Source organism: Eptatretus burgeri, chromosome 4 (genome assembly GCF_056783735.1).
Source record: "Eptatretus burgeri isolate ZD-2024b chromosome 4, Ebu_testis_v1, whole genome shotgun sequence".
Classification (NCBI taxonomy): Eukaryota; Metazoa; Chordata; class Myxini; order Myxiniformes; family Myxinidae; genus Eptatretus; species Eptatretus burgeri.
In genome coordinates, this window is record NC_140964.1 from 118,656,106 (window position 1) to 118,861,105 (window position 205,000).

At 42.6% G+C, this 205,000-nt stretch overlaps 4 protein-coding genes and 2 long non-coding RNA genes across 17 annotated transcripts in view; 3 read left to right on the forward strand and 3 right to left on the reverse strand.

Moving 5' to 3' along the window:
* Window positions 1-21,312, forward strand: part of LOC147028964 (SPRY domain-containing SOCS box protein 4-like) — a 206,254-nt gene extending 184,942 nt beyond the window's left edge. For both annotated transcript variants that reach the window (XM_085879849.1, XM_085879850.1), the window contains exon 4: window positions 16,189-21,312. In XM_085879849.1, coding sequence (XP_085735975.1) covers window positions 16,189-16,316 — 128 coding nt within the window. In that variant the 3' untranslated portion in view covers window positions 16,317-21,312. The remainder of the gene's footprint in view (window positions 1-16,188) is intronic.
* An 11,348-nt stretch (window positions 21,313-32,660) lies between these two features.
* On the reverse strand, window positions 32,661-88,128 carry TPI1 (triosephosphate isomerase 1). Its single transcript, XM_085879863.1, has 7 exons — window positions 87,876-88,128; window positions 75,727-75,850; window positions 75,505-75,589; window positions 53,525-53,657; window positions 47,118-47,203; window positions 42,270-42,357; window positions 32,661-33,094 (listed from the first exon to the last, which is right to left on the reverse strand). The coding sequence occupies exons 1-7, from the start codon at window positions 87,985-87,987 to the stop codon at window positions 32,976-32,978; spliced, it is 747 nt and encodes a 248-aa protein (XP_085735989.1). The 5' UTR covers window positions 87,988-88,128; the 3' UTR covers window positions 32,661-32,975.
* Window positions 87,681-126,963, forward strand: LOC147028968 (MAP/microtubule affinity-regulating kinase 4-like). Of its 6 annotated transcripts, none has more exons than XM_085879852.1 (13): window positions 92,538-93,409; window positions 100,609-100,695; window positions 106,527-106,565; window positions 106,908-106,956; window positions 108,241-108,306; window positions 111,079-111,149; window positions 111,290-111,346; window positions 115,326-115,562; window positions 116,142-116,261; window positions 116,443-116,560; window positions 117,677-117,921; window positions 119,575-119,641; window positions 126,276-126,963. In XM_085879852.1, the coding sequence occupies exons 1-12, from the start codon at window positions 92,894-92,896 to the stop codon at window positions 119,626-119,628; spliced, it is 1,659 nt and encodes a 552-aa protein (XP_085735978.1). In that variant the 5' UTR covers window positions 92,538-92,893; the 3' UTR covers window positions 119,629-119,641; window positions 126,276-126,963. The 6 variants fall into 6 exon arrangements, with proteins under 6 accessions (XP_085735982.1, XP_085735981.1, XP_085735978.1 ...); XM_085879853.1 differs by having other exon boundaries at window positions 126,601-126,963; XM_085879856.1 differs by lacking the exons at window positions 92,538-93,409; window positions 119,575-119,641; window positions 126,276-126,963 and adding exons at window positions 87,681-87,826; window positions 90,212-90,348 and having other exon boundaries at window positions 117,677-118,782.
* LOC147028969 (uncharacterized) lies at window positions 111,869-135,748 on the reverse strand. Its single transcript, XR_015057786.1, has 3 exons — window positions 135,686-135,748; window positions 124,995-130,526; window positions 111,869-112,441 (listed from the first exon to the last, which is right to left on the reverse strand). It is a non-coding gene; the product is annotated as an uncharacterized LOC147028969 (long non-coding RNA).
* A 5,624-nt stretch (window positions 135,749-141,372) lies between these two features.
* On the forward strand, window positions 141,373-181,402 carry LOC147028970 (MAP/microtubule affinity-regulating kinase 3-like). 6 transcript variants are annotated; one of them, XR_015057785.1, is made up of 14 exons: window positions 141,572-142,448; window positions 149,379-149,465; window positions 154,681-154,719; window positions 155,663-155,711; window positions 156,996-157,061; window positions 159,852-159,922; window positions 160,062-160,118; window positions 168,337-168,573; window positions 169,154-169,273; window positions 169,456-169,573; window positions 170,690-170,934; window positions 172,626-172,692; window positions 180,714-180,852; window positions 181,039-181,402. XR_015057785.1 is itself a non-coding variant. In XM_085879859.1 (13 exons), the coding sequence occupies exons 1-12, from the start codon at window positions 142,095-142,097 to the stop codon at window positions 172,677-172,679; spliced, it is 1,497 nt and encodes a 498-aa protein (XP_085735985.1). In that variant the 5' UTR covers window positions 141,572-142,094; the 3' UTR covers window positions 172,680-172,692; window positions 180,714-181,402. The 6 variants fall into 6 exon arrangements, 5 of the variants coding, with proteins under 5 accessions (XP_085735987.1, XP_085735988.1, XP_085735983.1 ...); XM_085879859.1 differs by having other exon boundaries at window positions 180,714-181,402; XM_085879860.1 differs by lacking the exon at window positions 180,714-180,852 and having other exon boundaries at window positions 141,573-142,448.
* Window positions 162,467-180,715, reverse strand: LOC147028971 (uncharacterized). The gene is made up of 2 exons (XR_015057787.1): window positions 179,433-180,715; window positions 162,467-164,470 (listed from the first exon to the last, which is right to left on the reverse strand). It is a non-coding gene; the product is annotated as an uncharacterized LOC147028971 (long non-coding RNA).
* Window positions 181,403-205,000: the final 23,598 nt, after the last annotated feature.

Below are 205,000 nucleotides of genomic sequence, written 5' to 3' on the forward strand. Positions count from 1 at the left end.
TTTGCATCTTCTCCGAGGGGATTTGTCGAATCTGGCAGGGGTTTTGGTATTTGGTTAGCCCAATGGCACCTGCATAGCCCCACGGAGCTCGATTTTTTCATTTTCATCCCAAGGTCAAGGTCACAAGGTCACGAACTTAGAAAATGTCAAAAAAATCAATAAATTGGGCATCGAGATCCTAGAGTTTTCAACTGTTTCGATTGAAAGTTGGTATGCAAGTAGTGCTCTTCGAGTACTACAACTTTCATCATTTATGTTTTTCCCGATTCCAGACAGTTTTCCCGTGGCGTCCCCTCGAAGGTCAAAAAATAAAAAAGGTGAATCGTGTACATTGCTCGTGAACCATCGCCGTCTCCAGTCTTATCTCTATTACAGTTTCTTTCCCTCCCTGACAACAAACTCTCAAACTGGAACGTCACAAGCAGGGCTTTGCAACAATGAGTTCAATCAGATGAATGTTATCCGGGTGCCCCCATTTGATCGTTTTCACCTGTGTTGATTGTAAATATACAAAAAAAATATATGTTTAATAATAGCAGATCATTGTGTGATAGTACAATCATTAAATTCAAAATACCCTGCCATAGTTGAGAGCTGATTTGGTCGCACCTTGTGAGAGAGTGGTGATATTCATAATCAGTCAGGCATGTCCCGAGACCCCACAAACAAGTGCATGGGAAAAACAACAAACGCAAAAGTCGAATATGTTTCACGACTATTGCAGTTGTGAATTCTTTTTTTTAATATGAGAGACTGATTGATATTGATTCAGTAATCTAGAGGATATCTCTCTCTCTCTCTCTCTCTCTCTCTCTCTCTCTCTCTCTCTCTCTCTCTCTCTCTCTCACTCTCTTTCTCTTTCTCACTCTCACTCTCTCTCTCTTCTCACTCTCACTCTCACTCTCTTCTCACTCTCACTCTCACTCTCTTCTCACTCTCACTCTCTCTCTCTCTTCTCACTCTCTCTCTCTTCTCTCTCTCTCTTCTCTCACTCTCTTCTCTCTCTCTTCTCTCTCTCTCTTCTCTCTCTCTCTTCTCTCACTCTCTTCTCTCTCTCTTCTCTCTCTCTCTTCTCACTCTCTCTTCTCTCTCTCTTCTCTCTCTCTATTCTCCCTCTCACTCTCTCTCTCACTCTCTTCTCACTCTCACTCTCACTCTCTCTCTCTCTCTCTCTCTCTCTCTCTCTCTCTCTCTCTTCTCTCTCTCTCTTCTCTCTCTCTCTTCTCTCTCTCTCTTCTCTCTCTCTCTTCTCTCTCTCTCTTCTCTCTCTCTCTTCTCTCTCTCTCTTCTCTCTCTCTCTTCTCTCTCTCTCTTCTCTCTCTCTCTTCTCTCTCTCTCTTCTTTTTCTCTTTTCTCTCTCTCTCTTTTCTCTCTCTCTTCTCTCTCTCTCTTTTCTCTCTCTCTTCTCTCTCTCTCTTCTCTCTCTCTCTTCTCTCTCTCTCTTCTCTCTCTCTCTTCTCTCTCTCTCTCTTCTCTCTCTCTCTCTCTCTCTCTCTCTCTCTCTCTCTCTCTTCTCTCTCTCTCTTCTCTCTCTCTCTTCTCTCTCTCTCTTCTCTCTCTCTCTCTCTCTCTCTCTCTCTTCTCTCTCTCTCTTCTCTCTCTCTCTTCTCTCTCTCTCTTCTCTCTCTCTCTCTCTCTCTCTCTCTCTCTCTCTCTTCTCTCTCTCTGTATCTCTCTCTCTTCTCTCTCTCTCTTCTCTCTCTCTCTTCTCTCTCTCTCTTCTCTCTCTCTCTTCTCTCTCTCTCTTCTCTCTCTCTCTTCTCTCTCTCTCTTCTCTCTCTCTCTTCTCTCTCTCTCTTCTCTCTCTCTCTTCTCTCTCTCTCTTCTCTCTCTCTCTTCTCTCTCTCTCTTCTCTCTCTCTCTTCTCTCTCTCTCTTCTCTCTCTCTCTTCTCTCTCTCTCTTCTCTCTCTCTCTTCTCTCCCTCTCTTCTCACTCTCCTTCTCTTCTCACTCTCACTCTCTTCTCACTCTCACTCTCTCTCTCTTCTCACTCTCTCTCTCTTCTCTCTCTCTCTTCTCTCTCTCTCTTCTCTCTCTCTCTTCTCTCTCTCTCTCTTCTCTCTCTCTTCTCTCTCTCACTTCTCTCTCTCACTTCTCTCTCTCACTTCTCTCTCTCACTTCTCTCTCTCACTTCTCTCTCTCACTTCTCTCTCTCACTTCTCTCTCTCACTTCTCTCTCTCACTTCTCTCTCTCACTTCTCTCTCTCTCACTTCTCTCTCTCACTTCTCTCTCTCACTTCTCTCTCTCACTTCTCTCTGTCTCTTTCTCTCTGTCTCTCTCTCTCTTCTCTCTCTGTCTCTTCTCTCTCTCTTCTCTCTCTCTCTCTTCTCTCTCTGTCTCTTCTCTCTCTCTCTCTTCTCTCTCTCTCTTCTCTCTTCTTCTCTCTCTTTCTCTCTCTGTCTCTTTCTCTCTGTCTCTCTCTCTCTTCTCTCTCTGTCTCTTCTCTCTCTCTTCTCTCTCTCTCTCTTCTCTCTCTGTCTCTCTCTCTCTTCTCTCTCTGTCTCTTCTCTCTTCTCTCTCTCTCTCTCTCTCTCTCTCTCTCTCTCTCTCTCTCTCTCTCTCTCTCTCTTCTCTCTCTCTCTCTCTCTCTCTCTTCTCTCTCTCTCTTCTCTCTCTCTCTTCTCTCTCTCTCTTCTCTCTCTCTCTTCTCTCTCTCTCTTCTCTCTCTCTCTTCTCTCTCTCTCTCTCTCTCTCTCTCTCTCTCTCTCTCTCTCTCTCTCTCTCTCTCTCTCTCTCTCTCTCTCTCTCTCTCTCTCTCTCTCTCTCTCTCTCTCTCTCCATATTTAGCTCTCGCAGTATATGTGCATTCCATCTCCACCGTAACAACTTTGTGTCACATGCATTGTTTTACAAAGATCTGCGATTTGACCACCTGGTCCAGGTGAGATTTCCTTTGTACTTTTGTACAAGCCACAGCTGGTGTATAAATCTTTTGTTGAGCTAAATATGCTGATTCATTTTGTCATCTTATTAAAGCCGGGGTTAATTAACTCAGAATGAGCTTCCCAGGTAATTATCATGGATCACTAGCCAAAAGAAGAAGTGTGCATTCATGCTGTAGATTTTCGCAAGTTTATATTAACGGTCCTGGACAGTTTTCATTTAATGACTTAAATTAGTTAATGGCTTCGGCAGGATCACAAAAATGGTGTCCGACAGGATGGCATATAAGGTAGAGCACTTGCGTTTGTGCTGTCTCGTCTGAGTTTGGTTATTGACCCGACTGTAGACTATCAACCTAGTGTCTCATCGGAAGGGTGTTAAATCATGAGTGTGTCGTGTCTCAGATAAATTAGGTTGGGGACTTGTCAGCTTACATTACTTGGTGTTTCGCATGAGTTGCCGATTGTTTCCGACACCTGGCCAAATTCGAATTGTCTGCCATAACTAGCTTCATAAAGTTCAACCCCTTAGTTGGGGCTCTGAACATTCCCTCCCGCTTCACCCACTGTGCACCAATGATGTGTGTCAGAGTCTGAAACATTGCGCCTTCGGTTTTCCCATTTGGAATGAATGTGATGAATGGCCTGGCCAACATAGTCCTTGTACTCTGCTGAGGCTGTGAAAATGGTCGGCACATCATGGAAATGAGGCCTGCTCTGGACTCGGATAATTGGCACAGTTCTGGAGGACACCGTGGGATTTTCAACATCCACCAAGTAATGTCGGCAGACAAGACGCCCCTTTCTGCTGGGAACCTCAGACTCCTGACCTAACTGGGTCAAGCTGTGCGTTGTTAACCACTGAACCATTGTGAGCCTTGTGCCGCTGGTTCAGCAATATCGGTGAATTCGGTGTCCTACATCGCTACCGGCAGGTGGTCTTGCCCCCCACGCCAGGGGCACAGATCCGACGGTCTAGATCTAGATGCTGAGTCGGTGTGTGTGTGCATGTGCCTGGAGTTTCAGTCCATCACCCCAGTGCTGTGGTGCTCAATGCCAGAAATGCGCCGGGATGTGGTGGAGGGGGAAAGGGGAGGAGGACAATGGACCAGGGCCTTACAATCCTGGGGGAGGAGACATCGAGCCGGCATCGACCGAGGGACGGCACACATATTGATTCCGAGGGACGGCACACACATGATTAATCACAATGCCTGTGAAACACCGGATAACAGTTTGTTGCCGAGTCGGTTTTCAAACTCAGGCTAGACATCTTAGGAGCGAGGGTGCATCCCTCTCGCCCCGCCAGCCCCAACGAAGTGATTGAGGTTGTAATAAAGGTGAATATTTTTTTATGATTGTATTCTCATCACTTTTGCATATTTTGTACATACATTCATCACTCAAGTTTTAATCAACTAAAAATCATAATGATCTCAACATGCTTCCACAGATATGTAGCCTACGTCCTGTTTCTTCCTGTAAATCATACTCTTCATATAAATTATACTCGATGGTTCAAAGTGTGCACTTACTGAGCATCGCTTAAGCGGTGCTGTGCTGATACGCAAAAGCAAGATTCTCAAGCACCAGCATCACAAAACATCGCCAGGAACCAAGCCAGAAAGGCACATGTGACACTAATAGAAGCGTCAAAGTGAGCCATTGTGATTTAGTGTTTCATCTCTCGTCGTCGTCATTTATATGTAGCACAAGGCTGTGGGGTAGCATCATTAGCTGTGGGCGTGGCCGTGCCGTTGATGATGCAATGCCCCCTGCTGATGAGGGCAGGAATTTGGAATTTGTTCATTGCGCTGGCGACAGCTCGCCTACTCATTGAAAAGGAAACAGTGGGTTCCCAAACGTCCACTAAATAATGCTGGCAGATGGGGTTCCGTTAAACGTACATCCAAGGGATGGCACACACATCGGTGGATCTCACTGCCTGTGAAACACAGGGATGACAGTATACAGCTGGGCCAGGATTCAAACCCAGAGGCTAGACAGCTTGGAGGAAAGTTTGCATATGGCATACCTCTAAGTCATCCTGTCAGCCTAGTAATCGACAATCGATAACAACTGAGAAATCAGACATAAGTATCAACTTGTTTTCTCCGCCCACCAATGTTTTTACCCCTGTGTTTGTTATTTGGCAAAACAAACAAAAAAATTGATACTAACTGCATATTGATCACTTTTGTTTGTCTGTCCGCTCACCTTCTAATCGCTTACAAGTCACAACTTAAAATCGATCTTCAGGAAACTTCACCAAATGGTGGAGTTGGTGGTCCGACAGAATCCTATTTATTTTTGAGGTCAAAAGATGAAAAGGTCATCATCGGCCAAACATCAACAAACGTTTCAAATTCCTACAATCCTCAATTTTCATCCGACTGACTTCATATTTGAAGAGGATTTGTATATCAGGTCACTGAATTCAACCACTAACTACGTTTGTGGTCTATATAGGCCAAAAACGGTCAACATAGGCCGAATTTCTAAAATTGTCAATTTTCATCCGATCGAAGGTCAACTTCGACCAAAAGATCAACATCAGGTCAACATAAGCAAAATTTCTAAAATCCTCAATTTTCATTCCATTTGACTTGAAAATTGAAGAGCATTTGAATATCTGGTCACTGAATTCAATGACCTATTATTTTTGAGGTAAACATTTGTGAAAAGGTCAACATCGACCAAGTTTGTAAAATTGTCAATTTTTATCTGATTGACTTGAAATTTGAAGAGCATTTGCATATTTGGTCATTAAATTCAACAAACAATTCTTTTTTAAGGTTAAATTTGATTTATGGATTTTTCAAGTATCATGCCATGCACGACATCTGTCTTGTTAATTGCCGGAATCCTTCGGATTTCGGCAATTATGTTGGTCGGCTGTGTGTGTCATTATGTGTGTCCGTCTGTCTGTATGTTTGTTTGTGCGTTTGTTTTCCCTGTAGCAGCCACACCGTTTCAGCGATCATGACCAAACTGGGTACAGACATCGGCCATGGTCCAACTTAGACACTCATCGTTTTTGGTGAATCTAGGTCAAAGGTCAAGGTCACTGAAAAACCGAAATTCTTATTTTCGCAATAACGTCCGCTAAAATGGTCGTATTGACTTCAAACCAAATCCAAAATGTGCATCTTTCAATACTGCATCCAACCACATGTCTCATTGGGGTGCCACACCAACACCCTTCTTAGCGGTCGGGGGTCGAATGTTAGGGGGGTCGGGTCAAAATTTTCAAATTGCGATAAAAACGCCATTTCAAGTCCGATTGACTTCCAAGTTATGATCATGACCAAACTAAGTACTATAATTCATGAAACAGTCGCACTATCGACTTACAAGAACCAAATTGATTTCCAGGTTTTTGTTTTTTCAGAGATCATGGAGATATGACAAAGTTATTCCGGAAGTTCCTTGCTCAACGAGAAATTTCATTTGTTTGTTTGTTTGTTTGTTTGTTTGTGTGCAGGATATCTCAAAAAGTTGTATATGGGTTCAGGTGAAATTTGGTGGGCAGGTTCGTTGTGTGACAAGGACGAATTGATTCGATTTTTGGTGAAAATCCAGCTCCGGATCCGGATACTAGACTTTTTAAAGTGATTCTTCACCATTGAGAGATAGGGACAAAAATTATATATATATATATATATATATATATATATATATATATATATATATATATATATATATATATATATATATATATATATATATATATATATATATATATATATATATATCGATATCTCACAAAGTTATGAACGGATTTGGATGAAACCTAGTGGACAGGTTGGTTGGCTAACCAGAACGAATTCAATCGATTTTGGTGAAGATCCAAATCCGGATCCAGGCGAAGGTATGCGCTCTACTAGGTGTCCTTCTCGTTCTTGGTTTCTGTTCTTTGCACATGAGTTCGAACATCATGCTGTAAATCGTGTGTGTGTGTGTGTGTGTGTGTGTGTGTGTGTGTGTGTGTGTGTGTGTGTGTGTGTGTGTGTGTGTGTGTGTGTGTGTTTATGTGTGTGTGTGTGTGTGTGTGTGTGTGTGTGTGTGTGTGTGTGTGTGTGTGTGTGTGTGTGTGTGTGTGTGTGTGTGTGTGTGTGTGTTTGTGTGTGTGTATGTGTGTGTGTGTGTGTGTGTGTGTGTGTGTGTGTGTGTGTGTGTGTGTGTGTGTGTGTGTGTGTGTGTGTGTGTGTGTGTGTCACCTAAGTGTTCTGCTATTTGTCACAGACAAATTGAGCTTTGCATTAAAACTTTGATCTCTCTTCTTACATGGTTTAGCTTGAAGGCATTTTACTTCCATTGCGGCTGTTCAAAGGATTTTTCGAAAGCTGCCAGGGGTTTCACTGAGTTGCTGACTTCCTTTAGTGGGATATCATGAGAATAGCAGTTTGCCTGTTTTATGTGTAGCTTCTTAAATCTCTAATCACAAGTGAGCCTTTTGTATGGACTTCCTTTTTGAGCTAGATGAAAGGGTATCTGTGAAACATCAGGATGACATTTTATAGCTGGGTCCAGATTCAAGATTCAAACCCAGGCTGGACAGATTGGAAGTGTGTGGAGTATCTCTGACTCTTGAGGTCATCCTGTCGGCTGACATTGTTTCTTAAAGCACTGTCAACAAAACAAACTTTATAAGTTAAAAAATGTACAGAAAATAAAGGTAGAAACTGAACCAAAAAACATCACAACTGGTGTCCCTGGACGGTGTAAAATAAAACCAGACGCACAATAATTACCTTTTAAAGAGTGAAAAATGGATTATGGGACCATTTTACCTCATTTCCCACAAGCGTTTTATTTCATATCTGATTAGAAAGAAATCACTTTTTACCAAAAAATTTTTTTTATCCATTTTCACTTGAGATGTCAACATAATTATTTAGGCTATGAGTTCCAATCATTAAATATGGAATCAGATTTTGAAAATCAGTTTTTAATAATACATTATTCGATTTTGCCAGGAGCCAATCACATTGCACTTGGCCTGACACAGCTGATCAGCGTCAACCGTGAACAGACAAATGGACAGCCATCTTTGTCATATATATATATATATATATATATATATATATATATATATATATATATATATATATATATATATATATATATATATATATATACCTTCCTCATTCACTCCTGCATTTATGGTTAGCAATGTGTTCTTTCATTGGTTCAACATGACATCATCCATATTTTCTGCAATATCAATCACTCCAACACCTTGTCGATAGAATCCACTCTATTTATCCAATCCTTCCTGCAGAAGGTTGAATGTGCAAATTCTCATCTCCAACCACAATCATCTATCGTTTCTTTCTTCTGCCTACTCGCCCTCCCCACCTCTGCTTGCCTGGACCCCTGGTTCACGTCTGCCTGCTTGCAAACCCCTGGCTTACCTTTGCCTGCCCACACCCCAGCACAGCTCATCTATCTGTCTGCACCCCCAGCTCAGCTCTATCTGTCTGCACCCCCAGCTCAGCTCTGTCTGTCTGCATCCCCAGCTCAGCTCTGTCTGTCTGCACCCCAGCACAACTTTGCCTGCTCTCATCCCATCTCAGCTCTGCCTGCCCACACCACCAGCTCAGCTCTGTCTGTCTGCACTCTCAGCTCACCTCCACCTGACCACACCCTTGGCTCACCTCTGCCCATACCACTGGCTCTCCAATGCCTGTCTGCACCCCCAGCTCATCTCTGACTGACCACACTCCTGGCTCACCTCTCTCTCTCTCTCTCTCTCTCTCTCTCTCTCTCTCTCTCTCTCTCTCTCTCTCTCTCTCTCTCTCTCTCTCTCTCTCTCTCTCTGTCTCTCGCCCCCTCTTCTTCTTCCTCTTTAACCCCTTCTGCCATCTTTCTCTTTATCTCTCTTTGCTATATGCAAATATTTTGGCTCACCAACCCATCCTAATTTTGTTAATTTTTGTTTGGTGTGCATTGCAATATATATAAGAGGTAGAAACATCATTGTTTGTACAGATAATGGGATGTTTTAAAATATTAACCTCCGCTAGCGAAGATGGACGGAGGTTATGTTTTTAGCGCTGTTTGTCTGTCTGTCTGTTTGTTCGTCTGTGAGCAGAGTGAAACTTGGTGGACAGATTGGTTGTTTGACAAGGATGAACTGATTCGATTTTGATGAAGATCCGGATCCGACTACAATAATTTTTTCAGTGATTCTTCACCATTGAGAGATGGGGCCAAAAAGGATATATAGCACAGTATCTCAAAAAGTTGTGGACGGATTCGGACGAAATTTGGTGCATGAATTGACGAGGTGACAAGAACAAGCCGATTAGATTTTGGTTCAGGTGTGGATGCAGATCTGGCCTATCAGTGAGAACAAAACATAAACTGTTCAGCCTTGCGGAGGTCTGCACTCCACCGAGTGTCAGTCTCATTTATTTATTTATTTTTTAAATGTTTTTTGTTTTTTTGCATGCTATTGTTATTCTTGGTCATATTAAAGTTGTGTTATATGTATAAAATTTGGATATTTGCTCTGCTTGTCCAACATAACACAAAACAATTTTAGACTAGAGTGGGATCACTCGGTAGAGTGCAAAACCTCCTCCGCCAATACTGCTGGGTCACTTAGGTGAACCTGATATCCCATTCATTGTTGGTCAAAACGGATCAGACTCTACTGAACCACGATTGAATAAACTAAACTAGATCGATGCGCATGTAGAAATGCCAAAAAAAATCTAAATTTTTTTGAAAAAAAAGTTGCAAAATTTGTTTTTTTTTCTCTCACAATTTTTTTTGGGGGGGTTGGAAATCACTTAAAACGTGTAGAAATGCAAAAACAAAAATTCAAATATTTTTTCAAAATGGCCGCCATAGCGGCCATATTGGACTTTGGACCAAGTCCAAAATCTAATGGCATGATCCTTGGACCATACATAATCTCCCCACCAAGTTTCGTCGAAATCCGTCCAGGAGTTTTTCCGTAATACTGTTCACAAACAAACAAACAAACAGACAAGGGTGAAAACAGTACCGTCCATCTTCCGTCCATCTTTGATGGCGGAGGTTAATGATAAATTAACTTAAATGTTTATCGTCACTCGGGACGGCTACTTTTGCTTGCTTTTCCTGTCGCCAGGGACAGGTACTCTTCCTGGTATTGCACAGTCTATTACAAATGCTGTTGTTAAGTTGAAATCCTGTCGGAGGGTGCAAAGTCAACGGACTAAGCTTTGTGCTATGTAGTCTGTACTTAACCTATCAGTTTGGTGCTTCATGGGCAGGGCTTGAATCACAAATTCACCACAAATTCACTATGTCACTTCGTAGCTCAGCTTGCATCACAAATTGGTGCTTGTATCACCGAGTCTCTTGGGTGGACAGTAAGCTCTGTGTCCTGCCTGCAAATTTCGTTGGTGGACTTTAAAGATCCCAAAATATATTGAGCCACAAGATGACAGGTTATCGCCGGCACCCTGAACAAATTCCAAGTTCCAGCCCAAATTGGCTCCGGTCAATCATCAGGCTTGCCAGCCAGTTTTGTGAAAGACTTAAGCAAATCTACTGTACCTCTTGATGGCATCTCCAACAAGAAGATGGGATTCATTGGGCCCATTGAAGATGAAGTCGAGTACCGTATTGCTCAATATGACTTGTTATGCTGGTATTTGTATGGCAATCATTAGTGTCAATAATTCTATCAGAGAACCATGGTGCCATATTTGTCTGACAAGGTTGGATATGTCGGTACATTGTCGAAATATTCATTATCTGTGAAATGACAAAATATTGTAATTGACATAACATGCCATTATTTTGACCACTCCAATATCACCCGTCATTTAATGTAACGTTCACTTGTTCTGATCAAAAAACCTCAGTGTTTGTGACCTTTGGGATGCTCTTCCTAGATGTTCATTGTATGAGCACTCCAATATCACCCGTCACTTAATGTAAAGTTCACTTGTTCTGATCAAAAAGCCTCAGTGTTCGTGACCTTGGGGATGCTCTTCCTAGATGTTCATTGTATGAGCACTCCAATATCACCCGTCACTTAATGTAAAGTTCACTTGTTCTGATCAAAAAGCCTCAGTGTCCGTGAACTTGGGGATGCTCTTCCTAGATGTTCATTGCATGACTACTCCAATATCACCCATCATTTAATGAAACGTTCACTTGTTCTGATCAAAAAAGCTCAATGGTCGTGACCTTGGGGATGCTCTTCCTAGATGTTCATTGTACGACTACTCCAATATCACCCGTCATTTAATGTAAAGTTCACTTGTTCTGATCAAAAAGCCTCAGTGTTCGTGAACTTGGGGATGCTCTTCCTAGATGTTCATTGTATGACTACTCCAATATCACCCGTCATTTAATGTAAAGTTCACTTGTTCTGATCAAAAAGCCTCAGTGTTCGTGAACTTGGGGATGCTCTTCCTAGATGTTCATTGTATGACTACTCCAATATCACCCGTCATTTAATGTAAAGTTCACTTGTTCTGATCAAAAAGCCTCAGTGTCCATGACCTTGGGATGCTCTTCCTCGATGTTCATTGTATGACTACTCCAATATTACCCATTATTTAATGTAACGTTCACTTGTTCTGATCAAAAAGCCTCAGTGTTCGTGAACTTGGGGATGCTCTTCCTAGATGTTCATTGTATGACTACTCCAATATCACCCGTCATTTAATGTAAAGTTCACTTGTTCTGATCAAAAAGCCTCAGTGTCCATGACCTTGGGATGCTCTTCCTCGATGTTCATTGTATGACTACTCCAATATCACCCATCATTTAATGAAACGTTCACTTGTTCTGATCAAAAAAGCTCAATGGTCGTGACCTTGGGGATGCTCTTCCTAGATGTTCATTGTACGACTACTCCAATATCACCCGTCATTTAATGTAAAGTTCACTTGTTCTGATCAAAAAGCCTCAGTGTTCGTGAACTTGGGGATGCTCTTCCTAGATGTTCATTGTATGACTACTCCAATATCACCCGTCATTTAATGTAAAGTTCACTTGTTCTGATCAAAAAGCCTCAGTGTCCATGACCTTGGGATGCTCTTCCTCGATGTTCATTGTATGACTACTCCAATATCACCCGTCATTTAATGTAAAGTTCACTTGTTCTGATCAAAAAGCCTCAGTGTCCATGACCTTGGGATGCTCTTCCTCGATGTTCATTGTATGACTACTCCAATATTACCCATTATTTAATGTAACGTTCACTTGTTCTGATCAAAAAGTCTCAATGTCCGTGACCTTGCGATGCTCTTCCTAGATGTTCATTGTACGCTCAAGACCTTTTTGTCTCCATATTGTTTGCAGGGACGGAAAGCAAGGAACAGAAATGGCCGAACCTGTGGGGCAAACAAGACATTGATTTGTTGTGGCCTTTACACGCAGACGGCATGTCTCGCCCGTGTGCCACCGACGGGGGTGGGGTCATGTATAATGATTCGGAGGGTATGGCGAGTGCACGGCACCTTTCCTGCCACTGAGACGGAGACGGGAATCCCGGGAATCCGGCGTTCGTTTACCGTGCACAGGGAATCCTTTGTTGCGCACCTTTTGGGCGGACGCGGCTCGGCGCCGCCTGCGCACTTCAATCATGCCGCGCCAGGATCGGTTTGCGTGGCTGTGCAGGCAAAGCCGCCACGCTATGCATTCGGGGGGGAAGAATGTTTCCACTGTACGGTTTGTGCGTGACACCACGGGTGGGATTGCTCGAGTTGAAGGTCCTCATCAGGACCATTACTGGAAAAACCCAGCGTTCGTGTGATGTGCTTCATTCACATTGTATTTGGAGGGAAGCCGTTAATAAACCTAACACTCGAGCCCCAACTGGATATCCATTCATCATGATGGAAATCTCTGATGCCTCAACACTCTAGGGATGCGTTGGACGTACACAGTAATGTTTGTTGGTATGCCGTGCTGCCCAGCGTGCTTTCATTTCACAACCGGCGTGCGCTACAACCACAAAATTAAGCTTTATCAACTTTCCTTGAGATGTTTGCATTGTCATGATTGCCAGGTAGAAACTGCAGGCATTCCTTTCCTGTAGTAATTCTCTGCAGACTACTGTAATAGGACCTGCTGCCAACTGTAGTATATGAGAGTACAACTGTCATATACTACAGTTCTAGTTGTAGTATTTTTGTCTGGGCTATCCTCTCCCCCGTGACTGTTGGTGATGCTTTACATGACCCCCACACCAAAAAAATTGGAGCAAAGTCGTGTTTTTAAAAAAATTTAGATCGGCTTCCATTCCACAAGTTGTTGTTTTTATAATCGGTGGCATCTGCCAGCTCAGTCAATTAGGTAGGGTTTCCCTTCTAATTCTAAACTGCTAGTTCAGCTTTCTGATTCCTTTTGTGGTGAAGGGAAATCCAAGATGCCTGAACAGATGTTCGATTCCATCCCTTCCGAGTCACAGCAAAGATTTTTTTTAAAAAACACGGAATGTGATGCTCCCTTGCTAATGATGTTCAGCATTGAAAGGATGAAGCATTGATAAACCCCTTTGCTTGGCTTCCAGGGAAAGAGGCTGAAGTTCAAGGCTTGGTGTTGACTTAATGGTTAAAGTGGCTGGCTTACAATCCTGGGGTTCTGATTTCAAGCTCCCTGTTGGGCTGTTTAATTAACACCAGGTAGGGTTGACAGCCTGCCATCCTTCCGAGGTCGGCGAAATGAGTATCAGTGTGCTAGTAACAGGGGCGTTGAATCAGCAGCACAGCTGCTCCCTCAGACAATGATGCTATGCGCAGTCTTGTGCTGTGTGGGGAGGAGGAGGATGACGTCATCGAAGTTCCATATGGCCACTCTGGGTGTGGAGAGAAAAGTGGCATCAGGAAGATGATGTCACTGGTACACAGAGTACCCCCGGAAGTTGCGTCGTTTCCTCCCCAAGCTCAGTGGCTGTCTGTCTCAGTCTGATGTCTTTTTAGTGTGTGTGTGTGTGTGTGTGTGTGTGTGTGTGATTTTTGTGAATGCAGCCCTTCTACGAGCTTTAAACCATGTAAACAAAGATATGCAAATCACCAGAGTGACAGTTTATAGCTGGGTCGAGATTCAAACCCAGGCTCGACAGCTAAAGGTGAGTTTGTGTACCTTTGGGCCATCCAGCAGCCCTTTAGGGGTTTTCACTGCACCGTGACTTTCTTACATCCTTCAAACCTACATTTATGAACATTAAAGCTATGTAGGGCTCGCATATAACATTCGCTTTGTTTTATCTGAACTCTTTCCATCTCCTTGATTCGGTCAACATAATTATTGCTGCCACCAAAAGTGGACAGACGTTATGTTTTCACCCCGTCCGTCTGTTTATCTTGTCATTCACCTGCAGGTCACAATTTCAAAGTGATCTTCGCTAAACTTCACCAAATGGGAGAGCTTGTTATAAGCAAGAGACCTATTGATTTTGATGTGAAAAGGTCAACATAAGCCAAAGGTCAACAACTATTTCAAATTTATAAAATTCTCAATTTTCATCCAATTGACTAGAAATTTGAACAGGATTTGCATATCAGGTCACGGAATTCAACCACCAATTTTTTGAGGTCACCATGGGCTGAATTTCTAAAATTGTCACTTTCTGTCCAATTGACTTGAAATTTGAAGAGGCGTTGCATATTTGGTCATCAAATTCAACCAGCTTTTATTTTTGATGTCAACATAGACCAAAAGGTCAGCAGACGCCAAAGGTCAACAACTAAGGTGGAATTTCTAAAATCCTCAATTTTCATCCCATTGACTAAATTTGAAGAAGATTTGCAGATCCACTTGTTGAATTCATTCACCAATTATGTTTGAGGTCGACATCGGCCAATTTCATGAAATTCTCAATTTTTATATGATCGACTTGAAATTTGAAGTAGAGTTGCCTATTTGGTCATTGAATTCAGCCACCAATTATTTTTAAGGTCAAAATAGGCCAAAAGGTCAACAAACTTTTCATATCTCTAAAATCCTCAATTTTCATCCGACTGACCTCATAATTTGAAGAGGATTTCCATATCAGTTCACTGAATTCCACGAACAAGTATTTTTGAAGTCAACATAGGCCAAAAAGTCGACAGTCCATGTTCATTCGTATCGTATGCTCGTTGGTCCAGGCGAGAGTCAATGACCCATTCGGTCAGCAGGTAGCATCATTTCTGGGGGTGGGGGAATACCAGACCGAGAATGCAGTGCCCTCTTGAGATTTTGACAGGAATTTTAAATTTGCTCCGGGTGTCAGCGATAACTTGCCCACTGCTTGTCGAAAGACAACGTGAAATATTTTGATGTCCGCTAGCTAATGCTAATAGATCAGATGCCCAGCTTAGCGTCCAACTGAAGCACCACACACTCATTGATACGACACCTTGCGTGCAGTTCACCAATCTGACAGTTTGTGTAGTCTGGTCTGGAATTAATCCCAGACTTCACAACTCAAAAGCAAATCTGTCAGTTCTTCTTCTTCCATACGCAGCACAAGGCTGCGGGTAGCATCGTTGGCTGGGGATGCAGCTATTCCACTGGTGCAGTGCACTCTCTCGGTTAGAGCAGGAATTTGGAACATGGCCAGGGTACTGGCGATAGCTCACCTCAACGTAGGATCTGTAATCTCCACCAACTAATGCTACCAGACGGACACCCAGTTTAACGTCCATCCAAGGGAAGGCACACACATTGATCAATCACCCTGCCTGTGATATACCGGAATGACAGTTTACAACTGGGCCGAGATTCTAACCCAGGCAAGATAGCCAAGAGGCGACTAGTATGTACCTCTCGGCCATCCTGTCAGCCTAGGCCAACACGAATATGAAGTATGGAGTGGAGGGAAAACAAGAGGCCTCATTTGCCACAGGCTCTTCCACCGAATGCGAGCAATGCCGCAGTGTGCCGCCTTTCACTGCGGCTTTTGGCAGCAGAAGCATGATTTCCATCGCTAATGTAATCCCAGATCCCTCACATGCCCATTTAGACATTTATTGCTCTTTTTTCCCCCCTGAACGTGTTTATAATGCAAAGACATTCAAGGTGGGTCGTGAAGTTTTTTTTGGGCACAAACAACTTAGGTTTCAAGAACATGTAATGGCGTGACAAGATAATCGGCTGAATTCTGTTCTGTAGCTTTGCTGTATCAAGCCATGGTGAATGAACTCACGTTTTTTACTACTTTTTTTTTTAATCTAAACAAACATTGATAGTAACTTTTTATCATGCTTTCACAGTTTACTGCAGCCACCTTCTTGGAAGGTTTCTGTTTGGGAAACGATCACATCACTGAAGGTCTTTTTGTCTCTCTCCCCCTGTCCCTGGCAGCTGAACCCCTCCCTCTTATGGACCTCTGCCGCCGCTCGGTCCGCCAAGCGCTGGGTCGTGACCGTCTCCATGAAATTGACTCACTGCCACTTCCTGCGACACTAAAAAACTACCTCCTCTACCACTGAAAGTTGCAGAACAACATTGCTACTTTGCAACGGTTCTGCCTTCTCCACCATGCACGACTCATAGCCTCTCCATCTGAGAAGATCACTGGAGCACTTCAACTGCAGCCATTGAGGAACCGAGACTATGGCGAAACGCTGTTCTGCTTTGCAGGTCTAAGTTCAGGTAATTTTTGAAAATGTGTCAAATCTTTTGCATGAGTCTTGAGACAAGCAGGAATGCAGCAATGTCGGGCATAACGCAGCCTCGTGTGTGTGTATATATATATGTACATACAGAACAAATGAAGAGAGAAAAAAGGGTCTTCTAGTTGAATGAGATTGTCCGTGGGTATTTGAAGGGCTGAACGTGGCTAGGTACCAAAATGACCCCGAGGGTTTGGCGTTTTCTCCAAATCGAACCTAGAAGCTATATCAAGCAGGACGCAGATGGTAAAAGGAGCAGCAGGGGAATGTGATTGAGACGGGAGCCAACGATGATATTACGTCCTCAATCCGGCGACAGGTTTGGAAGAGTTGTCCGTGAGCTGCACACAGCTGAGAAAGCAGTAACACAAATTCCCCTGCTGTTTGGAGCACAGAATCTGTCGGGCCCTTCCAAGGTTACGGACCTTATTTTTGCAAACCTCATAAGCCGTGTTAGTTCACAATCCCAAACACTGGCAACAAGGGAAAGGGGCTGTCACTGTCCAAGGGCTTTCCCTTTTTTAGCCCATCCATCTTTGCCTCCTGAAATTTCTCCTGCCTGGTTCCTGAGGTGACTCTCTCTCCTTCATCGGTTGAAACTTTATGGACCGTTGCCAATAATGCACTCTAAAGCACGTGTCACTGTTATCGTAGCCACGTAACCGTCATCCGTTGTGTTGGAAGGTTGGAACGGGCAGAGTGGCAGTTGGGGAAACTGCTTGCGTGTCACTTGCGCAAAAAGGGGAAGTCCCTTTGCTTTCCACCAAATGTCAAGGATTTATTTGCAAACCATTCAGATTTATTTATTTTGTTTTTGGAACTATGAAATGGCTCGTTAATTGATGATGCTACACACCATTTCGAGTTAGATTATATGAATGTGGTCAATGCTGTCATATTCCTTTTCATCTGTCGAGACACTTGGTGCAGTCCAGCTTTGGTCATGCACTGTCTTACTGGTGTATATTATGTTGTTGTTTCTTCAAGTCAGTTCAAAGTAGAGGTGTATTGTGCATGACAGTCTGAAAAATCAATTTCCAGCAGCATGGCGGTTTGTAAGTTACCTGCTGTGACTGTAATCAAGGATTTTGAAGAGAGGGATATCCATCGAGAGGAAAATGTTCGCTCGGGTGAAATGTTTCTCCAACTTTCTGAAAGGGTAGGTTTGTGAACGCCAAAACATCCACTTTGAAGTTTACTGTTGTTTCTAATTATCTGCTTGGGCCACCACAAATTATCAGGAAGTTAACGTGAAATTACATTTACTTTTAGCCATAACCACTCCCCTGGTATCAAAGTACAAAGTAAAACATTTAAAATTATGGGGTAGGCTTGGGTTGCATCCAATCTCCCTCATAAAAGGATAGAATAATTATCTTGGAAAGTCGGGGTTCCCAAAGTACACACCCGCAGGCCAAACAAACCCATGAAGCTATTGTGTATTGTCTGGCCCTTATCTAATGATTCAAAAATAAAATAAAAAATCCCATATCATCTGAGAAATAAAAGACTCGGGGCATCGTACGATTGTAGGATGGAAGTTCCATTAAACAACAACTTGGGGGCATTGAAAGTCAATCTACTTCCAGGATATCTTCGCTGTGGGGCGTTACTGTACACGTGGTTTAACACTTCCAGAGCTGTGCAAATGGATCTTTTTGGAAAAGGTAAACCATGGATCCCACGCGTAAAAACATGTCGTTTCGTTGGAACAAAAAAAAAAACGAGCAACTTTCAAGGAAAGTTGTGCAATGTTGATTTTGTTTCCAAAGCAAGCATTTTCATGTTGTTGTTGTTGTTGTTGGACACCAAGTAATAGCTGCGACGAAAGACTACAACGTTAAGCTCTATTCACTATTCGGTAATTTCTCTTTATGGTGATCGGCGAAAGCGAATGATGGAACCGGTTTATGAAAGACACGTTTGCTCAGCAGTGAGATTTCAAGGAACTATCCAAACAAATGAAGCTGCGATACAGGCCAGTTACGTTGAAGCTCACAAAATTGCAAAGAAGTGTAAACCATTGAATGATGGCGAGTCTATTAGACTGCATTATGGAGGTAGATATAGAATGCACAGAACAAAGGCTGCATTCCGTTTGTCCAAACCAGTGTGACCACTCCTCATTTTCATAAATGCCAAGGTGAGTCAATGAAAAAAGCTAAGAATCCACAAGGTTTCGGAAAAGTGATGACAATAGAAAACCTACACACCAAGAAAACCTATAGAAAACCAAGACGCCAAGATGAACAATGAATAGCCAAGATCTTATGAACAACGCCAAGGAGTGGTCACACTGGTCCAAACTGACAATCTCATGTGAAGTCGAAGACATTGGCAACGGTTTTCCAAATCTGATTTTGGAAGAACTAGCGAGGAAGTGAACAAGTTTTCTTTATCCTTTGAACTCTATTTGACCGTGGCAAGTCCTTTGAGAGAAAACTCGAAACGACTGCAGAAGCATCTGATGGAAAGCAATGAAGCCCATTTCTGAGCTTGCAAAGAGATCAAGGAAGAGGAGTCCTCAGAAAATGTGTCCAACCTCTTGTGCCTGGACAAGTACTTTAAGATTGTGGAAAGCTTGCAGGAAGAATTCAGGTGCAGTTTCGAGGATTTCATGGACCTTGAGCAAGCTCCTGCCATTTCTCAAGATCCTTCTAAATACGACCAAGAAATTGCTCCTATGGATATGCAGGTAGAGTTGACTCATTGACTTGCAGGAGAGCAGAGGCAAAGGTAAGATACTTGTATATAGTAATGTCAAAAGCCTGGCACCGTTCTGTAAAGTTGTCTCGCCATAAATTGATCGAGAGATTTGCTGGCACCCCCCCCCCCCTCGAACGGCTTTGCTCTTCGGAAGCAAATACATTTGTGAGAAAACCTTCTCCACCGGCTGCAAAACATCAATGACTCAGAAGTGAGATCAAAACTGACCGATGATCACCTTCGCGCAATCCTTCGTGTTGCAGCAAGAGGTTTCGAAACCGCGTTGCCAGAGCTGGTCTCTGAGAAAGGTGAGTTGCATAACTCCCACTCCAAGGTACGTTCTTTGAAATCGATTAATTGGGAGTGTATGTAAAGGTAGGTTATATAGGTATTTAATTATCAGTGAATTTTATTTTGCAGCAGCTCTGGAATGTACCACCCGAGTAGCCCTCCTTCACCAAAACTTTGGGAGCCCCTGCTCTAGTTGATGTTTAAAAGGCATCCTGTAGCTCAAGAATATCCCTCGTAACAATCCACAAGTTTAGTTACTTTAGTTCAGGTACCAGATCCAATGTACAAAAATTGGTACTTTGTGATCTGCGCGAAGTGCCGATGAAAGTTAACTATGCTGTTCGTGAAGCCAAATTACTTTGTCAAATTAACAGACGATTTCCAATTTGTCAGATTTCAGCACATCTCAGTGAAGGTCAAATCCGTCACACCTAACGGAGTAATTCAACAAAAGTATTGAAATACATCCCCTTGCAACCCTCACCCATCCATAAAACTTTCATTCGAGATCATTCTTTCAATAAGCTTAACATATTTCAAGATCGTTTAAGCTGCAGACAGATGAGCTATTCACTGTTCCGAGTATCTCCATGACATAGAAGCACAGCTGTTCTCCAAAGGAACATGTTCAAAGCCATAGGGAGCGATTTGATTTTTAGGGAGGAAAGACTTTTTAGAAACTAAGCCGCCTTCAAACCTGCACGTTTCTATAGAATAGCCCGTCAATGACCCGGGTTTGGAAGTGTTTTCCAAAAGCCAATTCAGGAACGTGGCCTTGCCACAGGCCAAGAGAAGCACATCGGTCATATCTCACCCTGCATGACGAGCAGCCGAGCCAAGCGAACACAAACCGCTCTTGGGAACGTGTAGCCATTCCTTCGACTTGTCGTGAAAACCACATCCGCTGTATTTAGCTGCAGTACGCTTCGAAGCTTACCCCTCGGTCTCGTCACAATTGGCCCTCAAGTCGAGGTCAGGCCTGCATGTCCAAACTACATCTTAACAGTCATTAAGATCTGCAAAATATAAAGCTGGCATTTCAGGAATTGCTGCAAACTGTTGTCTGTTGCAAAACTTCAACTACAGTTATTGTTTATACTGTATTATCATTCTTCCCTGTCTTTTTTTTCTTTTCTTCCGATCACAACATCCCCATCAATGCTGCCAAAATACAGCATCTGTACAAAATAAAGATCAAGCGTTTATATCTGATCACTCGACTAAAGAAAGCAAGTTTTGATCAGATCTTTGGATTTGGTTCCTATTTGTATTTTTTTTTTCCTTTCTGCTCTGTGAAAGCATTTGACGGATGTGGCATCTCAGCTAATATCAGAGGCCAGTTTGCTCAGGTTTGAATGCACAATGCAATTCTGAGCTCAGCACAACGATGGAATGTGGGACTCAGGATGAGAAACAGATTCATCGCCATTGTTTCTTACAGCCTCGTCTCCAACACACGCATGTGGCGTTACAGTTCCTCATCCAGGTCGCCATTGTTTCTTACTCCAACTGGTGTCTCCAACACACGCATGTGGCGTTACAGTTCCTCATCCAGGTTCTTGAGGTGCCTTCAAATTGCCGTGTGAGTGATGGTACGTCATCACAGCCTTCCGAGCTGCACTGCCCTCTCTCCGCTCATTTGGTTGTTGAACCCAGTCGTGCAGAGACCTGATTGTTTTTATGAATTGCTTTGTAGCAGCTGTTGCTTTGCAATATTTTCATTTCCTGCCCGGGCTTTACATGCGCTTGGTAATTTAACATTGTTGCCCCTGGGCACCGAATGTGAATTATTTTGAAATAAAGTCACATTTCAGTGCTTTGTGGAGCACGTGAATGCCTTGAATTATCTCCCCCTCCCCCACCCCCCATGTTGTGGTGCTGTGATCTGATGTTCAGAAGAAGATTGCTGTGGAATATGAGGCATCTTCACCCCTTGGAGGATTGGTTAAAAAAAAACAATGCCCAGTTTGATTTCAGAACATCGGAGAAACAGTGCGGTTTACCATTCCTACCCGAACCAGCAGAGGGCATTGTATCAGGGGTACAGCCACACCCTCACCAAGGATACTACCCTGCAGCCTGGTGCTGCATACGAAAGACAAATAGGTACATCCCTCATGGTCTTGTACAAAGGGGAAATTTCACATAGCCATCAATGGTTCCTCAGATGTAGCTTTATTTAAATTTTCACTGAAGTGGAGTTTCCCTTGAATAGGTACTTATTTTTCTTTAATTAATATAACAAGTGAACAAAAATTTCCAGATGAAACTTATATGGAACAGTTACGAGTAATCTTTAGCCTGGTGTTGGCTTAGTGGTTAGGGTGGTGGCTTGGGATCCCTGGGTCCTCAGTTCAAATCAAACCCTGTTGGCTGCTGAATTAATATACACCAGGAGGTTGACTCAGCCTGTCATCCTTCTGAGGTTGGCAAAATGAGTGCCAGTGTACTGGGAAGGGGGACACTGCATCAGCGGCATAGCTGCGTCCCAACCAATGATGCAACCAGCAGCCACAGGCTGCACTCGATAGGGAGAAAGAGTAATCTTTGAAGTTTTGTTTAATATTTAATATGTCCACTTTCTTTCATTTTTTTTTTTTGTGAACAGGTTTTTAAAGAACCCCTACATTCAACATTCCCCAACAAAGGGATTGGCCATGGTGGTCCCATTGCTTAGCCCCCAAGATCCCTATAAATGATTACCTGTTTTTTTATTTTCTTCCCCCCCCCCCATCAAATACAGAGTTTATGACATGTACTCCTTGGAAGAACCATGAGATTGCATCACCAACACTGCTCAGGGCATCTCTCAATTCAAAAGTAATGGACAATTTCGTTGAATGTATCCAGACATGTATTGAAAGGTGGATAAGTTGAGTTCCAAAGAAAACTTCAAACATTAAGCACACACAACTTTCCAAATGACCCTTAAATATGGAACAGTTGATTATTGTATTCAATAAATAACTGGAGGGCTGATGTTTCCTGGTATAGCCAACTCGTGATATGAGCCAATTGGTAGCACTTGAAATTCCTTCTTCCTTCCATACAAGTGCTGCTTCATCAGGATGAAGATTACCGCACTGTGGTTGTGAGTAGGCATGGATCAGTGCTGATGCATCCAAATTGAGCAAATCCCTACATGTGTGAGTAACAATAAAGGTCAGATGTAATCTTATCTGGCTAGCCCCAACAACACATTTTTGAAGACATAAAGGGAGGATGAAATGGCAGGGTCCTTCTCCAGGTGGTTCTCATCCCTGTAGGTTCAGGGGAAGAAGGATGAGGCATATACCTGAGTACTGCAGCTCGGTATCATGAATGCTTCAGTGGTATGTGAGGATGCTTCAGTGAGGTATGAACTCCACCTGATGTCCACCGGGTTGTAGTGAATGCGATACATCAATGCACGATGGCTTTAGAATGGTCTACTCTCCAAGGTGGGCCATTGTAATTCAAGCATGGCCGTGACATACCGAGCACCTCTACGCTAAACCATCCTGAGCTTGTTGATGTTACGCCGAATGTGAGGATCCCATGCTGCTGCAGCATATTCCACGATTGGTCAGATGTCAGGTGTGAATGTAGTCTTAATTCTACAGATGCATCGCCTGAAGTTTCGACTCAGGAAGGCAATGGTGGAGTTATCTTTCTTGACAGTTGCATCCACGTGGGTGTTGAAATTCAGCTTTGAGTCGATGTGGACACCAAGGTATTTGGCTGAATCAACCTCTTCAAGAGTGGGGTCATGAATGTTATAAAATGGGAGGATGGGCTTCTGCCTGTTGGTGATGTGAATGACCTGGAATTTAGATAGATGACACTCCATCAACCACTTCCTCTCCCAGTCCTGTTACGTCAAGAACCATCTGGAGACTATTAGAGTCCTGGGCAGGTGTAATACGCCAGTAAAGGACAGTCGTCTGTGAAGAGACGTGGTGTGGAGCTTGAGATGCTATCAGGTAGATCGTTAATAAAAACCAGGAAAAGAAGCGGGCCAAGCACACTACCCCGAGGAACTCCAGATGTTACTTGGGCTTCAGAGCTAAATTGGCCGTCAATCAACACTTACTGGGTGCCGACATGGAGGAAGTTTTTTATTCACTCTAAAGTGCAGCCTCAAAATCCGTAGAAGTGTTCCATGGGACACCTTGTCGAAGGCTTTCTCGAAGTCCAGCAAGATGAGGTCTATGTCTCTTCTCTTCTATTCCTCTCGCAATGTCATCTATGGTGAGGATCAATTGCCTATCGCAAGATCTACATTTCCGAAGGTCATGCTGTGTGTTTGTTAGTTAGTACCTGATGGTCGATGACACGATGTATGATGGCACAATGCACGGCATGCTCACACAGCTTGCAAAGGACTGATACAAGCGAGATCGGCCGATAATTTGAAGCAGATGATCGGCAGCCCTTCCTTAAGATAGGAATGATGGTTGCTTTCTTCCAACAAGATGGTATTCTTCCCCAAGTCAGGGATACCTGGAAGAGTAAGGTGACTGCAGGTGAGACTTCTTCAGCAGTTCGGCAGAGATGTGCCGTGTTCAGCAGTACAGGCCCAGCTGCTTTGTGTGGTTTAAGGTTTTTGAGAAGCTTGGCTACTCCTTTACAGCCAACAATGATGTCAGCCATGGTTGGATGAAGGCTGGGGTTGAGATAAGGGAGTGATGAATCACTGTCATCAGTAAATACTGAAGAGAACTGCCTGTTCCAGATGTTAGCTTTATTCTTGGGATCGCAGTGAAGAATATTTCCCTCTTCCGCGGCGTAACTCCTATTTGATTAGAGCATTTAGATTTCACCAATGCTCCCAACTTCTTATTGCCATCTGGGTCACCACTGATTATGCCAGTCAGGTATTTTATAGGTCCAGTAACAGATCTTCTGCATTTCCTTCTTGATGTTGTGGGCACTCATCTCCAAGAAAAGCTTGGTGTTGACTTTGTGGCTTGAGATCCTAGCGTCCTGAGTTCAAGCCCCATTGGCCACTGAATAAAAAATACACCAGGAGGTTGACTCAGCCCGTCATCCCTCCGAGGTCGGCAAAATGAGTACTAGTGTACTGGTAAGGGGGACATTGCATCAGCGGCATAGCCGCGTCCCAACCAATGATGCAACCAGCAGCCACAGGCTGCACTCGATAGAGAGAGATCTCCAAAAACACAACATCATGATCACTAAGGCCAGGCATGCAGACATTGTTTGACCAGGGAAGGGCAATTAGTTGCGATAATCTCCAAGAAGTTATCTCTCCGAGTGGGAAAGTTGACAATCTGCTCAAGTCCCAAGCTGGCCAAAGGTTGCAGGTAAGACTCACTGATGTTCTGCCTATATTGGTGAGATAATCTGCTCCAACTCCAAGTTGATGTCAGATAAATTAATGTCTCCACCAATTCATACAGCTATACGTCGGTTTGAGTGGCACAGATCCTTCATGGCTTTATTATGGTCACTACGAGGTGCTCGATACACGGAGCAAATTATACTACTGTGGTTACCATTCATCACTTTAACGACTATGAACTGGATTCATTGTTGGTTGGTATCTGTTGACTGTTATGACTGGTAGCACAATACCCAATAAGACACCACCATAGCCATCTTCCCTGTCCTTTCTATAGAGATTATACCCTGGGGGAAAGATTTCACCTTGTCCTATACCTGGCTGCAACCACGTCTCACATCCCATGATGATGGCAGGTTTGGTTGCTTCAATTAAGCTCCAGAACTCCTGTTTTGAATAAATGCTCTGGAAGTTGATGACCAGGTGTAAAAGTTTGATGCACGAACTCATGGAAGGAGTTTAGATGGTGATGAGGCTAGTGATGGACCTGGGAGGTCAGTAGTTGTGGAGCCTCTGCTTGAAGTGCGAGTCGTATTTAAATTGGTAGAATTGAAGATATCAGTGGCACTACCCATGATGACCGTGTCAAACAGGCTAGATGATGGATTTGGTAAGCCACAGTTTGGGCACTGCTCGGGGTAATCACTTGTACCCAGGATGACAAGATCATGTTGTCTATGCCAACACAATTTGCATGATACCATACGTCACATGATTCACATAGTATGCTCGCCTTCGCTCCTTTTACAATTGGTGCAGGCCTGATTACATGTGACACATGGAAAGTTGAGGTCTTGGCCCAGGGTTGGTTTCCACATCACCACCTGTCAGAAGGATGACTAAAAGGAGGGATACGGCTTGCATGCAAGACAAACGAAGGAGCATGTTCATACTAGTTATAATTAGCCTTTTTAGCCATCACTTACACTGGGGACGGGCATATAGATTGTAGTATGAAGATGTTGTGCCATAAATAATCTTCAATCAACTCATGTACCAAGTGTTGATCAGATTGAACCTGTAATACTAATAGGGCCGAGTTTTTGAAGGCTGAGCCGACATCGACTTGTCCAAAGGCCATGTTGCTGGCCTGGTTGGAGTCACTGAATCTACATGTATACCGCCATCCAGCAGTCATTGGCCGCCGCGTCAGATCAGTAAAGTTGGGCAGCCGACGGTGCGGTACTTCTCACACCGGTTCAGTCTTGCGCTGACATAAGATTTTTAAATCTGATACTCACTTGGAATGGAAGCCAAACCTTGAGCACATTAGACCTACAATACTAACAATAATTTTTGCACATTGTGGTGTAAAAAAAAAAAAAAAAATGGCAAAATAAATGATATAGTTACAGCCAGAATGGAGCATACAGCTCCACGGCTCCACACATGCGCCTCATACTTTTTTCAAAAAAACAAAAAGCGAGACACCACAGACACCAAGACGAAGAACTTCCAGGAACTATGGATCATTGGGGGGAGGGGGGATTTAATAACTGAAATAAATAAAAAAATTATTCTTCAAAATAGCAGGAGACCACAGACAGCAAGACTATACATTTAATGCCTCCCTCTGGGAAACATAATTGCAGGGAGAGGATGGGGGTGTGGGGGGGGGGGGAGACTGAAAATTGAAAAAAAATCAAAATAAATAATTGAAAAATCAAGTAATTGTAAAACACTAAGACTAAACACTTAATGCCTCCCTCCAGGAACCATAATAATGGGAACCTATTTAACGGCTACCCTGTCCATTAACTACACTAAAGACTTTTTCTGATACCATCGAACTCCAAATACGTCATCGCAAAAGTTGTCAGCCTACCTCCAGAGGAGTGTGCGTACCTCTAAGCTACTCTGTCAGCATACCAAGCTTGACTCATCACATTATTCACAATCTCCATCTCTCCGACACTTCTTCTGGCCATTTAACCAACTTGACAATGCCAGCACAGAAGCTGCACACTGAAATGTCCTTGCATTTGTAAAAACTCTTCGGTGGGTTTCATTTTTTTTTTTTTTTACATCACCATGAGTTTAAGAATAACTTCACACGTCTTCTTTACTGAAGCTTTCCCTCACAGCCACATCCTTGGCGTTAATGCCACTTTATATTCCCGAAACTATAGATCATAAGAAGAAATTTGATATTTGCCAAACAGTACAGCCGAGACGTCACATCAATTTTGCAATTGCCAAGACCTTTCAAATGCAACAAGCCGGTGATAACTTCTGAGGTGACTCAGATAAGACGAAAGACCAAATCATTCTGGAAAAATGGACTTCTGTGGGATTACGTGCTTCACCTTCACCTTATTCCGATACGAATCCATGTAGTTTGTGACCTCGCCTACTATCCGCTCCAGCATGGTTCAAAATATCTTTTGAAACATCTCGTGCGCACAATTCAGAACGATTGGCCTGCCGGAGAAAGCTTCCACATTCCTGTCATGTCTGACAGGAAATCCAAAATGCTTACATTCCAGGAATACTTGGTTAAAGCCAGACTGTTTACAATGAGAATTATTTGAACCACATAGCGGTTACCTTTAATCCACTTCATTTGAAACAGAAACATGGGAAGGGATCAGCTCATAAGAGCAGCATTCGCTGTTTTCTTTAACTGCAGACCTCTCCGTTTGACTGTCGCCGCTAATTGAACATGTTCAAGCATTTATTCATGGCAGATGGGAGACCATAATATCCTTCAGCAGTTCTCATCAGCATTTCAGTCAACCTTTTTTGTCTACAAGTCCTGCCATTCATGAAAGGAGTGTAGATTCTGCAGAGGGAAAAAGAGATTTGAGCATTCAATACCAACCCGCTACATTGTAACAGCGCTGGAGCATTGCAGATGCAGAACCTAAAATTGGTCAAGTCAAGTTGTACAAAATAATTTGGGGAAAACTACATGGAAAGAGGAGGAAGGTCTATAATGGTAATGATGGCCAAAACCAAGAAATAAATAATTAAATTTTTTTTAAATCATTTCGTTGCAAGGGGCAATTTGAAGCTGTTGACTTTAGGTGTAGCACATATAAATTAACATCCCAAAAGGATGAGTCTTTTATCGCCACAATTGTTCACACCTCGTCGAGTTGGCCAGGGAATGTTTTTTGACCTAAGTATTTCATGAACGGTTGACCTGGCCTGACGTTTGGTGAAATAGGTTGGAGCAGGAATTTGAAATTCGTTCATGTGGCCGGTGATAACTCCACGACTCTTCACAAAGGACACCGTGCGATCTTTAAGGTCCACCAACTAATACCGGCAGACTTGATGCCCGTTTTACGTCCATCCAACGCCCGGCACACACATTGATGAATCACAAACTCCTCTGCCTGCAAAACACCAGGATGACAGTTTATAGCTCGTAGAGATTGAAACATCGGTGAGATGGCTCAGAGGAGTATGTTCATACCTCTAGGTGTAGGCTGTCCAGCCAGCACATCCCAGAAGGAAACAAAAATGAATGAATGCTTTAGACTTGAAACATGGAACAAGCACAACTAGAAAGGCACTCGGTCGTGCGTGTACGTCTGCCAGACTGAACAGTTTACATTTTGTATGCAACCGATAGGCCGCATCTACATCTGGACCGGACCATTCGTCCTCGTAACCTATCTACAAGTTCTCATAATCGGCCCATAATTAATTTTTTTAAATTTTAAAAGGTAAAAATTCTCAAATCCAGTTCTTCACCAAAATTTAACCAGTTCATCCTTGTCACACACCCAATCTGTACACCAAATTTTGGCTGAATCCATCCACAACCTTTTCAGTTATCCTGCTCCCAGAGAGACAAATACAGGGGTAAAAACAACCTCCTTCCACCTTCGGTGGTGGAGGTGATTATCAACATAATGTGCAGAACAGGTTTTTGAAAGAAATGAGAGAATGATGGGAATATACTTGCAGCTCTACTAAAATGAGGAAGTAAATTGATGAAAGAGCATGAAGACTGAGAATGAAAACTTTCACAGCCCCCAATTATTCCCACCCTGTGGGGTCAACCAGGAAAAGGTTTTGGACGAAATCTTTCACAAATCGGCTGACCAGACTTGACACTTGACTGGAGGTAGCACTTATTTGTAATTTGTTCAAGGTACTGGTGATTCACGATTCGCCTGTGAGCGATTGTGCACTGATGACTTGCTATTGAATGCTGAAAGTGAAAAAGAAGCTAAAGTGATGTTTCAAAAATGGGAAAGTGCAACAGAGAAGAAAGGTTTATGAAACGTTAATAAAATGAAGGTTATGGTTTGTGGCAAAGGAGAAAGGAAAGAAAGCAGACAATGGTGTTGTTCATTATGCGGAACAGGAGTTGGAAGGAATTCAATTCAATGAAGGCAGTGTTGGCGATAGTGTCACTAGAGGTGTCATGGTATCACAGGAGATTTGGTAACAAATAAATAAACAAATAAATAAATAAATAAAAAGGGTGGGATGTATAAATGTAAAAGATGCGAGGATCAATTGTTTCAAGAAAAAGATGAACAAAAAACAAACGAGCTTGAGCGTATAATGCAATTTAGAAATTGTCAAACGTTTGTTACCATTGAGACACAATTGGGGTATCAAAAGGAGCAGAATTTACTGTTAGATCAAGAATAAAGTCAAGCTAGGTGGTATCATAAGTGGAGACAACTAGGTGGTATCAGGAAGCACATAAACATTCCCATTAGCTGTAAAATTTTAGGTTTATAAATGCCTGTATCAGACCCGTATTGATGTATGGAATCGAATAATAACCAATGTGGATCAAATATATAAAAATAATGGAAAGAATAGAGATGGGAATGATACGATGGATGAATGGATTGTCTCCAAAATAAAGAATTCCAATCTCAGAGAAATCAAGAAGAGATTAAAAAATAAAAATAATAACAATACTGGAGAATAACAACTTGAGAAGGGAAGACTTGATTGATATTGGACATGTGCAACGAAGGTCAGAAAATGAAGCTGTAAGGAAAGCAATAAAGGGAGAAGGCTGAGAGGACATCCTAAAAAGATGGATTGGAACTGTCATGAGAGATATGAAATGTTTGTGTTTTCTCAAAAACAACACAATGAATAGATCTGTGTGGAGGAATTCCATCATCATTTGACAAAGCTGTTAAGGAAAAAAGAAAAAGAAACAAAATAAAAGAAGAGAGGAATATCATGGTAAAACTGTTGTTCTCCGTAAAACTAAAACTCAATATTCGCCTGCAGTGTGCAGCATCGAGTTTCGGTCAAATCGGAAAACGAAAAAAATCAATTTCCAAATTTGGTCAAGTACTCTTCGGAGTATTTGATCAAGGCAAACCTTAGCAGTATAGTGCGCTGGAGCTATCTTTTTTTTTAATCAACCGCTGTCACGAGAATATATATATACATATACATATATATATATATATATATATATATATATATATATATATATAAATAAAAGCCTGGTGTTGACTTAGTGGTTAGGGTGGCGGCTTGGGATCCCAGGGTCCTGAGTTCAAGCCCCGTTGGCTGCTGAATTAACACCAGGGGGTTGACTCAGCCTGTCATCCATCTGAGGTCGGCGAAGTGAGTACCAGTATACTGGTCCCGGTGTATGCCCCGGTTAGAATAGGTGTACCATATCCCTGTGTCGTAAGAGGCGACCAGGGTTGGCGTCAGGAAGGGCATCCGGCCATAAAACATTGCCTCAAGAAAAAAGCCAAACCCCTGCACAGCAGGGAAAAATGGCTGTAAAAACGGTCATTATATTGTTGTGGTTGACCAAATTCGCAAACCACCATTCAGGTCCCTTAGGTGAGATATCTCGGTAAGTATATGTGTAGTTAGGCCCAAACCCGTTGTCTAGAGGGAATAAATGTCATTCATGAGGGCTGCGACTCTTCAGGATAGCCGTTTTTCTTTTACTATCTTTATTTTGGACCAGCCGCCATTATTACCACCACCAACCACGTCTCAACAGCCATTACACAACAACCACCAACCACAACGCGGCCATCACAACAACAACCACCAACCACAACGCCGCTTCACCACAACCGCCACGACCTTTACCGTCACAACTCGCCACCATCGCATCACCGTCATCTCGCGCCACTTGTGGGCACCGATGCTGGACTCGTGTAGGGCGCGCACCGAGCAGCGTGTTCAAAAGCATCGCGGACTTTCCGAGAAAAACGGATCAAAAACGACTCACGCCCACTTTTGTTCCGTCCAATCGGTGAGCGAGGGGCGGTTTGGCCCCGCCTCCAGGGCGTTGGAGGGCGGTCGCTATATGCAAATTCATGGATCAAAAAGCATTCACGCCCACTTTTCCTCGGGCCAATGGGGAGCGAGGTGAAAGGTCGGAGGCAGAGGGTCAAAGATGAAAGAGCGAAGCCACGGGGCTTATAAAAACGACTGCGTTCGTCAGAAGAGGGCAGTTCGCAGGAGGAAGGGGCAGTTGGCAGTTGGGAGTTCGCGGAGCCAGTGAAGGGTTGGGACGAGTCAAGAGTCGGAGTGAAGAGGACGAAGCTGTGGAGAGGCGGCGGCGGCGAAGGCGGTTGAGGGGGTGCTCGCGTCGGATTCGGGGAACTGCGGAAGGAGAGGCCGGCGGCGCGACCGAGGTCGTGGTGGAGACGCTCGTCGCGGGACCCGAGATTTTGTGAAATCCTCCTTTCCCCGAGCATCAGCAACCCCCTCCTGTTTGCCCCCGCGCTGAGATAGTGCGACAAAGGGGGCCCCCTTCCCACCCCCTACCAGACACTGTCCGCGAGGCCCGCGGAGTTGAGGCACCACCGCCGCTCCGCGTCTCATCATCAGACGGGTAGGCCCGACACGGTCTCGGCCCCAGGCCCGCCTACCCCCTCATCCTGGAGGGTGGTTCTCTTTTCTTTTGCTTTGGGAATATGTGTTGTGGCGCCGTCTGTGAAGTAAAATTGTATAAGTGTTGCCGAGTGCCCGGTAGTCGGATAGATCTGCATTGTTGCATTTGCTTTTTGTCTTCTTCTTTTACATGTGCTTTTGGTGGAATTGTATACGTGTGCTTTCCGTTCATCGCGAAATAAATGTGCTTATTGTTGAACTGTTTTCCCGCTTCGCTTTGTCATTTCTTTCATTGAATCCCCATCTTGCTTCACGTAAAGGGTTGGTCGTGGGCTAAGACGCCCGATAATTAATCGAACCGTCAAGGCCGACGAATAACACCGCTCGGTTATCCCGATAGTACGGAACGGGTCGCTTAAGTGGCCCGTGTCCGAAGTCGACCTGCGGCGAGGTGCGATCGCCCGGTCTACCCTCCGTGTGGGTACTTAGGTAGGTCGAATTTGGCGAGCAACCCTATCCCACGCGGGGGCCGATTGGCACGATCGCGGTGAGACCGAAAGGTCCACCCGTGACTGGTTCCCGGCGTTAGTCCGAGAGGGTCACGACTGGATTGTCCGTCCGGTGGGCGACGTGCCGCGATTCGAGTTACGTGGCCGTCAGCACGCCGGCGGGCGCGAATCCGCAACAATATACATAGATAGATATATATATATATATATATATATATATATATATATATATATATATATATATAGATAGATAGATATATATATATATATATATATATATATATATATATATATATATATATATATATATATAATCACAAATTGTTATATAGTGCTTAGATTCCACACACAAAAATAAACTTGTAGACAAGATCGAGAGATTGACTTACTTCTTTTTGGTGCTGTAACATTTTTTTTTTTATTATTACTCTCTTTGCATCGGAAGACAAATACGAACCAAGCATTGAGGGGTTTGGGTCTGAAAAAATTAAAAAAAAATAATTACAAGTGGCATTTTGTTGGTACACATTTATTTCCTTCACAAAAAAAGGGAATAACAATGGGGTAAAAGTGTTGTTACAGCACTCCCGCAGTGGTTTTGCAGAGCTTCACAATGAGCAGGGAATTTTGGGAAATAACGGACATACCGTGTGGTGTTGCATTGCAGCCAGGAACACATTTAAATGGAGATGTGCACATAACCCGAACGGCATTGCACGTAATTATTGTTCGAGTCGCTGGAGATGGTTAAAGCGATAACAGCGATTGCTTACACTCAGAGGTTGTAAAGTCCCTCCGTAACCAATGGCCATGCTCCCTTTCATGCATTCATTGGTGGGCATTGATGATGTTCACGAACTCTGGCTTGAGGGAAGCTCCGCCAACGAGAAAGCCATCAACATCCGCCTTTCCTGCAATCTCTTTGCAGTTGGCAGCTGTTACCGAGCCTGGGGAAGGAAGTGAAATGGAAGAAGGAAAGAAGGGTCGAGGAAAAGGGGAAGAGGAAGGAGAGCACATAGCTTCAACGAAATACATAGTAGGGCAAAGATCTCTTACAACAGAATCATGTTTTCAACAAAAGTTTAACCAAAACCTTCAAAGTCCCAAACAGATGTGCTGGGGGCAAGGACAGTTAAGGTGATACGAGAAAGCTTTCCACAATGAACAGATGTCACTAGATGGACCACCTGAGCATATGGTGCTGAAGGAATTCTGATCGAGATGCTGCACAACGCACAAAATTCAGCACATAGTCATTAACCTCGATGGGTTCCAGAAAAAGAATGCACTTGTTCGCCTGATATTCAAGGACAACTCAATCTTGCTCTGCAAATGAACCAAAGTTGTGTCGAGCAGAACCCCGCCATGCACGGAAGAAATTAATGATGTCAACTTTTTATTCGCAATGTTTCACGTCGCCCAAAAAATGGGAGATATTACTGGTGCATTAGAGTAGAGACGTGGAGAAATTTAAAATGGACATACTTCTGTTATTATGCGCTAATAGAAGATCCATAAATGCTGAGAGCACTTGTTAGAAATGAAAAAGAAATTAAGTTTTAATGTTTGATTAAATGGACTCCATGAAAAATTTGAATGACTACTGAAAGAGGGTTGGACAGATGGTCTCGAGTTACGCACACTCTCCGCCAAGCTGTATAGCACGAGTTAGAATCCTGACCCGGCGATAAACAGTCATGCCGGTGTTTCACAGGCAGGGTGATTCAATGTGTGTGCCATCCCTCAGGTGGACGTTAAACCAGTGTCCCCGTCAGCCGACATTAGTTGGTGACCGTTAAAGACCGCATGGTGTCTTTCACGAAGAGGAGGTGAGCCATTGTCAGCACCCTGGCCAAATTCCAAATTCCTGCCCGAACCTTAAATCGCCCATCAGGCCTGGCTAGCTGGTTCGTGAAATACTTGGGCCATGCTTCATCCGGCCAACTCAACAAGAACTTGGGAACAATTGCGGCTGTTAAAGAGGACTAAAAAGGTGAAGGAATAACTTGGGTGGGGGGAAAATCAATCGTGTCATTTACAGCAAAATTCTTTAAATCTCATTTCTTTTGACGTCATCCTATGCCCACACAATCCCAAATGCAACTAAATTTGAAATTTCTCCCACATTTGGCAAAAAGTCTGACATCGCATCGCCTGGTGTTCACAATGGAATTCAGCACGAAAGGGAATGTTTTCCATTATAATGTGTAAAGGGCATCAATGTAGTACTGACTGGGCCACCTTTTTGCTCATTCATAGAAGTGCTGTACCAACCATACTGTACCATGTAGAGTATAAACGAATCCACTTAGACAAACTGAAACAGGAGCTAACGCGAGGAGGAGGATGGGGTCAGGGGATGATCGTTTGCATTCTATTTTACTTCCGGAACGTCTTCAGCGAGATTACGAGAACATGGCGGTTGAGAGTGCAATGTGCACACATTCACGAGACAAATGATGATGATTCCTGCAAAACTGATCCATCACAAGAAAAGGATGAGAGGAGCGCATTTGAGTTTACAACATAAATGTAGGTGTTGTTGAACAAAGCTTTGAAGCTACAGTTTTATTCCATTTTCATTCTGGACATGCCAACCAGGCAACCATTTTCACACGAGGGTACTTTTCAAACGTGGCGAAGGCCTCTTGCACCCTCGAAACATTTTGCCTCTCCGTCTCCATCGGTTATTCATCACAAACTCCCACGCCGTTTCAAACGCTCGCTCATGGTATTAACAAAGCATCGAGCATGCGGTTCACGGCAAATAACGGTGTGATTGCAGCATACGAGTGAAGGAACTAACCTCTCCAACACCAGAGGAAAGCGTTAGACTTTCCCCGGTGAATGCAAAACAAATCCTCATCTCTTGGGCATTTCCAGCACAAATTACTTTTGTGGTTATGAAGAAAAAATAAAAAATAAAAAAATAAAAAAGGAAGAGGGGTGAATTTCACTGCACTAATGGCTGAAGCTAATTAGTCACCACAAAAGCTCCCAGAACGAAAGAATCTAATTGTTCACTGTAAATTAGTATTCGAGATAGTGGTCAGAGCACCGACAATGGGTTTGAAGAACACCGTCAAAAAGGACACAGAAATTACCTAAAAACCTCGTTTTCTTTTTAAATCATACAATCCTTTAACAGGAATCATCACAGAAGAGATTTATCACAAACCAAAAAAAAACAAAATCCTGGAAGCAGAACAAAAAGGAAGCAGAATAAACTACAGCTGGAATAATTGGATAAATAAGGCCACACTACAAAACTGCAGAGCAAACAAATACCAAACTTTGAACAGGGTGGATCAATTACAAGAAAGTGTTTGAGAGTGTGCCACAGTCGTGGGTAATAACGTGTAGGATCAATCCCCAAATAATTGGACCAATTTAAAAAAAATGCAATTGGGTATTGGAACACTTCGTTAATACTACAACAGGAAGAAGGGGGGAGAAAAAAAACAAAAAAAAAATCTAAATCCGAGGAGTGAAGATATGACATGCTATGATGTTCCAAGAAAACAGCCTTTTCCCTGGTCCTAGACCCACTAACCTCATTTAAAATGAACTAGAACAGCACACGTTGGAGCGCATACCTCCGCCACGCTTTACAGTTTACATTTTGTATCCCACTGATAGGCCAGATTTGGATCCACACCTTAAACAAAATCTAATCGGCTTGCTTATCCACCTAATTTTTTTCCCCCCAAACTCTTCCATAACGTTTTGAAATATCACGCTTTTTTATCGTTTTTGGCCCCATCTATCAATGGTGTAAAATCACTTGAAAAAAATTTTTTTTTGTACCCGGATCTTCACCAAAATCTAATCAATTAGTTCTGGTCACACACCAAAAGCGGTCCACCAAGTTTCGTGCAAACTCGTCCAGAACTCGAGATATCCTGCTCATAGAGACAGACAGACAGACAAATAAACAGGGTGAAAACAACCTCCATCCACCTTCGGTGATAGAGGTAACAAGGCCATGGATAGAGCTTAACCTCCAACAGAAGTACATCCAAAGGAACAAAGAAAGGTGACATCTACCCTAAATAGGACGATTTAAAACTCTGCAAACCAAAAATTATCAGAACAGCTAGAGCAAGTAAAACAGTACCCCTAAGCAATTCAAGTTCAACAAGAAGCAAATACTTCGATATCGCATGGCTGGGGGCACTAAAAGGTTAAGAATGATGAAATAATTTTGCAGTTATAAAATTTAAATGTAGACACGGTGAATTAGCATGCATGATGGGAAGAGTTGTGACGTTGGACAAATTTCTATTTATAGCCCTCAGATCAAAGGGACGTACGTGGCCATAAGTGTGACAGAAGACGTGACAGAAGACACAGGACAGAATAGCCAATTATATAACAGCACGATGTAAAAATGTGCTTGTTGCACAGTCAGAGTGCAGGTAAACCAACGAAAATGGACAACGTAAATATCGACCCAAAAACGACAATACAAAAGCTTGAAAACAAAGCATCATACAAATGCCTCAGATAAGAGGGCCACCAAACCTGTCACAACCAAATACACAAAACGGTGCTAAAGGAATACCTATGCAGAACTAGGCCAATCCTGAAGATGTAGCTGTCCAAGAAAAATAAATAAATCAATCAAAGCTATAAACCAGCTTACAGTACCAGTGTTCCAAAAGTTGTAAAATAGTAAACTGGCCACATGTGTAAGCAAACATGTTAGAAAGCAAAACAAGGAAACTCACTATCCAGAAAATGTTCCACCAAAAAAAAAAAAAAATGTTATGGATAGCATGATACTTGCGAAATCCTGCCTTTTTTCTCTTTTTTTTTTCCCCGCCTTTGGAATAAACTTCCTCACTCTATTCTTTCCCATTCTTCCCTCCAGGCTTTCAAAACAGCTGTTCACCACCACCTCTTATCTTCCCCCATCCAAATCCTCGATCTTTTCTACCCCCGATAATCCACCCAAACCCACTTCCTTCATTTCTCCTGCTTTCCTTCCTGAAAGTCCCTGTAATGTCCATCTTCTCTTCGCCATGTTCCCCGTCCCATCCCCATCCCTCTCCCTTCCACAGTTCACCTAATGTGTCTGTTCCCCACTGTTTTGTCCCTTCCACTCCCACCCCTCTTCTCATGCCCCCTTGCTGTGAGTTGTGTGTTAGCTCTCATACGAGCCTCGACAAGGCATACAAAAAAAAAAAAATCCATAAAACAAATTTGACCTTAAAAATCATTTGTGGTTGATTTCAATGACAAAAAACAAATTCTCTTAAAATTTACAGTCACATGGAGGAAAATTGACAATTTTAGAAACAAGTCAACTTTTTGACCTCTGTCAACCTCAAAAATACTCGTTCATTGAATTTGTTGACATGATTTGCAAATCCTCTTCAAATTTCAAGTCAATGGGATGAAAATTGAGGATTTTAGAGATCTCACCCAAGTTGACCTTTGGCCCACTTTAGCCTCAAAAATAATTGGTGGTTCAATTCCAATGACTGGATATGCAAATCCTCTTCAAATTTCTAGTCAATCGGATGAAGATCGAGGATTTTAGAAATTTGACCTTTCGACCTCAAAAAGAACAATAGGCTTCTTGCTTATGATGAACGCTACCATGTGGTGAAGTTTCATGAAGATTGTTTTTTTTTAAATTGTGACCTGCAAGAGATGAACATTAAAAAAACAAGAAAAAGACGTCGTGCAGAGAACGATACTTGCAAAAATCCACCCTCCTCTCCAAAGGTTGCCATGGGTACATCAAATTGTCCATTTCATCAAGATTAAAATTGACAATCTTTATCAAAACACAGATCAATCGGATGAAAATTTATTATTTTTCAGATTGAAATTGATGATTTTAGAAGTTTGACCTTGAGTTGACCTTTGACCTCAATAAATGGTTGGTTTCCCAATTTCAGTGATGCACGATGCAAATCCTGTTCATAGTTCATGTTCAACATAAAATGATGATTTTTTCAGTTGAAAATTGATGATTTTAGAAGTTTAACCTTTGACCTCAAAAATAGTTGGTTTCCCAATTCACACGCAACATGCAAATCTTGTTCAAATTTCAAGTCAATCGGATGAAAAAAAAAATTACAATTTGACCTCAACATCACTAGGCTTCTCAGTTGAGACTATCTCTAAAACTCGGTAATGTTTCATGACGATCGGTTTATAATTGTGACGTGGAGGCGATAAACAGACAGAATAACAAAAATCAACTGACCAATATACTTGAAAAAAAATCTTCAATTTTGCAATTAACAAACAAACAAAAAACACCATTGCATCCCAAGAATGTACCTGCCAGGACATTGGTGGATTGGAATCCAACGAGTGCACAGAGCACTGTAGAATTGGCCCATTATGTAAAAAGCTCAACAGACTACCAAATCCAAATTTGTGCAAAAACAATGAAAAAAAAAAATCATGTCCAAGCACTGTTCACCTTGTTTTTTTTTTTCCCCCCCAAAATATCTCGCTTAAATATTCGCAAAAGTACTACCACCAAGATACGCACCTGCACCCCCCTCCTGATGAAACTTTCAGAGTCCAGACTGATTGCACAGCTCGGCCCTTTTATTCTTTGCTTCTTCCATCGAGGGAGACGACGACGACGACTACGACGACTGAATGTTCATAAGGAAATATCATGAATCTCCGTGTCTGCTAAAATAATGAAATACCTCTTTCCACGACAATTCTTTTGCAACTCGTGTATGTTGAACTGTTTGGAGTTAGCGGGAATCATAACATGCAATCTTTGGCCAGACGAAAGACCAGTTGCCTGGCGAAGTTTCAAGGCAGCGTAGTCAATATTGCAGCTTGGGAAGGAAATCGAAAGGAAAGGGAGCTTTGTGGTCCTTGGCACATTTATGGGACTCAGGTTTGCACACAGTATGCAAATTGGCTCAGCTCTGTGCGCTCAATACAAGCAATGCCTGCAGTGTAGGCGAGAAAGTTTCCCTGCTAAGAGGCCAGCTCTCATCCTGGGTTGCTTCTGACAAGATTATTGCTGTCAGCAGGGATGCACAACTTCTGCTTTTGAACAAGTGCATGGATGTTAATTTGATCAACACAAATGGCAGTTGGCACGCAGACAATGCTAAGCATTGCAGATCATCGAAACAGAAAATGTGTAGTACCAGGCAAAGCTTTGCTGCCTCCACGTCACACCCCCCAACCCCAACCAACCAACCATCCTTGAAAAGCATACACTGTGAAGTACTCATCTTTGGTGTAGATCTGTCGTGTCATTTCCATGAAAGTTAAATTGAGTGAATACATATTCCTTGTTGTACCCATGTAAACATGGCCAGTAATCAGGGTTGATGCATGAACGTTACAGAACATGAAACACTTTACAACAAAAACCACAAAAGATACTTCGCATGAACAACTCGCAGGGCACTCGGCCGAGCGCATACCTCTGCCAGGTAATGCCTGATCCACGAGAACATATCGGGCCCAATACATTTTTCAAACATACTATACTGTACTATATTGTTTTTGGCCAACTCTATCAATGATGAAGAATCACTTAAAAAGAAGAAAAAAAAAAAACAACAATAATAATTCTCGTATCCAGATCCCGATTCAGATCTTCACCAAAATCGAATCAATTAGCCCCTGCGACACACCCAACCTCTCCAACAAGTTTTGACTGAATCAGTCAACAACTTTTTGAGATATCGTGCTCCATATCGGGGTTTTTTGGCCCGATCTCTCAATGGTGAAGAATCACGTAAAATTCTAGTAATCGGATCCAGATACGGATCCTCACCAAAATCTAATCAGTTCGTCCTTGTCACACACCGAACCTGTCCACAAAATTTCATCCGGATCCGTACACAACTTTTTGAGCTCTCCGATACATGGAAAAACAAACAGTACATAAAGGGGTGAAAACATAACCACCTTCACCTTCGGTGGCGGAGGTAACAAGTACTTTTCAGTATTTTTACCTATGCCGCCGAAGGTGGACAGAAGTTATGGTTTCACTACTGTGGGACTCGGGTTTGCACACAGTATGTAAATCGACTCAGTTTGGGAGTGTAACATGACGAACCGATTCGAATTTAGTGAGTATCCGATTCAAAGAGGTTTTTTTTAAACGATTCTTCATGATTGGGAGATTAGGGCCAAAAACAATGTCGAATCGTTATGGATGGATGGATGGATTCAGACGAAGCTTGGTGGTTCAGTTGGGTAGGTGACAAGAACAAGCCGACTCAATTTTGGTTCAGGTCCGGATCCAGATCCGGCCAATCATTGGGAGACAAAACGTAAACTGTTCAGCCTGGCAGAGGTCTGTGCTCGACCGAGTGCCGTTCGACTTACTGTTTTATTTTTTGGTTTTTTTTTTTCATTGACCTCAATTTTTCCTGCTCAAAAAAAGTAATCACGTCATTGAATTGTATTGTTTGAATTGTAAAAGGGTGATGTCCCTTAAAAGGAAACCATTCATCTTTCAGCAAAGCAATGTACTTGAAGTCCATGTGGCTTCTTAATACGTAAAATAGAAATGTGCGATGACCCAGGCCGTCTGCACAAATCAACTCTTCTGTTCCTCCATTCTCCCACATGTGGAACAACCTTCCAGAGGTTGTGCCATCCCACTCCCCTCCCACCCCAGGCATCAAATAGATGCTGCACCACCATCTCCCATCACCCCCATCTCCCATCACCCCCATCTCCCAATGACCCTGCCTACCTTAACCCTCTTGCTTGTAGTTCCCTCGCCTCCTTTCCTGTTCATTCACCCCCTTACTTGCAGCATCTAAATGCAACTCCACTATCCGTTCATACCCACTCTGTCACCTTTCTCTGCCAAGGAGTCAATCTTGTAAAGAGAAAATAAATAAATAAATAAAGAGAAATTTCGACCCAATTGGCGCCTGGAGAAATGAAGAATATGGCACGGGTCCGTTTCGAGAATCACCACCACCGAGATAAAATGCAACGTACCACTCCACGTTAACAGCAGCAGGTGGGAATTACAGGAGATTCACATTTATATTTACATGGGAGAAAGCAAGGAGAAAAAGAAAATAGGAAATTCAAATTCCTGGAATTGTCAAAATATGTTTCATTTTCACCACAAAACCCTGAGAAGCGAGCGGACCTTAGGAGCAGCGCGCATGCCAAACTGGACCAGATGTGCACACCAGCACCAATGAAACACAAAGGAAGGGGGAGGGGGGGGTGACAAACATTGCATCCAACTTGTCGGAGGGTCAGAAGAGCAGAAGATCTGAAGTGAAAAAAGTACTTCACATCCTTCACAAACAAACAAACAAACAAACTTCGTTGAGATAGATCTCAAGTTGGGACGTTTCCACGCTTCTCAAACAGCTCAAGTTTCAACGTCGAAAACAACGCTCCGTTTTCCATACAATGGCGGAGTGAAAACATTTTTTGTTTTGCCGACGAGGACGGCAACACCTCAGATCATTTCAACACGAAAAAAAAAAAAAAAAAAAACCACATTCCATTCCTGGAACACGCCCTTCTCTCTCCTAAATCTCAGCAGCTTCCACAAGGAAAGCCCAAGTGGCACAGGCCGAGCCACGTTTTCGTGTACAAAGCTTTCACAGCTCGCCCCGGAGTGTCATCAGACATAATTAACTGAAGGTGATCACATTCCCAGCCCTCTGTGCCGGTTCCAGATATTTCCTGCACTTTGAGCATCTAAATCTCTCTTTTTAAGCTACTCCATCAAAGCCATCCCCGCATGGTGAAGCGGCATAAAAGAACATCATCTGCCATTTTGCGGGAATATCAGACGGCGTGCATGTGTGCCACGCTTTCAAACTCTTACGGCGACATAAACATGAACCCAACAACCCATGGGGCAGATACGATCGGTTCTGTTCACGGTTCTCGAGGCAGCAGAGGGATTACGCCGCTTCGATTGGAATGCTTTGTGGTGCGAATGAGGTCTGTTCTACGAAACAGATATGTCCAAGCGGGGCCGACGCAAACTTCCCAAATCCGCAACACCACGGCATCCAATGGCACCACCGAAGTTCCCTTCGATATCTATTCCCCCCCACCACCCCCAACTGCCTGGATGTGACAATAGACATGGTGAGCAAACGTCGTGTGAGGAAGCAAATCACCGCTTACCTCCATATATAATCCTGGTGTTACTTGCAACGTCTGCGGAGATGTGTTCCTTCATCCAGACACGAAGCTTCTCGTGGATTTCTTGAGCCTGCACACAAACGAAAGAATCGCTGTACAAGCCCTGCCGTATTCGTAGAAAGCCAAACATCAAAACATAACGCACGCGAGGGTTGACTTTGCAGGACGCAAAGGGTATCTGAAGGAAGCATGTCAAACAAGGCCGAGAGCACAACGGTGCAGTTCAACAACATCCGATGAAAACACGAGACCTGTAATGATTTAATTGATGTTTGTTATGGAGGATACCAAGCCTGGTGTTGGCTTGGCACCTTAGGGTGTCGAGTCGGAGCCCCTGTCGACTGCTGAATTAACACCATGTGGGGTCGACTCGGCCCGTCATCCTTTCCGAGGTCAGCGACATGAGTACCTGTGCACTGGGGTAATAACCATTTGGGATAACCTGCGGCAGGAGTGGCAACCCGTCCCAGACTGCACTCCTTGCCAAGGAAACTGCCTCGGCAGCCCTATGTGCCTCCACAGGACGAAACGAACGGTATTAACTACTATCATTATTACCGAGGACACTCAATGATTGTTGTGGCACCAACTAACAGGTTCAAAATATGAGCAAACAAATTTTGGGAAGAGCGTTGTTGATAAATCACTGTATGCTAATGATCACCTCCACCACCGAACGTGGACGGAGATTATGTTTTCACTCCTGTCTGTCTGTGATTGGGACGAAACGTGGTGGAGAGGTTGGGCGTGTGACACGGACACAAAGATTCCATATTGGTGAAGATCTGGATACTAAAAAAAAAAGTTTCAAGTGATTCTTCACTGTTGAGAGATCGGGCCAAAGGGGGATACACGCAAATCTCGAAAGGTTGTTGATGGATTCGGCCAAAACATGGTGGATGAGTTGGGTCGGTACGAAGAACGAGCCGATTCGATTTCGGTTAAGATCAAGATGCAGTTCGGGCCCATCAGTGGGATAGAAAAGGTAAACTATTCAGCTCGGTGTCGGTATGCGCTCTACCGTTGTAGTTTTGGCTGTGAAAATTCAATGGAATGAAACCCATTAATCATCAGCCTGTGTAAGATTCATTGCAAGGAATGCCGGAGAAAAAAGGTCATTTGGCCATTCGTGCCCGTGTCACGTCTCCAGCGAAGCAGTCCCACACAAACAACTCGGGGCTTTATCGGAATACAAAAGCTCATAGGTCCCCATCACAGATCTTCAACTGCGACCAAGTGAAGACCACTCAGTGGTCCAAATGGTACATAAGAGTTGTTAAATAATTAATAATAATTTGTTCCCTTGCAAGGAATTTCAATTAAGGAGGCGGCCATAAGTCCCAAAGCCGATGCTACGATTGGTTGTTTGGCAGTACTCGATCGTTTTTAAATGTAGAGCGTCAAGCAAGGAACCAATTGTATCATCTTTTTGATGGCACGGCTGGGGTCAGGTCTGAACCGCTGACCTCTCAGACTCCGAGGGGATGCTCTACCCAGTATGCCACCGAGTCTGGTTCATCAGATAAAGCCGACAGTTGATCATATTCCTGTGGTTTTTCTTATCTTCACAATTTTGTGATCTACGTGTGCTGGCAGGATGTCCAAGGAGGTACGCACAATCGTCGGAGCCATTTAGCCAGTCTTCAAATCTCGGCCCAGCTTCAAACTGTCATCCTGGTGTCCTTTAAGCATGGTGAGGCATCAATCAATGTGTGTGCTGTCCCTCAGATGGATGTTCTTCCCATTTGCCACCATTAGTTTGTGGCCGTTAAAGATGCACGGTCTCCTTCTCAGAGTCGGCAGGCTATCGCCAGCATCCTGGCCAAAATCCAAATTCTTGCCTCAACCTAGAGCATGTTGTGTCAGCGGGATCCTCAGCCAATGATGCTGCTTTCAGGTATGTGCTGAACACTAAAGACGAAGAAGGCAATAACGATGACAACGAAAATGATGAAGAAGGCGACGAAGAAGACAAAATGTGTGTCCCAAACGACAGACAAACGGACCCAAATACAACACCCACCCTCTCTTCTGGCGAGGAGAAAACGTTTTGACACTTGGGACGGCTAACAATGCAGGTAACAATCAAACAGTTTGAGTATCTTGAGCATATCGGAGGTCATTCTGTCAAAGTAAAACAAACTGTAGTTGTGCAAGGACTATTTACACATATATATATATATATATATATATATATATATATATATATATATATATATATATATATATATATATATATATATATATATATATATATATATATATATATATATATATATATATATATAATCTGGGATTTAATCATAAAATGTTGAGAATCCTAATTTTTGGATGGAACTGCACAACAAACAGAACAACTTTAGCATTGCTTGATCATTTAAATAGATACAACTACGATATCAACAAAAACTTACGGTTGGAACCTGTCAACTGCTTACATAGCTTCACTAACACCTTGTTATCAAGTGTGAAGGAGTAACCGTGACGTTAGATACTTTATCTGCCCGAAGCTATATTCACTTTATTGTGATTATAGTACACTTCTCTTTTATAATACAAGTTCCCTTTCAAGGACCTCTGACACACGAGGCAGCCATTGGGTCCATTAAAGCCTGCACTATTGTTAGCAATTCATGGTTGTTTGTCTGTGGTCAATCCTTTTTAAATGCTGAACGTTAAGCAAATAAACAGCAAGTAAAAGTTTGCTTTAAATATTTGGAATGATTCGGCTGGGGTTTTAACTGCCGACCTCCCAGACTCAAAGCGGAAAGTCGATCCATTACACTGCCCTCTTCATAATTTGAATGCAGCACAATACTGTGGGGGTAGCATCATTGGCTGAGGGTGCAGTGATGTCACTGATGCAATGCAATTTTACCATGGTGCTGGTAAGCCTCAGAGCGTCCGATATGGATGATGACATCGCTTCAGGTCACCACCCCCGCACGCACCACGGGATCTATAAAAGGACGGGTCGTGGAGCCGCTAGTTGTGTGTCATTGCTGCTCGTCGTTGTCTGGCTTGGGATCGACAGCGAACCAATTCCCCTGCTGGCTCCACCATTCTTTACCAATTATCCTGCTGACTCCACCTTCTTCACCACCTTGTCGCCTACTCTCCACCCACTCACTATTGACTCTGCCTCTCTCCCAACACTCACTTTTGACTCCGCCTCTCTCGACCCATTGGCTTTTGACTCTCCCTCTCTCGACCCATTGGCTTTTGACTCTGCCTCTCTCGACCCATTGGCTTTTGACTCCGCCTCTCTCGACCCATTGGCTTTTGACTCCACCTTTCTCCACCCATTGGCTTTTGACTCCGCCTTTCTCCACCCATTGGCTTTTGACTCTGCCTTTCTCCACCCATTGGCTTTTGACTCCACCTTTCTCCACCCATTGGCTTTTGACTCCGCCTTTCTCCACCCATTCGCTGCTGGCTCCACCCAAGTTCATCCCTTTACACCTGAGGGTCGCATCTCATTCTCTGGACCGATGCTAGCTGCACAAAGTAAGAGACGATGCGCCAGCTGTCAGGGAGGTATCACCCAGTGGAGCATCCCCCCCAAAACGTATTGGTGGCGCAATCGTGCAAGGTATTGAGAGGCCGTTAGCCTCATCTCCTCTCCTTTTTCTGTTCATTAACTCCTCTTCATCGGGGTGTGTGTATGTGTGCGTGTGCATGTGTGTCCTGGCGCCAGTCCTAGCTCGAGTCAAGATTGTACAAGAATTATATCGGGATAACTCTGCTCTGAGTTTGCTTTTGTAAGTTGCTTGTATATTGCCGCAACTCTCACATCTTACTATCTCTGCTTACACACCACAATAAAAGCTATATTCACTGTGCCACATACCTTTCCTCGCCTGCATGTAATAAATCCCTTTGTAGAAATGTTCCCAGCCCGTTTTTGTCTGTTCTTTCATTGATCCAGCATGGTCCATATCCTAACTCAGCCAGGACTTTATACCCAACAATCCGTTCCTTTTAACCGGTAAGTCCTTGGCAGTGTCGCTCGGCTGCATCTGATCCGGTAAAGTGATCCGGTTTGGACAAGTTGTACCGAGGGCGTGTCCCCCGGTAATTAGGTCACCTGATTAATTAGGTAACCCAATTAACCCATAAATGGGAAAACCCTAGGTCACGTGGTTGAGTTATTGGTGTTCACGGTCGATTAGCGACCCGCCGTGTCACGAAATTATCAGTGTGCGACGGCCTGCAATTCCGAGGAATCTGGTAGGAACCCGAGATAGTTTCCCCCCCCCCCCCCGGTGGTCTTCTCACCCGACTCACAGCCTGCAACAATATACTTGCGTCCAATCGGAGCAGGCCTCATTTTCAAGTGAGGGACTCGCTTTGCTTTTGCTTTTTAGTTCAATTTTTTTTTTCTTTAAATTGAAACATTATGCAGTTTGCTATCATACAAACTACAAAAGCAGATAATGTGATGGTTCTTAAGAGGACTAATTGCAAAGCCTACCACCCCCCCCCCCACATCGTCCTGCTCCCAAACCTTGAAACAACCCTTGTTCCGATTTATACAAATCTAGATATTTAACAATTTTGAGGGGAGGTGGGGGGGGGGGGGAGAACGAAATATCTAATCGGCGGAAGTCTGACAAATTTGCGTGAAATGAAATTTAAGTTTTTAATTATCGAAATGCTTATGTAATTGCATCATGATCATATTCATGCACGTGAAATAGAGGGAGGGATTAGCTCCTTCAAACCCACAAACCCCATTTACGGCAATTACCATGGTAAGCCAATATCATGGAAAACACAATTTAACCAAACAATAAATAAATAATTTTTTTAAACCAAACCAAAACTCACCTGCTCTGGCGTTGCCGTTTTTCCTGTTCCGATGGCCCAGACAGGTTCATAAGCAATGACTACTTTGCTCCAGTCCTTAACATTATCTGCACATCACACAGCGGAACAGGACAGGAAATACGAACAAAAATAAATAAATTACACATAAGATCGCAAAGACAACCTCCTTTCACATTTGCATTTTGTTTATTAAAAGCTAGCAAACCCCACCAGTCACTTCGCTGATGGTAATACTAAAGGGGGAGAAGAGGGAGAGAGGGGTGGGGGAGAGAGGAGGTGGAGGGGAAAGGAGAGAGGAGGGGTGGGGGAAGGGAAGGCAGATGTGTGGTGGAGCGTTAATTACGATTCAGACCGTTTCATCAAAATTATTCTGAATAGAAAAACAGCAAAAATGTAAACAAAATCATGTCTGATATCCATTTTTTACTGGTCATACGAGAAACATGGTCCAGAGATAAACTCCTATCTCGACAAAAATACCACCCAGACACGTCCAGAGCCAAACACCGTCAGACATAACCACCATCCGGATATGTCCAGAGGCAGAGAGGCATAAGGGAGCTAGCAAAGAGTACGTTATGTTTTATGAACATGAACACGATATCAGCAATTTTTCAGGAATCAGGTTGGATTCAGTGTGATTACCAACTACAGTACTTACTGTATACAACCCTTATCATTCACTGAAAAACAACATTGCATTTATATAGACATTTCAGGGATATGTTCACAAACAATATGCTTCATAAACAGCTGCGTGTGATGGGTGGGGGAAAAATATAAATAATAGATAAAAATTTGGCTTTGGAATTTAGAAAACAAGTTAATATGGCAAACGGCTCAGAAATCGGGTGTTATTTCACAACCACTGGCTCAGGGTGACGGGGCAGGAACCACTGGCTCAGGGTGACGGGGCAGGAACCACTGGCTCAGGGTGACGGGGCAGGAACCACTGGCTCAGGGTGACGGGGCAGGAACCACTGGCTCAGGGTGACGGGGCAGGAACCACTGGCTCAGGGTGACGGGGCAGGAACCACTGGCTCAGGGTGACGGGGCAGGAACCACTGGCTCAGGGTGACGGGGCAGGAACCACTGGCTCAGGGTGACGGGGCAGGAACCACTGGCTCAGGGTGACGGGGCAGGAACCACTGGCTCAGGGTGACGGGGCAGGAACCACTGGCTCAGGGTGACGGGGCAGGAACCACTGGCTCAGGGTGACGGGGCAGGAACCACTGGCTCAGGGTGACGGGGCAGGAACCACTGGCTCAGGGTGACGGGGCAGGAACCACTGGCTCAGGGTGACGGGGCAGGAACCACTGGCTCAGGGTGACGGGGCAGGAACCACTGGCTCAGGGTGACGGGGCAGGAACCACTGGCTCAGGGTGACGGGGCAGGAACCACTGGCTCAGGGTGACGGGGCAGGAACCACTGGCTCAGGGTGACGGGGCAGGAACCACTGGCTCAGGGTGACTTAGCTCGGCAAAGGCATCTGCAGTGAGTGGACGATTCACTCAGAATGATGTAGAGCGGTACCACGATCGACAAGCGGCACAAAGCAAGTGGCTTAAGTAATTAATCAAAGACTCCAATTAAATGGTTGAGAAGTAACGGCTGGCATACCGTAAAGGATCCTTTTAACTTTAAAGCCGCTCTTCAACGTGCATGCAGTAGTTAAGTAAAATGACTTTATCCACAAAAGAGTTGCTGCTTAATGCAGAACAACCCTGGATACATCGCAAAGTTCAATCGCCCGTGAAATAAACATTGCAGAAAATCTGCCATTTTCCATGTCATGCGGTACATTGGTTTGGGGTCCACGCAAACGTTACAACTTTTTCTTTTTTTTCCCACCACATTTGCTTTGATTCCCAGTCGAGCACCTCGTGAAACCTCCAAAAGACACAGATCTGGCAAAAGCTATGGATAGGCAGTTCCTCTGGGGGACAGGGTGTGAGGTCGAGCAGTGAATGCTTTGAAAATCATACAGCTCAATGAAGCTGGTTAATTTTGGCACATTCCCAAACTTTTGTTCACTTAATATAATTCTCCAAACAGTAGAGAAAGATAAGTTTAATGCTTTGGAAATTACACATTTTCTTGTGTATGTATTGAGTAGGATGGAACATAACCTTGCTTGCTAAAAGTGAATAGGTATATCGGCTTCGTTATTTCTTTAAATTATCAGATTTCGACACTAAATTTAGTTTGGACGACATTCGATCCTCAAAACAGAAATAATATTTCGATGATATACTTCAATTAGTCCATGAGAGTAGATCGTGGGAAATCGTATCATGTAATGCATCAAATTGTTCCAAGCCCCCAATTTGAAAACTTATAGTACTTACAAAAGCGATGTACACAACGATTTGTAGCGAGGATGGAGAGGCATTCGATAATATGAGTGAGGATAGTGAATCCAAAAAAAATAAACATTATCGTTAAGAAATCATTGTGGCCAAGGCATGGTTGAGTCAAGGCAGAGTTGAGCAGGCCAAAAAAAAAAAAAAAATTAAAAAAAAAAAAACATGGCAACTTCAGACTCTAGCAATGTTATCAAGGATATGCCTCAAAACCTCATAGAAAGTGGTGACTGAGGATGCACCTGATGAAGGATATAATTAAATAAGACAGTTAATTATCATCAAAAGGTGTGTTTTAATGAACCCAAACACCCAATTTTCACTCTTGCACTTCCTTGGAATGCATGCAAAGTTCCAGGCTGCTTGGTTTCATGGTTTTGGAGTTATGGAGGAGACACACTGACAAACAAATGAGTGAAGATAATTTTTAAAATGTATAAAAAAAGTTTCCTATCCAAAGCTATGACTATCATAACTCTAGGCGCGCACGCGCGCGCGCGCGCGCACACGCGCACACACACGCGCACGCGCGCGCACGCACGCGCACACACACGCGCGCGCACGCACGCGCACACACGCACACACACACGCGCGCGCACGCACGCGCACACACGCACACACACACACACACACGCGCGCGCACACACACGCGCGCGCGCACACACACGCGCGCGCACACACACGCGCACACGCGCACGCGCACACGCGCACACACACGCGCACGCGCGCGCACGCACGCGCACACACACGCGCGCGCACACACACGCGCGCGCGCACACACACGCGCGCGCGCACACACACGCGCACGCGCGCGCACACACACGCGCGCGCGCACACACGCGCGCACGCGCGCGCGCACACACACGCGCACGCGCGCGCACACACACGCGCACGCGCGCGCACACACACGCGCACGCGCGCGCACACACACGCGCACGCGCGCGCACACACACGCGCACGCGCGCGCACACACACGCGCACGCGCGCGCACACACACGCGCACGCGCGCACGCGCGCACACACGCACGCACACGCGCACACACACGCGCGCACGCGCACACGCGCACGCGCACACGCGCACACACACGCGCACGCGCGCGCACGCACGCGCACACACACGCGCGCGCACACACACACGCGCACGCACGCACGCGCACGCACACGCACGCGCACGCACACACACGCGCACGCGCGCACGCACGCACGCACGCACGCACACACACACACACACACACACACACACACACACACACACACACACACACACACACACACACACCTGGGTGGAACGAGTTGAAAAGTGGTTTCAACTACCCTTAACAGTGAAACATAGGTGGTGAGAATGGTGGTGTACACCCTTAACTGTGAAACACAGGTGGTGGGAATGGTGGTGTACACCCTTAACTGTAAAACACAGGTGGTGGGAATGGTGGTGTACACCCTCAACTGTGAAACACAGGTGGTGAGAATGGTGGTGTACACCCTTAACTGTGAAACACAGGTGGTGGGAATGGTGGTGTACACCCTTAACAGCGAAACACAGGAGGTGAGAATGGTGGTGTACACCCTAAACAGCGAAACACAGGAGGTGAGAATGGTGGTGTACACCCTTAACAGTGAAACACAGGAGGTGGGAATGGTGGTGTACACCCTTAACAGTGAAACACAGGTGGTGGGAATGGTGGTGTACACCCTTAACAGTGAAACACAGGAGGTGAGAATGGTGGTGTACACCCTTAACAGTGAAAAACAGGAGGTGAGAATGATGGTGTACCCTTAACAGTGAAACACAGGTGGTGAGAATGGTGGTGTACACCCTTAACAGTGAAACACAGGTGGTGAGAATGCTGGTGTACCCTTAACAGTGAAACACAGGTGGTGAGAATGGTGGTGTACACCCTTGACAGTGAAACACAGGTGGTGAGAATGCTGGTGTACCCTTAACAGTGAAACACAGGTGGTGAGAATGGTGGTGTCCACCCTTAACAGTGAAACACAGGTGGTGAGAATGGTGGTGTCTACCCTTAACAGTGAAACACAGGTGGTGAGAATGGTGGTGTCCACCCTTAACAGTGAAACACAGGTGGTGAGAATGGTGGTGTCCACCCTTAACAGTGAAACACAGGTGGTGAGAATGGTGGTGTCCACCCTTAACAGTGAAACACAGGTGGTGAGAATGGTGGTGTACACACTTAACAGTGAAACACAGGTGGTGAGAATGGTGGTGCACACCCTTAACATTGAAACACAGGTGGTGAGAATGGTGGTGTACACCCTTAACAGCGAAACACAGGAGGTGAGAATGGTGGTGTACACCCTAAACAGCGAAACACAGGAGGTGGGAATGGTGGTGTACCCTTAACAGTGAAACACAGGTGGTGAGAATTGTGGTGAGAATGGTGGTGAGAATGGTGGTGTACACCCTTAACAGTGAAACACAGGTGGTGAGAATGGTGGTGTCCACCCTTAACAGTGAAACACAGGTGGTGAGAATGGTGGTGTACCCTTAACAGTGAAACACAGGTGGTGAGAATGGTGGTGTACCCTTAACAGTGAAACACAGGTGGTGAGAATGGTGGTGAGAATGGTGGTGTACACCCTTAACAGTGAAACACAGGTGGTGAGAATGGTGGTGTCCACCCTTAACAGTGAAACACAGGTGGTGAGAATGGTGGTGTACCCTTAACAGTGAAACACAGGTGGTGAGAATGGTGGTGTACCCTTAACAGTGAAACACAGGTGGTGAGAATGGTGGTGTACCCTTAACAGTGAAACACAGGTGGTGAGAATGGTGGTGTACCCTTAACAGTGAAACACAGGTGGTGAGAATGGTGGTGTACACCCTTAACAGTGAAACACAGGTGGTGAGAATGGTGGTGTCCACCCTTAACAGTGAAACACAGGAGGTGAGAATGGTGGTGTACCCTTAACAGCGAAACACAGGAGGTGAGAATGGTGGTGTACACCCTTGACAGTGAAACACATGTGTGAGAATGGTGGTGTACACCCTTGACAGTGAAACACAGGTGGTGAGAATGGTGGTGTCCACCCTTAACAGTGAAACACAGGTGGTGAGAATGGTGGTGTCCACCCTTAACAGTGAAACACAGGTGGTGAGAATGGTGGTGTACACCCTTGACAGTGAAACACAGGTGGTTAGAATGGTGGTGTACACCCTTAACAGTGAAACACAGGTGGTGAGAATGATGGTGTACCCTTAACAGTGAAACACAGGTGGTGAGAATGGTGGTGTACACCCTTAACAGTGAAACACAGGTGGTGAGAATGGTGGTGTACACCCTTAACAGCGAAACACAGGAGGTGAGAATGGTGGTGTACACCCTAAACAGCGAAACACAGGAGGTGGGAGTGGTGGTGTACCCATAACAGTGAAACACAGGTGGTGAGAATGGTGGTGTACCCTTAACAGTGAAACACAGGTGGTGAGAATGGTGGTGTACCCTTAACAGTGAAACACAGGTGGTGAGAATGGTGGTGTCCACCCTTAACAGTGAAACACAGGTGGTGAGAATGGTGGTGTACACCCTTAACAGTGAAACACAGGTGGTGAGAATGGTGGTGTCCACCCTTAACAGTGAAACACAGGTGGTGAGAATGGTTGCATAAATCGATGAATCGAGCTTCAGGGAAGAAATCCTTTGACAACTAGAGGGTCAAGAGATGAAGGATTTGTCACGTGACAAATATTATTAAGAGTACAACAGATGCCGGATGGCAATGGTCTCAGCATACATTTGTAATTAAATCCCTCATCTGGTTCCAACACTTGATGTAAAATTATTTTTTAATGCTCCATTTGCAAAATAAATTGAAACTACAAGCCGATTCAAAGCAATTTAAAATCAAAATGACGAGAAATACCCAGAAATTTTCAGAACTAAAGGCTGTTCAACATTTGAAGAATCTCCCAACGACGAGCATGTATATATCGAGCATCAACTGAATAGACAGACAATTGAGCTGCCAGGAAAAAAAAATAATAATAATAATAACAATAATGGTTTGTCGTCTGTGGACACGCACCTGCGATAGCTTTTGTCTGCTCAAACACGACCTTCTCAGTCACCCCCTTCTCACGCTCGTCGAGCGTCTCCCCAACACATCCGATGACTTCAAGGCCTTCGCTTAGGGCATGAGCAACCTTCTGTCCAATGAGCTGTTGGACAACATCACACAAAGAAAATTGGGAACAAGGAATCAGGACAAATAGCAATGATGCACAAAAAAAAAAAAAAATGCAGAGAGAGAGAGAGAGAGAGAGAGAGAGAGAGAGAGAGAGAGAGAGAGAGAGAGAATACGAGAGAGAGAGAGAGAGAGAGAGAGAGAGAGAGAGAATACGAGAGAGAGAGAGAGAGAGAGAGAGAGAGAGAGAGAGAGAGAGAGAGAGAGAGAGAGAGAGAGAGAGAGAGAGAGAGAGAGAGAGAGAGAGAGAGAGAGAGAGAGAGAGAGAGAGAGAGAGAGAGAGAGAGAGAGAGAGAGAGAGAGAGAGAGAGAGAGAGAGAGAGAGAGAGAGAGAGAGAGAGAGAGAGAGAGAGAGAGAGAGAGAGAGAGAGAGAGAGAGAGAGAGAGAGAGAGAGAGAGAGAGAGAGAGACAGGGAGAGAGAGAGAGAGAGAGAGAGAGAGAGAGAGAGAGAGAGAGAGAGAGAGAGAGTGAGAGAGAGAGAGATTTATCCCAATTACCCAATTAACATCACACAGAGGTATAAAATAAGATTTTTTTTTCCCAATACAAATCCAAACACCTCCTTGAGCACATCCAACAAAACAGCAGCGCCCTCTAATGGCTCCAGTACAAGAGTACACAACATGTGTTGCGACAACGTTGCATGCCGCACCCCTCTCACCGAATGAGACTCGTTTGAGAAAATTCAAACATTCCAATTAAAAAGGTGAAAAGGAAAAATGACCACAACTCAAAGTATTGGTTAAACTCAAACGGGATGGTTCACCTCCAGGTTTGAACAGCATACTTAACACGTGTGGATTGATCGACATCAATTTGCGCAATCTCCAGTCAGAGAAAAGTCAAAGTTTTCCTTGTACGTGGGGATCCTGGACATTGTCTGTCCGAGCGTTAGTGCCACCCACCATCGTAATGAAATGCGTGCAGCAATACCCAATCGATAACGTCAATGAGCGGCCACTGCTCCTGAATTACCGGCGACCTGGCAGTCCCACAACAAGGAGAGCAGAGGAGACGAGTAAGAAAAAGAGTGTCCCCCTATTATCCTGACCTCTCTGAACATATTTCTAGCAGGGTGTACAGCGATTCAATGCGCAATCCCAGTGTCACCACAAGGCTAAAAGATGCTCCGGTATTGGCAGATTACCATTTGAACAATGCAAGGATCGCAGGAAATGGGATGCCGTCGAAAGGGGACGTAGGCTCTCGGACAAGCTAAAATGATGGTCAGTGTGGTCAGCAATTTCACTGAGATGGGAACATAGATTTGGTCTGGAGGATAACAAAATAACAACTCCAAACAAACAGAAGAGACTGATGGAAAGCATGACATACTAAATTGGCTTAAACTAAGGGAGTGCAATGTATGGTCGACCTCCAAAAACAGTAACCCTCACTTATCGAAGTGGAGCCGGTCAGAGGAAACAACGGACACAGTCTTTCCCATGCAATATCAGCCAAGAGTGGTGGTGTTTGCTCGAGTAGACGCTGTCCACTCTTACCCAAGAATGACAGGAATGCCACACACTGGGGGGGGGGGGGAAGAGAGTGAAGAGAAAGAGAGAGAGAGTGAGTGAAGAGAAAGAGAGAGAGAGAGTGAGTGAAGAGAAAGAGAAAGAGGAAGAGGGAGAGAGTGAAGAGAAAGAGAAAGAGAAAGAGGGAGAGAGTGAAGAGAAAGAGAAAGAGAAAGAGGGAGAGAGTGAAGAGAAAGAGAAAGAGAAAGAGGGAGAGAGTGAAGAGAAAGAGAAAGAGAAAGAGGGAGAGAGTGAAGAGAAAGAGAAAGAGGCACAGAGTGAAGAGAAAGAGAAAGAGGGAGAGAGTGAAGAGAAAGAGAAAGAGGGAGAGAAAGAGGGAGAGAGTGAAGAGAAAGAGAAAGAGAAAGAGAAAGAGGGAGAGAGTGAAGAGAAAGAGGGAGAGAGTGAAGAGAAAGAGAAAGAGAAAGAGAAAGAGGGAGAGAGTGAAGAGAAAGAGAAAGAGAAAGAGGGAGAGAGTGAAGAGAAAGAGGGAGAGAGTGAAGAGAAAGAGAGTGAAGAGAAAGAGGGAGAGAGTGAAGAGAAAGAGAAAGAGAAAGAGGGAGAGAGTGAAGAGAAAGAGAAAGAGAAAGAGGGAGAGAGTGAAGAGAAAGAGAAAGAGAAAGAGAAAGAGAAAGAGAAAGAGAAAGACAAAGACAAAGAGAAAGAGAAAGAGGAAGAGAAAGAGGGAGAGAGTGAAGAGAAAGAGAAAGAGAAAGAGGGAGAGAGTGAGGAGAAAGAGAAAGAGAAAGAGAAAGAGGGAGAGAGTGAAGAGAAAGAGAAAGAGAAAGAGAAAGAGGGAGAGAGTGAAGAGAAAGAGAAAGAGAAAGAGAAAGAGGGAGAGAGTGAAGAGAAAGAGAAAGAGAAAGAGAAAGAGAAAGAGGGAGAGAGTGAAGAGAAAGACGGAGAGAGTGAAGAGAAAGAGAAAGAGAAAGAGAAAGAGGGAGAGAGTGAAGAGAAAGAGAAAGAGAAAGAGGGAGAGAGAAGAGAAGAGAAAGAGAAAGAGGGAGAGAGTGAAGAGAAAGAGAAAGAGAAGAGAAAGAGAAAGAGTGAGAGAGAGTGAAGAGAAAGAGAAAGAGAAAGAGGGAGAGAGTGAAGAGAAAGAGAAAGAAAAAGAGGGAGAGAGTGAAGAGAAAGAGAAAGAGAAAGAGGGAGAGAGTGAAGAGAAAGAGGGAGAGAGTGAAGAGAAAGAGAGTGAAGAGAAAGAGGGAGAGAGTGAAGAGAAAGAGAAAGAGAAAGAGGGAGAGAGTAAAGAGAAAGAGAAAGAGAAAGAGAAAGAGAAAGAGAAAGAGGGAGAGAATGAAGAGAAAGAGAAAGAGAAAGAGAAAGAGAAAGAGAAAGAGAAAGAGAAAGAGAAAGAGGAGAGAGAGTGAAGAGAAAGAGAAAGAGAAAGAGAAAGAGGGAGAGAGTGAAGAGAAAGAGAAAGAGAAAGAGAAAGAGAAAGAGAAAGAGAAAGAGAAAGAGAAAGGAGAGAGTGAAGAGAAAGAGAAAGAGAAAGAGAAAGGAGAAAGGAGAGAGTGAAGAGAAAAAGAAAGAGAAACAGAAAGAGGGGGAGAGGGAAGAGAAAGAGAAAGAGAAAGAGAAAGGAGAAAGGAGAGAGTGAAGAGAAAGAGAAAGAGAAAGAGAAAGAGGGAGAGAGTGAAGAGAAAGAGAAAGAGAAAGAGAAAGAGGGAGAGAGTGAAGAGAAAGAGAAAGAGGGAGAGAGTAAAGAGAAAGAGAAAGAGGGAGAGAGTAAAGAGAAAGAGAAAGAGGGAGAGAGTGAAGAGAAAGAGAAAGAGAAAGAGGGAGAGAGAGAAGAGAAAGAGAAAGAGGGAGAGAGTGAAGAGAAAGAGAAAGAGGGAGAGAGTGAAGAGAAAGAGAAAGAGGGAGAGAGTGAAGAGAAAGAGAAAGAGAAAGAGGGAGAGAGTGAAGAGAAAGAGAAAGAGGGAGAGAGTGAAGAGAAAGAGAAAGAGGGAGAGAGTGAAGAGAAAGAGAAAGAGGGAGAGAGTGAAGAGAAAGAGAAAGAGGGAGAGAGTGAAGAGAAAGAGAAAGAGGGAGAGAGTGAAGAGAAAGAGAAAGAGGGAGAGAGTGAAGAGAAAGAGAAAGAGGGAGAGAGTGAAGAGAAAGAGAAAGAGGGAGAGAGTGAAGAGAAAGAGAAAGAGGGAGAGAGTGATGAGAAAGAGAAAGAGGGAGAGAGTGAAGAGAAAGAGGGAGAGAGAGAAGAGAAAGAGGAAGGGAGGGAAGAGAAAGAAAAAGACAGTGAAGAGAAAGAGAAAGAGTGAAGAGAAAGAGAGAGAGAGTGAAGAGAAAGAGAAAGAGAGTGAAGAGAAAGAGAAAGAGAGTGAAGAGAAAGAGAAAGAGAGTGAAGAGAAAGAGAAAGAGAGTGAAGAGAAAGAGAAAGAGAGTGAAGAGAAAGAGAAAGAGAGTGAAGAGAAAGAGAAAGAGAGTGAAGAGAAAGAGAAAGAGAGTGAAGAGAAAGAGAAAGAGAGTGAAGAGAAAGAGAAAGAGAGTGAAGAGAAAGAGAGTGAAGAGAAAGAGAGTGAAGAGAAAGAGAGTGAAGAGAAAGAGAGTGAAGAGAAAGAGAGTGAAGAGAAAGAGAGTGAAGAGAAAGAGAAAGAGAGTGAAGAGAAAGAGAAAGAGAGTGAAGAGAAAGAGAAAGAGAGTGAGGAGAAAGAGAAAGAGAAAGAGAGTGAAGAGAAAGAGAGTGAAGAGAAAGAGAAAGAGAGTGAAGAGAAAGAGAAAGAGAGTGAAGAGAAAGAGAAAGAGAGTGAAGAGAAAGAGAAAGAGAGTGAAGAGAAAGAGAAAGAGAGTGAAGAGAAAGAGAAAGAGAGTGAAGAGAAAGAGAAAGAGAAAGAGAAAGAGAGTGAAGAGAAAGAGAAAGAGAGTGAAGAGAAAGAGAAAGAGAGTGAAGAGAAAGAGAAAGAGTGAAGAGAAAGAGAGTGAAGAGAAAGAGAAAGAGTGAAGAGAAAGAGTGAAGAGAAAGAGAGTGAAGAGAAAGAGAAAGAGTGAAGAGAAAGAGAAAGAGAAAGAGAAAGAGAAAGAGAGTGAAGAGAAAGAGAAAGAGAGAGTGAAGAGAAAGAGAAAGAGAGTGAAGAGAAAGAGAAAGAGAGTGAAGAGAAAGAGAAAGAGAAAGAGAAAGAGAAAGAGAGTGAAGAGAGTGAAGAGAAAGAGAAAGAGAAAGAGAAAGAGAGTGAAGAGACAGAGAAAGAGAGTGAAGAGAAAGAGAAAGAGAAGAGAGAGAAGAGAAAGAGAAAGAGAGTGAAGAGACAGAGAAAGAGAGTGAAGAGAAAGAGAAAGAGAGTGAAGAGAAAGAGAAAGAGAGAGTGAAGAGAAAGAGAGAGTGAAGAGAAAGAGAAAGAGAGTGAAGAGACAGAGAAAGAGAGTGAAGAGACAGAGAAAGAGAGTGAAGAGACAGAGAAAGAGAGTGAAGAGACAGAGAAAGAGAGTGAAGAGACAGAGAAAGAGAGGGAAGAGACAGAGAAAGAGAGTGAAGAGACAGAGAAAGAGAGTGAAGAGACAGAGAAAGAGAGTGAAGAGACAGAGAAAGAGAGTGAAGAGACAGAGAAAGAGAGTGAAGAGACAGAGAAAGAGAGTGAAGAGACAGAGAAAGAGAGTGAAGAGACAGAGAAAGAGAGTGAAGAGACAGAGAAAGAGAGTGAAGAGACAGAGAAAGAGAGTGAAGAGACAGAGAAAGAGAGTGAAGAGACAGAGAAAGAGAGTGAAGAGACAGAGAAAGAGAGTGAAGAGACAGAGAGTGAAGAGAAAGAGAGTGAAGAGAAAGAGAGTGAAGAGAAAGAGAGTGAAGAGAAAGAGAGTGAAGAGAAAGAGAGTGAAGAGAAAGAGAAAGAGAAAGAGAAAGAGAAAGAGAAAGAGAAAGAGAAAGAGAGTGAAGAGAAAGAGAGTGAAGAGAAAGAGAGTGAAGAGAAAGAGAGTGAAGAGAAAGAGAAAGAGAAAGAGAGTGAAGAGAAAGAGAGTGAAGAGAAAGAGAGTGAAGAGAAAGAGAAAGAGAAAGAGAGTGAAGAGAAAGAGAAAGAGAGTGAAGAGAAAGAGAGTGAAGAGAAAGAGAGTGAAGAGAAAGAGAAAGAGAAAGAGAGTGAAGAGAAAGAGAGAGTGAAGAGAAAGAGAGTGAAGAGAAAGAGAAAGAGAGTGAAGAGACAGAGAAAGAGAGTGAAGAGACAGAGAAAGAGAGTGAAGAGACAGAGAAAGAGAGTGAAGAGAAAGAGAGTGAAGAGAAAGAGAGTGAAGAGAAAGAGAGTGAAGAGAAAGAGAGTGAAGAGAAAGAGAGTGAAGAGAAAGAGAGTGAAGAGAAAGAGAGTGAAGAGAAAGAGAGTGAAGAGAAAGAGAAAGAGAGTGAAGAGAAAGAGAGTGAAGAGAAAGAGAGTGAAGAGAAAGAGAGTGAAGAGAAAGAGAGTGAAGAGAAAGAGAAAGAGAAGAGAAAGAGAAAGAGAAAGAGAAAGAGAAAGAGAAAGAGAAAGAGAAAGAGAAAGAGAGTGAAGAGAAAGAGAAAGAGAGTGAAGAGAAAGAGAGTGAAGAGAAAGAGAAAGAGAAAGAGAAAGAGTGAAGAGAAAGAGAAAGAGAGTGAAGAGAAAGAGAAAGAGAGTGAAGAGAAAGAGAAAGAGAAAGAGAAAGAGAAAGAGAGTGAAGAGAAAGAGAAAGAGAGTGAAGAGACAGAGAAAGAGAGTGAAGAGACAGAGAAAGAGAGTGAAGAGACAGAGAAAGAGAGTGAAGAGACAGAGAAAGAGAGTGAAGAGACAGAGAAAGAGAGTGAAGAGACAGAGAAAGAGAGTGAAGAGACAGAGAAAGAGAGTGAAGAGACAGAGAAAGAGAGTGAAGAGACAGAGACAGAGAAAGAGAAAGAGAAAGAGAGTGAAGAGACAGAGACAGAGAAAGAGAAAGAGAAAGAGAGTGAAGAGACAGAGCAAGAGAAAGAGAAAGAGAAAGAGAGTGAAGAGACAGAGAAAGAGAAAGAGAAAGAGAGTGAAGAGAAAGAGAAAGAGAAAGAGAAAGAGAAAGAGAAAGAGAGTGAAGAGACAGAGAAAGAGAAAGAGAGTGAAGAGAAAGAGAAAGAGAAAGAGAAAGAGAGTGAAGAGAAAGAGAAAGAGAAAGAGAAAGAGAGTGAAGAGAAAGAGAAAGAGAAAGAGAAAGAGAGTGAAGAGAAAGAGAAAGAGAAAGAGAAAGAGAGTGAAGAGAAAGAGAAAGAGAAAGAGAAAGAGAAAGAGAGTGAAGAGAAAGAGAAAGAGAAAGAAAGAGAAAGAGAAAGAGAGAGAAAGAAAGAGAAAGAGAGTGAAAGAGAGAGACAGAGAAAGAGAGTGAAGAGAAAGAGAAAGAGAGTGAAGAGACAGAGAAAGAGAGTGAAGAGAAAGAGAGTGAAGAGAAAGAGTGAAGAGAAAGAGAGTGAAGAGAAAGAGAGTGAAGAGAAAGAGAAAGAGAAAGAGAGAAGAGAAAGAGAGAAGAGAAAGAGAAAGAGAAAGAGAGTGAAGAGAAAGAGAGTGAAGAGAAAGAGAAAGAGAAAGAGAGTGAAGAGAAAGAGAGTGAAGAGAAAGAGAAAGAGAAAGAGAGTGAAGAGAAAGTGAAAGAGAAAGAGAAAGAGAAAGAGAGTGAAGAGAAAGAGAAAGAGAGTGAAGAGAAAGAGAAAGAGAAAGAGAAAGAGAGTGAAGAGACAGAGAAAGAGAAAGAGAAAGAGAAAGAGAAAGAGAGTGAAGAGACAGAGACAGAGAGTGAAGAGACAGAGAAAGAGAGTGAAGAGACAGAGAAAGAGAGTGAAGAGACAGAGAAAGAGAGTGAAGAGACAGAGAAAGAGAGTGAAGAGAAAGAGAGTGAAGAGAAAGAGAGTGAAGAGAAAGAGAGTGAAGAGAAAGAGAGTGAAGAGAAAGAGAGTGAAGAGAAAGAGAGTGAAGAGAAAGAGAGTGAAGAGAAAGAGAGTGAAGAGAAAGAGAGTGAAGAGAAAGAGAGTGAAGAGAAAGAGAAAGAGAAAGAGAGTGAAGAGAAAGAGAAAGAGAAAGAGAGTGAAGAGAAAGAGAAAGAGAAAGAGAAAGAGAGTGAAGAGAAAGAGAAAGAGAAAGAGAGTGAAGAGAAAGAGAAAGAGAAAGAGAGTGAAGAGAAAGAGAAAGAGAAAGAGAGTGAAGAGAAAGAGAAAGAGAAAGAGAAAGAGAGTGAAGAGAAAGAGAAAGAGAAAGAGAAAGAGAAAGAGAAAGTGAAGAGACAGAGAAAGAGAGTGAAGAGAAAGAGAAAGAGAAAAAGAAAGAGAGGGAAGAGAAAGAGAAAGAGAAAGAGAAAGAGAGTGAAGAGAAAGAGAAAGAGAAAGAGAAAGTGAAGAGAAAGAGAGAGTGAAGAGAAAGAGAAAGAGAGTGAAGAGAAAGAGAGTGAAGAGAAAGAGAAAGAGAGTGAAGAGAAAGAGAGTGAAGAGAAAGAGAAAGAGAGTGAAGAGAAAGAGAGTGAAGAGAAAGAGAAAGAGAGTGAAGAGAAAGAGAAAGAGAAAGAGAAAGAGAGAGAGAAGAGAAAGAGAAAGAGAAAGAGAGTGAAGAGAAAGAGAAAGAGAAAGAGAGTGAAGAGAAAGAGAAAGAGAAAGAGAAAGAGAGTGAAGAGAAAGAGAGTGAAGAGAAAGAGAGTGAAGAGAAAGAGAAAGAGAGTGAAGAGAAAGAGAAAGAGAAAGAGAGAGAAGAGAAAGAGAAAGAGAAAGAGAAAGAGAAAGAGAAAGAGAAAGAGAGTGAAGAGAAAGAGAAAGAAAGAGAGAGTGAAGAGAAAGAGAAAGAGAAAGAGAGTGAAGAGAAAGAGAAAGAGAAAGAGAGTGAAGAGAAAGAGAAAGAGAAAGAGAGTGAAGAGAAAGAGAAAGAGAAAGAGAGTGAAGAGAAAGAGAAAGAGAAAGAGAGTGAAGAGAAAGAGAAAGAGAAAGAGAGTGAAGAGAAAGAGAAAGAGAAAGAGAGTGAAGAGAAAGAGAAAGAGAAAGAAAGTGAACAGAAAGAGAAAGAGAAAGAGAAAGAGAGAGTGAAGAGAAAGAGAAAGAGAAAGAGAGTGAAGAGAAAGAGAAAGAGAAAGAGAAAGAGAGTGAAGAGAAAGAGAAAGAGAAAGAGAGTGAAGAGAAAGAGAAAGAGAAAGAGAAAGAGAGAGTGAAGAGAAAGAGAAAGAGAAAGAGAGTGAAGAGAAAGAGAGAGTGAAGAGAAAGAGAAAGAGAGAGTGAAGAGAAAGAGAAAGAGAGAGTGAAGAGAAAGAGAGAGTGAAGAGAAAGAGAAAGAGAGAGTGAAGAGAAAGAGAAAGAGAGAGTGAAGAGAAAGAGAAAGAGAGAGTGAAGAGAAAGAGAAAGAGAGAGTGAAGAGAAAGAGAAAGAGAAAGAGAAAGAGAGAGTGAAGAGAAAGAGAAAGAGAAAGAGAAAGAGAGAGTGAAGAGAAAGAGAAAGAGAAAGAGAAAGAGAGAGTGAAGAGAAAGAGAAAGAGAAAGAGAAAGAGAGAGTGAAGAGAAAGAGAAAGAGAAAGAGAAAGAGAGTGAAGAGAAAGAGAAAGAGAAAGAGAAAGAGTGAAGAGAAAGAGAAAGAGAAAGAGAAAGAGAGAGTGAAGAGAAAGAGAAAGAGAAAGAGAGAGAGAGTGAAGAGAAAGAGAAAGAGAAAGAGAGAGTGAAGAGAAAGAGAAAGAAAAAGAGAGAGTGAAGAGAAAGAGAAAGAGAAAGAGAGAGAGAAGACAAAGAGAAAGAGAAAGAAAGAGCAAAGAGAAAGAGAAAGAGAAAGAGAGAGTGAAGAGAAAGAGAAAGAGAAAGAGAGAGTGAAGAGAAAGAGAAAGAGAAAGAGAGAGTGAAGAGAAAGAGAAAGAGAAAGAGAGAGTGAAGAGAAAGAGAAAGAGAAAGAGAGAGTGAAGAGAAAGAGAAAGAGAAAGAGAGTGAAGAGAAAGAGAAAGAGAAAGAGAGTGAAGAGAAAGAGAAAGAGAAAGAGAGAGTGAAGAGAAAGAGAAAGAGAAAGAGAGAGTGAAGAGAAAGAGAAAGAGAGAGTGAAGAGAAAGAGAAAGAGAGAGTGAAGAGAAAGAGAAAGAGAGAGTGAAGAGACAGAGAAAGAGAAAGAGAGAGTGAAGAGAAAGAGAAAGAGAAAGAGAGAGTGAAGAGAAAGAGAAAGAAAGAGAGAGTGAAGAGAAAGAGAAAGAAAGAGAGAGTGAAGAGAAAGAGAAAGAAAGAGAGAGTGAAGAGAAAGAGAAAGAAAGAGAGAGTGAAGAGAAAGAGAAAGAAAGAGAGAGTGAAGAGAAAGAGAAAGAAAGAGAGAGTGAAGAGAAAGAGAAAGACAGAGAAAGAGAAAGAAAGAGAGAGTGAAGAGAAAGAGAAAGAGAAAGAGAGTGAAGAGAAAGAGAAAGAGAAAGAGAGTGAAGAGAAAGAGAAAGAGAGTGAAGAGAAAGAGAAAGAGAGTGAAGAGAAAGAGAAAGAGAGTGAAGAGAAAGAGAAAGAGAGTGAAGAGAAAGAGAAAGAGAGTGAAGAGAAAGAGAAAGAGAGTGAAGAGAAAGAGAGTGAAGAGAAAGAGAGTGAAGAGAAAGAGAAAGAGAAAGAGAGTGAAGAGAAAGAGAGTGAAGAGAAAGAGAAAGAGAAAGAGAGTGAAGAGAAAGTGAAAGAGAAAGAGAGTGAAGAGAAAGAAAAAGAGAAAGAGAAGAGAAAGAGAAAGAGAAAGAGAAAGTGAAGAGAAAGAGAAAGAGAAAGAGAGTGAAGAGAAAGAGTAAGAGAAAGAGAGTGAAGAGAAAGAGAAAGAGAAAGAGAAAGAGAGTGAAGAGAAAGAGAAAGAGAGTGAAGAGAAAGAGAGTGAAGAGAAAGAGAAAGAGAGTGAAGAGAAAGAGAGTGAAGAGAAAGAGAAAGAGAGTGAAGAGAAAGAGAAAGAGAGTGAAGAGAAAGAGAGTGAAGAGAAAGAGAAAGAGAGTGAAGAGAAAGAGAAAGAGAGTGAAGAGAAAGAGAAAGAGAGTGAAGAGAAAGAAAGAGAGAGTGAAGAGAAAGAAAGAGAGAGTGAAGAGAAAGAAAGAGAGAGTGAAGAGAAAGAAAGAGAGTGAAGAGAAAGAAAGAGAGTGAAGAGAAAGAAAGAGAGTGAAGAGAAAGAAAGAGAGTGAAGAGAAAGAAAGAGAGTGAAGAGAAAGAGAAAGAGAGTGAAGAGAAAGAGAAAGAGAGTGAAGAGAAAGAGAAAGAGAGTGAAGAGAAAGAGAAAGAGAGTGAAGAGAAAGAGAAAGAGAGTGAAGAGAAAGGGAAAGAGAAAGAGAGAAGAAGAGAGAGAGAAGAAGAGAGAGAGAAAAAGAGAGAGAGAGAAGAAGAGAGAGAGAATAAGAGAGAGAGAATAAGAGAGAGAGAAGAAGAGAGAGAGAAGAAGAGAGAGAGAATAAGAGAGAGAGAATAAGAGAGAGAGAATAAGAGAGAGAGAATAAGAGAGAGAGAATAAGAGAGAGAGAAGAAGAGAGAGAGAAGAAGAGAGAGAGAAGAAGAGAGAGAGAAGAAGATAGAGAGAAGAAGAGAGAGAGAAGAAGAGAGAGAAGAAGAAGAGAGAGAGAAGAAGATAGAGAGAAGAAGAGAGAGAGAAGAAGAGAGAGAAGAAGAGAGAGAGAAGAAGATAGAGAGAAGAAGAGAGAGAGAAGAAGAGAGAGAGAAGAAGAAGAGAGAGAAGAAGAGAGAGAAGAAGAGAGAGAAGAAGAGAGAGAAGACGAGAGAGAAGAAGAGAGAGAAGAAGAGAGAGAAGAAGAGAGAGAAGAAGAGAGAGAAGAAGAGAGAGAAGAAGAGAGAGAAGACGAGAGAGAAGAAGAGAGAGAAGAAGAGAGAGAAGAAGAGAGAGAAGAAGAGAGAGAAGAAGAGAGAGAAGAGAGAGAAGAGAGAGAGAGAGAGGACTGGCTGGTGGATTTGCTTCACACTCCCCATTTATCCACCCTCACCGACTATCCTCCACATTTACCACGTTAGTTTTTCTTGGCTGCTCATATATCGTGTGTCTCTGTCTCTCTGTCTCTCTACGTGACCCTCCTTGTCATGTTACCAATCTGCTCATTCCTTGCCCAATTATCTGTCCCCTGTTTGGCAATACCGTAAAGGTTAAACCCACATACAAGTGGGATTAATTGGGGCCAATAAAGCAGCAGCAGCAGCAGCAGCAAGCCAGTCCCATCTGCTCCATTGTTGATGCGTTGCCCTCAACCACCACCCCCCCCCACCCCTCAAACAGTCATCAGTTTTTACATGAGCCACAAACTCCATAATTAAAAATTAAACAAAGAGGTCATAAACATACCTAGGAAATGGCTGTCGAGGTGCAGTGGTGACTGTCAATGTTATAAACCTCAGCCAGGCAAAGATTTCCGAGCTTTAAACAACACGGTAAGGCATGCACGGAAGTTTGTCTTGCTTATTCAATCTGTCAAACCTCCATAATTAATTCGAGGTAACCTTCGAATCCTGGATCACTGTCGGAATCAAAGGGGCAGATCCATATTCAAAGCTTCATCTCCACCGTACCGTCTTAACAATCGACGGCAGGATAAGCATCCCATTGAGTTTTACTTTCAACAAACACTGTAAAGTAACGGACGGGTCATTTATTTCTCAAAGTTTGAAATACTGGAGGAGAACCTGTGAAATACAGGAAACGTTTCCCCAGCTGCAAGTGGATTATAATCTTACCTGTGATGTTTGCAGGTAACGTCACAAGACGGCTGGTTTTAAAAATGTGAAATAAATACCAATATTCCTCAAATCAATGATGTGTGTTGCACATCACTTGAGGCCCAAACATCACCTTCTCCCCTCAAATGCTGTGCGTGAACGAAAGAAAACAGGTCAGGGTAAAAAAAAAAAAAAAAAAGTCGTTTGGTCGTGTTCATTTTGCAGGTCACCTTGAAAAATCCGGCTCCATTGACGAGGTCAGGTAGGTCAGGTATGGGAGCATGTGCCAGAACAGCGCGTCGCTGCGTCCACTTTCCGCCGGTACTCCAGGGGCCTCCGTCTGGCCATCCCCCAGGCAGATGTCAGGCCCATCCCCATCTCCTTGAGATGATGGTCAACCTGGTGCAACCACAAGGCATGTGGTCGGCCCACTGGCCTCCTCCACTCATGAGACTCCCTCACTGAGAGAATCTAGTGAGCAGGATCAGCGTCAGGAAAACGAGCCACATGTTCATACAGCCGCAAACTGATGCAGGTAACAAATCTCATCCGAGTCTCTCTCAGCAACCGCTCGTTGGACAGAAAATCTGACCAGCGATAGCCAAGGATTCTCCGAAGAGACCTGGCACCAAAGGAATTAAGTCTCCATCTCAGATCCTTGGTCAGAGTCCAAGTCTCGCATCCATAGAGCAAGACTGGAAGTACCAAGGACCTGAAGACTCGGACTTTCGTCCTCCCGCACATGTACCGGCAGCGCCACACCCCATGATCCAGTGAATCCATGACTCCCCAGGCCCGACCCAGACGTCTCTTGACCTCTGACTCACAGCCAGCAGAGACATGAACATCACTGCCAAGGTAAGTGAATCTCTCCACGACCTCAACATCCTCACCACAAACAGACACAGACAGGACAGCAGCATCCAAGATGTCACCGAAAGCCTGGATCTTAGTTTTGACCCAAGAAACCCGTAATCCCAGTGGCTGCGACTCCTCTTTCAGCACCTCGAGGGCCCCCAAAAGGATGTCTAGAGTCTCCGCAAAGATGACTGCATCATCTGCAAAATCAAGGTCCGAGATCTTGACATTCCCAAATGATGCACCGCAGCTTGATCTCTCTGACATCCTCCCTAAAATCCAGTCCATACAAGTGCTGAAAAGTGTGGGGGCAAGTACACATCCCTGACAAACTCCAGTAACAACTGGAAATAAGTCAGAGATGGTACCACCACACTTCACAGCACTCTCAGTACCAGAGTAGAGTTCAGACATCAGATCGATCAGTTTTGGTGGCACCCCACGAAGACCAAGAATCCTCCAGAGGACATCCCGATTCACTGAATCGAACGCTTTACAGAGATCAACATAGGCTGCAAGCAGCCCCTGCTGAAACTCTCGTCTGCGTTCGGTGAGGACACGAAGGGCAAGGATACGGTCAATCGTTGACCTCTTTGGTGTAAAGCCCGACTGCTCTGGACGCTGGTGCTCAAGCAGATGGTGGCGAACCCTATCAAGAATTATCCGAGCAAAGACCTTGCCCGGCACTGAGAGCAGCATCACCCCTCGGTAGTTGTTGCAGTCTTGGCGATCACCCTTCCCTTTCCAGGGAGGGACAACAAGGCCCCTCTTCCAGTCAGTTGGGATGATGCCTGTGTTCCAGGCAGAGCACAAAACTGCATGCAACGACACGAGTGCAGCATTTCCACCAGCCTTGAGAAGTTCAGCATGGATGCCACAGATCCCTGGAGCTTTGCCCGTTTCAACTGGTTGAAACGGCCCAGCGGGCCTTCACTTCAGACTCCTCTGTCAAGAGCCTACCACTCTCTGCTCGAACTGCAGTGCTCCGAGGGATGTGCTTGGATGAACGCAATGCGCGAATTCCCCTGTAAGTGGGACGAGAATCACCTGTCCACAGGTGATGCTCTAACCCCTCACAGATTCCTCGCACATAGGCCTCCTTGTCCACCCTCAGTGCACGTACAGTTTTACGCCTCAGCTCCCTGAACAGCTCAGCTCTGCCATTCAGCCTGGCCCTGCGACTCTGGTCAATGGTATCCAGTGACCCTTGAGAGACAAAATTCTTCTTTGCCCTGCGGTGAGTTCCAAGACATCCACCGGCAACATCAACGAAGGTGGTCTTGAAGGCACTCCACAACTCTTCAGGACCCCCCAAAGCACCCAGACCCCCCCCCCCCCAAGTGTCCACTCAGCCTGTTCACAAACTCCTCAGCTACTCTCTCATCCCTGAGCTTGTCAACATCCAGCCTAGACTGGGATGGTACCATTCTCCAGGATTTAAGGTGCAGCTTTAGAGTTGCTACAACAAGCCTGTGGTCAGTATTGAGGAACTGAGCACTCCGGTAAACCCTGCAGTTCTGGATCATCCTCCAACGACCGTCAATGAGGACATGGTCAATCTCCTTTGCCACACCGCCAGCGTTGGAATACCAAGTCCAGCGATGAGCTTGTGGGCGCTGAAACCATGAACCAGCCACCCTAAGTCCATGACTTCTTGCAAAGTCAAGGAACTTTGTGCTATCCTGGTTCATAGTTCCTGACCCATGGGGACCAACACACACCTCATAACCATCCCTATCAGTTCCAGTCGATGCATTGAAATCCCCCAAGACTAGAACTGTATCTCGTCTGGGGCACTGATCAACCACAGACTCGAGCGTGGCGTAGAATGCATCCTTCACTGTGAGATCACTCGCCTCAGTCGGAGCAGAAACAGAGACCAGGGAAATGACACCTCAGGAGTGACGAATCCTTAATCTCATAATACGCTCGTTGACCGGTGTTACCTCAATTATCATTGGGGTCAGCTTATTGGACACAGCTACAGCAACTCCTTGGGTATGGTAACCATCAGAGCGACCAGACCAATAGTAGGTGTAACCACCCACCATTATCTCGCCGCAATCCGGTCTCCGAACCTCAGAGGGAGCTGCAATCCCAATGTCCAAACGCTTGAGCTCAGATGATAACAGAGACAGGTGATCATCCTCTCTTAGGGATAGGACATTCCAGGCACCCACCCGAAGGGACCGCCTAAGGTTAACCCAAGGAGACCGCCGTCTGGTGGACGACACCTCAGCACCACTCCGACACACTCTCCCGCAATCTGACCCAGGGATGTTACCCCATGGTTTCCCTCCTATCATCAAAGATTGGGGGTCCCGAAGGCTTTGCCCCAATCCCGTCATCCGGTGAGCTGCCCTGTGAAGGGAAGCTGCACAGGAAGTACTCCCATGGAGTGGGTTTTCAGATTTTTTTGCGTTTTGCGGAATGAAGGGTTTTACGGTGGCCGGAGTGCAAATCCTGCCACCAACCTCCTAATAAGAAGAAGTAACCCAACTGCAGGAGGACGTCCGCAGACACAGTTGGGCACTAGATATGGATGGCCGTTGGCTCACAAGTAGCTCCTCCACCCTTTCCTCTCAACTGACATTGATAGAAAGAGGACCGAGTCCAAGAGTTGAAATGTATCTCAATTCTGACAAATCTCACTCACCCTCTGGCACCATTGACGAGGCAAGCGCAAATTCTAAAAAGTTTATCTCTTGTGTTGTAGAGACAGCAGCTATCCTATCTCATGGAGATACATCTTGCTGATATTTACAATCGGCCAATGGTGGGAGACAAATCGGTAGGACGAGTTCTAAGCGCACACTCCATTTCCATACTTTCCACCACCTGAGTTTCTGCAGGGTGCACACTGTGCACCATCAACACCTTGATGGTGAAACCACCAAATGCAGGATCACTGCTCACCTACACTCATTCATTCATTCATTTTTTTTCTCCCCCACCTGCTCTTCAATCTCATTCTTCACTCCAGGTATTCAAGACAGCTGTTCAGCATCATCTCAGGTCATCCCCGATCCAAAACCATGACCTTTTCTACCCCTGTTAACCCCCACCCAAATTTCCAGTTTTTTCCCCTCTTGAGAGTTTTCAATATCTCTATCTATCTACATCACAACTGTTCTCACCTTTTCATCAACCAAATTACAAAACACTGGCAATTATTTTATTAGCCGATGGAAGTTTGCTTTTTCACGAGAGTTAAAGGATAGACTAATTATGTAGGAGAGCATGTGGCAATTGAACCTGAGAATGTAGCGCCACGAGGTTCTCTCAAGCCAGGGGAGCGTCATCATTGGTGGAACATCAACTCGGTGTTCCATCCCTCGGATGGACGTCCCATCTGCCAGCATTAATTGACGATGTTAAAAAGACTCCATGGTGTCCGCCAGGAAGAGGAAGCAAGCTGTAGCCGGCACCATTAACAAATTCCAAATTCCTGTCCTAACCAGCAGAGGGCATTGCATCAGCAGCATAGCCACATCATTAGCGAATGATGCTGCCCCACAGATTTGTGCTGCATGTGAACTAACTAACTAACTCGGTGCTGATGAAGCCAAAAGAGTAATAAACAAGTGTGCACACATTACAGCCTGCATGGGCGAGCTGGCTGCTAAAAATCGAGGACAGATCATTCTTACAAACGCAAGCTACGAATTGCCCAAAGCACACGTAGTCCGATACAAGCTGGAGAACTACGCACGCGGGCGTCCACAAACATGGTGCGGTTAAAACGCAACACGCCATTAATCAAATGTCGGAGACTCGGGAGCGCCTTTGCGTCTTGTAAAAGGAAAACAGTTACTTGTGCTACACTTGAAATTACTCATTGACTTTCCTAACAAAGGAAGGTAAAATTGAAGAGAGATATTTTAATCGTCTGAAATTTGCATCTTGCTTTGGATTCTCCAATGGGACAAATGTTTAAAAGTTAAACCAATGGGGTATCTGTTTCACTCTAAAGCCATGGTCTTATACTCATTGCAAAAGTGGACATTTGTGCTCAATATATGCCAATAGTTCATTTGGTTTGACATCGCTTATCGTTTGAGTATACAATACACTTGCATACAATGCCTGATAATGTCATGCTACATCATGTCTCAGACCACCAGTTTGGTCTCTGACATGGTCACTCTACCCTGGATATGCCGCCTTCGCTCTCCAACCAAGAGATGGAGGCTCTGAATCTCACATAAGAGATCAGGATCATCACTCTGGAGATATTTTGAGCATTTGACAGTCTGGCACGACACCTTGCTCTCAAAGATCTCAGCCTACAGCATCCAAGGCCACAATCTTTCATGGCTTACCAACTTCCTTCAATCTCAGTGAGCAAATGGCTCTTGTTAGGATCCTATCCCTGTCAAAACTGGAGCAGCACAAAGCAGTGTCTTGGGATGAGTTCCATTAATCTTCAACAATAAATTTTCTAATGCCCTGAAAAATTCTCCATCTCCTTCTCCTTCTCCTCCTCCTCCTCCTCCGTGTGCAGCACAATGCTGCGAGTAACATCATTTTCTGGAGGCATGGCTGTGCCGCTGATGCAATGCCCGTTACCAGTACACTGGTACTCATTCCACCAACCTCGGAAGGATGACAGTCTGAGTCAACCCTACCTGGTGTTAATTCAACGGCCTGAAAGGGGGTTGAACTCAAGACTCGGGGATCTTAAACCAGCCACCTTAACCATTCTAGTATCCTTCATCTTTCAGACGGGCAGGTAGGCAGAAACCCCTTTCCTCTCAACTGACATTGATAGAAAGAGGACCAAGTCCAAGAGTTGAAATGTATCCCAATTCTGACAAATCTCACTCACCCTCTGGCAAATCCTCCCATCTACTTCCCACAAACTTGTGGGCCTCACAATCTGCTCAGATTCATCTTGAAAAATAAAACAAAGCAGCTGGATTAAAATCTGGTGTTGGCTTCGTGGTTAGAGTGGTGGCTTGGCATTCTAGGGTCCTGAGTTCAAGCCCCGTTTTTTACGCTGAATTAACACCAGGGGGTTGACTTAGCCTGTCATCCTTCCGAGATCGGCGAAATGAGTACCATTATATCAACCAAAAGGCTGCACAGGAAGGGAAAGGGCATCAATGGATTGATTAAATCTGGTATTGGTGTGGCACAGGCATGATGGGTCGATTGGCCTCCTCCTGCACCTCAATTCCTTGTAAAAAAAAAACAAACCATTTATTTGGCAAACCCAAACTTCCATCAATGTACCCAGCCTTCATCAGCAGCTTGATGAACTAAGCTATGAATTTGAGCTGGCAATCCTGCCTCACATACCCCTGCTCTCATTCTTCTCCTTGTCCATTTTTCCTCCAAGTGTCCCGTTACCCTGCTGTTGGAGTCTCTCACCGCTTTCGACTTTGTTCTGTAGCCCCTCAATGAGCCTAGACTTTGGATGCAAAAATTACTTAAAATAGATGGATTTTACGCAAATTTATTGATGCATAAATTTGTTTTTTATTAATACAAAGAAGTGAAGTATCTTTGTGAAGATGTAAATCTGCAAAAATAAACAACAATATCTACGAATGTATGGTGACTATCTATATATATATATATATATATATATATATATATATATATATATATATATATATATATATATATATATATATATATATATATATATATATATATATATATATTGTTGTGGTTGACGAAATTCGCAAACCACCATTCAGGTCCCGTAGGTGAGATATCTCTAAGTATATGTGTAGTTAGGCCCAAACCCGTTGTTTAGAGGGAATAAATGTCATTCATTCGGGCCGCGACCCTTTTAGATAGCCGTTTTTCTTTTACTATCTTTATTTTGGACCAACCGCCATTACTACCACCACAACCACCACCAACCACGTCTCAACAGCCATCACACAACAACCACCAACCGCAACGCCGCTTCACAACAACAACGCCAACAGCCACGACCTTTACCGTCACATCTCGCTCTCGCAACCATCGCATCACCGCCATTCCCGCGCCGCTTGTGGGCACCGATCCTGGACTCGTACAGGGCGCGCACCGAGCAGCAGGTGCAAAAACACCAGCCTTTCCGAGAAATCGGATCAAGAATGATTCACGCCCACTTTTCCTCTGTCCAATGGGGAGCGTGGCTCCGCCCCCGAGCCGTTCCTGATCCAAAAATCTGCATATGATTTCTCCTGTCGCACTATAAAGCGCCGAGCGTGGAGCGAATCGCAGTTGGGAAGAGTTGAAGAGTTGAGCAGTTGGGAAGAGTTGAAGAGTTGAGAAGAGGAAAGAGTTGGAGAGTTGTGGCGGCGGCGAAATCAGTCGAGAGAGTGTCTGTCGGGGTCCGGAGAGGCTGGAGAAGCCAAGAAGCTTTGTGGAGGTCTGCGCTCGTGTCAGAGTCGGGGAGCTGCGGAGAGGGGAGGCCGGTAACGCGGTCGAGGTCGCAGTGGAGTCGCTCGTCGCGGGACCCAAGCCAGCCAGATATCCTCTTTCCCCCGAGCATCAACAACCCCCCCCCTGTTTCCCCCCGCGCTGAGATAGTGTGAGAAGGGGGCCCCGTTCCCACCCCATTCCAGGCAGTGTCAGCGAGGCCCGCGGAGTCGGGGCGCCGCCGCCATTTTGCGGCTCATCACCAGACGGGTAGGCTCGACGCGGTCTCGGCCCCAGGCCCGTCTGCCCCCTCATCGTTGAGGGTGGCCCCTTCCTTTTTCTCTTGCTTTGAGTATATGTGTTGGCGGCGCCGTCTGTGAAGTAAAACTGTATAAGTGTTGCCGTGTGCTCGGTAGTCGGTAGTAGATCTGCATTGTGTTTCTTTTGTTGCATTTGCTTTTTGTGCAGAATTGTCGCGTTACTTTTACATTTGCTTTTGGTGCATAATTGTGTGATTGTATATGTGTGCTTTCCGTTTGCCGCGGAATAAATGTGCTTTATGTTGAAGTGTTTTTCCCGTTTCGCTTCGTCTTTTCTTTTATTGAATCTCCATCTTACTTCACGTAAAGGGTTGGTCGTGGGCTAAATACGCCCAATAATTAATCGAACCGTCGAGGTTGACGATAACACCGCTCGGTTATCCCGATAGTACGGAACGGGTCGCTTAAAGTGGCCCGTGTCCGAAGTCGACCTGTGGCGAGGTGCGATCGCCCGGTCTACCCTCCGTGTGGGTACTTAGGTAGGTCGAATTTGGCGAGCAACCCTATCCCACGCGGGGGGCCGATTGGCACGATTGTGGTGAGGCCGAAAGGCCCACCCGTGACTAGTTCCCGGCGTTAGTCCGAGAGGGTCACGATGGGATTGTCCGTCCGGTGGGCGACGTGCCGCGATTCGAGTTACGTGGCCGCGAATCCACAACAATATATATTATATATATATATATATATATATATATATATATATATATATATATATATATATATATATATATATATATATATATATATATATATATATATATATGTCTGTTTGCATGGTCATATCTTGAAAGCTATAAATTCCATCCTCGGGGTACAGATACAAACTTGCACAGAAAGTAACACGAGCTATGTGGTGGCCATGTCCACAGAGACCATTTTGAGGCCACAAATAAAGGCCAAAGTGACCAATTCAGCAATTTTTGGCAAACAGGATGACCAATTGGTCTCAAATTGAAAAGGACGTATTTTTTTGAGTGCAACACAATTAACCTTTTTTAAAGTCCATGAAATAATTTAAATTGATATTTGAAATTGATATTTAAATTGATCACTGGAGATGATGGGTGCTTTTGCTAGTATTCTATAATTAGCCAAATGGGCAGCTGTCTACAAATGTGGATACAAGTCGTTTAAAAATACATCAGGTCAGGATGACCAGCAGATGTCCCAAACCAATTAACCTTTGCTCAAGTCGATTAAGAAGGATCTTCAATAAATATACAGAACTTGAAATTTCTCAAGGCAACATTTTCACCATCATCCATGGAGATAATAAAGCATGTCCAAGGTCGCAGCCAGACGCGTCACCTGATACTTCAGCATGCACGATTAACAGCAATACTAATCCTGCAAATCGACGATCAGCTTCAGAAAAGTGCAATCACGGGGGAATATTATAGCACACATGCAAATATCGTAGCAGTCTGATCAAAGATAAACACAAACATAGAGGGTTGCTGTACAAAAAGGAACGCATCTCCATCAATACACTGGTCTGCGCACAAGGCCTGCCTTTCGCACACATCCCTCCATTCATGACTGGTTTCAAAGCAGCTGGAGCATCACACTGTACAGCTCAGACCTCCCCCTCTCCTCCCAAGCCCCCAGCAACTATCACTCAAATTGACATTTGCCAAATGATTGAAGCAATCAAGATGAAACTCAAGGAACAATTTGAGAATAGACGTTTTACTCGCATAGGGAGTTTGAACAATGAAAGGAGCAACAGCGTTAAAGTCAAGGGACACTATAATAATCAAAGGTTTAAAAAAAAAAATTAAAAAAATAAAATAAAGTAGAACAAGAAGCGAATACTTCGATATCGCGCCGCTGGAGGCAGTAAAAGTTTAGGTTAAGAATGATGAAACAATTTTGCAGTTATAAAATTTAAATGTAGACACGGTGAATTAGCATGCAGGATGGGAAGAGTTGTGACATTAGACAAATTTCTATTTATTGCCCTCAGATCAAAGGGACGTACGCGGCCATAAGTGTGACAGAAGACACAGGACAGAATAGCCAATTATATAACAGCGCGATGTCGCCGTGCTGTAATAAGGAAAAAAGGAAGAAGGGGAAGGAAGGAGAGAAGGAAGGAAAAGGAAGAGGAAGCAGAAATAATGGTATGGAGGCAGAGCTTTCTGAACAATATATATATATATATATCAATAACTCAACTCCAATCATCAAGTTTGATACCTCATTGGTCTCTCCAAAGACATGCCGGCGCTCCGAGTGCCCAAGAATGACCCAGGAAGCTCCGCAATCTTTGATCATGGCAGGGCTGTGAATGAACCAAACAAACGTGCCACAACACGGGTCAAGATGTCACGGCTCAGTGTGTTCAAGACGAACAAACATCAAGCCGTCGGTCATAGATGACAAGTCTTGAATCACCTTGTACTGCACTACCAACAGTACCTGATTTCCGCTGTGAAGGCTCCTTTGGCAACTTTGTAACAATTCTGTGCAGACACGCCGATTTTATCATTCAGCTTTTGACGAGCAAAATCAATGTAGATCGAAGGGGCGCCGCAGACGACCTCTGTGGATCATGGTGACAAGGAGGAGACAAGCCGTAAGTTTCAAGTGACAACGTGCCACATACAGAATCAAATCACATTGCTTTTCCGGTTCACACTTTAGAAGCAAACAGACGTTAATTACACAAAGTAGAAAATGCAAATCGATAGTGCAAGATGTCAAAATTCAAGACCCAAACAAACATTATGCCTTCGTGCCAAATGCTCTGTATTAAAGATGTCAAACTTCCACTCATAAAAAAAAAAGTATTAAAAACTTCACATTCATATTGTTGCGGAAATGGTCCTTAGTGTGTTATCAAATATAGGATTAGCCCAGATCCCCCATTAAATGCATGTTTAGCCAGGTTGTTCGGTAAATGGACGCTACATGTGTGTCGGGAGATGAAAGAGGCTGTTCATCGTTGGTACATTGGTGGTGGACCGAGAGCTTCTTCTTCCTTCCTTCCTCTCTCCGGACAATAGTCCCCGCCCAGCGCTGAGAGGGGGAGTGGCCTAGAGAAGGAAATGAAACTGAAGGGACGAGCCAGTCGGTTTTGAGGCGAGCGAGTGAAGAAAAAGACTGCAGGAGCGCCGGGGAAGGCGGTGGTGAAACTGAGCACTGAGGTGGCGCGATGGGTTTTTCGTGAGGAGCGAGCCGAAAGAAAGGCAGGGAAACGACTGCATGAGGTCTGTCTTCCCTCGGCTGGATGAGAAGCGACTCGTGGGAGTCGGGCGATCGACTTTGTGGAGTGGTTTTGGCCGGCGGTGCCTCCTCGGGCACGGACCCAGCCTGCGGAGCCCAACACCTCGATTTGGCCTTGTCTGGTGAACAGACCAGGCCTGGACTTGTATGCTGGACCTTGTGAAAAGCCAGCTGGAGGATACCACCGTGGATCTTTCGGTCTGGTGCAGTCGACCTCGCGGGGTTTGAACGCGCCGATGCTGCGTGCATGAGGGCTGCGACACATAGACGAGCGCCATTTTTCCACGCGGCGTGCTCGAGCTTGGGGCTCGAATCCATGGACATCAGCTTGTCACGAGCCACATCCGTGCTTTTGATAGTTTTCCTCTCGTCCATGAAGCATCACCAAGTACTCTGTGTCTTGTCTGCATGTTGTTTAAGGGTATCTCGTTAGGGTCCCCTTCGAAACCCGTAATCCTTAGCTCCCTAGTTAAGAATGGGTTAAAGATTAATTACAACATTGTCGTGAATGCTTTGCTTGTGTCGTGTTCCCTGACGTCCCCAATAAATCTGGCTGATTCGTATGAAGTTGCCGCTTTGAATTAATTTGTTCCACGCCGAGGAACGATCCGCTCGATTTGGATATAAAAACCACTCGGTCTCTGACAAAACCAATCTGTAACCGGGGTCTATTTCCCCAACTGGTAAGGTCCAGGGGTACGTTGGTATCGAGATTTAAGACGCGTGACCCGAGGCCTGTGCCGAACCAGCCGGCGTTATAACCCTGCATTTATCCTGTGGTCCATTTATCCGTTACAACCCTGTGGTCCAACGTTATAACCGTTATAACATTTGGCTGCCGAGAGTAGGATGTGAAAACCCAAACTGGTTACGGACAGTGATTGACGCACTCGTCCGAATCTCACCACCGCTGAATCCTTAATATGTAGCACAAGGCTGCGGGGTAGCATCATTGGCTGAGGGCACGGTTGTGTCGCTGATGGTTATGGCAGGAGTTTGTTATTTGTTCATGGTGCCAGCAATAGCTCGCCTACTCTTCACGACGGACACCATGGGATTTTTAACATCCACCAGCGAATGCCGGCTGATGGGACACCCATTTAGCGTCCATCCAAGAGATGGCACACACACTGATGAATCATCCTGCTTGTGAAACACCAGGACAGTTTATAGCTGGTTCAGGATTCAAACCCAGGCAAGATAGCATATTGTGTACATCTAGGCCATCCTGCCAGCCCTTCACATTCATGATACAGTACAAATAAATCTATGAGGTGCGACGCAACATGATGACTCCATCTCAATCCAAACAAACATTGCCCCTGCATTTTATTTTTCAAACTTGCAGCGAGGAATAATTGATGATGGTTTAGCATTTATAAAAGTTTTTTTTTTTAAATAAAAAAATAAAAAACAAGAAAAGAAAAGATGGACAAAATAATCAATAAATACCACGCAAAGAAAAGGCATCCCAAACCAGTTTATATTTTGGCTTGGAGAAGCTCTAAGGGTTGTGGAGGACTCTCAGCAACACAAATCACACATATTCATATACCATGAAGACAAGATGATGCATGACTGGTCTTCGGACAAAAACAGCCACTGAGCTTGGGTGTAGTGACATCACTTCACAGAGCACTCTTCTATGACGATACACGTTGCTTTCTCTTCACACTTCATGGGGGAATTAAGGAGGAATTTCCTCCTCCCTATGGATGCCAACCTATGGGGCTTGTCCTTGCTCTATCCTTTAAATGCTGAGAATCAGAGCAAGGAAGCAGTACGAACCATTATTCAAAGGTTTTGGTACGACACGGGGAGGGTAACGATGCAATTGTATCGGAATCACGTATACTCTCTGCAAGATTTTATTGGTGAGATCGAGCAAAGACTGGGCAAACGGTTCCATGACCACTTGCCCAATGTTTGAAGCGGAAGCACAGTTCCTCAAGCCGGTTGCTCGAAAAGTCAATCTTACCGGACATTCGTACATTGAAGTCAGATGGGAGTCGACAAGAGTATTTTTCTCCATTTCAGCACCACGGACAGTCAAAAGCATAAACAAAAAAGGTTATTCTTCAGAATCAGCACACGTTGGACTGCCATAAGATTAACGAGGGATTTTCATTCACTTCGACCTCTTGTCTATAAATTTTTGTACGCACACAAACACACAACACAGACAAACACACAATCTAATTATTCGAGCTTCAGCGTATTTGAAAACTCGACCCCTCAAGAATGTCAACGACGTCGACTCAGGAGGGGTGACATTTCAAGACTCAGAATACCATATGCTCAAATTAGCTCTGCCCATCACACTTGCCATGGCATAGTGCACATAGCAGGATGGTGAAAGAGGGTATCACGATCTTCGTTTCATTTCAGTAACTACCTTTTGCATGCACTCTTATCAGCATGGTAAATCAGACTGCCATTTAAAATAATTTTTTAAAAGACAGAGAAAAGTCCAGAAAAATATGAAAAGCCAACTTGTCGTTTAATTTGCCTTCACCACTTTGAAAGATAGCAAGAGAGAGACCAAGGCAACAACCTATTGGCAGCAAACACAAATTTGTCAAACTGAATTCAATAAAACAAATGGTAAATGGCTCAATCATGTTCAGATATATTTACGTGAAGCCCTTCATTCCAAACTGTAAACGAACCTTGCACCAACCTCATGCCAAAGCCTTTAAAAATAAATAAATAAAGGATCATTTTACACCTTAACCAGTTTCATAGCCACAGCCATTTTGTGGGTGGTGTAGTGCTGCACCATCAACTTCCTGAAGTACATCCCCACAACTATTTGCTGTCGTTTTTTAATTTTTATGCAATGAACTGTGTGTGCACTTTTGATTGCTTCAACTCCTTATCCTTGCAACGCAGCAGTTCCTCAATCAGACTGACCATGTCGTAGTCAATACGTCACTTTCGAAATATATAAATGCTAAATGAGGCCGTTTTGCACTGTGTGTGTGTGTGTGTGTGTGTGTGTGTGTGTGTGTGTGTGTGTGTGTGTGTGTGTGTGTGTGTGTGTGTGTGTGTGTGTGTGTGTGTGTGTGTGTGTGTGTGTGTGTGTGTGTGTGTGTGTGTGTGTGTGTGTGTGTGTGTGTGTGTGTGTGTTTCGGTTTGGCTTTCAGGGCACATTTCACTTGCTGTTGCTCGGGAGAAATGCAATCAATATAATCTTTCGAAGATAATTTTCGGTCTACGATGCAACTTTTAAAAACTTCGCGTTAATGCATTCGTGGGTCAGATTGACCCTGGTTTTGTCAGACCGTTATTTTTGTATAAATGAAAAAAGCAAATGTCATTATCTTTATTATTTTATGCATCGAGGTGTAATCTTTTAGTATGTAATGTTTTTTGTTATTTATTCTTCCTTCCCCTCCTCCCTCCCCTCTTTGGATGCATTTTGTGTGTCATATTATCCCGCCATGATTTTTGTTTTCCTGCAACTTTTTTAATAAAAAAAATTTTTGTATGATCTTTCACGCATGCACCAAATAAATGGTTTTACACATTCCTGTTTATTTTATTTTTATTTTTTTTTGGGGGGGGGGATTGTTCGAAAAAATGCCATTAAAAATTTCATATGAAAAAAAAAAATAATAATAAAATAAAATAAAATAAAACCACGTTGATGCATTCGTGGATCAGATGGACCCGAGTATTCATTAACCTATATTTCACTCTAACAAAACATTTTTACACATGACCTTTCATATATGTTTAGAACAAAGTGCAATGCATATTCCTATGTGCGTTTTGTTTTTGCTTTGTCTTTCAGGATCACGAGGAAAGTTATTTTTAAAATGCAATACCCCCACGAATACATTCATGGGTCAGATTGATCCGGCAGGGTTTTTGTTTCCCTATAATTTTGTTATAAAAACGTTTTTATCTATGATCTTTCAAGCATGCTTCGAATAAAGGGCAATTCATAATCCTGGATGAGTGTTTTCTTTTTCCAATCAGGATCAAGGGAAATTCCATGACAACAATGAATGCAGTGGTGACTAATTTAGCCCCAGGCTAGTATAGGCAAAAAAAATTGTTTTGAAGTTGGTTTTTTTTGATACATGATCTTTCATGTCTGCTTAGAATAAAGAGTAATACATATAACTGTGTTTGTGTTTTTTTTTTTTTGTCTTTCATGATTGAAGGGAATTGATAGCACAAGTTTGTGGTAATTGTCCTGTGAAATGACCCAAGATAGCTTGCAAAGGTGCAGTCAGTGCTATTTCCCTTCAATACCGAAAGGCAAAAATAAAATAAAATTAAGACAGGTATATGCATTATCCTTTATTTGAACCATATATGAATGATCATGCATAAAATGTTTTTGTAACAGTTATAGTGAAACGAATAATCTTTCTGGGTCAATCTGACTCACGAATGCATTCAAGGGGGTATTGTGTTTGAAAATATTTTTTTCCTCACGACCCTGAAAGACAAGAAAACAAAACACACAGTTATATGTATTAATGTTTATTCTAAGCAGACATGAAAGATCATGTATATATAAATAAATAAATAAAAACTTCAAATTAAAATTATAGCAAAACAATTTTTTTGCATAGCCTGGGGCTAAATTAGTCACTACTGCATTGTTGTAGTGGAATTTCCCATGATCTTGATTGGAAATAAACCAAAACACTCATACAGGATTATGAATTACCCTTTACTCGAAGCATGCATGAAAGATCACAGATGAAAACGTTTTCATAACAAAATTGTAGGGAAACAAAAACCCTGCCAGATCAATCTGACCCGTGAATGCATTCGCGGGGGTATTGCATTTTTTAAAATACATTTTCTCGTGATGCTGAAAGACAAAGCAAAAACAAAACAAAAGAATATGCATTACACTTTGTTCTAAACATATATGAAAAGGTCATGTGTAAAAATACGTTTTGTGAGAGCAAAATATAGGTTAATGAATACTCGGGTCTATCTGACCCACAAATGCATCAATGTGAAGGTTTTTCATATGAATGACATTTTTCAAACAATCCTGAAAAAAAAAAAAAAAAAAAATGCAGGAATGTGTAAAACCCTTTATTTGATGCTAGTGTGCAAGGTCATACAAAAAAAAATTATGAAAAAAGTAAGAAAACAACTCTGCCAGGTCAATCTGTCCCATAGGGCACGGCCGAGCGTTAAACAAAAGAGTGGCAATTCCAAGATTGTTAAATGCAATTGTGTTCCTGATTGCAAATTTGACTCACAGAAATATAGGAATACGAGAAATATCCTTGATTTAGAAGTGACGGGTTCATCCCATTTACTGTTAGTAAATTCTAGCATCGACAGTGGATACAACAAACAAACTACCATACACACTTCTTTTACCAATAGATGCAAAAATTTTCTTGTGGCTCCATAACTAAACACATATATATATATATATATATATATATATATATATATATATATATATATATATATATATATATATATATATATATATATATATATATATATATATATATGCAACATGTGGAGTGTGATGAGCACTCCGCCGATCCCCATTGGACACGGTCCACACCAAAGTGTCAAGAGAGGCCTCGACCTGGTGACTCTGTCAGAGACAGATTATAGACAGAGACAAAGACAAAGGTGAGGTTGTGGAACACGTCTGTCCGCTGGGGCCTTCCACTGAACCACCTGGTTTGGAGTTTGCAGTACGAGGAGGTGCCTGTTTACAGAGCTGAGAAAATATGCCGAGCCTATCATTGTGCAGAGGCATAACCCTTTCGAAAGACTGCACCAGACAAGGCCAAATACGTTCCAAGTATTTTTGGCTTTTTAAAAGCATCTTATCCTGGCCACGTGACAATACATTTTATTTCTCCCCAAACATTTCAGCTTTCTGTGCATGTGTGCAGAGCATTTTGGGGTGGATTACACCATTTCAAAAGTGCCGTATTACAAAGAAGGCTCATTTCCAAAGGTATTTAATCCCATGTGTGGTGTGTGTACTGGAGCCGTTTCAACACACGTCATGTCACCACTTCTTCACATCTCCACAACTGTGTTCACGAATCTCAATGACTCAAAGCCAGGTTTAGCCTTTGCCTGGGTGGCCTGAGACACACTGGAGATCATTGCTCAACTTATTTGTGCAACGTAGCAGTGGTCAGGGAACCTGAACAGAGTTGGGTAACTCAGTTTCCAGTTTCAACCAAGATGGTGACTGTTACGGATTTGAAACAGCAGTCAACGATAATCATAAAATCTGAAGGGGGGGGGGGGGTGGTGGGGAAGACGAGACGAGAAATGGCAGTAAATCTCACATACAATGCAGCAAAAATTGTTGTCCATATTGAAGTAAAGTAAATCTAAAGTCAACCTTCACTTGCTCCCCTCTGTGAATCTAAATTCAATAGGAACCACCATCCTTTTATACACTATGTAAGTGTCCGTAAGAGTACGCGTCTGAAGAGCAATTTCCTACAGGATTTTAAGTCTACTGCCCACTGTAACCTCATGGTCGGTCTCGGTCTCATTTCCACAAAAGAAGTTTACTATACCCACGGAAACCATTCTCACCCTTCTCCAATTTCTCTCCTTGCATTGTCCCACAACTCCATTATCTGTTGATCCATTGCCCATGTCTGCCCTTCCATGAGTCTCAAAAACTGTCTAAACTTGAAGGATCAGCAAGTATAGATATGTTCAAGATTGTGTCACACCCGAGTTTCACGTACAATTAAACCAAAAAAAAAAAAAATAAAATAAATCAGTAAAAGCAGTGCAACTCGGAGGCACAATCTGGAATAAGATGCAAATTAATTGGTTTGTTATGTAACTATCTTGAATACATATCTGGTGAGAGTGGAAGTTAACACCACAAGACAACTCATAAAATTGACCACACCTTCTGCAGCAAGAAATAAAATCCAATAAAAATGAATAAAACCTCGAGCAAAATTGTGAAATAAAAAATAAATTAATACCCCCCCCCCCTCCATCAGTAAAGCCAAAGGATACTACAATTGGCAAAGACTTAAGTAGGGAGGTGAAGGTGTGAAACCTTAACCACACTTAGTGGCATAATGGTTTGAATTGCCAGTCTGAATCTGGGAGGTCTCTGGTTCGAAAGGTCCCAGAGAAGACCCAGGCAGTCATAACAATGATTGAAAAAAAAAAAAAAAAACGGTACGTACATTCCATTGAAATCAAGTAGTTCTCCGATCATGTCAGACAGAGCGAACAAATTGCTTAACCCTGCTATGCACAATGTGTGAATGGTTAGAAAACAAAAAAGGTGACATTAGATTGATGTTTCCTTTTGGTTATAACCTGCCCATTAATGGCAGCGAAGCTCCACATCCACTTCCAAATCTTTTACTACACGTTCCAGCTTTTGTTCATGCAGTAATTACCAAACACCAGCCAATTAAAGTTACAAACGAGTTCTGCAAAGTATCTGGCACCAACTCCACAGACCCATCCCACTTCAAGAAATTAATGAAAAGAACAACTAAAATGTCCGGGTTCAGCATATTCTTGACTGCAGGAACTGGAGGTACAAAAGAAAAGTCATTTTTGTTCAATTTATTGTCCAGTATCGTAAATACCCGTCCTGGCAACCACACTGCAGGCATTTCTTCACGTCGCAACGTTCTTAGCCTTCCCTGCCCGTGTCCTCCTCCACATGGTCACGTTGCTCTTCCGAAGTAGATGCATTCAGAACACTCTTTAGCTCAGCTTCGCTGCATTCCGGTTCAAAAGAATACGGTTCTAATCAAGGAGAAAAATCCATTGCTACGGCGAGGTGCGTTGCAATGTGGTGGCTCAGTCAAAGTCTACTGGTGCTGTGACGTCACTTCAACCAGTGTGTGGCGTTCCGCATAAACTTAATTTTGTTGAAATTTCTGTTCTACTCGGCACATTGCCAAAAATAGTGTGCACATTTGGATAAAATACATTTTATTAAACAAACAAGTCAGTATTTTTCGTTGGGTGGAATTGTGCTTTTACAGCTCATTGGAGTCGGGACAGGTACCGGAGGTTTGGAGGGTAGAAAATGTAACCGTTTGGTTTTTAAAGAAAGGTCCCAGAGAAGAATTGAAGAACAAAAGACCCATCAGTTTTATTTTAGGTGGAGCGAAGGTGTTTGAGTCATTGCCAAACTTGAAAAATGAAACTCATTTTTGCTGATGACTGCCGGGTAGTGGTGGCAATAAACAGGGAGGGAAATAGAAGCAAACGAATGGACAGACTGGTTCACCGAGAAAGATCTGTGATGTTCAATCTGTGAAGGAACCAATTTAATAAGTTCAAAATAAGTAAAAAATTGTAGTCAGCATGGATTATTGTAGGGAGATAATGTTGAACAAATATATTGGAGTTCCATGAGTGAGCTTCAGATTGGGCAGATGAGGAAAGTACAGTGGATGGAGCACAATCTCACCTTTCAGAAGGAATTTGATAAGGTACCACATAAGAAGTTGTCACTCAAGATGACGGCTTGTGGAATGGCTGGTAAAAGTAGACAAATGGAAACCGACTTGGTGACAAGGCAGCAAAGAGTGGCTGTGATTGGGAGGATATCCGATTTGGAGGGTGTAAGTAGTGGGGTACCTCAGGGGATCAGTTATCACACAGTTATTAGCCCCCCCCCCCGCCCCTCACCGGTATCACCTGAGAGGACTAGAGGTCTGTCTGTCTGTCTGTCTGTCTGTCTGTCTGTCTGTCTGTCTGTCTGTCTGTCTGTCTGTCTGTCTGTCTGTCTGTCTGTCTGTCTGTCTGTCTGTCTGTCTGTCTGTCTGTCTGTCTGTCGTTTCCAGATTTTTCGATCCTCATGGAGGATCTCCAAGTCTTACTCACGTTGTTCTTCATCATCTTTTTGTGGACTTTTTTTGTTTCACAGCCTACAGTTTTCATCGAAACTTCCTGAAACTTGGCATATATGTAAAATTCCCTGCGCAGACAGAAACCATCTCAGATTTTGAAAATTCTTCCTAGAAAAAAAATTTATGACGTCAAAATATCTCCGCGAATCGAAATCGCCGAAAAAATTATCTCCGAAACGAGGCAAGCTTTTTGAATTCTCTTTGCGGGAATCGAACAGGGCATGAGCAGAGATGAATTACCGCACATATGATACATCATTATGACGTCATAAAAATTGATATTGCGTCATTCCTATTTTTTGACATTTTTTGTTTCACAACCGAGTTTTCATCGGATCTTCGTGAAACTTGCCATGTATATGCAGAAAGCCCACGCGCAGGCAGTAACCATCTCCGATTTTGGAAATTCTTCCTAGTAAAAAAGTTGACGTCATAATATCGCCGCTAATGGAAATCGCCTATACCATTATCTCCGAAACGAGGCAAGCTGTTTGAATTTTGTTTGTGGGAATCAAGCCGGGCATTAGCACAGATAATTTACTGCAAACCTGATACATCACAATGACGTCATATTCGTTTTTATGACGTCATCATTAAGAGGACGAGGATCTTAGCTCATTTGAGCTTGTTTTTCTCCCATACCCTTTAACATATTCAACTGAAACTTGGAGCATGGCTTTATTACAAGGTATAGAATAAGTTCGAGTTTCAGGGCATTTCATCAATTTTTTTTAAGACTTTGATAATAGAGTTTTCTTCTTCTTCATTTCGGTCCCAGTGTCGGCCTGATTTACATCAACGATTTGGACAGGAGGGTTAATAATAAGCTTTCCAAATTTACAGATGGCATCAAGCTTGAAGGAGATAAGGCAGACAGCAGAAGGGGTAGGTTGAAGAGTGGGGTATGCAGATAACAATGGTGGCAAATGTAGAACCAATCGGGTTTTGGGACATATTCATCGGGGGATAAATTGTACATCAAAGGTGGGAGTGTCAATACTATAGGAATTTAGTGAGGCTCACCTGGAATATCATGCACAACTATGGTCACCACATCCGAGGAAGGACAGAGTTGCCATACAGAGGGGACAGCAAAGAGCAACTAGCTTGATCCCGGGCCTATAGTGAGACCAAGGCATGAAGAACGGCTGGAAGAGACTAGTCTTTATATTTTAGAAAGGAGATGAGTGCAAGGAGGTCTGATGAAGATGTTTAAGGATAATGGAGGGTATAAACAAAATAATTATTCACCAGAATGGGCAGTGACGGGACAAGGGGGGGGGGCACGGTTTACTTTCACAATGACAGTGGTGTATGCATGGTTGTTTCTCTGTCGGGAATTCTACTGGAGCTTTCTGATGTGGAGTACGATACACCAAAATGATGGTCATCGTCTCCCAAGTTAATTAGGCCGAATAATAACAAAAAAACCCAGAAGAATTCCCACGTTTTAAACGCACGCCACGTTGAGGTGTATAGAGCAGCTCAATCGGTCTTTCCACAGCATGACTTTTCTATGTACAAAATAAATTAAAAATAATAACATTGTAACAAAGCATATATTAATATTATCAACAATAATCGTAATAAAATTTGGCAATAAGAACGGTGTGGACTTGGTGAACGGGCATGGGGTCGGGCTGCCTTTAAAATAGCTCGTCCGCCTGGGGGAAGCCAAAAAAGGTGTATAGAAGATCCTCGGGAGGTCGGTTGGATCGTGCACGTCCTTCCATTTGACCTTCGAGGGAAGTGTGCGATTTGAAGGCCCCGAACGCACCTCAACCGTGTCACAACGTGTTTCAGTTAATACAAAACGTTTTTATTTTAATAATTTAAAATGACGAGCTCCGAAAAAGGGGAAACTTAAACGCAGGAGGCCGTTCGGCCAATCACATATTCCGCTATGATTACCAACATATGGTGTTTTGTTCGAACTCATCCTTTTCGTCGGGGGTTGAACTGCCGACTTAGGCGCAGTGAACGATCTAACCACGAGTATTTAACTTCCACAAAGCACTCGAAATCAAGTTATCGGCATACAGCGACGCACACGAGCCGAGCCGTGAGCCAGACCTGGAACCGAGCCGTGAGCCAGACCTGGAACAGAGCCGTGAGCCAGACCCGGAACAGAGCCGTGAGCCAGACCCGGAACAGAGCCGTGAGCCAGACCCGGAAGAGAGCCGTGAGCCAGACCCGGAACAGAGCCGTGAGCCAGACCCGGAACAGAGCCGTGAGCCAGACCCGGAACCGAGCGTGAGCCAAACCCGGAACCGAGCCGTGAGCCAGACCCGGGACGGAGCCGTGAGCCAGACCCGGGACGGAGCCGTGAGCCAGACCCGGGACGGAGCCGTGAGCCAGACCCGGGACGGAGCCGTGAGCCACACCCGGGACGGAGCCGTGAGCCACACCCGGGACGGAGCAGTGTGCGTTGCATCATTTATCCACGGAAGGGTTTACCGTTAATCCACCTACCAGTGTTCGGGTCCAGCGACGCCTTGTTGAGAGTCTCGATGAGCGCGCCGAGGCTTTTCTTGTCTCCGTTCATCTTCCAATTCCCACCAACGAAAAATTTGCGGCCTGGCATGGTGCTCAACCTCGGATCACTATTCTAGGAGCGTGCGAACAAGGAAAGCAGGACGAACGTGAACCGTCCGAGGGTTTTAATGTCCACCTGCGCCTCGTCGCGCATGTGCAAAGAGATCGGGGCGTTACGCCGTGACGTCATCGCACTGTTTGGTGGGAGGACGGAATCAAAAATAGAAAATAACATTTGGAACGTCACAAACAGCGATGTGATCAATAAAATACTTAAACTATTACAATTTTATACTAGCATCGTTATCCATGGTATACTAACATGGTTATCAATGGTATACGAACATGGTTATCAATTTTTTTCGAACATGGTTATCAATGTCACACGAACATAGTTATCAATGGCACACGAACATGGTTATCAATGGTATACTAACATGGTTATCAATGGTATACGAACATGGTTATCAATGGTATACTAACATGGTTATCAATGGTATACGAACATGGTTATCAATGTTATACGAACATGGTTATCCATGTTATACGAACATGGTTATCAATGTCATACGAACATAGTTATCAATGTCACACGAACATGGTTATCAATGGTATACTAACATGGTTATCAATGGTATACAAACATGGTTATCAATGGTATACTAACATGGTTATCAAGGGTATACGAACATGGTTATCAATGGCACACGAACATAGTTATCAATGGCACACGAACATGGTTATCAATGGTATACTAACATGGTTATCAATGGTATACGAACATGGTTATCAATGGTATACTAACATGGTTATCAATGGTATACGAACATGGTTATCAATGTTATACGAACATGGTTATCCATGTTATACGAACATGGTTATCAATGTCATACGAACATAGTTATCAATGTCACACGAACATGGTTATCAATGGTATACTAACATGGTTATCAATGGTATACAAACATGGTTATCAATGGTATACTAACATGGTTATCAAGGTTATACGAACATGGTTATCAATGGTATACGAACATGGTTATCAATGTCATACGAACATGGTTATCAATGTCACACGAACATGGTTATCAATGTCACACGAACATGGTTATCAATGATATTCGAACATGGTTATAAATGTCATACGAACCTGGTTATCAATAGTATACGAACATGGTTATCAATGTCACACGAACATGGTTATCAATGGTATACAAACATGGTTATCAATAGTACACGAACATGGTTATCAATAGTATACGAACATGGTTATCAATGTCACACGAACATGGTTATCAATGGTATACGAACATGGTTATCAATGTCATACGAACATGGTTATCAATAATATACGAACATGGTTATCAATGGCATACGAACATGGTTATCAATGTCATACGAACATGGTTATCAATGGCATACGAACATGGTTATCAATGGCATACGAACATGGTTATCAATGGCATACGAACATGGTTATCAATGGCATACGAACATGGTTATCAATGGTATACGAACATGGTTATCAATGGTATACGAACATTGTTATCAATGGTATACGAACATGGTTATCAATGGTATATGAACATGGTTATCAATGGTATACGAACATGGTTATCAATGGTATACGAACATGGTTATCAATGGTATACGAACATGGTTATCAATGGTATACGAACATTGTTATCAATGTCATACGAACATGGTTATCAATGGCATACGAACATGGTTATCAATGGCATACGAACATGGTTATCAATGGCATACTTACATGGTTATCAATGGCATACGAACATGGTTATCAATGGCATACGAACATGGTTATCAATGGCATACGAACATGGTTATCAATGGCATACGAACATGGTTATCAATGGCATACGAACATGGTTATCAATGGCATACGAACATGGTTATCAATGGCATACTTACATGGTTATCAATGGCATACGAACATGGTTATCAATGGCATACGAACATGGTTATCAATGGCATACGAACATGGTTATCAATGGCATACGAACATGGTTATCAATGGCATACGAACATGGTTATCAATGGCATACGAACATGATGATATCCACGACAAAGTCTTGGTTGAGTTCAATTTCAGAACTTAAACAACGTTGTGGTGGAGATGACGGGGGATTTCCCCTCCCAGATACTCAGAGCAAGCGTATCACAATCAGCATGTTATCAAACGACTCCGTTGATGATGCTCTCATTTAAAACAATAACACGGACAAAGGGTAATGTTGTTGTTTCGTATGCAGCTGGTGGCCGCTGGTTACATCTTTTCCTGGAACTGCGGCAGCGCCGCTGATGCAGTGCCCCTATTACCAGTAAGCTGGTACTGGCAGGGCCGGATCTAGACATGTGGAGGCCCACCCGACCTCAGAATACTAAAAAGGTGACAAGACATATTTACAGTCATCCATAAAGTATATTTTTCAAGAACAAATAATCTGAACTTCGATATAAAATAGAGAATGAGATAAGATGAATATCTTACATATCTTACAACCACTTACAAAGCTTTTGTCCGCAGCCTAATGGAGTACTGCTCTCCCCTCTGGGCTGGTGCTCCTGCCTCCCACCTTTCTCGGCTTCACGCTGTGGAAACCAAGGCATTTCGGATCATTGGCATCTCCCGCAATGAGGCTGAGTCTTTGGGCCTCTCACTCAATCACCGCAGGTTGCTTGGTGGTCTTTCTCTCTTCTACCGTCTCCTCTCCAGCCTCGCTCCCCCCTGCTCTCTCTGTGATTTGTCGCCACCACATTTCCGCAGGGCGCTCAAGGTCCGCCAACAACCCCCTTCTGGTAAAACTACCAAAATCACGAATCGCTGCTCACCTTCACTCTTTCATTCCTCTTTTTTCCCGCCTTTGGAATAAACTCCCTCACTCTAGCCATTCCCATTCTTCCCTCCAGGCTTTCAAAACAGCTGTTCACCACCACCTCTTATCATCCCCCATCCAAATCCTCGATCTTTTCTACCCCCGATAATTTTCTACCCAAGCCCACCTCCTTCAAATTCCCTGCTTTCCTTCCTGAAAGTCCCTGTAATATCCATCTTCTCTTCTCCATGTTCCCCGTCCCATCCCTCTCCCTTCCACAGATCTCCAAATGTCTCTGTTCCCCACTATTTTGTCCTTCCCACTCCCTCCCCTCCTGTCTCATGCCCCCCTTGATGTGCGTTGTGCGTTCGCTCTCATACGAGCCTCGGCAAGGTATACAAAAAAAATCTTCTATCTGTTCCACTAACTACCAACTACCATTCAGGCACTCACAAATACATTTTTCCTTCCAATGTTTTTTTTTCATGAAATATGTGGAGGCCCCCTGGTTGTGGAGGCCCCTGGGCAACTGCCCAGCTTGGCCATGCCTAAATCCAGCCCTGGGTACTGTTCTCATTTTGCCGACTTTGAAAGCATGACAGGTTGAGTCAACCCACCTGGTGTTATTTCAACGATATTGCAGGCTCAAGGCTCAAAATCGGTGAGAGAGCAGGGAGCGGTGGGAGTGAGCAGGAGCAGGAAAGGGGAGAGAGAGAGAGGGGGAGAGAGAGAAAGGGGGAGAGAGAGAGAGAGAGAGAGTGTGAGAGGGGGAGTGTGTGAGAGAGAGAGAGAGAGAGAGAGAGAGAGAGAGAGAGAGAGAGAGAGAGAGAGAGAGAGAGAGAGAGAGAGAGAGAGAGAGAGAGAGAGAGAGAGAGAGAGAGAGAGAGAGAGAGAGAGAGAGAGAGATAGGTGATGGACCGGTCCACTATCCTGGGGGGGGTAGGAACCATCCACCCACCCCACCCCCCACAGAATAATGGACTGGTCCACCCCCCCCCCAGGATAATGCACTGATCCATCCACCCACACCACCCTCCCCCACCCGATGATTATGGACTGGTCCATCTCCCTCTAGGATAATGTACTGGTCCATCCCCCACTTTGGTTAATTGACAGGTCCATCCCCCTCCCCCCGGTAGGATAACGTACTGGTTCATCTCCATTTCCCCAGGATTGCGGACAGATCCGTCCCCACGCTTCGGATTATGGAACTGTCCATCCGCCCCCCCCCCCACCCACACCCCCTCCCCCAGGATAATGAACTGGTCCATCCCCAAGGATTATGGAATGATCCCTCTCCCCGACAGGATAATGGACTGGTCTTACCCCCCCCTCCTTCAGAATTATGGAAGGATCCACTACCACAGCATAATGGACTTGTCCATTGCCCCCACCCCCCACACCCAGACCAATCTCTCCACGCCATCTCAGACCAAGCTCCCCTCCCTCGCCAAGACCAGTCTTCCCCACCCCTCTGCCAGACCAGACCAGTCTCGACCCCTGCTCCCAGACCAGTTTTCCCCCACCCCCACCTCCCACACCAGTTTTGCCTCCCCCCACCACCTCCCAGACCAGTCTTCCACCACCACAGACCAGTCCCCCCACCCACCAAGACCAGACTCTTTCCCCCTGTCAGACCAATTTCTCCCCACCCGCTCCCAGACCAGTCTCTCCCCCTCCTCCAAGACCAGTCTCCCCCCACCACCTCCCAGACCAGTCTTCCACCACCACAGACCAGTCCCCCCACCCCACCTCCCAGACCAGTCTCCCTCTTCCACCTCCCAAACAAGTCTCTACCCCTCCTCCCCCCTATGAAACCAATCTTCCCCTCTCCCCCTCCCCCCCCCACACCAGTATCCCTAGGTTTGTCCCTCTATCCTGCTGTTTTTGTGTTGTTTTCTCCTTTCTACTGTTTTTCATATATTTATGGCTTAATTGCTTATTTATTAATTTATTTTTCTGCATGTTTTGCAAAAGTCTTAAATTACCTGACCTTGATTGGGTTACCCAATGTGTATTTTAATAGATGTTTGCCATTATCCCAACATATAACAGAAATCAATTTTTTGATGATGTCGCAATAGGATTGTGATCTCACCTGCAATTGTAACCATAGTGATGAAACGTCACAGAGAGTTTGTTATTATTTGCTTTGCAGCTTTTAGAGCAGACGCGCTTTGTTCGGTTCGTGTTTTGCTTGTGATTAAATTGTGCTCATTAAGAGAAATGGATTGGAATTCTGGAGAGGGACATCAGTGGAGCTTTGGGAACAATTCCTCATCTCCATCACTTCCAGAATTAATCTGGGAGAGCAGCTCATCTCTGTCACTTCCAGAATCGAGATTGGGGAACAATTACTCATCTCCATCATTTCCAGAATTGAGCTGTGGGAGCAGCTCATCTCCGTCACTTCCAGAATCGAGATTGGGGAACAATTACTCATCTCCATCATTTCCAGAATTGAGCTGTGGGAGCAGCTCATCTCCGTCACTTCCAGAATCGAGATTGGGGAACAATTACTCATCTCCATCATTTCCAGAATTGAGCTGTGGGAGCAGCTCATCTCCATCACTTCCAGAATCGAGATTGGGGAACAATTACTCATCTTCAACACCTTTGGCTCCACCCTTCAGGGTTTGTGAGACTTTGTTTATGGTTACCTATTTTATACGTTTTTACTCATGCAATGAGATTGGTGTTCGGTTCAGGTTTAAGATGACTGCCTTAAGATCTTACGACCTGAAGTTTGAGCCCCTGTCGTGCCGTGAAATAACATCAGGTGGGTTGACTCATCCTGTCATCCTTCTGAGGTTGGCAAAATGAATACCAGCTTACTGGTAACAGGTGGCATTGCATCAGTGGCACAGCCACACTCCCAGCAATGATACAACCAGCAGCCACAGACTGCATCATCTCATCATATAATGGGCGTAAACCTGGAACTTCTAACACACTTTTTCTGAACATATTCTGTTCATACTTCTGAAATCTTCACATTATGTGTTCCATGTATTTACGCAGGTGATTGCGGATTCAAAAAATCGAATATGGATAGAATTTTCCAAGAGGGAATCGATGACGTCACAATCAGCAGAGTTCAGCGGCAAACCGACGGCCCAGTCCCAGACGATGTGCTTTACTTAACAAAGTCCATGAGGTCAGGACGTTAGTTTAACTCAGCATTTACGACTTTTATCCTGCCATGTTGTTAATCTGTTGTTGGAGGTAAAATAGAAACGATGAATATGTCAAATCGTTCGTGTTACTCATCCGGCACGATGTGTCAAGGCCAACAATCTAAAGCGACCGGTCTCAAACACTACCATGGACACCCAGACACACCACCGATATGAACTGAGCTGTTGAATGCGGCGCAAAACATCCAAAGAAAGTACCGTCACCGAGTATTGTGATCCGTCCTGTCCCCCATACCCGTCGTAGACGGGTATCTGCTAGTACGTAATCATAACAACAAGAAGGTCACTCGGTAGAGCGCGTACCTCCGACACGTCATGCCTGATCCACGAGAACATATCGGGCCCAATACATTTTTGAAATATCATGCTGTACAGTACTATATCGTTTTTGGCCCAATCTCTCAACGGTGAAGAATGATTGAAAAATTGTCGTATCCACATCCAGATCCGGATTTGGATCTTCACCAAAATTCAATCAATTCTTCCTTGTCACACTCCCAAACTGTCCACAAAATTTCATCCATATCCGTGCACAACTTTTTCAGATATCCTATACACAAGCAAACAGACAGACAGAAAGGGGTGAAAACATCACCTCCTTCACCTTACGTGGTGGAGGTAAGAAACATTGGGGCAATAACGCTGATCGCTCACCTGGTAAAATAATGGTACTGAGGAGGTAGTCAAAAGTCATGTGGGACGGAATAAGCAAAATGTACCAATGAACCAAAGCTATAGCAAATACCTATTTTGGGGGCAAACCACAACCCGTAAATCCCCTTTAACCTCAATCGTCTCTATGATGTGAACAAACTTTGCTACATCATGAGTGATGAAGGTTGGAGTCAAGTTTCATCGGAATTGTGTGTGTAGTTACAGAGAAGAAAGCAAATACCTATTTTGGGGGAGCAACCCCCCCCCCCTTACACACCGTCAAACCACAATTTTTTGAATGTCATGAACAAACCTTGGTACATCACGGGTGATGAAGGTTGAAATGAAGTTTCATCACAATTGCTTGTGTAGTTTCTGAGAAGAAAGGAAATGCCTCTTTGGGGGATTTGTTTATTGAGGTTAAAAAAAAGCTTTGATCACAGAATAACATCATTTATTCATGTGGAATGGAAATTATTCTGTCTGTTAACATATATATATATATATATATATATATATATATATATATATATATATATATATATATATATATATATATATATATATCTTCTCTTCTTCTCCTTTCGGCTGCTCCCGTTACGGGTCGCCACAGCGGATCATCCGATCCGCATAGTGATTTGGCACATGTTTTACGCCGGATGCCCTTCCTGACACAACCCTGGTCGCCTCTTACGACACAGGGATATGGTACACCTATTTTAACCGGGGTATACACTGGCCCAGTACACTGGTACTCATTTCGCCGACCTCGGAAGGATGACAGGCTGAGTCAACCCCCTGGTGTATTAATTCAGTGGCCCAACGGGGCTTGAACTCAGGACCTTTTGGATCCCAAGCCGCTGCCCTAACCACTGCGCCAACACACCAGGCTATATATATATATACACAAACATACACACACACAGAGTGACAATAGAAAGTCCACACCACCCTTTCAAAATTTTCACCTTAAGTTGCCTTATATCCTGGAATTAAATTTCATCAAATCAGACTTTTTCCACCTTTGTTTACACATCGTAACCCACAACTTCCAAGTGAAAAACAAATTCTACAAAATTCAGAAAATTAATTAAAATACAAAACTCGAATATTTTGGTTGGATAAGTGTCCTCCCCCCTGAGTTAATACTTGGTGGAAGCACCTTTAACAGCAATTACAGTTGTGAGTCTGTTTGGATTGGTCTCTACCAACTTTGCACACCTTGATTGGGCAATATTTCCCCATTCTTCTGTAAAAAACTGTTCAAGCTCAGTCAAGTTGTGTGGAGTGTGTTGATGGACAGCAATCTTCAAGTCATGCCACAGATTTTCGATTGGATTTAGTTCGGGGCTCTGACTGAGTCATTCAACGACATTTATATTTTTTTACTGATCCACTCCAGTGTAGCTTTGGCTGTGTGGTTCGGGTCATTGTCATGCTGAAAGGTGAACTCCCGTCCCAATTTCTTCTTTCTTGCAGATGGTAACAGGTTTTCCACTCGGATTTTTCTGTATTTTGCTCCATCCATTTTCCCTTCTATCCTGACAAGTGCCCCAGTCCCTCCTAATGAGAAACATCTCCAGAACATGATACTGCCACCACCATGCTTCACAGTAGGGATGGTGTTCTTTGGGTGTTGTGCTGTATTGGTTATATGCCAAACGTCACACTTTACATTTCGGCCAAAAAGTTACATCTTTGTTTCATCAGACCACAAAACTTTTTGCCACATTTTCAGAACCTCCGAAGTGTTTTTTTGCATACTTCAAATGGGACTCAAGGTGGGCTTTTTGAATAATGGCTTACTACTTGCCACCTTACCGTACAGGCAAGACTTGTGGAGTGCTTGGGATATTATTGACACATTCAAACAGTGACCAGTCTTTACCAAAAAGGCATGTAGCTCTTTCAAAGTTGCAATTGGTCTCTTGTTGACCTCTCTGATCAGTCTCCTCCTTGCTTGGGCATTCAGTTTGGAGGGACGGCCTGATCTAGGCAGGCTCTTGGTCGTACGATACACCTTCCATTTCTAAATTATTGTCTTGACTGTGCTCCAAAGGATATTCAAGGCGTTTGAAATATTTTTATAGCCATCCCCTGATCTGGGCCTTTCCACAACTTTATCCCGGGGGGTATTTAAAAAGCTCTTTGGTGCTCATCGTTGAATGTTTGCTGTGAAGTGTACTTCCCAGCAGAGGAAACCTGCAGGAACAGCTGATTTTATTCTTAAATAATCAGAATCACTACAATTTAACATGGGTAGAGGCCAATTAACTTGTGTGATTTTGAAGATTATTGATTACACCTGAGCTAATTTACAATTGCTATTATAAGGGGGGTGGACACTTATCCAACCAAAATATTCGAGTTTTGTATTTTAATTAATTTTCTGAATTTTGTAGAATTTGTTTTTCACTTGGAAGTTGTGGGTTACGATGTTAAAATAAAAGGTGGAAAAAGTCTGATTTAATGAAATTTAATTCCAGGTGATAAGGCAACAAAAAGGTGAAAATTTTGAAAGGGGTGTAGACTTTCTATAGGCACTGTAGATACATTAGAGCGGACATGCTGGTGTTCAGCACATCATTTTTGGAAGCCATCTTGGAGTCTGTATGATGACGATGTCTTCCAATGACGATAACGACACTCAAATCTTTCATGAACCGGCTGGTCAGGCACGACGTTCGACAAAGGTTAGACAGGAATTGGTAATTTGCCCAGGGTGTTGGCAATAGCTTGCTGACTCTTTGCAAAGGACATTGTGGGATCTTTAATGTCCACCAACTGTTATCGGTGTTGGGATGCCCAGTTTAACGGCCATCGGAGGGATGGCACACACATTGATAAATCACCCTCTCTGTAAAACACCAGGATGACAGTTTGTAGCTGGTTCGGGATTCGAACACAGGCTGGAAAAGCAAAAACAGCACCGAAAGCAGACGCCGATGCACGGACACGCACTTCGACTTCGATATAATAGATTTGTTAATACTTTATTTATTTAGTTTTCGATACATACCATGAGCTAAAAAAAATCTGCTGCTGTGATTTTGCTTTGTTTATGACCTTGTTGCTGTTCTAATTTGGGATCTTAATCAAAGAAAATTATTTCAAAAAGTTACAAAAGAAAAAGGAAGGGGCAAAAACCCTGTTGGATGCAGAGGTTCTAATCAGAGGCCATGGTTGCCTCGCAACACGTCGGATAGCAGAGTTATCTGTGTCAGGCGGCCTCGGGACCAGAGGTCGGATCGAGATCCGAGGAGTTCTCTCGTGATAAACCCAGACCCCGGATCCATAACAATATATTGTAAGGTTAAAGGAGCCATTACAAAAGGATGACAATGTCCATCGGTCAGTTATTTCAGCTTTTTTTTTTGCCTCTTCTCCCTTATTGCTGGCCGGATTATTTTGAGACTGACCGTCAGAGCCACTCGGGTCCATTATATGAAAATCAGTTTGATGGCTTTCCCATCGAGATATACTGTACAGGGTGTCCCTAAAAAAATGACATCATTTTGTAGTCTAATAACATAGCTAATTCTCGCTCAAATGATCGCAAATTTTAACAAAATGTGTAAAAACTAACTAGGTTGAATGTTTAATTCTTATCTCAATGAGAATGTACCAGGAAGATGGATTGGGCATGCCAGTGATAATGACAATGTGCTGTTGAAATGGCCACCCCATTCACCTGACTTGACGCCTTGTGATTTTTTTTCTATGGGGCTATGTGAAAGGACTAGTCTATATCCCTCTCTTCCTACAAGCCCAGAGGAACTTAAGCAGAGAATCACTGAGGCGCTGGAGAATGTTACGCAAGGCATGCTACAGCGTGTTTGGCAGTAGCTGGACCACCGACTTGACGTGTGTCGTGTCACAGGCGATGCGCATATTGAACATTTGTGAAGTTTTGAGAAAACGGTTATAAAATCTACATCCCTCTGAATCTCTTTCTCAAATTTTAATAAATAAATATTGTATTGTTCAACATGAAGCCGATTTACTTTTGTTTGCCTGGGACATGTAGTTACTTAGATATTCAAGTTTCAAATGATGTCATTTTCTTGGGGACACCCTGTATATAGAGAACGTAATGAGCATTGTGGAGCACTCTATTGATATCCAATGGGCCACAAGTGGAGTATTCACGTGGAATTCGTTCACGAAGGATAACGAGTGAAATGTGACACAAATACTCCACGGGTTACCCATCTGATCCGAAGAGTGGTACACAACGCCATTGAGGGTTTATATTTATGCCATGATCCCGAAAATTTGATGTTTTTGGATGGAAAACATCTCAGATCTTCAGCACAAAACTTGCCCGATCGATGATGTCACAGTCGGGATTAGGTACTCCAAGATGGCCGCCACAAGTTTCACGTTCCACCGTTGGAAATGACCAGCATGTCCATTCTATTATATACTGTTGGACCCCGCTAATCGTGGATTGGCTATACACGGACCCCGTGTATTCGCCAGTCATAAAGTGTGACCCGTTTTGACATTTGCGGTTTTAATTATTTATATATTTATTTATTTATGTTCACACTTCAGGACCGCTGGTCTCCTCTGTCCTTCTGCGAAATTGGAAATCAGCCAACATCACAGAACTACATAAAAAGGAGCAAAAGCAGATCCCCTTAATTGCAGCCCAATGAGCTTACTATTCTTCCCATCATCAGCAAAGTAATGCAATCCATCATTGCAGTTGACATAAAATCATTCATTTTCTCCAACAGCCTCATCTCATGTCATCAATTCAGATTCAGACCTCGTCACTTTACCTTGGACATGCTGCTTCTACTCTCCCAACAATGGTGGAAGACCTCAATATCAGACATGAGATGAGGACCTCTCTCTGGACATAAATTCTGGCATCTTTGCTTGCTCTGAAGATTGTCTGCCTATGGAATTCAAGGCCAACTCCACTCTTGGATGACTGACTTCCTCCACCCTTATCGTCAACGAGTGACTTTCAATGAAACCCTTTCTTCTTCTGTCCCTCTCAATGCGGGATTACCCAAGGCAGTGTCGAGGCGCCATCTTATTCCTAATCTTCATCAATGATCTCTCTGACTCTGGAAAGCCCTCTTTATCTCATTGATTCCATTCTCAGCCATGACTTCTCTCATCCTTCTGACAGACGGGCAGCAACCTCTTCCCTCTCCTCAGACCTTGACAAAATCAAACTGGTCAAACACAATTTTGTTTGTGTATGCAAATTGAGCACCCTTTGTGTTTTCCCTTACCCCTCATTGTTATCTACATCCCTCGTCTGATTGTGTCTGTTCTCCCTCTGCCATGCTGGTGTTTTCTCCTTTCTCCTGCTTTTCCCTTTGTTATGTTGTGTCCTGATTTGTTCTGTGTAACAAAAAAAATGTAATAATATAAATGTAATCGACCATGTAATTTAAAAAAAAAACGTTTACCACGCACCTATTTTTGGTGCGTGTACAGTTTACCACGTTGGCCCACTAATACCGCATATTGTCTCTAACCACCTCGACAATTCGATCACGTCCCCTACAGTTGGAGTCTTAGATGTGACCAAATCATTTAATTGATAACGTTTCTCTGTGGTATTTTTATTGTTTCTTTCAATGTAAAAACTGTAAGCCTGGTGTTGGCTTCGTGATTAGGGTGGCAACTTGGGATCCTAGGGTCTTGAGTTCAAGCCCTGTTGGCCACTGAATTAATACACCAGGGGGTTGACTCAGCCTGTCATCCTTCCGAGGTCGGCGAAATAAGTACCAGTGTGTATTGGTAGAGGGGCACTGCATCAGCGACACTAACACGCTTCCAAGAAATGATAGCCACCCCGGCAGCTAGACTACCATAAGCAAGATAGAACAAGAATATAACAACTGGATTATTAAGGTGATATGATATTGAGAAATATATATTAAAAAAAACAAAATTGTGAACACTCTTTATCTGGTGTTTTACAGACAATTACGTTTTCTTACACTTTGTGTTTAGATCCAGAACTATGAGCTCATCAAGAAGCTCGGGCAAGGAACCTTCGGAACCGTTTATCAGGCAAGGCATATCTACTCCAATGCTGAGGTACGGAAAAGTGAGGTGTGAAGCTTTAAAGTGTAAAAGTGCTTCGTGTTCAGGAAGGGTTAATCAAAAATCTACTCTAACTGTACCTGTAAATTCATTCATTAACCCACGCACACAAAACACAAAGTGGGGTTCGTCAAAAATGAAGAAGAAGACCTTTCTAACCCACCATGTTTAATTCAAAAGGGTAAATCCAAAGGGTAATTCTAAAGGGTTATTCCAAAGGGTAATTCCAAAGTATAATTCAAAAGGGTGATTCAAAAAGTTAATTCTAAAAGGTAATGCTAAAGGTAATTTAAAAGGTAATTCCAAAAGGTGATTCCAAAAGGTAATTCGAAAGGGAAATTTTAAAGGTAATTCCAAAGTATCATTCTAAAGGGAAATTCTAAAGGGTGATTCTGAAAGGTAATTATAAAGGGTGATTCTTAAAGGTAATTATAAAGGGGAATTCTAAAAGGTAATTCTAAAGGGTAATTCTAAAAGGTAATTCTAAAAGGTAATTCTTAAGGGTGATTCTAATAGGTAATTCTAAAGGGTAATTCTAAAAGGTAATTTTAAAGGGTAATTCTAAAAGGTAATTATAAAGGCTGATTCTTAAGGGGAATTCCAAAGGCTGATTCCAAAGGGTGATTCAAACAGTAATTCTAAAGGGTAATGCTAAATGGTGATTCTAAAGGGTGATTCTGAAGTGCAATTCAAAAGGGTAATTCTAAAAGGTAATTCCAAAATGTAATGCTAAAGGATAATTCTAAAAGGTGATGCCAAAAGGTAATGCCAAAGGAAATTTAAAGGTAATTCCAAAAGGTAATTCGAAAGTGTCATTCTTAAGGGAAATTCTAAAGGGTGATTCTAAAAGGTAATTATAAAGCGTATTTCTAAAGGGTAATTCTAAAAGGTAATTCTTTAGGGTGATTCCAAAAGGTAATTCTAAAGAGTAATTCTTCAGGGTGATTCTAAAAGGGTGATTCTAATAGGTAATTCTAAAGGGTAATTCTAAAAGGTAATTCTAAAGGCTGATTCCAAAGGGTGATTCAAAGGGTAATTTTAAAGGGTCATTTTAAAGGGTGATTCTGAAGGGTAATTCTAAAGTGCGATTCAAAAGGGTAATTCTAAAAGGTAATTCCAAAATGTAATGCTAAAGGATAATTCTAAAAGGTAATTCTAAAGGGTGATTCTGAAGGGTAATTTTAAAGGGTGATTCGAAAGGGTAATTTTAAAGGGTAATTCCAAGGGGCAATTCTAAAAGGAAAATATAAAAGGTGATTCTGAAGGGTAATTCGAAAGAGTGATTCCAAAAGGTCATTATAAAAGGTGATTCGAAAGGGTAATTCCAAAGGGTAATTCCAAAAGGCAATTATAAAGGGTGATTCTTAAGGGTGAATCTAAAAGGTAATTCCAAAGGGTAATTTTGAAGGGTAATTCTAAAGAGTAATTCCAAAAGGGTAATTCCAAAGGGTATTTCTAAAGGGTGATTCAAATTGGTGATTCTAAAGGGTTTTTCAGGGTGATTCTAATGGGTGATTCTAAAGGGTGATTCTAATGCAAACTATTGTGGGTAATTCGAAATGGTGATTCCAAAGGGTGATTCTCAAGGGTGATTGTAAAGGGTAATTCTAAAGGGTGATTGTCAAGGGTGATTGTAAAGGATGATTCTGAAAGATGATTTTAAAGGGTGATTCTAAAGGGTAATTCTAAAGGTTAATTCTCAAAGGTAATTCTAAAGGGTGATTATAATGCTAATTCTTGTGGGTAATGCAAAAGGGTGATTCCAAAGTGTGATTCTAAAGGGGAATTATAATGGAAATTCTCAAGGGTGATTCTCAAGGGTAATTGTAAAGGATTATTCTCAAGGGTGATTTTAAAGGGTGATTCTAAAGGGTAATTCCAAAGGGTAATTATCAAAGGTTATTCTAAAGGGTGATTGTAAGGGGGTAATTATAATGGTATTTCTAATAGGTGATTCCAAAAGGTCAGTCTAAAAGGTAATTGTAAAGGGTAATTATAATGGTAATTCTGAAAGGTGATTCTCAAGGGTAATTGTAAAGGGTAATTCTAAAGGGTGATTATAATGGTAATTCTGAAGAGTAATTCTCAAGGGTGATTGTGATGGTAATTCTGAAGGGTAATTCAAAATGGGAATTCTGAAGGGTAATTCTGAAGGCTAATTCTAAATGGTAATTCTGAAGGGTAATTCAAAAGGGTGATTCTAAAGGGTGATTCTCAAGGGTGATTCTAAAGGGTAATTCTAAAGGGTGATTCTAAAGGGTGATTGTAAAGGGTGATTCCAAAGGGTAATTCTAAAGGGTGATTCTAAAGGGTGATTGTTGAGGGTGATTCTAAAGGGTAATTCTAAAGGGTAATTCCAAAGGGTGATTCTAAAGAGTGATTCCAAATGGTAATTATAAATGGTGATTCGAAAGGGTAATTCCAAAGGGTAATTCCAAAGAGCAATTATAAAGGGTGATTCTTCAGGGTGAATCTAAAAGGTAATTCTAAAGGATAATTTTGAAGGGTAATTCTAAAGGGTAATTCCAAAAGGGTAATTCCAAAGGGTATTTCTAAAGGGTGATTCTAATTGGTAATTCTAAAGGGTTCTTCAGGGTGATTCGAATGGGTGATTCTAAACTGTGATTCTAATGCTATATCTTGTGGGTAATTCTAAACGGTGATTCCAAAGGGTGATTCTCAAGGGTGATTGCAAAGGGTAGTTCTAAAGGGTGATTGTAAAGGGTGATTGTAAAGTATGATTCTGAAAGATGATTTTAAAGGGTGATTCTAAAGGGTAATTCTAAAGGGTAATTCTCAAAGGTAATTCTAAAGGGTAATTATAATGCTAATTCTTGTGGATAATGCTAACGGGTGATTCCAAAGCGTGATTCTAAAGGGTAATTCTAAAGGGTGATTATAATGGTAATTCTGAAGAGTAATTCTCAAGGGTGATTGTGATTGTAATTCTGAAGGGTAATTCAAAAGGGTAATTCTAAAGGGTAATTCTGAAGGCTAATTCTTAATGGTAATTCTGAAGGGTAATTCAAAAGGGTGATTCTAAAGGGTAATTCTAAAGGGTGATTATAATGGTAATTCTGAAGAGTAATTCTCAAGGGTGATTGTGATTGTAATTCTGAAGGGTAATTCAAAAGGGTGATTCTAAAGGGTAATTCTAAAGGGTGATTGTAAAGGGTGATTCCAAAGGGTAGTTCTAAAGGGTGATTCTAAAGGGTGATTGTTAAGGGTGATTGTTAAGGGTGATTGTTAAGGGTGATTCTAAAGGGTGATTCTAATGGGTGATTATAAAGGGTAATTATAATGCAAATTCGAAAGGGTGATTCTAAAGGGTAATTCCCAAGGAAAATTCCCAAGAGTGATTCTCAAGGGTGATTCTAAAGGGTAATTCTAAAGGGTAATTCTAAAGGATAATTCCAAAGGGTAATTTTAAAGGATGATTCTAAAGGGTGATTCTAAAGGTTGATTCCCAAGGATGATTCTAAAGGGTGATTCTAAAGGGTAATTCCAAAAGGTAATTATGAAGGCTAATTCTAAAGGGTAATTCTAAAGGGTTCTAAAGGGTATTCTAAAGGGTAATTATAATGCCAATGCTAAAGGGTAATTCCAAAGGGTGATTCCAAAGGGTTATTCGAAAGGGTGATTTTAAGTCTGATTCAAAAGGGTGATTCTAAAGGGTAATTGTAAAGGGTAATTCTCATGGGTAATTCTAAAGAGTGATTCTAATGGGTAATTGTCAAGGGTAATTCTCATGGGTAATTCTCAAGGGTGATTCTCAAGGATAATTCTAAAGGGTAATTCTATAGGGTAATTGTAAAGGGTAATTCTATAGGGCAATTCCAAAAGGTAATTCGAAAGGGTAATTCTAAAGGGTGATTGCAAAAGGGTAATTCTAAAGGGTGATTGTAAAGGATAATTCTCAAGGGTGATTGTAAAGGATAATTCCAAAAGGTAATTCTAAAGGGTAATTCTAAAGGGTGATTCTGAAGGGTAATTCCAAAAGGTAATTATAAAGGGTGATTCTCATGGGTGATTCTAAAGGGTAATTTTAAAGGGTGATTGTAAAGGTAATTCTAAAGGGTGATTCTAAAGGGCAATTATAATGGTGATTCTCAAGGGTAATTCTAAAGGGTAATTCTAAAGGGTAATTCCAAAGGGTGATTCCAAAGCGTGATTCCAAAGAGTAATTCTAAAGGGTAATTCTTAAGGGTAATTCCAAAGGGTAATTCTAAAGGGTGATTCCAAAGAGTAATTCTAAAGGGTAATTCTAAAACGTAATTATTAAGAGTGATTGTAAAAGGTAATTCTGAAGGGTAATTCTCATGGGTGATTCTAAAGGTAATTCTAAAGGGTGATTGTAAAGCATAATTCCAAAAGGTAATTATAAACGGTGATTATAAAGGGTAATTCTAAATGGTAATTATAAAGGTAATTCTAAAGGGTGATTCTAAAGAGTTATTATAATGGTAATTCTCAAGGGTGATTCTCAAGGGTAATTCCAAAGGGTGATTCCAAAGGGTGATTCCAAAGGGTGATTCCAAAGGGTAATTCCAAAGGGTGATTCCAAAGTGTAATTCTAAAGGGTGATTCCAAAGGGTAATTCTCATGGGTAATTGTAAAGGGTAATTATAATGGTAATTCTTGTGGGTAATTGTAAAGGGTAATTCTAAAGGGTAATTATAATGGTAATTCTCAAGGGTGAATCTAAAGGGTAATTCTAAATGGTGATTCTCAAGGGTGATTCTCAATGGTAATTATTAAGCGTGATTGTAAAGGGTAATTAAAATGGTAATGCTAAAGGATTTTTCCAAAGGGTGATTATAAAGGGTAATTCTAAAGGGTGATTCTCAAAGGTATTTCTTAAAGGTGATTGTAAAGGGTAATTATAAGGGTGATTGTAAAGGTCATTCTAAAAGGTCATTCTAAAGTGTAATTCTAAAGGGTGATTGGAAAGGGTAATTATAATGGTAATTCTAAAGGGTAATTCTTAAGGGTAAGGATGAAGGATAATTCATAAGGGAAGTTCTAAAGGGTTTCATTTGTTTCATGGCTTTGCCTATTTCATGTTAAACATGCCAAACTAAACCACTTCCTTCAGACATGGTTGTGATTTTTAAAAAAATTATTTTTTACACTTTGTCTGTCTGGCAGTCTAACAAAATAAAAAATCATTCCAAACAGAAAACATTGTGTTTTTAAGGACGTCATATAGGACACAAACCACAGACATTAAGAACTAATGTAACATATTGAGTAAGGTGGTGTAAAAGATGCTGTATCAATGACGGTAAATTTCCCCCCAATGTTTTTTTTTTTTTCTGGAGAACACAAATCACCTTTTTGGCACTTTCAAAGCCATTCCATGTAATGGAACTTGGACAACATCATACGGCATTTTACATCATCATCACCAATCAAATTTGCTGCTCGCAGACCCCGACCGTGTCCTTTTCTTTCAAGACTGCGGGGTGGGGAGTGGGGCTAAGGTGTATCAAGAGTTTACCATTTTACCATCAAGTCCTTCCCGTACTTTGCTATGGGCTGTGAATTGCATTAAAATGAGTATAAATGCAACAAAGTTCACCTGGATTTTTTTTTGTTAAACCTTCATGCATTTACAAACTCCCCTTTTTGCTATACCTTACTGTACCTTTTGTTGATAGAGCCTGATGCCATGTTTGACTGTTACCATTGGATGAACATGTCACCATGTTTTGGTGATTTAGCAACGTATGCACGATACTTGTGAGAAGTCGATTGTTGTAAATAATATCCCTCAAAGCTATGTACCTATTAATGACAGACTTTTACTTGTCTTTCTCTTCTAGTTTGCTCTGAAAGTTTCCCTCAACGGTGACTGGAACAAAGTGAGTATTTGTTCTTCCCCTTGTCGACCCCGCAATGAGGTTGGAATGACCGGGGAAGTTGTAGTTATGGTAGTACTGTGTAGTCGTTCAGTTGTGTCTTTAAAAAACAAAATTTCTGGTTTCTCACACAAAGTAGGATCAAGAATCCATTCCAGAAAACAAACTCTCCCATTATATTTGGTCTGACACCCCATTGAGTCATTCAAACAGCTTTGTGTGCACACCGAGCATAAAACTCGAGGAAAGCTGATACACAAGGACGTGGGCTATCAGATGAGTTCATTTCATTTCACATGATGTTCCTTTATTACAAACATTGCTCTCTCTTTCTCTTTTTTGCAGTTTTCAAAAGAAGTCTCAATAATGTCTTCATTAAATCATCCAAACATCAGTAAGTGAGGGTTTCATTTCAATGGACAAATTGTAATCATCATTCTGCTGATGTTCTGCTTGTGTCATCACCGGTATTCACTGACAAGTGGACTTCATAACCGTTGGTCTTTGAAATGTTTTTTTTCATAAAATAATTGCAGAAAATTTGAATAAATACTTTGGTATTTCCGTTTATTGTTTGGTATATATCATAAAAAATGGCTCAACTAACGAGTTTACTTCTATCCCTGGTTCAGCAAACTTTTTTTCTCACACAGACCAAAAGAATGATGTCTCAAAGAAGATTTTTTTTTACAACATATTTTATGAAATCATTAAGTAATAGGATTACTGAATCGTGCAGAGGTGGTTCACTTATCTTGGAGCTACCTAGTCTGGATTCGATTCCCGACCTGATTATAAATTGTAAGATAGATGCTTCACAGGCAGGGCGTTGCACCACAAAGTTCTCCGTCCCTCGGATACATATTATGCTGGATCTTACATCTCCTAGCATTAGCTGAAGAATGTTAAAGACCCCTAGTATTGCCAACCTATGGCTGTTTATCAATGCTCTGTCCTTTTAAGTGCTAAGTGTCAAGCAAGGAAGCAGCATGTACCATTGTTAAAGTCTTTGGTATGACGTGGCTGGGTTTCGATCACTGACCTCCCAGACTCAGAGTGGACACTTTAACCACTGTGCCATAGAGTCTGCTTATGGATCCTGCAAACCCACCCTGAGGACCTATCTGAATTGTGGACCCTTTGTATCTTTCTAAAAAGTCGACCATTTTGTGTTGTCCACACCTCTCGGGGGTCTGAGGCCAGTTGCTCTGCACTGGGGGTGTCGAAGGATCCACGGTCTCATGAGAATGATAATGGCTCAGTACAGGTGTTCCAAGGACTCAGGGTCACATGACAATTATAAGAGCATGATAATTGATGATCTCATGGGTCTTAAGATTTCGTCACTCTGCATCCAGTAGATCCACAGCAGGACATTTCAATACCAAGGTACACAAGTTGTACGGATACAAACTACTTTCCCATTCGAAGGAATGTCCAGAACATGCTTTATGTGGAACTTAATGCTGAGTATCTCAGTAGATATGCCACATCATTCACAGGAAAAATGGGGGTGGAGGGGATAGGGGGCATTTGAAGGCCTCACCATAACTTATGGTTCTCATCATGAAGTTACTCTTCACTTCATTGATGTATTCAATGTAATGTGAACTTTTTAATTATGCATTTTGCTCATTATATAGTTTCCTTTATGCTGCACTGTGCCATCCCCACCTAGTTAGAATATTTGATGCTAACAAGATGAAGGAAATGATGTACATGGTGATGGAACTTGCACCTGGAGGTATGTTTCTTGACAACTTCTCTTCTTAAGGTGTGATGTCTGTTCCTAATTCACTGTGGATTACATATGGCTTTGCCGTGTCATTTATGCAATGAGTTGTGTACCTTTTGGTAAGTGCTACGTTTGGTGAAGCTTGTTCAAGCACATTCTACATCAATATAAGTAATAACATGATGTCTGTTTTTGTTTCCCATCTTGTCTCTCACTCCTTCATGGATGGTCACCAAACTTCATCGGCATCAATAACAATGTCTTACAATTCTGCTTATCGCATCTAAATTTACTTCCAACTTCTATTCTGTTCAGCCTGGCTGAAACTAAGCTTTTCTCAAAGGGTTTGCCATGCTTGATTATTTATTTATTTGTATGCAGCCTTTGGCTACTTGGCTGCATCATTTTCTGAGGGCACGACTGTGCTGCTAATGCAATGCCCCCTGTTACCAATTTTGCTGACTTCGGAAAGGCAGCAGAATGAGTCAATCTGCCTGGTGTTAATTCAACGGTGAAAAAAAAAAACAGGGGCTTGAACTCAACATCCCAAGATCTGAAGCCAGCCACCCGAACCGTTATGCCAACACCAGGCTTGCCATGCTGCATTTGTTGAAAAGCGCTTATGATGCCATCCTGTCATGAGTGATGTTCTTGTTTTCCATACCATCTTATCACCCATCAATCACCCTGTTGTTTTCCATAATTTTCCATTTAAGGTGAGAAACAAACAATTATTTAATTCAAAGCTGCTTGTGCAAATAAACTTAATTCAGGGAGTATTTAGTTATCGTTTTGTAGGAAAGTAATAATTGCTGCATAATGTCTGCTAAAAAAAAGGAGTCACGCAGACAAGTTTTACGCAGACAGACACACAGACGCACACAATTTCTGAAGGATTGATTTCACGATATTGTATCGAATCAAAAAGAATGTCCCGTCTTGTATTCCCAACGGAGCTCATGGGTCAGGATGATGTGATTCCAGGTGAAATTTCAAAACGGCAATTTAGAGGCATGTAATATCGAACAAAACAAGAAAAAGAGCAATCAGAGATTGCAGACCCTCACCAGGACTTGTTTTGTGTGGTGTTTGTGTACTGGTGTGTTTCGTAATTAATAAGAAACATCATCAGAACGGTCAATTTATAACTGCTGGCAGTGATGACTGGGTACCAAGATGTCCCATTTTGATGCAACCACGCTTTGAACGGACACCTGATCCTGAGCAATGACGTTTTTTAAAAATTATGATTCAATTGAATTTAGATTGGGATTTAAATAAATTCAATTCAAATCAAATGGAAGACCAAATAGGTACAGTCCTGCATTGGAGTAATCAGAAGGAAGCCAAACAAGCAAAAAGCAAAGATGAAGTCATCAGGAGGAACCTAAATAGGATTTGCATTTCAGCTGCTACTCCTCTACCCTCAAACTCATCCAGGCACAGCCAAGTGAACCTGATTCAAAAAAAATAAAAAAATAATAAAAAAGAACCCATATCAAAAAATTTAATAATTCTGGCTGCTTGAAATTTAATTCTGGCTGCCATGTCCGATCAAGTTGAAATTTAAAACATATATTCTACATCACGACTGGATCATAAATTTGAAATTTCACATCGATTGAGTCAGCAGTTCCGGAGAAAACATGATACACTATTTTTCTTCAATCCAATATGGCTGCCAAATCATGTGACATATCAATTATTCCATAACAAAGTTGTACACCCATGGCTTGCGGAACACTTGTGGGGAAGATTCCCCTCGATCTGTCCAGCCGTTCTGGAGGAGAAGACATTTGTAGGTTTTAGGGTAAATCAAATATGGCTGCCAAACCATGTGACCTATGATGTCCGATGTGTGAAAATTTTGTTCTTCATCGATAAGCGGTCAAACGTGTGAAGTTTCGCCTTGATCTGTTCAGCCACTTCAGAAAAGAAGATTTTTGAAGGTTTTTTTTTTTGAACAATGTAACTGCCGAATCACGTGACCAATGATGTCATCAAAAAATTTCTGTGCACCATTTTATCTCGAAATGACCCTCAACATTTTTCATACTGATCAGATGTTGCATTCTACATCAGCAATTATGACGTCATAAAAAGCACATGTATTCCCCATGAGGAGTACTTGCCATGTGCCAAGGTTCAATTATTTTCCTTGGTGCAGTTTCAGAGAAACAGAGGTCCAAAGTTTTTTATTTTTTTTTTCCAACATGGCGACCACACCACGTGACCTATGACATCATAATTATCAATGAAACATTCTATTTGAGCAGTCGCTCCTACAATGAAAATTTCGTTTTGACCCGACAAGCGGTTGCAAAAAAACCCACTAAATTTCTGTGCGGATAAACAAACAAACAGACGAACAAACAAACAAACAAACGAACCCAAATGCAATACCCTCTCCTTTGACGAGGGTAATAATTTTACACATTGATAAAATAATGAAGTACCCCATTTATAGCAAAGTGGCTTACTTCATCATAGAGTCAGACAGACAAGCATCAGGAGCCACTAAAGTGGTGGCAACTTGGCAACAGTGGCTTCAATGTTGAAAAATCAATTATGTCTTTGCTTTGGTAATATACCATGGATGGATAGTGTGACCATCCAACCCAGTCCCCCAAAACACTTTTCCCTGCATTTGACTCAACAAACTCTTCTCTCTCATCAGTGATCCTCCAAAATCCCGAGTGCTCTTCGTGATTGTTGTCGAATCTGTATATTTCACTTAAATGTTTCAGTCACTCATGGCATCTGTCTGATTAATCTGCACAGGTGATCTGGATGATTATCTCGAGAAATGTACACTCATGACTGAGGAACAGGTGCGCCCTATTATTCATCAGGTGAGCTGAGCCTCCGTGGACGGCCTTCGTCGTTTGTGATGTTTATTGTGTGGTTTATAAACACCATATTTTAAATGAACAAGATTTGTGTGAAACTCCTATTTGCATATCCACCCTTTAAGTCAGTCCTTTCTTTCCAGGCAGCTTGTGTATTGAGATACATACACAGTAAGAACATCATGCATGGAGACATAAAGGTAAAATGAATCTGCACAAAACATGAGGATCATGCAGTCTGAGAAGGACATCAGTTAAAGATGTGGATTGGGAGAGGTTTTTGTGTGGGGAAAGAGGAAAATTATTGAGAAATGATTGAAAGCTTTACTGGTATTGTTTCATTTGAGTTTCTTGGTGTGAGGGTGTGTGTAACAAGGATAGTGAGCACCATCAGAGGCCTTTTAAAGATTGGTACACATTTGCAGCAATTCACTGGACAAGCTCACGGTTAATTGTGACAAAGTGCAGTGAAACCGAGTACAGAGGAACTCTGTTTTCTCAAACGTTTATGGAGGAAACATTGTGTTTGTGCACCAGTATTACATCATACTATCATGTCAGACAGGCTCCGTTAACATGGGCCATCTGCGTCGGGATCTTTCGTCCTGTGAATTGCTGAATGTTTTAAAATTATGACTGTGTTCACTTTAATTTACAACTTTACCGTTGCCAAGGTCCCACAAATAAACTGAAATTGATGGCACACACACAGGAGGCAGATGTATGGAAGACATTTTCTTACCTTTGAAAGGGTTTATTTGAAATGAATATGGAGGAAAAGGTGGATGCGACGAGTAGCTCGGAACAAACCATGCAAATAAATAGACACAATGAGGGAGAGGTGAATATGCAAACTCGTATCAAATGAATAAATAAAGGGCAAATCCTAACCCACACTAGGAGTCACAGATCACACTCATGCAAACATTAAAATTGCAGGTGAGGACTTTCCTTTGGCGATGCGTGGGGTGCAGGAAGATGGTGTAGCTCAGCAACAGTGTCCACGTCTCAGAGAGCCGTCCTCCCTTAGCAACGGTGAAAGGGAGCCAGCAATGAAGTGAGCCAGTGAAAGTGAGCCCAAAGATGAGGCAAAACCGAGAAAGCAGAAAGCAACCTTTTTTGGTCTCAACAGATTCTACTCCCTTGGGACATGCACCCAGAGCAAGCCCTCGTGACCCTCTCTCTCTCTGCGCTTCTCATTCACCCTCGAGTCCTCTGGCATGCAGGGAGCTCTTGTGTGCCCTTTCTCTCGACCCCTCCATGTCCTTCTGGGTGAAGTCCTCCTCCAGGCCATCCTGCCCACAGGGCGGCCCCAATAAAAATAAATCTTTCCATGCTTCTGAGCCCGACAGCACATCACGTCATCATGGCTTGTACACATTGGCTTGAGATATTATCACGGCCTTTTTGAAGCATGTGATGTGTTCCTTTTTGTGATGTGCAGTCCTCACCTGGCCCCACCCACAAACAAGATGCAATTCCACATGCAATATTATCCTGACTATCCTATCTATAAATTACATACACTGCCTCCTCAGCATCGCATGCAACAAAACGACTTCCTTTCACGGGTCCCTGATACCTGGGACAGGTCACAGGTCCCTTTATTCAAGTAGTTTTGATGCATTGACTGTGCAAACCTGATTACCAGTTGAGTTTGATTACCTCCAGCCAGTTCCTACTGAATAATTTCCAAGGATGATGATCAAAGACAAGTTGAAATTAGAACGGCACTCGCATAGTCTCTCCTCGTGCATTCATTCTGAACAAAAATACCATCAAAAATGGAGCACGCTGCTGTTATGGCCCACTTCTATTATAGCGCATATACCCATATCATCCATGCACCCGATTATGTCACATAGTTTATTGGCATGGATTATGAAAGTCATAAATTTCATTCTTCACTCACACCTGGTCATCGATCATATATAAGAAGTTTCAGGTTTTTCAGTTAAAGATTTAAATTCAACCATTTATGGCTGGAATCCCACTTCACCGATGACATCATCATTATCACCCAAGATACCCCATGGGAAGTTGATGACATGTGCCAAGTTTCAACTTTCTTTGTTGAGCGGTTTTAGAGAAATTTACGTCCATCTTTTTTCCTTTAATTCAATATGGCTGCCATACCATGTGACCTATGACATCAAAGTTGGCAATAAAATATTCTCCATCGGGAGTCTCTCCCATGTTTAAAGTTTCACATCGATCGGACAAGTCGTTTCAGAGAAGACCATTTTGGATAAGGATTTAAATTCAATCAATCATTTCTGGAAGACTACTTCACCGATGACATCATCTTTATCATGCAATGTACCCCATGGGGAGTTGATAACATATTCCACATTTCAATTTTTTTCGTTGGATGGTTTAGGAGAAAATTATGTCAAATTTTCTTCCTTTAATCCAATGGGGCTGCCATACCGCGTGACCTATGATGTCAGAGTTGGCAACAAAACATTTTCTCCATGAAGAGTTGCTCCGATGTTTAAAGTTTTGCATTGATCGGACAAGCGGTTGCAGAGAAAAACATTTTTAAATCGAAAATATAGAGATGCAGACATACACAGACAGACAGACAGACAGGCACACACAGATTCACAGACAAGGGCATTCCAATCGTCTTGCATCCCATGAAGGGCAAGACTAATAACGATTGCCACAAGAGAAGGTAATATCGTATGTTCCACATGGTTTGATCTGCTCAGCTGTGTAGGTAGAGAGCAGAAAGGATGCCTGGCGCAGTTCAGGTTGGTCAGGTTCATTCCACAGGTTGGTGAAAGCAGCTCAGCTGACAAGAGAAACAGTGGCACTGGTGTCGATCTGCATTTCCAAATGTCGTTACTGATGAGAACTAGCAGAGGTTCAGCTTTGCTGTCAGAAATGACGAAAATTATATCTTACATCTTAGAGGTGTCACCAAAAGTGAAGCTTGCCTTTTCGACATGCAACACAGAACTCATGAGATGTCTTTGTACTGCTGCCTTGTCCTTGGTATGCACTAAAACATGTTGCTGGCATAGTTCATTGATGGTGGACATGTGGCCTGTGGGTTTATTTTTCTGTTGCTGTGATGATCGACCCGATGACAGTGAGGTTTGTCTGAGCCTGACCGGATGAAGAGTGATGCCGATGTCAGCAACGTTTATGTCCGCACCCTCCATGGCAATGGCAATAGCAATGGGAATGTCATTGGCTGTCGTGAATTCTAATGTCCGTTTGTCTAGCAGGCTTCAACCTATGCGATTGTCCACGACACCAATGAGGAGCAGGACTCGCAAAAAATTTGAGAGTTTCTTGAGCTCAGGAACAAATTTGCAAATTCACTGCCCTGTTGCCTGATGGTTCATAAAGAAATTGAAATGTTGAACAATAACTGATGGGGTATGGGTTGCAGTGATCCAATAGAACTTCCAGGAGTTTGGAATATTTCAGTTCCCTGATGGACGTGGATATGGTCAAATTTTTCAACAACGTGGATGCCTGGGCATCACATAACAACAGTAGGACTGCTTTCATCTGCTTCTCATCTGACATACCAAATAGCTTCGAAGCAGTAATCCAAACGTTCAACAAATATGTCCCAATTAACTCTGTGGGGGGTTGATATCACAGATGCAACTGTACAATGTCATCATGGATTATATCGCAAAATAACAGGCAAAACTGGAGAATTCCACAAACTGAGTTGTGTGTGTGGACAATTAAAGTTTTCTCCAAAAGTTGAATGTCGTTGCCATGTATTGATTTCTGGTTGCGATAACCACACGAGACTTTGCAACATGTCCTGACGGTTTGGTGAAGATGTTGTTGATTCATTGAATCACAGTCATTATATTGATGTATTGAATGATCTTGCTGGGAAGGTGGTGAGAGCAGCAACAGTGTAATGGAATTTCACCAGTACATCGAAGCTACAGGGACGTAGGCAGAAATGGAAGGTAGACTTTGAATTGCAAAGGAAATAATTTAATTCAGTAACTTTTGGGCAACGTTTGCTTGTGGTGCCTGGGTATCTTGAGATATTGATATTCTGGGTTGTGGGTGTTGTGTCGCATCAGCATATTGGCTGTACGAATGTAACCTTCACTTCTAAGATTCCTTTCTGAAAATGCAAACATCATATCTTCCACACTTTGATTTTATCTTCATCTGCTTTCCCCACACTACCAGCTCGAGAACATCATGTACAATGACCTTGGTGCCGTAAAGGTCATCGACTTCGGCCTTTCACGTGTGTTTATGCCTGGCACACTCCTGTTTGGAAAAAGAGGAACGACTGACTATATGGCTCCAGAGATGTTCAGAGACGAGGGCTACAATGGTCCTGCGGTCGATGTGTGGGCTCTTGGGGTTCTCTTGCACGTATTACTGGAGGGATCTTTCCCATTCCGTTCCAAGACGATGATGGTGAGTGTTCCCTCCTCGCAATCGTCCGAATCATCGCGATGATCTTTGTCATGATGATCAAAGGGAATGTCTCTGTCATGGTCATTCATAGTTATGAGTGTGTTCAGCTCAGATCAGTAAAAATCGTAAGAATGAAAGAACAGTAACTGTGAAGAAACAATCATTCCAAGGAAGCACGTTAGCATTGCAATGGAGAAAGCAGTAGGATTGTACAATCTGTTCACTGCATGTTTTTTTTTTTTGTATCCCTGATATAAATTCAAAATGTAAAAATGAGCAAATAATAAGAACAATTTTCAACAATAAGAAGAGGTTTGGAGTGACCAGACTCAGAAGCATTGTGATTATATCATCCGCTCAGTGTTTGGAAGGTCGACAGATCGATTCTGAACCAAAGACTAAAAATGGTACATGCTGATTCCTCGTTGGATGCTCAGCATTTAGAGGATAGAGCAAATATGTATGCCATGGACTGGCATCCCGTGGGGGAGTGTGGAATTTAACCTTAACTGCTCCGTTAACTGCGGATTTGGACAGTGGCTGATGAATTGGTGAATTAACAGATCGATCTCTTTGCAGGAACTGGGATCAAACCATTATCGTTACGACTATAAACCACCCACTTCTGTTGGATATCAGTGTACTGCGCTTTTGAAAACTATGCTCTGCTTAGATCCAGCGAAGAGGATTTCAATGACGGTGTGTGATCATAAAGCTGCTTCTGCTTTGTATATTTGATTTGAATTAACAATCATTCAACCAAGACCGCAAAAGTTCACTTTTTGTGGAGTAAGCGGTTCTTGATCACCAAATGAGACAGCGTCTAAAGGTAATGATGCAATTTCCTGGATCTGGATATACCCAATTATTTTGCTTGTAGGAGATCTTGGAGCATCCATGGGTGAACAATGAGCATTGTGGGCCTAAGAAACGTGCACGTGACTTCGAGAGTGTGGATGTGGATGAAGCACCAGGCAAACGTCTTTGTAAATACAAAGGTACCGATTGATGCTCTGCCTTGGCTGTCATTCTGCTGTTTATAAACGTTGTTGGCCTGGGCTATGTGTCGCTCCACATCGGGTGATGGGATCAATTTTGAGTCAGCTGTGCCTTACGGCATCAGCATTAGGATCGGGCCGGCTGGTGATGCATCAGGAAGGAGCTCATGTACTTGAGTTTGTTTGTGACAGAGTTGGAAATGAGGTCCACTTTGCTTTCCCTTTTGGTTGAGCATCTGCATTCCGTCACCACTGACATTCCCCGTGGATGAGTGCAAATGCCTGTGCCATCGATGTGAGGGTTATTATGTGCCTTGCGGGCCGCAGAATTTGGCCGATCACGCGGGTGCCAAAAACTCCTTGTAAACTCTTGCTTAATCACTCTGATCTTCCATGATTTTCACATACACTCTTTTAGCATTCTCTTTTACCAACATTGTCTCAAGTAACTGCCACTTCCTGATAAACATCCTAAATTGATAATGACCATGCTTGGAGCCTCTTGACAGGATTTGAGTGTACCGCGATGAAGTGAAATCACCATTTTTTGTTCTTGGATCAGTTGATTTATGTTCCATGGGTGGGTATGTAAGACATTCTCGTTCTATGTATACTTTCCAAACTGTCGAGCAATTGTCACACGATCACTAACCTTTAACTTGTCCGGAGATTGCAGAACTAACTCGGGCTTTCCCGTCAATTAAAACGTATATTTAGTATTTGTCAAATTGTTGTAAATATAACTGACTTTTTCTGGTCACCATTTATTGCAATTTGAGTTTTAACTTGTCCAAGCTTAGACAGTGTTACATTGCATTGAAATTGTGGTCAGAGGACTTGAGCTGATCAGGGATCGGCTCAAGGCAAAGGTTACATCTTCCAGTGAGACGTGAGCTGTTTTGCAATGACTGCCTCACTGCGAGCCTTTGTCAGGTTTGACCTGGAGAATGAGTTGGAAAGCTAAAGTTAGGAATGAGAACAAGCAGGGAAAGAGTGGTTATGTACAATGCATAAGACTATACCATGTAGAGAATCAGTTATTGAAAAGAACAAGCAATGAAGCAAGACATTTGCTTGTGATTTGAGTGTTCAACTTGTGCATCTTTCTCCTCCAAGGAATAGTTGAAAGCCATGAATCGGAAGAGAAAGACAAGAAATCAAAAGAGGAAAAGAAAGAACGGAGTGATAGCTCTTTAAATCACCAAACAGAGCAATCCTTAAAGAGAGGTGGGCAAGTCAGCGATCCAAGCAATGTTCTCAAAATGGAAATGGCAGGGAACTGTCGGAAAGAAAAGCGAAAACGGGAAGATGAAGAACGTTCGCGCGAAGAGCAGAGTACTGATGAGACCATGCAAATACAGGTAATGGATTTTGAATTCTTGCAAGGTGATTGGTCGTTGCCTGGGAGATATGTGTGTTTTGCTTCACGTTTGTGCAAAACGGTCCCATATGGTTATCCACCACGAGATTGTACTTTTTAAACTGAGTGGTGCATCTTTTTCATCACGTGTATATACCCATCCCTCCTCATAGCAGATTAGATGCAAACAAATCAATCGCTTAGCAGTTTAGTATATGGCAGCAAACTGGAATTTGGAAAGGGTATCTGCATGAGAAAAACAATGGCCTACCCTATATATGAAAAGCACCATCATATTCACAAGTGAATGCTTCCAGATGCAGGCAAGCGACTTCATGTACCCCTTTGAAACGACCGCGTGCTTTATAGTGGAACCTGCATGTGAAGCACATTTTATACTTTGACTCTCTTTCCCTTGGCAATCATGGAAATTGTAACTTAATGGTGGGTATGCTCCCTTTCTGTGCTCATACTAGTTTGCATCATATTCGTTTTCCCTTTGTTTGTGGTGACAATGCATCGTGCTCAAGCCATTGTCATTTTTTTTCTTGAATGGTTTCGGTTCCTCAGAGTAAAAGAAGGGAGTAATGTGTAAACCCGATTTGAAAGCACACGAGAGAGAAATACATGAAATAGGTGCTTATCAAGGAGTATGTGGTGAGGAATGGTTAGAGGACCGGATATATTTTTTTGGGGGGGGGGGTAGTGGGGCAACTTAGCATAACAATTGTGCATTTTGTGAGGAAAGCACCACATTTGGCACACTAGTAGCCTAACATATTATGAACAGATTTGGATATTGGGCCATCTCAGATTCAGCCGCTGATGGCTGTGGCAGCCATTTTCCACTGCCATCAAAAATTTTGAGATGGCCCAATATCAAAATCTGTTCATCATATGATAGGCTACTAGTATGCCAAATTTGGTGCTTTCCTCACAAAATGCACAATTGTTATGCTAAATTTAGCTAAGTTGCCCCACAAGGGGGAACAGCAGAGGGTTTGTAACTATTTGTTGCAGGTTTGGAACTTCTAGTATCTAAAGCTATGTAAGTTGACTGATACCATGGTGAGTCGTGGAGAAGCTGACTGTTTTACGCAGTGGGAAGTTTTGTTTTGTTTTGAGGGGGAGGAGGGGTTCCCGCACACCGCAACCAAGCCAGGATGCCTATTTAATTTTGAGATATATCCTGCCATCTACAACTTAAAGATCTTATCACCTGGTAATGAGTGGATATGGCATAGGAACCTTCAAGTTCCTATGGTGGTGGTGGTGTGGCACAGGGGGTTATGGTCACAATTCCTGGAGGTGTGTGTGTGTGTGTGTGTGTGTGTGTGTGTGTGTGTGTGTGTGTGTGTGTGTGTGTGTGTGCGAGCGTGCGCACATGCGCGTGCGTGTGTAAGATCTGATCTCCATTATACGCGGAAGCTGTTGTTGGCAGCAATCTCCACACGTGGGTGGCTTTCAGGAGATGAAACGGAGACCTACCAGGACGTCATCATTTCATGATTCTCACTGATCACAAGCGCTGATCAGTCTTTTCGGTCCTACTCGGGTGCCGTTTGACACAAGTCAATGTTTATGAATAAGAAAAAGTTTGCAAACTTGGTTTATACGATTCAGCACACGTGTAACCTGTTGTCACACCTTACAGAGGAAAACCCCAAGAAGAGGAACATGGCCACAATCATCCACAGATCTGAAATGACATGAATGTTGAGGTAAGTGACACAAAAAGGACATCTTGCGTGACGGTGCATGACACCAGCTCTTTTGAAATGATCTCATCCGATTCAAGTTTCACTTTGTCCGGCAAATGACAATTTTATTTTCTCCAAATTGAAAACCCCAAATTCAGACGTTCACTTTTTATCTTCCAAACTTTATTCTTCATGGAATAAAAAGGCTCAGTCATATAATGTAAACATGATACTCATTTTTATCTGATTGGGTACCAGTCTTTTTGCCCTTCCACTTTTATTGTGCATGTGTGGAATGGTGCCTTCAGCAATGGAAGCTTCTTGACATCATATATCGTCCCCGGATCAACATAAATTGCATCCATGAAAATGTTTTCATGTATCGAGGATGTAACAATGTATGACATGTTGCACAGAAACATTGCTTTTAGCTGAGCCTCGCCGCTTTTATATGAAAAGAAGAAGAATCAGTGTTATGTATGGATGTGCAAACTTTCCCCGTGTTACACTGACACCGTGACAGCTGCTTTAGTTCCGGGGTGTCTCCATCAGGGTCTGATGGCACGGTCCTAAGTAAAGCTGGGTGAGAATTTTGTGAGCAAAAAAAAAAATGGATCCTCATCTGTCGTGTTGTCCAGATGTATGACATGGCGACAAGGATAAACATCTCGAGCACGACTTCTTTAGGCCATAGCAATGAATTCGACCATCATGGGGGAGATTTCAACACGTATTCTTGGCGGTCATCTTTCTCCTTTGAGTGGCATTGTGACGGAAGCCTGGATGAAGGCCGACTTCCTGTCTATATATTGGGGAGAGGCATTCACCGTCGTTAAAAACCTGATTCATCCTCGGGCAATCCAGGAGTTAGTTTTTTGTATACCTTGTCGAGGCTCGTATGAGAGCTCGTATAACACGCGACGCATAGCAAGTGGGGCACGAGACAAGAGGGGCGGGAGAGGGAAGGACAAAATAGTGGGGAACAGACATCAGGAGATATGTAGAAGGGTGAGGGATGGGGCGGGGAACACGGGGAATACAAGATGGACATTACAGGGACTTTCAGGACCTTACACGACAGGGAACTTTCGGGAAGGAAGGCAGGGAATTTGAAGGAGGTGGGTATGGGGTGGATTTACACGAGCAGAAAGATCATGGTTTTGGATGGGGGAAGATAAGAGATTGTGGTGAACAGCTGTTTTGAAGACCTGGAGGGAAGAGTGGGATTGAAGAAGGTGTGGGAGTTTGTTGCAAAGGTGGGGAAAAAGAGGAATGAAAGATTGAAGGTGAGTAGTGATTCGTGATTTTGGTAGTTTTACCAGAAGGGGGTTGCTGGTGGACCTTGAGTGCCCTGTGGACATATGGCGGGGACATAACGTAGACAGAGCAGGGGCGAGACCGGAGAGGAGACGGTATAAGACAGAAAGACCACCGACCTGCCTGCGGTGAGACAGTGAGACAGTGAGAGGCCCAAAGACTCAGCCTCATGGTGGGAGATGCCAAAGATCCAAAATGCCTTCATTTCCACTGTGAATCTGAGAAAGGTGAGAGGCAGGAGCACCAGCCCAGAGTGGAGAGCATTACTCCATCAAGATGCAGACAAAAGCTTTGTATGTGGTCAGGAGCTCAGGTGGGCCGAGGAAGGACTTTGCAAGACGGAGGATTCCCAGTCGGCGACTGGCTTTGGAGGCCAGGCTAGAAATGTGGCTTTCCCAGAAAAGATCATGGCAGATAGTGAGACCCAGAAGCTTAAATGAGAGGACTTCTTCCAGGGGATTATTGAGAAAGTCGATGGGGGTGGGGGGGGTTCCAAACGGTCCTTTCGGAGAGACATAGTGAGAGTGTGAGATTTGTCAGGATTGAAAGACATGTTCCAGGTGTTGGACCACTTTATGATTTTATCCAGATCTGCAGAGAGTGAAGAGGCTGTTGCTTGCCGGTCTGAGAGATATGTGTGAGATGTAGCTGCAGTAATATTGCATGTCAAGAGAAGCCTTCATTTCGAAGAGAAGCCATGTCAAGAGAAGAAGAACCGATTGGAGCGGGGAAGAACAGCAGATATTTTCAGGGACATTTATCAAATTCAGATCCAGAAGAGATAGAGTACTGTTGGTTGAGATCTGGGTGGGAAGTTGACCGATTGAGTTATTCCAATGAGTTGCAGAAGTCTTTTGCTAAAGTGCCATGGCAGGTGAGAGAGGTACCCACACCTAGCCAACTGGCATGATGACAATGAAGTCACCACATACGAGGAAGAGAGAGTTCGGATGAGAAAATATAAGTTGGTCCATGTTTTCGGATAGTGACGTGTAAATGGAGTCGTCACAGTTTGGTGGATGGTACACATATAAACATGAGGTAGGAGAAGGGGGAGCCATAGCCAGAGATATTCCTGGGGGTGTCGGGGATGAAGGCAGTGTGCGGAGAGTGAAGAATAGAGCCTTTGATCAAGAGAGCAACTCCTCCACCAGGACGAGGCTTAGGTCTGTCATACCGGAGGAGGAAGTAACCAGGGAGAGATACTTGGGAGTCAGAGATGTCTTGAAGGAGGAAAGTTTCTGTTGGGCACATTATGTCTGGTTTGTCAGTGGCAACCTGTATGGAAATATCTGTCAGGTTTGAGTGAAGGTCCCGGATGTTTGAGGTCCACTCTGTTAATGAAGAGGGAGGGGAGGAGGCTTTGGGTGCAGGGGATGGGAGGGGAGAGGGAGTGTAGGATGAGGGAGGAGGGGGAGGAGGTAAAGAGAGTTGTTGAAAGAGTGTGGGGGATTGCAGATGAGCTAGGGGAGGGGGGCAGATGAGGAGGAGAAAAGGCTCTGTGGTGCTGGGTTGAGGTACAGTGGGGAGTCATGAGAGGGGGAATAAGGAAGTTGAGGACTTGAGGGGATGGAGTGATGATATGGAGGAGAGAGGGCAGCGAAAGGAGGCAGCTTTGTGGATGAGAGGGGGGGCAACTTTGAGAAGGACGAGTGAGGGGGGTGAATGGTGGGAGAAGGGTGAGTGGGGAGAGCTGAGGGAGAAAGGTGAAGGGGAAGCTTGGAGGGGAAAGAGTGTGATGGTTGCTTTGAAAGGGAGGGGTGAGAGTGGTGAATTGACACTGAAGTCGGAAAAAACATGATGATTGATGGAAAGTAAACATGCATTGCAAACTGGGTTTTTTATTTTTAGTTCAGAAATGCAATTAAAGACATTTATTGAGGGATGTAATAAAGGCAAATTAAGAGAATGGACATTGTGACAGTCGGACTTTCAGACAAGGAATGAAGGAAAGGTCGAATTGAGGGCAGTCTGTTGAAATAGAAAAAGAGTTGTGAATTATGATACCGTTATGAGAACCACACATGTGAAAGAGGAAGTTGAAGCATTATAAGAGACTGTTTTTGTTATCATTTTATTTATTTATTATTATTATTCTTTTTGATAAAGATTGCATAAGATTAGGTGAAGGAAAGCTTAAATAAAAATCGTGAGGTGAATGGTGAATTTGGATCGGCAAATGCAGAGTGAAACTGATGGGTCAATGAAAAGTAACAGGAAGAGGAAGGGGAAGAGAGACACGTCGTGTCGGGAGGTGTGCAGTTAGAAAGGATGCAACGAAAATAAACAGTTAAAATGTGACAAATAACAACCGGAAACTTAACTTTCAAAAAGTCGGCATCGACCCCTTTGCGAACCAGCCATCCAACCAGCCGTCCTCTTTGAAGGAACATTGCAATCCATCCCCTTCAGTCATCCTGTCCCAGTTCAATTTCTACTTGTGCACACAGCATCAAGCAGAGTGGATTGCAGACTTCATTGCACACCAAACAAAACTGTCAAACCTGTGTGAGGTTGTGGATACGATTGACGACAAGCTCCTTGATCTGTTGGCTATTGGCACATCCGATGACCGCACTCATAGATGTCGACTTGCTGGGAATACTGACTTCCAAAATGCGAGAGAAACTGCTATTTCCATGGAAAGTGCTGAAAGCAATGCTTTTCAAGTACCAGGGCTACTCATTCATCCGGTACCAGCCTTGTTGTGAATCGGCTACATAATGATGAGCCAAAATGTTGGAACAAGTCTCATCAGAGGCCAGCTCAGTCACTCACCCGCAACAAATGGTTCCGGAATGCACCATCCGGAGACGTGTCGGTTCAAAGATGCAACCTGCCATTTTAGTTCAAAGACTGGCCATATTGCTCCAGCTTGCATCACTCACAAATTGTAAACAAACAAAGCTGCTGTCAAAAAGATTCATCAGTTTATCAGTTCTGAGGAACCTGAGATTGATCAGGTGAGCTCTGTTTCCAATAACTCAGAATCATGTAAACTGTTTCATATAAATTATCATGATAAGCGGGTCCCTTTTCTCACCGTGGTTGTTGTCAACAATCAATCATTGCAAATGGAGGTCAACAATGGTAGGAACTGATTGAGGCACGAATTGGTTGAGCAAAATTTGGCTGAAGTGGAAAAGCATCCATCAACTATGGGCAGCCAACATTTCCCCTACGGCTGCAAACGCACTCGAAAATGTGCTGAGTACTTATCCAGATGTCTTCAAGGATGAGCATGGAAGCCCGCCCAGTCCACTCTGCCCTGTCGGAGCAAATTGACAAGCAACTGGATCATCTTGAAAGTCTGGGGATCATTGAACCAGTTCTATATGTGAAGTGGGTGGCACCCATTGTTCCGGTCATAAGATTGGACCAATTCATCCGCATATGTGGAGAAAATAAAATGACTGTGAACAAGTGTTCTTCATTGTTTTAATATCCAATCCCAAGGATCGAAGACCTATATGCTCGTCTCACTTTAGGCAAAACATGTACTGTGCTCTATCTCAAATCTGCCCATCCACAGCTCAGAGAATAAGATTTTTGAAGGTTTTTGTATTTTAAAAAATATGGCTGCTGATTTTTTTCCTTGTTTTTTCAACATGGCTGCCACACAACATGGCCAATGATGTCATACTTATTAAAACATTCTACATGAGTAGTCACACCACTGCTGAAATTGTTTTGTCAATCAAAGAAGCGTTTGCAGAAAAAACAAAAAATTAGCATGGACGGATGGACGTTCGGACGGATGGACGTACGGACAACCCAAAAATATAATGCCTCAGGCGACTTCGTTAGCAGAAGCATGAATAAGTTGGAAACACCACAGGGTGGGACAGACAGACAGAAAGCAAACCTATAGTCCCATCCTGTGAAACCAGTAGGGGACTAATATAGTAAATAGAGAGTACTTTGCAAAGGAATGGAGATACATGTTACATAAAGCAGGCATAACATTCCTTTCTGGAAATAATAACTTGTCTTCCACACTTTATCTTATCTTCACCTGTTTTCCCCCCAAAAGCTTGAGAACATCATGTATCATTACCTTGGTGCCCTTCAGGCCACCGACTTCAGGCTTTCACTCGTGTTTCAGCCTGGCAATCTCCTGTTTGGGGGAAAAAAGGGAACATATGAATATATGGCTCCAGAGCTCAACAGACGAGGACTGCAATTGTCCTGCAGTCGATGTGTGGGCTCTTGGGGTTCTATTACACTCGATAATAGAGGGATCTTTCCCATTCCAGTGGCAGATAATGAAGTTCAGTGTTCCCTCCTCACAATCGTCTGAACTATCGTGATTATCTCTGTAATAATGATCAAAGGGAATGTCTCTATAATGGTCATTCATAGGTAGGAGTATCTTCATCAGATTTAACATCAGCACAGATCAGAAAAATCGTGAGAAGAACGAAAGAACAGTAATTTTAATTGTTTTTAAGAAGCAATAATTTTACAGGAGCACATCACCATTGTGATGGAGAAAGCACTGGGATTGTACAATTTGTTCACTGCATGTTTTTTTTCTCGTCCTTTGTCTAAATTCAGAATGAGAACTTGAGCAAATGATAATTAATGCAATTTTCAACAATAATAAGAAGCTTGGAGTAACCAGATTCAGTGGCATTGTGATTAGATTATCTGTTCACAGTCTGGGAGGTCAGCTGTTCAATTCTGAACCTAGTCGTTTCACACCAAAGACTAAAACTCTCCATGTTGCTTCCTCACTGCATGCTCAGAATTTGGAGGATTCAGCAAAGATATGTGCTATGGATTGGCATCCCATGTGGAGTGTGGGATTTAACCTAAATTGGTTCACCAACTGCGGAGAGAACGGCAAAGTCACAAGATGGCATTGCTGGCAACCATGGTGCTTCAGACTGAGGTCACTTCCTCCAAGGTCACCGGCTATTTGTCTGAATCCAGGTCCAGTGTTGTCTGGTTCTATATGCATGTGTGTGTGCCCGATTTGAGTAACGCTCCTCTGCGAGCTTTTGACGATATGAAAATAACAAACTGTTTAAATCTGCCATTTTGGTGGAGCAATCATATGAAAATCCTTGAATTGTGAAGCACAGTATCCTTAGGAGTTCACTGAAAGATGAAAGCATTGTCTACACCTGTTTATAAATGTTTAAATACGTACCAGTTATAATGGAGGAGATGGTCGTGGGTTCATTTCCTGGTCAAATATATTATTGCCACCAATTTTTTTTTTTTTCACCAACCCTTGACTCGTGCTCTTGAAACTTTATTGCACTCTTCAAGCATATGTCATTTCGACAGTGATTAATTAATCGGTGGATTTAACAGATTGATCTCGATGCAGGAACTGGCATCAAGGAATTATCCTTCCAAGTATGACCTTCCAAGTATGAACCTCCCACTAACTTCTGTTGGATACCAATGAACTGTGCTTTTCAAAACCCATGCTCTGCATGGATCCAACGAAGAAGATTTAAATGATGGTGTGTGATTATAAGGCTGCTTCTGCTTTGTATATTTAATTTGAATTAACAATCGTTCACAAAGGTGAACTTTTGCAGTCCTGGTTGGAGTAAAGTAAGTGGTTCTTGATCACCAAATGAGATGGCATCTGAAGATAATTATGCAAGTTTTTTGATCTGGATATACTGAATTGTTTTGCTTTGTAGGAGATCATGGAACATCCATGGATAAAGAATGAGTCAATCCTGCTCCATGACAATTCTCGTCCTCATGTTGCTCAAGTGAGTTCAGAAACCGAAAACGTTGGGGTACGAAGTTCTCCCTCAACCAGAATATTCACCAGACCTTTCTCCGACAAACTACCCACTTTTCCAATGCCTCGACAGCTTCCTCCATATGAAATCCTTCTCCAAACAAGCACCAATTGAAACTGCCTTCCAGCAGTTTATAGACTCCAGAAATTCAGATTTTTATTTTTAATGGTGTAAATGCGCTTGTAACTGGTTGGCAGAAGTGTATTGATTGTAACGGAACTCTCTTTTATTAATAAACTTCACGTTCAGCTCCGGTATGAAGTCTCATTGTTGTCGTTAAAAAAAACAAACTGACAAAACTTTTGTGACATCCTGATACAGAGCCCAAAAACGAATTGGCTTTTTTATATTATAGATAGATTATGTGTCAAGTAACTGCCACTTCCTGTTAAACATCCTCGATTGATAATGACCATGCTTGGAGCCTCTCTACAGGTTTTGAATGGACCGCGATGAAGTAAAATCACTGTTTTTGGTTCTTGGATCAGTTGATTTATGTTCCATGGGTGGGTATGTTGAACAATCTCTTTAAATGTATACCTTTCAAAACTGTCGAGCTCCGTATTTTAACAGTATCACGAATCTATAACTTCTCCCGAGATTGTGCAGAACTAACTCAGGCTTTCCCCTCATTTCAAACCTATTTTTAGTGTTTGATAAAATTATAATAAATACAACTAACTTTTTCTGGTCACCATTTATTGCAATAGTTTTGTGAGATTCAGCAATGAGTTATAACTTGTACAAGTTTAGATAGTGATAGGCTTGATTTAAACTGTGGTCAGAGCAGTTGAGCTGATCAGGGATCAGCCCAAGGAACATGTTACATCTTCCAGTGAGAAGTGAGCTGCTTTGCAATGACTGCCTCACCGCTAGCCTTTGTCAGCTATAACATGGAGAATGAGTTGGAAAGCAAAAGTTCGGAATGAACACACGCAGGGAAAGAGTGGCTATGTACAATGCATAGACTACACCATATAGAGAATCAGTTGTTGAAGAGAACAAGGCATGAAGCAAGACATTTGCTTGTAATTTCAGTGTTCAACTTGTGCATCTTTTCCCCCAAAGCAATTGCTCAAAACCACAAATCGGAATAGAAAGACAAGAAGTCAAGAGACAAAGAAAAAAAGAGAGTGAAGTACTCAAATCCAAAGTCCTTATTTCAATACTACTCTTCTTTTTTTGAATGGAGAGCAGAGTATGTGTGGATGTTCTTACCTTCAAGGTTTTTGATCACAGTATGCAGGTTGTCGATGTGGACTGAATGTTGAACAGACAGAGTGTGGGGTTTGGGGAATAGAAAAGGAGTGAAGTTCATGATAATAACAATAGGAATAATAATTAACTAGAACTGCCACTTTATAATTGCTGGCGTGATGACTGGGTCTCAAGACGTCCGGCTTTGATTAAAAAAAAACACCCAGCTATGATACAACGCGGAACTGACGAGCAACGGACCAAGTAACACGAAGTGTTCGATCTATCTTTTACGTTTGCAGTTGGCTCCTTTTCCTGGGTACATTGTTGGTTTGAGTTGAGTTCGCATTTAAAGTAATCCTTAAAATTACATTATATTTTAGGAGCAGCCGAAAATATACGATTAATTAAAAGTGTGTGCTTGTGTGTCCGTTGTGATTCCACTCGTAAGTATTAGTCAGGGAGCATCATAAGTCCCGTGGGATTTTTGGTATGAAAGCAAACCACCATGCTAGACTCTTCAAGTGGACCCTCATGATTAATAAAAAGCTTGGTGGCACTCTGGGAAATGGTGCGGACGTGTATTTTGAACACATTTAACATATTTCGAAGAATGACTATTTTACGCCGCTTAAAAAATGACATAATGTCACCCTGACCCCTCCATATACCACCAATTTTGTCATATTTGGTATCAAATTGACCGGCATGAACCTCTGCATACTCATAGGTCATTTATTCGTCACTATATGAGCCATATCGTGAATAAATCACACAAAAATCAAAATTTTGACCATATTTCGACTTCGGTTTCACCGTCCGCAGTTCACCAAAATACCTTTTTCTCAACATTGTGCTCACCAATCTGCTAATGAATAGTATCGCAAAGTACCTATATTATCACTAGTTCTTTTGATATTTTATACATATCATTCACTTGATAATTCAACGAGATATACCTCAAAATGTAACCCTACCCCCTAATGAATCGGAAGGTTACTCTTTCCGACATCTGTAAATTTGGATGCATGATTTTGTAAACTCACGCCACAAATCCTACTGTAGATGATTAGGTTGAGGTAGTCTTCCCATATGACTATAGTAACCATGGTATCCACAAATATAAGCATTTTCTCTCTTTCAAATGTGATGCTGCTGAAGAGCCACAAGATGATATATTCAATGCAATATAGCTGATTCTGTATAAAAACATACTTTTATGTTTTTCACTGTTATGTTTTTCAGATGCAGCAGAACATCTGAAAAGAAGAGAAAGGGTCATCGGTAGTTTGTAGACACTACATTGGAACTCCAGCAAACTATCCCTCTCGTGTACCCAGTGACGGCTTATTGCGTATTCTGCTATTGCTAACAAATGCTTCCACATTCTAATACATCACCTTATCAACATCGAAATGGAGTCAGCCACAAAAACTGTATTTCCTCCAGAGAAAGTTGTGAGAGTAGACACTGACTATTCCTTGTGTATTATTTGCCAAACAAAAAGTGCCGCAACATTAGTTCAGAGTCCCAGTGCTTACGAAAAGATATTACTCTGTATCAGAGAGCCAGCCAAGTACGGTGACAGAGACTATCCCGAAATCAGCCGGCGACTTGGAAATGTCTCCAGCCAGGACCTGCAGGAAAAATCTGCATCATGGCACAGGAAATGTCAGCAGAATACTGTTCATGCTGGAATGCTCAACAGAGCAATACATACTACCATACACACTTCTTTTACCAATTGATGCAAAAATCCAGTAAAAATTTTCTTGTGGCCCCATAACTAATACATATATATATATATATATATATATATATATATATATATATATATATATATATATATATATATATATATATATAAATATATATACGCAACATGTGGAGTGTGACGAGCACTCCGCCGATCCCCATTGGACACGGTCCACACCAAAGTGTCAAGAGAGGCCTCAACCTGGTGACTGTCAGAGACAGATTATAGACAGAGACAAACACAAAGGTGAGGTTGTGGAACACGTCTGTCCGCTGGGACCTTCCACCGAACCACCTGGTTTGGAGTTTGCAGTACGAGGAGGTGCCTGTTTACAGAGCTGAGAAAATATGCCGAGCCTATCATTGTGCAGAGGCATAACCCTTTCGAAAGACTGCACCAGACAAGGCCAAATACGTTCCAAGTATTTTTGGCTTTTTAAAAGCATCTTATCCTGGCCACGTGACAATACATTTTATTTCTCCCCAAACATTTCAGCTTTCTGTGCATGTGTGCAGAGCATTTTGGGGTGGATTACACCATTTCAAAAGTGCCGTATTAAAAAGAAGGCTCATTTCCAAAGGTAGTTAGTCCCATGTGTGGTGTGTGTACTGGAGCTGTTTCAACACACGTCATGTCACCACGTCTTCACATCTCCACAACTGTGTTCACGAATCTCAATGACTCAAAGCCAGGTTTAGCCTTTGCCTGGGTGGACTGAGACACACTGGAGATCATTGCTCAACTTATTTGTGCAACGCAGCAGTGGTCAGGCAACCTGAACAGAGTTGGGTAACTCAGTTTCCAGTTTCAACCAAGATGGTGACTGTTACGGATTTGAAACAGCAGTCAACGATAATCATAAAATCTGAAGGGCGGGGGGGGGTGGTGGGGAAGACGAGACGAGAAATGGCAGTAAATCTCACATACAATGCAGCAAAAATTGTTGTCCCATATTGAAGTAAAGTAAATCTAAAGTCAACCTTTACTTGCTACCCTCTGTGAATCTAAATTCAATAGGAACCACCATCCTTTTATACACTATGTAAGTGTCTGTAAGAGTACGCGTCTTAAGAGCCATTTCCTACAGGATTTTAAGTCTACTGCCCACTGTAACCTCATGGTCGGTCTCGGTCTCATTTCCACAAAAGAAGTTTACTATACCCACGGAAACCATTCTCACCCTTCTCCAATTTCTCTCCTTGCGTTGTCCCACAACTCCATTATCTGTTGATCCATTGCCCATGTCTGCCCTTCCATGAGTCTCAAAAGCTGTCTAAACTTGAAGGATCAGCAAGTATAGATATGTTCAAGATTGTGTCACACCCGAGTTTCACGTACAATTAAACCAAAAAAAAAAAAAAAAAAATCAGTAAAAGCAGTGCAACTCGGAGGCACAATCTGGAATAAGTTGCAAATTAATTGGTTTGTTATGTAACTATCTTGAATACATATCTGGTGAGAGTGGAAGTTAACACCACAAGACAACTCATAAAATTGACCACACCTTCTGCAGCAAGAAATAAAATCCAATAAAAATGAATAAAACCTCGAGCAAAATTGCGAAATTAAAAAAAAAATTAATCCACCCCCCACCCCCTCCATTCCCACCCCAACAGTAAAGCCAAAGGATACTACAATTGGCAAAGACTTAAGTAGGGAGGTGAAGGTGTGAAACCTTAACCATACTTAGTGGCATAATGGTTTGAATTGCCAGTCTGAATCTGGGAGGTCTCTGGTTCGAAAGGTCCCAGAGAAGACCCAGGCAGTCATAACAATGATTGAAAAAAAAAAAAAAAACGGTACGTACATTCGATTGAAATCAAGTAGTTCTCCGATCATGTCAGACAGAGCGAACAAATTGCTTAACCCTGCTATGCACAACGTGTGAATGGTTACAAAACAAAAAAGGTGACATTAGATTGATGTTTCCTTTTGGTTATAACCTGCCCATTAATGGCAGCGAAGCTCCACATCCACTTCCAAATCTTTTACTACAAGTTCCAGCTTTTGTTCATGCAGTAATTACCAAACACCAGCCAATTAAAGTTACAAACGAGTTCTGCAAAGTATCTGGCACCAACTCCACAGACCCATCCCACTTCAAGAAATTAATGAAAAGAACAACTAAAATGTCCGGGTTCAGCATATTCTTGACTGCAGGAACTGGAGGTACAAAAGAAAAGTCATTTTTGTTCAATTTATTGTCCAGTATCGTAAATACCCGTCCTGGCAACCACACTGCAGGCATTTCTTCACGTCGCAACGTTCTTAGCCTTCCCTGCCCGTGTCCTCCTCCACATGGTCACGTTGCTCTTCCGAAGTAGATGCATTCAGAACACTCTTTAGCTCAGCGTCGCTGCATTCCGGTTCAAAAGAATACGGTTCTAATCAAGGAGAAAAATCCATTGCTACGGCGAGGTGCGTTGCAATGTGGTGGCTCAGTCAAAGTCGACTGGTGCTGTGACGTCACTTCAACCAGTGTGTGGCGTTCCGCATAAACTTAATTTTGTTGAAATTTCTGTTCTACTCGGCACATTGCCAAAAATAGTGTGCACATTTGGATAAAATACATTTTATTAAACAAACAAGTCAGTATTTTTCGTTGGGTGTAATTGTGCTTTTACAGCTCATTGGAGTCGGGACAGGTACCGGAGGTTTGGAGGGTAGAAAATGTAACCGTTTGGTTTTTAAAGAAAGGTCCCAGAGAAGAATTGAAGAACAAAAGACCCATCAGTTTTATTTTAGGTGGAGCGAAGGTGTTTGAGTCATTGCCAAACTTGAAAAATGAAACTCATTTTTGCTGATGACTGCCGGGTAGTGGTGGCAATAAACAGGGAGGGAAATAGAAGCAGACGAATGGACAGACTGGTTCACCGAGAAAGATCTGTGATGTTCAATCTGTGAAGGAACCAATTTAATAATTTTAAAATAAGTAAAAAATTGTAGTCAGCATGGATTATTGTCGGGAGATAATGTTGAACAAATATATTGGAGTTCCATGAGTGAGCTTCAGATTGGGCAGATGAGGAAAGTACAGTGGATGGAGCACAATCTCACCTTTCAGAAGGAATTTGATAAGGTACCACATAAGAAGTTGTCACTCAAGATGACGGCTTGTGGAATGGCTGGTAAAAGTAGACAAATGGAAACCGACTTGGTGACAAGGCAGCAAAGAGTGGCTGTGATTGGGAGGATATCCGATTTGGAGGGTGTAAGTAGTGGGGTACCTCAGGGGATCAGTTATCACACAGTTATTAGCCCCCCCCGCCCCTCACCGGTATCACCTGAGAGGACTAGAGGTCTGTCTGTCTGTCTGTCTGTCTGTCTGTCTGTCTGTCTGTCTGTCTGTCTGTCTGTCGTTTCCAGATTTTTAGATCCTCATGGAGGATCTCCAAGTCTTACTCACGTTGTTCTTCATCATCTTTTTGTGGACTTTTTTTGTTTCACAGCCTGCAGTTTTCATCGAAACTTCCTGAAACTTGGCATATATGTAAAAATTCCCTGCGCAGACAGAAACCATCTCAGATTTTGAAAATTCTTCCTAGAAAAAAAATTTATGACGTCAAAATATCTCCGCTAATCGAAATCACCTAAAAAATTATCTCCGAAACGAGGCAAGCTTTTTGAATTCTGTTTGCGGGAATCGAACAGGGCATTAGCAGAGATGAATTACCGCACATATGATACATCATTATGACGTCATAAAAATTGATATTGCGTCATTCCTATTTTTTGTTTCACAACCCAGAGTTTTCATCGGATCTTCGTGAAACTTGCCACGTATATGCAGAAAGCCCACGCGCAGGCAGTAACCATCTCAGATTTTGTAAATTCTTCCGAGTAAAAAAGTTGACGTCATAATATCGCCGCTAATGGAAATCGCCGCCAATGGAAATCGCCGATACCATTATCTCCGAAACTAGGCAAGCTGTTTGAATTTTGTTTGTGGGAATCAAGCCGGGCATTAGCACAGATAATTTACTGCAAACCTGATACATCACAATGACGTCATATTCGTTTTTATGACGTCATCATTAAGAGGACGAGGATCTCAGCTCATTTGAGCTTGTTTTTCTCCCATAACCTTTAACATATTCAACTGAAACTTGGAGCATGGCTTTATCACAAGGTATAGAATAAGTTCGAGTTTCAGGGCATTTCATCAATTTTTTTTAAGACTTTGATAATAGAGTTTTCTTCTTCTTCATTGTGGTTCCGGTATCGGCTCGAGCGCACGTTAAAGCGAACTACTTTTAATCTCCGGTTTGTTATCCTTGTTGTCTTTATTGGTTTCTAATAAACGAAAAGATATGAGTAAATGAAAATTGTTTTTCCAATTCGTTTGCCGAATAGACCCAGACACGGGTTAAAGGGTTTATTCTTCTTCATTTCGGTCCCAGTGTCGGCCTGATTTACATCAACGATTTGGACAGGAGGGTTAATAATAAGCTTTCCAAATTTACTGATGGCATCAAGCTTGGAGGAGATAAGGCAGACAGCAGAAGGGGTAGGTTGAAGAGTGGGGTATGCAGATAACAATGGTGGCAAATGTAGAAACAATCGGGTTTTGGGACATATTCATCGGGGGTTAAATTGTACATCAAAGGTGGGAGTGTCAACGCTATAGGAATTTAGTGAGCCTCACCTGGAATATCATGCACAACTATGGTCACCACATCCGAGGAAGGACAGAGTTGCCATACAGAGGGGACAGCAAAGAGCAACTAGCTTGATCCCGGGCCTATAGTGAGACCAAGGCATGAAGAACGGCTGGAAGAGACTAGTCTTTATATTTTAGAAAGGAGATGAGTGCAAGGAGGTCTGATGAAGATGTTTAAGGATAATGGAGGGTATAAACAAAATAATTATTCACCAGAATGGGCAGTGACGGGACAAGGGGGGGGGGGCACGGTTTACTTTCACAATGACAGTGGTGTATGCATGGTTGTTTGTCTGTCGGGAATTCTACTGGAGCTTTCTGATGTGGAGTACGATACACCAAAATGATGGTCATCATCTCCCAAGTTAATTAGGCCGAATAATTACAAAAAACCCAGAAGAATTCCCACGCTTTCAACGCACGCCACATTGAGGTGTATAGAGCAGCTCAATCGGTCTTTCCACAGCATGACTTTTCTATGTACAAAATAAATTTAAAATATTAACATTGTAACAAAGCATATATTAATATTATCAACAATAATAGTAATAAAATTTGGCAACAAGAACGGTGTGGACTTGGTGAACGGGCATGGGGGTCGGGTTGCCTTTAAAATAGCTCGTCCGCCTGGGGGAAGCCAAAAAAGGTGTATAGAAGATCCTCGGGAGGTCGGTTGGATCGTGCACGTCCTTCCATTTGACCATCGAGGGAAGTGTGCGATTTGAAGGCCCCGAACGCACCTCAACCGTGTCACAACGTGTTTCAGTTAATACAAAACGTTTTTATTTTAATAATTTAAAATGACGAGCTCCGAAAAAGGGGAAACTTAAACGCAGGAGGCCGTTCGGCCAATCACAGATTCCGCTATGATTACCAACATATGGTGTTTTGTTCGAACTCATCCTTTTCGTCAGGGGTTGAACTGCCGACTTAGGCTTAGTGAACGATCTAACCACGAGTATTTAACTTCCACAAAGCGCTCGAAATCAAGTTATCGGCATACAGCGACGCACACGAGCCGAGCCGTGAGCCAGACCCGGAACCGAGCCGTGAGCCAAACCCGGAACCGAGCCGTGAGTCAAACCCGGAACCGAGCCGTGAGCCAGACCTGGAACCGAGCCGTGAGCCAAACCCGGAACCGAGCCGTGAGCCAAACCCGGAACCGAGCCGTGAGCCAAACCCGGAACCGAGCCGTGAGCCAGACCCGGAACCGAGCCGTGAGCCAGACCCGGAACCGAGCCGTGAGCCAGACTCGGAACAGAGCCGTGAGCCACACCCGGAACCGAGCCGTGAGCCACACCCGGGACGGAGCCGTGTGCGTTGCATCATTTATCCACGGAAGGGTTTACCGTTAATCCACCTACCAGTGTTCGGGTCCAGCGACGCCTTGTTGAGAGTCTCGATGAGCGCGCCGAGGCTTTTCTTGTGAGAGAACATTGTACTTTACGGTACTTCTACATATCGACGGTCCCCTGTGCCAGTGCGCATGCGCAGCCTGAGCCGGAGCCAGGGATGTTGTGGGTGTTTCAACCTGTTCAATACTTGTTTGATTATTGTCGTTCCACGCTAATAAAGTGGTCGAACAAATTGAACTCTGTTCTTATTTACTTGTCTCCGTTCATCTTCCAATTCCCACCAACGAAAAATTTGCGGCCTGGCATGGTGCTCAACCTCGGATCACTATTCTAGGAGCGTGCGAACAAGGAAAGCAGGACGAACCTGATAGTCCAAGAGCATTAGGGTTTAACCTGGACATTTTTGGTAACAAGCTGATTTTTTCAGGAAAGGTCCAGGAATGTGTGTGAAATAACATACTAAAAGTCCTCATGAATCCTCCTTGAGCGTTTTCCGCAATCCAAAATGGCGTCCAAAATGGCCGCCATTTCCTGTTTTTCTCATAACTTTGCAAGTAGGTTTACCTATAACACATTTTAAATGTCTACACATATGTTTTGAAGTATAAGGAACTCAATACAATACATATCGGAAGATTTTGAAACGCACAAAAACGAATAAAACCGCTTAAGCTCTTTCAGAAATCCAAAATGGCGTCTGAAATTGCTGCCGTTTCTGGTTTTACACCAAGGTACTTCAACACGCACTTTAAATGTCTTAATATATGTTTTGCGACTCAATGAAATGAATCATATACTTATTGGGAATTTTTCAAAAACACGCATTTACCAATAAAAACACTTGAGCTCATCCTGAAATTCAAAATGGCACCCGAAATGCCCCTTTTCCTGTTGTTGTTTTCTCATAACTCTGAAACTAAGTAACCCAATAAAGCACACTAAAATGTCTTTATATATGTTATGGGAGTCAAGGAATCTAGATAAATTCTTATTCGCAGATTTGAAACACGCATATCTATACCAATAAAACTACTTGAACTAGTCCCAAAATCCAAAATGGCGCCAAAGATGGTTGCAATTTCCTGTTTTTCTCATGACCCTGTGACTAAGTTACCTCAATATGCACTTTAAATCTCTAAATATATTATGTCTTGAGAAATAAGGAACTCATTCAGATACTTTGAAGTACAAAGGAAACAATAAAACCGCTGAAGTTCTTTCTGAAATTCAAATGGTGCTCAAAATGTCCGCCACTTATCAACACACTGCTGTTTTAGCCTGTTTCAAGAGGCAAAGACATTCAAAACAAGATCATGCTAGAGATTCAAACCTCAAAAGTTTCAGATGAATCTTTACCTTACGCATGCACACACACCTAGTTGCATCAGTCATTGTCTTCATCGTCGGATGCTGTATCTTCAATGTTGATGTCCTCTGAAGTTGGGGTAATATCATCGTCGGCATCTATAAGAGTTGGTGCTGTATTGTTGCAATTGAGACCACTGCATTTACTGCACATTGAGGTACAAAAGAGCCCAAGTTTCTTGCAGCTACATGTCATGCTTCTGCAACCATCTGGTTTACACCCACATGCCACCATGTTCAGCAAAGTGTCGGGTGCAACAGCAATGTCTGTTTCTACCGGGGTAAGAGTCCCGTCCTGAAATCGCCAGCCCCATTCTGTTGGAGATAAGGAGTTACCCATCCATTCCTGGACGGTAAGATAGGCGCGATATGAATGTTGCTTTGCTGCAGCACTAGTTGGAGGTAGACTTTCTGGCTGAAAGGATGAACTCGGGGGAACTGCGACCGATTGCCCGTTTGTATGCGATGTGACGGTAGTCATCAAGAGATTCAAAACTGCTGGCTCCATAAAGCTTAAGAATGAAGCCTTCCCCAGCTTTTTCCACCTCGTCATGGGTGCTTCCACTGTTTGTGAAGGTATCCAGCAAGTCGTAGTCCCGCTTCTTGTGCACCAGGTTGAAAGCTTTACGCTTGCCCTGACGATAGATCGCAGAGACCGTGTCACATCCCGTCACAGCATGAAGAAACATCAAGTGATTTCTTGTGTCCCCTATGGCATGCTGAATCTCATGAATGTTGAAGACCATGACAGGATTACTGCGGCATAGCATGTACACATCTGTGGAAGAGGTTGCCCGAGCAACTAGCATTACCAGTAAGTCTGTGTCCGTACCAACGACAGCAACTGGCACATGTTCTGACTCTGCCAGTGCGAGTGCTGTGGAGACAATCAGGGTGTCGGCATCTGCTTCTGCCTGGACTTTTGGAAGAACTCAAGAGGTCTTATTGGTACTTGCGTGCTTCAGCATATCTTAAGATGTATTCTAATGAGTTCCTCATACTTCAAAACATATATGTAGACATTTAAAGTGTGTTTTGGGGAAACCTGCTTGCAAAGTTATGAGAAAAACAGAAGAGGCGGCCATTTTGGACGCCATCTTGGATTGCGGAAAACGCTCAAGGAGGATTTATGAGAACTTTTAGTATGTTATTCTAGACATATTCCTGGACCTATCCTAAAAAATCAGCTTGTTACCAAAAATGTCCAGGTTAGGGCCTATTTTGACCTAATGCTCTTGGACTATGAACCGTCCGAGGGTTTTAATGTCCACCTGCGCCTCGTCGCGCATGTGCAAAGAGATCGGGGTGTTACGCCGTGACGTCATCGCACTGTTTGGTGGGAGGACGGAATCAAAAATAGAAAATAACATTTGGAACGTCACAAACAGCGATGTGATCAATAAAATACTTAAACTATTACAATTTAATACTAGCATGGTTATCAATGGTATACTAACATGGTTATCAATGGTATACTAACATGGTTATCAATGGTATACGAACATGGTTATCAATGGTATACGAACATGGTTATCAATGTCACACGAACATAGTTATCAATGTCACACGAACATGGTTATCAATGGTATACTAACATGGTTATCAATGGTATACGAACATGGTTATCAATGGTATACTAACATGGTTATCAATGGTATATGAACATGGTTATCAATGTTGTACGAACATGGTTATCAATGTCATACGAACATGGTTATCAATGTCATACGAACATGGTTATCAATGGTATACTAACATGGTTATCAATGTTATACGAACATGGTTATCAATGCTATACGAACATGGTTATCAATGGTATACTAACATGGTTATCAATGTCATACGAACATGGTTATCAATGTCACACGAACATGGTTATCAATGTCACACGAACATGGTTATCAATGTCACATGAACATGGTTATCAATGTCATGCGAACATGGTTATCAATGTCACACGAACATGGTTATCAATGTCATGCGAACATGGTTATCAATGTCACACGATTATGGTTATCAATGTCACACGAACATGGTTATCAATGTCACATGAACATGGTTATCAATGTCACACGAACATGGTTATCAATGATGTTCGAACATGGTTATAAATGTCATACGAACATGGTTATCAATGGCATACGAACATGGTTATCAATGGCATACGAACATGGTTATCAATGGCATACGAACATGGTTATCAATGGCATACGAACATGGTTATCAATGGCATACGAACATGATGATATCCACGACAAAGTCTTGGTTGAGTTCAATTTCAGAACTTAAACAACGTTGTGGTGGAGATGACGGGGGATTTCCCCTCCCAGATACTCAGAGCAAGCGTATCACAATCAGCATGTTATCAAACGACTCCGTTGATGATGCTCTCATTTAAAACAATAACACGGACAAAGGGTAATGTTGTTGTTTCGTATGCAGCTGGTGGCCGCTGGTTACATCTTTTCCTGGAACTGCGGCAGCGCCGCTGATGCAGTGCCCCTATTACCAGTTAGCTGGTACTGGCAGGGCCGGATGTAGACATGTGGAGGCCCACCCGACCTTAGAATACTAAAAAGGTGACAAGACATATTTACAGTCATCCATAAAGTATATTTTTCAAGAACAAATAATCTGAACTTCGATATAAAATAGAGAATGAGATAAGATGAATATCTTACATATCTTACAACCACTTACAAAGCTGTTGTCCGCAGCCTAATGGAGTACTGCTCTCCCCTCTGGGCTGGGGCTCCTGCCTCCCACCTTTCTCGGCTTCACGCTGTGGAAACCAAGGCATTTCGGATCATTGGCATCTCCCGCAATGAGGCTGAGTCTTTGGGCCTCTCACTCAATCACCGCAGGTTGCTTGGTGGTCTTTCTCTCTTCTACAGTCTTCTCTCCAGCCTCACTCCCCCCCAGCTCTCTCTGTGATTTGTCGCCACCACATTTCCGCAGGGCGCTCAAGTTCCGCCAACAACCCCCTTCTGGTAAAACTACCAAAATCACGAATCACTGCTCATCTTCACTCTTTCATTCCTCTTTTTTCCCACCTTTGGAATAAACTCCCTCACTCTATCCATTCCCATTCTTCCCTCCAGGCTTTCAAAACAGCTGTTCACCACCACCTCTTATCATCCCCCATCCAAATCCTCGATCTTTTCTACCCCCGATAATTTTCTACCCAAGCCCACCTCCTTCAAATTCCCTGCTTTCCTTCCTGAAAGTCCCTGTAACGTCCATCTTCTCTTCTCCATGTTCCCCGTCCCATCCCTCTCCCTTCCACAGATCTCCAAATGTCTCTGTTCCCCACTATTTTGTCCTTCCCACTCCCTCCCCTCCTGTCTCATGCCCCCCTTGATGTGCGTTGTGTGTTCGCTCTCATACGAGCCTCGACAAGGCATACAAAAAAAAAATCTTCTATCTGTTCCACTAACTACCAACTACCATTCAGGCACTCACAAATACATTTTTTGTTCCAATGTTTTTTTTTTCATGAAATATGTGGAGGCCCCCTGGTTGTGGAGGCCCCTGGGAAACTGCCCAGCTTGGCCATGCCTAAATCCAGCCATGGGTACTGTTCTCATTTTGCCGACTTTGAAAGCATGACAGGTTGAGTCAACCCACCTGGTGTTATTTCAACGATATAGCGGGCTCAAGGCTCAAAATCGGTGAGAGAGCAGGGAGGGGTGGGAGTGAGCAGGAGCAGGAAAGGGGAGAGAGAGAGGGGGAGAGAGAGAGGGGGAGAGAGAGAGAGAGAGAGAGAGAGAGAGAGAGAGAGAGAGAGAGAGAGAGAGAGAGAGAGAGAGAGAGAGAGAGAGAGAGAGAGAGATAGGTGATGGACCGGTCCATTATCCTGGGGGGTGGTGTGGGAACCATCCACCCACCCCACCCCCCACAGAATAATGGACTGGTCCACCCCCCACCCCCAGGATAATGCACTGATCCATCCACCCACCCCACCCTCCCCCCACCCGATGATTATGGACTGGTCCATCTCCCCTAGGATAATGTACTGGTCCATCCCCCACTTTGGCGAATTGACAGGTCCATCCCCTCCCCCCCCCGGTAGGATAACCTACTGGTTCATCTCCATTTCCGCAGGATTGCGGACAGATCCGTCCCCACGCTTCGGATTATGGACCTGTCCATCCGCCCCCCACCACCCACACCCCCTCCCCAGGATAATGGACTGGTCCATCCCCAAGGATTATGGAATGATCCATCTCCCGACAGGATAATGGACTGGTCTTACCCCCCTCCTTCAGAATTATGGAAGGATCCACTACCACAGCATAATGGACTTGTCCATTGCCCCCACCCCCACACCCAGACCAATCTCTCCACCCCATCTCAGACCAAGCTCCCCTTCCTCGCCAAGACCAGTCTTCCCCACCCCTCTGCCAGACCAGACCAGTCTCGACCCCTACTCCCAGACCAGTTTTCCCCCACCCCCACCTCCCACACCAGTTTTGCCTCCCCCCCACCACCTCCCAGACCAGTCTCCCACCCCCACAGACCAGTCCCCCCCCCCACCCACCAAGACCAGACTCTTTCCCCCTGTCAGACCAGTTTCTCCCCACCCGCTCCCAGACCACTCTCCCCCCCTCCTCCAAGACCAGTCTCCCCCCCCCACCACCTCCCAGACCAGTCTTCCACCACCACAGACCAGTCCCCCCCCACCCCACCTCCCAGACCAGTCTCCCTCTTCCACCTCCCAAACAAGTCTCTACCCCCTCCTCCCCCTATGAAACCAATCTTCCCCTCTCCCCCTCCCCCCCCCACACCAGTATCCCTAGGTTTGTCCCTCTATCCTGCTGTTTTGTGTTGTTTTCTCCTTTCTACTGTTTTTCATATATTTATGGCTTAATTGCTTATTTATTAATTTATTTTTCTGCATGTTTTGCAAAAGTCTTAAATTACCTGACCTTGATTGGGTTACCCAATGTGTATTTTAATAGATGTTTGCCATTATCCCAACATATAACAGAAATAAATTTTTTGATGATGTCACAATAGGATTGTGATCTCACCTGCAATTGTAACCATAGTGATGAAACGTCACAGAGAGTTTGTTATTATTTGCTTTGCAGCTTTTAGAGCAGACGCGCTTTGTTCGGTTCGTGTTTTGCTTGTGATTAAATTGTGCTCATTAAGAGAAATGGATTGGAATTCTGGAGAGGAACATCAGTGGAGCTTTGGGAACAATTCCTCATCTCCATCACTTCCAGAATTAAGCTGGGAGAGCAGCTCATCTCTGTCACTTCCAGAATCGAGATTGGGGAACAATTACTCATCTCCATCATTTCCAGAATTGAGCTGTGGGAGCAGCTCATCTCCGTCACTTCCAGAATCGAGATTGGGGAACAATTACTCATCTTCAACACCTTTGGCTCTACCCTTCAGGGTTTGTGAGACTTTGTTTATGGTTACCTATTTTATACGTTGTTACTCATGCAATGAGATTGGTGTTCGCTTCAGGTTTAAGATGACTGCCTTAAGATCTTACGACCTGAAGTTTGAGCCCCTGTCGTGCCGTGAAATAACATCAGGTGGGTTGACTCATCCTGTCATCCTTCCTTGGTTGGCAAAATGAATACCAGCTTACTGGTAACAGGCGGCATTGCATCAGTGGCACAGCCACACTCCCAGCAATGATACAACCAGCAGCCACAGACTGCATCATCTCATCATATAATGGGCGTAAACCTGGAACTTCCAACACACTTTTCTCTGAACATATTCTGTTCATACTTCCGAAATCTTCACATTATGTGTTCCATGTATTTACGCAAGTGATTACGGATTCAAAAAATCGAATATGGATAGAATTTTCAAAGAGGGAATCGATGACGTCACAATCAGCAGAGTTCAGCGGCAAACCGACGGCCCAGTCCCAGACGATGTGCTTTACTTAACAAAGTCCATGAGGTCAGGACGTTAGTTTAACTCAGCATTTACGACTTTTATCCTGCCATGTTGTTAATCTGTTGTTGGAGGTAATATAGAAACGATGAATATGTCAAATCGTTCGTGTTACTCATCCGGCACGATGTGTCAAGGCCAACAATCTAAAGCGACCGGTCTCAAACACTACCATGGACACCCAGACACACCACCGATATGAACTGAGCTGTTGAATGCGGCGCAAAACATCCAAAGAAAGTACCGTCACCGAGTATTGTGATCCGTCCTGTCCCCCATACCCGTCGTAGACAGGTATCTGCTAGTACGTAATCATAACAACAAGAAGGTCACTCGGTAGAGCGCGTACCTCCGACACGTCATGCCTGATCCACGAGAACATATCTTGCCCAATACATTTTTGAAATATCATGCTGTACAGTACTATATCGTTTTTGGCCCAATCTCTCAATGGTGAAGAATGATTGAAAAATTGTCGTATCCACATCCAGATCCGCATTTGGATCTTCACCAAAATTCAATCAATTCTTCCTTGTCACACTCCCAAACTGTCCACAAAATTTCATCCAGATCCGTGCACAACTTTTTCAGATATCCTATACACAAGCAAACAGACAGACAGAAAGGGGTGAAAACATCACCTCCTTCACCTTACGTGGTGGAGGTAAGAAACATTGGGGCAATAACGCTGATCGCTCACCTGGTAAAATTATGGTACTGAGGAGGTAGTCAAAAGTCATGTGGGACAGAATAAGCAAAATGTACCAATGAACCAAAGCTATAGCAAATACGTATTTTGGGGGCAAACCACAACCCATAAATCCCCTTTAACCCCAATCGTCTCTATGGTGTGAACAAACTTTGCTACATCATGAGTGATGAAGGTTGGAGTCAAGTTTCATCAGAATTGTGTGTGCAGTTACAGAGAAGAAAGCAAATACCGATTTTGGGGGAGCAACCCCCCCCCCTTACACACCGTCAAACCACAATTTTTTGAATGTCATGAACAAACCTTGGTACATCACGGGTGATGAAGGTTGTCATGAAGTTTCATCACAATTGCTTGTGTAGTTTCTGAGAAGAAAGGAAATGCCTCTTTGGGGGATTTGTTTATTGAGGTTAAAAAAAAGCTTTGATCACAGAATAACATCATTTATTCATGTGGAATGGAAATTATTCTGTCTGTTAACATATATATATATATATACATATATATATATATATATATATATATATATATATATATATATATATATATATATATATATATATATATATATATATATATATATATATATATATATATATATATATATATATATATATACACAAACATACACACACACAGAGTGACAATAGAAAGTCTACACCACCCTTTCAAAATTTTCACCTTAAGTTGCCTTTTCTCCTGGAATTAAATTTCATCAAATCAGACTTTTTCCATCTTTGTTTACACATCGTAACCCACAACTTCCATGTGAAAAACAAATTCTACAAAATTCAGAAAATGAATTAAAAATACAAAACTCGAATATTTTTGTTGGATAAGTGTCCTCCCCCCTGAGTTAATACTTGGTGGAAGCACATTTAACAGCAATTACAGTTGTGAGTCTGTTTTGATTGGTCTCTACCAACTTTGCACACCTTGATTGGGCAATATTTCCCGATTCTTCTGTAAAAAAAACTGTTCAAGCTCAGTCAAGTTGTGTGGAGTGTGTTGATGGACAGTAATATTCAAGTCTTGCCACAGATTTTCGATTGGATTTAGGTCGGGGCTCTGACTGAGTCATTCAACGACATTTATATTTTTGTTACTGATCCACTCCAGTGTAGCTTTGGCTGTGTGGTTTGGGTCATTGTCATGCTGAAAGGTGAACTCCCGTCCCAATTTCTTCTTTCTTGCAGATGGTAACAGGTTTTCCACTCGGATTTTTCTGTATTTTGCTCCATCCATTTTCCCTTCTATCCTGACAAGTGCCCCAGTCCCTCCTAATGCGAAACATCTCCAGAACATGATACTGCCACCACCATGCTTCACAGTAGGGATGGTGTTCTTTGGGTGTTGTGCTGTATTGGTTATGTGCCAAACGTCACACTTTACATTTCGGCCAAAAAGTTACATCTTTGTTTCATCAGACCACAAAACTTTTTGCCACATTTTCAGAATCTCCGAAGTGTTTTTTTGCATACTTCAAATGGGACTCAAGGTGGGCTTTTTGAGTAATGGCTTACTACTTGCCACCTTACCGTACAGGCAAGACTTATGGAGTGCTTGGGATATTGTTGACACATTCAAACAGTGACCAGTCTTTACCAAAAAGGCATGTAGCTCTTTCAAAGTTGCAATTGGTCTCTTGTTGACCTCTCTGATCAGTCTCCTCCTTGCTTGGGCATTCAGTTTGGAGGGAGGGCCTGATCTAGGCAGGCTCTTGGTCGTACGATACACCTTCCATTTCTTAATTATTGTCTTGACTGTGCTCCAAAGGATATTCAAGGCATTTGAAATATTTTTATAGCCATCCCCTGATCTGGGCCTTTCCACAACTTTATCCCGGGGGGTATTTAAAAAGCTCTTTGGTGCTCATCGTTGAATGTTTGCTGTGAAGTGTACTTCCCAGCAGAGGAAACCTGCAGGAACAGCTGATTTTATTCTTAAATAATCAGAATCACTACAATTTAACACAGGTAGAGGCCAATTAACTTGTTGTGTGATTTTGAAGATTATTGATTACACCTGAGCTAATTTACAATTGCTATTATAAGGGGGGTGGACACTTATCCAACCAAGATATTCTAGTTTTGTATTTTTGATTAATTTTTCTGAAATTTGTAGAATTTGTTTTTCACTTGGAAGTTGTGGGTTACGATGTTAAAATAAAAGGTGGAAAAAGTCTGATTTAATGAAATTTAATTCCAGGTGATAAGGCAACAAAAAGGTGAAAATTTTGAAAGGGGTGTAGACTTTCTATAGGCACTGTAGATACATTAGAGCGGACATGCTGGTGTTCAGCACATCATTTTTGGAAGCCATCTTGGAGTCTGTATGATGACGATGTCTTCCAATGACGATAACGACACTCAAATCTTTCATGAACCGGCTGGTCAGGCACGACGTTCGACAAAGGTTAGACAGGAATTGGTAATTTGCCCAGGGTGTTGGCAATAGCTTGCTGACTCTTTGCAAAGGACACTGTGGGATCTTTAATGTCCACCAACTGTTATCGGTGTTGGGATGCCCAGTTTAACGGCCATCGGAGGGATGGCACACACATTGATAAATCAGCCTCTCTGTAAAACACCAGGATGACAGTTTGTAGCTGGTTCGGGATTCGAACACAGGCTGGAAAAGCAAAAACAGCACCGAAAGCAGATGCCGATGCACGGACATGCACTTCGACTTCGATATAATAGATTTGTTAATACTTTATTTGTTTACTTTTCGATACATACCATGAGCTAAAAAAATCTGCTGCTGTGATTTTGCTTTGTTTATGACCTTGTTGCTGTTCTAATTTGGGATCTTAATCAAAGAAAATTATTTCAAAAAGTTACAAAAGAAAAAGGAAGGGGCAAAAACCCTGTTGGATGCAGAGGTTCTAATCAGAGGCCATGGTTGCCTCGCAACACGTCGGATAGCAGAGTTATCTGTGTCGGGCGGCCTCGGGACCAGAGGTCGGATCGAGATCCGAGGAGTTCTCTCGTGATAAACCCAGACCCCGGATCCATAACAATATCTTGTAAGGTTTAAAGAGCCATTACAAATGGATGGCAATGTCCGTCGGTCAGTTATTTCAGCTTTTTTTTTTTGCCTCTTCTCCCTTATTGCTGGCCGGATTATTTTGAGACTGACCGTCAGAGCCACTCGGGTCCATTATATGATAATCAGTTTGATGGCTTTCCCATCGAGATATACTGTACAGGGTGTCCCTAAAAAATGACATCATTTTGTAGTCTAATAACAGAGCTAATTCTCGCTCAAATGATCGCAAATTTTAACAAAATGTGTAAAAACTAACGAAGTTGAATGTTTAATTCTTATCTCAATGAGAATGTACCAGGAAGATGGATTGGGCATGCCAGTGATAATGACAATGTGCTGTTGAAATGGCCACCACATTCACCTGACTTGACGCCTTGTGATTTTTTTTCTATGGGGCTATGTGAAAGGACTAGTCTATATCCCTCTCTTCCTACAAGCCCAGAGGAACTTAAGCAGAGAATCACTGAGGCGCTGGAGAATGTTACGCAAGGCATGCTACAGCGTGTTTGGCAGTAGCTGGACCACCGACTTGATGTGTGTCATGTCACAGGCGGTGCGCATATTGAACATTTGTGAAGTTTTGAGAAAACGGTTATAAAATCTACATCCCTCTGAATCTCTTGCTCAAATTTTAATAAATAAATATTGTATTGTTCAACATGAAGCCGATTTACTTTTGTTTGCCTGGGACATGCAGTTACTTAGATATTCAAGTTTCAAATGATGTCATTTTCTTAGGGACACCCTGTATATAGAGAACGTAATGAGCATTGTGGAGCACTCTATTGATATCCAATGGGCCACAAGTGGAGTATTCACGTGGAATTCGTTCACGAAGGATAACGAGTGAAATGTGACACAAATACTCCACGGTTTACCCATCTGATACTAAGAGTGGAACACAACGCCATTGAGGGTTTATATTTATGCCATGATCCCGAAAATTTGATGTTTTTGGATGGAAAACATCTCAGATCTTCAGCACAAAACTTGCCCGATCGATGATGTCACAGTCGCGATTAGGTACTCCAAGATGGCCGCCACAAGTTTCACGTTCCACCGTTGGAAATGACCAGCATGTCCATTCTATTAAATACTGTTGGACCCCGCTAATCGTGGATTGGCTATACACGGACCCCGTGTATTCGCCAGTCATAAAGTGTGACCCGTTTTGACATTTGCGGTTTTAATTATTTATATATTTATTTATTTATGTTCACACTTCAGGACTGCTGGTCTCCTCTGTCCATCTGGGAAATTGGAAATCAGCCAACATCACAGAACTACATAAAAAGGAGCAAAAGCAGATCCCCTTAATTGCAGCCCAATGAGCTTACTATTCTTCCCATCATCAGCAAAGTAATGCAATCCATCATTGCAGTTGACATAAAATCATTCATTTTCTCCAACAGCCTCATCTCATGTCATCAATTCAGATTAACACCTCGTCACTTTACCTTGGACATGCTGCTTCTGCTCTCCCAACAATGGTGGAAGACCTCCATATCAGACATGAGATGAGGACCTCTCTCTCGACATAAATTCTGGCATCTTTGCTTGCTCTGAAGATTGTCTGCCTATGGAATCCAAGGCCAACTCCACTCTTGGATGACTGACTTCCTCCACCCTTATCGTCAACGAGTGACTTTCAATGAAACCCTTTCTTCTTCTGTCCCTCTCAATGCGGGATTACCCAAGGCAGTGTCGAGGCACCATCTTATTCCGAATCTTCATCAATGATCTCTCTGACTCTGGAAAGCCCTCTTTATCTCATTGATTCCATTCTCAGCCATGACTTCTCTCATCCTTCTGACAGACGGGCAGCAACCTCTTCCCTCTCCTCAGACCTTGACAAAATCACAAACTGGTCAAACACAATTTTGTTTGTGTATGCAAATTGAGCACCCTTTGTGTTTTCCCTTACCCCTCATTGTTATCTACATCCCTCGTCTGATTGTGTCTGTTCTCCCTCTGCCATGCTGGTGTTTTCTCCTTTCTCCTGCTTTTCCCTTTGTTATGTTGTGTCCTGATTTGTTCTGTGTAACAAAAAAAATGTAATAAAATAAATGTAATAGACCATGTAATTTAAAAAAAACGTTTACCACGCACCTATTTTTGGTACGTGTACAGTTTACCACGTTGGCCCACTAATACCGCATATTGTCAATAACCACCTCGACAATTCGATCACGTCCCCTACAGTTGGAGTCTTAGATGTGACCAAATCATTTAATTGATAACGTTTCTCTGTGGTATTTTTATTGTTTCTTTCAATATAAAAACTGAAAGCCTGGTGTTGGCTTCGTGATTAGGGTGGCAACTTGGGATCCTTGGGTCTTGAGTTCAAGCCCTGTTGGCCACTGAATTAATACACCAGGGGGTTGACTCAGCCTGTCATCCTTCCGAGGTCGGCGAAATAAGTACCAGTGTGTATTGGTAGAGGGGCACTGCATCAGCGACACTAACACGCTTCCAAGAAATGATAGCCACCCCGGCAGCTAGGCGACCATACGCAAGATAGAACAAGAATATAACAACTGGATTATTAAGGTGATATGATATTGAGAAATACATATTAAAAAAAACAAAATTGTGAACACTCTTTATCTGGTGTTTTACAGACAATTATGTTTTCTTACACTTTGTGTTTAGATCCAGAACTATGAGCTCATCAAGAAGCTCGGGCAAGGAACCTTCGGAACCGTTTATCAGGCAAGGCATATCTACTCCAATGCTGAGGTACGGAAAAGTGAGGTGTGATGCTTTAAAGTGTAAAAGTGCTTCGTGTTCAGGAAGCATTAATCAAAAATCTACTCTAACTGTACCTGTAAATTCATTCATTAACCCACGCACACAAAACACAAAGCGGGGTTCGTCAAAAATGAAGAAGAAGACCTTTCTAACCCACCATTTTAATTCAAAAGGGTTATTCCAAAGGGTAATTCTAAAGGGTTATTCCAAAGGGTAATTCCAAAGTATAATTCAAAAGGGTGATTCAAAAAGTTAATTCTAAAAGGTAATGCTAAAGGTAATTTAAAAGGTAATTCCAAAAGGTGTTTCCAAAAGGTAATTCGAAATGGAAATTTTAAAGGTAATTCCAAAGTATCATTCTAAAGGGAAATTCTAAAGAGTGATTCTGAAAGGTAATTATAAAGGGTGATTCTTAAAGGTAATTATAAAGAGGTAATTCTAAAGGGTAATTCTAAAAGGTAATTCTAAAAGGTAATTCTTAAGGGTGATTCTAATAGGTAATTGTAAAGGGTAATTCTAAAAGGTAATTCCAAAGGGTGTTTCTAAAAGGTAATTATAAAGGCTGATTCTTAAGTGTAATTCCAAAGGCTGATTCCAAAGGGTGATTCAAACAGTAATTCTGAAGGGTAATGCTAAATGGTGATTCTAAAGGGTGATTCTAAAGTGCAATTCAAAAGGGTAATTCGAAAAGGTAATTCCAAAATGTAATGCTAAAGGATAATTCTAAAAGGTGATGCCAAAAGGTAATGCCAAAGGAAATTTAAAGGTAATTCCAAAAGGTAATTCGAAAGTGTCATTCTTAAGGGAAATTCTAAAGGGTGATTCTAAAAGGTAATTATAAAGGGTATTTCTAAAGGGTAATTCTAAAAGGTAATTCTTTAGGGTGATTCTAAAAGGGTGATTCCAAAAGGTAATTCTAAAGGGTAATTCTTAAGGGTGATTCTAATAGGTAATTCTAAAGGGTAATTCTAAAAGGTAATTATAAAGGGTGATTCTAAAGGGTGATTCTAAAAGGTAATTCTAAAGGCTGATTCCAAAGGGTGATTCAAAGGGTAATTCTAAAGGGTCATTTTAAAGGGTGATTCTAAAGGCTGATTCTAAAGTGCAATTCAAAAGCGTAATTCTAAAAGGTAATTCCAAAATGTAATGCTATAGGATAATTCTAAAAGGTAACTCTAAAGGGTGATTCTGAAGGGTAATTTTAAAGGGTGATTCGAAAGGGTGATTTTAAAGGGTAATTCCAAGGGGCAATTCTAAAAGGAAAATATAAAAGGTGATTCTGAAGGATAATTCGAAAGAGTGATTCCAAAAGGTAATTATAAAAGGTGATTCGAAAGGGTAATTCCAAAGGGTAATTCCAAAAGGCAATTATAAAGGGTGATTCTTAAGGGTGAATCTATAAGGTAATTCTAAAGGGTAATTTTGAAGGGTAATTCTAAAGAGTAATTCCAAAAGGGTAATTCCAAAGGGTATTTCTAAAGGGTGATTCTAATTGGTAATTCTAAAGGGTTCTTCAGGGTGATTCTAATGGGTGATTCTAAAGGGTGATTCTAATGCTAATTATTGTGGGTAATTCTAAATGGTGATTCCAAAGGGTGATTCTCAAGGGTGATTGCAAAGGGTAATTCTAAAGGGTGATTCTCAAGGGTGATTGTAAAGGATGATTCTGAAAGATGATTTTAAAGGGTGATTCTAAAGGGTAATTCTAAAGGGTAATTCTCAAAGGTAATTCTAAAGGGTGATTATAATGCTAATTCTTGTGGGTAATGCAAAAGGGTGATTCCAAAGCGTGATTCTAAAGGGGAATTATAATGGAAATTCTCAAGGGTGATTCTCAAGGGTAATTGTAAAGGATTATTCTCAAGGGTGATTTTAAAGGGTGATTCTAAAGGGTAATTCCAAAGGGTAATTATCAAAGGTTATTCTCAAGGGTGATTGTAAGGGGGTAATTATAATGGTATTTCTAATAGGTGATTCCAATAGGTCAGTCTAAAAGGTAATTGTAAAGGGTAATTATAATGGTAATTCTGAAGGGTGATTCTCAAGGGTAATTGTAAAGGGTAATTCTAAAGGGTGATTATAATGGGTGATTGTTGAGGGTGATTCTAAAGGGTGATTCTAAAGGGTAATTCCAAAGGGTGATTCTAAAGAGTGATTCCAAATGGTAATTATAAAAGGTGATTTGAAAGGGTAATTCCAAAGGGTAATTCCGAAGAGCAATTATAAAGGGTGATTCTTCAGGGTGAATCCAAAAGGTAATTCTAAAGGGTAATTTTGAAGGGTAATTCTAAAGGGTAATTCCAAAGGGTAATTCCAAAGAGCAATTATAAAGGGTGATTCTTCAGGATGAATCTAAAAGGAAATTCCAAAGGTTAATTCTAAACTGTGATTCCAAAGGGTAATTCTAAACTGGGTGATTCTAAACTGTGATTCTAATGCTATATCTTGTGGGTAATTCTAAACGGTGATTCCAAAGGGTGATTCTCAAGGGTGATTGTAAAGGGTAGTTCAAAAGGGTGATTGTAAAGGGTGATTGTAAAGGATGATTCTGAAAGATGATTTTAAAGGGTGATTCTAAAGGGTAATTCTAAAGGGTAATTCTCAAAGGTAATTCTAAAGGGTGATTATAATGCTAATTCTTGTGGATAATGCTAACGGGTGATTCCAAAGCGTGATTCTAAAGGGTAATTCTAAAGGGTGATTATAATGGTAATTCTGAAGAGTAATTCTCAAGGGTGATTGTGATTGTAATTCTGAAGGGTAATTCAAAAGGGTAATTCTAAAGGGTAATTCTGAAGGGTAATTCAAAAGGGTGATTCTAAAGGGTAATTCTAAAGAGTGATTGTAAAGGGTAATTCTGAAGGGTGATTCTAAAGGGTGATTGTTAAGGGTGATTCTAAAGGGTGATTCTAATGGGTGATTCTAATGGGTGATTATAAAGGGTAATTATAATGCAAATTCGAAAGGGTGATTCTAAAGGGTAATTCCAAAGGAAAATTCCCAAGGGTGATTCTCAAGGGTGATTCTAAAGGGTAATTCTAAAGGGTAATTCTAAAGGATAATTCCAAAGGGTAATTTTAAAGGATGATTCTAAAGGGTGATTCTAAAGGTTGATTCCCAAGGATGATTCTAAAGGGTGATTCTAAAGGGTAATTCCAAAAGGTAATTATGAAGGGTAATTCTAAAGGGTAATTCGAAAGGGTTCTGAAGGGTATTCTAAAGGGTAATTATCATGCCAATGCTCAAGGGTAATTCCAAAGGGTGATTCCAAAGGGTAATTCCAAAGGGTGATTTTAAGTCTGATTCAAAAGGGTGATTCTAAAGGGTAATTGTAAAGGGTAATTCTCATGGGTAATTCTAAAGAGTGATTCTAATGGGTAATTGTAAAGGGTAATTCTCATGGGTAATTCTCAAGGGTGATTCTCAAGGGTAATTCTAAAGGGTAATTCTATAGGGTAATTGTAAAGGGTAATTCTATAGGGCAATTCCAAAAGGTAATTCGAAAGGGTAATTCTCAAGGGTGATTGTAAAAGGGTAATTCTAAAGGGTGATTGTAAAGGATAATTCTAAAGGGTAATTCTAAAGGGTAATTCTAAAGGGTGATTCTAAAAGGGTAATTCTAAGGGGTGATTCTTAAGGTTAATTACAAAGGGTAATTCTAAAGGGTGATTCCAAAGAGTAATTCTAAAGGGTAATTCTAAAACGTAATTATTAAGGGTGATTGTAAAAGGTAATTCTGAAGGGTAATTCTCATGGGTGATTCTAAAGGTAATTCTAAAGGGTGATTGTAAAGCATAATTCCAAAAGGTAATTATAAAGGGTGATTATAAAGGGTAATTCTAAAGGTTAATTATAAAGGTAATTCTAAAGGGTGATTCTAAAGAGTTATTATAATGGTAATTCTCAAGGGTGATTCCAAAGGGTGATTCCAAAGGGTGATTCCAAAGGGTGATTCCAAAGTGTAATTCTAAAGGGTGATTCCAAAGTGTAATTCTAAAGGGTGATTCCAAAGGGTAATTCTCATGGGTAATTGTAAAGGGTAATTATAATGGTAATTCTTGTGGGTAATTGTAAAGGGTAATTCTAAAGGGTAATTATAATGGTAATTCTCAAGGGTGATTCTAAAGGGTAATTCTAAATGGTGATTGTCAAGGGTGATTCTCAAAGGTAATTATTAAGCGTGATTGTAAAGGGTAATTAAAATGGTAATGCTAAAGGGTGATTCCAAAGGGTGATTGTAAAGGGTAATTATTAAGGGTGATTGTAAAGGTCATTCTAAAAGGTCATTCTTAAGTGTAATTCTAAAGGGTGATTGGAAGGGTAATTATAATGGTAATTCTAAAGGGTAATTCTTAAGGGTAATTCTTAAGGGTAAGGATGAAGGATAATTCATAAGGGAAGTTCTAAAGGGTTTCATTTGTTTCATGGCTTTGCCTATTTCATAGTAAACATGCCAAACTAAACCACTTCCTTCAGACATGGTTGTGATTTTTAAAAAAATTCTTTTTTACACTTTGTCTGTCTGGCAGTCTAACAAATTAAAAAAATCATTCCAAACAGAAAACATTGTTTTTAAGGACGTCATATAGGACACAAACCACAGACATTAAGAACTAATGTAACATATTGAGTAAGGTGGTGTAAAAGATGCTGTATCAATGACGGTAAATTTCCCCCCAATGTTTTTTTTTTTCTGGAGAACAAAAATCACCTTTTTGGCACTTTCAAAGCTATTCCATGTAATGGAACTTGGACAACATCATACGGCATTTTACATCATCATCACCAATCAAATTTGCTGCTCGCAGACCCCGACCGTGTCCTTTTCTTTCAAGACTGCGGGGTGGGGAGTGGGGCAAAGGTGTATCAAGAGTTTACCATTTTACCATCAAGTCCTTCCCGTAATTTCCTATGGGCTGTGAATTGCATTCAAATGAGTATAAATGCAACAAAGTTCACCTGGATTTTTTTTTGTTAAACCTTCATGCATTTACAAACTCCCCTTTTTGCTATACCTTACTGTACCTTTTGTTGATAGAGCCTGATGCCATGTTTGACTGTTACCATTGGATGAACATGTCACCATGTTTGGGTGATTTAGCAACGTATGCACGATACTTGTGAGAAGTCGATTGTTGTAAATAATATCCCTCAAAGCTATGTACCTATTAATGACAGACTTTTACTTGTCTTTCTCTTCTAGTTTGCTATGAAAGTTTCCCTCAACGGTGACTGGAACAAAGTGAGTATTTCATGATGTATTGGGTGAGAGTGTACATCACAGTATCATGTGACTTTATATGTAACTTACATCCATGATTTGCACCTACCTGCAGGTGTAAAATTAATGTATTCCCAAAACTGATCTTGTGTTTGTGGCACTAATTAAAATGTCATCTTGTCCTTCAGTATCACACAAAGATAAACATTTCTGACAAAGAACGATACTTAGACAAACTCTTCTAATGCTCCATATTCAAACGAGAGTAAACAGTTCCACGTAATATACTCGCAGGGTTAATATCTCAGTTTGGGGGACTGGCTTGACAGCCTAGACTCCAGAGGTATGTGCACTCACCTCTGAGCTGTTTATCCTAGGTTCGAGTCCCATTCCAACCAAAAACTGTCATCCTGGTGCTTCACATGCAGGGCAAGCCATCAATGTGTGCTCCGTCCATCGGAAGGATGTTACGCTGGATCTCCCACCAACTAGTTGTTGGTGGACGTTGATGATCCCACAGTGTTTTTCGGGATGAGTAGAATTATCACTGGCACCCAGAACAAATTACAAACTCTTCTCACCTTTCGTGAACGTCAGACTTGGCCATCCGGTTCGAGAAAGACTTTGTCCAAAAACTTCCCCTTGTCGACCCCGCAATGAGGTTGGAATGACCGGGGAAGTTGTAGTTATGGTAGTACTGTATAGTCGTTCAGTTGTGTGTTTAAAAAACAAAATTTCTGGTTTCTCACACAAAGTAGGATCGAGAATCCATTCCAGAAAACAAACTCTCCCATTATATTTGGTCTGACACCCCATTGAGTCATTCAAACAGCTTTGTGTGCACACCGAGCATAAAACTCGAGGAAAGCTGATACACAAGGACGTGGGCTATCAGATGAGTTCATTTCATTTCACATGATGTTCCTTTATTACAAACATTGTTCTCTCTTTCTCTTTTTTGCAGTTTTCAAAAGAAGTCTCAATAATGTCTTCATTAAATCATCCAAACATCAGTAAGTGAGGGTTTCATTTCAATGGACAAATTGTAATCATCATTGTGCTGATGTTCTGCTTGTGTCATCACCGGTATTCACTGACAAGTGGACTTCATAACCGTTGGTCTTTGAAATGTTTTTTTTCATAAAATAATTGCAGAAAATATGGATAAATCCTTTGGTATTTCCGTTTATTGTTTGGTATATATCATAAAAAATGGCTCAACTCACGAGTTTACTTCTATCCCTGGTTCAGCAAACTTTTTTTCTCACACAGACCAAAAGAATGATGTCTCAAAGAAGATTTTTTTTTACAACATATTTTATGAAATCAATAAGTAATAGGATTACTGAATGGTGCAGAGGTGGTTCACTTATCTTGGAGCTACCTAGTCTGGATTCGATTCCCGACCTGATTATAAATTGTAAGATAGATGCCTCACAGGCAGGGCGTTGCACCACAAAGTTCTCAGTCCCTCGGATACATATTATGCTGGGTGTTACATCTGCTAGCATTAGCTGAAGAATGTTAAAGACCCCTAGTATTGCCAACCTATGGCTGTTTATCAATGCTCTGTCCTTTTAAGTGCTAAGTGTCAAGCAAGGAAGCAGCATGTACCATTGTTAAAGTCTTTGGTATGACGTGGCTGGGTTTCGATCACTGACCTCCCAGACTCAGAGTGGACACTTTAACCACTGTGCCATAGAGTCTGCTTATGGATCCTGCAAACCCACCCTGAGGACCTATCTGGGTTGTGGACCCTTTGTATCTTTCTAAAAAGTCGACCATTTTGTGTTGTCCACACCTCTCGGGGGTCTGAGGCCAGTTGCTCTGCACTGGGGGTGTCGAAGGATCCACGGTCTCATGAGAATGATAATGGCTCAGTACAGGTGTTCCAAGGACTCAGGGTCACATGACAATTATAAGAGCATGATAATTGATGATCTCATGGGTCTTAAGATTTCGTCACTCTGCATCCAGTAGATCCACAGCAGGACATTTCAATACCAAGGTACCCAAGTTGTACGGATACAAACTACTTTCCCATTCGAAGGAATGTCCAGAACATGCTTTATGTGGAACTTAATGCTGAGTATCTCAGTCGATATGCCACATCATTCACAGGAATAATTGGGGTGGGGGGGATAGGGGGCATTTGAAGGCCTCACCATAACTTATGGTTCTCATCATGAAGTTACTCTTCACTTCATTGATGTATTCAATATAATGTGAACTTTTTAATTATGCATTTTGCTCATTATATAGTTTCCTTTCTGCTGCACTGTGCCATCCCCACCTAGTTAGAATATTTGATGCTAACAAGATGAAGGAAATGATGTACATGGTGATGGAACTTGCACCTGGAGGTATGTTTCTTGACAACTTCTCTTCTTAAGGTGTGATGTCTGTTCCTAATTCACTGTGGATTACATATGGCTTTGCCGTGTCATTTATGCAATGAGTTGTGTACCTTTTGGTAAGTGCTACGTTTGGTGAAGCTTGTTCAAGCACATTCTACATCAATATAAGTAATAACATGATGTCTGTTTTTGTTTCCCATCTTGTCTCTCACTCCTTCATGGATGGTCACCAAACTTCATCGGCATCAATAACAATGTCTTACAATTCTGCTTATCGCATCTAAATTTACTTCCAACTTCTATTCTGTTCAGCCTGGCTGAAACTAAGCTTTTCTTAAAGGGTTTGCAATGCTGGATTATTTATTTATTTGTATGCAGCCTTTGGCTACTTGGCTGCATCATTTTCTGAGGGCACGACTGTGCTGCTAATGCAATGCCCCCTGTTACCAATTTTGCTGACTTCGGAAAGGCAGCAGAATGAGTCAATCTGCCTGGTGTTAATTCATCGGTGAAAAAACAAAAAACAGGGGCTTGAACTCAACATCCCAAGATCTGAAGCCAGCCACCCGAACCATTATGCCAACACCTGGCTTGCCATGCTGCATTTGTTGAAAAGCACTTATGACGCCATCCTGTCATGAGTGATGTTCTTGTTTTCCATACCATCTTATCACCCATCAATCACCCTGTTGTTTTCCATAATTTTCCATTTAAGGTGAGAAACAAACAATTATTTAATTCAAAGCTGCTTGTGCAAATAAACTTAATTAAGGGAGTATTTAGTTATCGTTTTGTCGGAAAGTAATAATTGCTGCATAATGTCTGCTAAAAAAAAAAGGAGTCAAGCAGACAAGTTTTACGCAGACAGACACACAGACGCACACAATTTCTGAAGGATTGATTTCACGATATTGTATCGAATCAAAAAGAATGTCCCGTCTTGTATTCCCAACGGAGCTCATGGGTCAGGATGATGTGATTCCAGGTGAAATTTCAAAACGGCAATTTAGAGGCATGTAATATCGAACAAAACAAGAAAAAGAGCAATCAGAGATTGCAGACCCTCACCAGGACTTGTTTTGTGTGGTGTTTGTGTACTGGTGTGTTTCGTAATTAATAAGAAACATCATCAGAACGGTCAATTTATAACTGCTGGCAGTGATGACCGGGTACCAAGATGTCCCACTTTGATGCAACCACGCTTTGAACGGACACCTGATCCTGAGCCATGACGTTTTTTTAAAAATTATGATTCAATTGAATTTAGATTGGGATTTAAATAAATTCAATTCAAATCAAATGGAAGACCAAATAGGTACAGTCCTGCATTGGAGTAATCAGAAGGAAGCCAAACAAGCAAAAAGCAAAGATGAAGTCATCAGGAGGAACCTAAATAGGATTTGCATTTCAGCTGCTACTCCTCTACCCTCAAACTCATCCAGGCACAGCCAAGTGAACCTGATTCAAAAAAAATAAAAAATAATATAAAAGAACCCATATCAAAAAATTTAATAATTCTGGCTGCTTGAAATTTAATTCTGGCTCCCATGTCCGATCAAGTTGAAATTTAAAACATATATTCTACATCACGACTGGATCATAAATTTGAAATTTCACATCGATCGAGTCAGCAGTTGCGGAGAAAACATTATACACTATTTTTCTTCAATCCAATATGGCTGCCAAATCATGTGACATATCAATTATTCCATAACAAAGTTGTACACCCATGGCTTGCGGAACACTTGTGGGGAAGAATCCCCTCGATCTGTCCAGCCGTTCTGGAGGAGAAGACTTTTGTAGGTTTTAGGGTAAATCAAATATGGCTGCCAAACCATGTGACCTATGATGTCCGATATGTGAAAATTTTGTTCTTCATGGATAAGCGGTCAAACGTGTGAAGTTTCGCCTTGATCTGTTCAGCCACTTCAGAAAAGGTTTTTTCAGAAAAGCCACTTTTTGAAGGTTTTATTTTTGAACAATGTAACTGCCGAATCACGTGACCAATGATGTCATCAAAAAATTTCTGTGCACTATTTTATCTCGAAATGACCCTCAACATTTTTCATACTGATCAGATGTTGCATTCTACATCAGCAATTATGACGTCATAAAAAGCACATGTATTCCCCATGAGGAGTACTTGCCATGTGCCAAGGTTCAATTATTTTCCTTGGTGCAGTTTCAGAGAAACAGAGGTCCAAAGTTTTTTTTTTGTTTTTCCAACATGGCGACCACACCACGTGACCTATGACATCATAATTATCAATGAAACATTCTATTTGAGCAGTCGCTCCTGCAATGAAAATTTCGTTTTGACCCGACAAGCGGTTGCAAAAAAAACCCACTAAATTTCTGTGCGGATAAACAAACAAACAGACGAACAAACAAACAAACAAACGAACCCAAATGCAATACCCTCTCCTTTGACGAGGGTCATAATTTTACACATTGATAAAATAATGAAGTACCCCATTTATAGCAAAGTGGCTTACTTCATCATAGAGTCAGACAGACAAGCATCAGGAGCCACTAAAGTGGTGGCAACTTGGCAACAGTGGCTTCAATGTTGAAAAATCAATTATGTCATTGCTTTGGTAATATACCATGGATGGATAGTGTGACCATCCAACCCAGTCCCCCAAAACACTTTTCCCTGCATTTGACTCAACAAACTCTTCTCTCTCATCAGTGATCCTCCAAAATCCCGAGTGCTCTTCGTGATTGTTGTCGAATCTGTATATTTCACTTAAATGTTTCAGTCACTCATGGCATCTGTCTGATTAATCTGCACAGGTGATCTGGATGATTATCTCGAGAAATGTACACTCATGACTGAGGAACAGGTGCGCCCTATTATTCATCAGGTGAGCTGAGCCTCCGTGGACGGCTTCGTCGTTTGTGATGTTTATTGTGTGGTTTATAAACACCATATTTTAAATGAACAAGATTTGTGTGAAACTCCTATTTGCATATCCACCCTTTAAGTCAGTCCTTTCTTTCCAGGCAGCTTGTGTATTGAGATACATACACAGTAAGAACATCATGCATGGAGACATAAAGGTAAAATTAATCTGCACAAAACATGAGGATCTTGCAGTCTGAGAAGGACATCAGTTAAAGATGTGGATTGGGAGAGGTTTTTGTGTGGGGAAAGAGGAAAATTATTGAGAAATGATTGAAAGCTTTACTGGTATTGTTTCATTTGAGTTTCTTGGTGTGAGGGTGTGTGTAACAAGGAGAGTGAGCACCATCAGAGGCCTTTTAAAGATTGGTACACATTTGCAGCAATTCACTGGACAAGCTCACGGTTAATTGTAACAAAGTGCAGTGAAACCGAGTACAGAGGAACTCTGTTTTCTCAAACGTTTATGGAGGAAACATTGTGTTTGTGCACCAGTATGACATCATACTATCATGTCAGACAGGCTCCGTTAACATGGGCCATCTGCGTCGGGATCTTTCGTCCTGTGAATTGCTGAATGTTTTAAAATTATGACTGTGTTCACTTTAATTTACGACTTTACCGTTGCCAAGGTCGCACAAATAAACTGAAATTGATGGCACACACATAGGAGGCAGATGTATGGAAGACATTTTCTTACCTTTGAAAGGGTTTATTTGAAATGAATATGGAGGAAAAGGTGGATGCGATGAGTAGCTCGGAACAAACCATGCAAATAAATAGACACAATGAGGGAGAGGTGAATATGCAAACTCGTATCAAATGAATAAATAAAGGGCAAATCCTTACCCACACTAGGAGTCACAGATCACACTCATGCAAACATTAAAATTGCAGGTGAGGACTTTCCTTTGGCGATGCGTGGGGTGCAGGAAGATGGTGTAGCTCAGCAACAGTGTCCACGTCTCAGAGAGCCGTCCTCCCTTAGCAACGGTGAAAGGGAGCCAGCAATGAAGTGAGCCAGTGAAAGTGAGCCCAAAGACGAGGCAAAACCGAGAAAGCAGAAAGCGACCTTTTTTGTTCTCAACAGGTTCTACTCCCATGGGACATGCACCCAGAGCAAGCCCTCGTGACCCTCTCTCTCTCTGCGCTTCTCATTCACCCTCGAGTCCTCTGGCATGCAGGGAGCTCTTGTGTGCCCTTTCTCTCGACCCCTCCATGTCCTTCTGGGTGAAGTCCTCCTCCAGGCCATCCTGCCCACAGGGCGGCCCCAATAAAAATAAATGTCTTTCCATGCTTCTGAGCCCGACAGCACATCACGTCATCATGGCTTGTACACATTGGCTTGAGATATCATCACGGCCTTTTTTAAGCATGTGACGTGTGCCTTTTTGTGATGTACAGTCCTCACCTGGCCCCACCCACAAACAAGATGCAATTCCGCATACAATATTATCCTGACTATCCTATCTATAAATTACATACACTGCCTCCTCAGCATCGCATGCAACAAAACGACTTCCTTTCACGGGTCCCTGATACCTGGGACAGGTCACAGGTCCCTTTATTTAAGTAGTTTTGATGCATTGACTGTGCAAACCTGATTACCAGTTGAGTTTGATTACCTCCAGCCAGTTCCTACTGAATAATTTCCAAGGATGATGATCAAAGACAAGTTGAAATTAGAACGGCACTCGCATAGTCTCTCCTCGCGCATTCATTCTGAACAAAAATACCATCAAAAATGGAGCACGCTCCTGTTATGGCCCACTTCTATTATAGCGCATATACCCATATCATCCATGCACCCGATTATGTCACATAGTTTATTGGCATGGATTATGAAAGTCATAAATTTCATTCTTCACTCACACCTGGTCATCGATCAGATATAAGAAGTTTCAGGTTTTTCAGATAAAGATTTAAATTCAACCATTTATTGCTGGAATCCCACTTCACCGATGACATCATCATTATCACCCAAGATACCCCATGGGAAGTTGATGACATGTGCCAAGTTTCAACTTTCTTTGTTGAGCGGTTTTAGAGAAATTTACGTCCATCTTTTTTCCTTTAATTCAATATGGCTGCCATACCATGTGACCTATGACATCAAAGTTAGCAATAAAATATTCTCCATCGGGAGTCTCTCCCATGTTTAAAGTTTCACATCGATCGGACAAGTCGTTTCAGAGAAGACCATTTTGGATCAGGATTTAAATTCAATCAATCATTTCTGGAAGACTACTTCACCGATTACGTCATCTTTATCATGCAATGTACCCCATGGGGAGTTGATAACATATTCCACATTTCAATTTTTTTCGTTGGATGTGATGTGGATTTTTTTAACCCACCTTGTGATCGTTGTCCTCCTGAAGGATTCTAACTGCTCGATTGTGGAATCCTATTTGACTTCAGACAGAGTTTAACGTTTGTCCGATTTGATTACAAAACCCTACAAAAACCCTATCGACACTGATAAAACTGATGTCCACACAAGTCCTTCCTTGTGAAACAATTTATTTCCTAATTATACACCATACACTTCACACCCTTGTACAATGAACTTAAGAATCCCCATTTGATTGCAATATTATTTGGTTCTATTTCATTTATTCTTATTTTAGTTAACAGTTCGACCAACCCGATTCAATTCACTTCTACATTACATCAGAGAGTTTTATTCTAACTTGGTACTTGGTCAGTTCCAAGGAGTACGAGCCACTGAGAAACTATACTTCCTCACGTGATCGTACTGAGAACAATGTGCCTTTCAAAATATTTATACTTCCATGAGAGAGAGGTTGGGGGATATTCACCAAGACTGCAGATGTGTCCTTTAGACAAAAAGTCACTTTGTACATTTTCTAAGCAAAGGTTCATTTATCAGCTCGGTCACTCTGCTCCAGAACAACACATTTCTTATCATTTAGGGCAAAAGTCTTTTGGCCAGAAATGACAGCCAATTCAATTTGCAGCATAAAAGTTACATTTCTGAAACTCCATTTGTTACAATTTAAAAATACATTAATATAAATTTTTCCCCCACACTCCCCCGTTTTTTTTTAAGGAAAATTTGAATAATTTTTCTTACACATGATTACCATGTCCCATTCCTGAAGGAGAAAAGATTTCCATTATTCAAGTTCAATCAACAATGGCAGCGTGTGCTCATATCAGAAAATGAGTGAGTTTCCATTTAATTTATGGCCTGTTCATCAGCATGTGTCACACATTGGAAACATGCTACCCGAAGTCAGAAGATAAACAGGTCAGGGTGTGGATAGAGCGGCACCCAACGGGAAACACAATCGAAGCACTCCTTGAGCTGAGGAGAAGGTAGATGTGGGCAAGTACAAGTTTGGGCCGGACACTGGGTTGAAGGAGCGCAGTGTGGAACTCCAGGCCTGTCGTACATTGAAGCAACCACAGCAAGTTCACGATGTATTTGCAGAGCGGCAATCGAGAGTGTGGCTGAGAACATTCCTCCATGCAGGCACCACACAACGCCGACGTTAAGACTTTGCTCAACCTTCTCCTCAGTGGGTTTTTTCTTTCTTTTCCCACATTGCTCCATCTTATCTCCTCAGGAAGGGGAGGGATAATCATGTGTTGAATGCTCAATCACCCAAATCTGGCTTCTCCCATCGTCCAATCTTTGTGTGGAAACTTCATTTAGATGAAATCGTACATTGCTTCAAAGACTGCTTTCAACACTCCGAAACAAACAAAGCATCAAGTAAACACCAATCAATAAACGTCATGGGCACATGTAGTTCTACAAGACTAACAAAGATTCTTATGGAAGCATTTAACTTGCATTATATGTCATATCAATATTTTAATCCCTTTCCTTGTTATTTCCCAAAACAACATGCTAAAATATACAGAAATCCCAGTTGTACGTATACTCAAAACGTCCATCTCATTTGCTATTTCCATCGACATTTTAAATCTCTGACATTTCTCCATCTATCCACTTCTCTCTCACCAAAACAGCAAACATGCTGCCATTTTTCCAACTCACATACACAAACCATCTATCACTTCCTCCGACCTTCTCAATTACGAATCCATTTTCTTTTATCAAAACAAATAAATCATTTTAAACAGTTGTTCAAAAATTGTCAAATCACTTGTCAAATCTGTTATGAGGCGAATATCGTTTAAATTGCAGCTCAAACACTCTGTCTACACATGCAGCTTCACCCTCCACAATCTTTATCCCAGTCTTGGAAAAGCATCTTAAACTTCAGACTAATAAACATCCAAACTCTCTTAAACAACTTTTTGGTCAAAACAAAATATTTCCTTTTAAAATCCATAAATGAAAAATTTAATCTTCAGCATCTATCCAATTAAATCATGAATTTACCTTGACTGAATCGATCAAATGGTTACACTGGGTTGTTTGCCATTGCCTTCCCAGCACAAGTTCAGGTAACCTCAACATTCGTAGACGAATAAAACAAAATTTCAACGTCCATCCGAGGGAATCATCTATTATCTGCGAATCGCCCCACGTGCTAAACATCATCAAATCATTAAAATCATTCCAAATCACGTTTCTACATTTAAATCACATACAGTATATCCACATTCACAATTGTTATTTCACAATTTATTCAAAATCCCGATGGTTGTAAAATAAAACTTCAACACTTTTGCCTAAATGGACTTCACTTTAAACATTCAGTAGAGAGGGTGCGCCACAAACATCAAGGAACGAGGAACAGGAAGTTCTCTCCACATCCAGTGGGAAGAAAAAGGAAAAAAAACTCTGACATGCAAAACCCACAGTTTAGCATTACTCTGTCATGGCTTCAACACATACACTAAACAGCATTGCATCTCATAGACTCGCGTGTGATCACGTGACAAATACCAATCACATTTCTATCTCATCCTCTTGAATCTGCATATGAATCGAATTTCACACCTAAAGCAAAGGCTCAAACAAAGACTCAGTGTAAAGATATGCCACCCCCCACAGATCGAGTGGAGGGGGTCTCACACAGTGTAGTTTGCGACCTTCGCGTGGAAATGCAACGCAAAGAATGTATAACATGCCATTTCAAACAGACCCACAGCTCAACTCAGCACGAGTTAAAATATCGTCAAAATCCCAACAGAACACGTTTCATTGCAGTGAATATTGGAATCACACAAGTTTCATTTTTACTCTCAGTAACACATCGCATCTCAATGCAAATCACCAACCATGCTCCCAGCTGGTTAATCATCTCCTGCACTCCACAAAACGTTTCGTGCAAATCATTGCATTTACAAATCCGTAAAACCTCCATACAATATAATATAACAACCTCACTGCCAACAAACTTCCAGTGAGTTCAATGAACAAAAAGTAACTCTTAAAACTCTTACAAACAGGTAACTTACAATGTTTATCTATTTTAACCCTATCTCGGCGTCTCAGCCGTGGCCTCGGCGTCTCTCTCACAGCCGGTCCGTATCAATGCAAACAAGTGGCATGTCGCTTCATCATGCCTATTTAATTACGCATTTGGCTCCTCAACGAGCCTCTTCTTGTCATCTGACTCCTCTTCTTCTCCAGCACTTTTCTAAAACAACTACAGTACTTATTGTTTACTTTAAAATGGACTCTCTCCGCCAGATACTCTTCTTTCTCTCAATAAAATTATCTGACAATGAACTTTTCTTTGTTCGAAATGCGTTACCTGCTGAGAGCGCTCGCCCTTACCTTCGCTCAAGCACTTGTCGTTCCTCCAGGCACTGCCTCCGGCAGATTAAGCACCTCCGGTCACGAGCACCGCACCAACGTTGGTTCGAATCCGAGTCTCGGCGCCAACTGATGTGGATTTTTTTAACCCACCTTGTTGTGATCGTTGTCCTCCTGAAGGATTCTAACTGGTCGATTGTGGAATCCTATTTGACTTCAGACAGAGTTTAACGTTTGTCCGATTTGATTATAAAATCCTACAAAAACCCTATCGACACTGATAAAACTGATGTCCACACAAGTCCTTCCTTGTGAAACAATTTATTTCCTAATTATACACCATACACTTCTCACCTTTGTACAATGAACTTAAGAATCCCCATTTGATTGCAATATTATTTGGTTCTATTTCATTTATTCTTATTTTAGTTAACAGTTAGACCAACCCGATTCAATTCACTTCTACATTACATCAGAGAGTTTTATTCTAACTTGGTACTTGGTCAGTTCCAAGGAGTACGAGCCACTGAGAAACTATACTTCCTCACGTGATAGTACTGAGAACAATGTGCCTTTCAAAATATTTATACTTCCATGAGAGAGAGGTTGGGGGATATTCACCCAGACTGTAGACGTGTCCTTTCGACAAAAAGCCACTTTGTACATTTTCTAAGCAAAGGTTCATTTATCAGCTCGGTCACTCTGCTCCAGAACAACACATTTCTTATCATTTAGGGCAAAAGTCTTTTGGCCAGAAATGACAGCCAATTCAATTTGCAGCATAAAAGTTACATTTCTGAAACTCCATTTGTTACAATTTAAAATACATTAATATAAATTTTTCCCCCACAGATGGTTTAGGAGAAAATTATGTCGAATTTTCTTCCTTTAATCCAATGGGGCTGCCATACCGCGTGACCTATGATGTCAGAGTTGGCAACAAAACATTTTCTCCATGAAGAGTTGCTCCGATGTTTAAAGTTTTGCATTGATCGGACAAGCGGTTGCAGAGAAAAACATTTTTAAATCGAAAATATAGAGATGCAGACATACACAGACAGACAGACAGACAGGCACACACAGATTCACAGACAAGGGCATTCCAATCGTCTTGCATCCCATGAAGGGCAAGACTAATAACGATTGCCACAAGAGAAGGTAATATCGTATGTTCCACATGGTTTGATCTGCTCAGCTGTGTAGGTAGAGAGCAGAAAGGATGCCTGGCGCAGTTCAGGTTGGTCAGGTTCATTCCACAGGTTGGTGAAAGCAGCTCAGCTGACAAGAGAAACAGTGGCACTGGTGTCGATCTGCATTTCCAAATGTCGTTACTGATGAGAACTAGCAGAGGTTCAGCTTTGCTGTCAGAAATGACGTAAATTATATCTTACATCTTAGAGGTGTCACCAAAAGTGAAGCTTGCCTTTTCGACATGCAACACAGAACTCATGAGATGTCTTTGTACTGCTGCCTTGTCCTTGGTATGCACTAAAACATGTTGCTGGCATAGTTCATTGATGGTGGACATGTGGCCTGTGGGTTTATTTTTCTGTTGCTGTGATGATCGACCCGATGACAGTGAGGTTTGTCTGAGCCTGACCGGATGAAGAGTGATGCCGATGTCAGCAACGTTTATGTCCGCACCCTCCATGGCAATGGCAATAGCAATGGGAATGTCATTGGCTGTCGTGAATTCTAATGTCCGTTTGTCTAGCAGGCTTCAACCTATGCGATTGTCCACGACACCAATGAGGAGCAGGACTCGCAAAAAATTTGAGAGTTTCTTGAGTTCAGGAACAAATTTGCAAATTCACTGCCCTGTTGCCTGATGGTTCATAAAGAAATTGAAATGTTGAACAATGACTGATGGGGTATGGGTTGCAGTGATCCAATAGAACTTCCAGGAGTTTGGAATATTTCAGTTCCCTGATGGACGTGGATATGGTCAAATTTTTCAACAACGTGGATGCCTGGGCACCACATACCAACAGTAGGACTGCTTTCATCTGCTTCTCATCTGCTTCTCATCTGACATACCAAATCGCTTCGAAGCAGTAATCCAAACGTTCAACAAATATGTCCCAATTAACTCTGTGGGGGGTTGATATCACAGATGCAACTGTACAATGTCATCATAGATTATATCGCAAAATAACAGGCAAAAACTGGAGAATTCCACAAACTGAGTTGTGTCTGTGGACAATTAAAGTTTTCTCCAAAAGTTGAATGTCGTTGCCATGTATTGATTTCTGGTTGCGATAACCACACGAGACTTTGCAACATGTCCTGATGGTTTGGTGAAGATGTTGTTGATTCATTGAATCACAGTCATTATATTGATGTATTGAATGATCTTGCTGGGAAGGTGGTGAGAGCAGCAACAGTGTAATGGAATTTCACCAGTTCATCGAAGCTACAGGGACGTAGGCAGAAATGGAAGGTAGACTTTGAATTGCAAAGGAAATAATTTAATTCAGTAACTTTTGGGCAACGTTTGCTTGTGGTGCCTGGGTATCTTGAGATATTGATATTCTGGGTTGTGGGTGTTGTGTCGCATCAGCATATTGGCTGTACGAATGTAACCTTCACTTCTAAGATTCCTTTCTGAAAATGCAAACATCATATCTTCCACACTTTGATTTTATCTTCATCTGCTTTCCCCACACTACCAGCTCGAGAACATCATGTATAATGACCTTGGTGCCGTAAAGGTCATCGACTTCGGCCTTTCACGTGTGTTTATGCCTGGCACACTCCTGTTTGGAAAAAGAGGAACGACTGACTATATGGCTCCAGAGATGTTCAGAGACGAGGGCTACAATGGTCCTGCGGTCGATGTGTGGGCTCTTGGGGTTCTCTTGCACGTGTTACTGGAGGGATCTTTCCCATTCCGTTCCAAGACGATGATGGTGAGTGTTCCCTCCTCGCAATCGTCCGAATCATCGCGATGATCTTTGTCATGATGATCAAAGGGAATGTCTCTGTCATGGTCATTCATAGTTATGAGTGTGTTCAGCTCAGATCAGTAAAAATCGCAAGAATGAAAGAACAGTAACTGTGAAGAAACAATCATTCCACGGAAGCACGTTAGCATTGCAATGGAGAAAGCAGTAGGATTGTACAATCTGTTCACTGCATGTTTTGTTTTTTTTGTATCCCTGATATAAATTCAGAATGTAAAAATTCGCAAATAATAAGAACAATTTTCAACAATAAGAAGAGGTTTGGAGTGACCAGACTCAGAGGCATTGTGATTATATCATCCGCTCAATGTTTGGTAGGTCGACAGATCGATTCTGAACCAAAGACTAAAAATGGTACATGCTGATTCCTCGTTGGATGCTCAGCATTTAGAGGATAGAGCAAATATGTATGCCATGGACTGGCATCCCGTGGGGGAGTGTGGAATTTAACCTTAATTGCTCCGCTAACTGCGGATTTGGACAGTGGCTGATGAATTGGTGAATTAACAGATCGATCTCTTTGCAGGAACTGGGATCAAACCATTATCGTTACGACTATAAACCACCCACTTCTGTTGGATATCAGTGTACTGCGCTTTTGAAATCTATGCTCTGCTTAGATCCAGCGAAGAGGATTTCAATGACGGTGTGTGATCATAAAGCTGCTTCTGCTTTGTATATTTGATTTGAATTAACAATCATTCAACCAAGACCGCAAAAGTTCACTTTTTGTGGAGTAAGCGGTTCTTGATCACCAAATGAGACAGCGTCTAAAGGTAATGATGCAATTTCCTGGATCTGGATATACCCAATTATTTTGCCTTGTAGGAGATCTTGGAGCATCCATGGGTGAACAATGAGCATTGTGGGCCTAAGAAACGTGCACGTGACTTCAAGAGTGTGGATGTGGATGAAGCACCAGGCAAACGTCTTTGTAAATACAAAGGTACCGATTGATGCTTTGCCTTGGCTGTCATTCTGCTGTTTATAAACGTTGTTGGCCTGGGCTATGTGTCGCTCCACGTCGGGTGATGGGATCAATTTTGAGTCAGCTGTGCCTTACGGCATCAGCATTAGGATCGGGCCGGCTGGTGATGCATCAGGAAGGAGCTCATGTACTTGAGTTTGTTTGTGACAGAGTTGGAAATGAGGTCCACTTTGCTTTCCCTTTTGGTTGAGCATCTGCATTCCGTCACCACTGACATTCCCCGTGGATGAGTGCAAATGCCTGTGCCATCGATGTGAGGGTTATTATGTGCCTTGCGGGCCGCAGCATTTGGCCGATCAAGCGGGTGCCAAAAACTCCTTGTAAACTCTTGCTTAATCACTCTGATCTTCCATGATTTTCACATACACTCTTTTAGCATTCTCTTTTACCAACATTGTCTCAAGTAACTGCCACTTCCTGATAAACATCCTAAATTGATAATGACCATGCTTGGAGCCTCTTGACAGGATTTGAGTGTACCGCGATGAAGTGAAATCACCATTTTTTGTTCTTGGATCAGTTGATTTATGTTCCATGGGTGGGTATGTAAGACATTCTCGTTCTATGTATACTTTCCAAACTGTCGAGCAATTGTCACACGATCACTAACCTTTAACTTGTCCGGAGATTGCAGAACTAACTCGGGCTTTCCCGTCAATTAAAACGTATATTTAGTATTTGTCAAATTGTCGTAAATATAACTGACTTTTTCTGGTCACCATTTATTGCAATTTGAGTTTTAACTTTTCCAAGCTTAGACAGTGTTACATTGCATTGAAATTGTGGTCAGAGGAGTTGAGCTGATCAGGGATCGGCTCAAGGCAAAGGTTACATCTTCCAGTGAGACGTGAGCTGTTTTGCAATGACTGCCTCACTGCTAGCCTTTGTCAGGTTTGACCTGGAGAATGAGTTGGAAAGCTAAAGTTAGGAATGAGAACAAGCAGGGAAAGAGTGGTTATGTACAATGCATAAGACTATACCATGTAGAGAATCAGTTATTGAAAAGAACAAGCAATGAAGCAAGACATTTGCTTGTGATTTGAGTGTTCAACTTGTGCATCTTTCTCCTCCAAGGAATAGTTGAAAGCCATGAATCGGAAGAGAAAGACAAGAAATCAAAAGAGGAAAAGAAAGAACGGAGTGATAGCTCTTTAAATCACCAAACAGAGCAATCCTTAAAGAGAGGTGGGCAAGTCAGCGATCCAAGCAATGTTCTCAAAATGGAAATGGCAGGGAACTGTCGGAAAGAAAAGCGAAAACGGGAAGATGAAGAACGTTCGCGCGAAGAGCAGAGTACTGATGAGACCATGCAAAAACAGGTAATGGATTTTGAATTCTTGCAAGGTGATTGGTCGTTTCCTGGGGGATATGTGTGTTTTGCTTCACGTTTGTGCAAAACGGTCCCATATGGTTATCCACCACGAGATTGTACTTTTTAAACTGAGTGGTGCATCTTTTTTCATCACGTGTATATACCCATCCCTCCTCAAAGCAGATTAGATGCAAACAAATCAATCGCTTAGCAGTTTAGTATATGGCAGCAAACTGGAATTTGGAAAGGGTATCTGCATGAGAAAAACAATGGCCTACCCTATATATGAAAAGCACCATCATATTCACAAGTGAATGATTCCAGATGCAGGCAAGCGACTTCATGTACCCCTTTGAAACGACCGCGTGCTTTATAGTGGAACCTGCATGTGAAGCACATTTTATACTTTGACTCTCTTTCCCTTGGCAATCATGGAAATTGTAACTAAATGGTGGGTATGCTCCCTTTCTGTGCTCATACTAGTTTGCATCATATTCGTTTTCCCTTTGTTTGTAGTGACAATGCATCATGCTCAAGCCATTGTCATTTTTTTTCTTGAACGGTTTCGGTTCCTTAGAGTAAAAGAAGGGAGTAATGTGTAAACCCGATTTGAAAGCACACGAGAGAGAAATACATGAAATAGGTGCTTATCAAGGAGTATGTGGTGAGGAATGGTTAGAGGACCGGAAATTTTTTTTGGGGGGGGGGGAGTAGTGGGGCAACTTAGCATAACAATTGTGCATTTTGTGAGGAAAGCACCACATTTGGCACACGAGGAGCCTAACATATTATCAACAGATTTGGATATTGGGCCATCTCAGATTCAGCCGCTGATGGCTGTGGCAGCCATTTTCCACTGCCATCAAAAATTTTTAGATGGTCCAATATCCAAATCTGTTCATAATATGATAGGCTACAAGTGTGCCAAATTTGGTGCTTTCCTCACAAAATGCACAATTGTTATGCTAAATTTAGCTAAGTTTCCCCACAAGGGGGAAGAGCAGAGGGTTTGTAACTATTTGTTGCAGGTTTGGAACTTCTAGTATCTAAATCCATGTAAGTTGACTGATGCCATGGTGAGTCGTGGAGAAGCTGACTGTTTTACGCAGTGGGAAGTTTTGTTTTGTTTTGAGGGGGAGGAGGGGTTCCCGCAGACCGCAACCAAGCCAGGATGCCTATTTAATTTTGAGATATATCCTGCCATCTACAACTCAAAGATCTTATAACCTGGTAATGAGTGGATATGGCATAGGAACCTTCTGTGAATCAGCAAGTGGTGGTGTGGCACAGGGGGTTATGGTCACAATTCCTGGAGGTGTGTGTGTGTGTGTGTGTGTGTGTGTGTGTGTGTGTGTGTGTGTGTGTGTGTGTGTGTGTGTGTGTGTGTGTGTGTGTGTGTGTGTGTGTGTGTGTGTGTGCGTGCGAGCGTGCGCACATGCGCGTGCGTAAGATCTGATCTCCATTATACGCGGAAGCTGTTGTTGGCAGCAATCTCCACACGTGGGTGGCTTTCAGGAGATGAAACAGAGACCTACCAGGACGTCATCATTTCATGATTCTCACTGATCACAAGCGCTGATCAGTCTTTTCGGTCCGACTCGGGTGCCGTTTGACACAAGTCAATGTTTATGAATAAGAAAAAGTTTGCAAACTTGGTTTATACGATTCAGCACATGTGTAACCTGTCACACCTTACAGAGAAAAACCCCAAGAAGAGGAACATGGCCCCAATCATCCACAGATCTGAAATGACATGAATGTTGAGGTAAGTGACACAAAAAGGACAGTTTTTTTGCCCTTCCACTTTTATTGTGCATGTGTGGAATGGTGCCTTCAGAAATGGAAGCTTCTTGACATCATATGTCGTCCCCGGATCAACATAAATTGCATCCATGAAAATGTTTTCATGTATCGAGGATGTAACAATGTATGACATGTTGCACAGAAACATTGCTTTGAGCTGAGCCTCGCCGCTTTTATATGAAAAGAAGAAGAATCAGTGTTATGTATGGATGTGCAAAGTTTCCCCATGTTACACTGACACCGTGACAGCTGCTTTAGTTCCGGGGTGTCTCCATCAGGGTCTGATGGCACGGTCCTAAGTAAAGCTGGGTGAGAATTTTGTGAGCAAAAAAAAAAATGGATCCTCATCTGTCGGGTTGTCCAGATGTATGACATGGCGACAAGGATAAACATCTCGAGCACGACTTCTTTAGGCCATATCAATGAATTCGACCATCATGGGGGAGATTTCAACACGTATTCTTGGCGGTCATCTTTCTCCTTTGAGTGGCATTGTGACGGAAGCCTGGATGAAGGCCGACTTCCTGTCTATATATTGGGGAGAGGCATTCACCGTCGTTAAAACCTGATTCATCCTCGGGCAATCCAGGAGTTAGTTTTTTGTATACCTTGTCGAGGCTCTTATGAGAGCTAACACGCGACGCATAGCAAGTGGGGCACGAGACAAGAGGGGCGGGAGAGGGAAGGACAAAATAGTGGGGAACAGACATCAGGAGATATGTAGAAGGGTGAGGGATGGGGCGGGGAACACGGGGAATACATGATGGACATTACAGGGACTTTCAGGACCTTACACGACAGGGAACTTTCGGGAAGGAAGGCAGGGAATTTGAAGGAGGTGGGTTTGGGGTGGATTAACACGAGCAGAAAGATCATGGTTTTGGAATGGGGGAAGATAAGAGATTGTGGTGAACAGCTGTTTTGAAGACCTGGAGGGAAGAGTGGGATTGAAGAAGGTGTGGGAGTTTGTTGCAAAGGTGGGGAAAAAGAGGAATGAAAGATTGAAGGTGAGTAGTGATTCGTGATTTTGGTAGTTTTACCAGAAGGGGGTTGCTGGTGGACCTTGAGTGCCCTGTGGAAATATGGTGGGGACATAACGTAGACAGAGCCGGGGGCGAGACCGGAGAGGAGACGGTATAAGACAGAAAGACCACCGACCTGCCTGCGGTGAGACAGTGAGACAGTGAGAGGCCCAAAGACTCAGCCTCATGGTGGGAGATGCCAAAGATCCAAAATGCCTTCATTTCCACTGTGAATCTGAGAAAGGTGAGAGGCAGGAGCACCAGCCCAGAGTGGAGAGCAGTACTCCATCAAGATGCAGACAAAAGCTTTGTATGTGGTCAGGAGCTCAGGTGGGCCGAGGAAGGACTTTGCAAGACGGAGGATTCCCAGTCGGCGACTGGCTTTGGAGGCCAGGTTGGAAATGTGGCTTTCCCAGAAAAGATCATGGCAGATAGTGAGACCCAGAAGCTTAAATGAGAGGACTTCTTCCAGGGGATTATTGAGAAAGTCGAAAGTGGGGGGGGGGGTTCCAAACGGTCCTTTCGGAGAGACATAGTGAGAGTGTGAGATTTGTCAGGATTGAAAGACATGTTCCAGGTGTTGGACCACTTTATGATTTTATCCAGATCTGCAGAGAGTGAAGAGGCTGCTGCTTGCCGGTCTGAGAGATATGTGTGAGATGTAGCTGCAGTAATATTGCATGTCAAGAGAAGCCTTCATTTCGAAGAGAAGCCATGTCAAGAGAAGAAGAACCGATTGGAGCGGGGAAGAACAGCAGATATTTTCAGGGACATTTATCAAATTCAGATCCAGAAGAGATAGAGTACCGTTGGTTGAGATCTGGGTCGGGAAGTTGACCGATTGAGTTATTCCAATGAGTTGCAGAAGTCTTTTGCTAAAGTGCCATGGCAGGTGAGAGATGTACCCACACCTAGCCAACTAGCATGATGACAATTGAAGTCACCACATACGAGGAAGAGAGTTCGGATGAGAAGATATAAGTTGGTCCATGTTTTCGGATAGTGACGTGTAAATGGAGTCGTCACAGTTTGGTGGATGGTACAGTACACATATAAACATGAGGTAGGAGAAGGGGGAGTCATAGCCAGAGATATTCCTGGGGTGTGGGGGATGAGGGCAGTGTGTGGAGAGTGAGGAATAGAGCCTTCGATCAAGAGAGCAACTCCTCCACCAGGACGAGGCTCAGGTCTGTCATACCGGAGGAGGAAGTAACCAGGGAGAGATACTTGGGAGTCAGAGATGTCTTGAAGGAGGAAAGTTTCTGTTGGGCACATTATGTCTGGTTTGTCAGTGGCAACCTGTATGGAAATATCTGTCAGGTTTGAGTGAAGGTCCCGGATGTTTGAGGTCCACTCTGTTAATGAAGAGGGAGGGGAGGAGGCTTTGGGTGCAGGGGATGGGAGGGGAGGGGGAGTGTAGGATGAGGGAGGAGGGGGAGGAGGTAAGGAGAGTTGTTGAAAGAGTGTGGGGGATTGCAGATGAGCTAGGGGAGGGGGGAAGATGAGGAGGAGAAAAGGCTCTGTGGTGCTGGGTTGAGGTACAGTGGGGAGTCATGAGAGGGGGAATAAGGAAGTTGAGGACTTGAGGGGATGGAGTGATGATATGGAGGAGAGAGGGCAGCGAAAGGAGGAAGCTTTGTGGATGAGAGGTGGGGCAACTTTGAGAAGGACGAGTGAGGGGGGTGAATGGTGGGAGAAGTGTGAGTGGGGAGGGCTGAGGGAGAAAGGTGAAGGGGAAGCTTGGAGGGGAAAGAGTGTGATGGTTGCTTTGAAAGGGAGGGGTGAGAGTGGTGAATTGACACTGAAGTCGGAAAAAAACATAATGATTGATGGAAAGTAAACATGCATTGCAAACTGGGTTTTTTATTTTTAGTTCAGAAATGCAATTAAAGACATTTATTGAGGGATGTAATAAAGGCAAATTAAGAGAATGGACATTGTGACAGTTGGACTTTCAGACAAGGAATGAAGGAAAGGTCGAATTGAGGGCAGTCTGTTGAAATAGAAAAAGAGTTGTGAATTATGATACAGTAATGAGAACCACACATGTGAAAGAGGAAGTTGAAGCATTATAAGAGACTGTTTTTGTTATTATTTTATTTATTTATTATTATTATTCTTTTTGAAAAAGATTGCATAAGATTAGGTGAAGGAAAGCTTACATAAAAATCGTGAGGTGAATGGTGAATTTGGATCGGCAAATGCAGAGTGAAACTGATGGGTCAATGAAAAGTAACAGGAAGAGGAAGGGGAAGAGAGACACGTCGTGTCGGGAGGTGTGTAGTTAGAAAGGATGCAACGAAAATTATTAATTTTTGATGGATTTTTGAAGATTAGGTAAGATTCGGGAATGGGGGGTTGTAGGAAGAAATGGTGAAGGTTATGGAGAGAGTTGGTCAGCTCAAATAGAAAGAAGAGGGTGTGAGGAGGAAGAAGAAGGATCAGTGCTCGTGGATATGGAGGGAGAAAGGGTTTTAGTTTTTTTTGTTATATATATTTTTAATTTTAAGACAACCACCAGATGGTGTATTCGGAAGGAATAGATGGGCCGTGGTGGGAAAAGTGGGGAAAATAGGGACTGATGGTAATCGGGAGAAAATACAAATACGAGCCAGTAGGCGGCGATGGGTCGCCGAGCATGGAAACTATAAGATATAGAGCAAAATGGATGTCATATAGCGGATAGGGAATCACCTGAAGATTATGCATATCAAATCTCATCCAGTTCCATCTGCTCATAACTACTCGGTATCCATTTGAATGAAAAGTACCGAAAATGCGGTTTGAAATCGGAAATCCCCAATGTTCGAGGGGGTGTTGTGGGTGAACAAAGATCTAAATAGAAAATCCGGCTCGATCCTTTGTGCACAATGTGTTCCAGACGATTAGTGTGAATTTTCATGACCATCCGACCATAACCCTAGGAGTAGTAGCATTTGGCGCGAAGGCACCTTCAGCTCTCGCATATTATCGATTTTTGCAGTAATTGACCTTTGACCCCTGACCAAAGCGAAATCGGTCAATATGTCCTGAGGCAAAGTTGTAGTACTCATTGAGTACCATGAACCTGCAAAGTTTCATTCGTATCGATGCACTCACCTGGTCGCTTGGGGGCCTTCAATTTTCGCCAATTTTCACGCATACCCTAATTGGAGGGGGCGCTGCGAGTAAAGTCTTACATATATCACAAAAACCGGAATATATTTGATAGAACATCACCTGTAGATCATTCTTGCCAAATTTCCTAACCCTACGTGGGATAATGGCTTTCGGAATTGATTTCGGGTGAACGGTAACGATTTTGAAGGTTTTTCGGTTGTTGCTCGGGAACCAAAGTGTCCCGAGAAACCATCACAATTTCCAAAGCACTAGGTCATAAGATGTAGCTACCACCCGAGTTTGGTCAAAATCCACCCACGTTTACTACCAATTATGCTGATGACAAATGAACAAACATCCAAACAAACATCCAAACATACAGACAGAATTACTGACAATAAGGGTCACCTATTTCGGCGACCCAAAAAAACGATCATACACCTAGATGGGAAAGACAGGTAGGCCTCAAGGAAACCCGATAAGACAAGATCGACGAAAACTCACAATATAGCACAATTTTTGAAACAAAACCAAATTCAGAACACACAGTAAACATTGTCGGTAAGAAAATAAACAGTTAATATGTGACAAATAACAACCGGAAACTTAACTTTCAAAAAGTCGGCATCGACCCCTTTGCGAACCAGCCATCCAACCAGCCGTCCTCTTTGAAGGAACATTGCAATCCATCCCCTTCAGTCATCCTGTCCCGGTTCAATTTCTACTTGTGCACACAGCAGCAAGCAGAGTGGATTGCAGACTTCATTGCACACCAAACAAAACTGTTAAACCTGTGTGAGGTTCTGGATACGATTGACGACAAGCTCCTTGATCTGTTGGCTGTTGGCACATCCGATGACCGCACTCATAGATGTCTACTTGCTGGGAATACTGACTTCCAAAATGCGAGAGAAACTGCTATTTCCATGGAAAGTGCTGAAAGCAATGCTTTTCAAGTACCAGGGCTACTCATTTGTCCGGTACCAGCCTTGTTGTGAATCGGCTACATAATGATGAGCCAAAATGTTGGAACAAGTCTCCTCATCAGAGGCCAGCTCAGTCACTCACCCGCAACAAATGGTTCCGGAATGCACCATCCGGAGACGTGTCGGTTCAAAGATGCAACCTGCCATTTTAGTTCAAAGACTGGCCATATTGCTCCAGCTTGCATCACTCACAAATTGTAAACAGACAAAGCTGCTGTCAAAAAGATTCATCAGTTTATCAGTTCTGAGGAACCTGAGATTGATCAGGTGAGCTCTGTTTCCAATAACTCAGAATCATGTGAACTGTTTCATATAAATTATCATGATAAGCGGGTCCCTTTTCTCACCGTGGTTGTTGTCAACAATCAATCATTGCAAATGGAGGTCAACAATGGTAGGAACTGTTTGAGGCACGAATTGGTTGAGCAAAATTTGGCTGAAGTGGAAAAGCATCCATCAACTATGGGCAGCCAACATTTCCCCTACGGCTGCAAACGCACTCGAAAATGTGCTGAGTACTTATCCAGATGTCTTCAAGGATGAGCATGGAAGCCTGCCCAGTCCATTCTGCCCTGTCGGAGCAAATTGACAAGCAACTGGATCATCTTGAAAGTCTGGGGATCATTGAACCAGTTCTATATGTCAAGTGGGTGGCACCCATTGTTCCGGTCATAAGATTGGACCAATTCATCCGCATATGTGGAGAAAATAAAATGACTGTGAACAAGTGTTCTTCATCGTTTTAATATCCAATCCCGAGAATCGAAGACCTATATGCTCGTCTCACTTTAGGCAAAACATGTACTGTGCGCTATCTCAAATCTGCCCATCCACAGCTCAGAGAATAAGATTTTTGAAGGTTTTTGTATTTTTAAAAAATATGGCTGCTGAACCACGTGACCGATGCCATCATCAATTTTTGCCCCTTACAATTTAGCCCAAGATGACCCTCAAAATTTTTCATAATGATTGGATAAAGTGTTCGACGGATGCAATTATGATGTCATAATGAAGCCACCGATGACATCATCAAAAAAATCACACTAGTTTCCCATGTGAAGTGTGTGACATGTGGCAAGTTTCAATTTTTTCTATGATGCGTTTTTGGAGATTCAGAGGTCCAAAGTTTTTCCTTGTTTTTTCAACATGGCTGCCACACCACATGGCCAATGATGTCATACTTATTAAAACATTCTACATGAGTAGTCACACCACTGCTGAAATCTTTTTGTCAATCAAAGAAGCGTTTGCAGAAAAAACAAAAAATTAGCATGGACGGATGGACGTTCGGACGGATGGACGTACGGACAACCCAAAAATATAATGCCTCAGGCGACTTCGTTAGCAGAAGCATGAATAAGTTGGAAACACTACAGGGTGGGACAGACAGACAGAAAGCAAACCTATAGTCCCATCCTGTGAAACCAGGAGGGGACTAATATAGTAAATAAAGAGTACTTTGCAAAGGAATGGAGATACATGTTACATAAAGCAGGCATAACATTCCTTTCTGGAAATAATAACTTGTCTTCCACACTTTATATTATCTTCACCTGTTTTCCCCCCAAAAGCTTGAGAACATCATGTATCATTACCTTGGTGCCCTTCAGGCCACCGACTTCAGGCTTTCACTAGTGTTTCAGCCTGGCAATCTCCTGTTTGGGGGAAAAAAGGGAACATATGAATATATGGCTCCAGAGCTCAACAGACGAGGACTGCAATTGTCCTGCAGTCGATGTGTGGGCTCTTGGGGTTCTATTACACTCGATAATAGAGGGATCTTTCTCATTCCAGTGGCAGATAATGAAGTTCAGTGTTCCCTCCTCACAATCGTCTGAACTATCGTGATTATCTCTGTAATAATGATCAAAGGGAATGTCTCTATAATGGTCATTCATAGGTAGGAGTATCTTCATCAGATTTAACATCAGCACAGATCAGAAAAATCGTGAGAAGAACGAAAGAACAGTAATTTTAATTGTTTTAAGAAGCAATAATTTTACAGGAGCACATCACCATTGTAATGGAGAAAGCACTGGGATTGGACAATTTGTTCACTGCATGTTTTTTTTCTCGTCCTTTGTCTAAATTCAGAATGAGAACTTGAGCAAATGATAATTAATGCAATTTTCAACAATAATAAGAAGCTTGGAGTAACCAGATTCAGTGGCATTGTGATTAGATTATCTGTTCACAGTCTGGGAGGTCAGCTGTTCAATTCTGAACCTCGTCGTTTCACACCAAAGACTAAAACTCTCCAGGTTGCTTCCTCACTGCATGCTCAGAATTTGGAGGATTCAGCAAAGATATGTGCTATGGATTGGCATCCCATGTGGAGTGTGGGATTTAACCTAAATTGGTTCACCAACTGCGGAGAGAACGGCAAAGTCACAAGATGGCATTGCTGGCAACCATGGTGCTTCAGACTGAGGTCACTTCCTCCAAGGTCACCGGCTATTTGTCTGAATCCAGGTCCAGTGTTGTCTGGTTTATATGCATGTTGGTGTGCCCGATTTGAGTAACGCTCCTCTGCGAGCTTTTGACGATATGAAAATAACAAACACTGTTTGAATCTGCCATTTTGGTGTAGCAATCATACGAAAATCCCTGAATTGTGAAGCACAGTATCCTTTGGAGTTCACTGAAAGATGAAAGCATTGTCTACACCTGTTTATAAATGTTTAAATACGTACCAGTTATAATGGAGGAGATGGTCGTGGGTTCATTTCCTGGTCAAATATATTATTGCCACCAATTTTTTTTTTTTTCGCCAACCCTTGACTAGTGCTCTTGAAACTTTATTGCACTCTTCAAGCATATGTCATTTCATAAGTGATTAATTAATCGGTGGATTTAACAGATTGATCTCGATGCAGGAACTGGCATCAAGGAATTATCCTTCCAAGTATGACCTTCCAAGTATGAACCTCCCACTAACTTCTGTTGGATACCAATGAACTGTGCTTTTCAAAACCCATGCTCTGCATGGATCCAACGAAGAAGATTTCAATGATGGTGTGTGATTATAAGGCTGCTTCTGCTTTGTATATTTAATTTGAATTAACAATCGTTCACAAAGGTGAACTTTTGCAGTCCTGGTTGGAGTAAAGTAAGTGGTTCTTGATCACCAAATGAGATGGCATCTGAAGATAATTATGCAAGTTTTTTGATCTGGATATACTGAATTGTTTTGCTTTGTAGGAGATCATGGAACATCCATGGATAAAGAATGAGAGTCAATCCTGCTCCATGACAATTCTCGTCCTCATGTTGCTCAAGTGAGTTCAGAAACTGAAAACGTTGGGGTACGAAGTTCTCCCTCAACCAGCATATTCACCAGACCTTTCTCCAACAGACTACCCACTTTTCCAATGCCTCGACAGCTTCCTCCATATGAAATCCTTCTCCAAACAAGCACCAATTGAAACTGCCTTCCAGCAGTTTATAGACTCCAGAAATTCAGATTTTTATTTTTAATGGTGTAAATGCGCTTGTAACTGGTTGGCAGAAGTGAATTGATTGTAACGGAACTCTCTTTCATGAATAAACTTCACGTTCAGCTCCGGTATGAAGTCTCATTGTCGTCGTTAAAAAAACAAACTGACAAAACTTTTGTGACATCCTGATACAGAGCCCAAAAACGAATTGGCTTTTTTATATTTTAGATAGATTATGTGTCAAGTAACTGCCACTTCCTGTTAAACATCCTCGATTGATAATGACCATGCTTGGAGCCTCTCTACAGGTTTTGAATGGACCGCGATGAAGTAAAATCACTGTTTTTGGTTCTTGGATCAGTTGATTTATGTTCCATGGGTGGGTATGTTGAACAATCTCTTTAAATGTATACCTTTCAAAACTGTCGAGCTCCGTATTTTAACAGTATCACGAATCTATAACTTCTCTCGAGATTGTGCAGAACTAACTCAGGCTTTCCCCTCATTTCAAACCTATTTTTAGTGTTTGATAAAATTATAATAAATACAACTAACTTTTTCTGGTCACCATTTATTGCAATAGTTTTGTGACATTCAGCAATGAGTTATAACTTGTACAAGTTTAGATAGTGATAGGCTTGATTTAAACTGTGGTCAGAGCAGTTGAGCTGATCAGGGATCAGCCCAAGGAACATGTTACATCTTTCAGTGAGAAGTGAGCTGCTTTGCAATGACTGCCTCACCGCTAGCCTTTGTCAGCTATAACATGGAGAATGAGTTGGAAAGCAAAAGTTCGGAATGAACACACGCAGGGAAAGAGTGGCTATGTACAATGCATAGACTACACCATATAGAGAATCAGTTGTTGAAGAGAACAAGGCATGAAGCAAGACATTTGCTTGTAATTTGAGTGTTCAACTTGTGCATGTTTTCCCCCAAAGCAATTGCTCAAAACCACAAATCGGAATAGAAAGACAAGAAGTCAAGAGACAAAGAAAAAAAGAGAGTGAAGTACTCAAATCCAAAGTCCTTATTTCAATACTACTCTTCTTTTTTTGAATGGAGAGCAGAGTATGTGTGGATGTTCTTACCTTCAAGGTTTTTGATCACAGTATGCAGGTTGTCGATGTGGACTGAATGTTGAACAGACAGAGTGTGGGGTTTGGGGAATAGAAAAGGAGTGAAGTTCATGATAATAACAATAGGAATAATAATTAACTAGAACTGCCACTTTATAATTGCTGGCGTGATGACTGGGTAGCAAGACGTCCGGCTTTGATTAAAAAAAAACACCCAGCTATGATACAACGCGGAACTGACGAGCAACGGACCAAGTAACACGAAGTGTTCGATCTATCTTTTACGTTTGCAGTTGGCTCCTTTTCCTGGGTACATTGTTGGTTTGAGTTGAGTTCGCATTTAAAGTAATTCTTAAAATTATATTATATTTTAGGAGCAGCCGAAAATATACAATTAATTAAAAGTGTGTGCTTGTGTGTCCGTTGTGATTCCACTCGTAAGTATTAGTCAGGTAGCATCATAAGTCCCGTGGGATTTTTGGTATGAAAGCAAACCACGATGCTAGACTCTTCAAGTGGACCCTCATGATTAATAAAAAGCTTGGTGGCACTCTGGGAAATGGTGCGGACGTGTATTTTGAACACATTTAACATTTTTTGAAGAATGACTATTTTACGCCGCTTAAAAAATGACATAATGTCACCCTGACCCCTCCATATACCACCAATTTTGTCATATTTGGTATCAAATTGACCGGCATGAACCTCTGCATACTCATAGGTCATTTATTCGTCAATATATGAGCCATATCGTGAATAAATCAAACAAAAATCAAAATTTGACCATATTTCAACTTCGGTTTCACCGTCCGCTGTTCACCAAAATACCTTTTTATCAACATTGTGCTCACCAATCTGCTAATGATTAGTATCACAAAGTACCTATATTATCACTAGTTCTTTTGATATTTTATACATATCATTCACTTGATAATTCAACGAGATATACCTCAAAATGTAACCCTACCCCCTAATGAATCGGAAGGTTACTCTTTCCGACATCTGTAAATTTGGATGCATGATTTTGTAAACACACGCCACAAATCCTACTGTAGATGATTAGGTTGAGGTAGTCTTCCCATATGACTATAGTAACCATGGTATCCACGAATATAAGCATTTTCTCTCTTTCAGATGTGATGCTGCTGAAGAGCCACAAGATGATATATTAAATGCAATATAGCTGATTCTGTATAAAAACATACTTTTATGTTTTTCACTGTTATGTTTTTCAGATGCAGCAGAACATCTGAAAAGAACAGAAAGGGTCATCGGTAGTTTGTAGACACTACATTGGAACTCCAGCAAACTATCCCTCTCGTGTACCCAGTGACGGCTTATTGCGTATTCTGCTATTGCTAACAAATGCTTCCACATTCTAATACATCACCTTATCAACATCGAAATGGAGTCAGCCACAAAAACTGTATTTCCTCCAGAGAAAGTTGTGAGAGTAGACACTGACTATTCCTTGTGTATTATTTGCCAAACAAAAAGTGCCGCAACATTAGTTCAGAGTCCCAGTGCTTACGAGAAGATATTATTCTGTATCAGAGAGCGAGCTCAGTACGGTGACAGAGACTTTCCCGAAATCAGCCGGCGACTTGGAAATGTCTCCAGCCAGGACCTGCAGGAAAAATCTGCATCATGGCACAGGAAATGTCAGCAGAATACTGTTCATACTGGAATGCTCAACAGAGCAAAAGTACACTACGAGAAACGATTATCATTCAAAGGAATCCATGACGAAAAATCCTCTCAAGCCTCAACTACATTTACACGCTCTCATTCAACCCCATACAAGAGAGACCTGTGTTTCTTCTGTGATCTTGGAGCAACACGTACTAATTCACTACATCTACTCGCCACTGGAAATGCAAGTGTTTCTCTTAAGGAAGCCATTGCAAAAAGTGGAGACGAACAGCTTCGTGTGAAACTCAGTACTTCAATAAACCCCACAGACACGCATGCCATTGATGTTAAATACCACAAGCAATGTTGGGCAATTCATGTAACAAATGTTTGGCATGTCAAGAAATCATCAGAAGTTCCTCAAGCCAGTATTGTAGTTGAGGTTGCAGCAGAAATTGAGTTCCTGAGCCTCGCAGAAGGCATGATGTTGGATGGAAAGATCCTCAACATTGGTGACCTACAAGACACTTTCACTGCAATAAGATCTGCTAACAACGTGACCCATCCAGAATGCCCCCGCAAGACCTCATCACACAACCTAAGGTCGGCCAAGCTCTATTTGAGGCATTCGTTGCAAACCGCATCACAACGACAACAGTAAATCTGTGGGCTCCAATGAAGAAATGCCAGCTGAAGACTTGGAAGACAACAGGAAAACGTCTTAAAGTGACTGTAGGTGATAAAATAGTCGAGCTGCAAGAACACAGAAGTCTGTTCGCTCGCATGCTATTGGTATTAAAATCGAGGCCCGAAATGAACATCGCAGAAATCATAGGACAGTATGAACTTTCAGTTGTCCCAAGGTCTCTCTTTGCTGCGGAAGGCACGATGCTGCACTGCCAAAACAAAAGCAGTTTGATGGCGGTTTTGGAGAAAACTGCTGAAGACACTGCTATGTCTGATGTCATCATGCCATCGGTTCAAGACAGTACAAGAACAGAGCAGGATGACGACTCGTCTCTCCTGGAAGTGGTTCTATTGGATGCCATGGCAGAACTGCAATCTCTGGAGAAGCCAGACCACATTAAGAACTGCAGAGAGTGAGCAGAGCACTTTATGACATGGATCTTGCAGAAATACAGGAAAGGTGATGAAATTCACTTGGTTTTTGACCGCTATGATGTTTCCTCTTCTTTGAAGATAGCCACTCGTGATAGATGGCAAGGCAGCCAGCCCGTGGTATCCTATCACATCACAGACACTACAAACATAGCCAAGGTGTCGATGAAGCAATTACTGGAGAGTGTGAAGACGAAGCTGGCATTAACTGGTTATTTTGCTGAGAAGATTTTGGAAAGAGCAAATGCCATGGGGAAGCACATGGTCGTGGCATGAGGATCACAGTGCAAATCAACTTATACAAACATGGCATACCTCCAATGTGACCAAGAGGAAGCAGACACTAAGCTCCTCTTGCACGCTGTCGATGCAACCAGTCATGGTGCATCCAGTATTGCCATCCACTCCCCAGACACCGATGTCTTCATTCTGGCACTTCGTCGGTATCCAGTCTTATGCAGGAACACAACTTTTGTTACAGGGACAGGACAAAAGTGCTGCACTGTTCCCCTCCAAATGATTTACCGATCTCTGCGACCGATTCAAGTAGCAGCTTTGCCAGGACTCCATGCTCTGAGTGGAGCAGACAACCCCAGAAGTTTCGCCGGAAAAGGCAAAATGGCTTTCTGGAAGGCTTTCCAACATGCCAGCGATGAGGTCATTACTGCACTTGGATCCCTGGGAACAACATCACACTTGAGTACTGACACACTGAACTCCATCGAAACGTTCATCTGCTCAGTGTATGCCCCTCAAACACTGCTCACCAAGATAGATAAATTCAGATGGTGGATGTTTTCACAGAAACAATGCCAGTCCGAGAAACTCCCTCCAACACGTGATGCCCTCGAACAAGCCATCAGTCGTGCCCACTTCCAAGCCATCATGTGGTTCAATGACACGACACCAAACCCACAGGACAGATTCCATCACCACAAAACTATGGCTGGAAACTTGAGGAGGCAAAATGGGTTCCAGTCATGACCACTCAACTCCCAGCACCAAAGTCTGTTATTCATTTCGTGAAATGCAACTGTTCCAAGTTGAGATGTCAAACAGGACGATGCACCTGCGTGAAAGCAGGACTCAACTGCACAGACATGTGTGGATGTTCCAGTCTGGAAGACAACTGCGAAAATTCGCACCACTCAACCGATGACGACGAGGATGAAGTACCAGACGAACACGATAACGATGATGACAGCGACGAGCTCTTTGGATGAGAGCTGACTGCCATGGGACTTATGCATACGTATGAACTCGGGGGTAGGGTTACATTTTGAGGGATATCTCGTTGAATTATCAAGTGAATGATATGTGTAAAATATCAAAAGAACAAGTGATAACATAGGTACGTTGCAATACTATTCATTAGCAGATTGGTGAGCACAATGTTGAGAAAAAGGTATTTTGGTGAACTGCAGACTGTGAAACCGAAGTTGGAATATGGTCAAAATTTTGATTTTTGTGTGATTTATTCATGATATGGCTCATATATTGACGAATAAATGACCTATGAGTATGCAGAGGTTCATGCCGGTCAATTTGATCCCAAATATGACAAAATTGGTGGTATATGGAGGGGTCAGGGTGACATTATGTCACTTTTTAAGCGGCGTAAAATAGTCATTCTTCAAAAAATGTTAAATGTGTTCAAAATACACGTCCGCACCATTTCCCAGAGTGTCACCAAGCTTTTTATTAATCTATTAGGGGTTTTTATTAAAGCTATTAGGGTCCACTTGAAGAGTCTGGCATGGTGGTTTGCTTTCATACCAAAAATCCCACGGGACTTTATTTTGTGCAAGATGCTGCCTGACTATATTTGAAGAGTGACAAATGAGGTGGACAATGTGATATACCAGAGAAACAAGGAAATGTATATGAAAAGGAAACAGGATGCAAAGTTGGTTTATAAGATGCAGTGCATGTGTAGCGTGTTGTCACACTTTCAGGGACAAATCCCAAGATGACGAACATAAATCCAATCTTCCGCAAAACTGTGCGACCATTCTCAGATCCAGAATGACATGAATATTGAGGTCGGTGACACAAAAGGACATCTTGTGTAATGGTGCATGCATGGTACAAGCTCTTTTGAAATGATCTCATCCGGTTCAAGTTTCACTTTATCCACCAAATGAAAATTTTGTTTCACAACAAATTGAAAGCCCCAAATTCAGACGTTCACTTTATAACTTCCAAACTTTATACCTCACGGAATAAAAAAGGTTCAATCATATTATGCATACATGATCCTCATTTTTATCTGAATGGGTACCAGTATTTCTGCCCTTCCACTTTTTTTGTTCATGTGTAGAATGGTGCCTTCAGCAAGAAAGTTATTTGACATCTTATATTGTCCCCTGATCAACATAAATTACATCCATCAAAATGTTCTAGTGTATAAGGGATCTAACAATGTTTGACATGTTGCACAGAATCAATGCTTTTAGCTGAGCCTCAACCTCGCTTTTAGATAAAAAGACGAAGAATCATATTAACATTGGTGATGTATACCATGTGAGTTTAAAGAAAAGTTGGTGAGGACATCATCGGACACAGTGAAGCCGATGGATCGAGTGCCTGACACCCATGCCTCCACAAGCAGTTATGTACCGGTTCTCTCAGGCCTAGTCGGCTTGCAAAGGACACCACTTCACTGTTGTAGCAAATAACCATGCAAGATGAATAGGACATGACATGACAAACATGACTTGGGTGGATGTAATCTCTGAATTTGGTCATATTCAAGGTCAATAGGGTCAGATGAGGTCAAATTTGACATTTCGTCAATTATGCAATGATAAGATATCTTACAGGCAGTCCTCGGGTTACATACGTTCGACATACTGTCCGGAAACTCGGCTTTATATAAGCGCCCATTAAAATAAATAAAGATAAATGTTTTTTTTTTTTAAATAATTTTAAAAATCCTATAAAAGGACATGGTAAGATGCTGAGGGAGTTCTGGAAAGGCTACAACGTTCATGATGCCATCAAGAACATTGCAGCATTCTGAGCAGAGGGAAAGACGATGAACATGAATGGTGTCAAGAAGAAACTCTGCCCGCAATTTGTCCACGACTTCAAGGGCTTTACCGAAACTCTACTGAAACTTTACTGCTTAGTACTTCCGGATCTGGGTTTGCAGCAACGGCAGCTTCTCTCGAGGGTCTCTGCCGACTTTGTTCAAGTTAAGTTTCTGGTCATTACTTGTCACGTTTTCACTCTTTATTTTCTTACCTACATGTTTACCGTGTGTTCCTAGTTCGGTTGTTTCAAAAATCGTGCTATTTTGGGAGTTTTCGTCGACCTTGTCTTATCGGGCTCCTTGAGGCCTACCTGTCCTTCCCATCTAGGTGTACGATCGTTTTATTTGTATTCTCTCCCTATTACCTTCAATTCCTATTTTCCCTACTTTTCCCAATGCCCCCCCCCCCGTCTATCCCTCCCAACCACACACTCTGTTTCTTGTCTTCAATAAATAAATAAAAACCCTTTCTCCCTATATACCCACAAATACCGATTCTAATTCTTCTTCTTTTTCTTCCTCCTTCTGCCGGCACACCATCTTTCTTCAAATTGAGCTGACCCACTCACACCATTACCTTCACAATTTCTTCTAACAACCTCCCATTCTCCAATCTTATGTAATTCTTCAAAAATCCATCAAAAAAAAAATCCCTTGTAACCTTCCGAACTATAAACCTCCTGAAACCACGTGTTTCTCTCTACCCTCTTCCTGGTACTTTTCATTGATCCATCAGCTTCAATCTCCATTTACCATTCCAAATTCACCATACACCCCCACGATTTTACTTCAACCTTTCCTTTTCTGAATGTTATGCAATCCTTATCTTTAAAAAATAAATAATAAATAATAATAAAAATATATAATCTCCCTCAACTCTTCCCACTCCACCTTCTCACATGATTCACCCCCCCCCCCTCACACACCCTTCTCAAAGTTGCCCCCCCTCTCATCCACAAAGCTGCCTCCTTCCCCTGCCCTCTCTCCTCCATCTCATCACTCTACCTCCTCAAATCCTCAACTGGCTTCTGCTGTTCCAAATAACCCTAACCCTTCTTACTATTCACCACTGTACCTCAACCCAGCACCACAAAGCCTTTTCTCCTCATCTGGCTCCCTTCCCAAACTCTTCTGCAATCCCCCACACTCTTTCAACAACTCTCCTTACCTCCACCCCCTCCTTCCTTGTCCTACCCTCCCCCTCCCTGCCCTACCCTCCCCCTCCCTTGCCCTCCGCTGCACCCAAAGCCTCCTCCCCTCCCTCTTTATTAACAGTGTGGACCTCAAATATCTGGGGCCTTCGCACAAATGTGACAGATCTTTCCATACAGGTTGCCACTGACAAACCAGACATAATCTGCATAACAGAAACTTTCCTCTCCCAAGACGTCTCTGACTTCCTAGTATGTCTCCCTGGTTACTCCCTCCTCCGGTATGACAGACCTGGGCATCGTCCTGGTGGAGTTGCTCTCTTCAAAGACTCTATTCCTCACTCTCCAAGCATTGTCCTCACTCCCCAACACCCCCAGGAATACCTCTGGCTACGGCTTCCCTCCACTCCCACCTCATGTTTAGATGTGTACTGTACCGTCCACCTAACAGTGATGACTCCATCTACACCTCCCAATCCGAAAACATGGACCAACTTCTATCCTATCCTCCGAACTCTCTCTTCCTCATATGTGGTGACTTCAGTTGTCATCATGCCAGTTGGCTGGGTGTGGGTACCTCTCTCACCTGCCATGGCACTTCAACAAAATAATTCTGCGACTCATTGGGACTGACTCAATCGATCAACTTCACCTTCATTGCATCCCTCAAGAAATGTAATTTCAACCATCCCTCAAGAAATGCATCCATCAAGACCCGGATCTCAAGCAATGATACTCCATCTCTTCTGGATCTGATTTTGACAAATTTCCCTGAAAATATCTGCTTTTCTTCCTCCGCTCCAATCAGTTTTTCTGACCACGTCCTTGTCAAAGTGGACATCTCTCTGGCTATTATCAGAGAACCACCTCACCGCCGTCGAGTCTGGCATTTCACTCAAGCCGACTGGCAGGGTCTCCAAGCAGCCGTCAAACTTCGAGACTGGTCTCCTATCGCTACTTTCTCCAACATCAACTTATCCTGCAAATTCTTTCAAAGAAACTTGGTCTCCCTCATGCACAGATTTATCCCCTCTCGTCTTCAGTTGTCCTACCCTTCCTCCTGCTATTGGTTCACTGAAACTTGTGGCGAGGCAGTTGTCCTTAAACAACTTGCCTTTGTTTCATGGAAAGCAAACCCAACTGAGGGTAATCTCAGTTCCTTCCATAAAGCTTGGAACAAATGTGTATCTACCCTCAGGAGAGCCAGAAAACAACATCTTTCTAATCACAAGTCTGAACTCTCAACCCTCTCCCTCCCTCCTTCAAATCCTGGGGACGTCGAATCAAATCTGTGTCTGGTGTTTGTTCCCCCTCCATCCCCTCCCGACCTAAAATGGCCGCACTGCTGATACCACACGTGAAAAGGCTTAATGCCTAAATTTGGTGTTTGCATATAAATCTTGTCTGAAACCCATCGCTTTCTCTACCCACCTTACCCAGTCGCACCCAACTGTCCCTGGACGCTGTGTCCTTTTCTCCTGACAAGGTGGAGAGCTTGCTGTCAAACCTCGACTCAGATTCTGCAACCGGTCCAGACAGCATCAGCCCACGTGTCCTAAAAACCTGCTCTTCTGCTCTTGCTCATCCTCTCTCTGTTCTATTCACCCTCTCATTTACTCAAGGTCATCTGCCATCTGCTTGGAAATCAGCAAACATCACTGCCCTTCATAAAAAAGGTGCAAAAACAGATCCCTGCAACTACAGACCAATCAGCCTTCTACCAATCATCAGCAAGGTTATGGAATCTATCATCGCTTCAGCCATTAAATCATTCCTCTTCTCCAAAGGCTTGATTTCCAATCATAAACTTGGTTTCAGACGAGGTCACTCTGCCTTGGATATGCTGCTTTTCATCTCCCAACAATGGATGGAGGGACTCAATGCCAGACATGAAATCAGAGCCATATCCCGAGACATATTGTGTACTTTTGACACGGTCTGGCATCCTGCCCTGCTCACCAAACTCTCTTCCTATGGTATCCAAGGCCATCTCCACTCATGGCTCGCAGACTTCCTCTCCTGTCGCAGTCACCATGTGGCTCTAAATGGAGTTCTCTCATCCCCACTTCCTGTCCAGGCTGGAATTCCTCAAGGTGGCATTCTGGACCCTGTTCTTTTTCTGGTTTTCATCAATGATCTCTCCGACTCTCTGGAGAATCCTCTATATCTCTTTGCTGATGACTCCACCCTCTGACGTACCATCTGTCATCCCTCAGACTGGCAAGCAGCAGCTTCTTCGCTCACTGCAGATCTGGATAACATCACAAACTGGTCCAACACGTGGAACATGTCTTTCAATCCGGACAAATCTCACACTCTCACTATGTCTCCGAAAAGGCCATTTAGAAAACCGCCCATCTACTTTCTCAACAATCCTCTGAAAGAAGTCCTTTCATTCAAGCTTCGGAGTCTCACTATCTGCCATGATCTTTCCTGGTAAAGGCACATTTCCAACCTGGCCTCCAAAGCCAGTCACCGACTGGGAATGCTCCATCATACAAAGTCCTTCCTCGGCCCACCTGAGCTCCTGACCACATACAAAGCTTTTGTCCACACCCTGATGGAGTACTGCTCTCCCCTCTGGGCTGGTGCTCCTGCCCTTCACCTTTCTCGGCTTCATGCTGTGGAAACCAAGGCACTTCGGATCATTGGTATCTCCTGCGATGAGTACGAGTCTTTGGGCCTCTTACTCTCTCACCGCAAGCAGGTCGGTGGTCTTTCTGTCTTCTATCATCTCCTCTTTGGTCTCGCCCCCCCCCCCCGTTCTGTCTGAGATATGTTCCCCCAATATTTTCACAACGCACTCAAGGTCCGCCAACAACCTCCTTCCGGTAAATCTACCAAAATCACAAATCACTGCTCACCTTCACTCTTTCATTCCTCTTTTTCCCCGCCTTTGGAATAAACTCCCTTACTCTATTCCAACCCATTCTTCCCTCCAGGCCTTCAAAACAGCTGTTCACCACCACCTCTTATCGTCCCCCATCCAAATCCTCGATCTTTTCTACCCCCGTTAATCCACCCCAAACCCACCTCCTTCAAATTCCCTGCTTTCCTTCCTGAAAGTCCCTGTAATGTCCATCTTCTATTCCCCATGTTCCCCGTCCCATCCCTCTCCCTTCCACAGATCTATGGTCTCTGTTCCCCACTGTTTTGTCTTCGCCCCTCTTGTCTCATGCCCCCCTTGCTGTGCCTTGCGTGTTCGCTCTCACACGAGCCTCGACAAGGTGTACAAAACAAAACAAAACTCGTGTCCAATTGAAGTTTTGTATTTAAAAACTGACAAGACACACATATGGTCTGTTATTAAATCCTTGGCCACACTCTGCTCAAATTTGTTCACACACCTCTTCACACAACATCCTCTACCTTCTTTCCATTTTATTGTACTTACTTCCAATTGCATTAATTTTATGGGTGGGAGGGCTCTTTCATTCAAATGTCAACCAAGGTCGATACACATACATTACCTCTCTATCTCGTCCTGAAATGCTCTTTGCCATTTGAGTATACCATTGTGCACATTTTATCAAACGATGTAAATACATATTTTCTCTCTTGATTGCAACTTATGTTACCCAGAACACCAAAGCATTCTCAACCACATGGGATTCGTATTAGCTATACAGTTTATAGGACCATTTCTTGACCAATTAACGACAAAGTGTGGAAGTTTTAAAATGCACCCGCCTGAACACAAAACCTCCCATGCGACGATAACACCAGCAGCTCCACAATCACATATTACCTCCCTATTCTGATCCACTGCAACCTAAAGTCATGCTCTCACCAGTCCGGCACACCAACAAACATGGCGCCCAAGCAAAACCATCCCACGTTCAAACATGTCGTGGTGACGATGGTGACCAGACACCTTGACTCGTGGTTCACATGACCATTCTCCATCCACCTTGCTGTTTGACTGTTGGTAATCAAAGCAAGTCGTGTGTCTGTCTCTGTCTCTGTCTGTCTCTGTCTGTCTCTGTCTGTCTCTGTCTGTCTCTGTCTCTCTCTGTCTGTCTCTGTCTGTCTCTGTCTGTCTCTGTCTGTCTCTGTCTGTCTCTGTCTGTCTCTGTCTGTCTCTGTCTGTCTCTGTCTGTCTCTGTCTGTCTCTGTCTCTCTCTCTCACTCTCTCACTCTCTCTGTCTCTCTCTCTCTCTCTCTCACTCTCTCACTCTCTCACTCTCTCACTCTCTCACTCTCTCACTCTCTCACTCTCTCACTCTCTCACTCTCTCACTCTCTCACTCTCTCACTCTCTCACTCTCTCACTCTCTCACTCTCTCACTCTCTCACTCTCTCACTCTCTCACTCTCTCACTCTCTCACTCTCTCACTCTCTCACTCTCTCACTCTCTCACTCTCTCACTCTCTCACTCTCTCACTCTCTCACTCTCTCACTCTCTCACTCTCTCACTCTCTCACTCTCTCACTCTCTCACTCTCTCACTCTCTCACTCTCTCACTCTCTCACTCTCTCACTCTCTCACTCTCTCACTCTCTCACTCTCTCACTCTCTCACTCTCTCACTCTCTCACTCTCTCACTCTCTCACTCTCTCACTCTCTCACTCTCTCACTCTCTCACTCTCTCACTCTCTCACTCTCTCACTCTCTCACTCTCTCACTCTCTCACTCTCTCACTCTCTCACTCTCTCACTCTCTCACTCTCTCACTCTCTCACTCTCTCACTCTCTCACTCTCTCACTCTCTCACTCTCTCACTCTCTCACTCTCTCACTCTCTCACTCTCTCACTCTCTCACTCTCTCACTCTCTCACTCTCTCACTCTCTCACTCTCTCACTCTCTCACTCTCTCACTCTCTCACTCTCTCACTCTCTCACTCTCTCACTCTCTCACTCTCTCACTCTCTCACTCTCTCACTCTCTCACTCTCTCACTCTCTCACTCTCTCTGTCTCTCTGTCGCGCAGCTGAACATCTGGCTTTCTTGTTGGCCCTTGTAACAACATTCTTTGAGCCTTGAGCTCGGAGAAGCCCAATCATAAATCAGCACTGTTTTGGTATAGTTCAAAAGGGAACATCTTGCAGTAGACTGAGACGATGATAATATATATATATATATATATATATATATATATATATATATATATATATATATATATATATATATATATATATATATATATATATATATAGTGATAAAGATCTGCCTGACCAATAACAGATCTTCTTGCTTGTGAAAAGATCAATGCTTTGTCAGGCCAGGAGAGAATATTTGCTGGGGTGTTGTTACTTTCAAAGAATACGATATCTTACAAAGGAAATATAAAGCTGATGGAAGTTGGGGAAATCATGAAAACAGATGAGCAGGAAAAGTATATATAAAGTAAACCAAACTGCTTGCAGGCCAGAGTTTGACTGATCTGGTATACTGTAGGTATTCTGTGCCTTTCTACCCTCGTGTACACTTTTGGTGCGTATTAAAGCTCTTCTCTACGACGATTGGTGTAGTCATTGCTTGATTGCAAACCCTGATGTCGACATTTTGGCGTAGTTGGCAAGGGGTAAAAACAGAGCAAAAGAGGGGAACTTCTTGCTTGATGAGACAAAAAGAGGACAGCAGCCGGCCGGCTTAAAGATAAGGTAAGAACTGCCTCTTTTTCTCGCACTGGGACATACAGGTTCGCTGCTCTTTGTGATCTGTACTTATCTTAAAAGAACGGGAAAAGAGGGAGCTTTGTGCACATCAAAAAGAGGGGTACCCCGGGGGGTTAAGTGTTCGCAGGGGGGGTTGAAGTTGATGCTTGCAGGCTCATCTAAGAAATCCCTGGAGAACAGTGTCTAAAGGGGAGGTTGCAAGGTACAAACCCTGGGAGGGTAATCTGAGAAATCTCCAAGAGACAAGGTATTTCTGTGGGAGATTGAGGACGTGGAAGGTGTGCAAGGGAGTGTGAGGGTTCGTGGAAAGGTGTGAAAGACACCCAACCCAACCCGAGACCACCCCAGGCAAAACACTGACCAGTCCAAGAATACTCTAGAAATTATCAAAGAAAATGGGAAATAAAACATCAAAACTGAGATTGAATAATGCCCCACTCATGAATACCGTGGCAGAAATTATGTATGGGAAATATGGAGTTAAGTCATGTACCTAATTTTAATAAAGTCTTGGAAAGTGGAAAGTAAGGGTGATGTGCAGAGCTGTGGAAATTACAGAGGGATAAAGTTGTTAAGCCACACCATGAAGTTGTGGGAAAGAGTAGTGGAAGCGAGGTTGAGAGGAGAGGTGACGATCTGTGAGCAGCAATATGGGTTTATGCCAGGAAAGAGCACCACTGATGCGATGTTTGCTTTGAGAATGTTGATGGAGAAGTATAGGGAAGGCCAGGAAGAGTTACATTGTGTGTTTGTGGATTTAGAGAAAGCTTATGATAGGGTGCCAAGAGAGGAGTTGTGGCATTGTATGAGGAAGTAGGGAGTGGTGGAGAAGTATGTGAGGATCGTGCAGGATATGTATGAGGACAGTGTGACAGCGGTGAGGTGTGCGGTAGGAATGACGGACCGGTTTAAGGTTAAAGTGGGATTGCACCAAGGATCGACTCTGAGCCCTTTCCTGTTTGCAATGGTGATGGACAGGTTGACGGACGAGATCAGACTGGAGTCTCCATGGACTATGATGTTCGCGGATGACATCATGATCTGTAGGGAGAGTAGGGAGCAGGCTGAATCGAGCCTTGAGAGGTGGAGGTACGCACTGGAGAGAAGGGGAATGTTAGTCAGTAGGAGTAAGACGGAGTACATGTGCGTAAATGAGAGGGAGGGTGGTGGTATGGTGCAGTTGCAAGGAGTTGAGGTGGGGAAGGTGGATTGGTTTAAATACTTGGGATCAACTGTCCAAAGTAACGGAGAGTGTGGGAGAGAAGTGAAAAAGAGAGTGCAGGCAGGATGGAGTGGGTGGAGAAGAGTTGCAGGAGTGATTTGTGACAGAAGGGTAGCTGCAAGAGTGAAGGGGAAAGTATACAAGACGGTAGTGAGACCAGCGATGTTGTATGGTTTGGAGGTGGTGGTGCTAACAAAAAGACAGGAAGCGGAGCTGGAGGTGGCAGAGTTAAAGATGCTGCGATTCTCGTTGGGAGTGACGAGGATGGATAGGATAAGAAATGAGTGTATTAGAGGGACAGCGCAGGTAGGACGGTTTGAAGACAAAGTGAGAGAGGCGAGATTGAGATGGTTTGGACATGTGCACAGGAGGGAAACGGAGTATATCGGGAGAAGGATGTTGAAGATGGAGCCGCCAGGCAGGAGGAGAAGAGGAAGGCCAAAGAAGAGGTTCATGGATGCGTTGAGGGCGGACATGCGGGTGGTTGGAGTGTCAATGGAAGATGTGGAGGATAGAGCGAAATGGAGACGGTTGGTCCGCTGTGGCGACCCCTAACGGGAGCAAGCCGAAAGAGGAAGAAGAAGTCATGTACCCAATTGGCATTATGGCATAAATGGACAAAGGAAGACCAATGCCCATTCCCGAGATGGGGCTCTTTAAAAGCAGAAATTATAAATAACTTGTCATGTCGATTAGAACAACGGACAAGTGATAAGTTGAAACCAGAGCCAGATCTTGAAGCATGGAAATTGTGGGAAGAGGAGGCCTTACAAATAAGTGAAGTAGCTAGAAATTTGGTGAAACAGAAACTATTAAAACTAGAAACACAGGTAAAAGAGATGCAACAACCAGTGATTGGAATTGCTCCTGCCTCGGTAAAAGCCTCTGAGATTGAAGTACAAGGACGGGAAGCTCAGGTAAATAATGAAGGTGATTCATCTGCATATGTTAACACACCAAGATTGTATCCGAACCTTGAAAGTATGGGGCTGATGGCCACAGCCTCTGCTTTTCCGGTTCAGGAAATAACTCCGGCGGGACCAGGGGTGCAGGCTCAGTCAGTGTACCGACCATTTAAAGAGATTGAATTAAGATCAATGAAGGAGAGAGTATTAGATCTGAGGGGAAATGCAGGAGCAGTAAGGAATTTAATAACGCAGTAGGTTGCAGCACATCGATGCACCCACAGTGACATTGGGGTGCTATGTCAAGCAGTGTTGTCTCCATATGTGTGGAAGAGAGCTCGAGAAGCTGCCGAGTGGACAGCAGACGAACCAGCAGTTTGCACCGAAGCAGATCGGTGAGATAAGCGAGGGCGCCTGTATGAGGAGATTGAGAAGGCCTTGCGACCACCAGCATTAGATTGGGATAAAATCTATGAAACAAAACAATGTCAAGGGGAGTGGGCATTCGAGTTTATGGATAGATTAATGTTGACACTCTTACAATATGGGGGGTTTCAAGTTGAAGCAGACATACCAGAGCGAACGGTCACAAATTTCGTAATGGAAGGACTCAGGCCTCAAATTAAAAAACAATTGAAGTATGTACTGTTAGGTTGGCAGGGCAAGAAAGCAAGTGAGATTTGTATAGCAGCTGATCAATGTATGGACCGAGCGGAAGAACGGGAGAACGCAAAGGCAAAAATGAAAGACGAAGTGTTGCAGATGGTGTTGTTAGACAAAGTAACAGATCAAAGAAAGAATAAGGATTGGAGAAAGTGGGGACTGGAGGGAGATGATACAGATTCGGAAGAAGAAGAAGCGGCCAGGAGATGGGGACGGCGAATGACAGGTCCACAAAGACCCCCACCAGCAGTACAGGATGGACGGCCCAAGAAATGGAGTGGAAAAAACAAAGGTTGGAGGCGAACGCCACCACAGACCCGCTCGAGGACGGCAGCAACACAAGAACAGGAACAACCAAGTCAATCACATGGATGTTTCCAGTGCGGGCAATTGGGACTATGGAAAAGACATTGCCCCCAAAGAGGACGACTGGAGATCCAACAGGAGGGAGGATCGGGACAACCGCAAAATCGTGTCATATTGACAGACCGCGGGTGGACCCGTGTTACAAGGGGCAATGTTGACATTAACACCAAAAGAGGAGCCGACCTACTCTTTAGATGTTTCAGGTAAGACACTATCTTTTCTAGTTGACATGGGAGCCACCTACTCTACTATAGCAGCCAAACAGCTGCCACATGTTGAAAAATCCAATGCTGAAGTCCAAGTAGTAGGGTTGGGTGGTAGCATACAAACATTAAAGACAACAACACAATTACCAGTAAGATGTGGACCTTTACAGGAAAAACATGCATTTCTTCTCACAACCACCACACCGGTGAATTTGTTAGGTAGAGATTTGTTGTGTAAGTTGGGATGTAAAATAGCATTTACGAACAAAGGAGTTTTTGTGGATATTCCCCAGAATAAAGCACAGTCAGCAATGATGCTGTTAATGACATCGCACCCAGTTGTTTATTGGTGGAGGCTGAAAAGACAGCCGATTAGTGAGGCTTTGATATGTTTAAAGGAAGTCTTAGCCGAAAGTGAGGAAATGCAAATGTGGCTCGACAATGCACAAGTAATGACACACATCTACTATGAGCCTCCACATTGTACGATCTATTATGATGCGAATGGAGATGATGCTGAATTTGCGGAGAAAATTGCTCCGTATTTGGGAACATACAATGATCTTTTGATTTGCCGTTTGATGATTGGTAAGAAAGGTGTTGCAATGGAGGTAAAGCTCACAGAACAACAAAGGCATTTGACAAAGTATCCGCCGGGAGTAACTTCGCATGTGACAATAACCACAGCAAAAGATTATCACCCGAAGGAGTTGGGCTTTATGGTTTATCGCCTACAGGGGGCAGTAGCGACCTGCACAACAATGATGCTGCATTGGCAGGTGCACAAGCTAGCGAACGATGAAGGGTGGATTTGTGATTTTGAGGAACAGGTGTTATTGGGGACAATTGAAGAGGTTGATTTACCACCTAAACATGAGAGGGTGATGGAAACGTTAAATGAAGGAGGAAACGCAGAAGATTTGATAGAGAGAGTTCCACAGGAATTGTGGACCCGACATGACAATGATGTGGGCCGTATCATTGGGGCAACGCCCCTCGTGGTTAAACTCAAACCGGGAATGCCTTGGCCGAATGTGCGCCAATACCCCCTGCGAAAAGAGGTGGAGGCCGGGATAGCACCAGTAATTGAATCTTTGAAGGAGCAAGGGATAATTGTAGAAACTTCAAGTCCATGCAACACGCCTATACTGCCAGTGAAAAAGCCACAGAAAGATAAGTGGAGATTTGTTCAGGATTTACGGGAAGTAAATAGGGTGATTCAAAGTATCCACCCCGTGGTACCAAGCGCAGAGGGGGTGATGACGTCTATACCTGCAAGTTCCACCCATTTTACTGTAATCGATTTATGTTCTGCATATTTTTCCGTACCCATTGATAAAAAAAATCTCAGTTTTTATTTGCCTTCACGTATAAAGGCCGTCAATACACATGGACTGTTTTGCCGCAGGGGTTCGCGGATAGTCCAACATTATTTTCGCGTACCTTACATAAGGACTTAGAAGATGTTGTCTTCAAGGGTAAATCAGTGCTGCTACAATATGTGGATGATTTGCTCATTTGCTCACCAAACAAAGCAGAGTGTGAAACAGATACGCTGCAGCTGCTCCAGGCATTGGCAAGAAAAGGCCACAAGGTGAATAAAGAGAAGTTGCAATTAGTCAAGGAAAGGGTTAAGTATTTGGGACACCACATTTCGCAAGGAAAGAGGGAATTGGATAAGGGGAGAATAACTTCAATTTCAGAAGTGCCACGCCCTCGCACAAAGAAAGAGATGATGCGATTCCTTGGTATGGTAACCTACTGTAGACAGTGGGTTGTTGATTATGCAATTCTGACGAAGGAACTGTATGTTGTGGTGGGCAAAAACCAGCCCAATGTAATTGAGTGGACTGAGAAGATGGGGGAATATTTTACCAAATTAAAAGCGGCACTCTCGACAGCTCCCGCGTTGGGGCTGCCTGATTATGAGAAACCATTCTTCCTTTACTCTCACGAAACTAGAGGGTTTGCACAGGCTGTGCTGACACAATCCCACGGCGACCGCCAGCGACCAATTGCATATTTTAGCTGAAGGCTGGACCCGGTCGAACGTGGGTTGCCTCTTTGTTTGCAAGCAGTGGCCGCAGCAAGCTATGCAGTTAAGCGCACGGCAGAGATCGTAATGGGTCACCCCCTCACGCTAAGGGTACCTCACTGCGTCGTGGCTCTATTAAACCAAAAGCAAACACATTTAACCAACACACGCCTGATGCAGTATGAGACGACTCTCCTACACCAGCCGAATTTGCAGATTGAGAGATGTAATGTTCTTAATCCTGCTACCTTGCTGCCAATGAAAGACGATGGCGATGCTCACGACTGCACAGAGGCAATACAAGAAGTATCCACCGTGCGCCCGGATCTCAAGGATCAACCCTTGGAACATCCGGACCTCACCTTGTTCATCGATGGTTCGGCCTATCGTGGCCGAGACGGCTCGGGGCATGCAGGATACGCCGTGTGCACCCATAGTGAAGTTATTGAAGCGAGACGCCTGCCTGCACATTTTTCTGCCCAGCAGGCGGAGCTGTGTGCCCTGATAAGGGCATGTGAACTATCTGCCAACATCGCGGTAAATATATACACTGATTCTAACTATGCTTTTGGTGTGGTACATGACAAAGGTGCGATATGGAAAATGCGAGGATTTCTCACCTCTGTAGGAACACCCATAAAAAATGGTGATTTAGTTTCTGAGCTGTTAAAGAGTATCTCAGCGCCAGCGGATGTCGCGGTAATTAAATGCCGCGCACACCAGAAACTCACTACGGATATAGACAAAGGAAATGACAATGAGAAAGGCGGATAAAACTGCAAAAGAGGTGGCTAGTCCACCTATTCCTTTGATAATGCCAGCACGACTACCGAAGGAACAAATTAAGCTGCATCAGTATAGCTTGTCAGATATTATTGCAATTCAAGCTGCAGCATCGCTGGATGATCGTGACAAATGGAAAGCTGCAGGAGGGACAATGGATGCAGACAGACTATGGTCTAATAGGGGAAAGGTCATAGCACCTACTGAAATCCTACCGTGGCTTGCACGCATGGCCCATTTAAATGGACATGTGTGCAAGAGGGGGACTGTGAGACAGGTGCAAGAATCCTGGTATGCACCAGGAATTGGGGGAGTAGTAGAAGGGGTGTGTAAGAGCTGCCAAATATGTCAACAACACAACCAGCAGAAGGAGGGAAAAACAAGAGTGCTGGGAGCTCACCCAGCCCCTTGGGGACCGTTCACATACCTACAAATAGACTTTATAAAAATGTCTCCATCAGGCGGTTTCAGCAATGTTTTGGTAGTGGTAGACATTTTTACTAAGTGGGTAGAGGCGTACCCATGTGCAAAGGCTGATGCCGCTACCGTGGTAAAGCACCTGTTAAAAAGTTTTTTCTGCCGATTTGGCATTCCTCATAAAGTGTCTCACGATTAAGGAGGACATTTTACGGGGGAAATGACACGGGCAGCGTGTAAAGCACTGGGAATTAAACAAACATTTCATTGTGTTTATCACCCAGAGTCAGCAGGTGCTGTGGAAAGGCAAAACGGAATATTGAAGAACAAATTGGCTAAAATAACAACGGAGACGGGGTTAAAATGGCCAGAGGCATTAACATTGGCACTAATGAGCATGCGATCGACAGTAAACCGGAAAACAGGGTTATCCCCCCATGAAATACTAATGGGAAGGCCAATGCGGCTGCCTGTGACCGCCCCCACAAACATGAATAAGTTGGATATTACAATGATGGACGAGAACTTGCTGACATTTTGTAAACAGCTTTGCAGGATCGCAAGGGCGATACACACAAGGGTAAAAGAGGCCCTACCCGAACCAGTGGAAGAGCCGTACCACGCCGTCCAGCCAGGAGACTACGTACTGATAAAACACTTCATGAGGAAAACAGCCTTGGAACCTCGGTGGAAAGGACCATTTCAGCAAAGAAAACAACAAAAACGGAGACGGTCCTGGGGAAGCCTGCTGTGATTGCTGTGGTCAAACCGCTGCCAACACCTCCGCCGTCTCTACCCTCCCCAACAATTCACTCTGCTTTTTCTCCCCAACCCAAAGACCCTGAAATGTACTGTGAACTTAATGGGACTGTTGACCCACTGCTTACACTCACATTGGATGAGTGTCTCGACTTGCTCACACCGATGACGAAGATGGAAAGAAATGTTATCTAAACATTGCCTTGTTGGAAAATGTTGGGACTTTCTTTAAAATTTTTCTTTCACTCTGGCTTGCAGTTTTATAAAATTATATTCTTTTTGTTGGTTCATAAAGAACACGATATATAGCAAACAATATATTCTTACTTGTTGTTGATAAAAATTATATTCTTGTTTGCTAATTCTTACTTGTTTATAAATATTATATTCTTGTTCATAAAGAACCATAGTTAGTTGAAAATATATGTATCTTTTTGTGTGTGTGAAATAATTTTTGTGAGTTGTTTTTGAAAGGTAATTTTTGCTTCCTCATGACCTATATTCAAGTTATAATTGTTGAAATGTACCCACTATTCTATAGAGGGGTGGGGTATTGGTGGGCCGGTCGGGATGGTGGAGGTGGGGGCTTTTCTATGAAGCTAGAAAGTGCGGGCAGAGCTTTCGTGACGTTATGGCCCACCTGGAGCTACTCATAAAAGTGTGCCACTTCTGGAGGAGACTCCCTTCTACCACCTTGCCGCCCCATCAAGATTCCATCTCTAAAAATTATTATAATTGTGGTGTTCCTTTTCCACTATGTTTCTAAGTAACAGAGGGGCAAATGTGGAGCTGTTGAACAGCTCCCAAGATGAGAGCAGCCATTTTAATAGGATTACCTTTTCTTAAAATTGAATGTAGCATTTAATTGAGGAAGCCAAAGCATTTAAGACGCTCTCAGTAAGCTACCGTTTTTGACTGTTGGTAATCAAAGGAAGTTGGCTATCTCTCTCTCTATCTCTCTCTCTCTCTCTCTCTCTCTCTCTCTCTCTCTCTCTCTCTCTCTCTCTCTCTCTCTCTCTCTCTCTCTCTCTCTCTCTCTCTGTCTCTCTGTCTCTCTGTCTCTCTGTCTCTCTGTCTCTTTGTCGCGCAGCTGAACATCTGGCTTTCTTGTTGGCCCTTGTAACAACATTCTTTGAGCCTTGAGCTCGGAGAAGCCCAATCATAAATCAGCACTGTTTTGGTATAGTTCAAAAGGGAACATCTTGCAGTAGACTGAGACGATAATATATATATATATATATATATATATATATATATATATATATATATATATATATATATATATATATATATATATATATATATATATATATATATATATATAGTGATAAAGATCTGCCTGACCAATAACAGATCTTCTTGCTTGTGAAAAGATCAATGCTTTGTCAGGCCAGGAGAGAATATTTGCTGGGGTGTTGTTACTTTCAAAGAATACGATATCTTACAAAGGAAATATAAAGCTGATGGAAGTTGGGGAAATCATGAAAACAGATGAGCAGGAAAAGTATATATAAAGTAAACCAAACTGCTTGCAGGCCAGAGTTTGACTGAGCTGGTATACTGTAGGTATTCTGTGCCTTTCTACTCTCGTGTACACTTTTGGTGCGTATTAAAGCTCTTCTCTATGACGATTGGTGTAGTCATTGCTTGATTGCAAACCCTGATCTCGACATATATATATATATATATATATATATATATATATATATATATATATATATATATATATATATATATATATATATATATATATATATATATATATATATATATATATATCGGGGCGTATTATGTGATACCGGTCGTCCGTCCGTCTGTCTGTCTGTCTGTCCGTTCCTGTCCGCACTCTAACTCCCAAAGTTTTCAACTTTCACGTTTCATATTCGGTACATAGGTACAGACTGTGGAGACGGTGTGTAGCGACATACGTTCGTCATCTAAAAGTGGTTGCCATGGCAACCAGGATGCTGTTTTCCATGTAGTCGCACAATTCTGTATATACCTTCTTGTTAGGGTGTATATTGTGCTCACTTGTGCTCTTGTTACTGATTACAATATACAAATACATATATTGCTTTATAATTATACTTCACTGCAATGCTTTATAAAAAAATATTAATTCTTAGACTAGTCTTTTAAAAACGATAAATGTATAAATAGGCGAGCATTGGGTGGCTTTGACACCAACTCTGGTTATATCTTGGTCCCATGTGCACCCACAATCAAGAGATAGAATCTAGCAATAACTTTTAGCTTCAATATTTTACCTCTTTGACAGTAATTTTCTTGTTTCATTTCCTTATTAATCGATTTTACAATTTCGTCTGCAACCAGTTTCTCCTGAGCAGGTTAGAGACAAGCTGCTCCCACTCTATTTTCCTTATCAGCAAGCACATACAGCCAGGCAAGGCATATTCCTTCACTTTACAGCACTACATCCCCACGCCACACTTCTCAATTACGTTTTGCTCCAGTGAACACTGGAGCAGCTCCTGCTTCATTTTAACACTACCTCTCCATTTAAGATGTAAATTCATTTTGTAACATAATATAGGGGAACAAATAAATCCTCAAAACCAAACTAAAACTATATATTCTCCATAAATAGGATCTTACAATCCAAGTACTCCTCCACTGTACTTATCATGATGATCCCACACCGAAGCAAAAGCAGGCACACCCATTCACTGTACAAGAGGCTAAGTTTCCTATTGCCCCAAATGAAAGGTTAACTCTGCCT

Bases quoted from the DNA above. Each gene is read 5' to 3' on its own strand.
- TPI1 (XM_085879863.1), bottom strand. From the start codon at position 87,987: ATGCCAGGCCGCAAATTTTTCGTTGGTGGGAATTGGAAGATGAACGGA. The intron at 42,358-47,117 runs GTGAGTTTTGGT...GTTTGTGTGCAG, and splicing joins AAACGGCAACGCCAGAGCAG to GCTCAAGAAATCCACGAGAA. The intron at 33,095-42,269 runs GTAAGCGGTGAT...TTCCTTCCCCAG, and splicing joins CACCAGGATTATATATGGAG to GCTCGGTAACAGCTGCCAAC.
- LOC147028968 (XM_085879851.1), top strand. From the start codon at position 92,894: ATGAAACGTCACAGAGAGTTTGTTATTATTTGCTTTGCAGCTTTTAGA. The intron at 115,563-116,141 runs GTGAGTGTTCCC...ATCTCTTTGCAG, and splicing joins TCCGTTCCAAGACGATGATG to GAACTGGGATCAAACCATTA. The intron at 116,262-116,442 runs GTGTGTGATCAT...TTTTGCTTGTAG, and splicing joins CGAAGAGGATTTCAATGACG to GAGATCTTGGAGCATCCATG.
- LOC147028970 (XM_085879857.1), top strand. From the start codon at position 142,095: ATGAAACGTCACAGAGAGTTTGTTATTATTTGCTTTGCAGCTTTTAGA. The intron at 168,574-169,153 runs GTGAGTGTTCCC...ATCTCTTTGCAG, and splicing joins TCCGTTCCAAGACGATGATG to GAACTGGGATCAAACCATTA. The intron at 169,574-170,689 runs GTACCGATTGAT...TTCTCCTCCAAG, and splicing joins ACGTCTTTGTAAATACAAAG to GAATAGTTGAAAGCCATGAA.